The 288358-nt window shown below is 42.3% G+C and overlaps 3 protein-coding genes and 1 pseudogene across 18 annotated transcripts; 3 read left to right on the top strand and 1 right to left on the bottom strand.

The window, feature by feature from the left end:
• Positions 1 to 108744: 108744 nt before the first annotated feature.
• Positions 108745 to 125918, top strand: CA2H3orf49 (chromosome A2 C3orf49 homolog). Its single transcript, XM_053219131.1, has 6 exons — positions 108745 to 109097; positions 112638 to 112960; positions 116433 to 116557; positions 120174 to 120287; positions 120741 to 120905; positions 125801 to 125918. The coding sequence occupies exons 1-6, from the start codon at positions 108973 to 108975 to the stop codon at positions 125831 to 125833; spliced, it is 885 nt and encodes a 294-aa protein (XP_053075106.1). The 5' UTR covers positions 108745 to 108972; the 3' UTR covers positions 125834 to 125918.
• THOC7 (THO complex subunit 7) lies at positions 121243 to 145263 on the bottom strand. Of its 2 annotated transcripts, XM_053219129.1 has the most exons (8): positions 145103 to 145262; positions 129406 to 129523; positions 128292 to 128419; positions 127653 to 127739; positions 125262 to 125319; positions 123844 to 123910; positions 123692 to 123761; positions 121243 to 122287 (listed from the first exon to the last, which is right to left on the bottom strand). In XM_053219129.1, exons 1-8 carry the CDS (start codon positions 145119 to 145121, stop codon positions 122220 to 122222), a joined length of 615 nt encoding a protein of 204 aa, XP_053075104.1. In that variant the 5' UTR covers positions 145122 to 145262; the 3' UTR covers positions 121243 to 122219. The 2 variants fall into 2 exon arrangements, with proteins under 2 accessions (XP_053075104.1, XP_053075105.1); XM_053219130.1 differs by lacking the exon at positions 127653 to 127739 and having other exon boundaries at positions 145103 to 145263.
• Positions 145264 to 145453: 190 nt separating this feature from the next.
• Positions 145454 to 286955, top strand: ATXN7 (ataxin 7). 15 transcript variants are annotated; one of them, XM_053219128.1, is made up of 16 exons: positions 145454 to 149327; positions 153833 to 154014; positions 181039 to 181137; positions 191311 to 192546; positions 192942 to 193280; positions 193510 to 193578; positions 234782 to 234886; positions 264321 to 264573; positions 266683 to 266942; positions 267420 to 267502; positions 272458 to 272723; positions 274152 to 274350; positions 274724 to 274845; positions 279192 to 280179; positions 280978 to 281044; positions 282911 to 286955. In XM_053219128.1, exons 4-16 carry the CDS (start codon positions 192291 to 192293, stop codon positions 283018 to 283020), a joined length of 3117 nt encoding a protein of 1038 aa, XP_053075103.1. In that variant the 5' UTR covers positions 145454 to 149327; positions 153833 to 154014; positions 181039 to 181137; positions 191311 to 192290; the 3' UTR covers positions 283021 to 286955. The 15 variants fall into 15 exon arrangements, with proteins under 15 accessions (XP_053075103.1, XP_053075101.1, XP_053075094.1 ...); XM_053219126.1 differs by lacking the exon at positions 280978 to 281044 and adding an exon at positions 182844 to 182960 and having other exon boundaries at positions 145456 to 149327; positions 191311 to 191395; XM_053219119.1 differs by lacking the exon at positions 280978 to 281044 and adding an exon at positions 182844 to 182960 and having other exon boundaries at positions 145456 to 149327.
• On the top strand, positions 176251 to 177799 carry LOC128314887 (transmembrane protein 14C-like; annotated as a pseudogene).
• Positions 286956 to 288358: the final 1403 nt, after the last annotated feature.

The raw sequence follows: 288358 nt of genomic DNA, 5'->3' as shown, positions 1-288358 counted from the left end.
AATTTGAAGGTGGCTTAACTCACTCTGAAGCCTGTATAAGAGTAAAAGCAATTCCTCCTCTTTAGATACCAATTAGAATAAACCCTTCTTATCAGGATGGGGTGCACGTTTGGGGGAATCAGGTTGACTCTTGTTGTTAAGATCAGCCTTTCGGGTAGCAAGCAGGGCCACTAATCTCCTGAAATTTTGGACAAGGTGTTTTCTATCCCTACATATAATAACAATTTCTAATGTTCACTGAATGCACATTACCTGCCAAGCACAGTGCTACATCCTTCATTTAATCCTTTAACAGCCCTCTGATTTAGAAATTGTACCTTTTCCATTTTACAGATTAAGAGGCAGAGGCTCAGAGAAGTTAAGCAATTTGTTCAGGTCACAAAGCTAATAAATGGCTGGACTTGTAGTCAAGCTTTGGTGAGCCTGATTCACTTGCATTTTCTTAATTTTTCTTTTGAGAATTAAAAAAAAATCTATAATTTCTCTGGGTTTTATTTTGAAACATGATGTGAAATGAGACACCAATATTTTGTTTGTTACAAACGTAACCAATTGGCCTGTCACTCCTTAAAATGCTATTTACTTTTTTTTTTAAAGTATTTATTTATTTATTTTGAGAAAGAACGTGAGTGGGGTAGGGGCAGAGATAGAGGGAGAGAAAGAATCCCAGGCAGGCTCCGCACTGTCAGCACAAAACCCGATGTGGGGGGTCCATCTCATGAACTGTGAGATCATGACCTGAGAGGAAATGAAGAGTCAATGTTTGACTGACTGAGCCGCCAGGTGTCATTGTTATTTACTTTTTTAATAACTAAATGACAAGGGGAAATGTTTATGACACATGTTAAATGGTGAGAAGGGAGAAGCACTAATCTATATACACAGTGTAAGTAATGTATATGATATATCTAGAGTAATATATGTGATACATGTAGAGCCATTGATATGATACCTATTGAAGAACTACATAGAAATAGAATCTTGCATAGTGGTGAAGAGTCTGAGAACTGGCATCAGACTGCTTGGGAGGGTCTAAATCCCCCACCTACCTCTTATCCCCTCTGGGTAGCCTTCTGCAAATTCTTTAACTTCTCTGTGCCCTGTCTCTCAACTATACAAGGGGGGTTGGGGCACCTGGGTGACTCAGTTGGTTAAGCATCTGACTCTTGATTTCAGCTCAGGTCTTGATCTCACCAACATGAGTTCAAGTCCAGCATTGGGCTCTGTGCTGGATGTGAAGCCTACTTTAAAAAGAAGAAGGAGGGGGGAGGAAGAGGACGGGGGAGGAGAAGAAAGAAAGAAAGAGAAAAAGAGAGAGAGAGAGAAAGAAAAAGAGAAAGAAAGTGGAGATAGTAATATTACTTACCTCTTGAGGTGGCTGAAAGGATTTAACAAGTTGATTCATGCAAAACACTCAGCATAGCCCTTGGCACTTTAAAAACACTGCACATATAAATATGTCAAATAGATTTACAGTTGTTATAGCTGTATGTTATAATTATACGCACTTTAATTTTTTTAGGTTGTCTATAATTACTTGTTTTGCTTTTTTAACTTATACTCAAGAAAAAAAAAGAGCAATATTTTTAAAAGTTTGTGTCTTAAGTGTTCCACTAATGCTGAAATACTCTGAAACCAAAAAAAAAAAAAAACAACAACGCTTACCAACTCCCTTTTGAGATATGCCTTTGCTAGGAGAACCCTCTGTCTCCCTCACTGAAGGCAGGCTGTTCAATTCCATAAACTGATAACGTGGGGAGCATTAGAGCAAGGGTTTGGTAAAAAAGAGAATCCTTAAATAACCAATTGGAAGTTTTTGGCATATGAAAGCAAGAAGCAATAAATGTAAATAACTCCCAGGTAACTCATCTCTTCAGGTCCTTGAGATGTTACGAGAATCGGGGCTGGGTTCTAGTGCATTCTAATTTATAGTTGGATCTTGAAGTCTGTTCAGTAATAGGTCAGGTAACAGGAGAAAGAATTAATCCTCAATTCACACCTCGTTGCATCCCCGGGAACATCACTGGCCTGGACTCCACATAAGACAGACTCTGACATAAATAAATAAGGAAGCCAGACGAGCCCCTGGGACTCTGATCCAGGCACTCTTACCCGCAGGGGAATGCTGAGGGAGAAAGTTGAGGATTCAAAATCATGCAATTCTCTTGCTACACTTCCCCAGGCCTCAGATTAGGCTAGTGAAGCAGTGATGTATCTGTGTTTCTCCTGGGATGATCAATGAAAGGAACCAGCTGCAGATATCTGGGGAAACAATTGGGAGAAATAAGTTTCCTCCAGCCGTGAGTCCGCCTGTCGTAGCCGTATAATTACTAGTGTGCAGAGCTACAGCATGCGGAAGAAAAGCTAGCAGACGGGTCCTGGCAACTCGTTACTCTTTCGGGAAATGTTGGTTCACTGTTTCCTTGCAGGCACCCCTGCTCCCACTGGGAACTTGAAAGGCTGAGAAAGATAATCACTAGCTGTGTGACTTTGAGCTTGTTTCTTGCCCTCTCTGAACTTCATTTTTGCCATCTGTCCAGTAAGAATACCTACTTTGCTGCAGCTTTGTGAGGACTCCACATAACTCACTTATAGGGCTTATCTTAAATAACAGCCAACACCACAGAAATACAAATAATTATAAGAGAATATTATGAAAAACTGAATGATAACTAGTTGGACAATCTAGAAGACATGGATAAATGCCTAGAAACATATAAACTACCAAAACTAGGATGGGAAGAAATAGAAAACTTGAACAGACGAATAACCGACAAAGAAACTGAACCAGTAATCAAAAATCTCCCAGCAAACAGAAGTCCAGGACTAGAGAGCTTCATAGGCAAATTCTACCAAACATTTAAAGAAGAGTTAATACTACCCTTCTCAAACTATTCCAAAAACTAGATGAAGAAGGAAAACTTCCAAATTCATTCCATGAGGCCAGCATTACCCTGATACCAAAAGCAGATTAAGACACCACCAAAAAAAAGAGAACTACAGGCCAGTATCTCTGATGAACATAGATGCAAAAATCCTCAACAAAACACTAGCAAACTGAATCTAACAATACATTAAAAAAACTCATTCACCACAATCAAGTGGGATTTATTCCTGGGTTGCAAGCGTGGTTCGATCTTTGCACATCAACGTGATACATCACATCAATAAGAGAAAGGATAAGAACCATATGATCATTTCAATAGATGCAGAAAAAGCATTTGACAAAGTACAATATCCATTCATGATAAAAAAAAAAAAACCTCAACAAAGTAGGCTTAGAGGGAGCATACCTCACATGATTAAGGCCATATATGAAAAACCCACAGCTAATATCCTCAATGGGGAAAAACTGAGAGATTTTCTTCTACGGTCAGGAACAAGATAGCAATGTCCACTCTCACACTTTCGTTCAACATAGTACTAGAAGTCCTAGCCACAGCAATCAAACAACAGAAAGAAAGAAATTTATCCAAATCAGCAAGGAAGAAGTAAAACCTTCACTATTTTGCAGAGGACATGATACTCTAGGTAGAAAACCCAAAAGATTCCACCGCAAAACTGCTAACACTGATACACAAATTCAGCAAAGTTGCATGATACAAAATCAGTGTACAGAAATCTGTCGTACGTCTATACACTAATAACGAAGCAGCAGAAAGAGAAATTAAGGAAACAATCCCATTTACAATTGCACCAAACCCAGTAAGATACCTGGGAATAAACCTAACCAAAGGGGTGAAAGACCTATACTCTGAAAGCTATAAGCAATCTGTATCAAAATGCCAACAGCATTTTTCACAGAGCTCGAACAATCTTAAAATTTGTATGGAACCACAAAAGACCCCTGCATAGCCAAATTAATCTTGTAAAAGAAAAGCAAAGCTGGGGGCATTATAATTCCACTTCATGTTACATTACAAAGCCGTAGTAATCCAAACAGTATGGTACTGGCACAAAAATAGACACACAGATCAATAAAACAGAATAGAAAACCCAGAAATGAAACCGCAATAATATGGTCAATTAATCGACAAAGCAGGAAAAAATACTCAATGGGAAAAAGATTGTCTCTTCAACAAATGGTGTTGGGAAAACTGGACAGCAACATGCAAAAGAATGAAACTGGGCCACTTTTTTTATACCACACACAAAAATAAGTTCAAAATGGATGAAAGCCCTAAATGTGAGACAGGAAGTGGTCAAAATCCTAGAGGAGAACACAGGCAGCATCCTCTTTGACCTTGGCCATAGCAACTTCTTTCTAGATATGCCTCCTCAGGCAAGGGAAACAAAAGCAAATATACGCTATTGGGGCTACATCAAAATAAAAACCTTCTGCACAGTGAAGGGAATAATCAGCAAAACTAAAAGACAACCTACTGAATGGGAGAAGATATTTGTAAATAACATATCCCATAAAGGGTTAGTATCCAAAATATATAAAGAGCTTATACAACCCAACACCCAAAAAATGCATAATCCAATTAAAAAATGAGCCGGAGACATGCACAGACATTGTCTCCAAAGAAGACACCCAGATGGTCAACAGACACATGAAAAATGCTTAAATCCCTTATTATCAAGGAAATGCAAATCAAAACTGCAATGAGTTATCACCTCACTCCTGTCAGAATGGCTAAAATCAACAACACAAGAAACAACAGGTGTTGGCGAGGATGCAGAGTAAGGAAAACGTCTTGCACTGTTGGTGGGAATGCAAATTGGTGCAGCCACTGTGGAAAACAGTATGGAGTTTCCTCAAAAAGTTAAAAATAGAACTACCTTTCGACCCAGCAATTGCACTACTAGGTATTTACCCAAAGAATACAAAAATACTAATTCAAAGGGATACATGCATCCCTATGTTTATCGCAACATTATCTACAATAGCCAAATTATGGAAACAGCCCAAGTATCCATCAATTGATTCTATATGTGGATACACACCCCCCCACACACACACACTGGAATATTACTCAGCCATAAAAAGAATGAAATCTTGCCGTTTGCAAGGACATGGGTAGAGAGTATTATGCTGAATGAAATAAGTCAGTCGGAGAAGGACAAATTCCATAGGATTTCACTCATATGTGGAATTTAAGAGGTGAAACAAATGAGCAAAGGGATGAAAAAGAGAAAGAGAGAGGTAAACCAAGAAACAGACTCTTAACTATAGAGAACAGACTGATGGTTGCTAGAGGGGAGCTGTGGGGGGATGGGTGAAACAGGTGCTGGGGATTAAGGAGTCACTTATGATGAGCACCCATGACGTATGGAAGTGTTGAATCACTGTATTGCACACCTGAAATTAACACTACACTATATGTTTATAATTGGGACTTAAATAATTTTTTTAAAAAATAACGTACTTCTTTTAGAACCCAATGCCCAATGAGTGCCCTGTAGCTATTAATATAATTACTGAAGTTTTGATTCTACGAGCCTTAGGCAGGTGTCTGGGTCACCTGCCACCCCAACGAATTTGCTAATGTTTTGAATCCCTTAAGTTGTGAATAGTCTTACTCCACTATTATAAATAAAGCTTAGCTACAAATATCTAGGAAAGATAGCAACTTACTTAAATTTATGCTAAAAATGATCCGTGTCATAAAGAAAATGCAAAAAAGAAATGATCCATATCAGATCATAGCAAGTTCTTTTTCTTTTTTAATGTTTATTTATTTATTTTGAGAGAGAAGGAGTGTACATGTGAGCAGGGGAAGGGCAGAGAGAGAGAATCATAAGCGGGCTCTGAGCTGCCAGCACAAAGTCCCACACAGGGCTCAATCCCACGAATCATGAGACCATGACCTGAGCTGAAATCAAGAGTGGGAAACCTAACTGACTGAGTCACCCAGGTGCCCCATAGCAGGTCCTGAAGAGTTTCCTCCCTTGAGAAAAAAACATTTGCTGATCCCTCATTAAGCATTTATTGAGCACCAACTGTGTGCCAGGTCTGTACCAGTCTCTGGGGGGTGGAAAGGTGACAAACCTGTGGACTTTGAAAATGTTCCTCTCTTGCCAGGCTCCCGCTTCTCACACTCCTCCAGGTCTCCTTGGCTTAGGTACACTCATAAGGTTACAAAGGTCCTCGGATTCTAGAGCACCCCAATACTGCAGCTCCCACAACAGGATCTTCCACAGAACTGATGAGTCTTAGCCCCTACACTCAGGTGTGCAAGAAATCACTATTTCTTTGTTTTCATTAGACTCAGTTTAAATCAGTTTCCAAATGCAACCCCCTCCAGGCTAGGGTGAAATTCGATGTTAGTCGCCATTGAGCATTGACCTCTCTGGCAGTCACTTTACAATCCAGGAGAATTTTGTGGTACCCAGAAGATAGAAAGGGCCCCTAACTTCCCATCCCCCATGGCTGTCACCAACCCCCTTGCTGTGGAAGCTCCCCATCTTGGAAGCTCTCAGCCTCTGTGAATGCACGGATTTTGGGAAAGCAGAAAGCCCTGGTGACTTCAGCCCAGTTACCCTTTGATGTCTTGCCTGCCTGAGAGGTACTGTGACTATGTAATGTGAGGGTCCCGCCATTTCTCCCGCCTCCTCCCTCTCCCCCTCCTCTCTTTCTGAATCCAGGAGGCTCCTTCCATCACAGAGCTTTGCAAACATTTTCTGTAAAGGGCCAGATAGCAGATATTTTAGGCTTTGCAGACCTGCCAATCTCGGCTCTGTTGGTGGGAGTGACAAAGAAGCCCCAGACAATACATAAATGAACAAGTGTGACTTCATCCCAAGGATCATTTACTTATGGACTCTAAAATGTCACTTTTAGAAAAATTTTATGTCACAAGCTTTTATGCTTCATTTGACTTTTTTTTAAAAACCATTCATAGTGTTCAGGCTATTAAAAAAAAAAAAAGCAGACGGCCAGCCAGATTTGGTACCTCGCCAATAGCTGGCCAACCCCGGCTCTACCCTCTTGTGGGCCTCAAGGAAATCTAGCATCATGTCCTCAACGAGGGCAGACTTTTGGAAACCAAAAGTCATTCATTCATCCATTCGTTTGTTCAACAAAGCCTTGCAGAGTGGACAACAGTCCCGGATCACCTGGGGTTGAGGACTTGTACGGGATTTTCAGTACTGCAATTCGGACAATCCTGGCAAACTATGACAGTTAATTGCCCAACCCGTTAGGTGTCGGTCAATAATGGTTCAGGAGCAAAGAAGACACTGTCTTCCTCTTTATGAGGCTTAATGTGCTCTTCCCACAGGCAAATGCCTTTGCCCACAACTCCTGTTCTTGGCTGGGGATCCACACCTCTTCCCACCCACCTCCACCCCCGCTGCAGGACAGGGGACGGAACGGAAAATGCTTGGAGGAAAAAACCCACGTTATCGTCTCAATGGACTGTCCTACCACACAGCAAAGTTGATGGTGTCAAAAAATGTCTTTCAGTTAAAATTTTAAAGATCTCTTTGGCTATATTCGGCGATTCCTAAATCAGGCAGCATCCAATCCAGTATATAGAAAGGAGCTCAGAAAAGCTATGCAAGGTAGGAGATTTTATAGACATAAGGGAACAGGAGCAAGGAAGTTTTACTGGGTAACAAAGCAAATTAGTTGTTGCAAAGTGACTTTCCTTATAGGGAGTTGTTGGTCCGGCAGATTAGCTAACTAGGGCTGATCAGGTGATGCCATTACTGGAATTTACAACCTAAAATTGTAATTAAGTTAAGCCTCAGTTGGTGACATGGGGATTAGCGTAAGTGACTCCATTTTGGGTCTGTTGTCTTATCTTTAACATAATGTTGGTTCTAAGTGTCAAAGGGAGAGCAACGAGAATAAACAGGGAAGAGTTCTTGCTAGTGCAAGGTGAGTGAACTCACCCCTAACCCAAAACGTTCCCAGGCTTCTAGCATGGTCCAAATACCTTTCATACCTAGACTCTTGTTGTACTAGTAAATGAAAACATCCCAAAATCACATTCTAATTTTTTTTTAACGTTTATTTATTTTTGACACAGAGAGAGACAGAGCATGAATGGGGGAGGGACAGAGAGAGAGGGAGACACAGAATCAGAAGCAGGCTCCAGGCTCTGAGCCATCAGCCCAGAGCCCGAGGTGGGGCTCGAACTCACGGACCACGAGATCGTGACCTGAGCTGAAGTCGGACGCTTAACCGACTGAGCCACCCAGGCACCCCCCAAAATCACATTCTAAAAATTATGGCCTGGGTAGCCTGGGTGGCTCAGTCGGAAGAGCATGTGACTCTTGACCTCAGGGTTGTGAGTTTGAACCCTGCGTTGGAGGTAGAGATTACTTAAAAAAAATTGTGTGCTATCTTACTTGTGCAATCCTATTTGTCTAGTTCTATGTTATATTTTGAAGCTTAAATGGATTTCATGAGAAAAGTCTAAATTTGACTATATAAACTATATAATACAGCAAACGCAAATGATAAAATATAGATGATGAATAAATGTGAGATCCAGTTAAGAAAAGCCCTCTTCCCTCACCCTGTCCCCACCTCACCTTGTCTTTATTGTCCCCCATGATAGAGTTTGGTAAAGTAATACAGCCCCATGAGAGCCTTTGTAATTCTATTCAAAGCTTTTATTTAATTAGGAAACTTTCTCACTCTGGGACCACATGCCAGAGTGGTGAGTGATGCACAGACTCGATCTCAACCCCTATTACGCCCCTCTGTCAGGCAGCTCTGTGCAGTGTACAACCTACACCACCATACAAAGCCACCCTGAGACAACTGTCTGGCCTTTCAGGAAAGAAATCAGACCCTTGTCTGAAGTTGAAGAAATAAAAGGGAAGGAGAGTCTAATTGCATCAGATGGCTTGGCCCCATCATATCAGACATTCAGGGTAACTGGGATCCAAACTACTTGCTTCTGACCCCAGAGCAGTAATTTGCTTTGTAAGGAAGTGATTTCTATCTCTCAATCACTTGTGTTTTTGACAACCGGCTGTTTCTTGCCTATTGTTCTTCCTGTAGTTCTACTTACAGAATGTGCCTGCAAAGGATGGGCTGAAGCCTGGGCCGGGAAAGCTTTTGAAAGCCAGCCAGGCGGAAAAGGTCTTCAAACAGATATTATTTGCAACCCTGGGTGAAGCAGCTGCTAGGGGGGGAGGAAGGATAATAAAGAGTGTGCCCTAATTCAAGCTTCAAAGAGGAACTTACTTGGTTTAGTTGAGGGGGAGGTGATTGAAGGAAGCCCTAGAATAAGTGCTTTTATCTATCCACCATGCCCCTCCCCCCACCGAGGACTGTTAATCCGGTACTGGAGGTGACGTCCCCTAAATGAGCAGCCCCGAAACGCTGGCTGACAGCTGGTAGTCAGGTTGCCATGTCAACAGGAAGAGACCCTATGAGATTTTGTTTACTCATCACCGTGTTCTCTGTCTCAGTAGCTCTTAGCTGTGGGAGAGGCTTAGAAACCTGATCTGTGACCCCCAAACTATTTCTTCAGGCACTGGAATTATTTTGACCCCTGTGGGATCCTGCAAAGGGAAGAGTGAGGATAGATGGAGGCTTCGCATAAGGCGTCCTGCTTCACTACGGGGGAAGGAACATATCTGGTGCGGCTGTCACGTGTCTGAAATGCCGCCTAGCAGCTCCACAAATTGTGTTTTCTCTTATTCTCACGACTATCCTACAGCATTGCTATTAGTGTGCCCGTTTTACAGATGAGCAGAGGCAAAAGGGGCCAAACGGTAGAGCCATGGTTAACTAGGTGAGGATATGTTCATAAGATGGATTATTATGCAACCACTTAAAAAGCATATTTTTGAAAGATACTGCATGCCGCATTTGCAAAACTATATAATACAGCAAACGCAAATGATAAAATATAGATGATGAATAAATAAACCATAAAAAAGTAAAAGCCTAGAGTGTTGGTACCATGGGGTCCATTTTAAGGGCCAGGAAACTGGAGCGCCTGGGTGGCTCAGTCGGTTAAGCGTCCGACTTCAGCTCAGGTCATGATCTCATGGTTCGTGAGTCGAGCCCCATGTCGGGCTCTGTGCTGACAGCTCAAAGCCTGGAGCCTGCTTTGGATTCTGTGCCTCCCTCTGTCTCTGCCCCTCCTCCACTTGTGGGTGCTCTCTCTCTCTCTCTCAACAACAAAAAATAAACATTAAAAAAAATTAAATAAAGGCTAGGAAACTGAGGTAATATGCCCAAACTCACATCGTGATTCAAGATAGGGCTACTGAATGTCAAAGCTCAGACACCGACCCAGTGGTTGATGACACTGGTCTGATGTCAAACAGGCAATACTCAAATTCCAGTCCCATCCCTTAGAAGCATGGTGACCCTGGGCAAGGTACGAAACTGTCTGAGCAGCAATTTCGTCACCTGTAAATGGAAATTGAAACACCGACCTTTGGGTTTCAGAGGGGGATTCAGACCAAAGAGACACATGGATGAAACATGGTGAGAATTGAGCTAGAGTTTCATCCTGGTTTGTGGTCCCCAGAAACAGACCCTGCAACAAAGATTTGAGTGCAAGTAGTTTATTTGGACATCGGTCCTGCACATAGGGGGAGGGGAGTAGGGGAAGTGAGCGAGAATGGAAGGCGGCCAATAAAGGGTGTGCCACGAAGTAGATATCGCTATGGGTAATTGGGGCTCAATCCTGCCGGGAAGCTATAGGAGAATGTGAAGTGTGCCTCACTTACTGGGCGAGGCAGCCGCTGTGTTCCCTGACCGTCTCCCTGTCCATCGCTGAGCAAGGACTGCTCCTGATAGCATGGGCTTGACCGTGCTGTTGGCTAGCTCTGGCCCAAGCCAGCTCCCACAGGCAGGAAAAACCCCTCTCGCAGAGATCTGCAGACCCTCACAGTGAGGCTCTTTCTGTGTATGGAGACGAGTGTGGGAAGTTCCCAGCGGGGCACCAGCAGCATCTGCTACAACTTTGAGCAAAGAACAGGATTCTGATACACAGAAAGAAGCAAAGAAAAGAAGCTTGTTGTTTTGTTTTTTTTTTAAGTTCATTATGAGTCCAGGACATCTAGATAATCAACCGTAAGCCTACTTAATTTTTGAACCAGTAGATTTCCTTGTGAAATATTTCTAATCCTGAGTGTTTTCCACGCCCCCCCCCCCCCCCCCCCCCCCGGCCCGGACCTCAGAGCAGAATGATCTGGTGAGGAAAACTATCCATTAGTCTCCACCTCCAGGTCACCCTTGAAGGTTTTACGCATGAAGTAGAATCAGGCATCTGTGTTCAGATCCCCCGTGCACCCCAGACTAACTCTGACCGAGTCATACATCCCTGCAAGCCTCAGCGTCCTTCCCTGTGAAATAGGAACAAAGCCTTCACCCCATCTCCCTCTTTCTGAACATAATGATTTTCCTAAGCCTCTGCTATGTGCTGCACCCTGTGGTAAAACTGGGAATTGAGAGATAACTGAGATGAGGTGCTTGTTTTAAAAGATCGTGCTATCTAGGGGCACCTGGGTGGCTCAGTCAGTTAAGCGGCTGACTTCGGCCCAGGTCATGATCTCACGGTTCATGAGTTTGAGCCCCGAGTCGGGCTCTATGCTGACAGCTCAGAGTCTGAAGCCTGCTTCCGATTCTGTGTTTCCCTCTCTCTCTGCCCCTCCCCTGCTCGCACTCTCTCTCTCTCTCTCAAAAATGAAAAAAAATTTTAAAACATTAAAAAAATAATAACAAAAAAGATCTTGCTAATATAGAAGACAAAGAAGTAAGCCACCAACCACAACATGATGAAAACAGTGTTAGCACAAAGGCAATGACATAAGGCTAAGACAGCCACAAAAAGAAATGGTTGGGAGAGAAAGAGCAAGGCTGAAGGGGGTGACACACTCTGAGCTTTGGGGTGGCCAAGAGAATGCCCCTTGCAGATCTCCTACTGCCAGAGGGTAGCTGGCTGAGGCCCCAGCTGCTGGGGTACTGAGCCCCATCTTAGCAGGGACACCTTGGCCATGCCCCACAGGCCGCTCCCTTCCAGAGACTGGGTGTGGAAAGAATACTAAGGCAAGCCCATTCCTGGTAGCTGACTTTGGCCCTGATGACATTGCTGAACATTTCTTAGCCTGCATGGCAATCCGGATGCCTCCATTCAACTTTGTCTGTGTCTGCATTGCAGTGTAATAGCTCTCCCAGCCTTTTCTGGGTCTCTTCCAATTTCTTTATACACAGGCATATTCTCTGGGGAGGGGGGAATCCCTCAATGTTTAATCCTGTGTTGGCATTTGCTTCTTGGAAAACCCAGGCTAACTGTCTTGTAGGATAAGTAGAGGTTAAGTAGGCAAAGAAAGCCAAAAAATGCACACCAAGCAGGGGAGATGGTATGAGCACAGGCAAGGAGGCAGGAAGAAGCTGGTCCTGTTCAGCCAGAGGAAGCACAGCAAACAGAGGGGTGTCTGTCTAGCACCTGGAAGGGCGGGAAGGAATTGTGTGGGATGGGAAGTAGTTCCGGAGCTAACTGGCGCATCAGATGGGGACTTGGGTCACTCATCCAGGACTTGTTAGGGGATTGAGCCTTGGTCTGGATGACAACAGGAGACTTTGGAGAATTTTAGGGAAAAGAGTAACAAAATCAGGAATGCATCGCTTAGGCAGCGAGACGAAATGGATTAGTGGAGGGCAGGCTGGGGACTGGGGGCCCCAACAGAAGGCACTGAAGGAGAGCCATCAGGAAGGCCTGACCTGGAGAGGGTGAAGGTGATGGAGGAGAGACAAAGGTAGGTTACCCAGGGTTCTGTTGGGAGCAGCTGATTATATGGAAGCAGACCAGGGCCCTGGAAACAATTGCAGAGAAGCTCACCAGCGCTGTTCGCTACAGTTCCTTGACGTTCACAACTTGCAATTCACATGAAATCTAGAAACACAAATAAGTCGTCGTTTCCCCCAAAATAACACGCCCCAACCCTCCAAAGCCACTGAAATCATCTCATGCAACACACGTTGCTAGAACTGTGGTTTGTCAAATCAGCAGTCTGGCCAGCCAGTCATGTCATGGACAGCACCTTGGCGGGTGAGGGGGGAGCCCGCGTAGAGCTATGCCTCACTCATAGGAGGGATCAGGGCTGAAGAAGGGTAAGGAGTGCTTAGTGTACACGTAGAAATGTCAGCATGGGGTTTTAATAGGGTGTGCACACTCACAAAGGACAGGAGGCCCTTCTATTAGATTCCTATCGCTGCTGTAACAAATTATCACAATCATGCTGGCTTCAAACCACACAAGTTTATTATTGTAATGTACAGTTCTTGAGGTCAGAAGTCCAAAAGGGGCCTTTGGGGGCTAAAATCAAGCTGTTGGCCGAGCTGCCAGTACAGCCCTAGCTCTAAGGGTATGTCTGTCCCCTTCCTTTTCCTTTCCAGAGGCTGTCTGCGTCCCTTAGCCCCCAGCTGCCTCCCAGCAATGGCCTTGCTCCTACCTCCTTTTTTACTATCCTAGTTTGTTCTGTGATTCTGACCTTACCTCGCTCTTTCACTTGTAAGGACCCCTGTGATTACACCAAGCCCACTCAGAGAATTCAGGAAAATCTCCCCAACTCAACACCCCCAACTTAATCACAATTGCAAGGACCCTTTTGCCATGTAAGCTCATGTAATCACAGGTTCTGGGGATGGAAGGTGGACATCTCTGGGGGAAAGTTATCCTGCCTCCTGCAGCCAGGAACTAAATGCTGGGAAATATGACCATTTATGGAACACCAATCCCCAGAACAGGATAGGTAAGAACCAAGGGCAAGGATGACTTCCTGGGAGTTACCGGTGATGTTTTCAAATCCAAGAGCATCTGAGCTCAAGTTGAAGTTGTTGTGTTGAGAAGTGAAGTTTGGTTTTTTTCCCCCCTCTCTTCCTGCCTGTGATCTACTTCACCAGCTCAAGAGTGAGAAGCTATTTTGGGAGGAAGAAAAGCCCTCTAGGCAGTACGGGGACATGCAAGGAAGCAGTGAAAGGCCCAGAATCATATGGTCAGTATCATTCTGAAGTTCCTCCTCCCCAGAGGGAAATTGTCCTCTTCCAAAGGGTTCTCTCCCTCCTTGAAAGGTCTGTGCCCTCATGCTCCTGATCGCGGGATAATTCCGGTTTTGCCTGCATTCCCAGAAGCCCAGGCAGCATCTAGTTCGGCCCTTCCTGCCATCGAAAAGTCACATCTCCATGTCTGATGACTTTATGGCTCTGTGGCAAAGCCAAGAAAGCTGGGGTGTCACGTTCTCCTCCTGACCTAGGATCAAAATCAGCAGCCTCTCCCTGACCTGGCTTCAGCAGTTTGTGATGGACTAGAGAACTGAATGGGACTTGAAGGTCAAGCCTGAATTTCCTCTTCCCCAGATTCAAGCAGGCAGTCTAGCCCTTGGAATGTCCTTGCCTCAAGAATTTTTGTCACTTGCGACAGTGTAAACCCAACTATGAGATGACACCAGAGGTCACAGAGTATGTCTCAGGTCAAGTTCCCCACAAGAAGACACTGAGATAGGATTCATTTGCGAGTGATTTCTTAAGGACATGCTCCCAGGACAAGCTGCTGAGGCACCAGGGAAAGCAGAGGGAAGGCGGAAGCTCAATATCATGCAAAGCGCCTGATCCCCTAGGGACCCCTGGGGGCCAAATTACACCCCAGAGTCTGTCATGCTCAAAGCAAGGGAGCTGGGCTTTCATAACCCTGCACTCGCTGGTCATTGGCTACGGGCAGCCCTTCCTAGCTCCCTGCAACTACACTGAGCATAAACAGTCCCTCCAACAGAAGGAGGCGCTCAGCAAAGAGTTGTTGCATATATTGATTAATACAGTAAAACCTTGGATCGCGACTAACTTGTTCTGTGAGTGTTCTGCAAGATGAGCAAACATTTCTGATAAATTTTAATTCCATAAACAAGTGATGCCTTGCAATCCAAATAGTACGTGTCGTCTCGAGACCACACCTGAGCCAAAGGCTCTTGAGATTCACTTTGATATACGAGTGCTTTGGATTGCAAGCATGTTTCCAGAACAAATTAGGCTTGCGAGCCAAGGTTTTACTGTATTATGATTCTTGTCCTTGCCTTTTATGTTGCTGGCACATTCAATAAGATACACAGTATGTAAAGCACCCAGTACAGTCTGAGAAGGTATGCACCCTCCCTCTTCCTGAGGCTGCCCACATGGCAGTGTGCTCAAGGCATATCCTCAAGTAAATGGTTTGTTGTTGTTGTTGTTTTAATGTTTATTCATTTTTGAGAGAGAGGGAGAGAGAGTATGAGTGAGGGAGAGGCAGAGAGAGGAGACAGAGGGTCTGAAGAAGGCTCTGTGCCGACAGCAGAAAGCCCGATGCAGGGCTCGAACTCACGAACTGTGAGATCATGACCTGAGCTGAAGTTGGACACTTAACCAAGTGAGCCACCCAGGTGCTCCTAAACAGTTCATTTTTTTGTTTTTTGTTTTTTGGGTTTTTTTTTTTTTTGGTTTGGTTTGGTTTTAACTTTTTAAAATGTCTATTTGTGAGAAAGAGAGAGACAGAGTGGGAGCGGGAGAGGGGCAGAGAGAGAGGGAGACACAGAATCTGAAGCAGGCTCCAGGCTGTGAGCTGTCGGCACAGAGCCCGACGCGGGGCTCGAACCCATGAACTGTGAGATCATGACCTGAGCCGAAGTAGGACACAACCGACTGAGCCACCCAGGCGCCCCTAAAATGTTTGTTTTTATGCAGATAGAGGAAGCGGGTCTTGTCGCTCCATAACCACCACCAATATTTTTACTGTCATTTCCCTGAAGCTAAATGTAGGTGGGACGATGCAGGGGAAGGATACAAAACTGGGCATCGTACACTGGAATTTGCCAGAAAAAGAAGAGGATGACATGAAGCCTGGGAAGGACAAGGAGACCCTGATGATAAATGTGGCCTATTTACTCCCAAGACTCCATAGTTGCTCGCCAGTTGCCCTGGAAATGGAGCCCAGCCCAACAATCAGACAAACTTGAGTTGAGAAAATGGCTCCAGCCTTTATTGTCTCAGTGGCCTTGTGGGAGTAGGTCTCAATTTCCTCATTTGTAGAAATGGGGGTGATGTCATTAGTACCCTCCTCCCCTGGTTATTCTGAGGAATGAATAGTTAGCGAGTGAGGGAATGCCTCTACTTTTCCTCACAGAGAGTACTCAGTCATTGCTATCATTTTCATCATTTGACTTTTTGTTCTTCACGAACTTCCCTCTGTCCATATTATTTATTCATTCACTCAATTAATATTTATTGAATGCTGACTCAATGCCAGGTACCAGAGGAGGCCAAGGAAATACAGTCGAATGTGAGACAAGTATTACAGACTATTGGTTAAGACGGGTAATAATAATAAAGCATGTGTTATCTACTATAGACCAGCTTCTATTCCAAGTGCTTTCTACACACTATCTCGTTTAATACTTTCACAGCCTCTCTGTGAGGTTGGTCCTTTTGTCCTCCTCATTAGACAGCCAGGATTTGAGGGGCTCATCTACTCACAGCAGGCCACACCATCAATGGTAGAGCTGGGGACTGAACAGGCTGGGTCTAGAGCACCTCTGTTTCATCACCAAGGGAGATGATATAAAACCCAGAGGGCTTTACAGGGGAGTTAGGTTGATCTCCGCTATGTGACACGAAGTTGCCAGCCAGCCTCTAAGCCTAAAGTTCAGGAATACTCAGCACCCAACAAACTCAATGCAGTTTGAAGGCTTTCGGGGGATAATACATTCTTCTTCCGCGAGACCAAAGTTGTGACAAATCTAATTGAATCCTGGGAGCTGCACGATTGCTTGTGATTTGCCCAGGATGAATGGCTCTGCTTGTCTTCATTTCAAAAAGCATCGCTTCCTGCCCGTGGCACATGGCCCTAGAGAATACATATTCTCTCCCCAGAAAATCAGCAAACACTAATTTCCAAAATATTTCCAACAATCCGCCAACCCCCAAGCCCCAGTCAAATGAAATTAAATCCCGCCTCTCTTGAAGGTGAGGCTTTTTTAAAGAGTGAGCGATAGCCTCGTGTTTCATTTCAAATCCCCAAACATTGAGTATATTGAGGCTGGGAAGCGTAAAGATTAGTACTTCTGAGAGGATACGTGAAAGGAAGTACGCGGGCAATTCCAAGTCACATCCAACAAGGAAACATAAATGAATACTTATTAAGTTGAAGGAACTATGAATACAGGAGGAAATAACAAGTGTTGGAATATTGGAACATGTATGTGCATGTATGTGTGCAGGTGTGCATACATACAGATGACCGTGGACACAGATATACGTCCATGTGTGTGTATGGAGAGAGAGAAATTTTTGCTTTGAAAAAAACTCCTCTTTCAATTTGTATTTTTATTAGGCTAAGGGATGGGTCCAGTGCTGTCCCGAGAGTTTGCTTTTCCCTTCCCAGCCCCTTGTAAAACCTAAAAAGTCAGGCCCATGATAAGAAGTTAAGGTAGAACACCCGAATCTGCAGAGACATGTGGCCCTTGGAGCTGGCAGTTTGTCACCAAGAGGAAAGAACTCCTTTCTAGAGAACATCTAGGGAAGAAGAAATGGTGAGACAAAATCAGGTTAGACTTGATGCCTGTGTCCCCTGAAATGCACAGCGCAGAACTTAACTGTGGGCAGGACTTCAAAAGAGTTAAAATGCTTTTTGTACAGAGAGAGAAAAACCTTTCCTTCCAGAGCTTCTGCCTAGATTCGGGCATAGACCAACCCCGTGGGTGGGGGGGGAAAAAAGGCCACTTAAGCAGAAAGAAGTTGTAAGAATCAAATGAGTTACGATGTGGAAGATCCTTAAAAGTGTATGTGCTACGTGTTAGGGAGGGGGAATGGACGATTTCCATTTTTAAAAGATCTTTCGGGCAGGGGGCTGGATGGAGGGTGGACTGGAGCGTTGAACATGAGGGCAGGAAAAGCCGCTAGGAAACTGTGGACAGGAATCCTGGAGAAAGATAGCGGTGGCCTAGACTTGCTGGCTGCGTAGAAGACAGAGAGGAGGAGAGCCCCTTGGTGAATTGAGGAGGCAAAGCTGACAGGTCCTGGCCACAGCAGACTGAAAAGTGACCGGAGCAGCAGTCGAAAAGTGACCGGAGACATGACGGGTAACACATAGGTTGTTTGGACCGGTGAGAGAGGACTGCAATGCCATTTACTAAGAGGGAAAACATGCAAGTGAGGGGTTGGTAGGAAAATTCAGGCTTTATGATCCACGTCCTTCAACGATTTTTTTCATGTCACGTGATTTCCAAGTGGCTTCGGAACAAAGGTTCAGAGTGTGGCCTTTGAAATCTTGAGGGTCTGGCTTCAAATCATGACTCTGCTGTTTGTTAGCCCTGTGACCTTGGATATGTCATTAAGCATCTCTGTGCCTCAGTTTCCTCATCTATAAGATGAGTTAAGGATGATAATCTCCGTCATAATTCTGGGACTTACATCCTTTGTGTAGGGTACTTGGCACGGAGTCTGGCACGTGGCAATGTTCTCTGTACATTTCAGTCCTTAGGATCTTTGTGTTACCACTGGCTACAAAGTCAATACGCAGAATGAGCATCTGTGTCACTCACCCTGGAATGGACTCAGCTGGTCTAAGCCCCTCTTAAATTATCGGGACCTCAGGCGTTCACGGCCTTCCCTACTGCTTCTCGCTGACATTTCTCCCTCCCCACTCACCCTCCATGTCAGGTTTAGGGTTACTTCCTCAGGACAGCTCGCCTGAAACCCTCAGGCCCACCCTAGGTGAGGAATCTGCTCTGATTCCCTTCTAGATCCCTGGCCTCTTCCTGTATATCATCATCGCAAATGTATTTATATGTGTGTATATGTATATATAAATCAAACATGCATAAGGTATGTAATACGTATAATGTATATAATACAGTATTATATGTAATCATGATATGAACATATACGTGTGTGGAGGGAGAGAGAAATATATTAAGTCATTTAACGTCCATCTGCCCAAACTAGACTTTAATCCCCATGAGAGCACATTATATGATCACATCCCCAGGGCCTCGTTTAGGGCTTGGCATGAAACTAGAGCTTGATAAATAATCGTGGAATGAAGAATAGTATGGTGGTATTTTAAGCATTGTTTCCAAACTGATCCTGAATGTTCCTCTCTCCACCAAATACACATAAACCTCTAATCTGTGTTATTTCGTGGCTGTTTTCTCAGTGAAGAAATGGGCCCTCGGGCCCCCACGTCACACACGTGTCTCATTTTCAGGCTCTCAGATGCTTCTGCCCCACAATTATTCAGATCTTGCACATCGGAGTTTCGCGCTGCCTTTTACCAGCTGTGTGACCTTGGGCAGGCAACTTCACCTCTCTGAGCTTCAAGTTCTTTATGTATAAATAATGATAATAATGCTTCCCATTTTGTGGAGATGTGAAAATCGAGTGAGAACAGGTGCGTGAAGTTCTTTGCACAAGGCCTGGACTAGCTAAGTGTTCCAGATGAGTTAGCTACTACTGATATTATCGTGATGATCTTTATTCAGTTCCAATCATACTCTCAGTGAAAAGAACTTGCTCTCCCTCCTCACAGATCCACTGTATTTACACAGAAAGCTTCCCTGCTTTTCAGTCTCATTTTCTCCAGCTCTTAAATACCATGTGCTTGCAATTCTCTAAAAATGCATTGGTAAGAAAAAAAATGTTTCCCTGAGTCTCACAGGATCCTCCAGTTCAGGGGAAGAGCCAAAGTGGGAAAGGAAGATGATTGCCATGGGGCACGGTATATATCTACTGATGCAATTAAGACCATCCTCCCCAACGTTGTTCCAAAATTTCTATTAATGGAATCTTGAGGGGTTTTTTTTTTTATCACAGGGGAAAGGGTGGAGATGATTCTCTGACGAATGAGGATGAGATTGGCTCCCTTAACTCACAAGAATAAACAAAAATGTTTCATTTCCAGATCATTCGTAATAGGTGCTATTGACCACCCACGCTGATCTCCCTGTACCTGGCCTGCATCGTCCCCCGGCTTCTGCAGGTATTGGCTGTTGATGCTCAGACCTGTGGCCTGTCTCCAGAGACTTGTCTTTGGCCAATGACCCGCTTAGTCAAAAGATGCCTGAAAGTTATGACTTTCGTTCCCAAGGACAGCCCGTGTTCAGCGACTGATACAGGAGCAGAAAACCCTGGGCCCCTGGCCTCTAGGCAGGAGCCCCAGAGCTGCTGTTGGGGTCAGGCTGAACTGAGTGAGGGGTCGTCCCCTCCCTCCCTCCCTTACAGGTCTCAGTGAGGTACCCTCTTAATGAACATTTGCACAAAATTCCCCACTTAGGCTCTGTTGTTAAAGAACTCAACCTAAGATATTGGCCCCTGACAAGTCAAACGAGCTGTTAATAGAGTTAATGAGCCTATTGTAAAAGGGACTTTGATCACAGTGCCTGAGGATAATGGACCAAAGTACAGAAAAAGGAAGAATTTTAAACAATTGATCAGCATCATCATTAGCCCTTAATTTTCCTTCACTGTATAATTTGCAAAAATCTTTCCGGTACATTTTAGACACGTGAGCATTGCCCTTCCTTTTTGCGATGAACAAAGTAGATTCAGCATATTCAGCTGCGTAGTCAATATTTGGTAGCTATTGCATGAATTAACTGTTCAAGTAGCTTGCCTGTTACAGTTGGTTGACTCACTGAATACCCAACCCAGCCAACTTCCTCTACTCTAGAGTCTGGAAAGTAGAATGCATACTTTCCCAGAATCCTTAGGACCCCGTGGTTTCTACGTGACACATTCTCCGGCCAGTGAAATAAAAACTCCTGAGGAGGGCTTTTTTCTAGAAATAAAAAGGCAAAATCTCAAAATGAAATGCTTATCTTCTTCTCACCTGCCCGGAACAGGGACATGAGGCCAGAGGCACAGCAAGAACTCAGGAATAGAAGGAAGTGTGGGAGATGAAGAGGGAGATAAGATGAAGAGCCTGAAAGACTATAAACATCGTGGAGCTGGTACACACGTCGTGGACCCCGCCTCCTGTTACAGGCAGCCAAACATGAATACTAACTCACTCAGATCTTGAGGCCAGTGTAGACAAATGTGGAAACGTTGCACATGGTTAGAAGAGAAGCTCACGCGTTATTTAAAAGGTCAGGGGCGCTTGGGTGGTTCAGTCACTTATCCGACTCTTGATTTCGGCTTGGGTCATGATCTCACAGTTCATGGGTTCGAGCCCCACTTCGGGCTCTGCACGGAGACCACAGAGCCTGCTTGGGATTCTCTCTCTCCCTCCCTCGCCGCCCCTCCCCTGATCATTCTCTCTCTCTCTCTCTCTCTCTCTCTCTCTCTCTCTCTCTCAAAATAAATAAATAAACATTTTAAAAAATAAAAAAGATTAAAAAATAAAAGGTTAGAGAGGAAAGTGCATGAAAAACATCGACAGAGCAGCAAATCTATTCAGTCTGCTAAAGAGGAAGATCATGGACTATCATGACAAATTGCTCTGTTTTCCAATGATGTCAGACCGAACTCCAACCCACCGAAAAATGAGACATCCTTGCACAAATGCTGGATGCAAATACTTTTCATTGCTACTACCGAACATAGCCCAAACGTCATTTTACATCAGCTAATGTGTATTGATTAATACACAGCAGCACTATGAGGTAGGTTCCATTATCACTTCCTCTTTATATGAAAAAATCAAGGCCATGAGACTCCACTGTCTAGTTTGGCAACCATTAGACACATGAAGCTGTTTGAAGTTAAGTCTAAATCAATTAAAATGAAATGAAAAGTTTAGGTCCTCAGTCACACTAGCCTTGATTTAAATAAATGCCCAACTGACACATGTGGCTAGTGGCTACCATGTTGGACAGCACAGATGTGGAACACTTTCGTCATCGCACAAAGTTCCAATGGGTGAAGTTGCTCTACTTGATGAAGTAGAATTTACCCAAGATTCTATGATAAGAACTTGGGCTGACCCCAGGCTCCACCTTGCAGGACATACAACCTCTCCTTGAGATAGTACGTTAGTTTCCTGTTGCTATTATCATAAATTACCACAACCTTGGTAGCCTACCCCGCCATAAGTTTATTATCTCACAGTTCTAAAGGTTGGGCATCTGACATGGAGCTCACTGGGCTAATATCAAGGTGTTAGCTGAGTTGCATTTCTTCTGGAGGCTCCAGGGGAGAATGCATTTCGTTGCTTTCTCGGTCTTCAACAGGCCACTCCGTTCCTTGGCTAACAGCTCCTTTTTCCACCTTTAGATGGAGACATCAGGCTGAGCCTTCCTCACACTGCCATCTCTCTGGTTCTCTCTCTCCCTTTTGTCTCTCTCTTCCACTCATGAGAACGTATGATCACATTGGGCACACCCAGATAATTCAGGATGATCTCTCCGTCTTAAGGTCAGTTGACTAGCAAATCTGATTCCCTCTGTTAATTCCTCCTTGCCATGTCACCTAACACATCCACAGGTTCCAGGGCTTAGGACGTGACTATCTTTGAAGGCCACTATTCTGTCTTCTACAGACGACATACCAGGGTCTCCATGATCTGACCTTTCTTTCCCTTGAATTATCTTTATATTCTTTGTGCTCTAGCCACATAAATAATGCTCACCCTCCCCTACCAATGCCAGTCATCCCAGTAAATATGATTAAAGATCTTCTATGCTCTTTGATCCCAGGGAAATAAAGCTGATTTAGAGCAGGTCCCTACCTAGAGGACTTCTTCTCCCTGGCTTTGTTTTAAAATGCTCTCTCTTCCAGAAATGGCACTTCAAAGTCCCACCTACAGTCCAATTTAAGCACACCTAACTTCTACTTATTCTAAAGATTCTGTTCAAATACTACCTTGTCCATGAGACAATGTCTGAGATCACTCCAGATATCAGCTGATGGCAATAGGTCAGTGATGGAGCATTTGGCCACAGCTCCAAAGACGTTTCCAGCCACATCTAGGCATCCCCTCTGGTGACTCCAAGAAGCCATGGTTTTTCATACTTTTTTGATGATTTAAAGGTTCCAGGGTAATTTTGGATCTACACAATTTTTTGCCTTATGTGCTGATTTTAAACACTAACTCCCACAGAAGCTATGACTCTACTCTTAAATCCCTCCGCACCTGAGGCCTTGAGGATGTGCTCACGCTATAGAGTACAGATCAAGGTATGGACTGAAGTCGGGGGCCAGGGGTTGAATCCTACAAGAAGTGGACTTAACTTCTAAAAATAGCACATCTTTCTCCTTCCCTCTACTCTGTGTATATGTGTGGAGAAAGGGATGGAGGTTAGGGTCAATGAGAGTATTAAGATAAGTATTCTGCTTGAGTTCACCTTGTTTATTTCCCTCTTTTTACGCTTCTAGTTGAAATGGACCTTACCAATATTCTTCATCCTTACATTTTACCCACATCCTTTTCAGGATCTTTGTCGGGTGGTGGGTAGAGCATCCAGCCAGGTCACAACAACACCCAAGGACATTATGATAGTGATAAATGAACTTAGAGGAAATACAGAGCCCCTCCAAGGGGGACAGATAAATAAAACCACACTTTCCAGTGTGATTTATCTAAATTCATTTATGATAAGACATTGCAGGGCAAAGAGGCCACGTCAGAGGGGCATATCTCTCAGAGAAATTCAATAGCACCAAGGCAAACACCGAGGTTTTGGTGCGGCAAGGTCCCTAAATACAAGCCAGCTACCTCACCTGGTGCTAAGCTAAGAAAAAGGGAACTCATACAACACTAGAGGGAAAAATGATTTTGTAGCTTTTTAGACTTTCTGAGAGGCTACAGAATAAACACAAAGTCATGGTTTTTCATACTTTTTTGATGATTTAAAGGATTTTCCAGGGTAATTTTGGATCTACACAATTTTTTGCCTTATGTGCTGATTTTAAACACTAACTCCCACAGAAGCTATGACTCTACTCTTAAATCCCTCCGCACCTGAGGCCTTGAGAATCATTCATATTATATGAGTTTCTTGAAAGGCTCTCTGATTCTAATCGAAACTGGTCTCACTAAATCCTAGTATTCATGTTTGCTTTTAAACAACTCACACCATGGTTTAAAGTGCAGGAGCTTTTCCCAGGCTTGTTTCGGCCTCTTTTAGCATGTGGGCCCTGGCCCCAAAGAGCTTAGGGTCAGATGAGCTTTGAAGTTTAATTATTAAAGCAGCAATTACACAACTGAGAAGAACAAAATTGGAAACAAATCCAGCGGTTGATGAGGGGGTGAGCTTGAGAGGAGTCGTGGGGACCATAAGGAATGAGAGCCATGGAAATTACCAGGCAATTCAACCAGGGGTTTACATAACCAAATGAGAAGTAATGCAGTATGCTTTAGACAGTAGCCAAATGAGTCTTTCTTACTATTTCTGCCTTTTTAGCAAAAGAGTGGATGTAATTCTAAAACATGGCCTGGCCTTTGGGAGAGAGATAATGACCCTAGGAGGAAGGAGACATCAATTTCAGGATCGACTTTCAGTTCAGGGGTGGTGTGGGGCCGGGGGGGGGGGGGGGGTGGGGGGGTGGGGGTGGGGGGGGCGGTGGGCTTGGCAAATAACCTCTTCCTATTTAAAAAGAAAAGATTTCCTCTCAGTGTGTTCCAAGGAACATCCATGTGGAAAGTGTTCTATGTGTAAAAGCCTCTGTAGTCAAATAAGTCTGGCCTTGCAAATTTCCCTTACCACATTCCCCTCTTGGAAATTCACAGCATGGATTAGCATGTTAAAGGCTCTGAGAAGTCCTGTAGTAAAGAAATGTTGCTTAAACTCAGTATTTCCCAAACAGTCTTGTGCACAGATACTATTTTTTAAAAGATTTTATTTTTATGTAATCTCTACACCAACGTGGAGCTTGAACCTACAATCCCGAGATCAAGAGTTGTGTGCTGTACTGACTGAGCCAGCCAGGCGCCCCACAGATACAATTCTTGCTGAAACATGAAAGGGTGTTCCAAAGAACCTACTTTGAGAAAACTGAACAACCTCCTGTAAGTTCTGTGAGTGTAAAGCCTGTTTCTTTTTGTTCACACTGCACCTGGCACAGAATAAACTAAGCACTGGCAAAGTATGACCAGTTTGCCAAACCCAGCCTATGAGCTAAGTATGGTTTTTACATTTTAAGTAGTTGGAAAAAAATCAAAGGCTGTATTTCATTACCTGTGAAAGTGATACGAAATTCAAATTCCAGTGTCCATCACCAAATTTTTGGAACACAGCCACAACCACTTGTTGTGTATCCTCTCTGACTTTTGAACTACAGTGACAGAGTCGAGGAATTGTGACAAAGACCACAATGGCCTGCAAAGCCTAAAATATTAAACCCTCAGCCCTTTGTGGGAAATACTGAACCTAAAGTACTTAACCCTCTGGCCCTTTAAGGGAAGGCTTGCTGGCCCCTGGAGCAGTTGTGCAAATCAAGTTGTGCAAATGAATGGAAGTCTATTCTTACCACTCTCCAGACTAAGCCATCACATTTTCTGAGAAGATCAAGGTTATAACTGGTTCCAGAATGATGCTGCCTTCTTTTTTTTTTTTTTTTTTTTGTTTTGTTTTAATTATCTTTTTTCTGATCTCTGCTGTAGCTCAGCATTGACTCGAACTGAGCAACAGCCCCCATTCCAGGTCTCTCCACGCCTCAAACTGACCCTACTTTGCTTCACAAGAATCTTTTTCCAGGCAGTTAAGCTCAGGTGTCAAGGTCAGGAATAAGCCAAAAAAGGAAAGGCGGTGTGTTCCCATAGGCTGTGTTTGGCAAGCTGGTCATACTTTGCCAGTGCTTAGTTTATTCTGCACCAGGCGCAGGAGACTAAGTTTGGATGGCTTTGGCTGGGACATGAGGCTTGCAAAAGCATCACCCTCCATTTTGGGGGAAGGTAAGGGATGAACACGGGCAGGAAGGGGAAGGATGGCAAGAGGCATTTTTGACTTATTTGTAAGCATCCTGATGGAAGACATTGAAAATTAGCCCACTGAGAAAAGATCCAGGGGGTTGGGGGGGGGGCCTAGGTGGCTCAGTCCAATCAGTGTCTGACTCTTGATTTCAGCTCAGATCATGATCTCAGTTTCGTGGGTTCAAGCCCTCCTATCGGGCTCTGTGCTCACAGCATGGAGCCTACTTGGGATTCTCCCTCTCCCTCTCTCTCTGCCCCTCCCCTGTTCATGCTGTCTCACTCAAAATAAATCCATAAACATTTTTTTAAAATAAAAAAAATGGAAAGCTCTATATTATGAAGAAAGAAAGAAAGAAAGAAAGAAAGAAAGAAAGACAGACCCAGGACATGAATCCTCATTGCTATAACCCAAACTGAAGAAGAAACGCAGGGCACTTAAGTTAGGTACAGCCTGAATCCTGGCCCTGCCACTTAAGTTTCCATGTAACCTTAGGCAACAGTCTTAACTCACCTGGAAAATGGACCAAACAGAGTCACGGTGAGGGTTAAACAAGTTGCTTATAATTTAATAACCACCATTACAAGCATTAAGTCTTTTAATCCTCACCACCACCCTGAAGAAGAGGCTATTATTACCACTCCTATTTTACAGATGGGAAGACTGAGACATGGAAATGAAGTATTAGACCCTGGATTTAAACCCAGAAAGTCTGGTCAGAGCCTCTGTGCCCATAACCACTAAACACCCACAAGCTGACACATTGGCGCATTGGATACATGTCATTTTTAAAATGCCTCTTGGGGCACCTGGGTGGCTCAGTCGGTTAAGCGTCCGACTTCGGCTCAGGTCATGATCTCGCGGTTCGTGAGGTCAAGCCCCGCATCGGGCTCTGTGCTGACAGCTCAGAGCCTGGAGCCTGTTTCCGATTCTGTGTCTCCCTCTCTCTCTCTGACCCTTCCCCATTCATGCTCTGTCTCTCTCTGTCTCAAAAATAAATAAATGTTTAAAAAAATAAAAAATAAATAAAATGCCTCTTAAAATATAAAAAACAAAAAGCAGAACAAGAAAAATACATGTTATTAGACTTTTGTTTTTCAACATACGTATGAAAGGCAGGGTTTCTGGAGTCAGACCAACTTACGCTCCAATTCTTGGTCCGCTGTTTCTTAGCATGATTTAACGACTGTTTATGTGTAGACCAGGCATGTTGTTTCACCCTCAAATGTCAGTGTCATCTGTAAAATGAAGATAACGGCACCTACCATACAGTGTTGCTTAAACATTGAGACAATGCCTGCGGAGCACAGGTAAAGAATCTGGAAGACCGTAACTCACACTGTCTCATGGCAGCTATTTTTTATTACCTACAACAGCCTGCCCTCCCTTCTCTGCTCGCGAAATCCTACACCTTCTTCCAAGCCCAACTCAATCCCGCTCAAATTCTCCTGGGCCCCTTGTTAGAATTCCGCCTCTCCTGTGAGATGGAGAGAGCTTTGTGTGGCTCGGTCTCCCCAACTTTAGTGAGTTCCTGAGGTCAGCGATAATGACCTCGGACGGAACCTTAGCAAGATCCCACCTGAAGCTACCACCACGGAGACAACTGGATCCCTCCAGTTCCCTAAGGATTGTGCCAACTCTTCAGCCACAACCGTTTGATTTTTTAATGCATGGAATGCATCATCCCTCTGCTCACCAACCCCCCCACAAGTCATCAGGATCACATGGGCCGGTGGACCCCTCCACCTCTCTCCACGTCCCCTTCCTCTCAACTCCTGTCACACGAAACCCTCCTTCTCTTCCTCAAGCTTGCCAATTACCATCTGCTGTTCTTTTGTCCAGGAAGCTCCTTCCTCTCCTTCCTCTTCACATGACTCACTCTTTCGCATCCTTCAGGTCACATGCCCCCACTGGCTGCCCTCAGAGCAGAAGAACCTTCTTCCTAAGCTCCAGCGCCGTTCCAATGCATAACCGCATGTGTACATGGCACCTATAGCCTGTCACCCCTTTAGATCAGCATAGATATCATTTTAAATGTTCTTGCAGCCATAAAATGAAAAGATGCAGGTGAAATTAATCTTATATATTCTATCTAACCCAACATCCAAAATATGACCATTTCAACATGTTATCGATATACAAAGCTACTAAAGTTAAGTTTACTTTTTTACACTAGGTTTTCAAAATCTAGTGTGTAGTTTATGCCTACGGCACACCCCAATGTGGGCCAGCCACATTGGAAGTGTTCCGTAGCCACATGTGGCTTGTGGCCATCATAGTGGGACAGCTCAGCACTAGATAATAAACCCTCTGAGGACACAGAACACGGCCATCCTATGCGGTATCCACATCACCAGACTATGCTTGGCTCAAAGTAAGAGCCAAATATCTATTTGGTTTAAAAAAAAAAAAAAAAAAAAGAATGTACAAAGTAAGAAGTGGAGACCCCGAGTGAGGAAGTGATTGGCCCAAGGTCCAGGACTAATTAACAATAATCTACTGCTGGCCCCAACTGGAACCCTATGGCCCCAGTGCCTCCTGGAAACTGCAGGCATCTCTCTGTAGTCCTCCCCTCCAGCTGCAAATGCACTCCCACAGGCCAGCCCAGAGCATCTTTATTAAAAACTTTACCTTGAAAGACAGGAAAAGTTTGATATCCTGAGAAAAGTTTTCTATTACCTTGTAAATCCTATAGACTGATAGGTATTATGTAAGCGGCATTAACGTGCTATGCGCTTAACGGCTGCAGATGTTATTGTGAAGCTCTCTGTACAGCTATTGTGTTATCAGCAGAGATTTCCTTCAGGATTCAGGCTTCAATTTCTCTAGACGAGGCTGCGAAATGAGTCGGAGTTAGCACTACATCCCAGGGGCTGACGGGGGTGATGCGGGAGTGGGGATCCGTGTGCGGGAGCATGGTCAGCATAGCTCACAACCCCAACCTTTATTTGTTCCCTCTGAAAAATCAGAGGTAAGGTAGGCCTGAGAAAAGTCTTTCTCCCTCAGAATGTTGCATTGTAAATGAAGGGACGGTCATCGCCAAAGAAAGGGGAAGTAAAGATGCAAAAAAATACGGGCTCAGCCTATATTTATAGGTAGAATAAAGAGGGTAACACAACAGTATCACATTATGGTCCTATTCGCATTATGAAATTTACATTTCATTTGCGCATGCTGTAAGAAAGAGATCCAGAAGATTATTTTCTGAAATATCAATTTTAGTTATCATTAGGTAGTAAAAGTATGAATGATTTTTTATTTTCTCTATTCATGGCTGATCTATAGTTTTTAATTGTCTTCAATGAATATATGTGGAAAAAGAGAGAAGTGAAGAGTTTTAAGTAAATAAGGCCACACACACAGGTATACACTCAACATCTGATCCCGAATGTTCCAATGGTATTTAAGCGCTGATTATTTTTGGAAGTTCCCAGGGACACCCATTGTTGCATTTGCTCTTTAAGTAAATGACTTTGCTCCTTTCATGCTCAAATTAGCACCGGGGACAGAAAACCAGCCCTGAGTGCTCTCAAATGGCCAGGAAGGCAGCCTCCCCTGGTATGTAAACAGAAACTACCACCCACCCACCCACCTACCCACCCATGACCTCCTGGGGGTGGCAGCCACCTCTAAAGACCAGGGTGTGGGAGTCGGAGGCTGGTCCTGAGAGATTCGGCACAGATAACAGAAGCCTTCCCAGGAATTCAGCCTAGAAGACAGGGGAGTGGCCCACCTCTCTTCTGTTTCGGTGATGATTAATTCAAAGAGTCATTGTCCCCCATTAGAATGAGGATCAAGGCCCATGGAGAAGGGGGTGTTTCAAAACATGCTGGAGGGGTTTCATTTCCCTTACCTGGCAGCTGCCTCCCCAGGCAAACTCTTAGACGACTGGCTCCCAACCAGGTAGATTTTACCCTCAGGGAGACATTTGGCAATGTCTGGAGACATCTTCGGTTGTCACAAGTGGTGGGGGTTGGGACTGCTGGTATTTAGTGGGTGAGGCCAGGGACGCTGCTAAACATCCTACAATACATAGGAAAGACCCCAACAGCAGAGAATTACCCAGCCCCTTAATGTCAATAGTGCCAAGGTTGAGAAACCCTGTCTTAGACAAAGAAAGAAACTATTTGATTGCTTTGAAGGAAGACATGTGCTTTCTTCGCTCAAGCGAGTCAGATCACCCACAGACACTTGGCTGTATTCTCCACGACCAGCGAGTCAAAGGAGAATTTGGGCTTGTTTATCTTTAGAAATTATTGTAATGTTCTGAGTATCTTGGTTATACCACCTATCAGTGAGCACTGGCCTTAGGAAAAACAGGCATGGAAAATGAGCTGAATTCCACACGTCAGCTCCAATCTAACGGTTGTAACTGCCAGGTCCGGTTCTCTGGAAGCCTATCTTGAGAAGGGCTTTGGGGATGAGACGCCTACCAGGGATCAAAACCTATGATGAGAAGGGAGAAGAAGCAGGATGGGGCAGAGGGAGAAGACAAGGCACAAAACAAGCCTGACAAAGCCTCAATCAATCTGGGGGCGCAAGGGTGGGGGGGGACTCTGTGGCTACATCTCCCATCAGAGCTGTCCGACAGTGCACTGGCATGGCTGGGCTTACGATCACCCACTCCCCTACCCACCCACTGGGCGTAGTCATTAGGTAAAGGCATGACTTGGAAACAGCATGGTTTCCAAGCAGGGGTGGCTCTGCAGCTGAGGCTGACCTCGCAGATGCTGACAGCTGGAGTGTCTGCTCACCACACTCCCTGCAGCTGGACAGCAACCCTCCCCTAAAAGGAACAGGGTGGCACATTTCCATGTCTACCACTGGGTGTGGCCACACCCAGCAAAAAGGGGTGCTGCAATCCATCGACAGTGTATACCAGGGTCCACCTGCAGAACGGCAGCATCTGCACCAGGCACTTGGCAGCTCTGAGTGATAAACAGGGGCCAATGGCTAAGACGTCTAACTACAGTACCATGGTGATCCTTGAGAATACACTGGGTCTGGAAGAAAACCAAAAACCGTATAAGTCGAACGGGGAAAGGAACCTGCCTGCCATCTAGTTAACTCTCTATCGGGCTGGATTAACAATGGAAACATTCCTCTGGTGTCTGATATGAAATCTCACCTTCCTTTGTTGATTCCACATTCGCTTATTAAATACTCACCATGAGCCAAGCACGGAGCTTGATGCTGGAACACAACAAAGAAGAGGGAGCCATAAGTAATGGATACATTCAGTCCTGAAATCATTGAGTTTTCCCTTCTTGCTTGATGGATTTGGCTTTTACCCAGTGAATTATGTTTATACCACCAGCCCATGGACCCCTTCGGTCTCTACAGCTGAGCCAGGGGAGCCCAGAGCTACAATAATGAAGCCTTCGAGGTTCTACCTAACCCCCTCTGCTAAGCCTCTATTAACTTAGACCTTGGAAGTCGGGCAAGAAGGGTTTACTGCTATAGCTACGGTATATCTTGGACCAGATTAAAACAACCAAATTGGGTCTTGGAAGGACAGCATGAAAGTGCTGGTAGGGAAGATTGAGGATCCAGCATCCTGTGTGAGCCAGAAAGCTCATCCTGCTGATGACAGCAATAGCATTAGCGGCTAGGAAAAATACAAGTAGCAGTGGTAACATTTATAATAAATATAACTGATGGCTTTTCTCTAACACTATGCATTAGATGTCTTAGCAATCATCGAGTAAAGATTTCTATATTGACTTAAAACTAAAAGGTTGAGAGAGGTAAAGCACTCAGCTGATAGTGTTTGGCCTCAAGTCTTAACCTGTAGTCTGGTAGGTTGGTGTCCGTTAAGACGCTGCATAATGTTAAGTAGGAGCTGTTTAAATCTAATGGTATTGTTTATCACAATAAACACAAATTAAATTTGTTGTAGATCCAATGGAGTCTCTGGACTGGCCTTGTAGTCATGTGTCCTAGTAACCAATGTTTGCAATACATCAAGAACACAATAAAACTGCCAATTTTTCTTATTTAAAGCCATCCACAGAGAGTTTTTATGATGAGCTACCACAATGAGACACAGTTAATTACATTCTTAGGTAATTTTGATCCAAAGGGATGATTTTGCTTTTTCCAACTGAAAGTAAATCACTTGTTATAGATGAAGGAGTGTAATTTTGGAGCTGGATGGAATATAAGGTAACAATAATGAATGGAAGCAATTATGCAGATGCTGTGGCCCATGGTACCTTCTTTATCAGCTGGTGAAAATCTCCCCATTTCATCCAAAGGGGTTTCTTAATACAGAAAAAAACATGTTTTTGAACTATTTAGCTTAGATTGCACACGGTCAACTAGATTTCCTCTTTGCTCTAATAAAATAATTCTAATAATTATTGTTGTTCTGCAAAGGAAGAGTTGCCTGGTAAGTAGTGAGTTCCCCATCATGAAGATATTTAATCAGACCCAGGGTCAACACTAAAAATGTTGTAGGGGAAATTCTTCTCCATTAGTCTATCAGATAAGGATTTGACTAGGAATCACTTGAGAGCAGCTGATGTAACCAGTGTTTGCTGGGGCCCTCTCTTGGGCCAGGTGCTATGGAATGGAAATTTGGGTGGGTCACCGCTCCTACCTTCAAGCAAAATATGGTCCAATAGTCCTTTTTAACTCTGAAGCTCTATAACTTCATCTTCCTGGAATTTATACCAGATCTCTCTTTCTCACCTTTTAAATATTTTCTTTGGTGTCAATTTTTATTTTCTATTATTATTTTCTTAACGTCTATTTATTTTTAAGAGAGAGAGAGAGACAGAGAGAGCACGAATGGGCAGGGGCAGAGAGAGAGGGAGACACAGAATCCGAAGCAGCCTCCAAGCTCCGAGCTGTCAGCACACAGCCCGACACGGGGCTCCAACCCACGAACCACGAGATCATGACCTGAGCCGAAGTCGGACCCTCAACTGACTGAGCCACCCAGGCACCCCAGTCTCAATTTTTAAATAATACTTATTTGTGTATGTTTTTTTAATAGAGAAATATTAAAAAATAGTATCCCACCTGCTTTCTGATATCAGTTAGCTCTTGCTGTATGGCAAACTAGCAGCTTCAAACAGCAACCGTTTACTATTGTAGTTCACGTGACTGAGGGTGGGCTGAAGGCCGGCTGATCTAGGCTGGCCTCAGCTGGGCAGTTCTGCTCCTCGAGGCTAGACTCCTGCATCTATAAGTTGGCTGGGGGGTCTGGGCTGGGGCAGCTTCAGACTGTATACAGATAAGGCATGGAGGGAGTGATTGAAAATCTGCGAAGACTTTTTCCCCACCGAACAAGAGAACTACAGACACTCTGAGCACCCTACTGCATAATGCTGAAAGGCAGGATCGCAATCCTGGGGATTAGGCTCGCCGGCCTCCTCCTCACTGCCAGAGAGAGCAGGACATTACCCAACAAGGGGATGCCATGTCTTCCAGACACCCAGAGAAGTACTCAAAGGATGTGAGATAAGGTTCCTCTGTCCCTGAAACTGACAGGCCAGGGGAAGCCCTGTTGTCATGAGGGAGGTGATAGCCTATGGCTGCTATACCAGTAGCCCATGGACAAAGAGACAGCAATGCCCCCACCACTGCTCAGAAAGTCCACAGCGCCTCAGCCCCAAAGCAGATAGGAAAATGACAAGAAACCCCAGGACCCCAAGAGTCTAAGGGAGCCAGGAACCTTGAGGAAGAAAAATAAAATAGTCACAATAGACCTCTACGGCAATGAGGCAGACACAACTTCAACACAAACAGGGCCACGATGACTTAGAATCATGCGTCGCGTGCACATGTGCACACCTTCCATACACACACGCACGCGCGTGCCCACACGCCCCTTCCTGGAACTAAAAATATAATTTTACACCTTAAAAAATCAGGTCGTGAACTGAAACAGAGGGTGGTCACTGTTGAAACTCAAGATTAGTGACCCGGAAGACCAGGCAGAAGAACTCTCTGAAAAGACAGAACAATAATTCACTGGGTTAGAAATCATGAGAGCAAAGTTAAGAGATTTCGCTGCTAAGTCCTGGAGACCTAATTTGAGAATAATCGATTTCCTGAGGAGAGACAGAGCCAGGTGGAAAAGCACCAGTAATTATACAAATCGAGGAGGAAAATATCCCCAGCCGCAGAAAGAGCTGAACCTAGTTTCGAGTTGATTCCACAGAAAAGCCTCAGACCTCTTATAAAATTCCAAAATAAGGTATTAAAAAAAAAGAAAAAGAAATGAATGTCCTACATTCTCATTACCAGATAATCCCTACTTACTTTATTTCAAAAATGAAGGTAGCATATGCGCCAGGTTAGAAAATTCAACGGTCTGTAAAACCCTGGAAAGAAAAGTAAGATCTCCCTTTATCCTCTGCATTTCCCTTTCTCCCCCAGACTTTCTCTAAAAAGGTAATCCCCAGAGCACCTGGGTGGTCAGTCCGTTAAACATCCAACTCTTGGTTTTGGGTCTGGTCATGATCTCACCGTTCGTTGGTTCGAGCTGTGCATTGGGCTCTGAACTGAGAGCATGGAGCTTGCTTGGGATTCTCTCTCCCTCTCTCTCTCTCTGCCCTTCCTCTGTTTCTCGCGCACGCTCTCTCTCTCAAAATAAATAAATAAACTTTAAACAATACTCTTAAGAAAATGAGGGGCGCCTGGGTGGCTCAGTCGGTGAAGCGTCCCACTTCGGCTCAGGTCATGATCTCACGGTCTGTGAGTTCGAGCCCCGCGTCGGTCTTTGTGCTGACAGCTCAGAGCCTGGAGCCTGTTTCAGATTCTGTGTCTCCCTCTCTCTCTGACCCTCCCCCGTTCATGCTCTGTCTCTCTCTGTCTCAAAAATAAATAAAAACGTTAAGAAAAAAAAAATGTTTTTACGAAAAAAAAGGTAATCCCCATCACCAGTTCCCTGTGATTTCTCACTGCCCCTCAAATGCATATACCAATATGTACATCTATAGAGATGCTTATTTTAATTTATTTTAATAAAAATTCTGTAGTTTACCAAACTTTATCACTTACTATATCTTCCATATCAATATATGCCTAATACTTTTTAATGACCAAATCTTTTTAATAATTTGGGCATGGTGTGATTTCCCAACAAATCCCTTATTAATGGGCTCTTTGGTTTTATCTTAGTTGTTATTCTCCTACAAACAAGGCTACCATCAACAGCCATCTAAAAAACCTTTTTTTATAGATATACAGGGAAATTCCAAGCATTAAAATTAACAGGCCATTAGGTATCTGCATTTTTATTGATTAAAGGCCTTGAAACATTCCCAGCACACAGTAGGCACTTGATGAATATTTTTTTTAACGTTTATTTATTTTTGAGACAGAGAGAGACAGAGCATGAATGGGGGAGGGGCAGAGAGAGAGGGAGACACAGAATCGGAAGCAGGCTCCAGGCTCTGAGCCATCAGCCCAGAGCCCGACGCGGGGCTCGAACTCACGGACTGCGAGATCGTGACCTGAGCTGAAGTTGGACGCTTAACCGACCGAGCCACCCAGGCGCCCCTTGATGAATATTTTTAAAAATAAACTAAAAAGGTCATCTTGTTCATCAGAACAATTGCACTGATTTATATTCCATATTAAGGTCTTTTCCATCATTGTAGTTTGCAGAATGTTGCCCCCTCAAAACATACGTCTGTATTGTGTCCTAAAGAACCTATGAGGAGAATCATATTTGAAGAAAATCTTTCTGGGTATGATTAGGTGAAGGACCTTGAGTGGAGGAAAGCATCGTGGAACATCCAGGAACCTGTGTCCTTTTAAGAGTCAGGTGGAGGAACATCGGACAGACGCCTGGAAGAGAAAGACATGTGAAGGCAGAGGCAGAGATTCAAGTGACACAGCCACAGGTCCAAGAATGCCAGGACAGCCACCAGAAGCTGGAAGAGGCAAGGAATGGATTCTCCCGCACAGCCTCCAGAGGCAGCGTGGCCCTGGCACCACTTTGATTGGACAATCCTAGCTTCCAGGACTGTTGATGGTGATTTGTGACGGCGGCGTCAAGAAGCCCGTGCCACCGTTATTACTAAGCTGGAAGCTGTTGATCCCACAAAACGGAGTCTCTGGGGTTTGGAGGCAAATTGATTACGACTCACAAGAGAGGTCAAATTCCCCATCGTGCCCCCTACAGCGGCCCTCTTCAGCTTCCCCCAAACATCTCCCCTATCTGTCTCTGGCTCAGCCGTTAGCTCTGGGCGATGCGTGAAACTGAGACCCCTCCCCGCCTCCTCCCTCCCTCCCCCCACCCCACCCCCCCAACAACAACTAAACAAAGGAAAGCAACCCTCCGTTTACTAAGTTTTCTTGGTCTGGGCGCAAGCAGTTTTAACGCTGATTGATCCAATCCGGACTTTGAAAAAGAAGTTTATAAATCCTTTTTCTTTTTTTTCCTTAAAAGCTCAGGTGGTGGCAGATGGAGAGTCACATATCTACATCCATCTAATCGTAATTGATCCAGCGAGAGCTTTGCTGGAGAGGGAAGAGCGTTTTCCCAGTCTTTGGTCTCTCCCCTGGTAAAGCATTATGCCATCTCGAACAAGGCAGTAGACTCCTTTCACAGAAGTTGCACAGCTAATTACCAACCATTCCAGCGCGCATTGGCTTAGAACCACGGCGTGACCCCCTCTGTATTCCAAGCCTCTGCTCTCTCCATGGCCAATTTTGACTTAATGAAACTAATCCTATTTTACACTTAAATAGTGCTTACAGTTCAAAAAGCGCTGCCAGATATAGAAGCTCAACTTTTTAAATGTTGTTTCTCACAACAAAGCCAGGAGATAGAAATGGGGTAAGAATAATCATACACATTCTCTAGAAGAGGAAGCCCAAACTTCCAGAGGGAGGGGGGGTGCATGACTTACCCAAGCTCCAGACTTCAGATCCACTAATGTCCTCCATACCATAATTCCTCCTGAGGATCGACCCCTCTCGGCTAGACGTAAATTAAAAATGAGCCTGTTTATTTTCAGGTGCTCTTTTTTGTTGGTGAGGTATCCCTGGATTGAAAAGGAATCATCTGTATGTGTATGTGCAAAGAGGACTAAATATCAAGGCATTTCTGATCATTCAAACCCCCGTTATACTCTGACTCAAATGTTAGTTCATTTGTCATGGTCCCTTTTACTTTGAATAAAAACACGTTAAAAAAAAATATCCCAAGTTGGGGCACCTGGGTGGCTCAGTCGGTTAAGCATCCACCTTCAACTCAGGTCATGATCTCATGGTTTGTGGGTTCGAGCCCCACGTCAGGCTCACTGCTGACACCTCAGAGCCTGGAGCCTGCTTCTGATTCTGTGTCTCCTTCTCTCTCTGCCCCCCGCCCCCCCCACCGCACACTTGTGCTTTCTCTCTATCAAAAATAAATAAATGTAAAAAAAAATTTTTTTTTAATATCCCAAGTTGAACTCTATTTGGGTGTTAAACATGGATATAGCCTCTACCATCAACAACCCTCTGTTTTCCTGCCATCATGTGTCTTCTGACATCCAAGGAGGGAAATCACCAGAAAGCTCATACTTATTTATAAACTTATTTATCTAAGTACATAGCTCTGAAAAGACTGGAATTAGACATTTCCTTGGCGAGCCATTAATAAGTAAAGTTTTCAGGTGGCCATTCTCCACAGTGCTATAAAAAGAAAATTAAAAGCAAGATCAATTGTGCTCTTTAAAAATCCTGGGAAAAAAATCCTGCGTTTTTTATGACTACCAGAAACAAAAAAACAAAAACAAAAACAAAAAATTGTTTTCTAAAGATAATTCCCAGTTTTGTTCTGTGGGTTATAGGATTAACAAGCAATTTGAATTAATGGCAAGAAACCTAAGGTCATATATTCAAATTCATTTATTCACCAAATATGAGTGGAGGCCCCATTGCGTGCTGAGCATGTGCCAGGGCTATAGCAGTGAGCAAACAAAATCTCCAGTTGTAACTAGCATACATTCCCTTGGGCAAAGTCAATGAATATATATCAGTTCAGTCTTTGGTTTTCCACAAAACGTAGTCAGAGACGGAAGGTTGGCCACGCCTGATGTCCTTAGGAGACACCCTGAATTGGAAGACTATAGGAAGTTATAAACACAAACAAAGCCGCTAGTCTTACATATACAATTTAATTTTAGATGGCCAAGTTAAAAAAAAAAAAAAAAAAGCCCATGACAGGGACATACACAAAAATACTATCCTTGCATAGGAATTTTTAAGGATGTAGATGCCTCAAAAAGGTGTGCCTCTGGGAAACAGTATATGTTTGCCATGGACTCCTGGTGCCTGGGGGACTTCTTCCACTCTCTTGCACCTGTTCTGTTATATTTATACAAATTCCCGAAGACTGTGAGAAGAACACAAAACACAGAAAGTGAATTCTAATGAACTTGCAAAGCGTTTATTCATCCCATGAAGCGTTTACCGAACATTGGCTATATAGCCAGCACCGTGATGAATTGCTTGTCTTCTCAAATCTTGCTCTGTGACCAAAGGAAAAACTAGAAGCATAAGTTGGAGCGTTTCGTGGTTTCACATGCATTGAAAATTGCCTCTTTAGCACATGAGAGCTCTTCTGTGCTGAGAGAAATAGTTCTTTTTCTTGACTATAGTAGCAGTGGTTCCATGAATCTGTACAGGTGATTAAATGTTATAGAACTAGGGGCGCCTGGGTGGCTCAGTCGGTTAAGCGGCCGACTTCGGCTCAGGTCACGATCTCACGATCCGTGAGTTCGAGCCCCGCGTCGGGCTCTGTGCTGACAGCTCAGAGCCTGGAGCCCGTTTCAGATTCTGTGTCTCCCTCTCTCTCTGCCCCTCCCCTGTTCATGCTCTGTCTCTCTCTGTCTCAAAAATAAATAAATGTTAAAAAAATTAAAAAAAAGTTATAGAACTATACAGACAGACAGATAAGAAAGTGAGTGCATGCAAAAACTGGTCAAATCTGAGTAAAGTCTATAGTTTGGTTGATTATATCATACAAATGTCAATTTCCCTGGTTTGGGTGCTGTAGTTATGAATCATGTTGCCTTTTGGGGGAGCTAGGTGGTGGGTTCTTAGTACCTCTCTACACTATTTTTTACAGTTGTGAGTGTATAATTATTTTTAAATCAAAAGTTTAAAAAAGAATATGTCAAACTATTTTTTAATTGTCCCTAAAGTGTTGTCCTTTACACAATGTTGGGTGAGTTTCAAGCAGCCAACTCTTCATAGAAACAGGAATGAATTAAGAGTAATAAACAAGAGGGGCGCCCAGGTGGCTCAGTCGGTTAAAGCGTCCGACTTGAGCTCAGGTCATGATCTCATGGTTCACAGGTTCGAGCCCAGCATGGGGATCTGTGCTGACAGCTTGGAGCCTGCAGCTTTCTTTAGATTCTGTGTGTGTGTCTCTCTCTCTGCCCCTCCCCTGCTCATGCTCTGTCTCTCTGTCAAAAATAAACATTAAAAAAAAAAGAGTAATATATAAGAGAAGAGAAACAAGGTACATAGGTCTTGATGTAGTAGGAAATCAACCAATTGTTGTTTCTCAGGGGACTAGGATGAAATAAGTAAATAAATAAATGAACTAATAAAAGCTGAATATTTACTTTCTGCAGTATTTACTCTAATATCTGCCATATGCAGATTCTGTTTTCATACTATTAAGTCATTGAATCCACTCAACATCCTTGTGAGATACATCTGTGTTATGAGCCACATTTTAAAGATGAGGAAACTGGGGCACCGAGATATTAAGTAAGTTGCCAGTGGCACACCATTTGTAAGTGACAGATCCAGATTTCGTCCAGCTATGGATTTCTAAATACCAACTGCCTAGGGTAGGGGACCAATGTCTTCTTTTACTTTAATGAGGCTCCGTGATTGCCTTCTGCATCACATTCTGGGTTCCACAGGACATGTGACGAAGGATGGTGTGTTCCAACACGTGTAACTAAGCTTATTTTTATTTTAAAATATTTCTCTCCTCTAAGTGTCATGTGACTCTTCAACGTGCTGAGGTCTGCTCTCGAAAGTCTGTCAATTCATGAAAAGTGATTCCTATGTTAGGGCCACTGAGCTAGGTTGGAATGCACTTCGCTGCAAACCCCTCCTTTTCACCTAAAAAATCTGTATCAATACTTAATAGGGCACGTTGGAACTTGAAAGCTAATTGCTGAGTCACGCATCAAACATCCCATTTCAAAATAAGCCAAATGCACTGGTCTCCATACAAAGTAACTCTACCCTTGGTGATGAGAAGACCATAGGTGGTGAATATCAGTCGAACGCTGAACGGGCAAAAAGTGGTTCAGTCTTCGATTGTTGGCCCTTGAGCGGTTCGTTTTAGGACAGAGTCTCATTATGCTTTGCATGATGAAGAAGTAATTCATTCTTACGGTTTAACACCCTAGATGCAAAATGGGCTTAACCAAAGATATTTAAGCACCACACCTGGATCGGTGGCTTCTCCATCAAAAGCAGTTTCACACACACAATGGTTTCCTTTGAAAAAGCACAAAATGTTAGCAGTAAAGGTTGCCTGATAAAATGTGTTTTGCCATGTATTGAGCACTTTAAGCATATGACTTTTTTAAAAATTTTCTTTTACATTTATTTATTTTTGATAGACACAGAGCGACAGAGCAGAAGTGGGGGAGGGGCAGAGAGAGAAGGAGACACAGAATCGGAAGCAGGCTCCAGGCTCTGAGGTGTCAGCAGTGAGCCCGACACGGGGCTTGAACCCACAAACCATGAGATCATGACCTGAGTCGAAGGCAGACGCTTAACCGACTGAGCCACCCGGGCACCCCTAAGCAGATGACTTCTTACAAATCACCTCATCTTTCTAGGGTACAGAGAGCTTGCAGCCTAGGCTTCAGAAACTTCTAGCTATTCTTGTCTTCTCCCAGCTTCATCCCCACATCCTCGGTTCACCAGGCCCTCTCTCAACTCAGATCTTTTTAATGATGCAAAGTCTCTTATCTTGGATGGGAGGTGTTATAGGGCTGAACTGTGCCTCCCCTCCCCCCAAATCCAAATGTTGAAGCCCTAATCCACAGTACCTCAGAATGTGACTATATTTGGAGACAGGGACTTTAAAGAGGGAAGGCAGAATGAGGTCACATGGGTGGGCCTTTATCCAATATGACCCGTGCCTTTATCAGAACAAGAGATTAGGACCCAGACTCCACAGATAAGGGACGACCATGTGAGGACACAGAGAGAAGGTGGCCATCCGCAAGCCAACAAGAGAGACTTCAGAAGACGTCAAACTTGCCAACACCTTCACCTTGGGCTCCTAGCCTCCACAACAGGGAGAAAATAAATTTCTGTTGTTTAAGCCACCCAGTCTGTGGTATTTTTTTTTTTTATAACAGCCCTAGCAAACTAGTGCAGGAGATTAGCCGGCATCCATTTCCTAAAGGAAGAGGCAGGGAAAAAAGCATTAAAAGAGAACCAGCTCACAAAACAATGTCATGGTCAATCAGGACTCAGACAGGAATGTCCTTGGTAAATGCAGCAGGTGGAGAGAAAAAAGGAGAAAGAAAGACTGAAAATTCCCTTTCTTGTTCTATACTTCCTGGAATCAACCTCACCCTTCTCTAGCTGTTTATGTGGATCATTTAATTAATAAGCCTCAGCCAATTTCAAGATGGATTGTATACTCCAGAGTGTAGATTTTACCATCTGCTAAGAAACTCCAGGGTTGAAGATTTAGCTTTACAGCATATATAATCTATTTTCGAATCTTATTGTTGAGAAATGGTGGATAATGCTGGATTTCCATTTGTCTAGAGTTGTTTTTGCTGAAAATACATATAATATCTGAAGCAGATTTTGACCTAAGCCAAATTCTAAGATTGGATCTTAGAAATCCTAGTTTTGTAATACACAGAAATTCAGCATAAGCAGGTAAGTTGGAATGACTTTATTTCCTTTCTGTGATGCCTGAGTAGATTTGCCATATGCTTGTATGAAAGAACTTTTCATTGATCAACAATTATGGAGAAAATGTAGTCTTCTTTCTTCTACTGTGGCAGGATCACAAAAATACACTTATTGTTAATACCTCCAGGGTTTTTTTTTAATGGTTTTTGAGAGAGAGAGAGAGAGTGAGCAGGGCAGGGGCAAAGAGAGAGGGAGACACAGAATCCAAAGCAGGCTCCAGGCTCTGAGCTGTCAGCACAGAGCCCGACGCAGGGCTCAAACCCACAAACTGTGAGATCATGACCTGAGCTGAAATTGGGTGCTCAACCGACTGAGCCACCCAGGTGCCCCAATACCTCCAGTTTTTTATTTCTATTTCCAGTCATGATCTTTTCCTTTTGACTTCTATCTCCTGTTGAAAAACTAAATAAAGGAAAGGCAGGAATCTAACCTGATGAGAGGCTTTTTAAAATCACACAATTCATAATAATCGTGTAACCATGAACAATCTGTATCTTACCTGCGATATACCTTCTTGCTCTGTATAAAAAAATTTAACGAAATATCAGCTTCAGTATGCCAACACGCGGTAGGCAAGAATTTCATTTTTTTGTAGCACAAGACTATTCTCACATCTCTCCCACTCTTGATTTTTTGTTTAAAAAACTGCTTTATGGGGAATAATAAACGGGTCTCATTAACCATCACCAGCCTCCTCACTAAATCATAATTACCTCTACTTAGTGAATAAAAATTTGCCTCCAGCTCTATTTTTGAAGCCATGATATTCTGTACTCTGAAGAATTATTTTTGGATGGTGATGAAAACAGCTGCATTTCTCCATTCATTTCTTTGGCCCCTCTGCTCAGCTTCACATGGGTTCAAAACAGAAGAGAGAGTACCTGGATTTATCACCTATCTCTAAACTATTCCCAATGGTTGTCGAACACCTGCCTGTGAACTGCTTGTGTCAAAATAGTATGGCGAGCCGTTTGGCATGTCTGCTCCCAAATTGACTTGTTTGAAATATATCCTCACAGAAAATCTTTTTCAGATGTTCTAAGGTAGAACCCAAGAATACGTTGTTGCAGTTTTCAAAAGAAAGCTCTCCAGCTGTTTCCGAGACAGAATAGGTGTACGGCAGTAGTAAAAGGGACCAGTGAGTCTCATATGCCAAGTAGCTTCCCCTGTGCCCCTCAAAAACAACCCAAGGCAGAAGCCTTCAGAGTACGGTCACCAAACCCAACTGATTACAATTCCTTATATCAGAGGCTTAGAAAGAAAAATCGCATACTTGGGTTTGGGCTTGGAGCCTTCCTTAGCCATTTTGTGGCAGCATTCCACGGTATTTCCGTATCTCCAAAGCAGGAAACATACCCAAGAAACCAAGCTGGCAAAGAAAACACTCATCAGAGTGAAGATAAAAGGGCTGTAGCAGTCCCTGGAGTTGTATGTGTTGATAGCTGTGTACGCAATGGTCACAACGTCTCCTGGCTGGGAAGTACTATTTCAAAGCAAACAGAACATTATTTTATGTTTTCCGGGAACATTTGTGTACACATCGCAGCATCAGTATAGAGCCGTGGTCCTCTACAGACAGTGAGGTATCAACTCATGATGTATGGATGTTTTAAACATCGCAGGCAATACTGAGGTACACCTGAGCCTAGAAAAGCCACCAGTTGAAGGATCTGAAGACTTGAATTGTATGCAGTGACTGCCCTGTGAACTTGAACAAAACCATTTCTCCTCTTTGACCTCCATTTTGTCATCTGTAATATCAAGGGGTTGAACTCGGTGGCACCTGAGTTTCTCTTAGGCTTCTATGCCTCCATTATCTACTCTGCGCAGGATAAACCCTTTAGTGCAGCTTGAGAGAGCGGTGGGTTCTTGAAAATCAAATATTCTAGTGGAAAGATGTATTGTCCATGTTGTAAAAAAAAAAGATGCCTCTATTTTAAAGGATAGAAGACCATAAATACACTAACCATAAAGTCTACGGATCAGCCTTTATCCTTGGATAACACAGAAGACATTCCAGAGTTCTGCAGAGGCTTTGCGTGTCTACTCCTGAAATAACAAAACACCAAAGCATCTGTTGAACTTCAAAGGATTATATCAAAGATCAGATAGAATGACAAATATAAGCCATAGAGTACAGTGCCTGGCACATGGTAGGTGCCCGTTACTGTGAATAACATGGCTGCAAGAGAATAATGTTTAAAAGGGCCCATTTGTAGAGTTTTTGAATCGATACAAGTCATTGACTACCGGGTCTCTCGGGTGGGCAGGACTTTCAGATCATTCACACACAATCCCTTGCTTGGGGGTCCTCCGTGCTCCACCTGCAATGATCACAAATTCTCTCTCACCCTGACACTTTATACTCTACAGATGCACACCCTAAAATGTGGCCTGGTGGCTGGATGGGGTGGGGCCCAAGTGGGAAGGCATATGGGTGAAGGCGCCACAGCGACTAGCCTTTTAGCCTTTCTAGATGAGAACTCAAATTTGCAGTAGAACATTTCCCACACGCAGATCTGAATTAAATTCTCTAACTCTGTACTTCAGACCTGGCGGTTGAAGGCAGCAGCCTGTTGGCCCACATAAATGTCCACAGTAATGGTATCCGTCCTGGGCCTGGTGGCTGCCAGGTTTCAGGTTATCGTCAATAATGTGCACAAGGTGGTATTGTCGCTGCACATCATCCCCGGACTCAAAAGTTAAAAGAATTCTTCACAGTGAATTTTGGAGCATTTGAGGGGCGGCTGGGTGGCTCAGTCGGTTAGGCATCCGACTTCAGCTCAGGTCATGATCTCGCACTTTGTGAGTTCGAACCCTGCGTCAGGCTCTGTGCTGACAGCTCAGAGCCTGGAGCCTCCTTTGGATTCTGTGTCTTCCCCTCTCTCTCTGCCCCTCCCCCGTTCACACTCTGTCTCTACCTCAAAAATAAATAAACAATAATTTTTTTTTTTTGGAAAGGGTGCCTGGGTGGCTCAGTCAGTTGAATGTCTGACTTTGGCTTAGGTCATGATCTCATGGTTCATGTGTTCAAGCCCCACATCAGGCTCTCTGCTGTCAGCACAGAGCCTGGTTGCATCCTCTGTCCCCCTCTCTCTGCCCCTCCCCACTTGTGCTCACTCTTCTCTCTCAAAAATAAATAAACATCATAAAAACACTAACAGGTATACACGGAAACACATTAAAAAACTTTTTTGGGGAGCATTTGAACCTCTAGTTGGGTCAAGCCCAAAATGATGGCTTTTGTTTCCTTTAAAAGGGATAATTCACAAACTATAATTATACTAAGAGACGTTAAAAGTTTCCTCAAGCTGCCTTACATTGCTTTTGAAACACGGTATGTATAAATAAATAAAACTTCTATTGTTCTCTGAATTTCTATACCTATACAATGCTTATAATAAAGTTGAAATCGGGGCGCCTGGGTGGCTCAGTCAGTTTAGCTGCCGACTTCAGCTCGGGTCATGATCTCGCGGTCCGTGAGTTTGAGCCCCACGTCGGACTCTGTGCTGACAGCTCAGAGCCTGGAGCCTGTTTCAGATTCTGTGTCTCCCTCTCTTTGACCCTCCCCCATTCATGCTCTGTCTCTCTCTGTCTCAAAAATAAATAAACGTTAAAAAAAATCATTAAAAAAAATAAAGTTGAAATCAATAAACTCAGCATAATAAATTTATTATATACTGTAAGCAGTGAATTCAGTTGATTAGGAAAAAAAATTGTTTTAAAGGTTAAGATCATGAGTCTGGTCCCCATATGTGTTCAGCAAGCTTCACACTATTATTAAACTATTCTACCTAGTTGAGTTCCCTTCCTTTATCCTCCTCTCAGAGCAATTTTATCCCCTCCTTCAGCTTGGTCTAGATCAGTATCAAATGAGCCAGTCAGACCACAAGTATCCAGTAAGCCTCTAAGTTTCAAGTCAAGTCTCACTTGGCCTGGAGACACTATTGTAATCAACATACACATCGTTCCCACCTTCGTGAAGTTTATCATCTAGCGAGAGAGGCAGACATTGAACTATTGAACTTTATAATGACTTGGCAATGTGTTTAGTGATCACGCTCCCACTCTTTCAAATACAGGACAGGAGGTCTGACCTCCATACTTTGCATACTTCCTGTTATACTGTCTCATGATACCCATCTGTAGTTTTCTTTTACAGAACTTGTCATACTCAATAATTTTGTAATTGTTTAGGTTACTAGTAGTGTAGTGAACAAGCTCCAGGGGTATAAGATCCACATCTGTCTTGTGAGCTACCATGGACCCATGTCCTACCACAGATTTAGTCTCCAATAAATTTCTTCCATATGTCATAAGATGATGACTGAAGGTGATAGGAGTCTGTGTGAATCCAAAAATAACACCGTGGAAAGCATCCGTCCTAGTGAATCTGCATTAGCATCATGTGGAAAGGTGGCCGCCGTTTCCAGCCAGTGCTGTGGACAGCAGTCGTCCTCCCTGTAGCTTAACCTTCAGTGTTTTCCCCAGGGGTCCAAAGACCCTAGTCAAGCATCGTTGAAATCGTTGGTAGCTCCATGAGAGCTACACGTGGAAGTGGAAAGAGTCCCTTGAGGAAACCTAATGCCAAAGCTGTAAAATAGCTTCGCTTCTATAAACGTAGTTATTTCTAAGATTATATCATATTGAAGAGGGTATAACTAATGTCAATTTTACACAATCATGTGATTAAAAGAAATAATACAGGGGCGCCTGGGTGGCTCAGTCGGTTAAGTGTCTGACTTCAGCTCAGGTCACGATCTCGCGGTCTGTGAGTTCGAGCCCCGCGTCGCACTCTGTGCTGACTGCTCAGAGCCTGGAGCCTGTTTCCGATTCTGTGTCTCCCTCTCTCTCTGACCCTCCCCCATTCATGCTCTGTCTCTCTCTGTCTCAAAAATAAATAAACGTTAAAAAAAATTTTTTTTAATTTAAAAAAAAATTAAAAAAAAAAAGAAATAATACAATTATCCGCCAGAAACCTTCTCAACGCGCATTTCAAAATCCTGTGAATCTCTGTCATGGCAGTTCAGCTTGAAGGCCATTGACGTTTGTGCCAGGAACAACATTGTCACAAATGACTGCCTTACACACAGAGGGTATACAGACAGGCGCTACATCATTCTTGTCTTCGATGTCAACGGTGACCCATCAGCAAGGAGGGAAAAGAAACATCACGTCCATGTCATGTGACTATTTATACACGAACTCAGAAATAAGCATCTGGGTAGAGACAGATCATTTAGGATTATTAAATAAAAAGCCGGGAATTTTGAGTTGGATGAAATGTTCCCGCAGATCTGGGTTCTGGCTGTCAATCAACTAGTCAGTGGGCTTATCATTCCTGGGTCAGCTGTGACATTCCGTGTGGCCATTAGGGAGAGCTTCGGGTTCATCAGAACGGTGAGCCCACAAACTACATAAACGGTAAAAAAAAAAAAAAAAAAAAAAAAAAAAAATCACGAAGCTGAAAAATGATGCCTCTACAAACTGTCATCTCTTGAGCCTTTAGAAAATCTATGCTTAATGGCGCACAGACCCTGAGTTTGCTTCCTCTTTTGTAACTTAGGGGTCTCCTCTGCACCATTCTCTCAAGCACAGTATATAATTTTTAGTAACAATGTGATTACTTCAAAGTATGCTCTGACCTTAATTAGGGGCTGCTATCAACTTTTTCTTAATTAAAATATCATAAATGGGGACACTGTGATCTACATGGAAAAAGATGAAAATATCAAGGATTTTAAAATGTCAGTGATGGAATACCCGTCAGCCTGGAAAGGTTATCTGCCCACCTCTTAGGTGAGTAACAGCTTCCTCAGTGACATTCGCAGGAGAATCCCTGGTGTGCTCATATTTGCAAGGATTATCTTTTTAAAATGTGTTCTGTAATGTTCTAACAATACAGCTAAATTCTTGGGAAATGATTCATTGTCTACTGCTACTTGTATAGATTGAATATAGCTGTGTGTTCTATTTAATATGTGAGGTGTTTTCATGTGATTTTAGGGACGTTGTGATATAAAGCAAACAGCATTGGATTTAGAATCCTGTGAAATCTTTACTAAAACCTCGGGCCTTCTGCTTGCCAGAGCCTTTATTTGGTACACATGACTTAACCTCGTTTTCCTCATCTGTAAAAAAAAGGAGATCTTAATCTCTCCCTTCCTGAGGTTGTTAGGATATATTCATCCAGCCAGTGAATATTTATTTAACACTTACTCTGTGCTAAACACTGATCTAAACACAGAAGATACAGTAGTAAACCAAACAGAGTCCCTGGGCCATTGTGATTTATATTTTAAGAGTGAGCAAAGCAGGGGCGCCTGGGTGGCTCAGTCGGTTGAGCGTCCGCCCTCATTTCAGGTCATGTTCTCGCGGTTTGTGAGATCAAGCCCCATGTCCGGCTATGGGCAGACACCTCAGAGCCTGGAGCCTGCTTCGGATTCTGTCTCCCTATCTCTCTGCTCCTCTCCTGTTCACGCTCTGTCTCTCTCTCTCTCTCTGAAAAATAAATAAAAACATTAAAAAACAAAAAGAGTAAGCAAAGCAATAAATAAATCACCAACAAAGCAATAAATAAATCACCAAATACATACATCGCACAATGTCATATGGAAATTGGCACTCGGTAGGTTAGGGAGATAGAGGGCAGCTGATGGGACCGTTTTAGTGGAGTGTTGAGAGAAGGCCTTCTTTTTTTTACTCCCTTCTGTTTCCCTCCTCCTTCCCCATATTTGAAATGTGTCTTTAAGCAAGTATGTAGCTTCACAAAATATGTGGTGTTTGGTTATATGATTTTGATTTGCATAAGTGATATTGTGCTATCAAGTGTTCCTGTTTCCTACTTTTCTCGCACAGCACCATATTTTCTCCCTTTTTCCAATGTTGCTGTTTGTAAAAGCAGTTTTTTTTTTAAGTTTATTTATTTTAAGTCCGGGAGGGGGAAATCTCAGCAGGCTCTCCACGCTGTGCAGAGCCACAATGTGGGGCTCAATCTCCTGAACCCATGAGATCCTGACCTCAGCGGAAATCAAGATTCAGATGCTTAATCGTTTATAAAACTATTTTTCTATTTCTTCTTGATCCTCAGTATCCCATTGAATGCATCGACTGTATTTTATTCTCTTAAGGATGAACAGGTGGGTTGCTTCAAAATTTCACCATCACGCACAACAGAAAAGACTTTTGTGGGGTACCTGGGTGTCTCAGGGAGTTAAACATCCAACTTCAACTTAGGTCACAATCTCATGGTTCGTGGGTTCAAGCCCCACATTGGGCTCTGTGCTGACAGTGCAGAGACTTCTTGGAATTCTCTCTCTCTCCCTCTCTCTGCCCTTTGCTGCTCACATGTGCACGCTCTCTCTCTCTCTCTCTCTCTCAAAATAAACTTTTTTAAAAAAGGACTTTTGTGTGTTTCCTTGGGGCACAAATATGATAAGAGAGAGAATGTGAATCATATGGCTATCTGGAAAACAAGCATGACAGCCTTGGGTAAAGGCTCTGAGAGGCAAGCATTCTCGGTGTGTTGAAGAAACAGCGAGAAGTTCACGTGGCCACATTAAAGTAACAGGTAGATAACTAGGAGCTGAACACGAAGAGGTAGCCAGGATGCAGATCGTATGAGGCACTGCCGACCTTAGGAATGACGTTGGAGCTTATGCTAAGTGTGATGGGAAGCTGCTGAAAGCTTTGAGAAAGAGGGTGACTTGTCTTTTTCAGGATCACTCTGGCTACTATGTGAAGAGTAGACTGTACAGGGAACAAGTAGAAGTGGAGATTCTAGTCAGGAGGCTGCTGCACTAGACCGGATAAGACCTCTGAGACAGGATGATGGTGGCACAACCAGGTTGTTAGCTGCGGATGGGTGAAGAGTGGAAGCATGTGGGTATATGTTCAAAGTAGGGACAACAGGATTTGCTGATGGAACAGAGACATAATTTAGGGTATAAGATAGTGATTAAGTGCCCAGAGTCAATCCTTCTACCTGGGTAAACTTGAATTCGTCACTTAACTTCTAAGCCTTGGACGTAAGATTCTTCTATCCATAAAAAGGAGTAGAGCTAACTACCTCACGGGATGGCATTGAAGACCAAAAGAGTTATCACAGTATTTGGGCTTTACTAGGTTCTCAGGAGGTGGGTGATGATGATGATGGTGACGACAACAATGATGATGGATTCCCCAACTTTAGAGTCTAAAGAAGTATTTCCCTTTTCTGAGCTTGAAAGTCACATGTATTTATATCATCAATTTACTTGTTACAGGCTGCTTAACTTTTCATGGGTTAAAAATTTTAAGCCCCCCTGAAGGCATGTGTGAAGTCTTACACTTTTTTTGTAAGCCAGGATGCAGTGCACAGAGTAAACGCCCAGTAAATATTTGTTAAAACAGGAACTTGTGCATATCCTCTTTCGTTTATCTTTAGATCAGTCACAAATTCTTTTTGTAAGAACAGAGTCACCTGAAATTGTTTTTTTTTTAATTACTTGCTTTCCCTTCTTCTAATTGGTAATAAGTGAATGATAATTTCAAGTTGTGTCATCCTATACAATTTTGGGAGTTCATAAATGTCTACAGAAAAAACTGCCACCAGTACGTAGGTATAAAGATCACTCTCAGAGGTAACTTCCTGAGAAAACCAAGCCACATAATCCTGTCCACATGACTGTAGTTCAGTCCCCGTGAAAGCCATTCTGTTGATGTAAATGGGCCTGGTGTTTGCCTCACAATGACACACGTAGGTAAACTAATCACCACGTAAGCAGCAAGCCAGGGGCTCTCTACAGTAAGAGAAAATGTACAGTGAGTCATCAGGCTGGATGGAGACCTTACCATTCTTCAGTCCTACTTCTGTCTCTATGCCAATGACAAAACTTTATAGTCATTAATAACACTTACCACATTATCAATACAGCACCGGTCACTATTGTTGTCTTTCAAGAATAGTTTGATGTTGGTAAAATAATTTAGAGGACCACACTTTCTCCTATTATGAGATTCTCCAAAGAATCTACCTTAGTTAAATACCTTCCTGGTAAACAACACCTCCCAGGAAGAAGCAGCCTGGGATGAGTCCAGTTCTACAAACCCTGAGTAACTTCTGGTAGGTTTCCTAAACTCTGTGCTTGAGTTTCCTCATCTGTCTAATGGAAATGATAATATTGCCTGCTCTGAAGATTTGAGGTGAAGATAAACTCCATGAATATATAAAATGTACCTAGAACTGGCACATGATGAGTGGTCGATTTGCTATTATTATATATTTTTTAACCTCATGAGAATTGTTATTATTCGACCACTTCACATTGTCATTGTTTGACCATTTCCGTGGCCATAAATTAGAATTTAATAACTCATCTCTAATATATCAAACCCCAGGCCTCTCTACTTACAATGGTCATCGCTATGCGAGGATGAAATCTGTCACAGTCCACACCTTCCACAGTGAGGTTATATATCACTTCATGGTCTCATAGTCTGGCTGTGTGGTAAGTTCAATCATTCCAGAGAGAGGGTGAATCCAGAACCGTTGTATAACCTGGATGTCTCCACTGGTTATTTTGTATGTCACAGTTTGGTGGGTGGTCTTCATCAATGGCAGTCACTCTTCCAACTTTGTAGAAAGCTGCCAATGATATGCATGAAGGTTCGTTCTTGTCATGCAGATACAATAGTTTTAATGGCTGCCTAGGTCTTTGCCTTCCAAGTAGTATTACAGTTTCTTGAAGGGATCGTCTGAATCCATTTGGACAATGAAATGTGTTTGAAAAACCCAAACCTACATGAGGTAAGGCAGATTTACATACAGCTCTCTGTCACTCTAAATGACATGGTATGAGTCAAATGATGAGTTAACAACAACTTTATAATATTAATAATCAGCTTACATATTTTGCATGCTTACCTTCTACCAGACATTATGCTAAGATTAGCATCAGATAATGGTTCACAGCATGCACTACAAAACCAGACTGCCTAGGCTCCACATCTGAGCTCTGCCACTCATTAGCTGTAACTCACTGGAAAATTCTATAACCTCCCGGGGTCTCATATTCTTTATCTACAAACAAGGAAAAATAATATATATACCATATAGACTTGTTGCGAGGATCAAATATGTTAAATAAAGCACATAGAATAGTGCCTGATACACACTAAATGCCATATAAGAATTAGCTATTATTTATACACATTATCTCATTGAATCTTCTCAACAGCCTTATGATATATGTACTATCACTGTCCCCATTTCACAGATAAGGAAACTACAGCCCAGTGGTGTTAGGTAACATGTCCAGTGTCACAGAGCTAGCAATGGTAGAGTCAGGATTCAAATATGTGTCTGCTGAATCTATACCCTATATTTTTTAATCACTGTGCTATAATTTCAGCGTGTAGTTCTGACAAATAATCTTTTAGAAGAAAGGAAGGTATGGTAGATTGATTGCATTAAGCCCAAATTTTTTATTCTTCCCAGGTCCATGATCTTTGCCCTGAATCTTAGTGTCCTCCCACATTACTTGTTTTATCCAATGGGATATTGGCAAACCTGTCACAAACAGGCCTTAAAAGCATTTGAGTGATTAGGCTTGCCTTCCTCCTCGACCTCTCCCTCTACCCTGAGAACGTGCTCGGACTAGCCTGTTGGAGGGACAAAGGAGCCCAGTCATTGTCACCCTAGCCGAAGCCAGGCTAGACCAGCAAAATGCCAGCCAATCCCCATAATTTTGAGCAAGCTCAAGCCAACTCTCAGACTCACATGCTAATAAATGCCTATTGTTGTATAACTCTAATTTTTTGTGAGTCTCATTATACAGCATATGTATAGTGGTAGATAAATGATACAACAGGTTTACTCCTCATTTTCGACCTCAATTATACACTGCAGGGAAGATAATTGTCCTCCTCTATCCAGTGAAGTAAACACCACCACACAGTGACTAGGCTCACCAACACATGTATAGGACATTTTGGTTGCTGATAATCAAGACTAAAAAATTATGATGAAGAAACCATCTCATGGCTGTCCCCACCACCTTCAGTCTCACAGGATTTCCTTCTCTGCTTACATGCTCCCTTGCCAGTCTCTGACAAGGAGTTGAACACAACTCATAATACCAAGAACAAAGAAGACATATTTGTGAAAAAGAACTTAGTATTTCATTATGGCAAATCCAGAATACAGAAAATCCAAACAAAAAGTGTCATTATTAAGTGAAAGTTGTCATAAAGGATACAGGACGACGCAAAATAGATTGAGGGTGAGCTAGCCATTTCTGTCACCTGTTCCTGGGCAAAGGGTCATTTTCACATTTAAAATTTCACATTTCACATGTGATAGTGTCATTTTCACATTTAAAACCTGGGTGAAATATGGGAAGCCGATTCTTCTGTGCGTGTAAAATTAACCTTTCAATAAAACTAAAAGCTATTTTGAGCATCTTTAGCTAAGTTTAAAATAGAGTAATTATGAAACTCGACAATTCTGCCAACTTCCTCATCAAAAATTATTGGAAATGAAATATGTTTTCCCTTGTGATTTGCAACCTTTCATGATTTAATTTTCTTGTGTTTTCTTCTATATCATTTCTGTTAAAGGATTTTTTTTCTGCCTATGCCTACCTCTCTCTAGAAGTTTTTTGTCAATGAGAGATTGAGCTGTTCATCACCTACCACCAGAAAAAAAATTTTTGACTTTAAAGATTGTAGATTCCCATAAATTTGTTGAGATAAAACACCTCATGGAGTCCTCAAGGCATACTCAAATTCTCTGTGCTAATCAACGCAGTGTGAGAAAAGACTTCCCCATTAATGGATTTTTTTGATGTCCTCAAGGTCTAGAGGTTAAATGTTTGATATTCTGAGGAGTATTTGTTTTCAAAGTTTTAACTTTGTAATTTCCTCCTTTAAAAAAAATTGCCACTGAGTTGTGAAGAAGATTTTGTCTCCTATGATGGGTATGTATGGCCTCAAAACACCAACCCTTCCCTAATTTCATTCAGTTTATGTACGTTGGTAGGGAAGATCAAGGGATGGTTAAAAAAGAAAAATAAGAAGAAAAGAAAAAAGCAAAGGGAAAGTTCTGGTGCATTACAGGTATTCAATAAATGTTAGTGGTTATTATCAATTATTATTATTATTATTATTATTATTATTATTATTATTACTACTACTGCCAACAATGCTGCCATGGCTATTGTTGGTGGGTATCATGTAGTTTACATACATATGACTATCGGTTAAATCTCATCTCAACTCTGTGACATAGTCATTGTAATCTCCATTCTACAGATGAGAACTTGAAGGTACGTGGAAGTTATGTAACCTTCCTGAGGTCATTTGACTACCAGTGGTAGAGACAGAATTTGAACCCACTTCTAGCTGAGTCCAATACTCTTGGGTTCTCTGCTATATCATGTTGCTTCCTTTTGGAGATCTAGAAGTCTTCTCCCTAGTCCAGAGGGTCAGCAGCCAGCTATTCAGAGAATAGTGGACCTAAGGATGATCCACGTATCTCTTTGTATTCTCAGAACTTGTTTTCAGACTTCTGGTGACCCAGTCATCAAAATCCACTCAAGGAAAGCAGTCTAGAATACTAAACAGAGAACTGGACCAGGAGTTTGGATGTCTGCATTCAGTCACCATCTCTGCCACTCACTAGCTGTGGGACCTATTGTATTGCCAGCTCTGATTTTCTTATAGAAAATAAAAAGGTTGAATCTTTCTAGCCCTCCCAAATAGACAGCACTGTAATTGAGAATCTTTCTCAGGGCACTGGGGTGGTTCAGTCAGTTAAGCGTCAGACTTCGGCTGAGGTCATGATCATGCAGCTCGTGAGTGCAAGCCCCGCATTGGGCTGTCTGCTGACCACTCAGAGCCTGGAGCCTGCTTTGGATTCTGTGTCTCCCTTTCTCTCTGCCCCTCCCCCCACATGCTCACTCTCTTGTGTGCTCTCTCTCTCTTTCTTAAAAATAAATAACATTAAAAAAAAAAAAAAAGAAAATCTTTCTCCTCAGCCATCAAGAAAGTATTAAATTATGCTTAAGAAAACATAGAAGTGTTCAGTACATTTAGAGACTTTTTACCTTCAAATCAAAATAAATTATATTTCAGGATACATTTTGATAGATGAAAAAGAAACTGACATAACCATAAAACACTAAAGAAATGCCAGTCTCAAAAGTCAAAACCATGGGGATAGTGAAAAATCAGGGGTTTTCCAGGGGTAAAGGGCAAGTAAAGGATGAATAGACAGAGCAAAAAAGATTTTTAGGACAGTGAAATTATTCTGTATGATATTATAATGGTGGATACATGTCATTATATATTTATCCAAATCCATAGAATATATACCACCAGAAGTGAGCCCTAAGGTAAACTATGGACTTTGGGTGATAATAATGTATCAATGTAGGTTGTAAAGTCAGTTAGGCATCTAACTCTTGATTTCAGCTCAGGTCATGATCTCAAGAGCCCCGCAGCAGGCTCTGTGCTGGACATGATGCCTGCTTAAATTTCTCTCTCCCTCTCCCTCTGCTGCCCTTTTCCCTCTCCCCGCCCCCCCTCTCTCTGTCAAAAAAAAAAAAAAAAAAAGTAAGGTGAAAGAGAAACAATGTCAGATCTTTGCCAGTTAATCAATGATGGCAATGACATCTTTGCTGAATTGGATCATAGTTTTTAATGGCTAGAAAAATATTTTCAAAATTTTTGTGATACAAGTATAGCTTCAGACACAACAGACTTTTAAGTTTAATCTTCACTATTAACATTGTCTCTATCACTTACTTAAGTCTACACAATTAAAAAAAATAATGAATCAAGCCCTGATATGCTTGATTTATTTGCCAATTTCCATGTTGTAAATACTCCCACCGTTGCCAATTTTAAGCTACCAACATGATGACCCTAAGTTGGAGGGGAGGTGCCACAGCACACCATTCTACACACGGAATTTCAGGTAATAGCAAAAATGTAGTAACGTAAGTACGAAAGACTGAGTTTTTAGTATTTATTAGTTTTTAAACATAATTTATGGAACTAAGCTTATATAATTTTGTTTTTAATGACAATTACTAATAATCAGGTCATAAAGTTTCTGAAAATGTAATAATTGGCTCTTATAAGCCAGTAGGGTTTGACTCTAACACACAACTGGTTCCATCCATCCCTTGAGGTATTCAAGCCACACCTGGAGGACCCACCTTCCAGAAATGCCGTAGAAGGGATATGTTCCTCTCCCAGATGACAGAAAATACAAGTATTACCTCTGCTGTCCCTTCCAAATGTAACATTCCTTGGTTTATACTAGCAAATATGTCCTGATGCACACCCAGTTCATGGTTGAGATAGGACCTTGACCAAGATCTTAACTCCAGACCTGAAATCAGACCTTAGACGTTCATGGGATTTAAATTGCATGGATGATGCCCATATTATCCCTACTTTCTTTACGCTGGGACCTAATTCAGAGCAGAGTGGGAGAGAAGTGGAATAAAATTATTATATGTGTTTGCCATGACAAAAATCCTAAATCTGACATCAAATTTCAAGAGAGGCTTTGAGGAACCATCAGGATAATGGCCTGAGAGCATTACTAGTGAAAATGAACTTCTCTGAAGATCTGGCCCCCACATTGCTCCCTCACGTGCTTGCACTTTGTTAACTTATGTGCTCCTTCCATTGGTCGCTCATTTGAGATCTGGTAGGAGTTCCCTTGCGTATGCTTTAACATCATCAAAGTGAGGAATCTCTTAACTTCCGAAGTGCCTGCAACAGAGAATGAATAATGTGCAGCTTTAAATACAGGGCTAAAGTCATTGGCAGGAGCAATCTCTAAAATGATGGTCACTGTTAGTGTGAAAGTGAACAGTGAGCAAACACTCTGTTGTCATGATGGTTTCATTCTACAAACAAGCTAAGTGCCCACAGGAACAGCTTAGTGGTGGATTTTGAAACCATGGTGGGATTCTCTCTGCTCCCAAATGATCCTTGTTCCCAGACTCTGCATTCTCAAGGAACACAAATGAATTCTGGTGCCAGTCAAAGCAAGTAGTCAAAGGTATATAATTTACTGCATGCCAGATTTTATCTTATACAAGTGATATACATATAAATGTATATAAATATATAATTAGTTATCTTATACAAATGAGTTTATTGCATTTTTACAAGTCCAATCTCTTCCGTTAGAAAATACATTGGGCATCCCTCTTGACCCATATGATATTCTACATCCTGTTTTTAATGTATATCCTTGGAGGCAGAATGAAGAGAAACTAAGAAAACCCATGTTCAAGAATGGCTTTGATACAGGCTCTGTGGCCTTGAACTAGCTTAACGTCTCAGAAGCCCCAGTTTCTTCATCAATAAAAAAGGAATAACATGAGTTTCAGTTCCTACTTCCCAGTGTGTATATGAGGGCAAAATGAGATCATGCCCAAGAAGGTTTTTTCACACTACAAAAGGTTAAGTAAAAAGTAGTCATTACGTTTTATTCATGTCAGACAGATGCTTGTATATTGTGCAGTATAGAAAAGGAATTCTGTATCTCAGTCTAACAAGCCCAAGCTAACATATCAAAAAGTTGACAGAAAGGAGTTTGATGGTTACACATAAAAGCAAGCAACCTGCAAACAAGGAAAGTTTTCATAATAAAAATAAAATCATAATCAACATTCACTATGCAAGCTACTGATCCGTCGTTAGTATTGCTATCCCCATTTTACAGATGAGAAAGTCGAGGTTCACAGAGTTAGGTTTTTTGCCACCAGTTAATAAGTCACTGAGTGGGTACTGGGCCAGGTTGTGCCCGCCAACATCTCCCAAAATGGCTCCTCTGAGACACTACTATGTCAAATGCAAAACGCGAAGGTACACAAAGATAAAAAGGTTTCTTTATGGCAAGACTTCTTAGGGTTTCTGATGTGTCATTATATATTTTTAATCTCCAGCTGTATATTATCCTTCAAACTTATTTGACCCTGGAATTCGTTTTTCATGGATTATCTTGTTGAAATCATGCTCTAAGAATGCCTATTAATTGTCTGTCCTGAAAATCTATGCCACCTTTGTCAAACAAGAAAATTTCATCTGGGACCCATAGAACCTTTGCTTCAGAGAATCTGTGGCATTTTTATATCTTGATATATATTATTTTGTGTATTTTTCTAGGAATAGGGTCTATAGCTTTCATCAGCATCTTGAAGGTATTCCACGACCTCAAGAAAGGTTAAGAAGCACTGTTCCACAGAGAAGTGATTTATGTGAAAGCCTCTATATTTCCTTTAATAAATTCCATTTATGTGCTACAAGGGCAGTTGCCATTTATAGCTTTCCCATACTATGATTTTTATTGCATCTACAAAGAGTCAAAATCATGCTAATTAGCTGGCTTATAAAAACAGACTGAATCCCATGTAGAGTGTTACAAGCGTCATTTATGAGCACTTGCTGTAAATATATTGGGGTGTGAGAACGAGAGAGGATGTGGATTTATTATGGTGAGAGTTTTTTTTCTCCTCTACATTGGAGAAAGGTTCAAATCTGATGAGAGGAGTGGATTTCATTAGTTAGGCCCTCAGGAGAAGCTGTAAGCAAAACATTCTTCCCAAAAGGTCGCTTGGACTATGTTATGGGCTTTTGCATGAAACAGTGAAATTCTGCCAGTAAGGAACAGAGAAAACACAAGAACATGCCTGGGCATAGTGTCATGCATGGGTCCCTGTCCTTCACAAACCACTGATTTACCCAGTTGGATCCCTGAATCCTACAAATCACATTTGGAAACTTAGCCCCATCAAAATTCTTGTATCAGTGAGTCAAGAGGGATTTAACAAGCTCTGGATCTGTCTGTTGCTTAAAGTGCAGCATTAAGTTCCCATTAGGTGCAAACATGTACACGCATATCATCATCATTCCATCCTCCTATATCCATGACAAAGTACTCTTCCCCACGGCTTCCAGATGCAGCCTTAGAATCCTCAACTCAATAATCCAGGCAAACCCTACCAGTGGATTTGAGCTGGCACAGGAGATAAAACCCAAATACCAGCCCTATTCTGGGCTCTCTCTCACCAAGCATTGACATTCTACTTCCAAGCCCAAGCATCCACATCTTCTTGGACATCTTTGATGTCAACCACCTGCTAGATCACTTATTACCATACTTCCCATATACAGTAGATGCTTGGCACTCATAACAGATGTATCCAGAAGTGTTGGTGAATCTTTATTTTCACAAATATCCCCACAGCCACAAATTCACTCTTAAAAGGTGGTAATATGCAATCGAACATGTAAATGACGCTTTGGGGGCTCTTAATGTGTATTCTTATTTGTAAAACAACAAGCAGAAAGCAGCAGTGGTCAGGTGGTTGGCTAAGCCTCCTCCCCAGTTAGGCACCCTGCCCCATCTCCACAGCACACAGTTCGAATCTGTGCCTCAGAGTGTCCTACAGTTAGGAAAATCATGACAGTTAAATTCACAAATGCCAAAGGATTTATGACCATGCAATCTCGGTGGACCTAACCTCGATGTACCACTGTACCCATTCTAGCACAGGCTGACCCAAAGTAGTGGGAGAGCCATGAGAAGACCAAATGGCAGAAAATGAAATGTACTTTCATGAAGGGAATGAACTGTGGAACTTGACAAGTGTTCCATGGTTTGCATTAATGATGGGCCTGCCTATATCATGGGAAATAATTCAACTAAAATAATTTTAAAAAGCATCCAATTACCTATGTATCTGGTCTATATATTATTACCCACTATCTTCTCTTTCCAGATAAGAGATGTTTGGCATTACTAAATGCTTTGTACTGAATATTTGTGTCCTTCCAAAATGTGTATGTTGAAACTTACTCCCACAATGTGATGGTATTAGGAGATGGGGGCCTTTAGGAGGTAATTGGGTCAAAAGAGTGAAACCCTCATGAGTGAGATTAGAATCCTTATAAAAGAGACCACTGGGAGCCCCCTTGCCCCTTCTGCCATATGAAATTATAGTAAGAAGACAAATATCTAAGGACCAAGAAGCAAGCCCTCAACAGAAACCAAATCTGCCAGTGCCTTGATCTTGGACTTTCCACCCTCCAGAACCACGAGAAACAAATCCCTGTTGTTTGTAAGCCACCCAGTCTATTTTGTTATAGCAGCCTGAATGGACTAAGACACTAGACATAATATTATTTAAGTATCATGCATAAAGCTAGGCTCTACATGTCCCCTGCCACTCCCAGCTCCAAGGAGCACTAGCCAAAGCTTTAAGAACTATGTATTGTAGGGCACCTGGGTGGCTCAGTTGAGCGTCCAACTTTTGGTTTTGGCTCAGGTCATGATATCATGATTTGTGAGACTGAGCCTCAAGTCAGAGTCCATTCTGACAGTGTGGAATTTGCTTAGAATTCTCTCTTTCCCTCCCTAGGTATTTACCCAAAGGATACAAAAATGCTGATTCAAAGGGGAACATGCACCCCAACATTTATAGCAATGCTATCAACAATAGCCAAATTATTTATGGAAAGAACCCAAATGTCCACTGACTGATGAATGGATAAAGAAGCTGTGAGATACACACACACACACACACACACACACACACACACACACACCACTGGAATATTACTCAGCAATCAAAAAGAATGAAATCTTGCCATTTGCGACAACATGGATGGAACTAGAATCTATTATGCTAAGCAACAATAAGTCAGAAAAAGACAAATATCAGATGATCTCACTCTTATGTGGAATTTAAGAAACAGAATAGATGAACATAGGGGAAGGGAAGAAAAAATAAAATAAAATATAAACGAGACAGAGGCAAACCATGAGAGATACTTAAATACAGAGAACAAACAGAGTTGCTGGCGGGGGGGATGGGCTAAATGGGTGATCAACATTAGGGAGAGCACTCGTTGGGATGACTACTGAGTGTTATATGTAAGTAATGCATCACTAAGTTCTACTTCTGAAACAATTAACAAAAAATTGTGAACTGTTTAAGTTGCTACAAAGAGGTGAAAAAGACTTCCCAGCTCTAATGACAACTTCCAATCTATCTCATTCACCCCTTCCTCCTTTGCCCAACTTAACAAAACTGTCCCAAATATAATGAATCTTTACATTTTAAAATCTAAAGTAAAGCATCTAAGGAAAAGGCATTTACTGCTCCTTGAAGCATTTATCAAACCTAGGCCTGGAGGAAGGTGGGTCATCAAATACCAAAATTATCATTTCAGAGGTATGCCCAGCTTCAACTATCTCTGAGTTTTCATAATCCAATTCCTTGGCAACCTTGTAGAATAACATTATGTCAGAAAAAATAAGGACTGACTTTTTTTTTTTTAATGTATGTGTTTTAAGTAATTATTCTAGAAAAGGCAAGTGTATGCCCATTTTTACTTAATAAAGATGCCATCAGAAAATTCCTGAGACTGGTCAGACACTGACACACAGAAGTAAGCAATTTGGTGCAAAAAAGGACACTTTGATCTTCTGGAGAAGGTTACTTTTGGACAAAGCACCCTGGCATAGTAGAAGAAAAGCATGGGTCGTATCTGTCTCCATCGCATGCTAATTGCATGACCTCAGGCAAAATCATTAAAAAGAGGAAATATTTTCAAAGTACTTTGTAAGTGATAAAGCACTATAATAAATGCAGTTATTCTGATTATGACAAGGCATTTACCATTTTTAAAGTATTTATTGAGTACTAATTAAGTGCCAGATTTAGTTGTAGGCATTAAGGATATAGCAATAAAAATATATGATCCCATAGCAGAGACTTGAAGACAATCTTAATATAATAGTATTGGCAAGAATCTCAGTTGACATTAATTGGATTGGGTCATTATTGATACCAAATACCCAGGTGTTTGGGAACAACTACATTTTTTTTTAAATTGAGCATGTGATTCATTCACTTCATTTATTCATTAAAGTGTATTGAGTACCTACTATGCACCAAGCATTAGAGGAGGTGTTAGTACACAAAAATGAACCACTCAAAAACTTGGGTAAAGCTAGAGTCTAATGAGAAAAGACCAACAATTAAATAGGCAGTTATAACAGAGTGTAGTTAAGTGTTTTGATAGGGGAAGTAGAACTTGTGAGCTTGTAGTAGGGAGAACATGACCAGTTATGATAAGTAGTAAAAAATAATAATAAAATAAAAATATAAATAAAAGCTTATAGGAATACATTACATTTAAGACCTAAAGGATAATTATGAAAATGTAGAAATTTATTAGAGGTGGGTGATGGGTGGAGGGATTTATTCGGAAATAGAACAAGCATATGTGACAGCCCAAATGTTACTTGGCATCATGTTTACAAAACTCCCATCTTTATCCAAACTCCATTTTTTTAATGACAGTTTGGCATGGCATTTAAAATGAACATCAACCCAGGAAACCTCTTGGCTCAATACCTAAGCTGCCAAATTCACAGCATATGCAAAAGCTCAACTTATAACTTGCAGAGTTTGTCAAGAAAATTTAGGGTTTGGACCAAAGAAAGAGAGAGGTCCTCAATGGCATTCTCAGCCATATCTTCTGGCTAAGGGGGAGTGTTTGGTGTTGTTTGGGTTAAGAAACAATTATTTCAACCTTGCAGGGATTGGTACCTTGAAATAAAGACTTATGGAAATTAGGAGTTAGAAGAGGGATTTCTTTCAAGGCAAGAATCCCATAATGGGAAGGGGGGGAAAAAAAGCTTACTGTGTCCATCTTCGGCCAATGGAAGGTTGACAGTCCTGAGAGGACAGAGAGAGAGGCTGATCTGCCACCCCGGTGCCAGGAGAATGAGCCATCGTCACACATATAGTCACACAGACTTATCTCTGAGGAAATCAGCATGATTTTTAGCCTCTGATTCATTTTTCCAGTGAAATAGGAAGTAAGTTATTTTGTGCTCATTACAAAAAGGAGAAAAATGACAGCTGGCAGCAAGATAATGAAGGACTTGCCCCAAATGCCTTCGCAGGACAGCAGACCAGGCCAGACTCCTCTCCGCTGCATCAGAACTCTTATTGCTGAATCTACCAACCCTGTTCCAACTGTGGCCCTGCGATGATTCCATCTTGGTGGCAAAACTCCTTGGAGATACAGCAACCGGTGCTCATCTGGATGAAATTTTCATCATTTGGCACTTGCTCAGAGTTGTCCAGAACCGATCGGCCCAAGCTCAAAGTATAATGGATCATGTCAGGAGGCTCATTATGATCACGGCACAAAAGGTTTGCAACCACTGTGTCTTTTGCAGTCATCTCTAGGCCTGTGTACCTGTTTTATTTTTTAAAAAGAAAAGCACTTTCGACGAATAGTCCTTTAAAATGTAATGTTTTCCCCCATAAATATCTACTAGTTTGGATAAAGCATGTGTGCCTGCTCTATTTATCCTGGGGCAGACAGCCTAGCTTTGGAACGTGGGAAGCCATTTCCCGAAAGTTGCTATGAATTTGGTAAGACTTTGCTCATTATCTGGAAATATTCCTTTTCTGCACCCAGCTGGGTACTTATTTGGAAGTCTACCAAATACATCACCTCAGTGGAGAAACGCCGAGTGGGAGTCAGATAATGCTCTGAGACTGTTCCAATGCAGAACACGGTATGGTCCAATCCCTATGTGGTCAAGGGGGACAACGCTCACCATTCTATAGTCACAGTGGACCTACTTCTATCTCTGTGTATCCACACATTTCTTCACTAGAATCTCTCTGCCCAGAAATGTTTATGGTTAATTCTTCAACCTCTAAATTCTACTCATTCTCCAAAGACCAGCATAGCGAGTACTCTTTCAAGAAGCTCCCCTGAATACTTCAACCCCACATTTTGTTCCCCTTACCAGCTAGAGCACGCCCATATAACATAATTTCTAATTATTTTATATTTTTTACTGCTGTTTTATATGTATTCATCTTACCACCCTGACAATACACAACCTCCTTACAGCAAACGGGATAACAAATACTCCTCCGGCCACCTCCAGGGGCTACAGCCCTGCATGCAGCATGTTTGACTCATTAACTGTGACCCTCCTGGGAAAGAAAAGGAACGAGAGAGGGAGAGAAAGAAAAAGAACATTTACTGACGGCACTCCAACCCCTACACAGAGCAAATTCCCTGCATTGTTGCGCTTGATCCTTGTAACAGTGTCATGAGCTAGGTTCAATGATCATTCTCCATTTGAAAGAGTAATTGGGGCCCAAACAAGACCACATGGGTAGTAATTAGCAGAGGCTGAGTTTTCTTTTTCATTAGATAATGAAGAATAAAGCTTGGTTGGGGGGCCCTGGGTGACTCAGTCGGTTCAGCAACTGACTCCGGCTCAGGTCGTGATCTCACGGTCTGTGAGTCCGAGCCCCGCATCGGGCTCTGTGCACACAGCTCAGAGCCTGGAGCCTAGTTTGTATTCTGTATCTCCCTCTCTCTCTGCCCTCTCAATCTCTCAAAAATAAATAAACATTAAAAAAAAAAAGAATAAAACAGGAAACACGGGGCAGCTCTCCTATGTGTACCTGAGAGAATGGAGGGGGAGGGGAAAGAGAAGAGTGACAGAGATGTAGGTTTGGAGACTGAGCTTCAAATGGTAAACATAGTCATACTGACAGAAACACAATCCCGTAATCCCTATCCAAATTCCAAAATCCAGGAGCTCTGAAACTCAGAATTTCCTCATAACACATCTGGCACCAAAACCTGATCTGACCTTATACTTTTGATGTTCAAACATTACCTGAAGGATCAGATCTTTCTTTGTCCCATTTGGTGTAAGTATCCCCATGTTTCACGGCAGAGATAAGCAGGGATTTGAATTGGGGGCGCTTGCATAATAAATGGCATATATACCATATACATATCATATTCCTATCTTTCTAATTAAAAAACTTTATCCTGAAACATATCCAGTACTAAGGGTTTTTGATAAGGGATGATAATACTTTTATTAATAGCATTTCTGAAACACACACCACATGTACAGCACTATGCTCAGAATGTTACAGAAATTGTCCTATTTATTCTTCACCACCGCCCTAAAAGGCAAGTACTATTGTTATCCCATTTTATAAAGAAAGAAAATGAAGATTAAAGGGCCGAAATAAATTACCCTAGATCACACAGTTAATAAGTGATAGAACCAAGATTCTAAGCCAGGTCTGTGATCCTAAAGCATAGGCTCTTAACAACTTACTATCAGATCCGGGAAACCCTGCTTTCCGTAGGTCACTGCTCAGGACCAGGACAAGAGTCAAGGTGATGATCAGTCACATGCCCAGTTGAGCCAATAAACATAACAATACCTCTGCTCTCTACTCCAGTTCTTAACCTTGTCCCACCCCCACCCCGTAGCAGCTCACGTAATCAGATACCGATCACAGAAAGGTGAGTCGTCATTAATGCCACAGATATAGACAGTGACTGGAGTTGCTGCACACAGCTGGTCGTGGTCACTCGCCTTCACAGAGAAGAACTGAACGCATGCAAACCCAGCTGTCTCCACATCAACGTGGGCAGCAGTAACCACGGTCCCATGCTCTGTAACAAAACAGCACCCTTGTGGCAAACTGGTCCATGCAGTAATTTTCAAAATGACTGTATTACACAGGGATGAAAAAGGTAAAGTGTGAGTTATGCCCCATTCATTAGAACGAAGACACTGATTCAAAATGTAGGCATGGTGTAGAATTGTTTATCACCAAAATACCTTCCTAAATCATATTATGTTAGCTGATGGCAAAAACAAAACTGTTTCTGGCTTAGGGGAACAGGGAACACTTTCTAGAAGAGGAGGTCCTTGTTTTGTGCCCTGAAGGATATGTAGGATAAGAAAATGGTTGTGGGTGGGAGATCGTTCTCAACAGAGGGAACATCATAAATATGAATATTGTAATGAGATCATGACTCACTGTACCTCCTTCTATGTAATCCATCCATTCATTCAACAAACATTTACTGAGTGCCAGCTCTGTGCCAGGAATTGTGCTTAGCGATGTATATACCACATTGAAGTCCCTTGCCTTAATGGAATTTACAATCTGACCTGGGACACAAACGCTAAACCAGTGGAAAAGGAAAAATCTTTCAAATTAAGGAAATGAAAACTGATGTGATAAAAATAATGTCTAATGGTCTGGTCCTGAAATAGGCAAGGACAGAGGTCCCGAGGCAGGCAGCTTAGTCATTCGGCTGCAGTGTCATCAACAAGGGGAGCTAAGGAACAGGATGAGATTGGAGAGACAGATAAAAGGGCTGCAGAAAACAGGGTCTTGGGATGAGGTGAGAAGTCTGGATTGCATTCCAAGTGCAAAGGAAAATCACAGGAGGCTGACACCCGGGGAAGGAATATGATCCAATTTGACATTTTTAAAAAATCATTCTGGCTGCTCTGTTGAGATTATTGGAGGAGTAAGAGTGAACGCCTCGCTTAGAGGTCTGGGCAGTAATTCACATACAAGAGGATGGTGTCCGTCTTGATTGGGATTCCCCCAGAAGCAGAACCCAAGATGAGGATTTGAGTGCAAGCGGTTTATTTGGGAGGTAATCCAGAGCAACATGGCGTGGGGAAGGAAGACAGGGAAGGGAACGCTGCCAATAAAAAGTGCTTAGCAAGCATGTTACCACTGTGGGCAACTAGAGTTTAATACCACTGGGGAACTCCAAAAGCCAGCACATAACACACTCAAAATTTTCCCACAGGAGGGTAAGCAGCTTATACACCAATTCTCTTCGATCATTGACTGGGATCTTGTGGGGATGAACAGTATTTTTCCAACATTTCTAAGTTACTTTTTAAAAACTATTTATTTATTTTTTGAGACATAGCATGAGTGGGGAGGGGCAGAGAGAGAGGGTGACACAGAATCAGAAGCAGGCTCCAGGCTTTGAGCTGTCAGCACAGAGCCCGACTCGGGACTCGAACTCATGAACCGTGACATGGTGACCTGTCAGACGCTTAACCGACTGAGCCACCAGGTGCCCCTCCAACATTCGTAATGTGCTGGTAAGGGGGATGTGCGAGGCAAGTGTCAGACCCCAAATAACTCCTCAAGCAAAGAAATGTAGATACTAGCAATTAGAAATCAGGCCACTGAAATCTTAAAGTCTAAGGACGTATGAATGGAATATTAACAGGCTCTACCCTGGCTTAAACCTGCAGATGTGCTGAAGGTGGCCATATTTCTTCTCTCCTCCACCCCAGAAGAAGCCTTACATACCACATAATCTGATCCACCCTAAGCCTCAGACACAGCTGATTGGACAAGAAGTGAAAGCCTGACTTCAGAAAGTCCAATCAGATCGTCTCACACAAAAATTGGGACCTGAAGCAGAAAGAAGAGTGCTTTAGATCTAAGAAGATAAGCTAGAAGGTCATATATGGTGGGGAGCTGATGGAAGAAAAACTCTACAGGCCTGAGATACTTGGGAAGCCATTTTAGGTTTCTTTCTAAGTCAGCATGACTGCACGTAAACTTTGTTTAAACCAGAAGTCTGATTGATGGCCCACCAAGCATACATTATGCACCTGCTTTGTAAATGAGTAGCCTGAAGGAAAACCATCTTGTCCTTAAGATATCGATCAACACCCTCTGCTCCCGTCATTCCTTAACATTAAAACTTGTGATTCCTGCCTGTATGCTAATCTATTATCTTCTGAGCTTTCACAAGATGTAAAAAAGTATCCAGCCCTGTGAAAACCGTTCATTCGCTGGAACATTCTTTCCTCTGAAAAATGTGTTTCCCAGGTGGCTATCCTAACTTGGGCTCGAATAAACCTCTATTTCTTACTTTTAGAGATTCTAAAGGTTTGTTCGTTCTGCATTGACAAAGCTAAGATGGTCATTCTATGCCAGCTGCAAGTGAACAGAGTATTGGGTCTTGCAAAGAGTTATTCACCAGATATTTACCAAGCATCTACTATGTGCTTTTTGTAGGGGTTCTAAAAATGAAGACAATCTGTTGTCTGCCCTAAAGAAACTCAGTCTTGCAGAGGAGACAATATAAACACATGATAACAATAGCATAGAATAGGAGATATAATTTGTGGAGTGGAGAACAATGTTCCACCTACCATGGTCAGCTACAAAGTAAACATTCCACGGATCTAGTTCAAAGGTTAAATCTCCCAAGTTATCTTCCTCAGTTGCCTGGCATGCTCCATTGGTTTTCTCAGTTGGAATTTCTTCATCCAGCGTGATGTCAGCTTTCTTGCACAGAGTTGTGTTTCTGAAAGTAACACTCAAGACAGCATTTTCAATATTGAATAAACTTGTTTTGAAAGAAACGACTATTAGAGTAGCATTTGCGTGGTGTGTATTTTTTTTTCCTACCTTTCATGGTGGTAGAGGGGCAGGGGCTAGAAGTAGTAACGTTTCAGTGGAAACTAGGACAATGAAGTTAATAGCCAGCCCATTTGTTGAGCCCTGACTTATAGTTTAGACATAATGTCAAGCACTTTTCACATGTTTTCTCATTTATTCCTCATAGCAGCCCCCAGGAAGTAGGTACCGTTTTGGTCTCCATTTTCCAGATGTGGAAATGGAGGGTTTTTTTTTTTTTTTAAAAGTAGCTTTTAAGTAGCAACGTGGCTGAGAGGTTTGACACCAACCCTATCTGGCTCCAGAGCCTGGAAGCATAAGCACTGTGGTCTCATCCCCCTATTTTAAGAACCAATTTCTTAAAATTACCAGTCCCCAGTATGACTTTATAAACTACTTGGTGATCGTTTTAACCAGAATTTTCCTTGAGGGTAGCGAGAGTTAATCCAGCCTACCAGACACTAAGAACATTTTGCACTAATAGCACCCGATTCTGTTGCAATCTCAATGCATTTTATTGAAACTATGAAAAGCTATTTTACTTTCCATTTTTAAGAAAGCATTTTCTTTGAAATCTTGTATCTTGAGCGACTGCTTATATCTACTTTTTTATTCTCCTTTTCAGCAAAAAAGAAAAGGAAAGAAGAGAAAACCATTTCATTCTGGTGGAAATGTCGCTAATGAGTTTCAGAGACAACATTTTCATATTCAGTTTTCATGGTCAAATTAAAGGAATTTGTTCTATTTCCTTACCTGCAGGTAAGAATAGGGTCCTTATTGTTGACATTGATGAGGAAAATCTTTAGATTTCCAGCGGTAAACAATCCTCCAGGATCAAGCACTTGAATAGGGAGAAACCATGAAGGCAGCCACAGAAGGACACATAGGACTTCATACTCACAGAAACAGAATCTATGGGGCTCACCAACCGGTTAAAACAATTGATTCATTTAGTTAAAATGTCAGTCAAACCAGTTATTTTAGCAGTTGGGAATAGCTGACACTTTGTTAGGAACCAAATTAGTCAAATCAGTTGAAAGGAACTCAGAAGAATCTGTGAATCCCCATCAATAATAAAAAAGGGAAGGGAATCCCTTAGCATGGCAGAGAAAACAAAGCCATGGCTGAGGGTTCATACGTTTAAATGTCTGCTCTTCAGTATTGAAAACTGATTGACAAAGGCAAAGGAGGAGGTGTAAGAACACTTCAAAACAGCTTAATAGACTACGTGGAAATATTAGGATGGTTAGATGATTAAAGAGTTTTCATTTTAGCAGAGATGCTTGTGGGTTTGAGGACAGATAGTGCTCAAAATGGGGAAAGCAGATGTACTCCAATGAAAGATTAATGCTCACGTCCATAAACTGTGGTTTCAACAGTCCCACACATATCCCAGGAAACTTCTCAGTCCCAGGCAAACCAGGACAGTTGGTCACATGTTAGCTTGAAATGTACTGATGATTGAGACCAAAATTACTGTTTTCCTTCTCTTTATCCTAAAAATTAAACCGGTTCTCAATTTTCCTCTTAGTCTGTAACTTTTCCTAAAGGAAGATGATTATTTGTGAGATAACTTTTGACAAAAATCAAAAAGCCAGTACGCATTCAAGAATAAAGGTGTTTCTTTAATAATTCTCAGAAGTCTCAAGTATAAGAGAATGGAGGGAATAAGTCATGTGGAAGATCCCGCAGCCGTAAAGACTACAAATTATGTTTGGTCTAGCTGAGGGCTGGAGAGTTGACAGAAGACAGCAAGGAAGAAATGAGCCTTGCTGAAATCTCTTTCATCAGGATTTGGACAAGCAATTCCATGGCCCCTGGATCTCCTTTGAAGGGAGGGAGTGGGTAAAAATCAATGAGGCATTCCAAAATTCTCTTTCTTCTCACTAGTGACCCTAGAAACTCTGGAGGTAAGAAGAAAATTAAGCAATGGTGTGCTCTCCATAGAACTTTAGCCACATGTGGGGTGCATGAGTGGCTGAGTCAGTCAAGCATCCAACTTCAGCTCAGATCATAATCTCGCGGTCTGTGAGTTCGAGCCCTGCATCAGGCTCTGTGCTGGCAGCTCAGAGCGTGGAGCCTGGTTTGGATTTGGTGTCTCCCTCTCTCTCTGCCCCTCCCCCACAGGCACTCTGTCTCTGTCTTCCAAAAAGAAATAAATGTTAAAAATTTTTAAAGAAAAGAACGTTAGCCAAATAATTATTTATTCTACTTCTGCAAACAGAGCTTCCTCTGATTCCAAACATACGAGCAAAGAGAAAGCTTTAGTGTTTACTTGTCAGGGGAAAAGTTAATTTCTTAAACTCCATTAATGATCTTTACTCCTATTTGTTAACAAATCCTAAGGTTGTACACGTCTTAGAAGGGGCATAATCACTTTTCCATGAGGTATACCAGGCCAAAATAAAAGGAAATTGTGATCAACATTGTCTGTTATGCCCAGCAATATTTATGAGATCAGATGAGGCAGAGGAGTTTCAGAGCAAGGGAAAATAGATAAAGACTTTTTAATTTTTCTACCCTAAAATACATAAAGATAATACAAATTTAGGAGTGCTCTTCTCCCGCTGACTTTATGATGTGGGCAAGAGAAAGCATATTCCATTTTTGAATCCTGAATCTGTTTTTACTAAAGATGCTAACACTTAGGAAATTTCCTTTTCCTGTGAAGCGCCTTGAAGCAGACCTGTGACGGAAAGGGGGGAGGGTCATAAAAACCATTATAAAAATAGAAATAATAAGTATGCTCCCAATGGCTACCCATTTGGCAGATGTGGGAGAAAGAAGAGAAAACGTCAATCCATTAGCTTTTCAAAGCTGCTAGATTACACTGTGGATGACTTCTGTGTCCCAGCTACCCAGATTTTAAAAACGCCCACTTTACAGCAGGTGGCAAACACCACTGCGGAAATCATTTTGGTGCTTGGCTCGGTGGAAAGGGGATGATGGAGAGAGGGGTCCAAATAGCCACATCGAATACCCAAACAAGCAATTGTGCAATTATAGTTTAAGTGATGAGTTCATGTTGAAGGCAATGCCAAAAGCATCGTCATTGAACATTAAGGCCAGATGGGGGGAATAGTCTTGAAGAGGGAACTATGAACCAAAAAAAGATATTTTCAGTGAAAGAAAAGCCAGTAGCAGTATTTACCTTCTAGTTTCACTCTCAAAATCAAAAACTGCTACTGTAGAAATTGTTCTGATGCTGTTGATTATGAAGCCCGAGCCCTCCGGGGAAAGGAAGTACTGTTTATAGGACAGTAAAGAAAAAGCAAAAGATTGCAGAGAACCAACTAGTTCCCTAGAGACATTGTGCATGCCCTCATGAAGCAAGCCTGAAATCTCTTGTGTTCTGAGCCACCTGGTCTCTCCCCTTTCTCATGTGATAGGTGCTCATGAAATGTTTACCAATAATAATGATGATGAAATTATACTCCGTTCAACTGACTTCAGGCCAGACAACCTGCCTTTAAATATTAAAAACGGATCTTCATAATCTCTTACATTCAGTATGTTACCTGAATATTTCTTGCTTACTTTAGCCAAAGCTACAAGTAGATAAAAAGGAATTATAATGAGAGAAACATGCTATTTAATGAGAACTCAGAGATTGTTTGTTTATTTGCTGGAGCTGAAGATATGCTTGTTTGGGGGGCTTGGGGGGGGGTGACAGGGAGCTATAAAAGAGAAAAATTGAAATACTGGGGCATCTGTTCATCTTATTTTATGTGCATAAGTATAAGCAATATTTTATCAAGATGTTTTTTTCTTATCATCTCATTGACTTTGATTCATACTATCTCTTAGTTATTCTGTTAAATGCTTCAAATACATTGTCTTTTAATCTTCATAACTCTGTCGTAGGTTTGACATTATCCCTGTTTCACAGATAGGAATACTGAGGCTTAAAAAGTTCAAGCAGTCTGCTCCCAGTCTGAGACCTGAGCTTTTACATAGTGCCTCTCTGCATTGCCTCCCGGAGACCATCTCTTTTGCCAATGAGGGCAGGTGAGGTCAAGGTTTCTAGACTAGGTGCAAATCAAATGATTAGAAAAAGCTGGGGCAAAAATCCATGAGGGGATTAGTATCAGGAGTTAATTATACTGAGCCTATTGACTTAATAATTGTGTAGACCCAGAGATAATTTAATCGAGAAGATTAAACCCAGAAGGATTGCAAAGCAGCCTAAAAATCATTTGGAAAAATTAGTGACCTTTTAATCTATCAATTTTCTGATGAATCATCGTGTTCTGATTAATTTAAATTCATACCATCCACTGCTACACATATAACTATGATGGAATTGATTTCTGCTTTTTCTATTCAACAGTGTTGTAGAATATTAGCATTCGGGAACTGCAGAAATATCCATCGCATATTTACTTTTAAAGCAAACACAGGAATAATGATGCCCATTTCATGGCGGGAGGTCTGAGAATGGTTGGTGGCTACCCTACCCGAGAGTGCTCGCAAGCACTAGGTCCCATTAGATACAAATATATATCATCTTTTTTTAAAGACACCCGCATTTATGTTTGTAGCCACTCAGGAATTGGCAGTTCCCAATTCAATTTCGGTATCACCCAGTTGCCAACAATTGTTTGGGATCAGCATATATTGAGAAGCTGTGTTTTTATGAGGTTTAATTTTTCATAAAATGAGATCGTCTTAAAAAAAAATAATAAAACCTGAAAGCACTGATACGAACAACCCCTGCAGTTGTTTGGGGAAGGCTGGAGCTGGTAGTTGCTAGGCAGCCCGGGCCATCACTGGGAAAGCCACCCAAATGAACGATCCCCTGAACAGGAAGGCAGTCCAAAGGACAAGAAATTAACTCTTTGTGGGGCCAGACAACTTAGATTAATTTTGATCTATAATAACACCATCGGTTAGTAAAGAAATAAGAATAGCATCCATCCATAAGAATAGCAATGGCGGCCCCACTCTCAAGCTCAGAGCCATGATGAAAGCTTACAGTGGAGACAGAACGTATAGCAAGGGGAGTCTTCTGTCCTTCTGGATGGACTTATCTTCAAAATCCAGTTTATTCCCTTCTCTGAAAGCCTTGTTCATGACTATTTGTTCTCAGAGAAGCTTGGGAATGAGAAATGTCAGAGCCCGAATTGGAGGCCAGACCCAATGAGAAGAGGTAGGACCTCAGTGCTTCAAGACAGCCACGGGGAACCACAACTACAGTCTTCTGTGTTGTTAGCATCAGGGGGAATAAAAACAACAACTGTGATGGCTACCAGTCACCGTGGCCCAGATTCTGTGCTCAGCACTTTTCATGAATTATTTCACTGAATCCTTAAAATAATGCTGAGATCAGTCCTCTCCTCAGCCCCATCTTACAGTGGGGGAGGCTGAGCCTTACAAACATTAAGAAAATGGTCTAAGAATAGTGGGTGGAGAAACTGAAACTCAAACCCAGGCCTTTCTGACTCTAGAGCCGTAATGTTATACTGTCTTTCTCGTGGGAGACTGTCTCCTGGGAGAAAGGCAGTATATATTTCAATTTTTTTAATGTTTATTTATTTATTCTGAGGGAGAGAGAGAGAGAGAGTGCTCACACGAGCTGGGAGGGGCAGAGAGAGAGAATCCCAAGCAGGCTCCACACTGTCAGCGCAGAGCTCGATGTGGGGCTCAAACACATAAACTGTGAGATCATGACCTAAGCTAAAATCAAGAGTCAGACACTTAACCAACTGAGTCACCCAGGCACCCCTATATTTCTATTTTTAACACATCGTATTGAAACTTGTTTTTAAATGTTTTCAGTGGGTGTTAAAGAATCTAAGGTGAGGACATAGTGACAGAACAAACTGCTGTTACACTTTACAGAGGAAAAGAAGGGCAGGGCAGGGAAGGGCAGGGCAAGGAAAGGAAGGGAAGGGGAGGGGAGGGAAGGGAAGGTGGAGCCCTAAGAAACTTTCAGCATTTGAAGATCCAACAGAGGAGGATGAATGAAAAAAGAAAATAAGAAAGAGTACTCAGAAACGTGGGGGGAAAATAAGAGAAAAAAATGTTACCACAGAATAATGCTAATGGCATGATCTAATATTTATTAAGTCCTACCTGCCAAGCACTATTCTAGGTCCTTTAATATATTACCTCATTTAAACTTCATAATAGCTTTGAAGTAAACACTATTATTAGCCCCATTATAAACAAAGAAACTGAGGCACAGAGAGCTTAAGACTTGCCCAAGGTCAAAAGCCAGAAAATGGTAACACCTAACTATGTATTTTTAAGTTTATTTATTTATTTTGAGAGAGAGAAAGAGTGAGCAGGGGAGGGGCAGAGAGAATCCCAAGCAGGATTCGCACTGCCAGGGCGGAGCCCGACTCAGGGGCTTGATCCCACGAAATGTGAGATCATGACCTGAGCTGAAACCAAGAGTCAGACACTCAGCCAACTGAGCCACCGAGGCACCCCTAAAACCTAAATATTTTAACCTAGACTTCCCAACATGAGGATCTGAGCTCATGTGCTGATATATTGTGTCTGCTTTCATAGTCGGACCAAGGTAATACTTTCTTGAAGGAAATTAGTACAGAAATATGATCTGAGCTAAATTTTTTCTGTATAACAAGATATTCTGTGAGGTTTTTTCTTAAAGCACAAATATCAGCTTATCACTGATCGCCTACAAAACCCTTTATAGGAGAGATACATTTTCCAGAAAATATTTTCAAACTGTAAGCACAGATGTGATTCTAAACGAATCATTCATTATGTTAATGTAATCTTTCTTTTCATCCTAGAATGATGCAGAAAGCATCATTGCCGTGAGCATTGTCTTCAGCAGAAGCACCATGGGACTGATGTTTGTCCTTGAAGTTTCACATGAGATCACTTTTGGCTTCCCCCAGATTATTAGAGCTCTCTCTTACGTTCGCTTTACAAGCAATAAGAATGCTTGCTACCTGCACACCTCAACTGGACTATTAGAGTCCTTATTCTTCCTAGAACAAAGCCTTAATAACCACATGTGATAAATACATTGTCCCAATGACTAGCTGAATTTAGGGACCCCTGTGCAAGCGTTCATTATAACAACTTGGCTAGCTGAATCTACCCTCAGCCTCAAAATTCTTCTCAGCACTCCTTAGAGCATCTACCCATCAATCACACAGGATGTGCAAGTTGAAATGGATTTGCCATCCTGAACCAAGCCAGTTGTTGGACTTACCCAGGTGTTTAATGTTCACCTGGCTGCCATTACGGCCTCTGAAAAGCAATCTTTACAAACCATTTTTGCAGTGTTTTTCAGCCTGTGGCTCGTGGACCAAATGCATATTTAAAACTTTCATCTATGAGTTAATTGTTGAAGCTGATAATTCAATGGGAATGCATTATACTGTTATCGCTACTTTTATGAAAATTTCAAAAAATATTTATTTGATATGCAAACCTACTTCATTCAGAATAGTGGGGCACAGAGGCCTGGGAACATGAATTTTTAACAGGCTAACCACAGTGATGTTTATGCATTCTAAATTTGGTTCTTTTATTTTTTTAATGTTTGTTTGTTTGGAGACAGAGCACAAGCGTGGGAAAGGCAGAGAGAGAGAGGGAGAGAGAGGATCCCAAACAGGCTCCATACTGTCAACACGAAAGAGCTGATTTGGGGCTTGATGTCACGAAATCAAGAGTTGGATGCATAACCGACTGAGCCACCTAGGTGTCTCTAAAAGTTGGTTCTTTTAAAATGACTCTCAGGGCGCCTGGGTTACTCAGTTGGTTAGGCATCCAACTTTGGCTCAGGTCATGATCTCACGGTTCATGGGTTCAAGCCCCGCATCGGGCTCTGTGCTGACAGCGCAGAGCCTGGAACCTACTGTGGATTCTGTGTCTCCCTCTCTCTCTGCCCCTTCCCCTCTGTTTCTCTCTCTCTCTCTCAAAAATAAATAAACATAAAAATTTTTTTTAAATAAAAATAAAGTGATTCTCAATCTTGGCTGTACAATAGATTCCCTTGGGAGTTTTAAATGTTCCACTATCCAGACCACATCCCAGACTAATGAAATCAAAGTCTCTGGGGGTCTAACCTGAGCATCTGTATTTTTTTTATAACTCTTTAGATAATTTCACAGTGCCACCAAGTCTGAGATCTATTGAGAGAGCACATTCTACCCCTTCTTACTTGTCAATCCAATGGTCTATTCAGGTCCCACATTCTTCATGGATGGGGGCAAAACAGCATTGTTCATACTCTTGAAGGTTCTCTCCAGACGGGTTAATGCTGCATGATTTCAAGCCTGGTTTACACTGATGCTCAGCCCAGTGGCCTTAGGTTTTGGCATTGTCTTGGGGACCCCCGAGACACAAATACTGAGATGAAAATTTATGTGCAAGTGACTTATTAATTAAACGCTCCGGGAAAACTAGGGTGGAGGTGGGGGAATTAGGACAGAGAAGAGGAGAAAGCCAAGCAAAAGTGCTACCTCTGAGTTCCTTAGAAGCAATTTCAGCCTGATTCCTTGAGGGAGCTCACTGTGGACCTTATGCCTCTCAGTTGTCCCCACCCAAGGAAAAGGAGGCGGGGCTTCCCTACTCCTCACCCCTCATTCAGTGGTAAAGGGCCACCCCAGGAGACACAAATTTCCAGGTACTTCCTCCCCTTTGAAGTGGAAGAAAAGTCCGAGGACAGTCCTCCTCTTGCTGAAGGAACCAAAAGCACATGGAGGTTGGCACGAGAGAGAACAGAACACAGAAACGGTCCGGAGGTATCTGGGAAGAGAACACAGATATCATACACTCCAGTCTCTAAAACTTCCTTCATTACAGCATCTGAAACAGTTTCTTGGCTGAATCATGCTAGAAAGCAGTGTTAGCTAGCACATGAAGAAACCAGCCACATTATGTGGGAGTAGCATTTAATTCTGTCCCAAATTCTTTGATAATTCTGATAGCAAATCGGCTTCATTTCAACTCTCAGTAGATTGGGAAGGGCTACGTGGAGCATGACATTGGGAAAGACTGTGAGCTCCGCAGGGGAAAGTACTACATTCTATTAATGACACCTGCCACTAGCTGACGAGCAGAAAATCACGGTATTGTCCATGAATTTGGGCGTCTAAGGTACCACTAGAATGTCTGCGGAGCTTTTCAAAAATACTGGTGCCTGGGCTCCACCTTCAGAAATTCTGGTTTAATTTCTCTGAGGAGGGGCCCTGGCAGCTGCGTTCTGTTAAAAACAAACCATGTGAGGGGCACCTGGGGGGCTCAGTCGGTTAGGCGTCTGACTTCTGCTCCGCAATCTCACGGTTTGTGGGTTCACGCCCCGCATCGGGCTCTGTGCTGACGGCTTGGAACCTGGAGCCTGCTTCAGATTCTGTGTCTCCCCCTCTCTCTCTGCCCCTTCCCTGCTTGCTCTCTCTCTCTCCCTCTCTCAAAATCATAAATAAAAACATTTAAAAACTTAAAAAAAAAAAAACCATGTGATTCTATTATTGCAGCAAAGTTGAAGAACCACATCGTATTCAGGATGAATGGCCAGGCTAGTTCCCAGCTGTTCCAAGAAACATTTTCAGGAATACTTAAAAATAATGATGTAAATCCTCCAAAAAAACAAATATTTTCTTCCCAATTCCCGTCTTAGTGTCATAAAAATGTCTTTTCGACATGAATAGCAGAACATTTTTGTTTGTTTTGCCTTGTCGTTTTGGGTCTTCAATACAGTGTGGACTTGGAACAGGCTGGTCATTGCCAAATCTTCATCTGTCTTGTAAATAGACTGAACTTATTGATCTCTATGCTCATAGCCTTCAAATAATGACCCTTGAATATGCGTGTCTTTGTAAGTGTCTTTATAAGCCAATAACATTTACCTATAGGAAACGTTATTAGAATGTATACATTTGCCATTTGTAAGGCAAAATCATGTATTGTATAATTATTCCGCGTTGCTCTTTGTTACAAGACTGCAACAGCATGACTACTGGCTAAAGTATGTTATAAACTTGCATGCCATCTTGTGGAGGGTGGTACAAGTTGTACAGTTATGAAGTAAATACTCCAAATATTTATGAAAAAATATGACTGTGGTCTTCTCCAAACATCTGCCTTTCATGTGAAGAATTAAAGTTTATTTTCTAGGTAATGAAAGCTTTTCTTTTTTTTTTTTCTTTTTTTTTTTTTTAACGTTTATTTTTTTTTTGAGACAGAGAGAGACAGCATGAACGGGGGAGGGCCAGAGAGAGGGACACACAGAATCCGAAACAGGCTCCAGGCTCCGAGCTGTCAGCACAGAGCCTGACGCGGGGCTCGAACTCACCGACCGCGAGATTGTGACCTGAGCCGAAGTCAGCTGCTCAACTGACTGAGCCACCCAGGCGCCCCTGAAAGCTTTTCTTAAGATCACTTTTTCCCGAATCATATACTATTTGAAGCAAAATTGTTCTTTAACTTGAATAACCCAGATAATTGCCTCAATTCTCAAATTCGTTTGCCCAGTAGATGCCTACACTAGATATTTCACCACACACTAGACTGTTCTAAGAATGTCATATTGAATGATTCAAACCTTTCCTCCCTTTCTTCTGGTGTTACAAAGAGGTGAAATTTTAAGGCGAAGTTAGGGTGGAAGACCAGGCCACTGGGGGCAACTCAGAAATGAATCTTTCACGTAAATACCCAGAAGTGAGACTGCTGAGTCATAGTGCTGTTTTATTTTTAACTTTTTGGGGAAACTGCGGACTGTTTTCCACAGTGGCTGCACCATTGTGTATTCCCATTAACAGTGTGCAAGATTTCCAATTTCTCCACAGCCTTGCCAGCATTTGCTGTCTTTTGTTCTGTTTTGTTTCGTTTTGATACTGGCCATCCTGACAAGTGAGAGGTGATATTTATTGTGGCTTTGGTTGGCATCTCCCTGACAGTTAGTGACATTGAGCATTTTTTCATATACCTTTTGGCCATTTGTATGTCTTCTTTGGAGAAATGTCTGTTCAAGACCTTACCCCATTTTTTAAGTAATCTCTATGTCCAATGTGGGGCTCGAACTCACAACCCCGAGAACAAGAGTCACAGGCTCTACCAACTGAGCTAGCCAGGCACCAAATGCTGTCAATTTCTGATTAACTTTTGTCATGTGAACAGCAGAATGTTTTTGTTTGCTTTGTCTTGTTTTGTTGCGCCTTTGATATAGCTATTGACTTTGAACATGAATCTTCATTTTCCTTCTGTAAATAGACTTAATTATGGATTCCTGTGCAGTGGTTCCTGGGATGCTTGCCCTACTCCAACCCTGTGACACTGATCACAATGGGTTTTAAGAGAACCACAGAGAGCTCTTCCTGCTCCCAATAGGATGGCCACCCATAGTGTCCCCTCAGAAATAGTGATTGTATCAGTGATACAAACGGCTACAGAGACCCATCTCACGCAGTAGTTAGGACCAGTGCAGGTTATCCACACCCTGCCCCTTTTACGAGACCATCAGGACACCTCCCGTCGTAGCTTATATACCTCAGTCACCCTGAGACCTCAGTGTTCACCACCAGGACAATTGTTCATCCCACCTGATACCCAAAGGCTCCCAATGTCCTCTCAAGAATTCAGTCTGTCATCAAGAAACTCCTCTATATCCTTCACCCCTTCTCTGAACATTCCATTCATCTTTCACATTTCTCTGGACCGTTCACTCTTCTCTCTTGGAGGGAGCAAATGCATCTCTTGCCTCAAATTTCCAGCACTCCCAATGGCTTCTTCCCTGTCCCCAGTCTCTGCTGCTTGTCTGGTTTTCTATTTCACTGAGACAAGTAGAAGTAATCAAAATGTCCCCTGGCCAGTCTATTTTAAATCATCAATTACCATTTTAAAAATTAAAATGACTCTCTTAGAGGGCTCCTTATTCCCTTCCTGGCTTTATTTCACTCCATAACCTTCGCAGCACCTGATTTACCCAAATATATAGTCTATCTTCCTGCCACTAGAGTTTAAGCCCCATGAAGGCAGGGGCTCTTGTCTGTTTCTTCACTGCTGAAGTCCCACTTCCTAAAACACTGCTTGGCTGGCACAAGTAAATGCTCAACAAATTATTGTTGGATAGGCAAGAGAATGAACATGCGACCACTATATCTATTAACTTATTTGCATATGTCTCCTTATAGTCTGTATTCCTCCCTGTTTCTGTAGAACAGACTGTGTCACCCATGCCCTGGAAGCTGTCACTCCCTGCCTGCACAGGCCATCGCTCCACAATCTTTGCTACTTCCTCCTTCACTGTTAATTTTCTCCTCTCTACTGGATTATTGCCATCAGCATAAGACATGCTACAATACTTCTCATTATTCAAAAATAGAAATTTCCCTTGGTTTTACAACCTCCTCAAGATACTGTCCGGTTTCTCTGCTCTGCTTCTTAGGAAATCTCTTTGGGTATTGTCTTTGCTCACTGTACCCGCTTTCCTCACCTCTGATTCTCCTGAAGCTTCTCCAGTCAGACTTTCGTCCTCACGACTGCACTCAACCGCTCCACTTATCAAGATCACCAAAGATCTCCATTCATTCAATCATTGAACATCTGCTATGTGCCAGGCACTTAGCCTTCGGAGTTTCAGCGGTTGACGTGGTGCCAGCTTCCGTGATCAATAATCTTAGTCTTTACCATTTCAACCGTTTGGCAGTATTCTCTCAATCCCTCCTTCCTGAAATACACTCCTGGAGACCCTCCACTCTCCTGATTTTCCTTTTACCTTACTGGCCTCACTCAGTCTCATTTTCTCAATCCTCTTTCTCTTTCTAACTTCCAAATGTTGGGACGCCCCCAGGCTCAGACCTTAAACTTTTTCTCCTCTCTCGTATATCCACGCTTTCTCCCTAGGTAATCTCATTTAGTCCTGAGCTGTAAATATAGTTCGCCCTTAATCAACATGGGCTTGAAAAACGGTGTGGCTCTGCTTATACGCAGATTTGTTTCAAGAAATACAGCACAGTATTGCAAATGTATTTTCTCTTCCTTATGATTTTCTTAGCATTTTCTTTTCTGGGGTGCCCGGTTAAGCATCTGACTGTTGATTTCAGCTCAGGGCATGATCTCACGGTTCATGAGATTGAGCCCTGTGTTGGGCTCCATACTAACAGCGGGAGCCTGCTTGTGATTCTCCCTCCTCTCTCTGTCCCGCCCCCCCTTGCACATGCATGCACTCTCTCTCTCTCAAAATAAACATTAAAAAATTTTTTCTTTTCTCTAGTGTACTTTATAGTAAGAGTACAGTGTATAATACACATAACACAAAAAATGTACGTTAATCCATTGTGTATATTATATGAGTAAGTCTTCCATATCTTATGAGTGTATATTATATGAGTAAGTCTTCCATATCTTATGAGTGTATATTATATGAGTGTTCCTGACAATAGAGGGCTATTGGTAGTTAAGTTTTTAGGGAGTCAGTTATACTTGGAATTTTGACTGTGCAGGTGTCCGTGCTGTGCTGTTCAAGCTACTGACTCCAAATTGATTCTGTAGCTCCCCTGTCTTTGCTGAGCCCCAAATATTTTAATCTAGCTGCCTACCCTTCCTGGATGTCTAACTGGCTTCTCAGTCTCAACAGGTGCAAAGCAAAGCACTTAGTTTCCTCCTCAATCCCATTTCTCATCAACAGGGTTTTGCTCCCATCAAAAACCTAGAAACCATCTCAATTCCTTTTATACCTTTACACCCTACATCCAATTGGTCTACAAGTCTGACAAGATCACTTTTAAACTATATGCAAATTGCCAAAGTGTTCAGCAGTGAAGGGTGTTATGTCTATAACTTACTTTGAAATGCGTAAAGGAAAGAGGAGCCATTGATGGATACATACAAAGATGGACGGCTATATGATATGCAGATATGGTAAGATATTAACTATAGAACCTAGTTCACTCTTTCAATTTTCCAGCTTTTCAACTCTTCTGTATGTCTGAAATTTTTCATAATAAAATGTCGGAGAAAAAAAACCTGTAAAATTCAATCTCTCATCACCTGAATTCTAGACCAGGCCATCATCGTCTCTCACCTGAACTATTGTAATCATCTCTAAATGGTCTCCCAGCTTCCACTCTTGCCTCTATACAGTCGATTATTTCACACAAAAGGCAGCAAAATCTTTTAAAATGTAAATAACATCATTTATTCCTCTACCCCAAAACTTTTAAGGAAATTCCACATTAATCAAAATAGGATCTTCAGAACTTACCAAGTTAAAAATATTTTTTAATGGTTATTTTTGAGAAAGAGAGAGGACCGGGGTCGGGGGCAGAGAGAGAGAGGGACAGAGGATCTAAAGAGGACTCTGTGGTGACAGCAGAGAGCCCAATACGAGGCTCAAACTCACGAACTATGAGATCGTGACCTGCGCCAAAGTCTGATGCGCAACGGGTTAAGCCACCCAGGTGCCCCCAGACCTCACCAAGTTTAAAAGGACTTAAGCAATCTGGTTGCTGGCTACTTTCCAACATCATCCTTCTAACTCTCCTTACTCTGCTTTGCAGTCAAATCAGGATTTTTTTAGTTCCTTAAATATGCCTGTTTCTGCCTTTGCTCTTACTGCTGTCTGTCTGAAATAGTCTACCCCAAGATATATGCATGGTTCCCTCCCTGACTCCATTCAGGTCTCTGAGCAAATATCATCTGCTAAGAGAGGCCTTACCTAGCTACAATATACAAAATAATGCACACCATCATCCCTTCTCCTTGCCTTTCTCTTCACCTTTGCCCTACTTTATTATTTTTTTCCCACACCACATCCTAATTGACGTTATTTTGTTTATTTGTACTTTGGGCTGTAGTCAACTTTCCTCACTAGACTGTAAACTCCATGAGTAAATCTGCCTTTTTCATGTTTATTCAGTGTGGTATTCTCAGCACCTAGAACAGTATACCCAGAATAAGCACTCAAGAACTCTTCATACAACGGATAAATTGAGCTTTCAAAAACAGCTCTAACTGCTTTGCGATCAATAGGTTTGCAAAATGTTTGAACGCTCTATTTAGTATAAAAATTTTTGAGCTATTTTATTGGAAAATATTTTATGATCTCTCTCATTGATTTTAAGTTCCATTCATTAAGGGCTTCACAGACACTGGATCACTGTTGTGAACAAGGGAGATGCAATCCCTGCTTTTATGCAACGGATAGTTCCACAAGAGAAGCACTTTTTAAAGGACGACGAGATGTGGTCCCTATTTAGAAAGGCAAGAAAAAAATAATCTCTTTGTCGAACAATAACCCACACTAAAAGTTGATTATTTTGAAACATTTTTACTTCTATAAATGTTTTCAGGGGAATGTGAACAGTTTTAATATTGGCCAAATGTACAAAAGGAGAAAGGATCTTGAAATTTTCCAGTTATAAACAGGCTCTGTCTAGACCAGAGTCAAGTTGAGGACGATTTGGTAAGTTTTGGGAGGCTGATTCAACATGAACGGTCTCACTGTAGTGAGCAGTATTTGACTTAGGACTGTCATCTGGCTTCAGATGTGTCTGAAACAATTAGCTTGTAGGGACTCGAATTCCTACCACAAACTTGTTACCAAATGGAAGACAGAGACGATTGAAGGTCCTGGGTTATTGTAGCCACAAACCTCGTTAGGGTCAAGATTTCTCCTGGTTGTACCACAAGAGCCCTAATACACATTCTGAGATATTGAGGCTCACAAAAGGAAGAAATGGGCTCCTACTTACTAATTCTGTCTGCAGAATAGGTGCAGAAATGACACAACCTGATGCTTTCAACAGTTGAATACATTTTACCTCTTTGATGGTTTTCTCCCCACACACGAAACCTTAAAAAATTGAAAATGCAGATGCTATTCAAAAGACAAATGCGAGCCCTTCCCCGAAAGTGATTACGCTTAAAAGCAACCCTTTAATACCAGAATTGCCCCCTCAAATTATAAGCAAAATTTACATATTCTGGTTTCTAACTCAATAGACTCATTTTTTTCTCCCCTTTAAATGTTTGTTTTACAGCTGAGTTAAAAAATAGGAGTGTATAATTAAAATTCTCAGATCCATAATTATAAGCTCTACTGCAGTATAATTGTTGATCCTTTTGATGAGTCCATCACTAACTGTGCCTCTTAGAATTTCCAAATACCACGTCACCACAAAAATCTGATCATTGTCAGTCTTCAGTCAATATACTTGACTGACTGGAAAATATTGTTTATTTCCATATATACTCTGTGGCTGACATTGATTCATTGCACTTATTTTAATCAAAGAGGGGGAAGTAATTAAAGCATAGAAATAGATTTCTATTTGTCATTAAATGGTGTATCTTTTTCCCTCAAGGGCTCGCATGAAATTTTTAAAATTATGTTTTATTAGAATTTTTAAACATCTTCCCAATAAGTTAACAAAATATTGATTTGGCTGATTACTTCCTTACCTATGATAAAATTCTCAAAAGGAAATAAAAGTTTACTAATGGAATGACAATATATAGCTAAGATATATATATTCTGAGGTTTGTCACTAATTTGGGGGGGGGGGTAACTTAAAAGAAATAGTACACCTTGAAATGGAGATGCCAGAAAAGATACTCAACGTCACTCATCACCAGGGAAATACAAATCAAAACCACATTGGTCAGAGAGGTGAAAATTAACTCAGGAAACAACAGATGTTGGTGAGGATGCAGAGAAAGGGAAACACTTTTGCACTGTTGGTGGGAATGCCAACTGGCGCAGCCACTCTGGAAAACAGTGTGGAGGTTCCTCAAAAAATTAAAAATAGAACTACCCTATGACCCAGCAAATACCTAAAAACTAGGTATTTATCCAAAGGATACAGGAGTGCTGATTCATAGGCGCACATGTACCCCAGTGTTTATAGCAGCACTATCAACAATGGCCAAATTATGGCTATTGTCCATCAAGTGATGAATGGATAAAGAAGATGTGGTTTATATATACTATATATAAATGCTACTTGGCAATGAAAAAGAATGAAATCTTGCCGTTTGCAACAATGTGGTTGGAACTGGAGGATATTATGCTAAGTGAAATAAGCCAGTCAGAAAAAGACAGATATCACATGTTTTCATTTACATATGGAATTTGAGAAACTTAACAGAAGACCATTGGGGAAGGAAAAGAAAAATAAGTTACAGAGAGGGAGGCAAACCATAGGAGACTCTTAAACACAGAGAACAAACCAAGGGTTGATGGGGGGCAGGGAAAAATGGGTTATGGGCACTGAGGAGGGCACTTGTTGGTATGAGCACTGGGTGTTGTATGTAAGTGATGAATCACAGGAATCTACTCCTGAAGCCAAGACTATATATGGCATGTGTTAGCCGACATGACAATAAATTATTTTTTAAAAAGAAGCATTCAATCCCATTTTCTTCATAGAACACATTAAAATGTAAGAGAAATTCTAGAGTAAATGCCGTAAATAATAGAACTAATTAAATTAGGCAGATATTATACAAACTGAGATAACTTATGTTTAGAGATAATTCTTTCCCCTTCATTATAGGAGATTCTGCTGCCTAAAAATCGAGTAGCATGTCTCAACTATAATGAGATATCACCTCATACCTGTCAGAATGGCTAAAATCAACAACACAAAAAAACAACAGATGTCGGTGATGATGTGGACAAAAAGGAACACTTGTGCACTTTTGGTGGGAAAGCAAACTGGTACAGCCCCTGTGAAAAAAGTATGGCATTTCCTCAAAAAGTTAAAAATAGAACTACCTTATAATCCACCAATTGCACTACTGGGTATTGACCCAAAGAATACATGAATACTAAGTCAAAGAGATACATGCACCTCTATGCTTATAGCAGCATTATTTATAATAGCTGAGCTACAGAAGCAGCCCAAGTGTCCATCAATAGATGAATGGATAAAGAAGATGTGGTATATATACAATGGAATATTATTCAGCCAAAACCAATAATGAAATCTTGCCATTTGCAATGACATGGATGGAGCTAGAGTATAATACTGAGCAAAATAAGTCAGAGAAGGACAAATACCATGTGATTTTACTCATGTGTGGATTTAAGAAACAAAACAAACACACAAAGGGAAAAATAAGAGAGAGAGAGAATCAAGAAATAGACTCTTAATTATAGAGAACAAACTGATGCTTACCAGAGGGGAGGTGCGTGAGAGGATAAAGGAAATAGGTGACAGGGATTGAGGAGGGCACTTGTGATGAGCACGGGTGTTGTATAGAAGTACTGAATCACTATGTCGTACACCTGACACTAATATAACACTGTATGTTAACTGGAATTAAAATTAAAACTTAAAAAAAAAAGGAAATGGCGATATTAAACCATTTTTCATGAAAATCGCCCAATCCCATCCCAAATGGATCTTTCTTACCTTCCACCCAACTTTTGTCCCTCCCCGCTGTCCCGCCATGATACTTGTCCTCAAAGCCTGGGCTTAATTTCCCAAGGTTTCCATAGACAGAATAAGTAAGGCACAACACACCTCTCTGACAGATAACTGTTAGGGAATAAGTTTATTTTACCATTAAGAAAGGAAAAGAAGAATACAAGGTGAGCCAGAAAGCTCTCTCCCCCCAGTTTCTGTTCATGATGGTCAGAGGCATCTCTATTCCCTCAAGAAGTAGCATTTTTAAAGCAGATTTGAGTTGAAATAACATGCATTTATACTTCCAAAACTGACTTTCAAAGTAATAAGTAATAGAGAAAGCTACATGCTAACCCTCTCACCCCCACTCCCCTCACCCCTGAACAAGGAAGCTTATGAAGGTTACACGGATGGCAGTGGACAAGGTTTGTAATGTGGATGGGTTATGACATGGATAGGTGGGGTATAGCTGAGACCCAGGGAAGCATGTGGAAGACCTCCATGGGGAGGAGTAGGGTCAGCCTCAATCACCCAGGGATCTCATTACTTCAGTGTGGGAAAGGAAGTGCGGCCATTTTTTAATCGTCCCAGAATGAACCCCAGACGTTGCTGACTTGCCCTTTCTGGACGTTCCCTGACTACCCCCTCTCCACTCTGATTGACATTAATGTAGCTACCCCAGGTTTGCTTGGATTGGTATTACCAGGGTATATCTTTCTCCATCCCTTTACTTTTAACCTATTTGAGTTTTTATATTTAAAGTACATTTCTTACAGACAGCATATAGCTGGGCCTTGTTTGCTTGTTTTTTTACCCACTCTGACAATCTCTGGCATTGAATTGGTGAATGTAGACCACTTGTGTCCTTTGAATTAATATCTACTGTAGTTCTAATTCTTTTCTATTCATTGCATTTGTCCTTTGTTTTTCCCTCTTGTTTGTTTTCATCGATTCCTCTAATCTCCTCTCTTAGCATATCAACTTTAGTTCCTTAAAAATATTTTTAGTTACTATCCCAGTGTTTCCAATATGCATCCTTAACTAATCTAAGTATAGCTTCAAATAACGCTGTATTACTGTATAAACGGTATAGGTATTTACCTTCATTTATTTCTCCTCCCATTCTCTTCCTTTCTTTATGTGGATCCATGTTTCTGATCTGTATTATTTTCCTTCTTCCTAATCAACTTCCTTTCATATTTCTTGTAGGTCAGGTATGCTAGAAATTAGTTTCCTCAGCTTTTGTTTGTCTGAGAAAGTCTTAACTTCTCCCTTGCTTTTGAGAGATAATTTCACTGTATACAGACTACTTTGTTGATCTTTTCTTCCTTCAACATTAAAAAATTTTTTTTTAATTTATTTATTGGAGCGCCTGGGTGGCTCAGTCGGTTAAGTGTCCGACTTCGGCTCAGGTCATGACCTCATGGCTCGTGAGTTTAAGCGTCACGTCGGGCTCTGTGGTGACAGCTCGGAGCCTGGAGCCTGCTTCGGATTCTGTGTCTCCCTCTCTCTCTCTGCCCCTCCCCTCTCACACTCTGTCCCTCTCTTAAAAATAAACATTAAAATATTTTTATTTGTTTATTTATTTTTGAGAGTGAGTGAGCAGAGGAGGGACAGAGAGAGGGAAAGAGAATCGCAAGAATCGCCTACTTGCTCTGTCAGTACAGAGCCCCATGTGATCACCAACCATGAGATCATGACCTGAGCCAAAACCGAGAGTCAGACATTTAACCGACTGAGCCACCCAGGCGCCCCTTACCTTCAACATTTAAACATTTTATGCCACTCTCTTCTAGCTTGCATGGTTTCTAACAAGAAGTATGTTATATTTCTTATCCTTCTTCTTTTATAAGGCAAGGTGTTTTCCTTCTTGTGACTTCTCTTAAAATCCTGTCTCTGTCTTTGGTTTTTTGAGCCTTTAATACGGTTTGTCTTGGGTGTGTGTGTGTTATGTGTAGATACTTTCTGCCTCTTGATTTCAGCCCAGGTCCTGATCTCACAGTTCGTGGGATCAAGCCCGACATCAGGCTCCATGTTAACAGCACGAACCTACTTGGGGTTTTCTCCCTCCCTCCCTCTCTCTGTCTCTCTGCCCCTCCCCTGCTTGTGCACACACACACTTGCTCTCCCTCTCTCTTGCAAAATAAATAAACACTTAAAAAAATAAATTAAATAAAGTAAATCCACTCTTGTCACATTAATTACTATGAGCTAGGTCTTCCCCTGCAATTTCATCTTTCCTCATGAGAGCGACTCCAGATTTGCCACATTACATCAGTCTTACAGTGGGATCTAGTATAATCTTTCCACTCTGTGGAATGCTAATTAGGCATTACATGAAATGTTAGCAGGTGTTACATTTTATTTAAAAAGCGTTATGGACAAAAAATTACAACAAATCTGATTAAACAAACATGTCCCCATTAGAGAACTCTTCAGGACATTTAGTATGCTGTGTATTGTGAATTCAGAGGAGACAGGTAGACATCATTTCCCAAAATCATTTGATCACAAACTCTTTTTTTTTCTCATGGAGCTTCTGATGGAAAGTGTATTTTGAGGACTACTCTCTGGTATGGCTTTGTTGGTATGATAGGAAACACACAGGCTTTAGAGTAAAATGGTCACGGGTTTGAACCTCAACTCCATAACACACTCTCAGGCAAATTGCTCAATCCTATTAGCCTGCTGTTCTTCACCTATGAATTAAAGACATAATAATCTAGTGTGTTCATCCATGAGTTGATATCGTAGTAGACAATAGCATCCAGTTCAGGGATTAACGTGGGGATTCAATGATATAAAGTGTGTGCGTGTCGCACGATAAACACTGAACAGTCATTAATGTCACTGATCATCACACAGAGGCTTTGAAACAGCGGTGAGCTCTTCCCCAGAGGAGAACCAGTTTTTCTTTGAAAAACAGGAAGAACCAGGGGCGCCTGGGTGGCTCAGTCGGTTGGGCGTCCGACTTCGGCCCAGGTCACGATCTCGCGGTCCGTGAGTTCGAGCCCCGCGTCGGGCTCTGTGCTGACAGCTCGGAGCCTGGAGCCTGCTTCGGATTCTGTGTCTCCCTCTCTCCCTCTTACCCCTCCCCTGCTTATTCTCTCTCTCCCTCTCTCTCAAAAATAAATAAAAACATTAAAAAAAAATAAAAATGCGAACCAGGAAGAACACCAACCTGTTAACAATAAATTAAAAAAAAAAAAGAAAAACAGGAAGAACCAATAGGAAGGCACAAGCAAACGAAAGTTATTGCCCAGTCGTGAGTGCTTGAATAACACAGCTGGTCTGATCTACTGTGTCAGAAGGATGTGTGTAGGAGTGTATCTAAATGTAAGTTCCCACAGCCTATGTCAACACTGAAATGTCATTCCATGTTTGGCAAAATTCACAAAGAACATTTCATGGGCTTTCCAAATATGGCCCAGGAACCAATTCCCTTCCGCGAAAAGTATAGGGCCAGGGCCAGAAGCATTTCATCTGTAAGAGCAAGCGTTTAGGAGTCCTTCATTTGAAACGAATTGCTTGTGTTAATTGGCTAGTAAGTCATCGTGATTGCATGGTAGAGTCACAGCTAAATCCTATCGGACTGTGACATGTTTTCTACCCGAAAATGTCAACATGGTGGGTGAGCTGCCATCGAGAACGCCAAGGAAACAATTGAGATATGATATCTGATTCCCATACGGTTGGAGTTGCTCAGGGCTGGATTCAATACTATAATCTTGAACAGGTTGATTTGCAGCAATACGCATGATTAGGTGGCTTAATTGCATATTGTAAAGGAAGCTGTGACCTTTCCAGTCCCATCATGGATGCGGTATTGTGCTTTTGGGAGGAGGATGAGACAAATGTGGGGGGGGGAGCTTGACAACAGCAGTCTTCCCTTGTGTAATTACTTGAGTGCATTCAGTGCTTTTGGAAACCCTGTGGACAACGCCTCAGATATTAGTGGCCATCAACTGTTGGAAGAAAATCTGTAGAAGTCAAGTTGCCTTGAACAAGGATTTAGTAGCAATACCAGTAAATTGTAAATGTTGCAAATACACCACCAACATGTATAGTTATCTAATTTTTCACCAATGTGGGAAGGTAATACAATATTAAAAATGAAAGACATAATATTCTTGTCTATAAAGCCATTAGCTAAAAGTGTTATGGCCTAACAAGGCCATAACGATTCCATATGGTACCAAAAATTAAGACATTACTATAAATCCTGTCATTTGCAAGATATTTTACAGTTTAAAAACTTCTTTCACATTCATTATAATGTGAGAGAAAGCAATATGAGAGGAGACGAAGCACCTACTCTTTTCCTAATTGTACAGTTAAAACAGAAAAGCAGAAAAAGTTAAATGACTTGCAGCCGTAATGTTAGGACTTAAATCCAAGCCTTCTGAAACCAAGGCCATAGTTTTCTACCTGCTCACCATCATGGTGTCTGTAATGGGAAGACACCTATTGTGAAAAGCAGCTCATGGGGCATTATGAGCCCTGATGATAAGACCCAGAGTTTTGAAACACAAACTAATTCTGAGAGAAAGCTGTATTGTTTCTTGACAGTATGTGTAGCCGAGAGCCAAGAATGAGATGAAATGGCGTAGCATCTTTTGTCAAAAGTTACCTAAGGATTAGGCTGGGCCTGCCTTCACAGGGTGGAATGTGCTAGAAGGGAAGCAGTTTACCCAGACCACGGGGCCCTCAATCATTTTTACCTGAAATGTCCTGATAGTTGAAGTAAAAGGTATGCATGGAACCTGAATTGTGGGGATAATTGACCTGATTGTCTTCATGGCTTTGTATGTGAATGCAGTTACACATAAAACCACCAGGAACGGATACCCTCTGCTCCAACCCATAAATTACCTTCAAAACAGCATCCTCCTGGTCCTTGGCTGCTGCTCTATAAATGTCTGTGCCGGGGGCAGTGTCTTCTAGAATATAAATCTCAGTAACTGCCAGAAAATGTATTACAGATATGCTTGAATGAGTGTCACCATGATAGACCCAAAAGCCCTCATCCAATCCAGGATTTGAGATAAAACTGAAGGTATGGGGTTTGCTCGGCACAGATGTTTTTATAGGGTGGTTCCCATTAATCAAAATAATCGTACCCATGATAATAATAATCATTAAATAGACACCTTTCATCAAGTATCTATCATGTGTCAGGTATAAAGCAAAGAGGTTTGTGAATTTAAACAATAACAATGTTGAATATTTCTGAGTGCTTATCAATTACTAGGCACTTACTATCATTGATGAGTTTATTATTATTTCATTTTTACTGAGGTTTAGAATGATTAAGTAACTTACTCAAGGTCACACAGCTAATCCATCAAAATTGTCTTATTATTTTATCAATGTCTGTCTTTTTCTTGAAAGCAGCGTCTAGGGGCACCTGGGTAGCTCAGTTGGTTAAGCATCTGACTTCAGCTCAGGTCACGATCTCATAGCTCATAAGTTCGAGCCCCTCATCGGCTCTGTGCTGACAGTTCAGAGCCTAGAGCCTGCTTCAGATTCTGTGCCTGGCTCTCTCTCTTCCCCTCTTCTACTCATCCTCTGTCTCTCTCTCCCTCTCCCTCTCTCTCTCTCTCTCTCTCTCTTTCTCAAAAATAAACATAACAAAAAAGGCAGTGTCTATATCTCCATGCCGTAACATGCACACATGACTTGCTTTTACCAATGAGATGTGAGCAGAGTTCTTGAAATGTGCCTGTTGACTTGTGCGTGGCCTCAGTGATATAGAAGGATGAGAGGTAGGAGAAACAGACCTCTGAACCCCACCCAAAGCCTGGAGCAGAACCAGGTTAGATCAGCTAACTGCTGACCAACCCACAGATAATTTTTTTTTAACTTTTTTAAAAGTTTCTTTATGTATTTTGAGAGAGTGAGAGAGTAGGGGAGGAACAAAGATAGAGGGAGAGAGAGAGAATCCCAAGCAGGCTCCACACCGCCAGTGCAGAGCCTGATGCGGGGCCCAAACCCATGAACTGTGAGATCATGATCTAAGCCAAAATGAAGAGTTGGGCGCTTCACTGACTGAGCCATGCAGGCACCCCTATACCACTGAGTTTTGAGGTGGTTTGTTATACAGCATTGTTGCAGCTAGAGGTAAATAATGTCTTACCTTCCTCAGAATACATCCAAAACTGTAGCTAATTCCCATAAGGCTTTCTAAGGCCTCCGTATGTGACCACTTTTCTTGCCATTCCTACTTGCCCACTGCTCTCAGCCACAGTAACTTCCTACTGTGTTTTCAAAGCATTTTAATGTGCTTTACAAAGTATTTTATATCATTTGATACCCCTAATAATCTCATGAAATTATGAAGGAATAAGACATTTTGATCCCATTTTGCAGATGTAAAAACTGCAGATCCAAACCTTGCAAAAGGACCTACAACTAGTTAATGATAGCACTGGGGCCAACAACCTGTCCGCTAACTTTGGCGAAACTCTGGATCCTGTTTTTGTATGTTTTACTTTGGGCAAATGACTTAACCTCTCTGTTCTAACTTTTTAATCATCTATTCAGCTAGTCTCATCTGCAAGTTTTATCTAGAAGGCTTATCGATAGGGTTTTATCTATTTTTCTATTCGGATATTTTAAAAGTAGGTAAACAACTATATTCCAAATGATGGGTTTAAAAAATTAAGGGGAGGGTGCATTATATCTCCATATACAAATTGGGGCAAACATTTAACTGAATCTTAAATTATGGGAGTCAAAGTCGATCAGACAATTAAAGCCAAAGAGACAGCATATCAGGGAAACTGCTCCCTGGAAGGTAGAGTTTGAGATGCACAGACCCCTTTCCTCCACTCACCTCTGGCTGCTTCCTCCCTCACACTCTCCCAGCCACACGGGTAACTGGTTTTTATGACATGTCAATTTTCAAACTTCCAGGCTTTTGTTGATCGTGTTCCCTTTGATGTAATGCCCTTGCCCTTGAGTCCTCTTGAAGGAATGTTAGCTCCTTGGCAGAGTCTCTCCCAAGCTTTCTCCTCTGGGAGGAGTTTGGATTTCTCCTCTGGGTTACAACTGCCCTTTGGGCCAACCTCTGTCCTGCCCGGATCACTGTTATAATAACAAAATATAATATAATAACACTAACATAGTACTGACTGAATACCAGGCTCTCTTCCAAGTACTGTATGTACTTAATATCGCCTAAGAGACAGCTTTTGTTTTTATTCCCTTTTTATAGGTGACAAGAATTAGAACAGAGGGGTGAAGTCATCCCCCCAAAATAATACATACAAAGCCAGGATCTGAACCCAGGGAGTTTGGCTCCAGAGTTCATGCTCTTGACCCCTATTTCCTGCGGCCTGTCATGATTCATCACGACTGATCATTTAAATATATGTTCATCCTATTAGTTTTGGACTCTCCTAACGCCAGGAGCCAATTCAGATTCACCTCTGTAAGGCCCTTTGGTGGGAATGACAGATTGCTCTGAAGGGTTTTATCACTCAGAGCATAGCAGGCAGCATGGGTTTCATGCTCACATGGGTTCCCCTTGCTGTCATGTCCCATGAGGGTAACGCAGAGGGGCCCAGGTGAATGTTGTGCATGTAGCAGGGTGGCGTCATATTTGAGAAACCCCAACGTTGGGAAAGCCAAAGCTTCTAAAATGAGCAGTAAGTCTACCTGACCATTGTCCCAGAGGGAGAAAGTAGCTTTATTATATGAGGAAGGAAATAAAACTTCCTAACATGGCTCATAGGCCCTGTAGGTTCTGCCCTCCACCTCTGTCACAGTCTAATCTCTCACTACACCTCCCTTTAGTTCCCACCACTTTGGCCTTTTCTTAGTCCCTTCGCCTCACTCTACTCCTTCCTATCACAGGGACTTTGCACATGCCATTCCCTCTACCTGGAGTTGTCTCTTTCTCTTCATCTATTTAATCCCTACTCATTTTGAAGTTTGCCTCTCATATGGGTCTTCCTCAGGGAAGACTTGCTAAGTCAAATGTCTTCCTTAGGTGCTCTCACAGACCCATGGACCTCTCTTTCATGGTTTTTATTACATTCACAACTGTACCTTTATGTGTATTCACTGATTAATATAACTCCCTGTGAACCAGGAAACACCATGAGGGCAAGGACCATGTTCCCCCATGAGAGTCCCAGTTCCTTGCCCTGGGTCTAAGTAGGTCCCCAAAAGATACCTGTAAATAAGTGGATCTTGATGTCCCGAAGGGTTTTTAGAGTGTCTGATGCATAATGGCATCCCAGTGAGTGGGTGCTAAATTACTAACACACACTAGAAGATCAGAAGGGAGAGGATGGTAGTTTCCAATCTTGGGACCATTGTGGAACCAGGTGATAAAACTTGCCTACCTACTTCCTTCCCAGTGGTGTGCAGATGAAGGAGGCAGCACAATGATCGGATTACAGGCCTTGCATTAAAGATGACAGGGTCTCCACTCAGAGAAGCATGAGGTGAGACAGACACAGTGATTTTGGCAACCCATGTATGTTCAGAGGCATTTTCCCGAAGAGGGCTGGCATTTTCTTTTTAAAAAAAATTTTTTTTTTCAACGTTTATTTATTTATTCTTGGGACAGAGAGAGACAGAGCATGAACGGGGGAGGGGCAGAGAGAGAGGGAGACACAGAATCGGAAACAGGCTCCAGGCTCTGAGCCATCAGGCCAGAGCCCGACACGGGGCTCGAACTCATGGACCGCGAGATTGTGACCTGGCTGAAGTCGGATGCTTAACCGACTGCGCCGCCCAGGCGCCCCAAGGGCTGGCATTTTCAACGGCAGAATTTAGGAAAGCGAAAACCTCTTGGAGGAGACACAAAATTTTACTTTTTATAAGGATCTTTGCAATGTTTCCCAACCTCTTTCACATTGTACAAGCACGAAGGAAAAGCACAAAAGTACCAACAGCTCCTTTTTTTATTAAAAGTCTTCAAATCAGTCGAGTTGGCTTGGTAGGATCATCAGGAACCATGAAGGATCTCATAACTTACTCTACTTACAAGCTAACAAGTTAACCTGCCACAGTTCCATGGATGCTGACAGAAGACACAAGATGCCTGGGTCAGAGACTATGGTGATTAATTTTAGGCTCCACGATGAGGCCCATACATTTGCCCAAACATTATTCTGGATGTGTCTGTGAGGGTGCATCTGATCAAGATTAACGTTTATATTAGGGCCCTTGGATTGAAGCAAAACGTTATGGACTAAATTGTGCCCTCCCAAAATTTATGTGTGGAAACTAACCTCCAATGTGACAATATCTAGAGATGGGATCTTTAGGAGGCAATTAAAGTTAAATGAGGTAACAAGGGTGGGGCCCTTACTTTTCTTTTTATCATGCTTAGAAATGTAGAGCAGATGCCCAGTATTCCGCCCCCATTCTGTCCATACTCCCCTCTACTACATGCAGGAGGCCACTGACAGCATTGACACAGCTCAGCCTGGGTGGCAGTTTGGCCTGCCCAGTGCAAGCCAGGGTGCCAGACGGTTCATGCCCCTGGAGGTAGCCCTCCACCAACGACCAGCAGGGGCCTGGTGGTTGAACACAGCGGCCTCCTCTAATTCATAGTGGGTAACTCAGGAACTGGAGATGTGCTCCTGCATGGGATTGCTTCATCCCCCAGCAGGACTGAGCTGTGGTCGCCCTAGGTGCTAATGTGCTTGGTAACACACTCTTTACCACCTGCCTGTTATCTCTCTCATTTTCTTATCTGCCTACCGGTGTTTCTCAGGATCACCAGCCCAAGTTACTTGCACTTGAATCCATCTCTTTGGGTTCTGGTTCCAGAAGAATCCAAACTCCATTGACGTGATAGAATCGTTTTGGGTTTTTTGCAAAGTACAACAAAATGCAAAGAATATTGCTGTGGCCATTCACAGTGAGAGAAGAGCATCTGGGAAGTCAGGCAGCCATCTTTGGTTAACACTAAACTTTGGAAAGGTCTTCTGGTTGTCCTTGGATCCCTGCTCACTTCTCTGGCTTCATCTCTCCCTTCTCCCCTCTTTTTACTCTCTCTGTTCCAATAATCCTGACCTCTTTCCTTTTCTCTACGCCACCTCTGGAAAATTATGCATATGGTTTCTAAAATTCTTTTTGCTTTCCAAAATTCTACCCATCCTTCAATTGCCTTTAAAATATCACTCCCTTCAGGGGAGCCTGGCTGGTCCAGTCAGAAGAGCATGCAACTCTTGATCTTGGGGTTGTGGGTTTCAGCCCCACGTTGAGTGTAGAGATTACTTAAAAATAAAATCTTTAAGGGGCCCCTGGGTGTTTCAGTTGGTTAAGTGCTCGACTCTTGATTTCAGGTCATGATCTCATGGTTCATGGGTTCAAGCCCCACATTGGGCTCTGTGCTGATGGTGCAGAGCCTGCTTGAGATTCTGTCTCCCTCTCTCTCTGCCCCTCCCTTGCTCACTCTCTATCTCTCTCTCTCAAAATAAATAAATAAACAAACATTAAAAATAAAAAAATAAAATCTTAAAAAAATATAAAATAAAATAAAATAAAATAAAATAAAATAAAATATCATTCCCTTCAAAAGTGTGCTCCGATCTGCCCATGTTGGATTAGATAGTCTTTCTCGGTGTTTGCATGCCACCCATCGTGACATGTGACCCATTTTATCATTACTGCCTTTCACTTGTGTGACTCCCCAAGAAACCATAAACTCAAATTGCAAGAAATGTGTTTATCCTGGACACTAAATAAGCACTTAATACATATTTGTTGAATGAATAATAGATAATACTAACAACTATTTATAGAACATTCTTTCACATGAATTTTTAAATTTAATCCTCACAACTCTAGGGCAAGGGGTACAATTATTATCGTCTCCGCGATGCCCAAAACAAAACAAAGGCACAGAAAGCCCAAATGGCCTTAAATTACAGAGTTAATAAATGTAGCAGAATTTGAACTCCAAACTTGTTTGATTTTTTTTTTTTAATTCTTATTGCCTATTTTTAAATAATGGAGAAAAAATTGTTGGGTTAAAAATTGGGGAAAAACAAAAGCGCTGAGAATTTCAAATTTTGAGAAAGCCCTCACCAAATTGATAGCAATAGCTCTGGAAAGAAATGAGAGAGACACATCAGGAATGGACCTTTTTTTTTTTTTTTTTTTAAAGCAGTCTCCACACCCAACGTGAGGCTTGAGCTGGTGACCCTGAGATCAAGAGTCCCATGCTTTACCAACTGAGGCAGCCAGCCATCCCCAGGAATGGACTTACCAATCAAGAGGACTTTGGCTTAGATACCAGGACTGCATTTTACTGACCACATGACCACTTGGTCAAGCAACTTATCTGGGAAGCTGGAAGTCAACTATGGCTTGATAAGAGGCCTCCCTGGGGAATCAGGTGGGGAGCAGAACACTGTAGTTAAGAGATAAGTGATTTGGAATGTTGGCCATCATTTTAATAAAGATTTGCCATTCACTATCATAAGAAATGTAAGATTTCTTTTTACATCAATTCATTGTAAGTTTTACTAGACACGATGCATAAAATTCTGGGTAAAAAATTGTTCCCTGAATGATGGTATTCGATACAGCTTGTGTCGAACTCTGCAGAACCAGGAGATTACTCAATGCTCAAAGTCACAATGCATTCAGAGACAAAAGTCATTATATGCTCCACTGAGCTGGCCTACTTTGACTCTGTTTTTCTGTCTTTCCCTCCCTTTTATTTGTTCCCTGCTTCCCTTAATTTCAGCTGGGCCTTTTCCTGCTGGTAAAAGTAATGTTTCAGCTAAGGTGGAGTAAGGCTGGACTCCCAAAACATCTTTGGAAAATCAGAGATTAAGATAGTGCCCCCAATTCAGGCCCTGTTGTTTCTCTCTTCCCAAATTAAAACTCTGTTCTGGTTTAACTGGTCAAACAATTATTGAGTGCTTAGGAGGTAGGCCAGATATTGTTATATGATCATTTTTTGCAATGTACGACAAAACATAACAAATATTGTAACGCCCATTCACAGTAAGAGAAGATACATAAGCTCTCATACCGTGATGAATAGGGCTCTCTAAGTGCTTCCTCTCCCTCAAACCAGGCACTGCCTACCTAATGGGAGGTGTGATGTATTAAGGAGAATTAACGACGCTGCTGCTGCCACTTTTCAACTCTCAAGTTATTTCATGAACCTGTCTCTAACGATGGTTGCAAGAGTCTCTCTGGTCATAGATATTTTCACCACCCTCTTTCCTATACCCACAAATCCCCGTCTGCTTCCAAATAAGTGCTTTCGGTCACACTATAGCCCTTCTGTTTAAGCAGTGATCTGATAATTTCTGAACCATGACATTTGTAAATAGAAAATTTCTATTTCTGCTCACTGATTTCCCTCCGGAACAGCATTTCCAATTTTTATTGAGAATTTTGTTCTCTATAGCTGAAACGTGCATCTTGTTAGGTGTTCTGTGCATGTGTGTTGGAGGTCGAGGGGTGTGGTTATTTAGCAAAGTATGATGCTAAAGAGAATAACAGCCCTGCCCCAAGGATGTCCACTTCCTAATCTCCAGAGTCTCTGAAGATGTTACCTTGCACGGTACCTGGGACTTGCTTTGCAAATGTGTTTGAGGGTCTTGAGATGGGAGATTATCCTGGGTTGTCTGGATGAGCCCAATGTAATCACGAGGGTCCTTAAATGTGGAAGAGGGAGGTGGAAGAAGAGAGAGTCAGAAGGAGATGTGAAGAATGGTCAGAAAGATACAACTTTGCTGATTTTTGGTTCTTAGATGGAGGAAAGGAGTCACGAGCCAAAGAATATGGGTGACCTCTAGATGCTGGAGAAGGCAAGGAAATGGATTTACCCTAGAGACTCAGAAGAAAGGGAGGCCATACCAATGCTTTGATTTTTAGCCAGTGACACCCATGTCAGACTCGTAACTGCCGAACTGTAAGGTATACATTTCTTCTGCCTTAAGGCACTTTGTTTGGGGTAATTTGTTAGAGGTAATTAATTATGTAAGAGCATCTTAATTAGCATGTTTGACACAACTGAGCTGCCCATCCTGGAGGTGACAATGTGCTGAAACAAATCAAGCGACGTCACTGCTTTTCTCAATACCTGTGAACAGCTCTTCATATCACACAGAGTGAAAGCCACATCCATACTCTGGCCTTCAGGCCCCACATGATAGGTTAAGTCCCCTATTATCTAACCGGCTCATATTCTACCACTCTTGTGCTCGCTCCCTCTGTCAGCCATGGAAGTCGTTTTGATCTTTAAGCATAGCAAGCGGGTCCTGCCTCAGGGCCTTTGTCCTTACTATATTCTGTCCAAACTGTATTTTGCTCATTTTCTTACGATTCTGATATGAGGTCCCTATATGAGAGAGGTCTTCTCAGGCCACGCTTACAAAAAATAGCAACATACGCCACCCCTGCAGGCATTTCTGAGCCCTTGAAATGTCACATGTTACTTATTTATTTTCTGCGTCCTCCCTCCTACCTCAAATACACGCCTCATGAAATTGGGGATTTTTATCTGTTTGCTCCCCGCTGTATCCCCAGTAACAAGAACGGTGTCTGACCACAGTGGGCATGTAATAAATATTTGTGGAATGAATAAGTGAATAAATGAATGAATAAAACGATTCTTTCTGGCTAGTTGAAGGAGGTTGATTAAGTCCTATTGACCTAATCAAGACTTTATTGTCCTAATTAGGTCCTATCGACCTAATCAAGACTTTATTATTTTGTGACACCGTATGCACTTGAAAACTTGCAAACAAGTACATGTCATGTCATTAGTTCAGAGTTTCTATTGAGCTCTACAGCTTAAGTCATGTCAACAAGGACTTCTTGGCATTTGATAGTGCCTCACTGCTACCACATTAAAGCATGAATTTCTCTTAAACTTTCTTTAATATATTTTTATACGCTCAGAAACTTAAGACTATTTAGTTTTTTGCTAAAGGTATATTCTGAAAGACAGCTCAATACCTTGACCATATAATAATCTCTAGAAGAGAAGACAACTATGTTCAGAGCATAGTAACCCACCCACCATGTTGTTATTTAAACAAGTAGAGTTGGCATTTTATTACGCATTTCCTATCAGAATAGATCCATAATAAACTCTCCACTTCCTGCAATTAAATCCATACGTCAAAATAGAAAGGATAAAAACGATGGACGTCCCATGGTGGATCATAAGGAGAGATTGTGAAAAAAATACTTAAAGCCATGTTGAAATGCTGGCACATGATTTCATCAAGTGATGGAGACTGAGGGGCTATATCTTTTTACCCAAGGACAAGAGGATATTTGAAAACTGGTTGAACTTCTTCCTTCCTTTATTTTTTTAAAGCCCTACTTGGGACTTGAACTCCTGACCCTGAGATCAAGAGCTGAACTGAGATCAAGAGTTGGATGCTTAACTGACTGAGCCACTTGCACACCTTGAAAAAAACTGGTTGAACTTCTTTAATGGAGTTTGTGAAATAATGGCCAACCACTGGGTAGAGGACATCCAGGATTAGTGGAGACTTTGGTGGAAAGGCAAACTTGTCCCCACCTAAACGGGAAAAGCCACCACTTAGCCCGTGTGCGAATGTGGACTGAGTTGTCAGATGTTTTCATTTTTTGTGAGGATCCTAAAATGGAGACTTTTACGTGCAATGTGATATTCAAAACGTCTTATAGACCAAATGCAACTGACAATCTCTAGCTTGTGATCCTAGGTTTAAGATAAAAATCTTCACCCGAACACCAATAAGTCAAAATAGAACAAATTAAACTGAAATGACATCTTTATTAAACTTCATTATATCCTATTTTACTATATGTCCCACCTGCTGAGTGGATGTGACCAATTCACCGGTTATTTTAATCTCTAAAAGACCGATGTATATACAAAACAGCAACAATGGATTCAGGCATTCCACACCTTAAGAAAAATGCTGTTAACAGAATTTCTGGAACTACAGAATAGCTCTGTCCATATGTAATTTCACATTTTCTAGTAACTACATTTTTCTTAAAGACTTTTTTATTTTTAAGTAATCTCTACAACCAACATGGGGCTCAAACTCACAACCCTGAGATCAAGAGTCACACACTCCACTGACTGAGCCAGACAAGCACCCTTCTTTTTTAAAAAGAAGGTGAGGGGCGCCTGCGTGGTTCAGTCGGTTAAGCGTCCGACTTTCACTCAGGTCATAATCTCACGGTTTGTGAGTTCGAGCCCGGTGTCAGGCTCTGTGCTGACAGCTCGGAGCCTGGAGCCTATTTGGATTCTGTGTCTCTTTCTCTCTCTGCCCCTCCCCAACTCGTGCTCTGTCTCTCTCTGACTCTCAAAAAATAAATAAATGTAAAGAAAAAACATTTGAAAAGAAGGTGAAATGGGACACTTGGCTGGCTCAGTCAGAGGAGCTTGTGACTCTTGATCTCAGGGTGTGAGTTTGAGCCCCATGTTGGGTGTAGAGATTGCTTAAATACATTTTTTTAAAAAGTAAAACAATAAAAAGGTGAAATTAATTTCCATGTAATATTTTACTGAACTCAATGCATTCAAAGTATTATTCCCACATGTAATCAATATTTTAAAATGTTAATAAGATATTTTATATTATCTTACACATATGAAATCTTCAAAATCCTATGTATTTTAGACTAATAGCACATCTCCATTCAGACTAGCCATATACAAGTGGGTAATAACCATAAGTGCATGGTGGGTACCATTTTGGGCAGCACAGCTATAGAAGTTTGTTGCTGTTTTTGCAAATATTATTATTTGTTTTCATTGGACATATCAAATTTAATCATGCCTAAGAAATTGGAAATGACCTCAGAGAGGTTTTTTTTCAGTTTTAAGATACACATCATTTATTCTTAGAATATCAAGCACATTTCGGGGTGCCTGGGTGGCTCAGTCGGTTGAACGTCCGACTTCGGCTCAGGTCATGATCTCTCAGTTTGTGAGTTCAAGCCCTGCATCGGGCTCTGTGCTAACAAACAGCTCAGAGCCTGGAGTCTGCTTTGGATTCTGTGCCTCTCTCTCTCTCTCCCCCTCCCCTGCTCATGCTCTGTCTCTCAAAAATAAATAAATGTTAAAAAAAAAAAAAAAGAATATTAAGCACATTTCACATGGCATTTTTTGGGCAATGACGACAGTTCGACTTTCACCCAATTCTCAAAGTGACTGATTCTAAAAACAAATGGTTAAACTCATCAACATCCATTCATGCAATAGTGAGGAATAAAAAACGTCACTTAAGCCAATGTCTTGGTATTATGCATTCAAAATGTGGGTAACTGATTTTTAAATGCTTAAGTTTGATTTCTTGGGGGCCCCTGGGTGGCTCAGTCAGTTAAGTAAGCATCTGACTTCGGTTCAGGTCATGATCTCCCGCTCATAGGGCTCTGGGCTGACGGCTTGGAGCCTGGAGCCTGCTTCAGATTCTGTGTCTCCCTCTGTCTCTCTCTGCTCCTCCCCTGCTCTCACTCTCTCTCTCAAAAATAAATAAACTTAAAAAAAAAAAAGAAATGTTTGAGTGTGATTTTTTTTAGTATAAATGTAGTACCTGCTCATTATTTTTCTAAATCAAATGATATAAAGTATATAAAGTAAAAAAAGTTTTAAATCCCCTCATTTCTCCCTATCTTTGCCACTCAACCACCACTACCACTGTCAATCTCCAAAAATAACCACTGTTAAATCTATTCTTCCAGAACCTTCTATGCCTGTTTGCATATGAATGTAGAGAACAATTTTTAAGGGACTGTTTCATGGTCAAAGCTTTAGGACATCCTGTCTCCACTCCACAGCACATCATAGATTACCTTTTTACTCACACATCGGAACACATACATCTGGCCTTCCTTTTAATGCCTCCAGTGTTTGTAGTCGGTCTGGAGGACCATTTGTTTAATCTTCTATTGATGAACCTTCATATTGCCTCTAGTTTTCACCACTGCTAATAAACCTACATTACGATGTGGGGATTTCAGTAGAATCGGTTCCCAAAGATGGAATGCTGGTTCTGCCATCTCAGATTTCACATGCTAGTGAATATTGCCAAACTGCCCTCCAAAGACCTTGCACTGATTTACGCTCATAAGAACGGCACCTGAGAGGATATTTTGATTAAAACATAGGCTTTCCAGTGTGGCACAGCCCAGAGCACTTGACAGCTTCTAGGACCAATACTGAGAAGTCGCGAAGGAGAGTAAAAACAAGCCAAATGATTATTTCAAAGCTATATGGTGGGAGTCTCAGAGATCCCAGTGGGGGGCAGCGGGCAACGCAAAGAGCAAATGAGAAAAAGGCATCATAGACTTGAGTCTGCGGCCTCCTCAGAGACACTTGGCTCCAGCCTCGGCTTTCTCTGATCTCTAGGGAGTCGAACTATCCAGATAAGCACTCTTCTCTGTGGAAACACTTTGTCTCTAGGCAGTCTACGTACACTTCGGCATGACACAATTCTTACTAACGGGCTGGTAAAGCGACGCCTTCTTCTCTCAAAAAAGGCAAAAGCTCCAGTAAGATTTGCTTGAGCGAGGAGAAGTCCCCACTTCATATTCCCTTGCAACACAAAGGCCTCCCGAACCCCGGTGCCTCCAGGGTGGCCAGAAGTAGTGGGGACTCTTCAAAAAATGGCCAGCTTGCTACGTTCATTCATTTCCAAAAGCGTTCGGTTTAAAAATGACCCCGGGTCACCAAGGTACATGGTCCTGCCCTGTTCTATGTGTTTATCTTTCCCAGACTTGGAGTAAGACCCAGAATCTCTGTTAACAAAGTTTGCAGAGGGCTTACTAGTTGCTGGGGGAGGTGAGTTTGCAGCCAGACAGAGATAAGTTGCAAAAAACAGTTTAGTAGTTGGCCAAAAAGCCAATAGAATGCAAGTCAACACACTTAAGTTACAATTTGGGATGGAAATCAGCTTTAGGGTCACTGATGGGGAAGACCCGGCTGACTGAATGGAAAGGTGACGTAAAAAAAAAAATCTCTGGGAGCAGTAAATAGGCGACCCACAGGCTAAATATGACCTGCAGGTCATATTTTTATTTTTTATTAAGTTTTTTTTAATGTTTTATTTAGTTTTGGGAGAGAGAGAGAGAGAGACAGGGAGACACAGAATCCAAAGACAGGCTCCATGCTCCAAGCTAGCGGTCAGCACAGAGCCCGACGCAGGGCTCGAATCCACAAACCGCGAGATCATGACCTGAGCTGAAGTCGGATGCTCATCTGACTGAGCCGCCCAGGCGCCCCTGCAGATCATCTTTTTAAATGCAAGAGGATTCTTAGAAATTGGAAGTTGAGTAACGTTTGACCAGCCTAGCACTCTACAGTTTGCCACACCCCCCACCCCTTTCTCCTGTTTGCCACAGCTTCTCACATCTACCTGCCTGGCGCCTGCAGGCATTCATTCGTGTTGGCAATCTCTGACTTGGTGGTTTCAGTCCTCTGCTATCTCACCAGGAGTCAGCTGTTGTTATGGTTACCTAAATAGGATTATGCAATCTCAGCCGCGTTCAAGAGAAGGATAACGTTGAAAACAATAAAGGTGGTGTTTTGACCAGATTTTGCCCTGCTCTGTCTTCTTGGTTTTTCAGAGGAACATTTACAAGCGTCCAGGGAACGACCATATGGATGTGACTCCAAGCCACACCCTGTGCAGGATGGTTGAAAAGAAAAGACGATTTACCAGGGTCTCTTTCTGTCTCCAGTAATCTCTTCGTCATTAAACCACTGCAGTCTCACACTTGAACAGCGGCAGCAGGATGCCTGCCGGTGTCTCGCTGTCTCCTCACCCCTCCCCAGACTCCGTTCATTTCAGCCTTAGTTATTTCCTGAATCTACACACTCTTATCTCAGTCTGCTCCTAGCCACCATCGTCTCCAGCCTGGCCCAACTGCCTGCCTAATGACCTTTTGTCAACCATCCTTTGTCCTCTTCAACGCGTTTCCCAAGCTGCACACAGCAGTCTCTTTAAAACTCCAGCATATGGGGCACCTGCGTGGCTCAGTCGGTTTAGCGTCCGACTTCGGCTCAGGTCATGATCTCACAGTCTGTGGGTTCGAGCCCCGTGTCGGGCTCTGTGCTGACAGCTCAGAGCCTGGAGCCTGCTTGGCATTGTGTGTCTCCCTCTCCCTCAGCCCCTCCCCTGCTCACTCTCTGTCTCAAAAATGAATAAAACATTTTTTTAAAAAATTAAAAAATAAATAAATAAAACTCCAGCATAATGTTGCCCTTCCCTTGTCACCTCTGTCGCCACCACATTGGTCTCCTTTCTGCCCTCAAACATGGCCTGGCCCCCACCCATCGGAGAACGTTTGCTCTGGAGTTTTCCATCTGTGGAATACTTTTCCTCTCAGATTTTGCCCTACACTGCCTCCTTCTCCATGTGAAATGTCTCCCCTCCAAGTCACGTCAGTAAGACGTCTTCTTGATCACTGTGGCAGAAACAGTCACTTCCGCTCGCTTTCTACCATCTTTTCCTGGATTTTTCACAGCATTCTTTTTCAGAGCCTACAATGCTTGATCTATGTGCTGACGTGTTTGGTGTCTGTCTCCTCCACTAGGATGTAATTCCTGGGCAGGGAATCGTGAATTGCACAGAATAAATGTGCATTGACTAACTCCTTAAAAACCCATATCGGAAAAAAAAAGAAAAAAGAAAAAAAAAACCCTTATCGGGGCGCCTGCGGGGCTCAGTCGTTAAGCATTTGGCTTCGGCTCGGGTCATGATCTCGGAGTTCGTGAGTTCGAGTCCACATCAGGTGAGCTTGAGCACGCGCTGTGAGTGAGCTCGAGCTCGGTGTCAGCCCGCGTTGGTTAAAACACGAGCCCCAGGTGAGTGCTGCTTCTCTCTCTTTCACTCCTTTCCTTTCTCTCTTTCTCTCTCTCCCTCCCCACCTCGTGGGATTCTCCCACCCCCTCTCTCTCTGCCCCTTGCTCACTTGCACTCTCTCTCTCTCTCAAAAAAAAAAAAAAAAAAGAAAAAGAAAAAACTTAATCAACGTCATAGAGACATGAAAACAGAATGACGGTTTCCAGAGGCTGGGGGCAGGTCAGGGAGAGGTGGGGAGGGAGGAATGGGGAGTTATTGTTTAAAAGGTTCAGCGCTTCAGTGTCGCAAGATGAAAACAGTTCAGGAGACAGGTGCCCGTGGTTGCGCAATAACGTGAACATACGTCATGCCACTGAAATGTACACTGAAATCCGGTTAGGATGGTGGATTTTATATCATGCATATTTTCCCACAATTAAATGTTTGTTTAAATGATTTTTTGAAGACACTTAACAACCTCTCCATTGCTCTGAAGATCAAGACCACAATGTTTACTTGTTCTGTAGGAACCAGCCTATCTTTGCTGCAGCCACTCTACCTTGTACATTTTCAAAGACATCAGACTTCTTCCCCCCAGGGCTTTGACGCCTGCTGATTCATGTACCTGGGACAGTCAGATCTTCACATGACTGTACCTTTTCCCATGTTCAGTTCTAAGGCTCCGTGATTCAGCAGGCAGAACTGCCTTCCCCGGCTCCTCATGTGAAGTTGAGCCTCACTATCCTACCGCCCTTCTCTATTTTCTTCGTAGCATTGCTTCTAACTAGCTGATGTTAATTTCTTTGGTTCCTCATTTGTTGCCAGCCTTACCCACATCATTTTAAGTTATATTAGTTCAGAGATTCTGTGTGTTGTCATCCCAGTATCTCAGGCATCTAGAATCGCACCAGCATGCACTAGGCATTCGAGTAATTGACAGCTGATTGAATAAAGCATTCCTGGAAGGTAGCGGTTACTATTCCTGTTTTATGGATGAGAAAATGGGGGTCCAGGGAGGTTTTATCACTGCCCAAGGACCCATATCCTGTTAACGGCAGAGCTAGAGTTTAAAAACAGAATCGGCTCAAATTGGTGTCTGTGCCTGAGCTGTTCTCTTCACTCTTCTCTGTTCTACCTCTAGCTTCTCTGCCTGTTCCAGGACACCCCGGAGAATCTGTGCAATTTGTCACAAAAGCCAAAGCAGCAAACGGTGCTGCCTGTCACACACACACACACACACACACACACACACACACACAGACTTGTGCACTCACCAACATGTGCGAACACAAGACACACACACAAATAAAAACCAGCTCTCTTCCTAACGTAGAATTGATCTCATTCATCTAGATATTCGACAAAACCCGACAGAATTAAGACCACTATTCCAGTGATCGATTGGAAATGATTGGCTCGTGGTTAAAGAGAATGCTCGTTCATTTATTCCTTCATTCAAGCACTCATCATTTATCGCACTCTGGGAATTCCAACAGCTGAGGAAAAACAGACCAGGGAGAACCACAAGCCATTTTGGCTAAAGCACATCGGGTGTGCTGCATTTCATTGTTTCCCAAAGGACCACCTGCACCCACTGTCCGAGGGCTTGGGTGCTATTTGTAGCCCTGGTTTACAGATGCGAAAACAAGCAGATAGGGTAGGTGAACTGACAGTGGCACTGGACCAAGAAACCTCTTAATCCCTCAATGTAATAATACCCTTCGTTCCTGACCCTTTTTAAGCTCTTTCTCACAGCACTGGAACATACAAGACCCTCACTACTTCAGGTGTGGTTTGTGGACCAGCATCATCAGTATCACCTGGCAGTTTATTTGAAATGCAAATTCATGGATTTCACCCAGACCTCCTGAATCAAAATGTGTATTTTAATAAAATCCCCAGGTAATTCATGCGCACATGAAAGTTCGAGAAGTATGCTTCAGATTACTGATGAGTACAAATGCAAAAAACAGGGTAATCCATGTATCTCTCTCTCTCTCTCTCTCTCTCTCTCTCTCTCTCTCTCTCTCATAGTTTTCTAGAATTTTCTTTCCTAGCATAGTTATTTCCTACTGAAAAACTCAAAAACGCTAGGGAGTACGATGGGAATAAATCCTAGTGTCTGCTGCCACCTTGTGGTAAGAAGAATTTGCAGGCAGAATTTGCTCTTCCCCGGGAAATAAAGGGGGAAATCTTAGAAAGGAAAGGGATGGACAAGGCACTCAACTTTTTCAGCCCTGTGCTTTGAGAGATGGCTGCAAAATTCTACGATATAATAAAATAACCTTGGGGTGTACTATGAGATGGCCAGATAACAACTGGCCTTTTTACCGTGTGTCTCCCAGGGCCGAGAGAGTATTCATCAGCTCTAGCTGAGAAACCTGGCGAAAGCTGGGATCATTGATATTCCTACAGGGTCTTTGTTTTTGGGACTCAAACATGCACATCTGAATGCCATAACCCATTGGTGCGTGATTATTTTATTACCAACCCAAATGGCAGTGGTTAGGCAATCAGGCCACCTTTTCTGCACTTGCCTTGCCCAAGCATCAGTGTTCCACAAAGCCAACCGGAATTTCCCACCGCTCTGTCAAATGCATCATCCCCAACCTCTGAGAAGTGGTAAACAGGGCCAGTCCCACCAGTGATGTCTCTCACACCTAGAAGGGAATAAGAACAAGATTCCAAAACTTTCCTACATACTTCCCGCCCCTGCCCCCAACATCCCAGAAGTTAAAAGCGCCTGTGGCACTGGCTATTTTCCTTTGCTGTTGTGAGCTGAAGACCTGAAGAAATCCACAACAGCTACGGCAGGTGGACCTGACAGCAATGGACCCCCCTCAACTGTATCTTCCAGAGTCTTTTAAGGGTGCCTGTGGAAGAGCTGGCCAGTACCGAAGACTCCAGCAACCCAGAAAGAAAAACGGCCCCTTCAAAAGGAAGGGGATGGAAAGGTAGGTAAACAGGAGTCATCTCCTTTTCTGTTAAGGGAGATTCTTTGGATTTTGCATTAAACGATGTTCACTGGGATGGTGAGAAAGGGTGGCATCTCTGTTTCAGCTTTGCCTTTAGAAATGAAGTCTCTGAACGGATCGGGGGTTGGGGGAAGCACTGCATTTATACATTGGTCGGGAAGCCTAGTGCCACAAGGGAAGCCTCATTTAATAGGAAAGTGTAATCGTGATGAGGAAAACCTTTCCTTTCCACCTGAATTTGGGTTTTAATGCGACATAGGACGCTAAAATAAGCACTAAGTTGTTATTTCAGTCTCAAAATTTTAGACATCACATGTCCTCTGTAAATACTATGATTTTGAGAATTCACTACTACATTCTTTGGGAAGAGGCCATGATGAATGAATGCTTTCTGTTCCCTTGCCCAGCAATAGGTACCGAAATACGTACTAATTGTACTTCACGCTGTGCACGTTCTTTAATCTAATGTTAAAACTGTCTTATATCTGGTATTTCCTGCCAATGGAAAAACCATAGACACAGGCATGAAATACTCCAAACATAATACATTTTAATTTGGAAAATCAATGAGATGATTTATTTTCCAATTTCTTTTGGCTTCTTTCTTACCAGGTTCATGAGCAATAGCTCAGACATGTAGAAATGAGGTGTTTTTATGAGGCCTGAATCATCAAACACCAACCTTCTGAACTTCCTTGGACAAAATGAAATATTGCAGAGATTTCCACTTTCAATAAGAAAATGAGGTTAAAAGGGGAAGCATTACAACAAAATAAGTTCATTACCAACCAAGATACTTGAAAACTTGAGAAGGGAAGGGTTCTTTTCAAGACAGAAATTAACAACAGTTCTATTCCAAGGCCCTGGAATAAACTCACCTTTGTTATGTTATAAATAGATTGGGGGGAGCCTGTGTGGATCAGTTGGTTAAGTGTTCTACTCTCGATTTTGGTTCAGGTCATGATCTCATGGTGTGTGATTTCGAGCCGTGCCTTGGGCTCAGTGCTGACAGCATGGAATTCTTTGTGTCCCTCTCTCTCTCTGCCCCTTCCCTGCTCACACTCTGTCTCTCTCAAGTAAATTTAAAAAAAACAAATCAATAAATAGGGAATGAGGGTGCAGGGCATGGTGTGGGAGATACATTCTAGAGATTTGGACTCCTTAGAGCTGGGCTTTTAATCTGAGAGACGACGTGGATGGCCTTTGGGGTTCTTGAGCCTCCTGAAGTTGTATTTCTATTATTTTGGGAGTGTGCGTGTGCGTGTGTGTGTGTGTGTGTGTGCGCGCGCGCATTTGTGTATTTACGGTAGTAGAAATTGATGGCTTTGTTAAATGATTCTCACAGGGTTCTATGGAAGATTATTCTTAGCCCATAAATGGTCTTTGGGCAAATTAGAAAATGGCATTCCATCTTTCAAACACTTTACTGCCATCTGCTAGAAAGTTATAGTTAACTATACACCTCGATGACTGAATGTGAATAGCACCCCCTAGCGTTTGAGTGCATGTGTAACTGGAAGAACTCCTGTTCCAGTCCTAAAAGGGAGGCTGGCTACCCAACATGGCCTCCCTTCATTTGACTTCTAGCTTGAGGTCCCTCCTTGCCTTTTACATTTTTTCCTCACTCATCTGAATCACGTATTAGTAAAAGCTATCATTTATTAGGTGCCAAGTACATGAATTTTTCTTTTTATTCCCATATTTCTGAAAACAGTATACCCGTTTTCAAATGAGAAAAACCTAAGCTTATAAAGGTTACATAACATGCCCAAGATCACGTAACTAGGAAGCGTGGTGCAGGGTTGAACAAGACCATTTAACTCCGGTGCCTGGACTCTTCTGAACCACTTCCCATGTGTAATTACAGAGAAGCTGAATGATTTAGGTCCAGGTTAGAGCAGTATTTTCTTGGAGGATGCTGCATGGTGGTACGCGAGATATTTTAGGTAGCATATGATGAAGGACATCTTTTATTAGTTATGAGCTTATTTTAATCCGTTTTAGAAATACATGTCCCATATATTGCAAACATAACATAACAATATAAAATCTGGGATTTCATCCAGAGAAATGAAAGTTTATATTCATACAAATGCTTATGTGTGTATTCATATTAGCCCCACGCTGGAAACAATCCAAATGTTTTTCAATGAGCGAATGATTAGACAGTGGTAATCCATATCGTGGAATATTACTCAGAAACAAAAAGGAACAAATAATTGATACATCCACCAACCTGGATGAATTTCCAGGAGATTTATGCTGAGTGAAAAAAAGTAAATCCCAAAAGATCATAGGCTGTATGATTCCATTTATATAACATTTTTGAAAGGACAAAAATTATACAAAAGGAGGACAGCTCAAGGAGACGGTGGGGGTGAGTGGGGAAGTGGGCGTGGCCATAACACATGAAGGATCCTGGTGGTGACGGAAATGTTCTATATCTTGACGGTATCGATGTTGTGACAGTTACACGTTTACAAGAGGTTACCATTGGAGGAAACTGGGCAAATCTCTCCGTATCACTTCTTAAGACTTCCTGTGAAATGACAATTATCTCAAAATAAAAGGTTTAATTATTTTTAACCAACCGAGCCATCCAGGTGCCCAAGATTTAACTTTTTTAAATCCCTGGGATTTTATGGATATTATTGTTTTGGATGACACTAAAGATAACAGCTACTTGAGGAAGAATATTAGCTGAAGAATGGTTATCATGACATAGATGATATTTACTCTAGAATAGTGAGTAACGCAGACATTGGGATCAGATCCTGGGCTTATTTAACCTTTCGAAGCTTTAATCTGTCATTTATAAAAAGGAGATGACAGTAGGAAAAGGGTAAATTACATAAAATACAGGGAAGAACTTGAAGGAGTGTTCAGTGCATAGAAAGCTGCTAAGGAACGTTATCTATTTGTATTACTGAGATATGCCAAAATGATGAAGATGGTGTGTGACTATTGGCGATTTTAGAAACAAGAGTTTAGAGTTACTCTATCCAAATGAGTGCTCTGTGTACATGCAGCATTTATGGGGCTTTGGGGACTGCATCCCTTAATGACTACTCTAGCCGACTCTCCTCTCTCATCACTGTAGACTGGGAACCACCAAATCCAGCAAAAGCCATCATTGAGACAAGGTTGCCTATTTGCCAGTATGTGTTCTAACACTCACAGACCCGGATTAAAATCGGCATTCTATGCTTGGCCAAATTAACTTAACCTCTCTTTGTTTCAGTTTACTCGTTAGTGAAACAGAGATAACAATATGACCTACCTCTTAGGGAACTAAGAGGATAAAACAAGAGAGTGGCCAGAAGGCACTTGACTACAGTTGGGTAACAAAACACCAAGGGGTTGCTTTGGCTTGGTTTTTCTGTGATTTGATTCTTGGTCTACAGTTTTACTTTTTGGAATTGTGTGATTAGGTCACAATTCAAATTTAGATTTTGATGATTTCAGTCATTGTTTCTAACTTTTTAATTTCCTTAAAACAAATTCTTTTTTAATTTTTAGATGGCATAGAGCTGTGTCTACCAACCTAGTAAAACAAAACATATTGGTGCCCAAAGATGAAACGTCCGGGGATAGCGACATGGAATTTCATGAAAGCCAGCAAAATACAAAAAAAACCTGGATGAAGAAAGTGAAGACTGTTTTGGGAAGGATGCTGTCCTACAAAAGTAGAAGCAAGTCAGCAAATGGCAGCAGAGGGGCCTGCGCCAACCCTAAGGAAACTTTCCTTTCAAACCCTCAGAGCCTTCTTCCTAGAATTGTCAAGGACCTTCCATCTGCCAGGTTATTCATGAAACCAAGAATGAGAAAGCTGTCACAGAATGGTAATCAAAGGCAACTCGTGGTTAAGTGTCAAGGCCAAGGGGGAATAGTGAAATTAGGACGGCTTTGCTTGCTACCCAAAGTGTGGCATCTCCTGGGAGCTTGTCTGAAATGCAGAATCTCAGGCCCTGCCTGGGTCTACTGAGTCAGAATCTGCATTCTGTACCTAGCCCCAGATGATGTACTTGTGCATACATTTTGAAGAGCTCTGCATTAGATTGCCTCTGCGGTCCTTCCCAGTCCAACTGGTGGTCTTTTTTTCTAAAGCCCCTGTTTTATTTAAATGTGCACCCACATGCCTATATGTGTGTAGACACATACATACATCTATATGTATGCGTACATGTATATGAGAAAATCAAACTAAAGTAGGATTTTTCTTTTGTTTCTGGAAAGAGCAGTAATGCAACCTTTGAAATAGCTATTTCCTACAGTGGAGGGTATGGGAGATTTCTATGAATATAATTTATGATTGGTAAATCCTAAGTAACATTTTATGTATCTAATTCCCACATTCCTCGTGGAAGAATCAACATTTGAATTGGTGACTTGAAGTCTTTTATGCAATGCAGTGATGCTGTTTGGTGGGGGGGAGGGGTCCTATCAATTATAACGAATATTACCACTAATATTTGCATTCTTGTCTGTAGCTTTTCTAAGTTAATAGACTATTTTTTTTAGAGCAGTTGTAGGTTTACTAGAAAAATGGAAGATACAGAGATTTACTTCCCATATACCCTCACTCCTTACCCCACCCACACAGTTTCCTCTATTACTAACGTCTTGGCTTAATATGACAACGCCATCATGTGATGTCCTATATCCACCATTACAGTGCCAGACAGGGCAGCTTCACTGCCCTAAATATGTTGTGTAGCTTCTTCATGTCCTTTATAGCAGAGCACCAGGAAACGTGTGTGGCCCTAAGATAGGGAATCCACACACAATCCCACATTTCACACAGTGATAAGGCTGCATACCTGGTGAGTACTACTTTTTCAGAAAATAAACAAATAAACACCCCCAAAAATGATGGCTTCCAGGTGACTGATGGCCCTTTTAAACTCTCTCTTCTGGAAAAAGCAGTCAGTAATGCTAGCATCCAAGCCTCTAGCAATTACCTGGTATGGATGGACTTACCTATTTTCATTGAAAATAACAAAGACAACATGTTTCTATACTGATGGGGCTGAAGTTGAAGAGTCTAACAGGACACAGAGGATCCAATTCTTCCTTCCCATATGTGTGCGTTGGCTTATTTTTGTCTTAGTTGGAATAACCAATATCTATACCAAGATTTCTTCCAAAAACATGCCTTTCAGGCCATAGCTCTAACATTATGACACTGTCTCACCTGTGGCCCAAAGACAGTGGCTTTTCCCTGTTGACCTTCCCAACATTTTTAACAAATATTCAGCAAATACTTATTTTATGTCCGCCACGCTCTTAAGGATAGAGTAGTGGGTGGAACAGACATGGTCCCAGATCTTAGGAAGTTATAGAATAGAGGGACGTTCCAACACTAGGCAGATAATTACATCTGATGCCAAGTAGCAGCACAGGGCACCTACAGAAACCCATCACGGGTGCTCTAACTTTGGGGGAGGAGCCCTAGGAAGGCCTCCCTGAGGAAGGGACAGCTCAGCTGAGATTTGAAGGACAACTAGAGTCAGATGAGGAGAGTGGGAAGAGTTTTCCAGGAAGAGGGGAGAGCATATTCATATCCCCATCTAAAAAGAGCACTGAGCATAATAAAGAAAAGAAAGCAATTCAGTCAAGGAAGAGCCTGTGAATAAGGTGATCAGGACGTTGTAAGCCACATTAACAATTTTTAACTTTCTCCTAAGAATTTTTAACTTTTTGATAAGAAACCATCAAATACTTTCAAGCTGGGGATTTATATAATCTGATTTGTATTTTTTAAAGACAGCGCCGGCTGCAGAGTAGGGAGGGGATGGGAGGTCAGCAGATCCAGGAAGAACGATAGAGAGGCTCTGAACATTCATTCCAGCAAGGAACGATAGTAGCTTGGTTGGTTGCCAACAGTGGGGATGCGGAGGTAATGGGAGAAGCGTTCATAGGTTGAAGTTGTGAGATTTGGGGAAGAGCTGGAGAGTGGAGGGCAGGGGGAGGGAGGAGTCCCTGGGTTGAGCACCTGCTCGGAGGGCAGAGCCCCATTCACTTAGGAGCCACCACTCCTTGAGAAGTTCTTATCAACGGACCTTAAGCAAGATTGTAGGTGTGAGCACGGGGTGAAGGCACTGAAACACAGAATTGCAAACACCTTTTCCCCAATGCCCTTGGTCAATCCCTTTGACTACATGAAATAAAAGCCTCATGCCCTGCCTTCTTTTTTTAATAAAAAGGAGAATAACCTAACCTTAGTGCCTTCTGCAGGCAATAACATGGTTTGTTTTTACCATATTAATTTTAATGCCTATTTAGGATGCTGTTTTATTTATGCTAGTGTTTTAAGGATTCCTTTGTAAAAGCATGTATTGTGTTAAGAATTGAACTGACATAAAGAAAAATATTAAGGAGGCTGGGTTTCACATGGCTCCTGGAAAATGAGTATGTTATTTGGTGACTGAGACTTGAGCCACAGGGCTGGGGAGTGAATAGCTTTAAACATTGTTTCAATTAATGACAAGTACTCAAGGGATGGTCTCATACATTAGAGGGGTACTTTTTCTAATTCCACAACAATTAAAGGAAAAAGTAATCCAGGGCAAAAACGACGTCTCAAACACAGAGACATAACCACCTTGTCAGCACACGTTGGTGACCACTGAGGTCATGACCACGAGAAAAGGCAGATGTGTACAGGAGAAAGTGTAAGATTAGAAAAAGAAAACCCAGGGGCGCCTGGGTGGCTCAGTCAGTTAAGTGTCCAACTTCCACTCAGGCTGTGATCTCAGGGTTTGTGGGTTTGAGCCCCACATTTTGGCTCTGTGCTAAGAGCTCAGAGTCTGGAGCCTGCTTTGGATTCTGTGGCTCCCTCTTTCTCTGTCCTCCCCTGCTCACGCTCTGTCCCCCGCCCCCAACTCCACTCAAAAATGCATAAACTTTTTTTTTTTAAGTTAAAAAAGAACAGAAAAGAAAAAGCAAACCCATTTTTTGTCTTTAACCCTAAGGAAAAAAGCTACCGAGGGAGCATGGAATGCTGTCTTTTCAGAATACTTTCTTTTTTTCTTTTTTTAAGTTTGTTTATTTTGAGAGGCAGAGAGAGAACATGAGTGTGAGTGGGGGAGGGACAGAGAGAGGGAGAGAGAGAATCCCATGCAGGCTCTGCACTGTCAGCACAGAGACCGACGTGGGGCTGGAACTCACGAACTGTGAGATCATGACCTGAGCCGAAATCAAGAGTCTGCTGCTTAATCGACAGAACCACCCAGGCACCCCCACAGCGCTTTCTAGTAAGAAAGTTGATCATTGTGATCCTTACAAGTTCTTTTCCCCCTCCTTCTTTCTAAGCGACTATACAACTTGATGTTGTAGAAGCTGAGACAGAGGAGATAACCCGAGGAAATACTCTACTCCGGGCCAGGAGAACCACCAAGCGGTTGTCTGTGACATCCCTTCCTTCAGGACTGCAGAAGGTACGATGCTAAAACACACTCACCTCTACAGACTTTCATATAAGTCAGTGTTCATAATAATAATTAAGTTCTCATAATAAAGCCTTTGAATCTGCTGCCTGTGTCCTCCTCTCCAAGAATTTAGGGCACAGGAAGCAGGCTTTCTGGGTCTGATTCATCTACTTCTGACTCAAATGGTTCAGCTTCTACTATAATCTGGGCAATAGTAGAGTTCGGAGCTTTCCACTGATTTGTCAACTATTCAAATATCAAGTTAGTATGTTATCAGCATCAGGTCAATCATACATGGTATGTGGAGAGGAATTCACCACTGCCCAGTAGAACTTTGCGTGAGGACGGGGCGCCTGGGTGGCTCATTGGTTAAGCATCCGACTTCAGCTCAGGTCATGATCTCACGGTTTGTGAGTTCGAGTCCCGCATCTGGCTCTGTGCTGGCAGCTCACAGCCTGGAGCCTGCTTCAGATTCTGTGTCTCCCCCTCTCTCTACCCATCCCCTGCTCATATTCTGTGTCTGTGTCTCAATAATAAATAAACGTTAAAAAAAAAAAAAAGAACTTTGTGTGAGGATACAAGTGTGCACTGTCCAACATTGTAGCCAATAGCCACATGTGACTTTTGAGCCTGAAATGTGGCCAGTGCAATTAAAAAGTTGAATTTTTAATTGTATTTCACTGTAAGTGAAATTTAAAGATAGTCACATGTATAGACAGTGTGGTAGTAGACAGTCCAAGAGTTTCCAAACCAAAGCCTATGCTTATCTGTGCATATATAAACTTCAGCCTAAATTGCCCAGGCTATTTTTTTTTTAATCGCCTGAACTATTATTTTTTCAGTTTATTTATTTATTTTGAGAGGGAGATTGTATTTTGAGAGAGAGAGAGTGCAGGAGGGATAGGAAGAGAGGGAATGAGAGAGAATCCCAAGCAGGCTCCACGTTGTCAGCACAGAGCCCAACGTGGGGCTCAACCTCACAAACCGTGAGATCATGACCTGAGCTGAAACCAAGAGTCAGATGCTTAATCAACTTAGCCACCCAGGTGCCCTAATTATTTTAAATATAACAAATGGGGCACCTGGGTGGCTTAGTCAGTTAAGTGTTCGACTTCGGCTTAGGTCATGATCTCGTGGTTCATGAGTTTGAGTCCCATGTCGGGCTCTGTGCTGACAGCTCAGAGCCTGAGCCTGCTTTAGATTCTGTGCCTCCCTCTCTCTCTCTGCCCCTCCGCAGCTCATGGTCTGTCTCTCAAAAATGAATAAACATTAAAAAAATTATTAAAAAATACATAAATACAGCAAATATTTACTTAAAGCTAACTCTGCTCCAGTTTTAAGTGTTTTATAAATATTAACTCAGATAATAATTACAACAATCCTATGAGGTAGATAGCAATACAGGGGTGCCTGGGTGGCTCAGTCGGTGAAGCATCAGATTTTGGCACAGGTCATGATCTCACAATTTGTGAGTTCAAGCCCTATGACAGCTCAGAGCCTGGAGCCTGTTTCAGATTCTGTGTATCCCTGTCTCTCTGCTCCTCCCCTGCTCATGCTCTGTCCCTCTCTCTCAAAAATAAATAAACATTAAAAAAAAAAAAAAAACGTAGATGGCAATACTATCCTTATTTTAAGGATTGCCCTGGGAGGTTAAATAATTTGCTTAGATAAGTGGTAGAGACAGGTTTCAAACCCAGGAAGGTCTGGCTCTTGAGTCCTTAATCTTAATTACTATGCTGAATACTAATTGTACTGTCTCAAATGATAGCCACTAGGTATATGTGACTGTTTAGTTAAAATTAAATAAAAGTTCACTTCCTCAGTTGCACTAGCTACATTTCAAGTTGATTGCTAATGACATGTGGTTCATGGCTGTTGTATTAGGCAGCACATAAAGAAAGAAAATTTCCATTTTAGCAGAAAGTTCTATTGAACAGTGCTGTTCTAGAGTATCATTGTCAGAATGCACCAATATTAGTTTTGAGTTTTGCCTTTTGTGTGTTAGGTTTGCATTCATTTTATTCCTATTATGTACTGGGCAATTTCTAGGTTTGGGGACTAAAAGACATAGTCCTGTTTTGTGAACCTTATAGTTTAGTAGAGGGGATAGACATTAAACCATGGCTCTGCAGAGCACTGAGGTAAGGATAAGTTTTTGAATGAATGGCAATGGGACCAGTAGATGTTCATAGGGGAAAAAAGAAAATTGATCCCTATCTCACACCATATACAAAATTAATTCCTGTTGGGTTCTAGATCTGTTTGGAAAAGGTAAAACCTTAAAACCTCTGGAGGACAATAAAAATTATTTCAGTATAGAGAAAGACTTCTTAGGAACAAGTATCACTGACCATGAAAGAAAAAAATGGATATATTTGTTTATAGCAAGAATTGCTGGTCAGCGAAAGACATTAAATCAAAGGTTGTCAACTGGCTGTGAAGAGTTCTGTTTAGTTCTCAGAATGATCTCAACAATGTATGTGAATTAATTGGTCACACTGAAAAATGAGACTATTTCCAAAAAAAATCAGGATTTTAAGCCTTCTTTTGAAAAATGGGATTTGGGAGCATTAGGCCCACAGTTTCTCATGATTGACAGCAGGAGATGTGCAGAGGCTGGCCCCTTGGCAGGAGGCACATTCTCTCCAGTTTACCACCAGCTGCAACTGGTTCTGTTTTACACAACCTGCCTGGACCATCTAGGCATTTGACATTAGAATAGTGGTATTCAACAAACACAGATATAACTTAGCAATTACCACGTGTGCTGAGTGTTCGGTAGGAAAAGTACTGGGTTTTATGGGAGAGAAAAAAGAGGAGTCCAACTATATAGATGGACTGGGGAGGGTCGGGCAAGGGACATGCGAGCCTGGGCAAGTTGGCTGGGCAGAGTGGTGGGTCAGCAGACTCGTCTGTAAACTCAGACACAGGGTAGATCCCAGATGTGATTCCTCCTCCCACTGTGTGTAGGTCTAACAATAATTCCAAATACTAGTTACTAAGCACAAGGGGAAGGAAGAGTGAACCCAGTAAGACCAAAAGGAGCCTTTTAGCCAGGAGCCATGACCTAGGAATGATTTCCAATAGCAACACTATTAGGGCAGGTACTTAGAACCAGCAAGCCAGGGACGATAGGAAAATATCAGGCATGGGGTGAAAAGAACCCAGAGCTTCCTTTTTATGTTTGGAGACATGTCTGCCACGAAAATAAGGAAACCTGCAGAAAAGAGACCAAATTAACAACTGGATCCAGTGCTAATGAGCTTTCTGGGGCACTGGTCCTCAGCAACCCCCACTCTCACTGTGCTCAGCAGCTGCAGAGGCAATGATTTCTTCTTCCCCTTACGAATGACCTGCTTTTCCCGACACTGTATATTCTTTCAGAACCAGACAATCTCATTTCTCTGCACCCTATAGATCTCTTCAAAGAGAGCTCTGGGCACAAAGGAGATACATGGGGCGTGGAGAATAATATGAATGCTGTCTCCAACCCAATGTTGTTATGTGGCAAATGTTCAGTTTATAAGAGAATGTCCCAAGGGTGAGAATTCTTAGTTAAGCACTGTCACAGAAATAATGTTGGTACTTCTTAAGCTGAAGTGGTTTTTTTGCATTTTTGTGATAGGTTCCGTACTCATCAAAAAAGAGATCCCACTTTCCAGCACTCAAAAAAAAGAAACATAGAGTGGAAAACATCCTCCGAAAATCAGATTTGACAGTGGGAAAGCTTCAAATGCAGGTAGTGGACAAAGGCTTTTGCTTTGTGTTTTTCAGAAGCATCACAGAGGGCCCAGTTGAACTGAACACGCAGCCCTGCTAGACAGCATGGCTGTGGGATGAAGTTAATGATTAGCATGAAGAAATAATGTTAGTGGGGGGCATTCTGAGGGTGGCTGAAGGATTGCTAAGGGCAGCTCGGATGATGCTGTGTGCCTAATAAATATTGAGTGAATTCAATTAGAATGAAGGCATGCACACAGCCTTCTTTTGAGAAGAAATGAGATCGTCTTTACCGCTGGGTGGTAAATGCATGTTTTCAAGCTCTGTTTGCCATGACTTGAATTAGAATAATACTTTGGGATTTACAAAACGTCCACCAAGTCCTGAACTTGTCTCTCAGGAAAAACAACCGCCCCTTTGGTTTCTACAAGGTTTTCCAACACGCGGCTACATTTCTTTGTATCTGTCATAGGTGGATGACCTCATAGAAACAGTGACAGATAAATCCATGAAGTTATTGGCCCAAAGACATGCGGAGCTTCAACAGTGTGAGTTTCTAGGGGATGAAATTCTTCAGTCTTCGAAGCAGTTCCAGAGGATATCCAAGAGAACCATGAGGAAGTATAAACTGAAAAATGTATGTTTCCCATGTACCCGCTGCTGCTTCTGATTTTGTCCCTGATTGCACAGAACTTATCTTTATGGGAATTCTTATCTTTTGGTACATAATCCTGAATAAATCACTCTAGTGAATTAATCAACTGGGGAGAAGGACATCTCTTAGAATATTCTGCCCAACAGTCCTTCAAAAAAATTCTTTTTCGGAAAACTGATTTTTAATTCTGAGTCAACATAAGCAAGTTTTTGCTTCATAATTCTTCCTAATATTGGAAAACAGAAACATTGATCAGGGCATAGGAGGTCCGCAAAGAAATTTCTCCCATGATTTGCCAGATGAAATTAGAGGAAGCCAGTTAAAGGTATTATGACACTTTTAATATGACTACTACTGAGCTAATTTTCAACTTTCATATTTAAAGATAAGAATTCTTAAGATTACAAAAATTTAACATTGTTTAAAGTATGATTCATGCGAACTGTCATGTTTCCGAACTAAAATAAATGGTAAGGATGGAACCTAACAAGTACTGAGCATTAAATTCCATACTTAAGAAAATTACAAATGATTCAGCCTTAGCTTAATTTTTAAGATGATGAAATCCTTTATGCAAGACCATCTTAACAGACTGTTTTTCTGAGACAACTTTTTCTTTATCAATTTTTTTTTCTGCTGAAAATGACCCCTACATAATCAAACAGTAGGAGAAAACATATTAACAAAACATTTTATAACCACATTGCTCAAGTGTTGAGGAGAGAGATCTAGAAAGCAATGCATATTGATTTGCTTTCATCTTATAATTACCTCTTACACCACCGATTGTTAGTATCATGCAACTTCTCCCCAAATGAGCATACGCTACCCCTATTTTGAACATAATTTCACAAATTTGCAGCCCTCTTGAAGCCTATTCATGAACTCCATTTTCAAAAGTGGTAACAATTTCCAGATTGACTCATTTTCTCACCCACATCCTGGAAATGCTGCTTTCTCACAACCTTCAACTTAGTTTATAAGCCAATCAGTGTTACCAGTTAAAAACTACCTACAACACTACTGAGCACAAAACATATCTGGCTTGAAAACATTCTACTAAACATTTTGGGATGTTGCTTCCTACCTTTCAAGAATAAAAAAGGCATTTCAATACAAACAAATCGATATTAAAGTCTTTTCCCTTTGTGTAAAGAAATCGGAATGAACAGTGCATTAACATTTCAAAGCAAAGTAGTTCACTGCCAAAACTTTAAATCTCAAGAGTACAAGTTCCAAACACAGTGAGCATGTTGTTACTTCCGTATTCTTGGGAATGGTGAAGGATTAGCCTGTCTATGGCTTGGAGTCTGTTTCCATGCTGGTTTCTTGAGCTTCTTCTACTTCGGAGAGCTTTTCATCATCTGTAGTTGAGAAAGAACCATAAAACTGCAGTCAAATTTTCTTAAGTTATATATTTAGCAAATACATGACAACATTTTTATCCTTTATTAGCTGATATATCTAAAAAGATGGCAAAATGGCAGTCCATGACTGCAATTGACCCACACAGTGTTTGGTTTTAAAAATGCTGTTTTGGCTGTTGGTGTTTATGAGCATAATCAAAATGTAAAATTTATGTGATAGAATACATTAAAAAAATTTTTTTAATGCTTATTCATTTTTGAGAGAGAGAGAGAGAGAGAGACAGAGCATGAGCTAGGGAGGGGCAGAGAGAGGGAGAGCACAGAGCCCGATGCGGGGCTCGAACCCACGAACTGTGAGATCATAACCTGAGCCGAAGTCGGATGCTTAACTGACTGAGCCACCCAGGCGCCACTAGAATACATTTTTTAAAATGTATGTGAGAGAGGGGCACCTGGGTGACTCAGTCAGTTAAGCGTCCGCCTTCACTCAGGTCACAATTGAACTGCTCTTGGGTTTGAGCCTCACGTCAGGCTCTGTGTTGACAGCTTGGAGCCTGGAGCCTGCTTCGGATTCTGTGTCTCCCCTTCTCTCTGCCCCTCCCATGCTCACGCTCTGCGTCTCAACAATGAATTAATGTTTAAAAAATGTAAAAAAAAAAGTTTAAAATGTATGTGAGAGAATACATTTTTTTAAAAATCTAGGTTTTAGGCTATTCTTTTCTTTCTTTTTTTTTTTAAATTTATTTCCTTATTTTGAGAGAGAGAGAGAAAGTGTGTGAGCAGAGGGAAGGGCAGAAAGAGAGAGGGAGAAAGAATCCCAAGCAGGTTCCCTCCCACTCTATCAGTGCAGAGCCTGACGCAGGGCTCAATCCAAAATCAAGAGTGGGATGCTCAACCAACTGAGCCACCCAGGTGCCCCTAGGCTTTTCTTGAAAATGATCAGGAAATCAGATAGCATAGAAATTTCCAATTTGCTATAATCAATACAAAGAGCAAGTCTCCAGTTCCTGAAAGTACGTTCCATTCACTGACTAGGCAAATGTGCTTATGTGCTAACTACTTCACCTACTCACCATTGCCTGCCTGGGTCCTGAATTACTTCGCAGCATTACTTTACAGCAATAAACTATAATAAACCAAGAAGAATTCCAAATCTATCACCTTTGCATTTCTCTTTATATGAAACACTGGTTATGTATTTAAATCATATATTGTTACACCTTCAGGCTTTTCTGCATATATACGGAAAGTTGAACTACATGATGCCTTCTGGCATCATCCAGCTATACTCCTACTCTGAAACTGCAGGTATGCTCTGTCAAGAAGACGTATATTTTAGAGGGCACACCCCTGGATCACTTAAAAGTCCTTATAAACATTCATTCCGTGACTTCTACTTACTTTCCAGCGTTTGCTGAAGTTCGTGGATGGTACTAAGTAGAACGTGAAACTGTTTCCGTCTCAGTTCCAGCTGTGTTCAGGAGAAAAGAGTTAATGCACACCGATCTATAAACATACACATATCACAGAGGCTCAAATACGTGTGCAAATACCTTATCTTCCACACTTTCTTTAATATGTGAAAGATGCTCCAGTTCTTTTCCCAGAGACTCTAGTTCCCTGAAAATAATAAAACAGTGTTACATTTTGCTAATTGGGGAAACAGAATTCACAATTAATGCCTAAATTTTTAATTACTAAAGAGTATTTAAAAAAATTTTTTAAAGGATAAGAAGTTCTTAGACTCCATTATGATGAAACTTTGAAGCGAGGGATGATTTCTTAACTTCTAAATGTGCACTAATTTCATTAAAATCAAATTTCTAGATAATTTTTAAAATCTAAGAAGACACAGATAATAGGATATCATACCACCAAGATTTGACAACTTTTAATGTTTTGTCATTCTTATTTGACAAAATAAGTCTTTCTTCTCTTTTTCTTGGTAAAAGAAATAAAACACTGCAGATTAACTTGAGATACTAGAACCTTATTGCCTGTCCTCTATCTCAGGCCTTTTATCTTCCTCTACTCCCCAGTCAGGCAATCACTGTATCATTCCAACCCATATATTTATTTGTCCCTCTAAATTATATACAGTATTAGTAGATAATGAGGGGACGTTAACTTTATAAATGGTTACTATTCTGCAAGTATTACAGAAGATCAGGAATAATTTAAAATTCATTGTATGTCTTCTGTTTTTCTTTTCACTGATTGTGTTTTGAAATCTGAGCTTAAAAATTGTATAAGAGGCGCCTGGGTAGCTCAGTCAGTTAAACGTCTGACTTCAGCTCAGGTCATGATCCCACAGTCTGTGAGTTCGAGCCCCAAGTCAGGCTCTGTGCTGACAGCTCAGGGCCTGGAGCCTGCTTTGGATTCTGTGTCTCCCTCTCTCTCTGCCCGTCCCCTGCTCATGCTCTGTCTCTCTCTGTCTCAAAAATAAATAAAAGCATTTAAAAAAAATTTTTAAAGTGTATATCTAAAAAAAAGTGTATATCTAATTTGTTTTACACTCCTCATTTAGTATTCTACTATATGAGTACACCATATTTTATTTATCCATTTTAGTGTGATGTATATTATATGAATTTATTTTTTTAAGTTTATTTATTTTTGAGAGTGAGAGGGACAGAGAATCCCAAGCAGACTCCACACTATCAGTGCAGAGCCAGGTGTGGGGCTCGAACTCACAAACCACAAGATCATGACCTGAGCCAAAACCAAGAGTTGGATGCTGAACCAAATGAGCCACCCAGGTGCCCCTATATGCATTTATTTTAGACCTAGAGGCAGTTAGATTGGAGGAAGGAAAAAATTTAATCAAGCAGCATTAGAATATGTTACCGGGAAGATGTGACCCCTCCTTCTGAAACATATTTTGTACTCCCATAAAAATGGAAAACATAGGCTAGTATGTGAACATTTATGTATAAAGATTAGTTCCTTTCAAAGTAAACTCTAAACTTACTTTAGTGTCTCATGTCTGTCTGGATGATGCTGGATCACTTTTGCCAAAGCATCATATTCTGAAAGATATAAAAATGTTTATCAAATTAAGGTTTTTTTGAACCTGGATATGAAAACAAAATGTATAACATGACAGATCTCTCCTAATCACTTTCTGAGTGCATAAAGAAATAAAAAAAAAGTAAGGATGGAAAGAGTATTGCCAATGTCACTTGGTTGGCCTATAACTATAATCCATTATTTCAAAACTTTTTTATTTTTTAATGTTTATTTGTTTTCGAGAGACAGAGACAGAGAGAGAGAGCAAGAGGGGGAGGGGAGGGGCAGAGAGAGAGGGAAACACAGAATTCAAAGCAGGCTCCAGGCTCTGAGCTATCAGCATAGAGCCCGATGCAGGACTCAAACACATGAACTGTGAGATCATGACCTGAGTTGGAGTCGGACGTTTAATCAACTGAGCCACTCAGGTACCCCTATTTCAAAACAATTTTAAATAAGGACTTTTGCTCCCAATCTGTTTTTCCATTTACCTATCCCTAGGTAGGATATAAGAAGCCAGCAGAGTATAAGTGAACTTAAGCCACTATTGATCATTAAGCAGACTGATTCTGATGAGGATCTTACTACCTATTTGCCCAGCAAAGAAAAGATCAGCTAGGTAAATATATCCTATCATTAATTTTGGATCTTAACAAGGGCAAATTACACATCTCATTCTCATTCTAAAGGTAAAGATTTCAGAAACTTAGAAATGATTTAAAATTCAGAACTGATAAAATTCCTTGTTTCTGTTCCACTGAGACTTTCAGGTTTCCTTGTTATTTCCTGTTGGCCTTTCTTATGAAATGATGAATGGCAGCATTCATTTAAAAGCCTCAGTTAATCAGAAAAGGCACTGTAAAACATTTTTAAATTATTTTAGATTCGGTATTAATTATTAAATACATTGCTGTAAATTGGCCACTGAATTTGACCATATGCATTTTAGAATGAATTCAAAAAACAATTTTTTTAAAATAAGGAATTAAGCATCTTAATTGGTTCATTAAAATGTAAAATTCATTGTTTTGAAAATCAGCATATTAATTCAATAAAAGTGTGACTTAAAAAGTTTTTTTAATGTTTATTTTTGAAAGAGAGAGAGAGTCGGGGAGGGGCAGAGAGAGAGGGAGACACAAAATCAGAAGCAGGCTCCAGGCTCTGAGCTGAGAGCAAAGAGCCCAACATGGGACTTGAACTCACAAGCTGTGAGATCATGACCTGAGCCAAAGTCACATGCTTAACTGACTGTGCCATCCAGATGCCCCAATAAAAGTGTGACTTTTACTTCTTTTTTAAAGAGAAAAAAAATTTTAATATTTATTTTTGAGACAGAGAGACAGAGACAGAGACAGAGACAGAAATAGAGCACGAGCAGGGGAGAGGCAGAGAGAGACGGAGACACAGAATCCGAACCAGGCTCCAGGCTCTGAGCTGTCAGCACAGAGCACAACACAGGGTTCCAACTCACAAACTGTGAGATCATGACCTGAGGCAAAGCTGGATACTTAACTGACTGAGCCACCCAGATGCCCCAAAAGTGTGACTTCTAATAAAATTTTTTTAGATTACAAAGTAATACGTGATCAGTGAAAAACAAAAACAAAAACAAAAAACCCTAAGCCATAAAACCCCACAGCCCCAAAATAATAACCGTTTACATTTTCTATTTCCTTCTAGTTTTTTGTATATAGGTTACAATTGTGATTATGCATTATATTTTTTATCTTTCTTTCTTTCAATTTACATTATAGGAGAAGCAATGCCCCAGCCATTAAAAATTATTTTGGACTAGTTTTTATGGACTGCAATGAGGACAAACCCTGATTAAAAAACAAAAGAAATCAGGGCAAAACTAAACATTACTTCTCCTCTTATTAGATATTTAGGCAGCTTGCAAATGTTTGCTTGCTTTGTACTTAATAAAAACTCACTGAGCTTAAATTCTTTGTTTTTTTCTGGCAAGTAGTTCCGTGAAACAAATAACAAACAAAACCTGAGGTCTAGTGTATTTGTCTGAATTGCCTTTGCTGATTAACTGTAACATTATTTAGGCAAAGGGGTCTGAAGAGTAAAAAGAAAAAATGAATACTTAAGAAATATTTGGATAATCAATACCATCCAGCAAACAAACAAACAAAAAAAACAAAAAAAATATTTTTTTCCAGCATAGCCTTCCTTCTCCACTATTTTAAGGAATAGCATAGCTTTAAAGAATTAAGTTTAGCTCCTAATTCTTTTTAATAATTCAGGTTGATTCTTACTGAAGATTTTACCACACAACATTAAAAACTACATGAAAATAGTACTCAGTAATAAAGCATTTGCACACTAAATTCCACAAAATCCTTACCTTGGCGATTTTTTCGTATTCGCTTTGCTTGAAGAATTTGCTTTTTGCACTCAGCAATTTTTTCATGTGCTCCTGCAATGCTACATTCTATATGAAAAGGTTTTTTTTAAAGACAGTTGTAACAACATGTATAATCTCCATCCATTTTTAATTTTAAAATGTGTTTTTATTTAAAAAAAAATTTTTTTTTAACGTTTTTATTTATTTTTGAGACAGACAGAGACAGAGCATGAAGGGGGGAGGGGCAGAGAGAGAAGGAGACACAGAATCGGAAGCAGGCTCCAGGCTCCGAGCCATCAGCCCAGAGCCGGACGCGGGGCTCAAAACTCACAGACCGCGAGATCGTGACCTGAGTTGAAGTCGGACGCTTAACCGACTGCGCCACCCAGGCGCCCCTGAAATGTGTTTTTAAGTTAAGTTCCATTGCTAATAAAATAGATGCTGGTGGTTTAAAAAACAGCTGTAACCCTAAGTATTGTATCATATCAGAATACATTTTTGTAGCTAACATTTACTATATTCTATTAACATTGTTATTATTTTACCACAAACCAAAGAAAAATGTTAGCAGATATTGTCTCCTTTGGGTCATAAAAATTAAAATTACATGGACACATTAATTGCTTTAAGTTTCTTTACCTATTTCTTTGTAAATTTTTTCATAATTTTCCATTTCTCTGAGATTCATATCATATACCAGCAAAGTTTTCCCCATTGAAAATTCACATTGGGACAGCGTGCTGAGCATACGTTGGTACTGGCTGTATCTATTGAAAAAGAGAGAAAAAACAGAATAAAGTTTTTTGTGAAATACCAAAGTTGAACCATTATAGTACACGCCAAGATTTGGTAATTAAATCCTATCAAGTTCTAAGAGAATCCTTTGCTTTATTTAAAATAATTTTTAAAAAATTAAAAAAATTATAAAATAATTTAAAATATCTTTCCCTTATGTTTTCTTTCTCCAGATGTGATGTACTTGAATTTATAAACTGCTTTAGTTACACGTGCAAAGATGAGACCACTGTTCTTATCACTATAAGCTAAATTCAAACAACTGCTTGTTTGAATTTTGTTTAAAATACATTTTAAAATGTTTTCATTAAGATGTTTTTTTATGCTCCCAATTTTATTTTCACAATTTTTTCACTCTTTAGAAAGATCTATGTGAAAAGTTAATTCAAATGAGGGAAATTTTTCTAATGCAAGAAAAATTATTAAATATGTATAAACCCTTGCAACAACTATCTATTAGCTTATTAAAAAAAGAGAAAATTGAGGTGCCTGGATGGCTCAGTTGGTAGCACAGGTGACTTGTGATCTTGGGGTCATGTGTTCAAGCCCCATGTTGGGCCTACAGCTTACTTAAAAAAAAAAATAAAACAAAGACAATTTCATTTAGATACTTTGTCTAACTTACCTGCTAAAATTGACCAAATTAGTGAGCCAAAATTTAATTCTCCTTTCTTACCACCATACCTTCTGCACATTTTAATAAACATAAAATGTTTATTATTTCTATTATTAATTATTATTAACATTATTAATATTATTATTTCTATTATTATTATTCTATTATTTCTATTCTCTGAATAGAAAGAAAGACCAGAAAAATCTATAGCTGATTAACCCCAAATTGCCTCCACTGGACACTGAAGGTGAGTGAAAATCTGAAATACTGATAGGCTGTATACAGGGTTTAAACTCTTATCAGCCCACTGGTGTAGAAACAAAAGTGAGATGAAATAAATACCCCTCTTCCTGGGACCCAGAGTTGCACCATTTAATGAAACTTTTCACTAGCAGATTGATTCTCCGATCATCTCCAGCGCCGTCTCCATCAATGAGGAGGCGCTTCCGTATGACTTCGTCTGGAGGAAAGAAGAACATGAATTAAAATGATGGTCTGACTCTTGTTGACTTTCAGAAACAAGTAACTGATACCACTATTTATGCATTCATCCAAAAGAAAACCACTGAGATGTGAGTGTACTTCACGCCTCTAAACTGTGTACTTAAAGGTGGTTAAGATGGCAACTTTTGTTATGTAGGTTTTAACTGCAATTGACGTGTGTTATTTTTATGTCTCTGTCAAGACAGTTATTGTCTATTCTGTGCCAGGCAGTGTACTAAGGGGCCAGGTTACAGCCTGCGCTAATGGATCTGCTCTTGTTGGGTTGCTAAGCAGAAATCGTTTCCGGGGACCATCAAAGAAATAAGCCCAGAGTTCTTGGAGAGCTTTTTTTGGGAAAAACCTGTCCACACAGAGGGCTGAGGTGTTCCTATCTCTGACTAGTGTGAGGTAGAGGCAGAAGGTACAGAAAGAAAAGGTTTGAAAGAGGTAGTGGCAGACTGGGCAAAGAGAGGTGGGTCAGAGAAAAGAGAATGGGTTTATCAAAAAAAATGTGTCATTTAGTCATTATGTCTGCGATGTTTCTTTCCCCATGAAGGTTTTTTTTTTTTTTTTTAAAGCTAGGCTGTCTCAATCTTGCTCCAAGGAGAGGAAAAAGGATAAAACAGAAGAGCAGGGCAGGTAACGACGAGGAGCTCTAAGTGGGGCTCTTGTCGGCCTGTCCGGCAGCCCGGAGCTAGTGTTCTTGCTGGACAAAGTAATCCTGGATCATGACAAGAGAAAGGCAGGTTGAAACCCAATAAAACATAAATTTTCATCTACCAGATTTGCGAAGATCAAAATACCCGATAAAAAGGGTTGGCAAGGATCCTGAGAAAGTGCACTTACACACACTGATGGAAGGTACAGTGGCACCCTCTTTGTGGGGCAAATGGGCGACAACAAACAGTTTTTAAAACATACATCCCGGGCACCTGGGTGGTTCAGTTGGTTAAGCGCCTGACTCGATTTCAGCTCAGGTCATGATATCACGGTACATGAAATCGAGCCCCACATCAGGCTCTGAGCTTACAGGGTAGAGCCTGCTTGGGATTCTCTCTCTCTCTCTCTCTCTCTCTCTCTCTCTCTCTCTGCCTGCCCCTCCCCCACTTGATCTCTTTCTCTCCCCACTTATCTATTTCTCTTAAAATAAATAAATAAATGTTTAAAAAAAAAAAAAAAAAACTAAGATGCACCTACCTTTTTGACCCCGTAACTCCAATTCTAGGAATTCATCCCATAGATAACATCCCATAGATAACTGTGCACCCATGCACAGAGATAAATGTAAAGGGATGTTCTTAGCGTTGCTCATAGTAGAAAGATTGCAAAGCTAAACATTTACCAGTAAGAGACTGGTTAAATTATGAAACGTTCATATAATGTATTACACAGCCAAAAGAATAACGTGGATGTACATACTGATGCCCAAAAATCTCCTTTGATACATGAAGTGAAATGAAAACAAAACAGGTGAAGAGAAGCATACAGTTAGCTGTTATCTGTGTGGAAAGGGGGGAGGCTTTGTGTATGTGCATATGTGTGCACTTCGCACATGTATGTGTTTGTGCATTCAAAGAATATCTTTGGAAGGAACACAGGAAACTGGTAATAGTGCTTTCTTCTGAAAAAAAAAACAGTGCTTTCTTCTGGTGAAAAGGACTACAAAGATGAGAAAAAAATTGAATTTTCTGTATTATTTTGCAGAATTGTGTTTGTTTTTCATCATGTGCATGCATTATTTTTTTAAATAAATTTTAAAGTGTGAATAATTCCTGGAGAGCCTGCATGATGAATCAACAGCAAAATCTTTGAACAATAGTTCCTGTGTGTGGGCAGAAGTATTTGTGAGCGCAGGTGCAACGGAGATAAACTTTAGAAGGCAGGTGGCTGCAGTTTTAAAATCTATTCTGTGACAACATCAGATAAATACTTTTAGAATTGGGTTTTGTTCTCGGAGTCATGGCTTTGACAGGCAGCTCAAGTTATCGATTCATCAGGTATTTTAATGTTATACTTTAAAATACAAACTAATGCTTTCAGTTTTTGACCATCAACAATGTTATTTGAGGAGCCTCAGACAAAACAGTCCTTGAAGAGATTAAAATGCAGAAAATGAGTTGATTTTATTTTTTATTGCAAACATCCTCTAACTTTGTTAAAAGTTAAAGTAATCTCTACACTGGGCACTGGACACAGGAGCACCTGCTCCAGAGGGTGCATATTCTGATGTTTGATGCTGTTCCATTCCTTTCCTTTCTTTTGGTCAATTTGTTTTCTTTCTTTTCTTTTCTTTCCTTAAGTTTATTTATTTTGAGAGAGAGAGAGAGAGAGAGAGAGAGCAAGCACATACCAGTTGGGGAGGGGCAGAGAGAGAGGGAAGAGAGAGAATCCCAAGCAGGCTCCGCGACATCATCCAGGAGCCTTACGTGAGGCTTGACCCCACGAACTGTGAGATCATGACCTGAGCAGAAGTCAAGAGGCAGACACCTAACTGGCTGAGATACCCAGATGCCCCATCAATTTCTTGTTTTCTTATCTCTGCTCTTCCAACCCCCCCCCCCAACAAACCCCATCTTCCTCCCAGATATTGGGGCATCCTACTTTATTGAGGCCCAGGGATTTCAAATATAAATGCATTCAGGGAATAGGATATAGGAAAATTGGGGAATGAGTACCCACCCAAAGCGGGGAAACTATTACCACAGATGGCTTTTCAAGAGCTTTTTAAAGTTTGGTGACTAACTACAAATGTTTCAAGCACGTTTCGTAATCATTCCAGCTGCATATTTAAGATCTGGGTACCTTTATATATGCAATATATATATTATATAAATAATATAATATATTAATTATATAATTATAAAATTATAAAAATTATAAAATTTTACAATTATAAAAATTTCTGAAGAATGTTTTGAACACTGTACAGGCCAAATAAACTTGGGGAAAAGGTTCATGAGGTTCATGTCTTATTCATGGTTTCCTCCTCAACCTCTCACACTGTGTCTTTACACTTCTGATGCTCAATAAATATTTTTTACATTGGATTTGTGGTGCCTGCCCCAGACCATCTGCCCTCTGAAGAGCTTTGTTTCAATAAGATACTAACAAGGATCAGCAGGCAACCATCTTTATTTTCAGGTCCAAAGCCGAGATTTCTCTTCTTGTACAAAAGACAAGAATTCTTGATCAATGAGCAGATGTGTTCACACGGTACCAGGAATTCTAAGGATGTGAGATAAGGAATTGAGCTCTTTTGCTCTAGGTGGAGACATAACATGCATATGAACACAAATACAGAGGAGGCTGGGAATGTTAAATAAGTGCCGAAGACCCATAACAGAGGAGATTAGGAGGACAGCTCCCTTTGGCTTGGGGGGAGTTAGGGGAAGTGGAATTTGGGCTGCTCTCTTCATACTTAAAAATTACCAACCAAGAAAGCTCAAAGGTATTTTAACAATATCTACCTAAACTTCAAATGACATATGCCTTTGGCCCAAGAATGCTAGATAAACTTGCACATATGCAGTATGACATATGCCCATCAACAGGGGACTAGATAAACTTTGGAATAAGGATATGATGGAATACTATGAAGCCAAAGAAAAACAAAGAATGAGGAAATGTCTATGTACTGATACACAGAGCTCAGTTAAGATAACTTGATAAAGAGCAAAGTGAGGCAGTACGTATGGCATGTTTCCTTTCACATATAAATGGGGGGAAATGTATCCATACAGATACCCTAGAATGATATATAAGAAACTAATAGAAGGGGGGCGCCTGGGTGGCTCGGTCGGTTAAGCATCCGACTTCGGCTCAGGTCATGATCTCGCGGTCCGTGATTTCGAGCCCCGCGTCAGGCTCTGTGCTGACTGCTCAGAGCCTAGAGCCCGTTTCAGATTCTGTGTCTCCCTCTCTCTCTGCCCCTCCCCTGTTCATGCTCTGTCTCTCTCTGTCTCAAAAATAAATAAACGTTAAAAAAAAAAAAAAAAAAGAAACTAATAGAAGGGGTTACCAAGGGAAAGGGGCAGGGTAAGTGGGATAGAGAACAGTTTGGAAGATGGGGAAATATCTTTCTATATTATTTGACTTTTGAGCCATATGAGCACTCAAAATCTGTTAGCTGCTGTTTGAAAACGAAAGCTATGATTATGGTGATGGTATCACAGCTGTTTGCATATGTCCAGATGCAGTGAATTGTACACATAAAATATGCAGTTCTTTGTATAAAATTATACCTCAATAAAGCTGTTGGAAAACAGAAACAAAAACAAAGGGGGCGCCTGGCTGGCTCAGTCTCTGGGTTGTGAGTTCAAGCCCTATGTTGGGTGTAGATATTACTTAAAAAAATAAAATCTTTAAATAAATAAACGAATTTTTAAAAAGGAAAAAAAAAAAAGAAAAAAGAAAGCAAGCTAAAGTCCTTTCCCTGCCCCCACCACAGGCAGGGAGAAAGCTGTGAGCTCCAGCAGAGGTGGGGAATCAGAGACTGGATGTAAAATGTGTACACGTGAGAACATCAGGGAGGCTGCACAAATCTTGGGACCCAAGGACAGAAAGGCAATTAGAGGTCAGAATGTAGGCATCTCCACTAGTGAATGCCAAACCAGCAGACTTGGACCTTGCCGGTGGGCACCTGGGAACTGCTAAAGATTCAGGAGCAGGACTTTCTAGGAAGATGAAGCTGAGGACAATGTACAAAATGGACTGCATCTGGGAAAAGCCCAAAGGCAGGGGAGCTATGAGGAGGCTACCAAGGCACAGGCAGTTGGAGGTAAAATGGCATGAAAATTAGAGATTAGAATCACAGGTCCTGGGGCTCCTGGGTGGCTCAGTTGGTTAAGCAGCTGACTTCAGCTCAGATTATGACCTCATAGTTCGTGAGTTCAAGCCCCGTATGGGGCTCTCTGCTGTCAGTGTGGAGCCTGCTTGGGAACCTCTGTCTGTCTCTCTCTCTCAAAATGCCAAGGTGGCCTGAGTAGGAGTGTGGTCAGACCAATTCTGGTACCACTGGGGATTCCCTGTCAAGGCAGTTCTGGGCCCTTCTCCCAATTCAGTCTCTTCCTTCAAAGCCAAACCCCTGGGCCAAAGTCAAAAACTGGGACCAAACATACAGTGTTTGCTTTGTGTGTGTGGCACCAAACTTCACTTCATCGATAAAATGGGAATAAAACTTCTTCCGTAAAATGGGAACAGCATCTCCACTGTGAAGGAACGCTGCTGTGAAACTTCACAGAAATGAAATTACACAAAGGAGCACAATGCCTTTTCATGGTGGGAAAGCAAGAAAAAGAGAAAAAGAAAGTTACTTATATGTTTATTTTTTTTAATGCTCACTTATTTTTCATTTTTTTTTTTACTTTAGAGAGAGAGAGATTGAGTGGAGGAGAGGGGCAGAGGGAGACAAAGAGAATGAGAGAGAGAGAAAGAGAGAGAGAGAAAGAGAGAGAGAGAGATTGCGAGCATGGGAAAGGGGCAGAGAGAGAGAGAGAGAGAGAGAGAGAGAGAATCTTAAGCAGGCTTCATGCTCAGCATAGAGCCTGACACAGAGCTTGTTCCCACGACCCTGGGATCATGACCTGAACCAAAATCAAGAGCTGGAAGCTTAAACGACTGAACCACCTAGGCATCCCATATGTTAAATTTTTTTAAACATTTTATTTTTAAGCAATCTCCATACGCAATGTGGGGCTCAAACTCACAGCCCTGAGATCAAGAGTCACTTGCTCTACAGACTGACCCAGCCAGGTGCCCCTGCTTATGTTAAATTTGATCCACAACTTGTACCATCCTAAAAATCTTGAGAAGTGAGTAAACATTGTGGAAGGTATATCTGTAGATACATCTATAAAACTACACAGGTATATATTAGATACTTACGCATACAGAGTTTTAACCGGTTAGGATTTCTCCCAAATTTGCTTCTATCTCAAGCTTCATATTGCAAGGTCACAGTATTTCTTTTTTTCAATTTTTTTTTTTAACGTTTATTTATTTTTGAGACAGAGAGAGACAGAGCATGAACGGGGGAGGGTCAGAGAGAGAGGGAGACACAGAATTGGAAGCAGGCTCCAGGCTCTGGGCCATCATCACCCCAGAGCCCGACGCGGGGCTCGAACTCATGGACCGTGAGATTGTGACCTGAGCTGAAGTCGGACGCTCAACCGACTGAGCCACCCAGGCGCCCCAAGGTCACAGTATTTCTAGCTTAAACTGCATAGACAGTTGTTGCCTAGAAAATTCTCTGGGGATAAAAATTCCTGAAATAACGTAAATAAAATAGAGCACAGCTCCAACAGCAATAAAATAAAAGGGTACAGTGTCAGTTTGAAAACAGCCTTTTCTTTTTAAATATAAAGATGGGCTGCTGATGGTTCCCAACACAAATGACATGAGCATTGTTATTTTTAATGATGCCTCATCAATTAGCGCTAGACTGAACCACCTAAAATATGCTTTGTTTACTACATACGTTGACTTCAAAAATTATCATCATGCTCGAAACTATAAGCAACTTAAATGCTAATATTAATAATTTGGACAGGCCTTGGCCCACCCTATAAAAACAGTAGGCATGGCTTAGAAAACTATTTTAATGATGCTATCAATATTATTCCTTAGTTGTCATGATTGCTTTCTTTACTGACTATGAGGACCAGTGCCATCTGGAAAGAGCTTTTAACCCCAAATACCTAACATTTGTCCTGAGATGGTGGTTTTCCGCCTGACTTTAGGATTATAGGAAGATTTCCTACTGGATTCAGTTATATGTTGTGCCACAGTTATACCCACAGTCTGCCATTCAAAATCACTTTAAAATCAGTTATGACACATGTATGCCGACAAGCAAATATTTACTCGCAAAATTGGGATGCATTTTGGACCCCTTTCTGTCTTATATACTGACCTATTTACTACCTAGAAGAAATATGTAATCACTTAAAACACCAAATAATCCTCAAAAAGCCCTTGCAAGGGGTTAGATTTTTAATACCCCATTTTCTATAAACAGAGAGGCAGGAAGAAATGACTGCTTTACAGTCACGAGAACAATTCCCCTCCTCCAAGCCTCGCGTCAGTTGACATGGCCATTTTAGCTGTGCTCTCATTTTATCCCGGAAAGGACAATCTCTCATAAACCCAGACTAACATTCTTTTCAAAATTCATCATTGTTATTAAAACCCTGATTACAAAACAAGGTTTCAGAACACCTTGGGGCAAATATTCAAAATAGGAAAAGAAAAACAATGGAAGATAATAGGAAAATGGAAGGTAATGGTGGGCCAACTTTCAAAACACTTCTTTAGGGACAGGTCAAGGCTTCACAACCAGTGTCAAGGGCCTCACGGTGAATGTAACTTCCTCCTAGGGCTAAGCTCCTCTCAAGTGTGCCTCCCTAAACTGCTAGACCTTATAGCAACCTATAAGATTGCTTAAAAGCAACCTCACCTGCTTTTAGGAAATAGCAATTCTGTGACCTCCCAATGAAGATTAGCATTTCCTTTCTAAAGGCAGTTTAGCAAAGAATTCTGTTAGCACAGAAATGCACCACTGAATTTTTCTTGGTGTTCCAAACCAAGAAACTGGTGGATCCAAACTGAAAACCAGAGGGATAAATTTTATTTAACACTTTGAGACAGGGTGAACTTGAAACAGCGGGCTACTACAGCAATGTAGCAATATGTATCAAAATTAAAATACGTATATTCTTTGACCTGACTTCTAGAAATTATTCCCACAGGTGTGTGAAGGTATCTATACAAGTATCTCTATTAGACACTACTTGTAAGAGAAAACAACTGGAAATAATTAAGTGCTTGGCAGAGAATTAATTTTAAAAATATAACAGAATACTACACAATTGATACAAAATAATGAGGTAGAAAGAGCTTCAAGATGTAGTAAAAAGAGTTCTAAGATGTAACAATTATAGAAGTATATAGCACAGGTGTGCCTGGTGGCTCAGTTGGTTAAGCATCCAACTCTTGTTCTCAGGGTCATGAGTTCAAGCCCTGTGTTCAGCTCCATGCTGGGCATAGAGCCTACTTGGAAAAAAAAAGTGTAACACAGAAGAGTTTGTAAATGTTTGCATAAAATTTTAAAGTATACATACATAGTGGCCTACGACTAACATATATATAATGTTTGCAATATGCTATGTGTTTTTCACATATAAACACGTTGAATCTGCACGATAGCCCTATAAAGTAGATAGTACTACCCCTATTTTACCCGTGAAGGAACTGAAAGTTGCTCAGATTAAATGTCACCGGAAATAAGGAGTAGAGCTGAGACCCAAACTCAGAAGTTTGGCACTAGAGAAAGTGCTTTTTACCCTTTACAGGCACTTAAAAATCATTCTGAAAAGGTGCACGCACACACACAAAAACAGTTTCTAATAATTACCTCTGGGAAGAGGGATTAGCCACGGAAGGTGAAGTGGGGAGGGTTTTCACTTGTCACTTGATGCTTTTTTCTCGAATTGTCGGACATGCATTACTTTTCTTTTTAAAAATACCAACAGTGGTTATCTGGAGAGTGAGTTTATTGGTCATTTTGAGGTATTTTTCTTCATCTGCATTAAAAATTCTATTCTATGTCCTTTAATAAATCTATCATGTGTTAACAAGAAAAAAGGAAACTTTTGACCAATAACAAAAGGAAACCAAAGGAAAAAAGGAAACTTTTGACCAATAACAAAAGAAACTAGGGCCGTGCAAAACCAGTGTGCATGCAGACTGCTGTTAGATTTATCACTGGATCACCCCTGCTTATGGGTTATTAGGCTGAATTATGTATGTCTCATTGTTTTAGATTACTTATGGTAAAATAACACGTAGCCCCTCCTTTCAAGAAGCTTAAAATCACTAAAACAATTTTGAAGGCCAACAATATCAAGAAGTCACAAAAAGGCAGTGGAAAGAACAGTAAATATGACGGTTTGCTTTTTCCATGTAAATATTGATCTCTTGTGAGATACTTAGAGCTAGTCTAAATACATTGCTGATGCCAAAGTAAATTACTTAAACCAAAATTAAATTTAAAACAATTTTAATAAAGCAAAAATAATAGTGTTGAGGTCCTTTGTTTATCTCTAGATTTACTGAGACGTTTAGAGAAAGGTGCTAATAAAGTCAAGATTGAAACTCCAATCTTGCTTTGAGAAACCATGTTATCTTAGCTAAAGAAACATTATTTTATAGTTGCACTGTTAAGCCCTGTGCTGGGATCACAGCTGAAGGAACAAAGTGGCCAAACTCCATGACCACGAATGGAGTCATTCATTGATCCGCAATTGAAATAGGAATAATAGCAGCGGGCACTTGTACAGCATTTATAAGCTCCTATTTGATGACCATACATCCTGTTTGTTCCTTTCACTCTGAAAAGTTTGGACCATAAATTTGTCCTTCAATTTCGAAGTGCTTATCACGCCTCACTCTTGAAGAAACCCTATAAAGTGCGTATTACTATCTTCTTTTTACCCAGGAGTAGTGTTGCCTCTGCAGTCACAGGAAAATATACACAATCACATTATTAGAAAGTGATAGTACAGCTGCACACTGTTCTGCATATTGTTCACAGGCATGTTGAAAACCATTATTTTGGGGCGCCTGGGTGGCTCAGTCGGTTAAGCGTCTGACTTCAGCTCAGGTCAGGATCTCGTGGTCCGTGAGTTCGAGCCCCACATCGGGCTCTGTGCTGACAACTCAGAGCCTGGAGCCTGTTTCAGATTCTGTGTCTCCCTCTCTCTCTGACCCTCCCCCATTCATGCTCTGTCTCTCTCTGTCTCAAAAATAAATAAGCGTTAAAAAAAATTTTTTTTACCATTATTTCAAGTTGTAACAAGCATGTATTCAAGCATTATACTTCCTAATTAAAAAAACAAAGGCATATATACAGTAGAATACCACTCAGCCATAAAAAAGGAAATCTTGTCACTTGCAAAAACATGGATAGACCCTGAGGGCATTATGCTAAATGAAACAAGTCAGACAGAGAAAGACAAATACTATACGATTTCACTTACATGTGGCACCTAAAACACAACTGAAAAAACAATAAAAAACAAACAAACCCATACAGAGAACAGATTAGTGGTTATCAGAGGGAATGGGTTATTGCAGGATAGGTGAAATGAGGGAAGGGGGTCAATTGTATGGTGATGAATGGTAACTAGGTTTATCAAGGCAATCACTTTGTAGTGCATTCAAATACCAAATGATGTTGTACATCTGAAACTAATATTATGTACTCAATTCATCTCAATTAAAAACACTACCGTCCAAACCAAAAAGCTCTGTTATATGGAACGTAGAGCCACAGCCCGGCTCCCTGCCACCCCTTTCCCATCTCCCATATGTGCTCTGGCACATAGATATATATACCTAATGTTCTCTGTACTGTAAGAAGTGCTTTTGAAATGATTCTATCAGGGTACTAACACTGTTTAACACCCTTTAAATTAACACACACAAAATACAAACTGTGAATATAGTTTAAATTAACAGTGACACCATTTAAACTATTTTTGCAGTTCGCTAAAATACTGGGTAGCAACAGGGGGAGGAAAGAGAATGGCTTTGCCAAGAACTAGCTATGTGACAGTAAGTCACTAACTTCCCGGGACCTCTATTTTTCCATCAATAAAATGGTAGTGTTGGTGATGATATCGATAGTTCAGTGTCCACTCTCCACTTCCCTCTGAGGAGGGCACTTTCTCAAAGTAACCAGTGTCCTTGTACAGGGGACAGGGAATAAAGAGCTTCTTCTCCAAGAGCTCCCAGTCCAACTGGATAGGCAAATCCGTATGTAAGGATTACATGAGGGCAAGGCACCTTGCCAGGCACCGCAAATCTGTAAGAGGGCATTAGCGGTCCTTTAGGCTCCAGAGACATAATTTTTCAGGATGACTGAGCTATCCAGGTCACTCCTCCATCTTCTTTGCTGCCATCATCCTAATCCAAAATCACCTCGACTCTTGGAATGCTTCTTGTTGGCCTCCCTGCTTTGATTCTTACCATCCTAGAATTCATATTATACACAGGAGCCCCGAATGATCCAAAAGAAGTGTGGGAGGGGTGCCTGGGTGGCTTAGTCAGTTGGGTATCGACTCTTGATTTCGGCTCAGGTCAATGATCTCATGGTTCCTGAGATTGAGCCCTGCATTAGGCTCTGTGCTGTCAGAGATTCTCTCTCCCTCTCTCTCAAAATAAATAAATGTAACAACAAGAACAAAAAAGAAGTATGGGATCACTAATTTTTCTGCTTAAAATCATCCAATCATATCTAAGTATCAACAGAAGACAATCCAATCTCCAAGGCTCTTGGCGAGCTCCTGTTTACTTCTCTGACCTCCTTTTCTAGCATATCCCTCCTGGCCCACCGGGATACTAGCCCTTATCTTACTCCTTAACCTTATTCCTTATCTTCTCTAAAGGGCACAGAGCTTATTTTTGCCTCAGGCCTTTGCGCTAGTTGTAGCCTGTCTTGTATACTTTCCTGGGTTCTTCACAGGGTTGACCCCTTCAGGCCTTACTCTAAAGGTTACTTTTCAGAGAGATCATACCTGACTATTGGCAGCCCTCCCCCATTATTCTTTCATATTCCATCCAGTTCTTTTTCAGAAGTTATTTCAGAACTTCCTTACGTTCTTTCTCAGAAATGATCTTACTTATTTGATTTTTATGCTATTGCTTCTGTCCCTCAAGCAGAAGCCAGGTCTTCCTTGGTAGTTTACTGCTATAGACAGCACCCCGAATTGGGACTAGAAGGTATGTTGACCTATCATACCCACTCCTCACTTCTGCTTGATTTTTGCCAAAAGCCCATTTGAGGAAAACCATGTTTACCGTATCTATAGTTCAGGGTCCATATTGCCTGAAAAAGTTATATTTCATCCTTTCTTCTATGGTCTAAGAATTCTTAAAACAAATTAGCAAAAAAAAAAAAAAAAAAAAAACCACAAAAAAACCCCACAAAAAACCCTCCAAAAAAACAAAACAAAAACACACCTTGGTCTGAATTAAGGCAGACCAGTAGAAGTATTCACCTAAACCACATGGCTTATTGGCTTTTGGAGGCCTTTCTAAATTGTGAGTTAGCCTTCTTTGACCTAGTCAGGGATGTGCTAAGTAACAGCCCTATGATCATCAGTGCTGATAAAAGGTTATAGATAGGATACTGCCTTGTCTTTATGGAGCCTCTACAGATCAACTTTTTCTCTAGTGTTTAAATCACAAAGAACTGCTTACCCTGTGTATCTAATGTTGCCTTCTCTCATGTACACGAGATCACACAGTGGAAGTGGACCAGGTTCTGCCTCTTGCTATGAACTAGTAGAGTCACTTCCAGCTGTCTTAATTAATGTACCAGATTTTACCTCTTGCATTTTGAAGATCATACACTTCTAATTCCTCTAGTCTTCCTTACTTTCAGTGCTCTGTTTTGCCATTTTCTCATCCATTTTTCATGTTTTCATATTACGGTGAACTGCCTTAAATATTTTCTAGAATGTATCATTTAAGTAAATTAAGTACTGAGGGCTACAACAGCAACAGGCATAAAATAATATGGTTAACAGGTGAAAGATTAACTGGTTCTAAAAAGAGAGGAGGTGAATATTTGAGGTGGGTCTTGAAGAATAAATGACAGTTACCAGGCTGGAAAGGGTAATCTGTGCAAATACAGAGATAAAGAAGACACAGCCCTCATCAAAGGAAAATGGAGAAGAGACGAGAAAACCAATTCTTATATTTAATAGTCTTTGCTGAACATTTCTATATGTTGGACTCAGTGCAAAGCACTTTACAACTTTTATTGCATTTAAACCTCTAAACAACCCTTATGAGGTAGATTTTATTATTATCCCCATTTATAAAGAATAAAACTGAGGCCCAAAGAGGTTAATTAACCTACACCAGGTCAGACAGCTTTTAAGTGATGAAGTAGGGATTCCTGTGGCCTCTAAGGATATGTGGGGGGTGGGGCATTTGACTGAAGTTACTACTGTTTCTAGAACTCATCTTCCCTTCCCATCTTCCATGTTGACCCTACCTCAATAAATAGAGAAGTAGTACATTTAGCACATACTCACTCAAATCAGCAGCCTGGATTAATACTCAGTTCTTCCCCTTACATCCACTCAATCAGTCCTGGCATTCTATCATATTCTACGTCTCTGTATTGTCTGAGCTCCCGTTATCTCTCACTAGGACTAGAGTAGCAGTAGCTGAGAGACTGGATGCACAGTAGTGAGGGACAAAAACTCTGCAGTCAGACTGCCTGGCTCTGAGCTCAGGCTCTATAACTTACTAACTGTGCAAACTTGGGCAAGTTACTTAACCTCCTTGTGTCCCAGTTTCATCTGTAAAGTGGAGTTAATGATTAGAACACTCCTTGACGTGTGATGAATACTATACAAATGTTAGAGAGAACCTAACTCCTTGCTTCCCCTCATTATTCTTCACACAGTAGAGTGGGGTGGTGGCTTTTTTTTTTTTTAATGCAAATCTGATCATACCACACCAATGTTAAATTGTTTCCCATTGCCCTTAGAAATCTCTGGCTATAACATTTTTTTTTTTTAATTTTTAACATTCATTTTTGAGAAATAGAGAGGGCGTGAGTAGGGGAGGGGCAGAGAAGAGAGGGAGACACAGAATCTGAAGCAGGCTCCAGGCTCTGAGCTGTCCGCACAGAGTCCGACTCGGGGCTCAAACTCACAATCTGTGAGATCATGACCTGAGCCAAGGTTGGAGGCTCAACAGACTGAGCCACCCAGGGGCACCGCAACTTTGTAAATTCTAGCCAGCATTGGTCATCTTTGAGTTCTTCCAACACTTTGGGGCTTTTGCATAGGTGGTTCCCACCTGGAACACGAGTCCAACCACAACTATTTATTTTTCAAAAATGTGATTAAGGTGGCTTCTTGAGTTCAAGCCCCACATTGGGCTCACTGCTTGTCAGCCCGTTGGCACACAGTCTGATTAGGATCCTCTGTCCCCCCTCTCTCTACCCCTCCCCAGCTTGCACTCTCTCAAAAATAAATAAATATTTTAACAATGGGATTAAAAGTAACTGTCTCACGGAGGCTAATCTTCGAGAATGGATAAGCCATCTTTGCTACATGCTGCTATAGTTCCCAAACTTGTACTTCCCCTGTGGAAACATATGCCACCCTTAAAACTAATTATCCAAGGCGTCTTTCCACCAGAGTGCAACCTGAGAGGGGGAAACAGTCTTGCCTGTTGGTTCTGGACTGTAATTCCAAGGCCTAGCCCAGATGGGGTAAATAAAACTGGAATGAAGCAAAGATAAAATTTCCCATGAAGCTCCTGGACCTCTAAGTAAGCCTCCCACTTCACTACTTACTGCAAATGCCCGCTTATTACTCTTCTTCCCATTGCTGGCCCTTTCATGTGGGGATCCTGTGGACCCCCAACTTTTCACAAGTGGCCTGTCCACAGGCATCTACCCTTACTGGTCAGCAGCCCTAGACATTCCCTTCCCACATGGTAAAGGACTTCCTTCGTCCTTAGGTTCTCCCTCCAGCGGCCCATCAGGCCTGTCCACCTTCCCCAAGGTGGCCCTCTGTTTTATTTCTGTCCAGTCCACAGACCACCCCCTGGGTCTCTCCTCACCAGGGCCCACCTTCCCTAAACTGTCCTCACAACTTTGCACAAACCCAGCCTCTGCCTGCCGACCCTCCCCCCATTCCTGCCCACAGACCACCGTACCCAACACATAAACACACACACTCACATCTTTTATTGTCTTGATCTACCCTATCCCCGCACTGGCTCCTCCTAAATCCCCCAAGTCCACTCTTAAGATTGTCCTCCGCATACTCTGTCGACATCTATCCTTTTTAGATAATTGTCCCTAGTTGCAATCCAGGGCTAGTTCTCAGGCACCGCTGCCATCCGCCCCACTCTCTGGGCCCACCCCCCCCCCCACCTGTCCAGAAGACCCCTGCAGGTGTCACCCTCTGTACGCTGACACCCCTAGAACCGCCCTGGAACGTGTCTCTTTGTCCGAGCTTGGCCCGAAACCTCGTGTCCTCACTCTCCAGCCCCTCCGAGGCCCTCCGGACCCCGGACGGCAGGGTCTCCACCATTCCCTCCCCTTCGCCACTGCTCGGACCCCATATTCTCACCAAGCGCTCCCTCACCACATCCGCCGACGGCCCGGACCCCTTCCTGGTACCATCCGCCCACGCACCCTGCCACCGTTCCCGGCCGCCGCCCCCCCCCCCCCCCACGTGTGCTCCCAGCCCCGCGACCATACTCCCAGCACACCGTCCCCCAGGCCCGGGGCGGACTCCGGCCGGGAGTCCCAGGGGCAGATGGGCCCGGGGAGAGGCCCGAAGGACTGGGGGGGGGGGGGGGGGGGGGGGAGAAGCGGCCGGGAAAGGCCGGCTCTCCGAGGGGGTCTGATCGCGGAGGCCGAGGGGCTCCCGGAAGAGGCCGATGAGGCCGGGGGCCTCGGGGAAGGCCGGGGAGGCCGAGGGGTTCGGCGCAGAGGGCCTGTGTGGCGGCGAGCGGGCCTCACCGTCAGTCACGGCTCCCATGGCGTGCGCGGCGGCGGCGGCGGCGCAGGCTGAGGCGGCGGTTGGCGGCGGCGGAGGTCAAACTCCCACAATGCAGCCGGGTAAACAGCCATGGAGGAGGAGGCGGCGGCGCCCGCGGCCGCCCGCTCCGACGCCTGAGCCGCGCCGCGCCGCGCCGCCGCCGCCGCCGCCGCGGGACCCGCGCTCCCCGCGCCCCCCGCACTGCCCGGGGGCGGCCGCGGCCGGCGCGTGTGGGGGGCGAGGCCGGCGGGCGGCGGCGGCCCCGGCTACAGCCCCGGCCCCCGCCGCCCCCCCTGCCGCCCCCGCCCGGCCCACGCCCAGAGGCCGCCCCGGAGGCCGCCGCCAGGTGAGCTCGCTCGGCCGCCCGCCGGGGGCTTCGGGGGCTGCGGGCCACCCGGCTCCGGGTCCCCGCGCCTTCCCGGGGAAGGGGACCGCCGCCCCCCTCCCCTCCCCGCCGCCGCATCCCGGCTGCCGCAGCTGGGGGTGGGCTCGCTCCGCCGTGGGGCGGGGAGGGTGGCGGGGACGCCCGGCCCCGGCTGGCCCGGGAGGCGCAGGACTAGGGGCGCCGCGGGGGCACGCCGCGAGGGTCCCCGCGAAGTTGGCGCCCACACGCGCCCGGGGTCTCGAACGCGGGCACTTGCGCCGGGCGCGGCCGGCGAGCCGCAAAGGCCCAGGGTTCCAAGTCGCTCGGTTCCGGCGCCTGGGGCCGCCCCCTTCCCTCCGGGCTCAGGCGGGTGCTCGCGGAGGGGGGGAAAGAGAAACTTGGGAGACCTCCGGGAGGAGTTGGCGGAGCGGCCGGGGAGCGCGGTGCCCGCGGACCCCCCGGGGCGCCGGGAGGCCATCGGTGACCTGGATGCGGTGCTTTATTTAATGCTCTCTCCGATTTAAAAAAAAAAAAGTCTCTGTGATTGTCCGCATCTTAAGGGGAAGTTGAAAGTGAAGTTGCGGGGGGGTGGGTGTTGGTGCCCAAGGAGTAACGTTGCCTCGTGTGTAGAGTTACACATTTCCGGAGCACTCTGTAGATCATATTGGCATCTCTTCCCAAAAGTCACTTTGATTCAACTTCGATGAGTTTCTCGTAAATGGCAACATTTAGGTGGGGAGAGGCTGGAGGAAACCAGAACCAGTACAGCTGATTTGATTTCCAGCGGGGGAGATTCACTTTGGCAGAAGGAGCGTGTGTGAGTTTTAACCCAGGTTTGGTATCTTCTTGAGCGTGAAGTTATTTTCCAGTTTTCCTGCCACCGCCCGCCCCCCCCCCCCCCCCCCAAGTACCCTGCCTCTTTCACATCCGGGCTGAGGCAGTTGTGTGGGTTGGATTTGGTTGTTTTTGGTTCTTTGGAAACTTGGGTTCATTCTCCCTGTTTTGTCTCCGTTCTTCCGAAGAGGGAGAGCTGTAAATGCAAATGTATGGCAGTGAAGTGTGTTTAATCCCTAGCTGGAGATCCGTATATGTAAAATTTTATTCACATATAGGAAGTCGAAACTCTAATAATGCTCTAAAACCTTGTTCTCAAGAATTAGCACCTTCGACTTTTGGCACAAAGGAAAAAAAGATTACTTTGAAGGTTGTGAGGTATAACTTGACCTCCGCTAGGGTGAAAAGCCTCCCCTGGCCTTAAAATAATACTGACTTAACCGCTGTGTGTGCACGGGCCTCAGGCTGTGTTCATTTTCTTGGTTTTAGAAGGAGAGAACATATTCTAACCAAAGCAAGACTTACTTTAGATCTTAGGACTACAAACTGTACATTGAAAGTGTCACTTGATTATACATCCCAATTGCATTTTGGTGAGGGTCATTACTGTTTAAAAGATCATTGTGGAGGGGTGAAATGATGTTCTGTGTAAGCAGCTTGTTACTTCATGTTATCAAATAATGATTTTGAAACAGTATCTTAAGTTATTTAAAATAATCTTTGGTGCTGTTGATAGGAGAGTATCACTGCCCCTTGTAACTTAAATTTTTATCTGGTATTCACAGGTGGAGTTCTGGCCACTTTTATAACTTCATTTTGTAACTAAAAATATGTCGGACAGTGCTAGAAATTTTATAAAGCAGTAAGACCAAGAGACATTTGAAAGACTTTAAAGTTTGAGGTATACCTACAACTAAACATTTCTGAAAGCTCTTGACCCACCTGGTTGGAAACACGTCAAAATTTGAGCCTTTATGAAATGTTTAAAGTCTGCTTGCCTACCACATAATTTGTCTTGCAAATGAACATTTGTGAATTCTCTTAATTGACTTTATTCATATGTGTAGTAAAAGGACATGTTTTAGTAATTTAGAAGTAGTCTTTTTTCATGTAATTATATCTTAATATGCTCACGAGTGTTAAAGTAGGAAGGACTAAGCTCTAGGCCATACTGCTGTTTCTTTTATAAGGAAATCTTTGTGGGCAGAAAGAAGTAACAGATTCTAAGCTCTAACAAAACCGATTTGGACTTTGAATTTATATGACTTTAGATTTGGTGATTTTATTCAAGTCCTTAGATTGCTGGTTTCTTGGAGAATATGGGAGTCTACCTGTGGAAGTTTGTTTGAGTGTTCATTTGTTATTAGCCTTCTGAAATTATAAAGGATGATGAGAGAGCTGGCTATAAGGTCTTTACCCTGGTCTTATGAAATGATGTAGGCATTTCTGCAGTATGCTTTTATTTTTTATTATTTTTATTTTTTTAAGTTTATTTTTTTTTGAGAGAGAAAGAGAGAGAGAGCGTGAGCAGGGGAGGGGCAGAGAGAGAGGGGACACAGAATCCGAAGCAGGCTCCAGGCTCCGAGCTGTCAGCACAGAGCCCGACACAGGGCTCAAACCCACAAACCGTGAGATCATGACCTGAGCTTTAGTCAGACGCTTGCCCAACTGAGCCACCCAGGTGCTCCTGCAGTATGCTTTTAGAATACGGGTTGTCATGAGGTCTTTGGACCTCTAGGGACCCATGAATTGACTTCAAGAGATTCCTGAATTTCCTATAGTTGTGACCAAAACTTTTTGTGTGTGTGTGTGTGCCTTTCTAGGGAGAAGGTCTGTGGTTGTGTTATAAAAGAGGTCCAGGGCCCCAAAATGTTAGAGTTGTATGTTTTTATTCAATAAAATGGGAGAATAATCCTTGAAAGGAAAAAAAGAAAATGTAGGTCTTTGTGCGCAGTACTTGATGTTTAAAGTTGTCTTGGGTCTAGTCAAGTGGTCTTAGAGGTACAAAAACACTTCCCACTTTGTTGCCACAGGAAAGCATTGCCTGTTAGTTGATAAACCATTCACACACATAAAGGGCTTGACATGCTCTTCCTGGGTGCGTTGTGGCTCTTTTTATTTTTTTAAGTTTATTTATTTATTTTTGAGAGCGAGAGAATGGGGGAGAGAGAGCATGTGCACGTGTAAGCAGGGGAGGGACAAGAGAGAGGAATCCCATGCAGGCTCTGCACTGTCAGGGCAGAGCTTGATGTGGGGCTCGAGCCCATGAGCTGTGAGACCATGACCTGAGCCGCATTCGAGAGTAGGATACTTCACTGACTGAGCCACCTAAGTGCCCCTGTTTTAAAATTATATTTAAAAGTTTAGACCAGATAGACTGATGGTCAATAAGCAGAGATTTGATCTTGACAACCAGCCCTTGAAGCAAATGGTTCGCCCAGCTCCACTTTCTTATTGCTGTCCAGCAAATCTGAAACGTGACTGGAAGGTAAGCATTCTGAGCAGAGCGTGATGGGAAAAACAGTCTCTCATCAGACAGATATAAGTTCAGATCTGGGTTCTTTCATTCAGTGTGGCTAAGAAACCTACCTGACCGTCCAGCTCCTCATCTGGGTAAAGCCTATGCGGTAGAGGTATGGGAAGGCTGGCATGAAGTTTCCTGTGTAAAAAACTCTGAATCCCTCACTTGGCCCGTATGAAGGACTTGGAAGCTAGGCGCAGGTAACACTAATAAACACCTGAATGAATGAATGAATGAATGAATGTGTCTAAACATGGTATGTGGTAATGATCTATATTATTTCTCAAAGTATGATGAAAATATTAACAAATTGAAACATCTTTCAAAAATTAGGTTTTCAAAAATGAGTTTGGATTAAGTGGTCCTTCTCTTGTAGAGGTCCGGGGGAAGGTTGAGGGAAGATGATGGTGATTGGTGAAATTGAGGACACGAGTGCTGGGCAGAAAGAAACAGTGCCAGCCCACCAATATCATAGCTGTCTCCTTGTGTAAGATTCCGCTTAACTTTTTCTCTTCATTTGTAATTTGAATGAAAAATCTAAACTAAGAAACTGCCCATGTACTTTCTAGTCCATTGCCTCTGAAAATGTTTGCTCCTCTGCTCCTGACACGGACCCTCACAGGTGTTCCAGGGACTTCATGAGTGGAAATTACACCTATAAGTTTGGCTGCCTAATTCTGACGTCTTTAAAATGGCTCCACAACTGGGTACCTGCATTGATGTTTCTCACCAGGGAAAGGAGTCTGGAAGAACTGAATTATATTTTCCTATCTCTAAACACTGAAAGAAGAGAAGGTGTTATTAGTTAGAAGACAGATGTGATTAAAATACTTACAATGCTCATGGCTATAAGAGCGTACTTGCTTCCACTGTTTCTGTGGTCTTTTCCTTTCATTTATTCGTGGTGAGCCTTCATGCCTCCTGCTTTCAAGTGAGGGTAGTGGTATGGACACAAGCTGTGATGGGGTTTGACTCCCATTTCCTAAGCTTTCTGGCTGTGTTCAGCTTGAGCCATCCAGCCTCTTTGAGTCAGGAGGAGGTGACCATTAAATGAGATAATAAAAGCAAAAGGCTTTGCTCAGCCCGAGGCCCCTAGTATAAATCTTAAAGGTACTAGGCATCTTGAGGCTGATTTCATTCTTGTCTTTCAAAGGAAAAGCTAATATGGTTTTTCAAAATACTCCCGTGTAAACCTTTAGGGACCATCCTAATTCCAACTCATTAAAGCCTTTCAAATCTTTCTGGTTACCATGGCCAGGTGCCCCAGCATCTACAGGACCTGTCTGCTGTTCTTAACAGTGGGGTTGCATTCTCTGTTAGGCTGGCAGGTTATGTCTAAATGCTGGGTATTTTAGGGGCCAAGCCGACAAGCAGGCACAGGTTTGGAGCTGTGATCCATTAAAAAACTACATGGTTTTATGGCCTAGAACAGAGGTCAGCAAACTTTCTATAAAGGCCATTTTCCAGTTTGTCAGCCACCTCTCCTACCCCCATCCTCTCTGTCATACCTGCTCAACTCTATCAGTGTATCTAGAAAGCAGCCAGAGACATAAGCAAATGGCCATGGCTGTGTTCCACCAAAACTTTATGGACACTGACATTTGAATTTCATATAATTTTTATGTGCCATGAAATATGTTTTTATTTTTTCAATCATTTAAAAATGTAAAAGCCATTCTGGGCTCATGGTGTGTACAGACAGTGGGTAGATTTGACCTATAGCCCGTGGTTTGCTGACCCCTTGCCTAGAAGAATGTTAGACTCCTAAGTCCTATAGGTTTGTGGCATCATCAAGCTACCCCCTGCCCCCACCCCTGCCTGCACACAGTGTCATTTGCCTTAAGTATTCTATGCTTTTGGTATGGCCGCATTACCTAAGGCCCCTGTCTTCCTCTATCAGGATGAAACTCCGTCAGGTTAGATGTTCTCAGTTACAGTGTGTGGCTTTCCCTTTTAAAAAAAAAATTTTTTTTTAATGTTTTTATTTACTTTTGAGACAGAGAGAGACGGAGCATGAGCAGGGGAGGGGCAGAGAGAGAGGGAGACACAGAATCTGAAGCAGGCTCCAGGCTCTGAGCTGTCAGCACAGAGCTGGACGTGGGGCTCAAACTCACGGAGTGTGAGCTCATGACTTGAGCTGAAGTCAGACGCTTAACCGACTGAGCCACCCAGGCGCCCTATCCCTTCTTAGCAGTATATTACTATATCACCAGTAAGTTTTATGTATTGTTAAAAATGTTCTTACCTTGCCCAGCTTTCCATAGGTCTTGATGTTTGACCCCTGTCCTGTGTGATGGTTTTGAGAGGAATCAGTGCCTTTGGAGCTGTCTTATGCTTCAAGTTCCTGTTGTCCCCTTGTCCTGGCGGATGTAACTAATATACTAGGCCATCAATCTGCTGACTAGACGCTCTTACCTTAAGGAAATCTGTATGTGGACTCCCCCACCTCCTTTCTGTATGATGTTTGGTTAACTAAAGCACACAAAGATTCCTCTTGTGCTCTAACCTCTGGAGACTAGCTCCAGGATTGATGTGTACAGAGCATGTAGATGTATATGTCTGTGTGTAATTTCATCCGGCCATCGCTGCAACACTGAGGGCTGCTGCTTTTAGTTTCCCTTTTTCTCTCTCTTGACCCTTCTCTCTTGGTCATTGTATGGGATGCGGATTTGGTGACCTGGTAATTGCTGTAACTAATTCATTTATATTTTGCCTCCCTTTCTGCCTTTTAATATTCTCCACTAATTTGCTTGTTTTGCCTCAACTATGTTTTTTTTTGGAGTTTAACTTTTCAAAACAACAACATTATGCTAAAAATAAAACCACTAGAAGTTACTGGGCAATTTAGAATTCCCCCCTCCAAATATAAACTGAATGTAATATCAGTTATGCACCAATATTTTAGATATTTAAAGATAAGATGCAGTTTTTAAAATATTTTGCCATTTAATCTAGATAGTAGTAAAATATGTTATTGCTCTTAGAATTTAAGTGTTTCTTTTTTTAGTTTTCAAAAAGTGTTTATTTTTGAGAGAGAGTCAGAGTGTAAGTGGGGATGGGGGGCAGAGAAAGGGAGACAGAATCTGAAGCAGGCTCCAGGCTCTGAGCTGTCAGCACAGAGCCCGATGAGGGGCCTGAACTCATGAACCATGAGATCATGACCTGAGCCGAAGTCGGATGCTCAACCGATGGAACCACCCAGGTGCCCAAGGGTTTCCTTTTTTTTTTTTTTTATAAATTTTTTTTTTAATGTTTGTTTATTTTTGAGAGAGAGACAGAGCGTGAGCAGTGGAGGGGAGGAGAGAGGGAGACACAGAATCCGAAGCAGGCTCCAGGCTCTGAGCTGCCAGCACAGAGCCTGATGCGGGGCTCGAACCCACGAACCGTGAGATCATGACCTGAACCTAAGTCAGAAGCTTAACCAACTGAGCCACCCAGGCGCCCCTCCTTTTTTTTTTTTTTTTTTTTAAAGGCAAATTTGGTACATATTTTTTGGATGACAATTTAGGCAATATGCATTCAAAGTCCTAAAATGGCAAGTCCACATCTAGAAATTTATCTTAAAGAAACGGTCAAATGTACATAGGTGTGTGTGCTAGACTGCTCATTGCCCCATTTTTTAATAATAGCAAAACATAGGGGGCGCCTGGGTGGCTCACTAGGTTAAGCGTCGGACTTCCCCTCAGGTCATGATCTTTCAGTTCCTGGGTTGGAGCCCCTCGTTGGGCTCTCTGCTGACGGCTCAACCTGCTTCGGATTTTGTGTCTCCCTCTCTCTCTGCCCCTCCCTGCTCATGCTCTTTCTCTCTTTCTCTCTCTCAAAAAATAAACAATAGAAAATTAAAAAAATAGTAATAATAGCAAAACATAGAAAGTAAGCCAAATGCTTGTGAAAGGACTGATTAAGTCTATCAGGACCTAACCATGCAGTGAAATACTGTGCAGTCTTTAAAAGGGATGATGCGGGGCGCCTGGGTGGCTCGGTTGGTTAAGCGTCCGACTTCAGCTCAGGTCACTATCTCCTGGTCCGTGAGTTTGAGCCCCGCGTCGGGCTCTGGGCTGATGGCTCAGAGCCTGGAGCCTGCTTCCGATTCTGTGTCTCTCTCTGTCCCTCCCCCATTCATGCTCTGTCTCTGTCTCTGTCTCAAAAATAAATAAACGTTAAAAAAAAAAAAATTAAAAGGGATGATGCAAGGGGTGTCTGGCTGTCTTACTCAGTAGAGCGTGCAACTCTTGATCTCGGCGTGAGTTTGAGCCCCATGTTGGGGTAGAGATTACTTAAAAATAAAATCTTAAAAGAAAAAAGATGATGCAGGCCGATATTCATTGACGTAGAATGATGTTTAGGAAAAAGAGGGTAGTATGAGAATATGTGTAACACGTGAATTTTTTTGTTATTAACGTATGATTTCTTAAGGTGGACAAAACCCCGTGTATAGAAACTTAAAAGGAAGTATCTGAAAGGATATATCCCAAATAATGGGAATTTGTTAACTCTAGGTAATAAGATTGTGGGTGTTTTAAAAAAATACATTTTTCTCATGTAGCATTTGCTTTTATAATCAGGAAAAATAATAAAGATACTGAAGAATAAATATAGCAATGAAAATATCTATTTGTGGCTAATTGAACTGTCTTGACCAGTTCCCTTCATAGTGTGTGTTGTGTTAGATGTGAAATACGCTTTCTCATATATCTTAAAAATGTTTTCTGTTTTTTTTTCAATGCTTTCTATTTTGCTAATAAGAATGTTTTCCAGACCTTTCTAATAGGACAGAAAAAAATCCATACAGAATTAAATAACAGTTTTCAGAAGAAACTTACTGAACACATTTGCATGATAGTACATTGTGCCTCATTTCTTGTGAAAGATTCTCCCGCTGTTGAAATTCCTGTAATATCATAAGTAATTTGTGTGTACGGAGGCAGTATAGTGTAGCATTTAAAACCTGAGCTTCACTACTTACTATCTGTGTTACTTTTCTCCATTTAGGGCCTCAGTCTCCTCATATGTAAGATGTTGGCAATACAGGGGCGCCTGGCTGGCTCCCTCGGTAGAGCACGCATGCAACTCTTGATCTCAGGGTCACGAGTTCAAGCCCCGTTGGATGTAGAGCTTACTGAATGAATGAACAAATGAACGGATGAATGAATGGAAATGCAGGCAATACCTTGGTAAGTTGTTGTGAAGATTGAAGGCAGCAAGTGGTTAGTAGAGGGCCAGATACTTAGCAGTCATTAAGGAGGAAGAAGTGGTGGGATGGTTAAAGGTACATGGTAACAATGGTAATGACAGTGATAGTATCGGTGATGATAATGTCAGCTGCTAATATTTCCCTCCTTCTAGAGGCATGCTTGCATGAGGGCAGAGCCTTGTTTGCCACATTCACCAGCCTAAACCCTCTAACCAGAGCGGGTACCTTGACCAAGACAGGAGTGTGATCGAGGTTCAGCCTAGTCACGTCATGCTCCCTTTACCCGTGCTGTCTCTGTCCACTATCAAGTTGTTCAGGGGCTAACAGCTCACTAGCTTAGACGTGGTACTCCATAAATATTTGTTGAATGGATAGTGACCTAAAGTAAGCATTTCCTTCCTGTTGACAATGCATAGTGACAAACCTTTAAAAGAAGGTTTTGGGGGGCGCCTGTGTGGCTCACTCAGTCAGTCAAGCGTCTGAGTTCGGCTCACAGTCTGTGAGTTCAAGCCCTGCGTCGGGCTCTGTGCTGACAGCTCAGAGCCTGGAGCCTGCTTCGATTTCTGTGTCTCCCTCTCTCTCTGCCCCTCCCCCGTTCATGCTCTGTCTCTCTCTGTCCCAAAAATAAATAAACGTTTAAAAAAAAAAATAAAAGAAGGTTTTGGTCATCTTTAAAGTATATGGAAGGAGGAGCACCTGGGTGGCTTAGTCAGTTGAGCGTCGGCTTTGGCTCAGGTCATGATGTCATGGATCGTGAGTTGGAGCCCCGCATTAGGCTTTGCACCGACAGCGCGAACCTGCTTCTGATTCTCTGCCTCCCTCTCTCTCTCTCCCCCTCCCCCAATCATGCTCCCCCTCTCAAAAATAAACATTAAAATAATAATAATAAAGCATATTGAAGAAAATGCCAGGCACAAAAACTGTTAGAAGGGAGAGTCTGTTTTGATTTCTATTATTGAATGAATCAGAGCATTTTTGTTTCATTTTTTTTTTCTTTCAGCCAGTTACTTCATTTTTAGCTCAACTATGTTTGCACCTGCATCCTTGTGGTGTACCTGTGATAATTTTAGAAAATTTTCACTTTATTTTCACTTAAGTTATTTTGGTTTGGGGGTATGTTTTACTTTCCACCCTAAACCCCCAAGTTCTGAGATATATTTCAATGTTTCTGTGAAATTAGAAACATTGACCTGGTGATGAAGAATGAGAAGTACAACCACAGCAGGCTGTGACATACTTATTTGCAAAGATAGGGGCTTTGGGTTTGTTTGTAGGGAATTTTAGGAAATGAGTAGAATAAAAAAATTTAGAAATACTATGGTAATTCACTAAGTATACATATCAGTTATGTATTGTAGACTAAGAAGAATCCACTCCAAAACTTTGTGGCTTAAAATAATGACCATTTACACAGAATTAGGGTAGGGCAGTTATGCTGCTGCTCTTGTTGGGCCTGAGGTCACTAATGTGGCTGCTGCCCTCTGAAGGCTCCAGTCAGAGCTAGTCTAGGGAATCTCTAGGTCTAGGCATCTAGCTGGGACAGCTCATCTGACCACCACATGACCTAGCAGCTAAGACCAGGTAAATACCGTCACGTGGAGATGTTATGTTTCAAGAAGGTGAGAGCTGCAACGCTACTTGAGGCCTAGGCTTAGAAGTCCCACAGGGTCACTCTGCCACATTCTGTTGATCAAGGAAAGCCACAAGCCCAGTCCGGAGCCAAGAGTTGAAAGTAGGCACCACCTTTTGATGGGAGATGCTGCAGAGTACATATGACAGGTCATGCTGACTGCAGGAGCGGGGTGGGGGTATTGTTGTGGCCATCTTTGCAAACAGTATGCACCTGGCTTTTGTACATTAGCCCTTGTTAGCCATGACTGACAAACTCTGCTGTGAAGCACAGTGTTAAGTGCTTCCCTGTGTTATCTCTTAGGATAACTAACGCCTCTATGAGATAGGTACTATTATTACTCCCATTTTAAAGTTGTGATAAGTGAGCCTTAGGGAGGTTAAGTAACTTGTCCTAGATCTTTAAGAAGTTAGAGGCAGATCCTAAAAGTTAAGGAAGGTTTTCCCTGGATCAGTGCTTCTTAAATCCATTGCTAAAGAAACTTTCCTGGGAGAGAGGGAGAGGGAGGAGGGGGGAAGAAGCATATCTTTAAAAATCTCAAAAGCAAAATCCAATATCTCAAAATTTTACATGAATTCTGTAGCCTACTCCATGGTAACATCCCTTTGTTTTTGTCATAAAACTAATAGTTTAAAATTACTTGTCAAATTACATTTTACCCCCCAAATCTTTGAGAAAATAGACTCTCCTAGACAGAAAATCATGGCTGATCGGTTAAAGGTCTTCCATTGTAAGTAGTAGAAACAAAATCGGGCTACTAGAAGCAAAAAAGGAGGTTATTCGAAGGATGTGGTGTAGCTCTTCTAATTGACAATAGAGAACCAGCAGGCCTCAGTGGACAGTCTTCTCAGGGTGCTGGACTTATTAACGTGTCTAACTCTTTTTAACTACATTCTCTACGGAGAGATCAGACCGGATCCTGGAAGGTGCCTTGGTTCCTGCTTCACCAAGAAACTACCTGCTGGTGGTGGTGTTTTTGGGGGGCGTGGCGGTGTTCCCCAGCAGGGGAGTGAATGCAAAGTTGATAGAACCCACAGATGTCTACTGTCTGAACATTTGTATGAGCCGCTTTGTGCATTATTAAACACATCTATTTGCAACCCCTTCATGACCTCTGGTTCACCCCTTTCCCTCCCAACCCCACATGCCTCTGAAGGTTCTTAAACCCCAGTTTGAGAAGTACTTTTGTGACTCTTCACCATCTATTTCCATTTCTGCTAGTAATAAGTGCTTATCATTCTAAGAGCAATAACAAATTTATCCATTTTTTGCATAGTCATCTTTTCTATCATTTCCCTGGTTTTTAAAAGAAAATCATACGAACTGTAATTTGACCACTTATTGGTTACAGGGTTCTTGTTAGGAACATTTTTACCTAGTGCATAGTGATCCCCTTAGGATACAGATAAATGTAATTATTGGCTCCTGCACTAAATGTTCCCCATACTGCCCTGCTTTTCTTTTTCTGTCTTCTCCAGGTGTCTACTGGCTGTCATTGTAACCTTGCTACTTAAAAATAAGCGTTTTATTTTTTTGTTATTTAAACTATTTTTTTTAATGTTTTATTTATTTTTGAGAGAGCACAAGCGGGGGAGGGGCAGATAGAGAGGGACAGAGGATCTGAAGCGGGCTCTGCGTTGACAGCAGCTGGCCTGAGTTGGGGCTTGTACTCACGAATCACAAGATCATGACCTGAGCGGAAGTCAGATGCTCAACCGACTCAGCCAGCCAGGTGCCCCACAAATAAACATTTTAGGTCTTACAAATAAACATTTAGGTCTTATGGGCTGAAGGAACAACCTGCATCTGTATAGCCTTTAGCGTAGAAGTTAAACTATGTTTCTAGCAGTAAAATGTGCAAATGCAGTGTGATTTTTATTCAGAGCATTTTCAAACACACACATATATATACACTCATATGTATCAAATATACATGTATCAAATATATATACATATATATTCCTATTTTGTTTAATAACCATTTGAAGTCAGAAAAACATATTTTCCCTATTTTTCATCTAAGCATATGGTTTTAGGAAAGGTGAGCCATTTCCCCTGCAACAAAGGACTGTTGGCAGGAAAACCGAGGTGTGACTACTCATGCCTTTGCTGAGGACTGTTCAAGAAGCCTCTCTTGTGGTTTCTCAAGTTTTGGGGATAAATTGGAGCTAAGTGAATATATGTTTGGCCTTTATTACTGTGGGGACATTGGTGTGTGATGCAGGTAGTTCCCTTTCGTTTATTCTTGACGTGGAGGACCAGTGTGTTTTATTTCCCCACAGTCCGTTGAGAAGCTGATTTGTCCCACCTCTTCTTGCCACGTTTAGATTAGCTGGTTTTGAAGTACCTCTTGGAGCCCTTCAGTCTGGCCTTTTTTATTTTACCACGGTGTAATTACCACCTTGTGGTGTAGTCCCTTGTCTTCCCAGCCCCTGGACTCTGCTTTTAAACGGTCTGCTCTGTTTTCTGCTGTTCAGGCCCACCACTACGAGTGATTTTGAGAGGAGTACTTGACACTTTTGTTTAATTAGGGTCTCTAGACAGTGTTCTGTTAACAATACGGTTGTATGTTAGGCCCTTTCCCCTTGCTTGTAAGGTGTCACTGTAGTTTGCACCATTAACACGGTCATAGTGGTAATGTGGTGGTTCTTATTTGGCCAGAACTTTTTGTAAATAGACACATCTTAAGACTTTCTCCGTAGCTTCTAGAACCTTGTCCTGACATTTAACACTAGTTTTTAAATGCTCTTTTCCTGATTTGTTTCAGGTGCTGATTTCTACAGCTTCTAAACATGTTAACACTAGTCAGAGACTTTTTTTCTCTTGCATTTCTAGTTTGCCTCATTTTTGCAGGTATTTTGAACCTTTAGAATCCTTGAACTTAATCCTGAAAAGAGTGCCTACGAAGTTCTTCATTGAAAAATGCATACTTTTCGTCTCTTTATATTTTGTTCACTGCTGTGTTTAAGTTTTAACATTCTGAACACAAAGACATTTTTAGTGTTTTGGAACATAGCTCGTCTTAGCTGCTTTGAAAGGAGATATTTAAGACTCCATTTGCTACTCCCTCCACTACCCATCCTGTTGATTATTATTGTTCTGGTACTTACAACTATAAATCATTTGGAAATCGAAGTTAGAAAAGAGACCATTTGCCATTACATTAGGACAGTTTAAAAGGAATCACTTGTTCAAATTTACTAGCTTCCTGAAGCTAGTAAAAATGTTTATGGTTTTTGAGATTCTGTGTGAATATATTTCATCACTACAAGACAGTGAGTAATATGTGTTTAGTTATTATAGATTATGAGAACAGTAGCTCCTAGAAAAGATAGTATTCCAGTTTTCTGTTTAGAACAATGATGGAGCTAAACTGAAAAATCCGTTTGCATGGTAAACAGCAGTCATGATGTGATAGGACACAGTTTTCTTAGTGTGTCTGTTGATTTAGCTAACAGCCAGCAATGATTAGCTTTCCTTTCCATAGACCAGGTATCAAGTATTAATCAGCTGTAGACTGGAAAATTTTTATTGGCTAGCATTTGTAGTGGAAGAAATGCCACTCTTTGTATCTGTAGTCTCTTAACCATATAACTACATATGATATTATCTGAGTGGTGTATTTACAGAGAGAAACAGTCCCCCCCCCCCCCTTTTTTTAATCTGTGTTAGTACTTTAGAGTATGAAAAGAGCCTACATGATCTCAGTGAAGGTGGTGATATGTCCTGGATAAAAATTACATGCTGAATCCAGTTTAGCATTTGTTTTTCACATTTTGAATGGTTTTATTTTATTGAGGGAGAGGGAGCGCGAGAGGGGGAGAGGAGTAGAGGGAGAGGGAGAGAATCCCAAGCAGGCACCACACTCCAGGGCAGAGCACAACGTGGGGCTCAATCCCACGACCCTGGGATCATGACCTGAGCTGAAATCAAGAGTGGGACAGTCAACTGACTAAGCCACCGAAGCACCCCTGGTTTCTTATTTTAAAACAAAAGTTATAAAGTATAGTATTGAAAATCTTAAAATACACAAAAGCTAAAAAATATGATTTTGATTTTGAGTTTTAAGAATTCCGTAAAATAATTACATAAATCTGGTTCTCGTGGAAAACTGAAATATTTGAATGTTTGCAGGGTTTTTGGTTAGTAACTTTTTCCTGATTGCAAAAATCAAGTGTTTGAGTTAACCCCCTCTTAGAACAACTAAGAAAAAATAGGTATTTGTAGAAAAATTAGAAAACTTCACAGGCACAGAAGGAAATAACAGTTACTCACAGTTCCACTACCCAAAGATACCACTATTAATATTTGATGTAGATCCACCCAGCTGGTTATAGAGTTTCCCAATTAAATATCCTTTGGAATGAATGTTTATAAGTAAGGGTAATTAATGAGTGATAGGAATGGATATGTAGTGGGAATCAAGTTTTGTTAATCTCACTGCCTCTTAGGTGTTGCCCAAGGCAGGAGAGAGAGGCTTCTCCCCTGCACCCCAAGGTGGGAGAAGAGAGCTATCTTGCCGCTTGACTAGGCTTGACTAGGCTTGGCTGAAGTGAGGCAGAGCATCTTTTCTGCAGACTACTGTCTGTCTGCCTGTGTCTTTATCTTAGCAACTCTTCTATGTTAACTCTGAATGTCTACTGGTTGCAGCGGGAGACATTTGGAGTTCTTGGTGGGGTCGCTTGTTAAAGAAGCCACATCAATTCTTATCAGCCCCCTAGAAGAATTCTTTAAATCAACTCTTGTTCAAAAAAATGTCCCAATATTCAGAAATATAGGTTACTTGTACTAAGTGAAAACAAGGTGGAGTGTTTAGATACTACCAGGTGAGGGGCATCTGTGTGGCTCAGTCAGTTAAGCGTCCTACTCTTGAGTTCAGCTAAGGTCATGATCTCAACGGTTCGTGAGTGGGAGCCCCACATCAGGCTCTGTGCTGGCAGCGCAGAGTCTGTTTGGGATTCTCCCTCTCTCTCTGCTCCTACCCTGCTTGCACTTTTCTCTCTCTCTCTCTCAAAATAAATAAACTTAAAAAAAAAAAGCAACTTTGTTTAGATATTCCCAGGTGATTTCAATTAACATCTAACCTCAAATCCGGTCGCCTTGATAAAAGAAGAATCCGAAGGAGCTCAGAGCAGATTATGGTATAAGCATATGCCAGTCCTCTCCTGTGGAAAAGAAAAGTGCTAATCTGGTCAGATCTGTTAAAGAGACAGGCAAGGCTGAACAATTAGAATTTTCTCAACTTGCTCATCTTTTGCCTTAGTGTAGAAGAAAGATTTATCCCGGGATGAAAGAGCGAAAGAAGGAAAGCTCATGGGCGAGTGGCTAGTAATACAAGATGGTTGGCTCCCTTTCTGTGTGCCTTGGCCTAGTGGTAAGCAGATCCTCAGGTGGGAGAAACCAGCAAAGTGAGGTACCCCGCAGGACGATTTCCCCAGGCAGTGATACAACTTCTTGGTGGTCTGTGTGAAAATACAATGCTGACTTTGACTCCAAGCCCTTAGTGAGAGGAAACCCAGGGAGAAGTAGGAGGAAGTAGCATCTCTTCGTCAAATGTTTTCTTCTTGACACGTAACAGACTCCTGCCTAGAGAATTGCGTTGGGCTCTCCATTCTGCCAGCTGTCTTTCAAGAGCACCCTCCAGTGTTCTCCTGTACTGACCAGTTTAAAAGGTGTCATTTCTTTTTTTTTTTTTTAATGTTTGTTTATTTTTGAGACAGAGAGAGAAAGTGGGAGGGGCAGAGAGAGAGAGGCACAGCATCCAAAGCAGGCTCCAGGCTCTGAGCTGTCAGCTTAGAGACCGACGTGGGGCTCGAACTCACGAGCGATGAGATCAGGACCTGAGCCGAAGTCAGACGAAGTCAGACGCGCAACTGACTGAGCCACCCAGGCGCCCCTAAAAGGTGTCATTTCTGCTGGAGCATTGTAAGAGCTTAGAAGTCAGGCTAGGTCTGAAGGTGTTGCTTTGGGAGATGAATAACCATTGTGATGATAACTGCTATATGCTAAGGAGGGAGATTGCTGGTTTTGCAAGTCTATAGTTTGAATTCTTAGGTCTGGCAGGAAACTGAGCCCATTCAGATGGTTCTGAGGACTAATGAAAGGATTATTTTCAGAGGAATGTTAAGGGTAACATACGGTTCCTGTCACCCAGGAACTAATAGCAACAGAAAACCATTATCACTATTAGATCCAAAGGAGCAAAGAGAAGAGGTAGCTTTACTGAAGTCTGGCGAGAGACCTGGAGCCACGGCAGGGGGCGGGGGTTGTGACGCTGTCTGGCAGGAGCTATAGCCCCGGAGGGTTTCAGCCACTGCCTGAATCTGTAGCCCAGAGCAGAGGGAATAAGAAAGCAGTGCTCCCCTCCTCCACTTTCTTTCCTCCCTCTTTGATCTTTCAGTGCCTTCCATTGGCCAAACTCACCTGGAGGCCTGCCTGTATTTTTTTTTTTTTACATTGATTTATTTTTGAGAAACAGAGTGAGTCAAAGCGTGAGCGGGGGAGGGGCAGAGAGAGAAGGAGACACAGAATCTGAAGCAGGTTCCAGGCTCTGAGCAAGCGGTCAGCACAGAGCCTGATGCGGGGCTCGAACTCACAAACTGTGAGATCACGACCTGAGCCAAAGTCGGACGCTCAACCGACTGAGCCCCCCCGGGCGCCCCAAGGCCTGCCTGTATTAACCCAGTGATGCTACCCATAGACGTCAAGTCTTTGGTGCATTGAGCTGGGCCAGAGTGGTGGCCTATGGAGAGTTACTAGCACACCCTAGGCATATTCATACTCGTGATTTCATCCTGCTGGCTCACCATTCTCACCTCCTGAAATCCCCAAATAAACCATGAAGCATATGAGCTATTGATTATGACTAAGTTCTATCTTTTAATAGAGTCCAAACAGTTACCCTACTCTTATCAGAGTAATTAAATATTCTAATCTGAACAATTCTCGGAAGAATTGGAAAATCACTGAAAGACCTTCTCCTGGGGCATTTTGGTTTTGGTTAAAATTAAAGTAAGATTAAAAAAAAATAATGCATGTGAACTGTACAAGTGATTTATCCTAAAATATAAAAAGTATACTTCTGGTCACACATTGGTGAAATGGGTTTTTATTGTTAAAGTTAAGCTGCGGGGGTGCCTAGCTGGCTCACTCAGAGCACGCAACTCTTGATCTTGGGGTTGTGGGTTCAAGACCCCATGGGTGTAGAGTTTACTTAAAAATAAAATATTTCTTTAAATCTTTTTTGAGTTTATTTTGAGAGAGAAGGAGAGTACATGCACGAGCAGGGGAGGGGCAGAGAGAGAGGGAGGGAGAGAGAGAAAATCTCAAGCAGGCCCTGTGCTACCCGCACAGGAAGCATTCCTGTGCTACCCGCACAGTCTGAGTGGGACTCAGACCCATGAACCATGAGATCATGACCTGAGTTGAAACCAAGAGTGGGTTGCTTAAATGATTGAGCCACGTAGGCGCCCTTAAAAATAAAATCTTTATAAAAACAAGTTAAGCTGTAAAAGTGGAACTTTTTTTTTATCCTTGCATTTTATCCCTTCAGATCTATTTACCATAGATGAATTGGCAACAAAATTCTTACTCAGCTGATTTAGAAATATAAGAAGGATTTTAAGCTATTAAAAGAGGGTCTGTTTCGATCCTTGGCTTTATTGAGCACGTGGCTTTGAGAGATGAAAAGATAAATAAGATACCTACTTTGCTTTCCAGAATTTAAGACCAGTGAAAAGAGGTCCACACCCAACTGTAGTAATCAGTGATAGGTCCTTTAATAGAAGCATCAGCTGTGGGATTAATGAGGGAGAAGTGGTTTAGTCTGGTCTTTACCAGAGAATCTTTCCTATGGCTCACAATAACTTACCAAAAGTTTATACCTTCCTATGTTTTAGAAATAGAGATGACAAAAAGATACCAAAAGGCCCTGAGCTCAAGGAGCTGGGATCAGAGTGAGTCTTTTAATACTGTTTCATCACAGGCAGCCAATCTTTTGGTGGTTTCCCATTGCTTCAAGGACGGATGGTGTTGAAAACCCTTACCATGTCCCTCTGTGGTCCTCTGATCTGGCTCCTCCTGTATCTCTAGCCTCAGGTGCTCTGGCCTTTTAGTTCTTCAGACACACCATACTATGACAGTCTTTTCTCTTGAGATTCCCTTGGCTTCAAGGTTGCCTGCTCCACCCTCATCTAAGAACGTCTCTTCTGCCTCCTGGTCCTAGTTGAAATGCTGCCTCTTTACCAAAGTCTTACCTGACCTTCCAGACAAAATTCAGGGATCTTATTACTTGTTCTAAAACCCATATATAATCAGGCACTTTGCTCTTCTTCCTCAAGCACTTTCACATTTATCAGTGTAAATGATGGGTGTCTTCATTACCAGAATGTAAGTACGTTGAGAGCAGGTTACATGTCTCTTTCACAGCAATGGCTTCAGTCCAAGCATGGTGTTTAATAATGGTGCTCAATAAAGAATTGTAGAAAGAAGGAAAAAGAACTGTCGTTAAACCTTGACCGCTACCACTCATCAGCTCTGTGACTTGTGGTATCTTGCTAATTGAGACTTCAATTTCTTATCTGTAGTATGGCACTTAGTATGTGCTATGCACTGTGCTGGTGTTGTCTCCTCAATTAAACTTTATCATAGAGGTGAAATGACTTGCTTAAGGTCACTGTAAATAGAAAACAGGATTTAAATCCTGATCTGTTTAATTACAAAAACTGATTGCTCTTCTCCACACCTCTATGTGATTGTCCTAGGGGTAAAACCTGTAGGGAGGTCTTTGATACAGGGTAGTATGGATGCTCATTCTTAGGATATTGACATTCATGAAGAAGTGGACTGAAACCAGTTTTACGGAATCAGAGTATGGGATTACTCCCATTTATATGAAGGGGTACATGACTTCTAAACTGAGTCCTGAAGAAGTTAGCTGGGTCCAGGGGCACCTGGGTAGCTCACCAGTTGAGCATCTGACTGTTGATTTTGGCTCAGGTCATGATCTCAGGGTTTGTGGAATTAAACCCCCTATCCGGCTCTGTGCTAACATAGTGGAGCCTGCTTGGGATTCTTTCACTCACTCTGGAGTGCTCTCTCTCTCTCTCTCTCTCTCAAAATAAATAAACATTAAAAAAAAAAAGTTAGCTCCATCCAGAAGTAGAATGTAGTACAAATGTCCCAAGGCAAGAACTGGGGTCACAGGGGGAAGAGTCTTGCAGGCTAGGCCGGGGAGTTGCTGCTTTCTGTAAAACTCTGTAGGGAGACCTTGATGAGTTTTATGTATTGAAAATCTTTTGGAAGTGGGAAGTCCCACTTCGCAGTCCCCTTTGGGGGCCAAAGTGTCTATAGCCCTTCTCCCAGTTTGCATCTCTGTAGCAAAGGAAGCATTTTAGCTGATGGTTTCATTCCACTGTAGCACCCAGCACTAGTGTTTGAAAAGGAATTAGCAGCGTGAGGTAAGGAATGGATGTTTATGTTCAGTTGTTTGGTAGAATTCTGTTGTTTGGTGCTGTTTTTCTGTGAGGGTAGATTGCCTGGCAACCTCACGCAGGTTACTTTACCTCTATAGCCTCAGTTTCTCATTTGGAAATTAGGGCTCATTAAAATGTCTGCTTCGTGGGCTTTTGGTGTAACATCCACACAGTGCCAGGCACAAAAATAAGCTTTCAGACAATGTTAGCTGCTGTTGTTAATACATGTTTCCTGTCCGTTCTGGCCCATGCCTCCTCGATGAATGTGCATTGTTTATCAAACACAGGTTGACTTGGACATAGGAACAGACATTTTTTATTTTTAAAAGATCGTGATTTTAGTGTTTACAAAGATAATAAAATTGCCAAAAAAAAAAAAAAAAAAAAAAGACAGTGAACCAGTCACCTTACTGGTGCAGTCCTAGTGTTTCCTGGGTATGTTTATGATGAAATGCAAAATGTGAACATGAACTAATACTTACAGAACCCATTGTGTATGCCAGGCCTGTGCTTTCCATTCAATATCCCTGTGAAGTAGGTTTGCTTAGATCTGTTTTTACAGATAAGGAAGTTATGATCTTTCTAAGGTGTTGATATCAACATTATAAGTAGACATTAAACCATGTGCTTCTTCAAACCATTTTGTACCTTTAGCGTTGTAAAGTCCTGACTTATCTCCCAACAATTTCAGCAGCTCTCCTGGGAGGTAAAAATGGGAATAGGGCTCTTGATTGTTTGTCTAATCTATTGGATTAATTGGAAGCACCAGGCATAATGTGCTGCCTAGTACATAGTAGAGGCTCAAGAAATGTTGATTGAGTATAAATGTCAGATGAGTGAGAAAAAGATGACAGAGAAAAGCAGTATTAGGGGCTGGCTCCAGCCTATTTTCTTCTAAAAAAACAAAAAACAAATCCGAGGTCACCAAAGATTTTATTAGCATTGCCTGTTTACACAGACAAACGGTTGGAGTCTGAGGTCGAATTTTCCTGTGTGTGTTGCAGGGGATTAACTCCAGTCTGTAGAGTTATCTACAGTTATCTTCAGAAATCTGTTTGCTTCCCACTAGGTGCCCCCACTGCTGCAGAAGCTCCTGGTTCTGTCCTTGTGTTGGGCGGATCAGTTTAGTTTCAAAGAAGAAAAACTGTGTAACATTAAAATAAACAAACCATAAATAGGAAGGTGTAGCTGCTGCCATAACTCCTCACTAATATATTTCAAAGCCAGACCCAACTGATATTTGTATTTTCCTTTAGCTCAGGTAATTAAGAGTTGACATACTGTTTAATGTTAATGAGGGGAGAAAGGAGGAGACCTTCTTGATTAGAACAGCAAGCATGCTGCATTTAAATCTAGATTTCCTCTCTCTTCCCCCTTAACAACAGAAAAAAAAATTTTTTTTGGAGGAATTTGATTATCATAAGGCATTTGTTGTCCATATCAAACCTGAAAGGTGGCCAGTCAGATGGTAGTTTGATTACTGAGCATCGTCATGATTTATCATATTATACCACAAAAGGAAGATACTTAAAAGATAATTGTTGCTTTACTATAGAAGTAGTTTACGTAGAAATTTTAAAGAGTCAAACATTAAAAGACTATATGATAAGACCCAGTTGCCCAGACCTTGGTTTCTAAATCCATTCAGCAATAAAAGGAACCAGACATGACTTAATTCCACGGCTGGGGCAGGGAATAAACAAGATGAGCCTGGAGCATCTTCTGATGCCAGAAAGCAAGAAAGTGCTAAAACAAAACACACCAATTAAAAACAAAAACACCACACAACGTACCTGATGGGGTGTGTCAAAGGGACACAGGAGCCTAAAAGAGCTCCCAGTGGGTCAAAGCTAGGACAATTTAAACAACTAAATAATATAACTTTAAATTATAACCCAAGATGTAAAATAAATACAAATGAAATATGCAATATACATATCTAATGTAATGGTGCTAATAAATATATAAACAAGTAAAAATAAAATATTAATATAAAAGGAATATCTGTGTGTCCATACTGATGTAAATAAATGATTGGCCAAGTATGCAAATAGGAAAGAATAGATAATCTTCCATGTAGAAGAATTTCCAATGATTTCTAGCAATAATCTCCCAAAAGGAGGTAAAATATAACTGTCCATCCCCTAAATGTGGGCTGTACTTAGTGACATCCTTCTGAAGCGTATAGTAGGGAAAGGGAGGAAATAAACCTTTACAGTGGAGAAACGTGACAAACGCTACCTCAGCCAGATGATCAAGGTAACATGAAGAGTGATAAATGTACACTTGATATGATGCAATTAAAATGGCACTTTACTGTGGTCTTCCTCCCCAAATCTGATAATCCTATAATCCATGAGAAAGCCATTGGACAGTTGAGACTTTCTATAAAATTTCTAACTAGTACTCCTCAAAACTGCTGTCAAGATAATCAGAAAAGGAGTCTGAGAAACTGCCGGTTTCAAAGAGGAGTAAAGAGATATGACAACTAAATGTAATGTGATATTCTGGATGGGATTCTGGAGCAGAAAATGGATATTAGGCAAAAACTAAGGGAATTGGAATAAAATGTGGACCTCCGCTAAGAATGATATGTCAGTGTTGGTTCATTAGTTGTGGCAAATGTAGCATACTAATGGGAGAGGTTAACAATAGGGGAAACAGGATGTGGGGCATGTAGGAACTCTGTATGGTCTTTACACCCTATTTGTAAACTTAACATCATTGTAAAATTAAAAGCTTATTTTTACAAAAAGACAGTTGCATGGACGAGAGTCTGTAGTTCAAGTTTAATTTTCATCACACTGGGAGCCTGAAGTAAATAAAAGCCCTTGGTGTTCTAGGCTGATTATGGTGTAAAGTGGGGCAACTCTTCTTTGCTGTCATCTTGTAAAGCCATGACAGTTTGTTTGCAGAATCAGAGAATGCAGGATTTTTAAATGTTCTCTTGTGGAATTTCCTACTGGCATGACTTTTTCCCCCCTTTGCTTCTGCCCAGTAGCAGTCCCTTGAGTGGCATTTGCTGTCCTAGTTAATCAGAGGGTAGGAGAAATGAAAAACTCTCCTCTTCCCCCTCCTATGAAGTTTCAATGGGCACTGGAAATGTAGGTCAGATTGCATCACTAGAAAGGAGCGAACAGGAAGGTATTTATGAAGTGCTGCCAACCTCTCTTTAGATTCCGAGTTATGATGAGCCAGTGTTGAGCCAGCTTAGGTGTGAGATACATGGAATCGGGGAGTCATGTTTTTGATGTTGTCCCAGAATGTTACATTTAATCAGTGATAAAAAGATTTCTGTCTAAAGCTCAAGTGAGAAGAACTTACACTGGCTGTGTTTAATTTGCATCCCACCTTCTGGAATTCTTTTTGTCTCTTATTTATTACTGGTATGTGGCAGCAATTTATATTAATTTAGCCAGAGAGATGTTTGAATTGTAGAAACTATTGCCATGTGTACCTAAAAAAAAAAAAATCTCTTGTTTGGTAATCATATAAGTCTAATAATGTATTTTGCAAATTACACATAATCATATGCACAGTGGGATCTTCATTAGCATACAGAAATCATAACATTTGTTTTTTATTTTTAAGGCTTCAGGTATGCTGTTCCATGGCTTTCTACCTTTTTCTTTTCTTTTTTTTTTTTTTTTTTTTTTTGGCTTTCTATTTTGTTTTTAGTGGCAAAGTCTTATGGATTTTAAGATAAGCCTTTAAGTGCATGTTTTTGTTTTTTGCACATCATATATTACCTGCCCTTTGTAAGACATGCAGATAGTTGCTGCTTAAGTGGTCTATGTTACTCATGTTCTCATGAACAGCAAGCATCCTGACAGCAAGACCAATCATAAAACCTATTCCATTTCTACTCTTTCCTTGCTTTTATCAAGATCATGGGTAGTTTGTATACAAAATGGAAAATCAGATGATAAAATAATTGCATAGGCTTGAGTTTTATTTAATCTTACAGGTTTCATAAATGATTCTGTGAAATATGTTTTTAATCTAACATACTTAGTTTAGTTTTGGTGTTTTGTTTTGTTTTGTTTTATTTTGAAATAATTAAAGATTCACAGGTTGGGAAGACAGTTCAGAGAGGTCCTGGTTACTCTTCACCCAGTTTTTCCCATCAATTACATGTTACCTAACAATATCAAAACCAGAAAAATGATGTTGGTATAAAGTATGTGTGTAGTTCTGTGTCATTTTATATCATGTGTAGATTTGTATGACCATTACAGTAATCAAGATACAGAACTATTCAATCACCACAGAAATCCCTGTCATGCTACCCTTTTATGGTTATAGTCATTTCCGTTAGCCTCACAATGCCTAACTCCTGGCAACCACGAATCTGTTCTCCAACTCTATAATTTTGTCATTTTGGGAATGTTACATAAATGTGATTTTTTGAGATTGGCTTTTTTCATTCAGTATTTAAAAAAAGAATTTTATTTTAAAAACAGCATTAATGATAAACTTTTAAAAAACATATTTATTTTCAAAAGAAGTTGTTGCCCAGAGTTTAATTTTCAGACCTGTACTTTTCTAGCTTGGGTGTTCTATACTCTTGCTATATTTGAACAACAGCTAAAGTCGTATGTGCCGACGTAATAGCTGATTATAGCATTAACCTTATTGCGTACTGTTAAAGATGATACTACGAAGTTAAAGGGAAAACTACCCAGGGAAAAGTCCATCCCATCAAAAATTGAATACTACAACTATTTACCGAGCAGGAGTAAGGAAACCAAATGTATACTTTAGTTATACCAAATGAAGTAACTGACCCACATTTGTGTTCATTTCTTCTCAACAGAACTTTTCAAAGAGAGATGTTTTGGAACATGATATTTAAGTGAAAAGTTTAAATATTTACATTAATTAGCGAATGTAAAGATCAGAGAATTGCTATACAGATCTTCCTCAACTAATTAACGGAGTTATATCCCAATAAACCCATCATAAGTTGACAATATTGTAAGTCAAAAATACATTTAAAACACCTAACCTGGGGACACCTGGCTGTCTCATTCGGTAGAGCGTGTGATTCTTGATCTCCAGGTTGTAAGTTTGAGCCCCAAGTTGGGCGTAGAGATTACTTAAAAACCTACCTAACCTCCCTAACATCATAGCTTAGCCTGGCCTACCTTAAATGTGCTTATGAGAGCCTACAGTTGCACAAAGTCCTCTAACACGAAGCCTGTTTTATAAGAATATGTTGAATATCTCATGTAATTCATTGATTACTGTGCTGATAGTGAAAACCAGAATGACTCTATGGGTATGCGATGGTTGTAAGTGTATGGGTGGGCAGGTGGTTGACCCTCATGGTCGAGTGGCTGACTAGGAGCTGTGGCCCCGCTGCTGCCTGACATCACGAGAGAGTGCCACACTACAGATAGCCAGCCTGGGAAGAGATCCAACTCCAAAATTCTAAGTATGCTTTTTACTGAATTTGTATTACTTTTGCACCACGGTAAAGTTGAAAAATCGTTAAATCAAAACATTGTTAAGTCAGGGACGTTCTATATGTGGTTAGTGTGCAATGTCGCCATATGAAGGCTAGTGTCTGCATCATGTTAATAATATCTTATGTAGGAAATGGAGTCCTGTGGGTAGATGAGGGATGGGAACAAACAGCTTCAGAAGGAACAAATCTTCCTCAGATGACTGTATATTGTTTTCTAACAAAATATGAAAAATTCGGTAGGAGCTGTAGGAGGGCACATTAGTGTTTTGCTGCAAATAATGATATCATGGCTCTAAGGAATCCCATGTGGCCAGACCTGTGTAACTGAGCAGATAGAAGGTGAGTCCCCAGGCACCATTCTGCAGCTCACTAAGCAATGAAATGGGGTTGTGAGCACTGCTCCTTGGCTTGTCCAGAATTTGTGTTCCTGAAGGTTGTGCCCGAGCAGATTTTTTTTTTAAGTTATTTATTTTGATAGAACGAACTCGTGTGCACCGGGGCAGGGCAGACAGAGAGGGAGAGAGAATCTCAAGCAGGCTGTGTACTGTCATAATGGAGCCCGATGCAGGCTCGAACTCCCAAACTGTGAGATCATGACCTGAGCCGAAATCAAGAGTCTGATGCTTAACTGATTGAGCCACCCAGGCACCTAGAACAGATTTTCATAAATGAGATACTCTTGTAACTGGCAATTGATCTTCATTTGGCTCTAGCTCCTAGCATTTTAGGCGGTCTTCCTCCCTGATAGGAAAATACTCTTTGTAATTAAAGTCAACCTCTACTTACCATTTTAACATTTTCTTCTGATCATCTTTGTTTTCTTCTCGCAACATAGGATTGTACTTGAAGTAGCTGTTGGGATAGAGGAGAGGGGAAGCAATCATTTATCGATCATCAAATGTATACCAGGCACTGTACAAAATGTATTAAGTAACTCTTCATTGCAAATGAGCGAATTTTCTTGGTCAGGTTTAGTTAAGAGGCCTGCTGCCCAAACAGAATGTGTATGTCATAAATAAATAAATAAACAAACAAACAAACAAACACACACACACACATATATATAATATGTCACATATATGTCATTTATGTCATATATGTTATATATGTAATTTGATATATTTTATATAATTTATATGTATAAGTTGGTAACCTAAAGAATATATATCTGTTGATTTTTATATTGATGAAGCAATGTATGAAATATAGAGATGTAAGACCTACATTTCCTATTAGGAGCTCTCTATCCAGATGAGGAAAACCAGTTAAACTCCAGGAGTGAAAACTGCTTAACCTATTAATGCAACATATATAATAAGGTAATCCATAATTAATTACCAAATAGAGCCTTCAGATTATAAATGCTATAGTTTAGAGAAGGAAAAGATTATTGATCGCTGACCCTTGGTTGTGTCCCCTGTAAAATGCAGTTGATACTTACCTCATAGTGAGAAATGAATATGTACGTAGAAGACTTAGTATCTATATTGCCTGTTAGTACACCTTCAATAAATTATAGCTGCACTGTTAATAACAAAAATTAAAAAAAAATATTTTGCTACCCAATGCCTCAGTAGGTTAATAAAATACATGTTTATTTCTCATTCAAGTCACCGCTAAGTGTGGGTTTGGCAAGGAGGCTCTTGATTTATCCAGTCACTAAGGGGTTAAGTTTTGTGGTTCTGCCCACCTCTAGGTGCTGGGAGCTCTCTCCATTGTACCAGCAGTGGAGGGTATGAGAGATAGCATCAAAACAGGGGTTTGTTTATTTGTTTACATATTTAAAAATTTTTTTAATGTTCATTTATTTTTTGAGAGAGAGAATGAGACAGAGCAAGAGCAGGGGAGGGTCAGAGAGAGAGGGAGATACAGAATCCGAAGCAGGCTCCAGGCTCTGAACTGTCAGCACAGAGTGATGCGGGGCTCAAACTCCCAAACCATGAGATCGTAGCCTGAGCCGAAGTTGGACAGTTAATCAACTTAGCCACCCAGGTGCCCCAAAACAAAGTTTATGTGGGTTAATTCTAGAAGTGGAACCCAATGTTTGTCTTCATGTTTTAGGACTCACATAGCTACACCTTACTGCAATGAATATTGGGAAATTTAGCCTAATTGTGTGTTCAGGAAGATGAGAATGTAGATATAGATTAGCATTGGCCATCCTTATCACAAATAATACTTAGAAGGGCTTAATAGAAGAGGAGGGACTTAAAGTAGGTAGAAAGAAGAAAGTAAAAGTTGTAGTAGATTGCCCAGCCGGCCTTTATTTGAGGTGGTACTTAAAAAGGAAGGGTATGGGACGCCTGGGTGGCTCAGTCAGTTAAGCGTCCGACTTCGGCTCAGGTCATGATCTCACAGTTCGTGAGTTCAAGCCCCGTGTCGGGTTCTGTGCTGACAGCTCAGAGCCTGGAACCTGCTTCACATTCTGTGTCTCCCTCTCTCTCTGCCCCTTCCCTGCTCATGCTGTGTCTCTCTCTGTCTCAAAAATAAATAAACATTAAAAAAAAACAAATTTAAAAAGGAAGGGTAGAGGGCACCTGGGTGGCTCAGTCAGTTAAGTAAGCATGAACCCTTGATTTTGGCTCAGGTCATGATTTCATGGGTCGTGAGGTCAAGCCCCTGAGTTGGGCTCTGCTCTGATAGCAAGGATCCTGCTTGGGATTTTCTCTCTCTCTCTCTCTCTCTCTCCCTTTCCCTCCCTCTCTCTCTGCCCCTACTCTGCTCATGTGCACACACATGTACTCTCTCCCTCTCAAAAGAAATAAATAAACTTAAAAAAAATAAAGAGGAAGGGTAGGGGAATTAAAAAATCCTGCAAGCATTATTAATAAAAATTAATATTTAGCACACTAGCCACTGCTTTGACTGTGAGCCAGTTGGTAGTAACCTCAGGCAAGCCATTTAACTATTTTAGACCTTCATTTCCTCATTTATAAATGTTCTTCATAGTGCTGTGGTGAAGATTACAAAGGGTAGTACACGTAAAGTATTTAGCACAGGGGCTGGCCCAGAATAAACACTCGGTAAAAGTTGTTACTATTATTGGTAGTGTTAATAAGTATGCCTCCAGTGTTAAATACTGGCTAGCTGTTCATTTATTTGACATCTTTCCTAAAGGACAGTGCTAGAGTAGCAAAGAATGATTTGACTAAGTATATTTATGTGGATTTTAGAATTTGATAACCCTACTCCAGTGATAGGAGGTTAATGTCCCCCTGGCAGAATATTGGGGGAGAAACCCTTTCTGTCCCTCTGAGGCTCCCCCTCCTGCCTGTCAACACCACAGAATTTTTATTCCTCTATCAAGAGGACAGTAGGAGTTGTGGCCTTGACTTCTCATCCCTCCTTCCCTTTTTTCCTCTATAGGTGGATTTGGCCTGGAAGAGTGAGGGTGGATGCCAGAACAGCTACATATTGTTCAGGCGTAATTGCAAGTTCTTAGCAAGGCAGGAGCATCCCACCCCAGGCCCACATTATCTTGAGTGGTTGGGTAGCTGTCAGAGCCTGTGGTTCCACTGAATTCAATTCTGTTCAGCAGGCATTTATTAACATTTAAAATATCAGGCCCTGGGGATACAAGGGTGAAATGTTGCAGACCCTGCCTCTAAGAAGCCCATTGAGGGACTTAGGTGTGATGACCTGAAGAGGTTTATCGGGGTTTGTTTTGAAGGCTGGATATGAGTTGCTTGGAAGGTAGGAAGAAGTTTCCGGTGGCAGGAACAGAGGTAGGGATTGCTGTGCTGGGTGGCAGTAGAAGGAATGGTTTTAAGCTCCACTTTGGTATGCAGCTGCCTCACTGTTACCCCTTTAGGGCCTCATCTCACAAGTCTCCGTTTTTTCTCTGCTAAAGGAGTGCAGTGAAAGTTCCTACATCATAGAACGGGGAGGATTACGTGAGAGAATGCATGTAAAGGATTTACTGTGTGTTGAAAATGGGCACATAGTAAGTGTTTAGTAATTGTCAGCTACAACTGTTATTGTCATGTGTTTTTGTAATTGACGTACAGATCTACTGACTTGAGCAAGTATTTTGCGCAAAGTGGAGAATTATTGACAACTGTATTATATTTTTGTTTCTCCTTTAGGCTCATGGTGAAATAGTGTACCATAGTTCCAATTGATGGAAAATGGCTTACCCCTCAGCTAAAAAGAGAGTAAGCCCAGTTAACCTCAGCGAAGCCTGGGGAAGTTGGGGCTTGAGATGGGAGAGCCATGCGACCTGAAATGGCAAGGGAAGTGAGGGATAGTTATATGGAAACCTTTCGTGAGAAGGGAGGGGCTGAATGTGGATGGAAACCTTCTAGTGCCAGGCACTGTCAGAAAATGGAGACTGTTTTAGAAGTGCTGAGATTCCATGTGCAGATTCACAGAGAATCGAGAAAGCCCTAGTGACTGACTGCAGAGACTAAAATGTACCCACGAAACCGATGCCAGAGGTGTTGGGAGTCCTTACTAGTAAGTGATTTCAGCTTCCTTTTTATTTTTTAATATTTATTTTTTGGAGAGTGAAAGTAGGGCAGGGACAGAGAGAGGGGGACAGAGGACCTTGAAACAAGCTCTGTGCTGACAGGCTGACAGCCTGCGAGCCCAGTGCGGGGCTCGAACTCACGAATCATGAGATCATGACCGGAGACGAAGTCGGACACTCAATTGACTGAGCCACTCAGGCGCTCTCTCAGCTCCCTTTTTAGCAGTTATGTTTTCCTATTCTCATTTGGTGTTGAATGGAGTGACCTGGGGCAGACCCTGAAGCTCAGTAGGTGGAAAACTCCAGCTGACCTTTGAAGGGGTGGATACCCAATAGCACCACTGAAAGTCAGGCTGTGGGGAGTATAGAGTTTCATTCTTAAATTTGTTTTGCCAGGGTGAAAGCCTGTCAGGGTGAAAGCAAGGAAGAGAATGAGTAAACCACATTAATCCATATTTCTGGAGAATTACAGGTGACATGTCATCTGTTTTTAAAATATTTAGTCTGTGGTGTTTCATATGGGAGATCTTAGAAGAGCCTTAGGATAACAGCATGAGCTCAGGGTCACACACAAGAGACAGGTGTATAAGGGAAACAAGTGATACAGCTAGGAGGGAACTTTGAAAAGAACGTGCCCAGTGACAAGGGGCAGCCTGTGACAGCATCAGCCACTTATCCCCACGCAGGAGAGCTGGCCCCAGGGGCCACATTTATTAACTTTCCAAAAGAAAAGGGAATACGGAATTTTATGTAAACCTTCCCACCTTTTAAGTATTAGCAGCAAATTCCTCTTTCCCCCTAAGATCGCCAAAGAAACAGACAATAAGGTGAACTGTTTTAGGCCTGTGGACTCTGTAGCGAGGGTCAAAGAGCAGAAAGAAAAATATGTAGCCCAAGGGTTAGGCCTTTCAGCTGAACACATGGTCAACTCCAGTGCCAGGCATGGTACCTGGCGTGGAGCACATGCTCAGTACGTTTTTACTGAGTAAATAAATGGAGCAAACCTCTGTTCGTTGTCAGTCTTTCTGTGGGCAGAATGGAGAGACCGGAGCTGGCCTCCCCTTAGCTCTAACTTAGAGAATCGAGTCAGAACTTGCATTGCCGCCCTTGTAGGGCCCTCTCTACCCTCTTCACTTCCCTTTCATGCCCTTGAAGAGGGCACCTAGGGTGAGTAGCTATTCAAGCTCCTACATTTAAGCAGGTTTAAGACATAAAAAGAAGTTTATGCTGTTCTGCTTCAGTACGGGGCCAACTGAGTTTAGCGTGTTTTTCTTTCCTCTATCATGGTTAGTGCATTTTTGTCTAATTTTGACAGACTTGGCGGTATAATAAGTGATCTAGATTATGCCTTAAATTACAGTGAGGCTCTCAGAGTCTTAAAAGTACATAAAAATGTTCTGGAAAATAAGTCATTTTCCCTGTAAAGGTTGATATTGTTCATGTAACAGTGTGGGCTGATCTCTGTTTAAAGGTAATGAGGGGCACTTGGGTGGCTCAGTGAGTTAAGTGTCCCACTCTTGGTTTTGGCTCAGGCCATGATCTCGTGGTTCAGGAGTTCCAAGCCCCGTATCAGGCTCTGCACTGACAGCATGGTGCCTGCTTGGGATACTCTCTCTCCCCCACTTTCTCTGCCCCTCCCCTGTTCATGTGCATGTGCGCTCTCTCTCTCTCTCTCTCTCTCTAAATAAATAAACTTAAAAAAAATAAAGGTAATGAGAGGATTTTTCTAAACCCTTGGGCATTCCGCAGAATCTTCTTGTACAACAAATGCTGGTGGTATCTGCCCGTTAAAAAACAAAACTTTTGGTTTCCGGCGGGCCTGGACTCCACACCTCACAGCTTGTGCGCCATGGGTGCAGTCTTAGGGGAAGGAAGTGCAGGCCTGGTGTACTCTTCTATCTGGTCGGAGGGAAAGAGAACAATGCAGAAGGACTCTGGCCCCCTAGTGCCTTTACACTGGATTGGCTTTGGCTATGCTGCACTGGTTGCTTCTGGCGGGATCATTGGCTTTGCAAAAAGCAGGTAACCTCCAGTCACAGGCTGCTGGGCTTGTTTTTGGAAGTGTAATAGGCCTGGGTGCTTATCAGCTGTCTCAGGATCCGAGGAACATTGGGTTTTCCTAGCTACATCTGGAACCTTAGCTGGCATTATGGGGATGGATGAGATTCTACCACTCTGGGAAATTTCTGCCTGCGGGCCTAATCGCGGGTGCCAGTTTCCTGATGGTCGTCAAACTTGTGTGTTGAATAGACCCCATCAGTAGTGGTCATGTCCGAGCATGGACTCATGAAGATTTTAAAAACTTCCATTATTTTTTAATGTATTAAGAGAAACAAATGCAGCATTTTCACATATTCTGACATTTTACTTAAAAAAAAAAAAAATGATATTGAACTTTCCAGAAGAAGAAATCATTCACTATCATTATAGCCTTAAAGAGACAGTGGTTTGTAACCCAAGAGCTCCTTATTACAGTTTGATTCTTGTGTGTTGATGTTCTCTCTTCTCTCTGTGACTGTAGGTAAAGCCTCAAGGGGTAAAATGTTAGGTATCAACTTTGGGGACCCCAAAACCCCATGCCCAATCAGAACAGTGTGAAAAAAATCTCTTCTGAGCTTTAGAGTTTCTGTTCTTTGGCTCATCTTAGAACACAGACCTAATTTGAAATTATGTCAAATGGAATATCAATGAAAATAAAATTTATCATAAATAATAAAAAAAAAATTTTGATCTTTATTTTTGAGAGAGAGAGAGAGGGAGGGGCGGAGAAGGAGACACAGAATCTGAAGCAGGCTCTAGGCTCTGAGCTGTCAGCATAGAGCCCGACGTGGGGCTTGAACTCACGAACTGTGAGATCATGACATGAGCCAAAGTCGGACGCTTAAACGTCTGAGCCACCCAGGGCCCCAATAATAAAAAAATTAAAAAAAAAAAACAACACCAAAACTTTCTACTGTCTTGAACAAGATTATTTTTTTGCACTTAATCAAGAATCACTTGAACTTTCAGGCTCAGACCAGGGGAGCCATTTACTCTGTAGGTCCAGGGGATTCTTAAACACTTAGGGAAGGAAATGCTTTGGGCCTCTGGTGGACCATACCTGGGACAGGAAAGTCCTAGAACCCCTTCCACCCACCTCCCCGCAGAGCAGCTTTTTCCCTTTCTTTGCTCTGGAACTTCGTGGGCTCCTGGCTCAGATTTGCTCTGAGCAGCCCTTCCATTCTTCTCTTTGCTGACAGGCTTTTTCCTATAGACTGAGAGTACATGGGAGTGGCTTGCAGCCTAGACCTGAGTAGACCCTCCTCATTCTAAACTCTAGTTCCAAGGAGGACAAATAGAATGTCTCACTTTGGGTCTTGTGTCCAACTTTGGCCAAAACAGAGGAGTTTGGAGTAGCATAATACAAATATGACTGGCATGGGCTTGAGAAGTACTTAGAAAAAAGGGTCACCATAGGCTAGGCAGCTCCTCTAGAAGAAAGGCATCTGCTATAGTCTTGTACCTGCCCTCCCCCTCCCCCAAAAAAGAGTAAATAAATTTATGCTTCTCAGGAGTTTAGAGGAATTCAAGTTATGTCTTTTTTATTTCCTTTTCTCCCATCTTTAATTGGCTGTCATTTAAAAGAAACATCTGGAGCACCTGGGTAGCTCTGTCTGTTAAGCGCCCGACTTCGGCTCGGGTCATGATCTAATGGTTCATGTGTCTGAGCCCCACATCAAGTTTTGCACTGACAGTGCAGAGTCTGCTTGGGATTCTCTCTCTCCTTCTCTCTCTGCCCCTCCCCCCCTCAAAATAAATAAACTTTAAAAAAATAAAAAGAAAAAGTCTTGTTAAAAATTCTATTCATTGAATGTTACATAGCAGGTGGTGAATGAATGAAAGCTGTCAAGTTCTATTTTTCTATTCTTAGCAAATGCTTTCCAGTCTACCTTTTAAACAATTTCTCTTTGTCTTTGCGAAACAAAATTAAGTTGCTGTTTAGGCAGATTGGTGTACTGGCAAGGGAACTAAAAGAATACCAAAGGCCTCCATTCTAGTTCCAAGTCCAAACCATTTATTTGCTGGGTAATCTTGAGCAAATTATGACCTCTCTCCGTCTGTTTCCTTACTAGTAAAATGGAGATCATAACAACAGCTCTTTTGAGCACAGTGGTCTCGTGAAGATAAAAAAGGAGGACATATACAAACAAAAGGATAGTTTTCTTCCCCCTATCCGGAGAGAAGTTACTATTTTTAAATGCTTATTTTTAGTAGCTGCCACTACCTTTTTATCTCTTAGGGTCTCCCTTAAAGCATTTTTAAGGTATGCAGGCCAATAAGTGGTGAATTTTTTTAAAGGTAGAAACTATCTTGGGGGCGATTTCGTAGAGTACCCCAAATCTGGTGACTTGCTTGGGTACTTTGGCGATCTGGCTAGATTTCCTGAGGGAAAATGGGAAAATAGTTGACCTAACAACATCCTGTCAAGCACAGAGTTTAACCTGAGGCCAGTGCTGTTCAACCTCCACCTGGTCAGCTCTGAAGCAATCAGTAACCACCTGAGTGGTTACTTCTAACAAAACATCTTTATTGGCTGTCTCCATCCTGGTAATTTGTAGCTTCTTTTGAGTGATTTTGCATAGCTGTAAAGTGTTTAGGATGCAAAGAAATGAATGTTGGCTTTTATTGGAAATAAGGCAGAAAAAGAACACTAAAATGGAAATCAGAGAAAAAATTTAAAAGATAGGAGACTAGGAAGGAATTAGGAATCCAGGGAAGGGAACATCTGGCTTATAAAGATTGTAGGAATGGTTACTGAATGATTACATTACTGGGTAACATTTTGTGGGTGAATGAAACAAACTGTTTTTAAAAGGAAGAGGGAAAGGATATGATCCAGGAATAACTTAAAAGCCAATAAAGATAATTATGAATAAATGTTCAAAACATGGCATAGAATTTCAGCCGCTGACTTTTCAAAGATGCTTTATTAGTGTCTCAGACCATAGAAATTTTTAGCTTACTCTCCTAGATTATATGAAAATAAATAAAAATTAAGCAAAGCAACCTTCTTGCCACCCAACTTTGGTATGTGGCTTGTGAGAATTATAGGAAGAGATGTGTGTTAATAGTGAATTTTTCATATGAAAGTAGCCTGCCTTGTGCTTTATACCTTGACAGCATCTGTTCCAAAGCTGTGTCATTACCTGTATTTGCTGTTGTTTCTCTTCTGCTGCATGTCAAACTTGAAAACCAGCTTAATTTCTAATTCTAGATTATTAACCTTCAATCCCTTGACTCCTTAACTCAGTGCTACTCTACAAATTAATTTTAATAGTAGCCACATTCTACTTGAAATTTATATATACACATATGTATGAAAATATGTAGATGATGGAGTACATAATTCCTTTGTGCTTTTTAGAAAGATGGCTTAATTGAGTTTTTGTTTTCTGTTTGTACTATTATGAATTGTTTATATAAATTGCTGAGTGATAAAGGATGGAGTGAGCTCTCTAAATAATAATCTCATTCGGGGTGTGTGTGTGTGTGTGTGTGTGTGTGTGTGTGTGTTTTAAATTTCTGATACTGACAGGTTTCATAAGGGTAGGCTTTCTGAATAACCATTTCAAAAATTAAGTGAAAAGTCATTAGTGGCAAATTACTCACAATGATTTTAAGCCTCAGGAGACTAACTCTGTGTACACATTGAATAGTCATTTATTCTTAGTTTGTTATAAATATAGCCAATTAAATTCACTGTAAAAAAAAAAAACCAAAAAAACAAAACAAAAACAGAAACAAAAACAAAACAACAACCTGAATTGCATTTGTTGTAAAATTGGTAAAGTGCTCGAATTTTAACACTTTGACATTTCAAAGCACATATAATAATTTTGGAACATCTGGCAACTAATGAGATTGTAGATTTCTGATTAGCTTTATTCTTTGTTTCATCCTTTTCCCCCTTTCTCTTTTTGTAGATCTGAACAGAATTAAGAAGAAAGAACTTCCACAATCATAGCAGATGAAGATCCACTGGTAAATCAATCAGAAATTTTGGCCTGCCCGCCAAGGAAAAGGTAATTAGCTGTCTCAACATAGCTCAGCTGAATGAATGCAGTGCTTCTGATTATAATAGAGTTTGAGTTTTACCAAAGGATGATGGTTTTTAAAGTTCAGGGTACCTGTGTAAGATCTCCAGTATAACCTTGAATATGATCATACTAATATGACATGACTGTGAATTTAAGAGTACAATATTATTAGGTATGTGTTTGTCAAAAGAAAAAGTGCTAAATAACCATCCGCAACTTATAGGAGAACTTTGGAGATAGGAGCATTCCCTGTCCCCCATACATGTCTACTTTTTGCTAGGAATTTGTCCAAAGACATGCTCTTATGTTTCTGTCCAGTTCCACTTTACCTAGCTTCTCTTTTCTTTTCTCCACAAGCAATATAGAGCCAGCTGCTCAGAGCAGGGAAGATCCTAAGCAAAGTGTAAAATAGACAGGAGTTCTTCAGGCACACTTTCTGGGCCCAGTGCCTTTGCCCAGGTCAGTACAAAAAAAGCAGCCACTATTAATTGAGTTTCTCACTATATATTTGCCATTGTGCATTTACTATTTGGGGAAGAAGGAGGTAAGTTTCACATAATGTGAAAAAGAAGAAAAGTTCCTGGAGGAAATGTTTTTTTAAGTTTATTTGTTTATTTTGAGAGAGAGAGCTAGAGAGAGAGACAGCACATGCCTGAGTGAGAGAGAGGCAGAGAGAGAGGGAGAGAGAATCCCAGGCAGGATCCACGTGGTCAGCACAGAGCCTGACATGGGGCTTGAACTCACAAACCCACAGATCATGAGCTGGGCCAAAGTAGAGTCAAACATGCCCCCCAGGCATCCTAGGGAGGAATTTTTATTAAAACAAAACAAGAAAATCCATCTTCCTGTGTACTCCTGAAAGGACTGAGGGGGCTTAAGATGCAGTTTAAGATGAGTCATTTAGGGATAAAATTGAACACAATGTCAACAGGGAAGACCAGAGTTTCAACTTCTGAAATTGATCAGCTTGTATATTTAGGCAACAGACAAATGGAATGCTTCAGTGAAGTTTAGGCAACTATAGCCAAGATGGAAGGAAACACTGTAAACAACACGAACATTCACCTTCAAAGATAACATTTTGAACAAAACAAACAGAAACAGGAACTTCAGGAAGGATGTAGCTTTTTTTTTTTTTTTTTTTAATGTTTCTTTTGAGAGAGACAGAGGGGGAAGGAACAATCCCAAGCAGGCCTCACATTAGGTGCAGAGCCTGATGTGGGGCTCGATCCCAGGAACCGTGGGATCATGGCCCAAGCCAAAGTCAAGAGTCGGAGGCTTAGCCATCTGAGCCACGCAGGCGCCCTAGGATGTAGCTGTGCGTTTAGAATAAGTGACTGGGCTTTTCTGAAGTCTCTGCCTTCAAAATGGGCCTTTAAAATTTTCTGACCTGAAGCTGAAAAGGCAGACTCCTCACAAAGGATGGCGTTCATTGAGGAATGTCTGAAAAGTGCCAGAGAAGAGAGGAGCAGGGTTTTCCTAGATGGTAGTGAGCACCTGGCAGTGGTGGGATGTGGGGGTTCAGGGGGAGGTAGAGAGAAAACACATTTGACCAAAATGCCAAAGGAGCTGTTTAGCCTGTGATTTTCATTGAGCGTCCACTCTGAGTAGAGGGATTGTTCCTGAGGAGGAAAAGAGAATAGGAGGTGGTTTTCACAGACTACAAGTATGACTTCCTCTTTTTTGAATAGTGTTCAGATGAAAAGACTAATATGATACCAGGAAGTCAATGACAAAGGGCAGGGAAGGAAGAAGTATAACAAACTCAAGTCTGCCGGAAGAAGTGTGACGAAGTCACATCCAGACAGGTAGAAGCATGAAATGCGCCAGGAGAACTGTGAGAAACTGTCAAATTCATGGCCAGTGTAAAAGGGCAGCCCCTTTTTAGTGTCAGCTGATTATAGGCCCAATACCTATTCAACAAATGTTTCTTGAGTACCCTCTTGTGTCATGCTGTACTCTCTGGGCATTGGGGATCAGAGGGACAAAAATCTCTGCCACTGTAGCACTTTTTTTAATGGAAATAAATAGATAATAGATACAATATAGTAAGTAAATATATTGTACTAGATGGTGATGGTTGGGAAAAGCAGCTTAGGATAATGAGAATCAGGTGTGCTGATGAGGGCTGGAGCTGCAGTGTTAAATAAAGGTGATCAGGGTAGACTTTTTTTTTTTTTTGATGTTTGTTTATTTTGACAGAGGGACAGAGTGTGAGCAGGGGAGGAGCAGAGAGAGAGGGAGACATAGAATCTGAAGCAGGCTCCAGGCTCTGAGCTGTCAGCACAGAGCCTGATGAGGGGGTCGAGCCCATAACTGAGAGATCATGACCTGAGCCAAAGTCAGACACTTAACTGACTCACCCAGATGCCCCAAAATACTTGCATATCTTAAACTTACATAATGTTATATGTCAATTATATTCCAATAAAGCTGGAAAAATGGAAACATTATACAAATTGTATGTTAATAAGAAGTCCCTTTAATTACATTCTTTCACTTCCTGTTCTCCCTAAGTCCAGAGTTACCTCAACTGTTTTCTATGCATAGATTTGTCATTATGATTATTACGGTTTCACAAAAATAGGCACATAGTCTGTAGTATTTTGCATGTTGCTTTTAAAAAATTTATACTTTGGCTGCCTTTCCACTTGTTTCTTTTGGGCTGCTACATTATATGCTGTACTTTCATTTGTAAAAAAAAACAAACAACAAAATGTGAGAAGCAAAAGTGGGGCACCTGGGTGGCTCAGTCACTTAAGCATCCTGATTTTGGCTCAGGTCATGATCTTACAGGTTTGTGAGATCGAGCCCCCGTGTCAGGCTCTGCACTGACAGCATAGAGCCTATTTGGGATTCTTTCTCTCCCTCTTTCTCTGCCCTTCCCCTGCTTGCTCATGTGCATGCACTCTCTATCACTCTTTTTGAAAATAAATAAGTAAACTTATTTTAAAAAAGAAGAAAAGCAAAGACCTCTATTACAAAGAGGATGAGGTATCATAAAATATAAGAATAGCTAACACTTAATGAGTACTGACTATGTGACAAGTGCTGTTCTGAACATATTACATAATTGACTCCTGGTAACAACCTTGTAAGTTAGAATACTGTTGGGATACTGTATAGATGAGGGGTACATACCCTTGTGGTCCTCCTTTTACAGAGAAGCTAACTGAGGGAGAGACAAAATGTGTCCTGTTCAGGCCCAGAGTTAGGCAGTGGCAGAAATGGGCTCTGGGACAAGTTTTACCTCCCCCTGATGGTTGTCTCCCACCATCACCTCTTTGTAGGTCTAAACATTCTCATCACTCCCAAAGGACGGTCCTGTTTCTCTTAAACAGTAACTCCTCGTTTTCCCCTCCCCTCAGGCCCTGAAAGCCACCCGTCTGTTCTCTGTCTCTGTACATTTTCCTATTCTGGATATTTTACATACATGAAGTCATACAGTACGTGGCCTTTTGTGTCTGGCTTCTTTTACTTGGCTTGTGTTTGAGGATCCTCTGTGTTGTAGCATGTACCAGAACTTTACTCCTTTTAATTGCTGAATAATGCTCCATTGTGTGTATACATTGATCAGTTGATAGGCCTTTGGGTTGCTCCCACCTTTTGGCTATTTATTGTAAGTAATGCCATTATGAACATTGGTGTACAAATATCTGAGTCCCCGTTTTCAATTCTTTTGAATATATACATCTAGAAATGGAATTAGAGGATCTTATTGTAAATCTGTGTTTAACCTTTTGAGGGACTGCCAAATTGTTTTCCACAGGGGTTGTACCATTTTGCATTCCCACCAGCAATGTACAAGAATTCCATTTTTCTCTCACATCTTTGCCAAGATTGTTTTTTTCTGTTTTGCTTTGATAATAGACATTCTTTTGGTTGGGAATTGGTATCTCACTGTGGATTTTCTAGTATTTCTCTAATGACAAATGCTGAATATCTTTTCATTTGCTTCTTGGTTATTTGTGTTGTCTTCTTTGGACAAATGTCTGTTGAGATCCTTTGCCAATTTTGAAAATTGGATGATTTGCCTCCTTTTTTTTTTTTTTTTTTTGAGTTGTAAGATTTCTTTATACATTCTAAATACAAGTTCGTTATCAAATATGTGATTTGCAAATTTTTTCTCCCTGTGGAGTCTTTTTACTTTTTGAGAGTGTCCTTTGAAGCACAAAGGTTTAATGGTTTTGGTGAAGTCCAGCTTATCTCTTTGGCTCTGTTTTTAAGAAATACTTGGTAAGTCAGATTCTAGACTCCAGCTTATTAACCGCTGATTTAGGATTGCTGCTCTCTGCTGCCACTCTCCCCCCAGAAACCATTCGGAAAAATGCTAATGCTTTGTGCAAAACACCTGTTTTCTGAAGTGGAGAGAGGCAGAGAGCTCTGGAGAGTAGGGAGGGTAGATTTCTCACCAGTAGCAATTTTGTTTCAGTTCGATTTTTTCCTGCTCCTGAAGTTCCTTCACTTGGACCAGTGTGGTGGGGAGGAAGCTGTGATCAAAGTCTCTGGGTCCTGCAGGTTTTACATTGATCAAAATGGAGGCTAAACTAGGTTAAGTAGGTTAAAATGTCAGAAACTTTGCCTTCTGTCCTAGATTGTAGCATTTAAAATCAGAATGTCCATGGGATGTAGTAATTGTGAGTTTCTAGGAAGAAAGGTTTAGGGACTGTCACATCTAGAGGGTCATTTGGGTTAAGGTCTCCCCTTTTATATGAGAAAATATGTGTTTGGGGTAGGATTTGAAGACAGAAAACTACATTCATTCATTCACTCACATGTTTAGTGGAAAATAGTTAAGTCTGCATGCCATTTATCTCTACCAAGGAGAGGAACGTTTTATTTTGGAGGTGGATGGGGGATAAAAGCCCTTGTGGAATAGTCTGTCCTTTGGGAAAGAAGCAGTACAAACCCCGATGGCTATAGGATCAGGGTGTACACAACAATGGGGAAAAGCAAGGGGGTCATGTTGGTGAGGTCTAGGACTTTGCTCAGAACTGGAACTTTGCTGGGGGAAGGGGGAAGAAAGTTGTGTTGTTCCTTCCCTCTTGTACTAACACACCTGCACTGTTGGTCCTGGAGTGTAGCCTTAAGGCATTTTGCTGACTAGCTTTGGGACCTGGCCACCACACATCTTATGGTAGGTAGATTCCAAGTTCCCAATGACACGCTTAGGTTGGGAATGCAGACAGTCGATCCCTGGGAAAAGTAAGCATATATCTCATTGCTACCTTGCTTTCAGAACCCATACTCTTAACCCCAGTCCATGAAGTCCTGTGATTTAGAGGTGGGGATGAGTTCTCATGGGCTTAGTGTGAGGGATCAGGAAAGCTTTTGTTAAAGAAAAGGGATTTGAGGAAGGACTTGGCTAAACAGTAGGATTTAAGCCAAGGGAGGGAAAGTATTATAAATAGAGTGACCTTTATGAACAAAGCTTGGGGGCTGCGGTCTGGAGTGGGGAGCGTGTTTGAAGCTATCACTTGGTCATTTTGGCTGAAGTGTAGAGTACCTGCTGGAGGGAACTCTGTGGGCATGGTGGCGTGGGACCAACTCTAGAGGACCCTGAGTGCTAGGAGAGAAGTTTTCACTGAATTCAGTGGTCAGTGGGGAGCCCCTAAAACTGTTAGAGCAAGAACTGACATAAAACTAAAGCCATTCTTCATTCTGCAAGACTGGTGTGATAGTATAGCATGGGTAGGTTAAAATTGGGGCTTTCCATGTGACAGCATAAAAATGGCTAACGGTGCTTTTGTACTATGAGCTCTCCTGCTACTCCTCATGAAGCAGATGACTCCTGTTTTACTAATTTTATAGATGATGAAACTGGTACAGAGAGGTTAAATATGTAACTCCCCAGAGTTACGTAGCTAGTACGTGGTAGAACGGGGATTCAGCCTGGGCAGGTCAGCTCTAGAACTCCTGTTCTTAACTGGTGGTAACACTTACAGTCACTTCAGTGAAACACTGAACACTGCAAAAGTACAAAGAAGACATAGGAAATTATTTTTAACAGTGTGTTTAATCTTTGCATTTTATTGCATCTGAGGCAGTGCACCAGAACTTTATATAGTCAGCCTCTCTTTATAGCTAAACGCTGGTCTGACTTTTTCCATTTTTTTCCCATAACTTTTTCCCCCTCTATTCTTGTTTTTCTTTTCTTTTCTTTTTTTTTTTTTAAAGCTACTTAAAGGCTTTAAGTGAAGATTTTAAATCAAGTTTGTTAGTAGTTTAAATTTGCAGGCCAGTATTAAATCCCTAGAAACACTTGATCTGTATTCAATTTAAAGTTAAAACTTATTACTTTGTATTTTTAAATCTTTGTCTTCCTTCAAACAGTCTCGTATTAGTGGTGAATGTTTCTTTGGGAGAATTCATCCGCAGCTACACACATGTGATTAAGAAAACAAACTCAGTATTCAAAATTTTGTGCGTCTTGGCAAATGACACAGCTTGTAGAATGAATACGTGTACGGGTTAAGTCTTTAAAAAGATAATTGCCCTCATCTTTAAATTTCCACCTTTGCAACCATCCTTATTATTTCTGATTTTGCACTTGATTGTCAGGAATGCCAGCCACTGAGCTGAATTCAATTTCCTCCTTCCACTGTTCTCCCCCTGCTGGAATAGAGGTATTCATGACAGGCTTTAAGGATTTCACTAGAGGGAGCACAGTTAAAGGGTTCTTGCCTGCCAACCTCACATGCAGAAGAGAGCCCTGGCTCTGGAGAAGAAAGAGGGAGAGAGAGAGGTGTGGTCAGAAGAGGGAGAGAGGATATGAATTAAGGCTCAGCCAATTTTAAGAGAAATAAACCAAAACCAAAATACTCCTAATTCAGGGGATCTGAGTTTCTTGTTTCTCAAATGACTGCAGTCCTTTGGGGTTGATAATGGAGAATCTCTGTTACCAGCCCTGTAATTTGCACAGATAAATATACCGTGGTTCCTGGTTTTCAAGTTTATTAAGATGTTGTAGTGGGACCAGTGGGGATTTTTTCCAAATAAAAAGGAGGTTGTGTGGGCTCTTGCATCTTAGAGGTTTTGGACAGTTTCAGCCATTTTACATTAAACCAGATTTAAAGAGTGGAAAAGATCAACTTTTATTTTTGCCACTTAGTGATGCCTTTGGCCTTTGAACAAAGCATTTTACAAGTGGATCTGCTGTGCGAAGAATACTTTTTGTAAAGAGAGACCTTGTTACCCTTGGCACCTACTGGGAACGTCCCTAAATTTGGATGGTGAAGTCAGGCCATATTTTAAATGCATCCCTGGAAGAGATGAAATGTTCAGAATTTGGCAGCATTTCGCCTCTGACGGCCTAGTTCTTAAGCCACATACAGTCTAATTGGTGGTGACAGCCTTTTGCATAAGAGCATTTTGATGAATTAAATTATTTCCAGTACTTCTTATTCTTCTCATGTCGTCAGCAAAATCGCTATGTTGTGTTTACCTTGTGCCTACCAGGTACAATGTGTTAGGCAATAAGGAAATGTTTGATCAATTGAGTCCTCATTAGTCAAACCTTATAAAACCTAGCATTTATCTATGCAGATAGATATTGAAGATCCTCATAGCTGTGAGACATAATCAGTATGCTGGCAGGAACACTGATAGCATACAAGGCACACTACTATATTAAAATAATTACATTAAATGAATATAAATTGTATTAGCAATTTTCTCTTTATATTTGGGGGGGTATAGAGGACAGGTACTTAGGTAAGAAGTCCTTAGGGTTTTTTATTATGGCCTGGTAGGTAAAATAAGTATTTGAGTTTCTGCTGTACTCTTGTTTACAGACTGTGCCCTTTGTATAAGGAATACTTTGGAAATATTGCCCCAATTTGTGTATCAGAACACTGGACTTTCTCAGCTAACAGTTTTGACTTTTGTTGGTGACTCATTTGAACTGTGGGAAACCCAAACCAACTATGGATATCAGAAACTGCCTAATCTGGAAGGGTTTAGGACTTTCTTATGGGTGAAGAGAGTGTGGTAAATGCATTGGCTTCAGCAGAAGATGATTGGTGGGGAGATGTCATGGAGTTGCCTGTTATCCTTCAGCTTCAAAGTTAAATACATTTCACAGATAAGAATTGATCTGGATTGCTTAGTTTGATATAAGATGCTTATGTATTCTGTTCACTTTGTGTTAAGCTTTGTACCAACTTTCCGTGGATCTTTTCACATATTCCTCAGAAGAAACCTACCTTTATCTCCATTTTACCTATTAGGAAACTGAGGTGCAGACAGGTTAGGTAATTTGCTCTGGTTACACAACTTTTAAGTGGAAGAGCAAGACCATGGACCCAGAAAGAATTCCTAGCACCTAGGTCCAGAGCCCTCCTTAATGGTAGTTATTTGTTTTTTTTTGTTTTGTTTTTGTTTTAAAATTTTTTTTAATGTTTATTTTAGAGAGAGACAGAGACAGAGCATGAGTGGGGGAGGGGCACAGAGAGAGACACACACAGAATCCGAAGCAGGCTCCAGGCTCTGAGCTGTCAGCACTGAACCCGATGTGGGGCCTGAAATCATGAGCCGTGAGATCATGACCTGAGCTGAAGTTGGATGCTCAACCGACTGAGCCACCCAGGCGCCCGATGGTCCTTATTTGTAAGTTGAAGTAATACACCTTCCCCCTTACACGGTTTTGCATGTTAGTTGAGACAACGTGAACAGTACCTCTGGCAATCTTGGCACCTAGTAGGAGCTCAACAACTGAGAGTTGCTATTAGTAACAACTTCTCTTAATAAAGTTCATAATGCTGAGAGGATACGTATTACATTTCACTTTATATTCTGTTGTATTTTCTTTATTAAACGAAAACTGTAAAGAAAAAAGAAAGATGTGTTGAGCAACAGTAAGGACAGAAGCGAAGTATTATAAAGTGCCACATTGAGCCCATTGGCCAGAGGTTATATTAGTGAATCTTGAAGGATTTTCACATGTAAAAAGAGGGAAATCAAGCAGTGTCTTGAGGAAGTGGGTCTGTGCTTCAAGTTTGCCATTCTTCCCCTTATTTTCATTCTCACACTGTACTCAGAGACGAGAAGGGCTGTATTCAACTGGCAAGCTCCCTTTGCTATCTATATAGCTGGGTTGTTCTAAGCTTTTTTAAAAAATGGCAGCTCCAAATGACATTCAAATTCACAAATTTTCATTTCTCTCAAAATTTTTTTTAATGTTTATTTATTTTTGAGAAAGAGCGCGCAAGGAGGGGAGGGGAAGAGAAAGAAATAAACATAGACTCTGAGGCAGGTTCCGGGCTCCAAGCTGTCAGAGCCTGACATGGGGCTGGAACCCATGAACAGTGAGATCATGACCTGAGCTGAAGTTGGATGCTTAACTACTGAGCCAACCAGGTGCCCCTCTTAAATGTAGAACTATAAAATTCAAAGTTGTTAATAAACTGAGTACTTTAATCTAGGAAAACTGAGAAGGTGGATATTTTAATATAATTTTACAGATTTCTCAGTAATTTGGGATGAATTAAAAATTCAAAGTATGCTGGGGCTTCCAATATTGAGGGCCTATTTTTTTTAGTGTTTATTTATTTATTTTGAGGGTGGGGAGGGGCAGAGGAAGAGGGAAGAGAGAGAATACCAAGCAGGCTCCACACTGTCATCACAGAGCCCCATGTGGGGCTTGATCTCAGGAAACCTGAGATCATGACATGAGCAGAAATCAAGAGTCTGATGCTTAACTGACTCAGCCACTCAAGTGTTCCTGAGGGCCTATATTAAGAGTTAGGAACCCTATTAGTACCAAACGATTAAATGTTTTGCCCCCACATTTTTCTCACTGAGTATCAGTGAGAAAAGGAAGTTAAAGCCTTAGAAATGATTTTTTTTTTTATCCTTCCAATAATTTCCACCATTTTTGGGGTTATTTTGTTTCTACTACTTCTTAGATAAAGACAGGAAGCATGCATCATTTCACTTTTTTGGAACTTATGTTAGCATGCAATCCAGGAAAATTTTACAGAGTTATTTCTAAATCTTTTTAAAATAAAAAAATCGTGTGTGTGTGTATTTTTAACGCTTGTAAATTTTCAACTTAAGCCCTTTCTTATAAGAGCCCTGCGTTAAGTTTAGATTGCAATAATATTTCCTTATTAATTTTTACTCTTATTTAAACATTTTTGTTGGACTTTGTTTCTTTAGCAGAGAAGTTGGCCACCTCTATCATGCCAGATGTTCCAGATAAAAAACATGAAACCCTCTTCCTCCCCACCTAGAGAAAGCACCTGTAAGCAAACAACTGTGACGAACGTGCCACAAGAGTGCTATTATTGCCACGTGAAACATGATGATCAAAATCCTTGTTTCTGTCACAGGCTTCAGATTCTCACGTCAGTTTGAAATAACAGAGCACTTACTGAGAGTGGTTGGTGTGGTCTGCTACTGTTTCAAGTACTTCACACGCTTTGGTTATTAAGTAGTCTTTTATTTTGCTATCTTTACCTATCACTTAAGCAAAAGCTTTGCAGGGCGCGCGCGTGTTTGTGTGTGTCTGTTGAGGAGGGGTGCTAAATTTTGTGGGCTAGTGCTTAATTTAGTATACAAAAATCTGACAAAACTCTTCTAAACACATTTTCTAGAAGTGCTGTATATTCTCCTAAGCCCTGGGTCCCGCCCCTGCCGAAGCAAAGACAACCATAAAGAGGGAGGGACTAACAACTCCATCTGAAAATGAACCCGATTTTAAAATGGCAAGATTTTTTAAAAAAAATTTTCGGGGCGAACGAATCACTTCTAGGAGCAATGGAAGGGGAAATAGAGAAATTTCGGGTAGTGTCTCCAAAACCTGTACACAGAATCACCGCCGCCTGTCTCTCCATCTTAAACTGGTTTCATGATCTCTCTTTGCTAGACGAGAAGTTCAAGTTCGCAGGGCGCACGCTGTGACCTCTAGTGGTGGGCATCCGGCGAACACCGGGGCTTCGGGCTGACACCTGGGACGGCACCTGGGCCGCATTTCCTTGCCGGCCGGTGGTTTCCTACACCTTAGGCGGCGGCTTGCCATTCATGCTTTTGACAGCTGCGTGGCCGCCCGCGAGCGGAAAGCGAAGTGCTCCCTGCACCAGCCTCTGGGCCCCTGGTCCGAAACCTCGGGCGGGAGGGCCCGACGGCGACCACATTCGATGGTGCCCCGGGGCCGGCCAGCCTGCTCCTCCATAGGTGGCTGCGTTTCCGACTTCGCCCTGGCTCCACTCCGGGGGCTTGACGTGCAAACTTCGCCGGAGCGAGCTGAGAGGGAGGGACCGGCGTGGGGGAGGAGGCGGCGGGAGGCGCCTCTGCTTAAGGGAGCCGGCCGGGCGCCGCGGCTCGGACGGACGCGCGGACGGAAGGAAGGAGCGGGGCCGCCGGGCCCGGCCCGGGGATGCGAGCGGCCTCAGGGTGGGCAGCTGGAGGGCCGGGGGTGCGTCTTCGGGCCTCCCCGCCGTCGGCAGCCGTGGCTGGGCCGGGGGCGGCTCCGGGCGCCGGCCTCCGTGCGGGTCTCGGCGGCAGAGGCAACCAGGGGACCCTGCGCCGCGGTGGCGGGCCGCCGGCGGCTCGTCCCCTCCCCCGAGGGGCCGCGGGAGTCGAAAGCGAAAGCGAGCCCGGGCCGCGGACTTTGCGCCCGGGGCGGGGGGTGGCACGGGAGGAGGCGGGTTGGGAGGGCTGGGCGGCCGGGGGGCGCTGTCAGCGAGCCCCACCCGGCCTGCGGGCCGCGCACGCCGCCGGAACTCCCCGGCGCCTCCTTAAAAGCGGCCCCCGCGCGACTCTTTTCCCCCTTTTTTGTTACATTGTAGGAGCGGAAAGAATGTCGGAGCGGGCCGTGGATGACGTCAGGGGGGAGCCGCGCCGAGTGGCGGCGGCAGCGGGCGGAGCAGCGGCGGCGGCCGCCCGGCAGCAGCAGCAGCAGCCGCAGCAGCAGCAGCAGCCTCCGCAGCCCCAGCGGCAGCAGCCGCCGCCGCCGCCGCCGCCGCGGCGCCTCCGGCCGGAGGACGGCGGCCCGGGCGCCGCCTCCACATCGGCCGCCGCCGCAATGGCGACCGTCGGGGAGCGCAGGCCCCTGCCCAGTCCAGAAGCGATGCTGGGACAGTCGTGGAATCTGTGGGTCGAGGCTTCCAAACTTCCTGGGAAGGACGGTGAGTGTCCACGCCCTCCTTTTCCCCAGGTCCCTCCGTCCCCCATCCTCTGACCCTCCTCGCCTCCCCGCCCCCACCCTGTGACCCGCCCCCTCGGGGGTCAGAGATGCTATCGCTCTGTTGGGGTACGCAGAGGTGCCCGCAACTACTCCTTGCGTGCGTGAGCGTGCGTCACACTCCCGGCCACTGATCTGCCTCTCCCCTCCTCCTGTGTGTGTGTATCTCCTAGGGACGGAATTGGACGAAAGTTTCAAGGAGTTTGGGAAAAACCGCGAAGTCATGGGGCTCTGTCGCGAAGGTGAGTCCAGCCCCCCGTTGGAGTTTGTGCAAGCCCCGAGGAAGTTTGCTTGCCCGCTTCGTTAGGGTGGGGAACTTGACCCTACCTTACTCACTCCTTACCCACGCGCGAGGATGCTGCTGCTTGAGGAGGAAGAAGGGGGAGAGCAGAACGATTGGAAAGTCTTGTTTCCGGGTCTTCCTGTAATGGGGAGCGTCCTCGAACCCATTGGTGGAGGCCTGGTGTGGTGCAGCCTGAGCTGCGTTGCTCAGTGATAAGCTTTGGGGACTAGCAGTGAGTTGAACCCAAATCCCTTCTGGTCTCTCTTACTGAAAAACACAAGTGGAGACGGGAATTACTAGCTTGGAAAGCATTTCCACGAATGCTTTAGGCGGCTCTGGGAAGGAAATCTTGCCACCAGGAATTTTCTGCTGGCAATCAAAATTGATTCCAAACTTTAGAAAAGATAACAGTTTATCTGTGCGGCCTTATTTCTGTGAGGTTCAAGCTGCAAAGTTTAGGATGCTACAGAAGGATCACCACAACTGAGGAGCAGTTGGCCAGACTGTGTGTGTGACTTGCCAAGATCAGGGTGCGAAAAAGGCCAGAATTCCGTATCGTGAAACAAGCCTTTAGCGTCCATAGTTAGTGAAACCAGTGTCTAATTATTGGCCAGTTTTTAATAAAACTGATCCTTAGAGAAGGATATTTAGGGAAATATTTGTAGCTAAAGGTGTGTCTCCAAATGAAATGAAAGGTCAGGTATCTAGAAACTGTCAGACTTTTTTTTTTTTTTTTCTTTTTTCCTCCTAAAATCCTCCTAGATTTTATTTTTCTTTGAATAGTCAACTTTGCTATCTAATGCCTGTGCCAGGCTTGGACACACTGCAGTCAGAAAGGACTTCTGGAGGCCAGTGAACTTTAGGTTAGTTTAAGTTGCTCTTTCAGTGGTGGTAAGGACAAGGCCTTACATGAGGTTTGGTGTCCAAAATCCTGAGTTTATATTCCCTAATGCAATTTCATTGCTTATATATAGCCGTTTACTTTGGCATAGTTATTGTCCATGGCCCAAGAATAGGTAGAACCTTGGCGAGCTGAATGTTTTAAAGTCCAGAGTTGGCCCATTGTTACTCTGTCTCCATATTTACTTCTTGTTTTTAGAGCCTCTCTTTTTTTCACGTTTGCTGTTTTGGTTTTTTGAACTGGCCTCTTGTTGGCCTCTTGGCGCTGAGAAGAAGAGTAATACCAGTGGCAGCTCTGTGAGAGCTTCCAATTGGAACAGATTATAGAGCAAATTAGTTGATCTTGAAAATGAGAATCGCTGTTTGAGAGCAAAGGAAAGAGAGGGAAAGCACAGGACTTGCTGGCGATGTTGCAATAGGAAAAATCAGTTGTTAGTCCGGTTTTAGTGTTGAGTTGGCAGTCCGCCTGGGCTTAAAAAATTAAAATCACTAGGTGGCAACTCTCATATGAAGCAGTTGGAGTAGAGCATTAGAGGACCTGACCCACTCCTGTTCTTAGTTTTTATTCTTTGGGTGTGGATACATTTCCCATAAGGGGTTTCTAAATCTGTGTGAAAACAGCATGCTAGTAATTATTGGTAATTCCCCAATAGAGGATGAGTAAGGGTATTAGTGTTTCACTGGGCAACTTGGTCTAGACTGAGACCCAACCACATTTAGTGGCTAGAATGCAGTTATTGCCATATTTATTATTTTCTGCTGGGACATATTCATCAACAGGTTTTATTTACCATGAGGATCTAAGACCTCTTAACTACCTTCTTGAGGCAAAAAGGGCTCAGAGATTTGGTTGTGTGTGTTTCTGACCTACCAAATTACTAATGATTATTAGAGGTGCTGTTTTTTAAAAGTTGCTCTCACCATTCAGAGGATGCTGAAGGGGCCAGGATGGCTGAAATTCGGCCTGGCTGTTTGGCTTAGAGACTGAAGTTTTTAATTCGGTCACTTCTTGATTCATTTGTGATTTTATGGATTTTCTGAAACAGTTGCAAAATTCAAGCATGAGGATATTCAGCACTCATGCAGTGGGCTTTGTTTGTCTAACAAACAGCTCATGTTGGGCTGCTTAAGAAATGAAAATACGTTTTAAAATCAGCAAAAATTATTAGTTATGTTTTGTCTTTAGTGACGATTATTTCCTACCAAGAAAAGGTGTTGTGGAACTAAATCTGTACTAATTCCTCTTGGCAAGGAGGTTAAATGTAGATAAATTGACCACATGATTGAAGCACTAAGAATCAGGAACTGCCCATCTTGGAAGATGTTTGGGAATATGAACCAGACTTGTTGAGTTCTCATCCAGTTGCTTTATGATTGTGGACTTAGGGGTAAAAGCCTGGGTATGAGAGCAAGTTGCTTAACCTTGTACTTGTTTTTTACCTCTCAGAATCTGGCTTTCCCTCTTTGTAAAACGTGATAATACCTGCTTCCCAAGGTTGTAGGAGTGGAAATTAAATTCGATAACATACGGAAAGTGACTCAGTGCATACTAATTTCTTCAACCCTTTAAACTGCTGATAATCTTAGACTTTATTTCTGAATTCAGTATTTATTTGTGTCAGGGGGTTAATATCTGGGACTTGAATGGGCTGTAGTGCAGTCATAGTTTCCTTGAAATTGTAGGCTAAACTATGTACATCTACTGTTTTTTTAAGTTGTTTTTTTTTTTAAATGATTATTTTTGAGAGAGAGAGCCAGGGACGGGCAGACAGAGAGACACACACACACACACACACACACACACACACAAAATCAGAAACAGGATCCAGGCTCTGAGCTGTCAGCACAGAGCCCGATGCAGGGCTTGAACTCACGAGCCATGAGATCATGGCCTGAGCCGAAGTTGGAAGCCTAACCGACTGAGCCATCCAGGCACCCCTGTATGTCTACTTCCTAGTAATGTCTACAGCTTCTCTTGAATTCTCAGAGATCCTTCCTTTATCTTGACCCCCAAAATTCAAAACTGGTGAGCTATGATTTTTGTCTTTTTTTTCTCCTGTAGCTTAGTTTGGCCAGTTCTTTCATGGTAAGACTGCCCAAGGGTTAATGCTGTGGGAGAGGTTAGAACTATTGATTTAGATGGAAGTGAGGTTAGTTGTGGTTTAGCTAATGTATCATCCCTTTTTTTCCTAATTAGCACAGGTAGGCAAATGTTAGGATAAAATTTCAGTTATCTTTTAGAGGTCATCCTGTTTCCATTTGCATCCTCACATTCTTATTGCCTTTGGTTTCTTGTAATTTGTAATTGTAGTTGATAACACAGGTAATCTGAGTGGAAACAGATGGATAATACATTTTGGCTGTTTTCAAATGATTAAACTTAGAAGATAAATTACCCTATTTTCCAAAGGTAACTTGTGAAATTCTATATCTAACAAAATTATATTTAGATGAAATTGATTGGTATGAGTAACTGATTAAAGTTCCCATATTAGTGACTGAACATATATAGGGAGCCTTAAAAAAATAAAAAATGCCTTGATTTCTTGACAGATTTAAAAAAAACAACAACTTAATCTGTCACCATTTGAAAGTATATATTATGTGGTGGCTCTTTCATTAGAATGTCAGCTCCCAGAGGACAGGAGCATTGTTGATGGAGGTATAGTCATCTTCTGCACCATTTGTGCTCAGTAAATATTTGCTACCAAAAATGTAATAATTGGGCTACTTAGAAAGATTGAGCTGAGTCTCTCAAGGATGAAGAGGTCGAATCATCCAATTTTCCATTGTCTCCATGCCCTCCTCCCCCAAAGGTACCTATTCTGTGGGAGGTATGCTTTATGGCCCTCAGAAGGCCAGAGGCTGTCTTTCAGCACTTCCTGTTGATTTGTCCTGAGTTTAGCACTCCATTTACACTTTCCAGAAAGTGCAGACAGGACACCACCTCTCTTATCTGTGATATTTAGGCAAGGGAGTGGAATGGCGACCCAGAGTGATAGCCACACTTGATGACAGGTGATTTCCCTGTCATAATAACAATGACATAATTGAGCCTAGGGCAAGATGAAAAAGAGGTTGGTTGGCATCTATAAGCAGCTAGATTAAAAGAAAAGAAAATAAAAGACTGACTGGGGCATGGGCAGCCTCAGTCAACACTAACTGAGTCACCGTATCAATACTAAATTTTTCTTGCCTAGAGAAGAAAATGGTCATAGTTAACTGAAAACAAATAGGTATTTGTGTGAAATACTGTTAAAGTAACTGCATTATAAGCATAAAACCCTCTTCCTGAAGTGAAGAACGTTTCTGTTTTTCTGTAGGGTTTCTTTCATGTTCCCCCCCCCCCAGCTTTTTCTTATGGGCAATTTGAAATCTACAAAAGATACAGAAAAAATTTTAATGAGCCTCCTTGTATCCTTCATACAGCTTAAACACCTAATGAGTCATGGCCCAATCTTGTTTCATCCCTACCCCACTCCCCACACTGAATTATTTCGAAGCATGTCCCAGACAGCATATCATTTCTTTAGGTTTTCTTCTTTTCTGCTTACATGGACTTCACCTTGTCTCCTGCAGAATGGAGTCTTTATGTGTGCTGTACCTTCTTTTGAGGCAAGCCAGGCTGCCCTTTCTCATATCTTTCATAGGTGTATGAGTGTTCTGCAGGTGGCAGTGTTTGCATTCTGCCTACATCTCAAGTGGAAATCGAAACTGAGCCTTAGGAATCCATGAGATCCAAGTTCACTGTATCTGAATCAGGTTCATACATTTAAGGAGCACTCAGGTGATTCGATTGCAGGTCACCCACACTTGATGCCTCACGGATGAGAGCTAGGGCTGCACTGACAATGGGCAGTTGTCTGACAGTTGATGTATGAAACTCTCTAAAGTCTGCACGAACTCCAGAGTGAAAGAGCCCCTGGAGACCTAGTGAGACACTCCCACAGAGCAGGGATTCCTTCCTCTTAGTTCTGGTTCCTTAGCTCTTTTAATGTAGACGACAGCCCGTGGACCAAATCCTGCCTGCAGCCTAGCTAAGAATGGTTTCTACATTGTTGAATCATTGAAGTAAAAACTCAGAAGAAAATGACTGTTTGATGATATGTGAAAAAATATGAGATTCAGATATTAGAGTCCATAGTAAAGTTTCATTGGAACATAGCCACAGCCATTCATTTACTTTACTGATGGTCTGTGGCGGCTTTCTCCCTACAAGGAACAGCAGAGTTGAGTAGGTGCAACCGAAGCCATACAGTCTGCCAAGCCCACAATTTACTGTTTGGCTCTTGACAGACAAAGTTTGCCAATTCTTGTTCTAATGGGTTCCTTGGTTAATGAAGGAAAACTCATTCTGCAGAATGTGATTTTGGTACTCCTCAAACTTGTTTTGAAGGGGAGAATCTTTAAAATAGTAAAAGTTATTATTCTTAAACCAAAAATTTATCCAGTACTGAAGAAGTTTGTTGGGTTAGAAGGAAGATGAAAGAATGTATGTGAGGTTTTGTGTAAAAAGGATCCCGTCCTCGTCCTCTTTTGTCATTCACTGCCACTTCTCTAGGGTATATGTCTGTTTCAGGGCAGTTCAAATACAGAGCATCAACAGAGCTGTCATTGTCTCAGCTTTTAAGAGCCTTAAACTGTGAGGATGGTGATCAGCTTCTGTTAAGCCCCACTGGAGAAAGAAGCAAACTTTCATGGGATTTTAAAAAGGGTACCTGACTCAAATTCTTCAGAGTTTCTGCCCTTGTAGTTTGGAGAAACTAGTTTGGAGCCCCATTGGAGGTCATTTTGGGAATTAGGAGGCTGCTTCACCAGGAAGCAGATCTGCATTTTGATTGATGAAGAGGGTATACAGCATCCTTGTATCTCACACTTTTAAGATTTTGTACTTGCTGAAGAGTTAACACCTGGCACAATCCATGCTGAATTTCTCCACCCTCTAGGCTTTGTTGTTAATGGAGACCACGTGCCTTACCTGTGATGGCGTGGGGTTCCCAAACTTTGCTCAAGTTACAGTTTTGTTTCTTGTGAACTCTAACTTTGGGAGAAATTTGTGCATCGTTATTGAGTGTGACCTACATGTTCTATGGCCTCATTTCTTATAAGGATATCCTGCTTTCTCAATGCCACATCTCACAGCATACCTGCGTATATGTGGACAGCTTAAGCTTGGTGAGAACGTTTATTCTGTGCCAACATATGCTTTACCTTATGTCATCTTGTCAGCACTCCTGTGATCTCCGCATTCCCATTTCCCCCTTTTACAGATGAGGAAACTGAGGCTCAGAGAAATGAGGTACCTCAGTAAGATCATGAAGCATGTAAGAGACACTAACCCAGATCTGCCTGACTCCACAGTCCACATGCTTGACCCACTGCCGTGCTGAGCCCATTCCAGAACGCTCGCCTGCTTTTCATGAGCTTGAGCAGGTTGCTATGACCTTTGTTTTCTTTTCCTCAGCTAGAAAAACTGAACTTTACTACCCCTGCCCCCACATTTATTCTAAAGATACCAGGGCCTTTTCCTTGCTGTGCCTTAGAACAGTCTATATGTTGTGTTTAGCAGTTCCTTTATACAGATCTTTTCTTGGAGGGGGAGGGGACATGGGTGCGGTTTGCATTAGAAGTAATTGACTTTAAAAAAAGATGAAATGAAAGCTAAGGTTGTAGCAGATAGGAAACACAATCATCTGGGATTTGTGCCATTAGGAAAAAAATCTTTTAAAAAAGAAGTGAAATTTCACTATTTAAATAGCATTTCAGTGCAAGATTGCTTTTAATCACATTGATATTCAAAGTTTATGGCAGTATTTTTAATAAATGTGCCCCTCTGATTATTAAAGTATTTTTTGATTGAAGTTCTAAGGAGAAAAAGAAGCCTGTTAGTAGACTTAACAGTTGGAGTTACTGTACTTTTGAGAGAAAGGCAGAGGATTACATTTATATTCATCTTGTACAGCAGGGATTATTATAAATGAGCAAAAGAAGGAAAAGAACGATTTTTACATTTCAGGCACTCAACATAAAACTAGATTAAGTGTTCTTGTTCCTTTTTGTAATAAAGACCCTGCTAACATGAAATGCTTTTCTGTTCTGTGTAAGCTTATGGCAGGCAAAAGTCATAGGTTATTATCAATTATATCCACAATCTTAAAACAAAAAATATTTCCCTCCCAGGTTACACTGATGTTTTCCACAATCTTGAACTCCAGTAATGCAGGCGGCGGGGGGGGGGGGGGGGGGGGGTGGTGGGGGACAACCCCCCAAAACTAATGTTTTTAACCAGTGGTTCCAGGCTTTTCTATTTTATACCAGGAAGTTTCCTAAATAAATTGGGGACCAATGATAGGGTTGCTAGCATTTTGAAATATAGATAATTAGACACGCATATAGTTATTACCATTATAAAAGTATGAGGGCCATAGTTTTGGAATAAAGGACAGTTTTTTAAATTTGAAGAAAGTTTTGAAAAGACACAATGCGTTATCCTTACTTTTCTCATTTCTTTGTGGACTTATTGGAGATCATTATGTATTTTGCCATTTGAGAAGCACTGCTTTAAATCAGCTTCCTAAAATGTCTATCATGCAACCTTGCTTGTGTGTGCTATTCTTAGGAGTTAGGCAGGAAAGGGGTTCCATGTGGTAGGTTTAAAAAAGACAACTTGCGAGGCAGTGGTGGGAACTACTGATTCTGGAGTTAAACAGACTTAGGCTCAAATCTCAGCTGTGGCTGGTGAGTTAACTTGAGGAAAATTAAATAGCTTTGCTAAGCCTCAGTTGACTGACTGTAAAATGGGAATAGTGGTAGTGCCCCGTAGTGGGTGGAAGGTTTAAATATTGTAGTGCTGTTTCAGCACTTTGTGCAGTGGCTTGCAGAGTAACTGTTCAACACACGTTAATTGCTGATTCTGTTCATTTTATCAGTAATGAAAACGGGGTGTCCTGAGCGTGCTTCTGATCAGGTGCTCCTGCAGGACGTATAGGGGAGCAAGCAGCAGGAAGGGAGATGGCTGTTTTCCTTGAGCAGGCAGTATGTTGGCGGTCAGAGGAAACCTCAGTGTGCTCGGGAGGGCAGAGTGTAGGAAATGAACCCAAGTTTCGAGTTGTCTTAAGACTCCAGTGAAAATGAGAAGTGGGAATTGACATTTCTTGTTTCCTCCTTTAGACCTCTCCTTTTGACTTGCAGAGAGAAGCCCCGTGTGGTTATTTACTCTCTCCTGCTTGTACAGAGTGGTGCAGCTCCTCTTCTGGAAGCCTGAAGTTTGTCTTTTAGATAGCTTCTTAGAATGTTCCACAAACTTCTTTTTCTGAGCAAGAAAGGTAAATTGTAGCCAGTAGAGTAAGTTGTCTTCACTAAATTGTGAAAGGGATGGGATAACCGAGGCCCCTATTTGTATGATGGTGTGTGTTGGAGGGGAGGTGCTGGGGACAGGGGATGGTAGTCACAAGGGGTTTTCTGCCTGGTGAGGGAATTTAGAAAATTGCCTGGTCAGTTCTTGTAAATTTCCATTCTAACTGGAAGCAGTTCTTCATTTAAGTTACCTTGTTCTCTTTGGAAACTATATGGACAGATAGGTTTTAATGGGAAAAAAATCATCATTATGATAGAAGTTAATACATACTCATGGTAAAGATTTTACTAATGAAATACGGAACATGAAAACCATCATTCTTTGTAACCCCATTCTAGCCAATTTTAAATCTTTAATTACAGGGTTCGTATTTAGGGACGTTTATACTTGATCAAGGACACCCATGTTACTGCTTTGGGCACTCAACGACAGGCAGGACTTGAACTTGCTAGCCTGGTTATTTTATTTCCTGACGAGGTCCGGGCCTTGTCTCTCGGCAGGCCCCAGAGTATTTTGTCCAGCATGATTCCTGCTTTGAGAATCCTCTGGCTGTTTTGCCTTTGTTCATTTAGCTTTTCTCCCACAGACATTTGGTAGACACTTTATCTGTGCCTTTTGCTGGTCTGGAGTCTGAGGGTACAACTGCAAACAAGGTAGGAAGGCACAGCCCTAACCCTCAGTAAGGCAGCTGGTCAGCAGATATTTGCAGACTTACCCACTAAGTGCCAGGTTCTCTGATGGATGCTGGGGATAGAGTGACACAAGTCAGAAGGAACCCCTGCCCTCTGCCAAAGGGAGACACAGTAAATACACAAACATTTTTCAAGGACATAGAGTGCTGTAAAGTAAGCTAATGATGTGGGGGGGGGGGTGGTAGTTCTAGCTAACATGATGAAGGAAGGCTTTTCTTGGAATTTAGCATTGGAGCTGAGATCTAAATGGTGTGAAAGAAGCTGTCACTGGGTCATCTGGGATGGGGGAAGGAATATTCCATGTGGATGGAAAAAACAATTACACAGCCTCTGTGATAGGAATGGAGAGGAGTGGAGGAAAAATGAAGCTTATGAAGGTCAGACCACAAAGGCCAAGGTTAGGATTTGGGTTTATCCTATGCGTAAAGGGAGCCTACTGCAGGGGAATGGCCTGATCTGTGAAGTGTGAAAACCACCAGCTCTTGTATGCTAAGTGTTTCGAGGGAAGGGTGTGGAGACCAGGCAATTAGGTGAGAGGTGGTGATGGCAGTGGCAGGGTATCCTGTGGAGGGTATGGTTTGGAGGTGGATTTGACATGATTTCGCGAAGGCTTGGATGTGGGTGGGGGAGAAAGGTAAGGATTGAGCAGCCGAGTGGTGAGGAGTGGCGGAGACAGTGGAGACTTGGTCAAGGGGCTCGGGTTTCGGCCACAGTGTGTGTGCGGTACTTAGCCTTCGCCTGCAGCTGTGGAGTATACAGCCACGCCTGGTGGGGCAGCCTGGGCTGGCGGCGTTGTGCGCATCCGTGTCACCTGTGTACAGAACCTGGAAAGCTACGGGACAGGGTGAGTTCCTCCAAGGTGCGGGTGTGGACAGAGAGTAGAAGCGGGCCAGCGGTCCTCCTTGAGGGGGTGGGGTTGAGGAGGAAGCTGTGGGAGGAGGGAGGAATCGCTGGGAGATGGGAAGGGAATCCAGCTGAGCGTGGTTGGTGTAGAATTCAGAAGGAGAAACACTTGAAGTGAGGCGTGATTGCCTATGTCAGATGCTGTGTGAAGTAAAGCCAGGCCAGGGAACTGATCTTTGGCTCTGGAAGTGTGGAGGTGATTAACGACCTTCATCAGTGGATGAAATGCCTCAGGGGAGGGGGCTGAGGGAGGGACTGGGGGTACTGTGAGGACCAGCACTGAGGAAATGGAGACGACAGATGTGGGCAGGTCTCCAAAGGGTTTTGCTCTGAAAGAAAATGGGGAAATGTGGCAGTAGCAGGACAAGAGTATGGATAAAGGGGAATAGGGAAGGTTTATTTTATTCCGTTTTGTTTTGTTTTGGATAATACTAGGCCATGTTTGTCTGCTCCTGGAAATATCCAGGAGTGGGGGATAATTGATTGCATGTGAGAAAATAGATAAAACTACAGGGATTATGCTCTGAGATGAGAAAAGGGGATGGGATCAGTGCCCAAGTAGACTGGTCAGCTTTGGATAGAATGGGACTTAATTCTGGTATTCTGAGAGGAAGAGCCTGTAGATGCATTGCAGGTAGAAACATGGAATTGGGGAAGCATAAGGTAATTAGTTCTTTCCTGTGAAGTAGGAGAGAAGTTAGGAGGTCATCAGTTAGTTGAGAGTGGATAGGAAGAATTTTGTCTGCCAGTTTTCCAGAGAATGCAGCTGGGTGGAAGAGGGTGGATAGCCAAGTAAACTGGCAGTTACATATCCCTTGGAGGCTTCCCAGTGCACTTAGAAGAAATCCAAACTTCCTAGCAAGGCCTGCGAGGCCTTGGGTGGTGAGAAGGTAAGCCCAGAAAATCAGGAATCTCCATAACTTGGCAGGGAGGACAGGGTGAGTTGGTGGGAAAGCAGGGGTTAGTTAAGGAAGGCTTCCTGGAGGAGATGAATGGGGAAGTTGGTGCTGTTGTTAATCCTTGAAGGAGGAGTTAGCCAGTCTGGTGTGGAAGCAACTTCTGAGGTGGGGACATCTCTGCGACGGAGCCCAGAGCTTGGCTGGAGCACTGGAGGGTAGGAGACAGAGGTGCAGCAGGAGACAGGTCACCCCAGGGGGTGGGCGTCAGGAGACCAGCATGGTGGCTATGTGCAGATTGAACTGGCAGGGGCAAAAGTGGAGGTTGGAGGCCAGTGGGGCATGGAGCCTGTCTCCTTCATGTGAAATCCTCAAGTGTTTATTTAGGTAACGAAAAACTGAGGAAGTGGGGTTTTAAAATACAGTTTTACAGTCTAAAGTGGATTGTTTCTGTCTGGTAAAACCCTCTCATGTGTCTTTTTGTTGGTGTTCGTTCATTAATTCAGTCAGCCTGTATTTACTGAACACCTACTTTGTGCTAGATACTGTTCTCATTTTCAGAAAAAAACAGGAAATGTTCCAGAACTGCCCTTATAGAGCTTCTATCTAGTGAAGGAGACTGGTAACAACAACAAATTGGAACATATATGTTAGGTGGTGATGAGTGTTCTGGAGAAAGATAAAGCATGGAAGCGTGCAGTTTAAAATAGGGCGAGGAATTTTCTGAACCAAGGCTTAGAGGATATGAAGGCACGAGCCATCTGGATGTCATGGATGAGCTTTAGGCCGAAAGAACAGCAAATCCAAAGGCCCTGATGGGAGAGGATCATAGGGTGTTGACAGAAAGGCAGGGGACGAAGGTGTCTGGCAAGATGAGTAGGAGTGTAGAAGTCACTTGCTGAGGGCTTAGGGGTGAGTTGGAGAGGGAGACGCCACGGGGCTTTGTAGCCCAGTGAAAATTCAAATCCTTTTACTATGGCCTACAGGCCCTGCTTGGTCCGGCTTCTGCCAGGCTGTTCACCCTCCCCATCTTCCATTTTCCCCTTTGCCTACAGTGCCTCAGGCCTGCTAGCCTCCTTCCAGTTCTTCACATGCCCTGGGCTCTTTCCCACCTCTGAACCCTTGCCTGTTCCATTCCCTCTGCCTGGGCCACTACTGCTTCTCCTTCTGACCCCACACCTTCCTTAGCTTAGGGGTCACCCTCCTAAAATTGAGTCCTTCATGTCGCTATCCCTTTAGAGCCCTTATCAAAAACTGTCCATTAGTATCTTCTGATGACGGAAAGCAAGCTATCACTCTTACTAAAAACGTGACATTACTGTTAGATTGGGATCTAAATACTGGGTACAAGGAATTAACATGACAAATTTTTACACAAGTTGGCTAAATTTGCAAAATTGGTGTCTGCATGGAGGGGAAAACAGTATAGACCACCTGGTAATAATAATCTTTGGCCTCTTGTTGGGGAGGCGTGGTAGTGTTCACTGCAATAACATTTCATTTCCTTATTGGTGATAAAGCTTGGTAGACCCTTGTTCCTCTCTGCTTCCAGTGTTCTAGCACCCTCTCTTTGGTCAAGTAACAGTGTGCTGTGAAAAGAGAAATGGTTTTGGTTTTGGAATAACTGGTTTTGTAGGAATAAATGACAGTGTGCCTGAATCCCTCTATTACATCATCAGGGGTTTCTTTCCCAAGATAAACTCTGTGCTTTTTTCAACCTCTACATAGGAAATTTATTTTCTTCCTTCCCTTTATTCCTATTTCTAGGCCTTTTTCTGTCTCCTCTGATGAACCACTGTACTAGGGACAGGCTCGGAGTTTACAGCAGATTTTAGGCACTACACTTACTCTCCTTATCTCAGCCTCATGTCTGAGGAGCTTTCCATTGTTAACTGGCAGCTGCAGTGGCTGTGTCTTTAAAAAATCTTGTGTGTTGGGTAGATGTTTTCCTAAAAGCTGTTGGCTGTTACTGAAAATAATCTGTTGTGTGAGTTTACAATCTCTCCGTGAATCATAGTTTTCTCATTAAGGAGATAGTTATGCGAGGGTAACAAATAAAACAACTAATTTTTTTTAAACTTTAAAAACCAAACCATCCAGCTAGATTACTCAAGTTGGTAAGCACTAGTATTCATCAAGTGCCATGTAAGGGTTTGTAGAAATTTCACAAAGATCTTTTTTTCCTCACTAGTAATTCTGAAATAAGAACAGCTTCTTAAATACAGGATTTCAATAAATGACATTTAAGAATTATGAAATCCTGATAGCTATATGCTTTACTTAACACTGGGAAAATGCCTTTAAGAAGAATTTTAGGGGGGTGGGGCACCTGGGTGGTTCAGTCGGTTAAGTGCCCAACTCTTGATTTCAGCTCAGGTTATGATCTCGGCTCAGGTTATGATCTCATGGTTCATGAGTTTGAGCCCAGCGTCAGGCTCTGGGCTGACAGTGCAGAGAGCCTGCTTGGGATTCTCTCTCTACCTCTCTCTCTGCCCCTCCCCTGCTCACACTCTCTCTTTCAAAATAAACTTTAAAATCTGTATATTGGAGAAAAAAAAAATTAGGGGCACTTGGGTGGCACAGTCGGTTAAGTGCCTGACTTCAGCTGAGATCGTGATCTTGAGGTTTGTGAGTTCAAGCTCTGTGTTGGGCTCTGTGCTGACAGCTCAGAGCCTGGAGCCTCTTTTGGATTCTGTGTTTCCCCTTCTTTCTGCCCCCCTCCTCCACTCATGGTCTGTCTCTTCTCTCAAAAATAAATAAACATGAGGGGCGCCTGGGTGGCTTGAGCGTCAGGTCATGATCTCATGGTTGACAAGTTTGACCCCACGTAGGGCTCTGTGTGGGCAGCTGAGAGCCTGGAGCCTGCTTCGGATTCTGTGTCTTCCTCTCTCTCTGCCCCACTTGCACTTACACTCTCTCCCTCAAAAAATAAACTATTTTTTTTTTACATGCAGATTCCCAGGGGTGCCTGGGTGGCTCAGTTGGTTAAGCATCCAACTTCAGCTCAGGTCATGATCTCGCAGTTTGTGAGTTTAAGCCCCGCATTGGGCTCTGTGCTAACAGCTCAGAGCCTGAAGTCTGCTTCAGATTCTGTGTCTCCCTCTCTCTCTGCCCCTCCCCTGCTCATGCTCTGTCTCTCTCTGTCTCAAAAATAAATAAAAACGTTTTAAAAAATTAAAAAAATAAACATGAAACAAATTTTTTTATAAAAAGAGGAATTTTACAACTTGAAAAATTAAGCATCTTAGCCAATACCTTGTAGTGAGTAATAGCAGTATTAATGGCTGTCATTGTTTGACCACTTCTATGAGCCAGGCACCACACACGGATTGCCTCAGTTAGTCCTTACAAAGTACTGCAAAGCAGGTATTTCCATCATCCCCATTTTAAGGATGAAAAAACTGAGGCTCAGCTCAGGAAAATTGACTTGCCCCAAATTACATAGCTTCTAAGTGGCAATGCTGGGATTTCTGGTCTGGCTGACTCCAAAGCCAGATGTTTCCCTGATCTGTTTTTAGCAGTGGCTAATTTCTGCGTGTTGAACACTCCTTTATGAGGAGGCACTAGGAATTGGCTTTAACTTACTGGCAAACAGAGTGTCCATGCACCCACCAGAGAGCTGTTTAAAATCAAGGAACTTGGTGTTTTAGGGACTAGCAGCAGCAGTGAAGTTCTGGTGGGAGAGTGGGTGTACTGTCTGAGAACTTTGGACTTAAAATGTTGGGACTGGTGGGTTAGAGTGTGTGTGTGTGTGTGTGTGTGTGTGTGTGTGTGTGTGTGTGTTAGGCCATGCAGGGATTCACTTAAAATCCATAGTAAACATAATTTCTAAAGTGCACAGTGGAGAAATGGTTAACTCTCTGAAAATAAATCCTAATAGTTTGTTAGCTGAGACAGGAAAAAATAATTTAGACATTTCTTAATATAACAGGGAAGTGGCATGCATACTATGCATACTAACCTTTTAGGACAGTATCTGTTTTTTTTAATGTTTATTTTTGAGAGCATGTGTGCACATGTATGAGCGTGAATGGGGGAGGGGCAGAGAGAGAGACAGAAGATTCGAAGTGGGCTCTGTGCTGATGTGGGGCTCAAAGCCATGAACTGTGAGATCGTGAGCTGAGAGCCCAATGTGGGGCCAGAACCCATGAAATAGGAGATCCTGACCTGAGCCGAAGTCAGATGCTTAACCGACTGAGCCACCCAGGCGCCCCAAAACAGTGTCTTTATCTGGGCAGATAAATAAACACAGCTAATACAGTCTTTTATAATAATGCATAAATATGCTAACTAACTTGGATGTAAATTTAAAAAATAAAATAAAATAAAAAACAAACAAAAAAAATAATGCACAAAGATACTTATAATCCAGAGATTCTCCAGGAGTCTTTCTTTCAAAAATTAGACTCACTAAATTTTACTACCTTACTTGCCAAACCATTTTCTGGTTGGTATTAAGTAGCTGAATTGATCGATCGATCTCTTTCTTGTTTTCCCATCTCTGCTGGTCTTGTTGGTAGTGCTTCCAAAAGAGAAATAGGTTACAATAACAACAAAACTTTCCATCAAATATTTCTCTCTGCTTTGGTCATGTCGCATTACTGTGGTCTTGTCTACGTGCAGCACGACTGGCACAGGCATGTGGGAGTTTTCTTGAAGGCCAGGCCGGCCTCCTCTTGTTGGCCGCAGAGCCACCCCCAGCTTTCTGTCTCTGCTCTGCACACAGTGGGTTCGCACTGCCCGTTGTCAGTGCAGAGATGATTGAGAACTGGGAATTACCTGCTCAGTTGCCTTTGATAGGAATCTACGGTTTTGAAATAGTTACGACTAAACTGGGCATAATTTTTCTTTCTTTTTGTTCTTTCTTTCGTTCTCTCCTTTCTTTCTCTCTTTTCTTTCTACAGGAAAAATAGATCTTAATATATATTTTAATGGTTTTCAAACAGTGCTGATTACTTTGAGAGGTCAGACTTTCATGTTTGGCTTTGGTAGAATTTAGCAGGCCCTGTTAAGAGACAGCTTTTCTTCCATTTTACAAGATAACAAGTTTTTATTTTTATTCCCAAATCCCCAGGACATTTTCAGTGCTGTCAGTTTTATGAAAAGGTAATTAGGGAGCGAGTAGGGAATATGTCTTGCAAGCGGTTGGTTTGGCATCTTCCCTCCAGTTCTTATTTGCCTGATGAAACTATCTCGTAATAAGATCCCTTTGTGTGCAGCCCCTCCGCAGTTCCCTGGAAGGCCTTGGCCATAATTATGTCTATATCTGGGCCCTGTCAAATGACGAGCGGAGCCAGAGTAGAACGGCCACCTGACCTTTTGCAGATCTCACAGTTTAAAACTTGAGGTGGCTTCTAACAGACTCCTATTGCTTAAGGGTTTTTGTACCAGTGTTGAAGGCACTGAGCAGGTAGCTACTTCTGTGGAGACATACCAAGAGTGTGTGCACTGATTTTGTTAAATATGGCTGCAAGAGGACCATATGGGGCATGGGAGAGGGGAGCAATCTCTTTAAAAGAACCACTAAGGGATTAAAATGAAACACGGGTTGAGAAGAGGTCAGCCCTTAAAGCTGGAGTCAATGGAGTGTATACTGGAAGTTCCAACTTCTTGTTTCTACTGCTCCTCCTCGTATTTACTTGTGAGCACTCCCCCCCACTCGCCCCCCAGAAAGTGGAAGGGATACATGAAGTTTAATTACTCGGAATTGTAACTGAGTTCTGATCAAGGGTTTGTGAGCACTAGCTGTAGATACCCACGTGTGGAGTCTGTGCATGTAGGGTGCCTAGCCTTGACTACGGTGTCAGGAAGGAAGAGCCCCTAAGACCAGAGACGGTGTTCACGGACTTGATCTTCCTGCAGAAAACAAGCCAAATCCCTGGCCTGTGAGGCCACCGAGGGTCAGATCAGTGTTCCCCTTTCCTTACAGCCTTTTGCCTTCTTTTAGGAAGAAAGGTGCATCATTGCCATCTGTTGTGGCTGTTGTTTGGTTTTCTCTGCTCTTGGCTGTATTTTTTCTGGGTTAGGTGGTGTCCATTGTACCCCCACACCCTAAATTGCCCCCAACCCCTCTACTCTTACTTAGGAAGAGCTCACAGGAAATCCTGCTCCCATTCAGTGTTTCTTAGCTGGTATTCTGATGTGGGTGACCAATGCAAATTGGGACTGTGACACACCTGTGTCAGGAGAGGGAGTCCTTTAAGTATAGGTGGAAGTAGACCATGAAGAACTAACACACACAAGGGTTTTGAAACAAGTGGTTCTTAAACTGGGTTTATTTGAGCAGGGGGAGGTCCTCGAACCCCTTTGTAGATATATACGAAATACTGGCTGTGTTTGCCTAAGTACAGTTATCTAAAAAGAGAGAATATGCTCTTGAACAGACACTCAAAAGCCTTTTAAAACCCAGTAGGGTTTGGCACCACCAATAAAAATACCCAAAGACTTTTTGCAAGCTTACAGCAAGTCTCCACTGTTATTTTGTTTGTAGTTAAAGTAGGTTTTTGGGTCCATATTCTAGATAATTTTAAAAATCTCCTATTCACTTTCTAAATCTTGTGGTTTGCTTACTTAATGTTCTCACAGCAGTATTATTTTCTGTAATTTTCATTAGAAGCCTAGTGGTATTCTGGCTACATTAAAGGTTGTAAGAATCCTAAGTTGGCCAGCTTGAGAAGATACCCATTTTTTGTCATAGTGGTGTCTTGGGCATCTGCATCATTGCAGATAGACAGGCAGATAGATAAGAAGCTCAGTCCCACCTGACATTTTGAAATGAACCTGTTTATAAATTCAGGGCAAACAAGGGACAGGCTTTAGGACATGAGGTGGCCACCAGGGTAATTTTTGTGAAACTCACATCGAATATTGTTTATTACTGCTTAACTGACTTCACGGATTCCCATTGCCCTTTGGGTAAAACTAAAACTACTTAATGTGGCTGATGGACAAAGTTCTGTTTGCCTGAGGCCACCATAGCCTCTCAGCCCCTTAGCCTTTCCCTCTGGGTCATGTATGTCTATCTGTCCCTATGTGCAGGGTCACTACCCCCTTACCCCAGACACCCTTCCCTGCCCTGCTCCCTTCTTTCGTCTAATCCCCTCCCCCACCACAAAAAATTAACCTTCATTTCTTAGGTCCCCGCTTTGACCTTAGTTCTTCCAGGCAGCCTTTCTTGGGCCTCTGGTCCAGCTTTATGTCTGCAGCATCCTTTTTGTGTTCAGCCATAAGGAGAGCTTCCCATGTCATTGCATAGAGCTTTGCTTTTGTTTTTCTTTCTTTTTTTAAACTGCGTAGTGGTTTGTAATATGAATACACTGTGGTTGTTTAAAACTCGACCTCAGTGGATGGACATTTAGGCTCTTGGTAGTTTTGCTGCTTTTATCGACAGTGGTACAGTTCAAGTGCTTTTACGAGCTTCTTAGCACTAGTGAAATTTTTATTTGCTGGTTTTGTAAATGAGCAGACAAATGGAAGGTATATTTAAGTAGATAATGCCAAAGCGCCCTCCAGAAGGACTTTCCTGGTTTCAGAGGTCCATTGAGATGACACAAAAGTATGTTGATGCCTGGGAGTGCAGTTCCTTTCTCTTGGAGTCTGCCTCTCCATAAGGAACTGGCAGGGTCAGCTTTTTTTCCCTGATCTCCTACTCCCCAAGTACTGGGCTGTTGAAATTGCAGTCTTCTATCCTGTAGAACCTTAGAGCCCTGTGATTTGAAGGTGCATTCTGACCTTCAAAGTGTTGTTGTTAACAGAAGAATTAATTTTACGCTTCCTGGTTACAGTGATTTGCTTCATCTGAGAATTGCAGACTACTGGAGTATTCCCTCTTTAATCCACACAAAATCTGGGGTACCATTTTTGCCAACTTACTGTTGACTTTCTTCACCTACTCTGTAAGCCTCAGCCTCCACAGTCTCAAAGGCAAAAGCTGTTTTCTACCTTCCTGAAGATAGTCTACGATGACTGAACTGTACATCTCATAACAGGATTTGGGGTTGAATAAGGAACAGACTGTTAAGTGACTGTCCTCTCAGCTATTTTTCTTTTTTTTAAAAAAAAAGAGGAAATAGAATTTCCCTGCGACTGCGGTAATCTCCCTTGTTTTCCCTCCTGATAAAATGGTATTCTTCCTTGGGTCCTGAAAAAACCCTTTGCAGAGTAGTTTGTTAGATAATCTTTCTGGGGGGGGGGGGGGTAATTGTTCCTGCTGAAGGAATAATGAAATTGATACCTCACAGATACCTATTGGACCAAATGGCTAGTTGATTTTTGTTGTTGTTGTTGTTGTTAGTTTGTATCATATTTAAGATGGAACCCCCCCCCCTTTTTTTTAAGGTGATTGGAAGTTGGGTGATTGATTCACAGATTTTGCACCTGAAAAGCTATGGATGTTCATCCTAACTTTCAGAATCATCAGTTGCCCTAACTCCTTTGCAGCTAATGGCCAACACTGCATTTGTACTGAGAAGCCAAAGACTAATTCCTCTAGGAGCTGGGGAAGTCTGAAAACCACCCCCATGTGTCCTGTCCTCTCCTATCTGCCTGCCAGCTGGCAGCCTCTCCCACCTCCCACTGCCTCTTCCACCCTGCCTACTCGGAGGTTATGATTGCGTCTGGCCTCTCGGGCACACCGTGTGCGAAATTCTGCCACTTCTGGGAAGAGAATTCACAGAAAGAATTGAATTGCCTGTTTCTCTGGGTCCTTGGGGGCAGGGGATGTTTTTGTTTATGTTGATGGGAACCACTCTTGGAACGATGAATGGAGAGATCAGAAATGAGACAGTCATCCTACTACACACTTCTTTCCAGAGATCAAGATGGGATGGGGGAGTGCTGGGAAAGAGACGGCCTTTGTGAGAGGCAGAAAGGGAATACTTTTGGATGGTAACTGAGGGAAGAGAGGGTGAAATGAGGAGTGTTATATCCTGGTGACTCAGTTGTTTTTAAATACTTCCTCTCTGGGTTCCTGTAATCACACCAAGAGTTTTGCAGGGTGTTAATGCTTGTTGCACAGCGCTTCGCATTTCCTGGGTTACGATCCCTGCTCCATCACTTCCCCGCTGACCTGGTTATTTAATACCTCTTAGCCTCAGTTTCCTCCCAAGTGGGCATCGGTTAGAGTAGAGTTTCCCCCATAGGGGTTTTGAGGGTGCTTTAATTAATGGAGGGTTTCTCAACCTCACTGTTAATGAAATTTGGGGCCAGATAATTCTTTGTTGTGGGAGGACGTCCTGTGCATTGTAGGATATTTGGCAGCATCTCTGGTCTCTACACTAGGTGCCAGTAGCACCACCTGCTCCAGATGTGACAACCAAAAATGTCTCCAGACATTGGCACCGTCCCTCTAGGGGAAAAATTGCCCCTAGTTGAGAACTGCTGTTTTAATCATAAGAAGCCCCTCACTCAGTTCCTGGCATAAAGGAATGTCCTTCCGTGTTTGATGCCTATGAGGTACTTGATAAATGTTTGGATGGATGGATGGATGGATGAATGTTGATGTTGCTGGTGTTATGCTGTAAAAGACTGCTAGCTCTTTGCTTAGACATCGTACGGGGGCGCCTAGGTGGCTCAGTCAGTTCAGCATCTGACTCTTGATTTTGGCTCAGGTGATGATCTCATGGTTCATCAACTCGAGCCCCGCATCGGGCTCTGTGCTGATATTGTGGAGCCTGCTTGGGTTTTCTCTGTCTCCTGCTCTCTCTGCTCCTTCTCGCTCGTGCTCTCTCTCTCTCTCTCCCTCTTCCCTCTCTCTCTCCCTCTTCCCTCTCTCTCTCCCTCTTCCCTCTCTCTCTCCCTCTTCCCTCTCTCTCTCTCTCCCTCCCTCCCTCCCTCCCTCCCTCAAAAATAAATAAAAGAAATTGTCTTGTGGAGGAGATTCCTTGCTGAGACTCTTGTGGCATATTATTAACTAAATTCTTTTGGGTGACTACCAAGAGGAGCACCCCCTTCCTTCTCCTGAGTTTCACTGATGTAGCACAGCCGCACCCGAGAGGTACCAGAGTAACTCTAATTGCATATCCTTGATTCCAAGATGCCTCTTTTTGTTGTTAATATTCCTGAAATCAGAGTTGATTATAAAGTTGAAAGGTGCATTATTTATTCTTCCTCAGAGGTGGATATTGACACACTCTTGGTAGCAGCTTTGAAATGAAGGGATGTGGTATTTCTGGGGATGTCTTGGCTTTGCAACTGGATTGGAAGCTCTTTATGGGCAAAGGCTGTTTTACCATGCTGTTTTTTCCCCCGTACTCAGCACAATGCCACAAACATACAGTCTCGAACATTTGAACAGCCTGCATTTTTCACTGTTCTGTGATGATGCCCTTACTCTGCTTTTCGTATGGTTTTGGACCTTCACACAGCTCAGGACAAAAAACGGTGCAGCCTCTCACATGACGTCGGTACCAACAGTGTTTTCTTCCATAGTTCTCATTTTGCTCTTTCAGCAGTATGTGTGAGTGGTTATTTGACCGTTCTACCGCATTTTGCTCACGGAAGAGAGTATACAGTACAAACTAGTTTTCTGACACTGCTGGTAAGAAGCAGAGGTCTCAAACTTTTACAGGAGGGTTGCGTCGTATGTGCTTGTAACTTAGACAGATTCTACCATATGAGGGTACAAAAGAGAAAAACCAGTGTGGCTAATTTCAGTAGTCAATCAGTGCATATTGCTCTGAAATGAGCTTGAAAGGGAGGTGTGAATCAACTAAGATGTAAGTTCCATGAGGGCAGGATTTTGCTCACAGGTGTATTTTCAGCATCTTGGAAAAGTGTTTTGAGCATAGTAAGCACACAAATTCTTATGAAATATTGATTGCTTTTCCTTTATTTGGACTCTGTTCTCACAAGCATCTCACAGTGCAATCATCTCATTGTCCTGTGCTTCTGGAGTTGAATTACATGGATTTTTTTTGTACAGTGAGGCCCCTAAATATAAGCCAACCATTTCATTTGGTAGGAACAGCCATCTGTTCTAACATCAGTGACACAACTGGCTATGTGGGACTTACTGGTTGGCCTCCACACAGCATCTGAGAAATTTTCAAGGATGATTTCAACTGACGTAAGAAACTAACCAACCAATTCCTCTCTTAAAATGGAACTTCAGTGTTAAAATCAAGACGGATGAAAATCATTAGGCATGCAGAAAGCTATATAACATCATTTATATGTTTGGTGGACTTGAGCTGGGTTCAGGGGACCGTTGTATTTACCTTGAACTACTAGACCTATATCCCTGGAGACTGTTTCAAAAGTGATCTCTAGTTAGAAGAAATTCTGTGATTTGTGTGTTGAGTACAGAATCCCAGTAACCTCTTGTTTGATACCTCTTGATGCAAATGGTTTTGTGTAAGAAAATAGGAGATTGCCTATGGTAGGTTCTAGGTAAATATGTGTTGATCAATTAATCTGAGATTATAATATCATGAAAGAGATGAAGGTCTTGCCTGGAATAGAGCTTGATTTTTCTTCATAATTCTACTCAGCCCATGTTTTGTGCCTTTGACTGGTTGGTCAGTTTTCAGTCAGTCCCTTTTCTTCCTGATTGCATATTCATGCTATAGTGAAGAATGGAAACATTATAGTCTTCTAATGACTTTAATCTGATTTGCAAGCCTTCTACAACTCATACCCATTTAAAGAAAGGCAACAAGCCCCACGATAAGAAATCTCAAAAAGAAGAGTGAAAATGTTCCCACTTTAGCATGGTGTAATTATTTTTGCTGTTCGGTTGCATAGGCAGGCTGCCAGAAGATAGGGGTACAAATTAATTAACCAACTGTTTGCAGAGATATGGCCGTGTCATTACCGATAAGCACAGACGTAAATAAGGCAGCACGTCGGCTGTGTTTTTGAAACGAGGGAGGACAGAAATATGTTCACTAAAAATAAAATAGACCAAAGGCTTACTGGAGTGAAGAGGCTTACTTTGTTAGTTTCCATTTATTAGTACATAAAGTTCTTCTTCCCTGTTGTCTTAAGTGCTTCGTGATGTGTTGAATGAGGGGAGAAAGCGTGCATTGTCATGTTAGTTTTGTAAGAGTATAGCTGAATGCTTTGTTCTTCAGTGGAACATATTTACATCCCATCCCCATCCACTGAAATCATTTCCCGTGTAATTTTTAAGGTACTTGGGATTTATTAGGCCAATGGTGAATTTTACCTACTACGTGTAAAGTAATATATGTGAATAGTTTTGCCCACACAACTGCCTTAAAGTAAACAGATTTCATAATGTCAGAAGCTATGTCCCTTCTGTAAGGGTTGAATCTTTGATTTTCTTGTTTACCCTTCCCCTGAGGTGACCTAGTAGGACCCTTAGTAAATACTTGTTGAAGGAGGGAGTGGAGGAGCTCTGTGAATGGTGACATGTTCTTACATGCTGGTTAGGGACTAGATCTGGAGTCAACTAGATTTCACCTTTAACCCCAGCCCCACCTCTTGCCAGCTGTGCAGTCTTGGGTGAGTTACTTAATCATTCCATGTCTGTTTCCTCATTTGTAAACTTGGGCTAATAATAGTACCTATACCACAGGGTTGTTTTGAGGATTAAACAACATAAAGCTTGTAAACTACTTAGCACACTGTCTGGCCCAGTGAATGCCTAATAAATGGTTGACACGGTGACTAGTGTTATTCCACTGTATTTTAAACATTGGTCTGACATTTTACTTGATGAATACTCAGACAAACAGCTGAGGAGGAATGAGTGTTTTACTTGAGGCATTGCTGTGAATTGTGACTGTGCAGGGTGTTATCTGCTAGTCACATCTGTTTGCGTACCGTTGTGCTAACTGAGCTTTGAGTACCTTGTTCAGGTGTGTGCGTGCAGTTGTGCTAACTGAGCTTTGAGTACCTCGTTCCAGCTTGCCCCGGAAGGACAAGGAGTGAAACTACACACTCTGAAGAAGTAAAACTGAGATAAGAGAATGCGTGAAGTTTTCTCGTGAAAGTATTGCCCATTAACTCATAGTTTTTGAAACAGAAATGAGCAAACAGGCAAAACAAACTTGGAATACTTAAATATTTCCCAGTAGTAATAAACTACACCTAATCTGTTTAAACAGAAGAAGCCTTCATAACATTAAGAGAGATTAGGAGTAGAACTAATTAACCAGAAGTCAACACTCCCCTTTGTTTCTCCCCTTAGTGTTCTTACAAGTCTCTCCCCTCCCCCATATCCACCCGAGACAGCAGTTAGACAAGTGAGTTTCCTGCACAAAGGAAAGACTACCAGAAATGATTATATAGAACTAAAAACATGTGATGTTGAGAAAAGTTGGCGTTAGGACCAAAAGAACAATTTGCACTTCAGTGATCTACTCTGACCCAGCTGCCTCCTAGGTCAGATCAACTGCTCTCAACCAGGAAGCATCTAGTATTTATGGAATGAGTGGAGGCATGAACGAATCTGATTGATTTAAGCTATTTTCACAGGCATCGATGAGAACATTAAATTGACGTGTATGAGTGCAACCGCATCTTTTTAGACACAGTGAAGATTTATCTTTATTTTTTATTGTAATTTCTCATTAAATAAAACTGCCTTTGGGGAAAGCTTTAATTCATTTGAGTGTAAGTAGCAAGTAGTTTCAGGCATTTGTGCCTGGGTCTCATCATTCTTGGAACCATATTTTAAATTCCTGGGTGACTTTGAATTATTGAAACTTAGTATTTATTCCTTGCCTGTTGTTTTTGTTTTTCCCATATGGGGGGAACACTGTTTTAGGACTTGATTTGTAAAGCATTTCTCTAAAGGTCGGGAGTCTTCAGGATGAAGGCTTCGTTAGTATCTTCTTGGAAGTCTCAGAGGCACCTAGGTTTCAAATGTCCCAAGTGTATGCTCCTCATTCTCAGACCTGGCATTCTTCCAGAATTCCTTTTCAGAGACTGGTACCACCCATCCATCCTGTTCTGCAGGACCAGAGACTTGGCGTCATTCTCTGCATCACTCTTGTATCCAGGCCATTACAAAGTTGTGCCGATAGTGCCTTCTCAGTGTCTCAGAATCATACCTGTGCCATCACACTGCCATCCCCATGTCCATACTACTCCCTGTCTCCCACCTGTTCTGTTACAAACAGCTCTTGTCTGGTTTTCTCACTTAGGCTTTGGAACCACGAACCTCCCTTGTCCGCAGTGCAGTCTGAGCAATGTTGAAAATAGTAATAAGCAGACTGATGATGCTATCTTCCATTAAGATACTTGAAGTAAGCACTTCCAAACGGCAGAGTAAGGACCTCTGAAAATCTCCTCCCTACAAGCAGTGAGACCACTGTTCTGAATTGTCAAAATTAACTTTTTCAGCATTCTGAAAATGAAGACTGGTAGGATCTGTTGAAAACTGATACAAGAAAGAAGGCTGAATCTCTGTAACTACAGCAAACTCTGGGAGGTTTTTAACTCACCCTCTTTCAAACCCCCCCCACCAGCTCTATAGTAACTTTGAAAACCAACTGCCCCACAACTATGGTACCTGTGAGAACCAGCAGCCTAGAAGCCACCAGAAGGGACAGAAGGGGTTTGGAGCTCCCCCAAAGTCCTATTTCCAAGCATTTGCCACTCTCTGAACTGCCTGGTAGCTCCCTAAAAAGTTCCATTCTCAGAACTTGGCTTCACTTGAGCTGACTCAGAGTTCACTATGTGTCCTGTCCCTAGGGTGTTTATTTAAAAAAAAAAAAAAAAAAAAAAAAACAACAACTGTGGCAGTTATTGAACATTACAATGGTCTGAGGTGGTGACAGTCTGACCATCAAACTAAAAGGCAAACAGTGGGGAAAAGACATCAATTGGGGGACCTGAGAAAGCCCTCATTGCTTACCTTTGGCTGACCTTGAGGCTGTAAGCAAATGGAAGTGAAGGCTAAAGCAGAGTTGTAAACTGCTTGCTAGCACACAGACGGCATGCTCCAACACACACGTAGAGCCACTCAGCAAGGGTTGGGAGACACACTGGTTCAAGATATTTTAGGAAATCCCTGCCTAATAATTAGCTAACCACACAGAAACTTTTGACCTAACCACACATAACAGAGAATATAGGCTTTAAAACAATTAGAGTGGGTAAGTCACTTCACAAACAAGGACAGGTGGGTGTGATTTCCAGAGTTGCCACATTACATTATTTAAATTGTCCAACCTTCACCAAAAAATTAAAAGGACAACAAAGAAACGGCAAAGTATGGCCCACATGCAAGGGGAAAACACAAATTAGAGCCATGTCAAAACAAAGCTTTTTTTATACATTAAAATTAAGTTGGTTTTATTCAGACTGGATTGTTTGAAGTTGTTAATTATAATTCCCCAGGATAACTACTAAGAAAATAACTTGGGGGGGGGGTGGAGATAAAAAAGGAATGGGGCACCTGGGTGGCTGATAGGTTAAGTGTTCAACTCTTGATTTTGGCCTGGGTCATGATCTCACCGTTCATGAGATAGAACCCGCAGTCAGGCTGTGCACTGACAGCATGGAGAGCCTGTTTGGGATTCTCTCCCTCCCTCTCTCTTTGCTCCTCCCTCGCTTGCACTTTCTCTCAAAATAAATTAACTTAAAAAAAGAAAATTAAAAAGGCCTATTAGACTATATCAATTTAACAATAAAGGAGGTAGTAATAGAGGAGCTACAACAAAAAAAGACACAATACGTATAGAAAACAAGTAACAAAATCACAGACCTAAATCTTACCAGTAATTACATTAAATGTAAGAGTAAGTACTACTCAACAGGAGGAAATTGGCAGAATGAAGTTTTAAAAATCACCTAACACTATGCTGTCAACAGGAGACCTACTTCAAGTTCAAAGTCAGAAATGTGTTAAAGTTAATAAAAATTCAAATAGTAGTCAAAAGAAAACTAGACCAGAGACACCTGGCTGGCTCAGAAGCTTATGTGGTTCTTGATCTTGGGGTTGTTTGAGTCCCACATTGGGTGTAGAGATTATTAAGAGAAAAAGAGAAAGGAAGAAGGAAAGGGAGGGAGGGAGAGAGAATTAGATTGGCTATACAAATATCAGACAAAATAGATTTGAAAAAAATGTCATTAGAGATAAAGGAAGACATACTATAATCATGAATAAGTCAATCCATCAGGAAGAAGTAACAAATTACAAAGGCACATGCATCTAGCAACAGAGCCTCAAAATACAAAAAGCAAAAAACAAACAACTAACACCAAAAGGAGAAATGGACAATTAAAAAATAATAGTTGGAGATTTTAATAACTCTCTTGAAAGAATAGATGCAATAGGTAGGCAGGAAATCAACAAGGAAGACTTAAAAAACATAAACCAACTAGACTAACCAACAACAGAATATATACTCTTCTCAAATGTACATGGAATATTCTCCAGGATCATATGTTAGGTTGTAACAACGTAAGCCTTGGTAAATGTAAAAGGACTGAAATCATACAAGTACCAAGTATGATTTTTAAACACAGTGGAGTAAGATTAGAAATTAACAACAGAAGGAAATTTGGGAAATTGACAATTAAATAATATACTCCTAAATAAGCAGTGGGTCACATACAACATACTGAAACTGTTACACTGCAGCTAAAGCAGTACTAAAGGGAAAATTTAAAGCTGTAAACAGCTCTATTAAAAAGGAAGAATGATCTCAAATCAGTCATCTAACCTTCCACCTTAAGAAACTAGTGAAAGGAGTAAACAGCATGAAGCAAGCAGAAGGAAGAAAATAACAAAGATTAGAGTGTAAATAGATGACCTAGAGAACAGAAAAACCATAGATAAAATCAGTGACGCCAAAAGCTGGTACTTTGACAAGATCTGAGGGCTTTGATTTTGATAAGACTGGTAAACCTTTAGCTAGATTTCCCATTACTCACACTATTAAAATCAGGAATTAGATGGCATCAATACTGACCTTATGGAATAGAAAGGGGTTGTATAGGAGTGCTGTGAGCAACTGTATTCCAACACATTAGATAACTTACATGAAATGGACAAATTCCTAGAAAGATACTACCGAACCACCACAATTCACTCAAGAAGAATTAGAAGATCCAAATAGACCTAGATCTGAATACGTAACTTTAAAACTTCTCACAAAGAAAAGCCCAGACCCAGATGGCTTCACTGGTGAATTTTACTAACTGTGTAAAGGATTATAACCCATGCTACACAAACTTGTCTAAAAGATAGAGAAGGAGGGAACGCTTCTCAACTCTTTCTATGAGACCAGTACTCTGATCAACAAAACCCCAGACTGAAAACTACAGACTAATATATTCAAAGTACATTATACATAAGATATTCTACAAAGTACAGTGTACTAAGTATACACTGGAGCAATATACATTTGAGCAAGTATGCTCAAGATGGGTTTGCTAGATGGTCAGACTGAAAAAAGTCTGGATTATGATATGAATAATTTCTCTAATATTGGTAACATTATTCAACTTTCAGTACAAATTGTATGATCTATTTTCAGCGCTTCTCAAACTGATGTAAACCATCTGGGAATTTTGTTAAAATCCAGATTTTAGTTTACTTGGTCTGAGTCAAGGTCTGAAATTCTGTAGTTCTAAGCAGGTTCTTGGTGATATGTAGGGTGTAGTCCATGGGCTATACTTCAAGCAGCAGAGCTTTGAGGATGAACATAGAGTTGTGTGTGCTTTTTTTTTCATTGTGATCAAGATAGAAGATCTACAGGGGTGCCTGGGTGGGTCAGTTGGTTAAGTGTCTGACTTCGACTCAGGTCATGATCTCGTGCACAGTTCATGAGTTCGAGCCCTGCGTTGGGCTCTGTGCTGGCAGCTCTGAGTCTGGCACCTGCTTTGGATTCTGTGTCTGTGTGTCCTCTCTCTCTGTCTCTCTCTCTCTCTCTCTGTCTCTCTCTCTCTCTCAAAAATAGACATTAAAATTTTTTTTTAATTAAAAAGAAAAGAACATCTACAGATCGTTTTTGTCTCTGATGTGATGAATCTCAGCCAAACTCAGGACACTTACTATGCTTTCATTATCTATTAAAAGTCAACCTTCTGGGGCATGTTTTTGGTAAGATATTTAAAGACTTTATGAATATGAGCTAATTACATTTTATAACATCCCCTTAAGGTACTTAATGAAAGATACAGATCTCTGGTTTGCTACATTCTTCACAGCCACATGGCTGCTGAACAATACTCAGCTATACCGTAAAGCAGATAGCATGCATAACATACTAGCTGAAGTCTAGCCATTGAATTTCAGCTTTCACGTGTTTATGACTAGTATGTAGAAAGAGTGATTTTTGTGTGTTGATTTTGTGCATAGGCTGAATGTTTGTGATTCCCCCCCAAATTCATATGTTGAAACATCCCCAATATAAATGATTTTTGGAGTGAGGCCTTTGGGAAGTGATTAGGGCGTTAGGTTGGAGACCTCATGGGATTAGTGTCCTCATAAGAGAGGCTCCAGAGAGCTTTCTCACTTTCTTCATGTGGAGTACACAGGGAAAAGGAGACGGTGATCCAGGAAGCAGGCTCTCACCAGACACAGAATAAGCTGAATTATAAAAATAATGTTGTGTTTGTTTTGAGAGAGAACACAAGAAGGGGAGGGGCAGAGAGAAGGAGAGACAATCCCAAGCAGGCTCTGCACCATCAGCCCAGAGCCTGATGCAGGGCTCGAACTTAGCAACCGAACAGTGAGATCAGATCATGACCTGAGCCCGACATCAAGAGTTGAACGCTTAACTGGCTGTGCCAGCCAGGTGCCCCAGCTGGCACCTTAATCTTGGACTTTGCAGTCTCTGGAACTGTGAGAAATATATGTTCTTTATAATTCACCTAGTCTTTGGTATTTTGTTACAGCAACCCAGACAGACCAAGGCAGTTTTGTATCCTGTTATCCTTCTTGCTAACCTGGTTGATTCTGGGAGGTTTTCTTTAGATTCCTTTTGATTTTCCGCATAGACCATCAGATCATTTGCAAATAGAGATAGTATTTTTATTTCTTCTTGTCCAATCTGTATGCCTTTTAATTCCTTTTCTTGCCTTATGTCTCTGGCTAGAGCTTCCACTATTATGCCGAATAGAAGTGGATATCCTTGCTTTGTTTCTGAGCCATATAGTCTTTGTTCATTAAGTATGATATTAGCTGCAGGTTTTTTGGTAAATGCTCTTTATCAAGTTAAGGAAGTCCTCTTTACTCCTGGTTATGTGGAGGTGGTTCTTTATCCTAAATACTTTTTCTGCATCATTTATAATAGTATGATTTTTCTTCCTTAATCTCTTAATGTGATTACATTGTGTGATTATGAGTTATTTGAAATGTCTGTTTAGTTTCCGAGTGTTTAGAAGTTTCTTGTTATGTTTGTCTGATTTTTAATTTGATTCCACTGTGGACAGAGAACATACTTGGTATGATTTCATTTCTTTTAAACTTGATGAGGTTTGTGGGGCACCTGAGTGGTTCATTCGGTTAGGCATCTGACTTCAGCTCAGGTCATGATCTCACGGTTCGTGGGTTCAAGCCCCGCATCAGGCTCTGTGCTGACAGCTTGGTGCCTGGAGCCTGCTTCGGATTCTGTGTCTCCCTCTTTCTCTGCCTCTCCTCCTGTCCTTCCCTCCCTCCCTCCTTCTCTCCCTCTCTCTCTCAAAAATTAACGTTTAAAAAAAAAAATTGACGAGGTTTGTTTTATGGACCAAGGTATGATCTATATAAAGCTAACCATTTAACAACAAAGATGGCTTAGTAGTCAATGCCATTTTATAGTTAATGCTGTACTTAGTTATATGAGAGCCATGGATTTTCTGCATAAAAGATACTGGGAGATGTGGGGTTGCGTATTGACTGCCTTTTGAGCAAAAGAAGAAATGATATTCTTAATTGGGTCATGAAATTGTAACTGTAGTTATAGTGTTATGTTATGTAACCATAACAATAATAAAGACAAAATTAAGAGCACTCTTTATCGAGTCCTTATATACACTCTGCTTATGGTACCAGCAGAGTGGTAACACTCTTTTTTAGTTCGCAGCTTACCCATTGGCTGCAAGCTTAGCTGAATGGTAGTGTTGCAAAGTGATTGTGGCAGCACTTCCAGATTTAGGACACGTGGCATTTTAGGCTTGGTTTCTGATTTGAAAGGTCAGAATTTACTGACAGTGTTTGGCGTAGCTTAAGGTACACATGTGACAGCCTGCCATGTGTACTGCCATGTTGGTCACCTTTGTAGCCGGATGTGCCTTCCCTAATGCAAATTCCGTAGCACTTTGGTACTTGCCTCCTCTCTTCTGTCCCAGGCACTGTATCTCAGTTTCAGTACAAGCAGTGACAACATTAGCACTTGTGACTTTTATCTAGGGAGGATGACTGTAAGACTGGTTACTCACAGTTACTGGTTCATAAATATTAGAACTATTTTCTTTGATCTCATTCTTTGGTCTCCTGCTGTTTGGTTAATTGCTTTTTGACCTAAAACATCTCATTTTTCTTTTTCTTTTCTTTTTTTTAATCCAGTCTTTATTGACTATATTAGTTTGGACAGGGCCTTAAACCATGTATATTTTAGAACACTGTTGATTGGCCAGTTTTGTCCCTGGTTGGTTCTATTGTTTAACATCTTATGGTCAAAGGAAAGTCTGATTTCCTTTAATTATTGGAGCAGAGGATATGAATTTGGGAAAACTGTGCAAGGTAGAAATAAAATTCTATTTTATCCTTTCCCAGTCGCGACATTAAACTTTATTAAATAGCAATTAAAAGCTTTTATGTTACTGATAATTACTTTTGACTATCCAGAATTGAGAGTTTGAAATAAATTTGAAATAAATTTGGGACTGACTGCAGTAAAAGCTTAGTATGTGCAGAGACCAGCCTTCCAAGTCTATCAGGTTACTTAGAAGTGTTTCAGACACTAATGGGGCTGAGAGTCCTAGTATCTAAGCACAGCTTAGAGGAACAATGAGAGCAGACCATCCAGAAGTAGCCTAAACAATCTGCTGTCTGATAGGATGCTTTGGTTGACTTTGATTAAACAAGGCAGAAGAGCAGAGATGTCCTGAGAGAGGCAGGGAAGGCACAGAGCAGTGGAGAGGCTTGTGCACTGAAGTGGAGAACTTGTACTTTTGAAAGCCTACCTTCAACCTTCAGATCCCAGGTCCACCACCTACTGGCTCTGTCACTTAGAGCAGGTAACCTCCTTGGTGCATCTCTTGCTTTTTCTGTGAAGTGTGGGGATGGTGACCTTGAAATGTGCAGGTAGTATTATGAAGATCAGATGACTTAATGCTTTAGACACTCTACCTGAAACTTAGGATTTATTTAGTAATTGTAAAGTTTTACTATTTTTGTTTTATGTGTTAATACCTCTTAGAGTTTCTTGTTGTGATTTTTGTTCACTGATAGATACCCAGTGCTCAGAATAGTGGCTAGGCATAGTAAGGATCCAATACATGAATGAATGAATGGTGTATAGAGAGTATTTGCCAGGATACTTCACACACAGTAAGTACTTAATACATACTGTTGTAAGAAGTGCTGGCTATAGATGGGAGAAATTGGGGGATTGTCAGTGTAACTCATTGACAGTAAAAGTAGAAATAATTATAATCATAATAGGTACGGCAGACCTTTTACATGTCAGACACAGTTCTAAGATCTTTACGTATAGTAAATTACTTTGTCCTCGTAAGTACCCATTAAGGTAACTGCTAGCATCACCTCGTTTTATGGATGAGAATACCGAAGGGAACTTGCCCAAGGTCATACTCCTGGTGAGTGATGATGGCATTGGGATTTGAACTCAGGAAGTCTGATGCAGAGGCAGGCCTTCCTCAGATTCTTTTTTTGAGAACCTACTGTGTGTTGGGCATTGTGCACCCACCCTCATGGAGCTTACATCTTAGGGACGGAGCCAAAACACAAATAACTAATGAGTGAAGAAAGGGAATTAGCTGAAGAGATGGGGGTCTGCTATCTCTATCTTTATCTTTTATCTTCTCTATCTTTAAATGGGGTGGTCAGGAAAGGTCCTTTTCTTGGAATATAAGCTGAGACCTGGAGCCAGCCTGGCAGAGCATTCCATACAGAGGAACCAGAATTAGCAAGGGTCCTGAGGTGGGAAAGTGATTGGCATGTTGGTAATTTTCAAGGAGACTAGAATTCTGGAATGGAAATTAGGGGGTGAGTGCCATGTCTTGAGGTTGCAGAGGTCAGGCAGGGCCTTCTAAACATTGTTTTTCATTCTGACTACATTGGAGAACCACTAAGGGGTTAAGTTAGACTAGGTGAAGTTTGACTTAAAAACATCACTGGTTATTTCTTCTTGGGGTGGGGGGTGGGCATTGGGGCTTGGCATGGGTAGAAGGGAATATAGCTACTGTTTAGATCAAAGACCAGACAACCATGATAGGGAAGATGATTTAAAAAAAAAAAAAAGGCTCACATTTTAAAGGACTTTGCACTGTTCTAAGCATTTTATATTCATTAGTTCCTTCAACAACTTATGAGGTAGGTACAGTCACTTTACCCATTTATAGACGAGGATACTGAATAAAGGCTAGTAGGTGGCAAAAATGGGATCTGAATGCAGCCAGTCTAGTTTCAGAGGTTGTGCTTTTAACCACTAGGCTCTCTTGCCTTTACAGAGTTTTTCCATCTTTGGCTTCCTCCCTTGGCCTCACCCTCCACCTACAGTCTCCTGGGTCTTGACCTGTCAAGTTCCTCCAGAGCTTGTCTTCAGTCGGGTTTCCCCCATTTTCATCGCAAAGGCACTTCGTGTCTCACTGTGACTTTTTCATCAGCCCTTAGGGACCACTGTCCTCAAATCTGTGCTGCTCCCTGCCCCCTATTACCTAAGTTGATCCATACTCCTGCCAGAGTGGCCTTTTGTATCATGTGGCTTCTCGCTTACTGGATTCTCCCTGTGTTGCAGGGTAAAGCCTAAACTCCGAAGCCTAGCCTTTGACCCTCTACAGTGAGAGGGGTGCCAGCAAGCCTCCTCTGCTGCACCCCCCTTCCCTTTCATTGTTTACAGGAAGGAGTGTGTGACCAGCAGTAGGAGCACGAGACCGCTTGAGAGTTTAGCTCACATTGTAAAATAGTCACTATTGTGTGTATGGCAGTCTTCTTTGAGTTTAATTAGTGAGAGCTGGGCCCTTGCAGACATTTCTGGTGTGTATATATTTTGTGTTTTTGTTTCTTTTGCTCACAGGTATTGAGTATTTACTACATGCTCAGCACTGAGTGCTCCCCATGGATTAGTTCATTTAATCCTCAAAATAACACTGAAATATATTTCACAGAGGAGGAAAGTGAAGTTCAAAGACATCAAATAATTTAACCGTGATCACCTAGCTAGTAAGAGGAAGAATAGGGACTTGAACCCAGGTACTCTGACTCCACAACTGCTCTTTGTTACTGCACTGCACTACTAGCGAAAGAGAATTTGCTGATGAGAATCAGGCCCTGAAACATGAGTTTTTTGCCAGAAACGGCCTCCAGGAATGGGATTGATCATGTGTTCAAGGGAACTGTTCTCACCCTTCAATGTTTGTATCACTAAATGTATCACCCAATTCTAGTGGATGACTCTATGTCATTAAATGACACAAGGCACAATTATAACCTTGACTTATGATGGTACCACAGGGATTTTAATACTTTACTTATTATTCATCAAGTGATATATAACACATATTTATTTGCTGCTTCCTGTCGGTCAGGTTAGACATTGTCAGGCACTGTCGCTAGAGCAGGAAGCTGGATAAATACAGAACTTTTTCTAGTGGGAGGAAATTGAGGTTCACACAACTAGATGGATTGTTATAAATTGGGCATGGTACATTGTGGCAAGGCTAGTAACTAAGTCAGTGCTCTGGGAACATGTAACAAACAGGGCCTGTCTAACCAAGTCTCCAAGAAAGTGACATTGAGGCCAAGACTGAACGTCATAAAACAATAAGGCAGGTAAAGGTGTGGAGAAGGTGGTGATTGCAGGCAGACAGAATAGCAAGTGCCTGGGTGCTGTGACAGGAGAGCATGATGTGCTCCAGGAACAAAAGAAAGGCCAGAAGGGCCAGATGCAAACAAACAGCCAGTAGGGAGAGACATGGGTCAAGGCTGTTCAAGGCCGCATGGGCCAGTTTTTATTCTAAGAGCAACTGGAAGCTGCAGAAGAGTTCCAAGTGCCAGTCATGACTTCACAAACACACAGCGAGAGCTTGCTTCTCAGGATCTGTGCTAGGGAAGGCAAGGGGTCAACTGTCAGGCAGGACTACAGAGGCGTCTGCCTATAAATGACCATTCATCAATCAGTGAGTGAAGGACTGCGATGGGAAAATGAATGGTATGAGGAAGAGCACAGCAGAGAGAGCGGTGGAACGGGTTCTTATAAAAAGGTGGGAGTTCCAGGAAGAAGAGGGGAAAGTTTTCCAGGCTACCAGAACTGTTCTGGCCAAAAGTTAGGATTGTGGGAGTATAAGGCAGGCTCTGAGAAGGCCAAGCAGTCTTGAGACTGGAGCAGGTTGACTCACACCAGAGAGATGGGAAAACCAGAGTGATAGGGGCCTTGCTTGCAAAGAGGTGGGTCAGGGATCTGAGCCCTGCTTTGGAGCCAGCAGAGGTCTTCAAGGAGAGGAGTGGTGTTATTTCTTTATAGGCCTGTGACTTTGGCAGTAGGGTGGAGGAGGCTGAAAAGGGAAGAAACGCTGGGTTTGGTAGGAAGTCTGTCCTGGTGTGTGGGGGCCACTACCAGGGGCAGGGGCAGTAGGGTGGCATGGAGGAGGCAGATTTAGGCAGTGTTTCTAGAAGAATGTTGGGAGTTTCCTGGGTTTGTGAGCCCTGCAGAGCTGGTTCGGGGCACCTGGGTGGCTCAGTTGGTTAAACAAACCATTCTTGATCTCAGCTCAGGTCTCCATCTCAGGGTCGTGAGTTCAAGCCCCAGGTTGGACTCTGCATTGGGTGTGAAGCCTCCTTAAACACACAAACGAAAACCAAAACAAATGTGAACTCTGCCACTTAGTAGCTTGTAAAGTCTTAATGTCTGTGTGTCTTAGTTTCCTGAGCAATAGTGTGGGTGCATGACCGCTGTCTCACAGGCATGGGCGGAGGTTGTTGTGTGAGCACTTTCTGTGGCATTCTAGGGTTTTCCCTATGTTCTCTTAATCTTCCAACCCTGTGAAGTGCCTAGTGACCAGTGAATTAGGTACTGTTTATCATTACCATATGTATGACACAAGAAGGAACTGAAGTTCAAAGAGGTTATAGAACTTGCCCAGAATGATAGGGAGTAGTGTTCTGTGTTTGCCACTCTGCTTACATACAATACCTGTGATAGGGCGTAACTAATTGGGGAAGGGGAAGCCCTTTGAAGAGAAGAGCTTTGAGCCAGACCTGCTGGTGTGTGAATGAATGTACTAGGCATCTTATGAAGACGAAGGGCAGAACCTAGCTGAGAATAGCTTTCTGGGTCTAAGGAGAAAAGGGAAGACAGTGTGCTCGAAGCAGAGTGAGCCAAGGAGAGAGGAGCAAGGAGGGAATAAGGGAACAGAAAGTGAGAGGGAAGTGGAGGAACATCCGGCAGGGCCCTGGAGGCTGTGGTAAGGGCTGAGATTTTATTTCTAAAGGAGTGGGAGGCCCCTGGAGACATGCTAATGTAGTGATGTGATCTGTTGGAGGACCTCACAGAACCGCTTTGGCAGCCGTGTGGAAGTGACTGTAGACCACCTAGTAGATAAGACTTTTTCCACAGTCTGTCAGAAAGGTGCTGGTGGTAGGCTCTGTAGCAGTGGTCTTAGATAATGGAGGGAAGTGGATGGAGGTTTTAGAATAGAGCCAACCAGACAGGCTGGTGGCCTGGATGTGATGAGGAAAGGAGGAGTCAGAGATGACATCTGGGTTTTCAGTTGGAGCACTCAAGGAGATAAATGATGTCATTTACCGAAGAGAGAGAAGATTTTGGGGGTGGGAAAAGGGCAGGGTGGAAAGTGGAGTTCTCTTGACCATGCTTATTCCATTTGAGATGTGTATAAGCCATCCAGATGGCGGCGTCTAGTAGCAGTTGGATATATGAGTCTAGACAGAGCTCAGGAGCCATCTGGGCTAGAGATGGAAATGTGGAAGTCATTGGTATGTAGAAGTTGGGGAGCATGGGAGAAGGGAGACACCCAGGGTACTGTGAAGGTGAAACACTTTGATACAGTACACGAGTTCTGCTGTTGGACTCAGTCCTCAAAACGGGGAGAGTAGCAGGAAAATAACTGAACACATTCCCTCCTGTTTAGGGTCTGGTTTCAGGCAGAGAGCCTTCATTCTACATTTGCCTGTGAAGATCTGCACACGTGCCCATGTGTCCATGTACTTAAACCCAGTCCTTCCTAGTATGCTGGCCTGGGGTCTCCAAAGTACATGATGGCCTAGATGTGGGTATTGGTCTACGTGCTAATTGGAAGATTGGAGTGATCTGAATCCTGAGAAAGATTTAGGGCCTACACACAAAAAATCTATTCTTTCAAACTAGTCAGAGTCCATGGAGCCAGGTATGATTTTAAAACTACGTTATTTTGAAGTATATAATGGTATAAGTTGTATGTTTGCAGTGTATTTTACAAACTTAAAAAAAAACTCAGTGGTGGGGCAGCCGGGTGGTGTAGTTAGTTGAACATTCAGCTCTTGATTTTGGCTCAGATCATGATTTCACAGTCCATGGGTTCGAGTCCTGTGTCGGGCTCCGCGTTGACAGTGAAGAGCCTGCTTGGGGTTCTCTCTTGTGTTCCTCTCTCCTCCTCCTCTGTTCTCTCTCTCTTTCTCTCTCTCTCTCTCTCTCTCTCTCAATATAAAGATAAAGAAACTTAAAAAAAAAACAAAACAACTCAATAGTAGCTAAGTAGTTGATAGTAGCTTATCAATTCTTTTTCATATTTTGATATAAATCAATCTTTTACCTTTCTGCATTTGGGCAAGTTTTATATGTTAATTTGTAGATGGGCTCATTATAAATTTATGCTTTAAAAAAATTCAGAAACATACATACTGTCTCTCACAAAAACTATTTCATTTTCTCTGTTGCCACAACATTCCACATTCTGTTCCTGTTGCTAAGGCCTCTGGAATGTTCCAGTGCAGAAAAGGGATATAGAACTCCTTTTTTTTTTTTTTTTTTTAACTCCTGGAGACATTTTATTTAAATTATTTTGTGTCTTCTGGCTTACTTTCCAAATATGGATATCTGAAAGTAAAGAATTTAGAAAGCTAAAATTAAAGTTGCTTTAGATTTTCGTAACAGGAATTTGATTTCTTAGGGTAGCATGAACTGGATTTAAGTATGCCATGTTTCTTTCCATGGGGATTATGTGTGCATGTGTGTGCATGCGCTCATGGCACACGTGCACACACGAGTGCAAATTTTAGGGAGTGTGATGAGGTAGCTGGTGAGATATTCTGAGCTCACAGAGAGAGTACACTTGAGTTTGAGTCCTGCTTGCGCTTTTTTGCTGGGTGACAATAGACAAGTTGATATCGCCTTCAGTAAAGTGAGGATTATATTGTAGGATAAACCATGTAATAAGTGCTTACATGTGCCAGGGCTTGTCAAATAGCAGTCTCTCAGTAAAGGCCAACTGTTGATCATGATTACTGTCATCACCGATTGCAAATGATCTTAAGTTATTGAGGAAATTAAAGTTTTTACACAAGTACAGATTCCTGGTCCCTTACAGAATGACCCCTGCCTTCTTAATTTTACTAGTGTTTCCAAGTCTCACAACAGGATCAAAGGAATCAGAGTAAAAACAGTTTCCTATATAAACACTATTGTGGCCAGTTGAATTGTTACTACTTGAAAAGATTGGCACAGGTTTTAATTTGTAAAAATGGCTTTATTTATAAAGGGTAGGGGGGCTAGTCCCCAGAAGTATCTGGTATCTGGCAAAGTGATATATTTGAAACAGCATTGCTTGACATTGAGTGCTGTGGGAAGCCACACAAACCAGCACGCAGAGGCCTAACTCTAAACTGAGACCATTTGACTTAATGCTGTTTTAACTACTGTTTTAATTAATAAAACTAAATGAGCGAATTTCATTAATGAAACTGTTGATTTGATATTTATAGACATTTCACACTATAAATTATGAATGCCATATTAGTTCTGTAATTCAGATTTTCTTTAATTTGTCCTGTATTGGAGGCATGTAGCACAGGGGTACATGGAACTTAAGGAAAGTACTTAAAATACATAATTTTATTTTTAAATGAAATGTCATGTCAAGAAATTGTAGCCATGGAAAATGGCTTATTATATGTTGACCATTGCATGGATATAACCTTTCCTTTTCTCCCACATGTACTATTTTTAACTCAATGTGGGCATGCTTTCAAGGAAAATAGCACATTGTTTGGTTTTTATTTTTCATTAAATTATTAAGCTTAGTCACAGAAGTCAGTAGTCTACTAGAAGCTTCTTACATTATCAGTCTATCAAAGGTGTTCAGCTCTGACATTCCAACTTATTGGAGGTGGAAACTGGAAGGAATTTCTAGAAATCATGTTCCTCTGATCTTCAAGGGACTAAATCCAAGCCATTGTTATGAGTCAGAATGGAATCCCAGCTATTGACGTAGACGAAGTACTTCATCTCCCTGTGAATCAGTTTCCTCGTTTTTTAGAGTGGGGTTGTAGTGGTATCTACCTAGACAGTTGTGAGAAAAGAATGAGATAATAGCACCTAGAAACTGCTCAGTGCTGCCACCGCATCCCAGAATCTTGTTGGTCCCTGGTATATTTCAGATTTATAGCTGTCTGTGCAGTTTAGTGTAATAGAAACTGTCTTAAGAAAATCTGAGCTATATCCTTACGTAGATATTAGGTCAGTAATTTGATACTTGTGAGACTATGATCACTTTTACATCTCCTCAGGGCATTTTCCTGTAAAGCTACCAAGATCACCCAAGCTGGAGGAAGTGTGAAGTTCAATCTTACAGGAAGGAAAACAGATGCTAATTAGATAATGGATCTTTTTCCCCCCTTTAAACTTGGTATTTGGTCTCCTAAACTATTTGCCTAATTTTGAAATGTGCTAATTAATCCATTCATTGCAAATATTCTAAATAGTGTAAAAAACCTGTTTAAAATCACCAGTTGTCTTCTTTTAAGTAATCTCTTTGGCCAACATGGGGCTCAAACTCACAACTCTGAGATCAAGAGGCTCACGTTCTACTGACTGAGCCAGCCAGGCACCCCTAAAATTGCCAATTTTGAAATATTTAAGAGATTAGATTCTCGATCTGAAATGTTAGCGCTATCCCTACCTAGATTGTTGTTAATAAGTAACGATTCATGGTTATGACACTTCAGTTAGCCATGTATTACCAGATGTCTGGGGCACCTGGGTGGCTCAGTCAGTTAAGCATCTGACTTCTGCTCAGGCCATGATCTCATGGTTCTCGAGTTTGAGCCCTGCATCGGGCTCTGTACTGATAGTGTGGAACCTGCTTGGGATTGTCTCTCTGCCTCTCCCCTACTTGCGTGCTCGCTCGCTCGCTCTCTGTCAAAAATAACTAAAAAATATGTATATATGTATATATGTGTATATATGTATATGCGTGTATATGTACATATAGGTATGTGTATGTATGTATAGGTGTATATACGTGTATATATGTGTATGTACATACACACACACACACACATATATAAATTACCAGATATCAAGTCACTTTCAGTTTTTGTGTTTATGCAGATAGTTTAGTTTCACGTTTGTGTTTTAATTAAGTACTTAACTGTGAAAAAAAAAATCCAACTTGTATCTTGCCTTATTCTAGTAAATGAACTGAGATTAACATATGAAATGCTGTGTTTGTACACAAGTTCCATGTGTCCAGGAGCATCAGTATGTAAGTGAAAGGACTAGAGGTTCTTGTGACCTGAAAAAAGAGTATAAAAATAATTTTCTTTGTATTATACTCTGACCAAACCAGCAGTTTTACTCTTCAGTGAAGCCTCTGCTTCCTTTCTTAACTGTTCCATGGAACTCAGAGACCAGATGGCTGGAATAGAATGCGTAGTTAAACAAATAAAACCATTAGATGATAGAGCTTTGTGAATCGTTAAGCATTTTATGTGGTTGCAGATTCTTCCCCATAATCCTTGGTCGAGTTCATGTAAAGTTGCTTTATTTTATGAATGTATTAATTGTTTGCATTTTAGTAGATTTGTCTCTTTCGCCTCAGACTGATGATTTTTGGTGCCTTTTATTTGAGCTCTCTGGACAGTGTTTCTGTAAGTCTGATTTGATTTCTCTCTTAATAGTCACGGTGCCACATCAGGTATTTTTAAATGTTACTGCAGTAACGCTTGTACTGCTACACTTCATCTTAAGGCAGCTCCTTTAGAATGTACTGCTGCCCCAAATGGATTCCTATTAATCAGAACCAGATGAGTGAGTGATGCTCTCTTCTTTGTTGCAGACATGCCAATATTTGGTCTCTGTCCAGCCCACGATGATTTCTACTTGGTGGTGTGTAACGACTGTAATCAGGTTGTCAAACCGCAGGCATTTCAATCACATTATGGTAAGTGCTTAACCATTTAAAAATCATTACGAGAGGGTAAAAGGTAAAGCAGGATTAAGCTGAAGGCCAGTGACAGCATGGATACAGTATAATATCCCTCCCTCTGTCAAGAAGTAGGCTTTCTAATTCATCGAATGGGTTAATGTCTCTCAGATGTTGGGTATTTTCTGAATTTTATTGAAATTGGACAAGGAATAATGTATTTTATGAAAACTCTTTTGAAATATTGAGTCCGTATAGTGAAAGGTTTATTTCCTTCTAGACCTCACCTCATGGTTGTGAATTCACTGGCTGGTAAAATTTGATATATATATACATAGTATGGATACATGCCTTTTTAAAATGAAATGTGATTTTGAAACTTCCAAGTTCAATAATTCTAAATACAGCGTGACATCGTGTTCTAATCTGTGAATGTGAGGAAGCTATCACATCTTATCCATTAAAATGCACACGTACTTAGAATGAAATGAAGCATTGCGACTTGAGGGATTTCATGAACCCCTGAGCCATCCCTGGGCTTCAAGACTCCATGCCTGCTGTCTGGGTGTTTAATCATGGAACAATCCAGATAAGATGGTTTTGCTTTGTCATAATGCCACCTAAAGTGCTTACAGTAGAAAAAAATTTAATGAGAAGATGTAGTTTTTTACCCAGTTGGATTCAATAGCAGCTCAGAAGTATTTGAATGACCACCTTGTTTCAGGCACTTTGATGTATAATAAGATTCTTACGTCCATGGGGTTTATAATTTAGCTTATGAGACCAGCAAAATTAGCTAGACATACTTTTTAAATAACTTTAAGTTGTTTCCTCATTGTCCTTATTACTGGAGATATGAGCTTGAGACACAATAATAATAATAATAATAATAATGAGATCCCCTGTAGATAGTGTTTAAGTAAAGCTTCTGGGGAGGTGACCCTGGTGACTTGAGCTTTAAGTGATGGGACAGAGCCACCAGCGTGGCATTTGGGAATTAAAGCATTCTTATACAGAGGGACGAGCTGAGGTACAGACTGAAAGAAGCTCACTGTAGGTGGAGGGAGGTCAGTGAAGGTAAGTACACACTAGAGAAGTTTGCCCTTGTGGGCAGGGACCCTGATCGTGCACAGCCTTGGAGGCCAGAGTCAGAAGACCCTTGGGGGGCACTCTAGGGCTTTCCTGTGTAAGGACGCAACACAGGCCCACCACACTGGTTAATTTGGTGTGAATAAATTGTAGAAGGGGAGAAGCAGGGAAAATAGTTCAAAGGTAAGACATGATAATAGACTAAGACTAAGGTGTGGAAATAGAGCTGGGGAAGACAGCACAGCATTGAAAGGCATTTTAAAGCTAGCACCTACATGGCTTGCTGTTGGGACAGTCGTTGTTATAAGAGTCACACCATCATATCCACATCCCACCATTTTTCCCTCCAAGGAATAAATTTTTTATGTAATCATACAAAGGTTTTTTTGAATTTCTGATTCTGAGTAGAAGCCCTGGGGTGAGCACTAGAGTGAGTACAAAGATGAATAAGATATTATCTTCCTGATGTAGACTTGTGGAGGTTAGTATTAGAAAAGGCAGTTAGTCAATTGCCACATATTTTGGAGTTAAGGATTTTGAAGCCAAACTAGACTGGATTTAAATTTAAACTTGGGGGACGCCTGGGTGGCTCGGTTGAGCGTCCAACTTTGGCTCAGGTCACGACCTCACGGTTTGTAAGTTCGAGCCCCGCGTCGGGCTCTGTGCTGACAGCTCGAAGCCTGGAGCCTGCTTCGGATTCTGTGTCTTCCTCTCTCTCTGCCCCTCCCCCTGCTCGGGCTCTTTCTCTCAAAAACTGAATAAACGTTAAAAAAAAAATTAAAATGTAAACTTGGAAGAAGCCTAAGTTGGTTGTTTTGCCTTGTGCAGATTTTCCAACCTCAGCTTCCTTTGTTGTAGTGTCGGAATGGTAATAGCAACCTCATAGGTTCTCGGGATTGATTAAATGAAACAACATAGGTAAAGCCCCTCATACAGCGCCTGACACATAATAGGTACGAGAGAGAGATAAAAAGTACAGCTGTGGATTTAGAAATGTTTGTGTCTAAAGTAAAAAAAAACGGTGCAAGGTCTTAAGAATAAGGAGGAACACAGATTGCTTCTCAATGAGACAGCTTCTTAGAGAAAATTGCCTTCTGGTTAGGGTATTCTGAAGAGTAGAGTGGATCTGTTGTCACATGTGCACAAATGTTTTTCCTCAGTTTTTAGGTGTGTGATACATGTCCGTTGTGGAAGATGCAGAAAATCGTTTTTAAAAAATCACCTATAATCCCCTAAAATGGGAAGTGTTTCGATGGGGATAGATAGGGCTGCCACATACAACTTCACAGTCTGTACGCTGAACGGCCATACTTGGTGGCCCCAGGTTGGCAGTAGCCGTGATGTGAGCAGGCGCAGAGGCAGGAGATTGCCCGCTGTCTGGGATGTACTGCAAGGAGTCTCCATTAGCCGGAGCTGATGGAGCCATGTGTGGGTGAGCAGTGTGCAGAGACAGGCTGGGACGCGCTCAGAGAGCCCCAGTGCCCACCCATTAGACACCCCTGGCCTCAGTGCAGACCTGCTGCAGGTTTTTCTAGCACCAGAGTGATGGGACTTCATGATCTTCCAGGGAGGATTGGTGGGCAAAGTGGATTGAAAGGGAGTGAGAGAGGAAATGGGAGTATGAAAACAGCTGGCTTGGCTCAAGGCCCACTTAAAGGTGTTACCTCTGCCAGGACTTCCTTAGCTAGAAAGGGTCCCTCTTGGTCCCCTCTTCCAGAGGCACTGCACACAGTTGTTCCAGCACATCTTATGGAGATGATTTTCTTTTTTGTTTTCTTTTTTTTTTTTCTTTTTAAAAAAAAATTTTTTTTTTTAACGTTTATTTATTTTTGAGACAGAGAGAGACAGAGCATGAATGGGGGAGGGTCAGAGAGAGAGGGAGACACAGAATCCGAAACAGGCTCCAGGCTCTGGGCGGTCAACACAGAGCCCGACGCGGGGCTCGAACTCACGGACCACGAGATCATGACCTGAGCTGAAGTCGGACGCTTAACCGACTGAGCCACCCAGGCGCCCCTCTTTTTCTTTTTTTAATGTTTATTTTTGAGAGAGAGAGTGAGCGAGTGAGCACGCGTGTGGGGGAGGGGCAGAAAGAGGGAGAGACAGAACCTGAAGCAGGCTCCAGGCTCCGAGCTGTCGGCACAGAGCCCAATGTGGGGCTCGAACCCACGACTTGTGAGATTGTGACCTGAGCTGAAGTCAGACACTTAACCGACTGAGCCACCCAGGCGCCCTGCCTGGAGATGATATTCTTGATCTCACTCTCTCTTTAAGAATGTCAATATATTGAGGGGCGCCTGGGTGGCTCAGTCGGTTGGGCGGCCGACTTCGACTCAGGTCATGATCTCGCAGTCTGTGAGTTTGAGCCCCGCGTCGGGCTCTGGGCTGACAGCTCGGAGCCTGGGGCCTGTTTCAGATTCTGTGTCTCCTTCTCTCTGACCCTCCCCCGTTCATGCTCTGTCTCTGTCTCAAGAATAAAGAAACGTTAAAAAAAAAAATAAAAAAAAAAAAAATGAACGTCAGTATATTGGGGCGTCTGGGTTGCTCAGTCGGTTAAGCATCTGACTTCGGCTCAGGTCGTGATCTCATGGTTTGTGAGTTCAAGCCCCGCGTTGGGCTCCGTGCTGACAGCTCAGAGCCTGGAGCCTCCTTTGGATTCTGTGTCTCGCTCTCTGCCCTGCCTGTCCCCTGCTCACGCTCTGTCTCTCTCAGTCTCGAAAATAAATAAAATGTTAAAAAAAATTTTTTTAAAATGTCAGTATATTGGGGACAGGGCATGAAGGAGTGTCATAAAATCATATTTCTACCCTTTTTCTCTAACAGTGTCTAGTACACCAAGTATCTTTTGATAAGATACTTGTTGAAGGAGAAAGGAAGGGTGGTCATTTCAAACATGTAAATGAGAAAATACGAATGCAAGGTTCATAGACTCAAAAGTCTTATGTGGACAGGCAAGGGGTGGGACTGATAAAGCCACTGGGTGGTGGACCTTGGTCCGTCTAGTGGCAAGGGAAATATTAAAACTGTAAGAGAGAAGAGTCCCTGGCAAAAAGATGGGACCCAAGTGTTCTGAGAGAGGGATTCAGCTGGGAAATGTTGAAGGAGTTCTGAGACAGCACCAGGGAGAAGGCTAATGGAGAATAAACGGGAGGTTTGGCCCTGTGTGGGTGTGTAGGGTTGGGAGCAACTGCATGAAGTTGAGGGAGGCAGCATGTGATGACCCTGGAGTAGTTTGGGACTGACACCCCCACTCACCTGGAGAGAAGGAGAGGTGGGCAGTGCCCTAGTACCTGGAAGCATTTTCACTGCGGCCAGTGTCTTCTATCTTTGGGCATAGGGGTTGTAACAGGAAAAAGGGTTTTTTGGAACCCGTGTGGTCTTTTGTTAGAATTCTAAAAGGCCCATTCTTATGTGTTAACACCAAAAATAGTTTTCAAATTCAAGATCCTTCCCTGTGGCCATTGTAGTCTGTTTATTAGGTATTTGGAAGAATCCATAGCTGCCAATGGAGGGATTCTGTTTTCTTATCTTTTAGTGAAGTTGATGAAAATGTGTGGGCAGTCTTCTGTGAATTAAGGTGTTAGTAGTAGTCATCTGTGACTTGTATGAACAAGTGAGCAGTTGCTACAAAATCAAACAGGCATTTCCTTTAAGAGCATGGCTGCCAGGGGAGAGAAGAAAGCTACAATAGCAACAAGGCTTGTAAACCAGTTCCTGTTGGTGGTAATGTTCTTGGGAACTGGTGAGAAGCTTATTTATCCATAGTAGTAAGAGACAGTCTACTTTCTTGCTAGCCGAACTGCCTTTTTTGGAGCTAACGGTTAACCAGGATTTCCATGTGAACAGTGATGGTGAATGATGGTAGTGTCATTTTGGCATTTCCAGTTGCTTGCAGGTCTGTTTGCTTTCGTAGTATACATTGCTTTCTTTCTTGGAAGCTGCGTAGTAATACCATATACTTTCTTGATGTTTTAATGTTTTGAAGTAGTCCAAGATACTTCATATTTTTCTTAAGTTACTCATTATTTTTGAGAGCAAGATGTTCCTTACTGTTAATTTCAGATTTAAAAGTATAATTTGAATCCTTGGATCCCAAACCTGCTGTGCATCCAAATCAAAGGGGAGCTTTCTAAAAGGGCAGCTTCCTGAGAACCATTCTGACCAGCTAGATGGGAATCTCAGGGATAGGACTTAGGAATCTGCATTCTAAACCACTCCTGAGACCCGAGTCTGACCCACAGGCTGGCTGGGGTGCATTGGGATAACGGCAGATCCCTCCCCCCTGTCAGGAGTTGTGGCTGTGTATTCCTGGTGCCTGGCACAGTGACTGACGCAGACGGGCACTCCAAAGTTTGTTGAGTCTAGCAAGGATGGCATGAAAGGAGGCCCCTGGTTTTTTAAAACTGGTTTTTAACTTTGTGTTACATGCTGGAAACGTCCTGTTAATTGCCTCCAAAACTCTAACTAAGAAGGAGGGCTGAGATGGTGATGTTCCCTGTGGCCAGAAGCACCCTTCTTTTGAGCTTGTTTACCAAGTCGGGAGTCTCCATAATCAGTGTGTTGGTCCTAAGCTGGCTACTGAATAGCATAAAATGTGTAGTCCTGTTTACATCCATTGGCTGTGGGTCTGAACAGATAGGATCAGCCGATGACTTTTGGGGTGCCTTTGGGGTTCTGTGTTGGAAGAACGTCCCATGTGATTGTGACACGCTGTGTGCTTGGGCTTCTCTGCTGCTCCTCTTGGAGTTTGCTTCCAACGAATACCTCGGTTCCTCCCAACCTGTCTTTTGTAAAGCAGACATGAGCTGATCTTACCTAGGTGAAGTAAACGAGTGCTGTTCATTCGGCTTGGGCAGATGCCACAGTTAGAATCTGTAATAAGTTGAAACCCTGCTTGCATTGTCAGCTGTTGTAGTATTTTGCCCCAGGTTAGTTACGTTGACCCGTGTGTTCACCTTTTGGCTCAGCCCTCGGTCCCTGAGCAAGGCCTCATAGTCACATGTGCCTCTGCCACCTTCCTTTGATTTTAATCAACCGGGTTCAGTGTTTATGATTCGCTTACATAATTCCATTTAGTATTTTTCTTTAAATCAAACCATTTCTATTTAAAGTCAGTCCGTTGCAAACAAAACCTTACCACGATCATCAACAGGAAGACTAGTGTTGTTTGCCATACATGCAAGGCGTAAAAATAAATACAGGGAAAAGATGATTAAATTCTTTGTTACCGTTCTTGCCGGTGCCAGCTCTGAGGCCTGCTCCCTTTGTGGAAGGGGAGACTAAGACTAGCACAGCTTAGGCAAGTGTTATCCACACAGTAGTTGTGATGTTATCAGAAGAACTGAAAGAGATGCGGAGAAAGGAGTAAGTTGTCACTTGAGCTTTAAGGTTGTGAATGTTGGGGAGTGATACCTGCTCCATGTTTTAGGAGACACCAGCTAAAGCTATTGGATTTGATTTCCTCTGGTGCTTAAGGAGCTGTCCACTGAGGCCAACCAACCCTAGCAGTAGGATTTATCATGCCTAGGAAGCAGAATTCTCCAGTCACATTTTGATCTACAGAAGGATCACAGAGGACAAATACCCTTGGTCTTTTATGTATTGATAATGTACTGAACCCCTGCCAGTCACTGTGAGTGGAACGTGAGTCTGGTCCTCAGTGTGAAACATCTGTCCGTCCCAGACCTCTGTTCATAGATGGGTGTGGGGGCAGGGAGAGTGGGTGGCATATCATCAGTCTGGGTTTTTCAGAACTTGGTATAAGCAGAGCTAGCAGAAACACTGCGGTGATCTTGCAGATATTACGATCCTGCAAAATTAACAGCCCCACACATTGCTTGGATTTAATGTTCCTTGAAGTGCACTGAGGTGGTTTGGATTCTTTTAGATGCCAGCATAAATTATATTTTTCAAAAATGTCATTTTCATCAGAAGATCAGTAAGTTGAAATGACTCCTGCATTTTTGAGCTAATTTAATTGATTTCAAAGAATGTTAGTATAAGAGCAAAATGAGTCTTAGTCTGTGAGATCTGATGGGCTGGTTCTGGCATAAATGCTGATTCCCGTTGTTGACACCCCTTAAAATAGTTGTGACCAGTGATTGCTGTCACGTAATTCAATGAATCTACATCACAAAGCAGAGGTTTTGCTGTTTAATAAAGAACACCCCTCCCCTTTTGCCATCTGATGGAAAGTAACCGTTTCGGGTATTTTCAATGAGTTGTTTTATTTGGCTGTTGAGTAACTTTGTTTTTGTATGAAGAAAAAATGCTTCCCTGTTCGCTCCAGTGTGCCAGCTAAATTTGGTCACTGCATTTTTATAATCTGGGCCTGTTTCTACTTTGAAATTTTTAGTGATAGTGAATCTTTTTAGGATTGCCATTCACCTAAAAGTCCACAGATTAATGATGATTTTTAATAGCACTTTGATGATTCAGTAAGCATTTTTTTACATGTATTGTCTCATTTCCTGTTCTTTGAGGCCCATCGAGTGGATAGTTCTATTCCCAGTTTACAAGTAAAACTCCTAAATTAAATTTCTTTCACATGGATAAAATGTACCAGGCCAGGTTTTCTGGCTACTCCTATCTATTTCTCTTGCTTGTAATAAGGATGTATAGAGTTAAAAGAAAATCTAGGGAAGGTGTAATGAATTCCACATGTCACAAAGCTATCATTAGTGACAGATGTCCTAGCTCAGGTAGAACTTTAAAGGTGGCGTAGAGTAGCTGGGTCAGCATCATAAACCCATTACCTCAGAGCATTCAGTAATTTGAAGACATAATGGTAGTAGGTAGATAATTGATTTAGCATAGTTGTTGGATTTCTCTTTGGCCTCTTCTACTTTTTTAATCCTAAATCCATAGTAGCTATCCAGAGCCAAGCGCCTCCTCTTTTTGTTCCAGCCCCTAACATTCTGTAGTTTCTTTAAAGAGAGTTGGTTGGCATATTTATTTCTGTAGTCAGTATAAAGATTGAAAGTTGTTGCCGAGCCAAAAATACTTGACTCTTTTGCTTGGGAGACATATGCCAGGCCTTTGTCCTGCAGTCAGAGCTGAGTCAGGGAAGGGAGCTAACCAGAGCAGGCACATCAAAATGTGAATGATGTCAAGGTAGACGTTAATTTAACTCTCCGTGGAAATTCGAAGTTGACCATGTGACCTAAACTTCATGTCACAGAAAATAACATGATACAAAATAAATGCAGTGAATTCAGTTTTTCTTTGCCACAAGCCAAATAGTGCTAATTAATCTTTTCATATAACTTCAGTAGCATCAAATAAAGGACCAGTTTGTCCCTAGGTAATAAATTTTATCTTTTTCCCCCAGTTATGTAATAAGTAGTATCTTTAAGTAGTAGTATTTATGCCATTTGTAGGAGCAGCATTTAAACTTATACTTACAAAAATGTATTGATTTTTCCTCTTAATGAAATCTCTGTCTTTATTACTGTGCCTTTCCAGTTACTTTAAAAAAATAAATAAGTTGGCTGTGATATTATTCATGCATTTAACAAATACTGACTACCTAATGTCTGTTGTAGGCGTTGCTCCCCCTGAACGAAGAAAACAGTGTCTCTCATGCAGCTTATATTCTGGTTAGGGAGGGTGGAGACAAAATCAAGTAACCTAAGATTACTTCATGTGGTGATAAATGCTGGGAATAATGTGAGAGAGAATGATGGCCCCTGGTCAAGACCCTTTAGATAAGGCTAGTCAAAGAAAGCTGCTCTGAGTTGTTGATATTGAAGTTCACTGAGAAGAAGAGCCAGCCATTTGAAGATGTGGAGGACCATTGTTGACCACAGAGAAAACAGCAGGTGTAGATATGCTGAGATGGGCATGACAGGAAGACCAGTGAGGAGGTGGAGAAGCAGTGTGTCAGGAAATGAGGGGTCTGGGTTGAGGTTCCATAAAGGGGGGACTGGGGCCAGGTCGTCCTGGGCTCAGAGGCTCAGGATTGGACAATGCAGGTGATTCGAAGTTGCTGGAGGGTTTTGAGCAGGAAAGTGACTTGATCTGATTTATGGTTGCTCTGTGGGACACGGGCAGGAGTGGAAGAAGGGAGCCCAGTTGGTAGGCTAGGCTGTTCTGCCCTAGTCCAGTTGAGAGCTGGGTCGGGAAGAAAAGCTCAGATTAAGACTGTGGCAAAGGCTTCAAGCTGTGGCTGGAATTGCAGTCTTTGTGGAAGTAGAAAGCCAGTGGGGCCTGCCCATGGTCTGGGGATTAGCAACATGGGGGAAGCAGGACGACGGATGACTCATGGCAATTTTGGTTCAGGCGGCTGGATGAATTTACCTAGTTTACGGAGCAGGGGCTTGTTCTTTCAGTTTGTACGTGGGCTTTCTTTTTCTTTCTTTTTTAATGAGGTGTGCTGACCTGAATGAAGAACCTTGATGTATTATATTCAAGTCTTTAGGCATTTTCTAAATATTGTAGGGGTTGAAGATAATTATTGCAAAGATACCAAGCTTTGGGGTCATATATTTTCCTTTTGTGGTGTTGTTGTTTTGATAGAACAGTTACCTAGGCATAGGGGCCAGGAAACAGAAGGGGATATGTACACTTTCCTGGGAGGGGAGTTCTCAAGTTCTCATTTGGGTAACAAAAACATACTGATTAAAAAACAAAAACACATGCATTTTGGTTTGTTTTCATTACTAGGGTAGTAACCTACCTTGTAAAAAAAAAAATAAGTATGAAAGAGGAGGATAAACATGAAATCAGAATGAATAAAGCTCCTCCATATTTTCAGGGCTGCAGTCTGGCATACACCCTGGGAAGGTTTCTAGTTCCTAGACTTAGGTGGCTGCATGTTTCTTGTTTTTCCTCAGACACAACCACATTAGATTTGTTACAGATTTACTTTTTTAACCCAATAATCTTATTTTTTCATGTTAATTCTTATTACATTATTTCTTTCTTTTTAAAGACTGCCTATTATTCCATTCGCTAGTGTATTTAGACTAATGCCACCAGTTCTCTATTGATAGACATGTGGCTTTTCAGTGTTGCATTAGGACGGGCAGTGCTTTCAAGAACATTCTTTGGGAATGTCTGACAGTTATTTCACTGTATTGATTCTCCACACAGAGGCTGGTCAGAGCTGCCCTCCAGGTTAGTATTATGGTGATTTAATGAACTACTTCAACAGATCTGATTTGTGTCACCAGAATAAGACAGTGAAAATGTGAGTTTCTAGCAGCATCAATCAATCAATCAATAAAAATTGGCTATTTACCCGTGCTGTTCTTGACTTGTCTACTATACATAGAAATCATTAGGTTGGCTGTGCTTCAGATTTTAAAGCTGATATGTCAGGATATAAAGCCACATTTTAGTTATATTTGCTAAAAGATGTTTATCCTGAGTCATTTCATGAGACTTAATTTGTATGGTTAGTAGTTAAGATACACACACACCTGCTTTTTCCACCCTGTTTAACTGTGGTCTTACATGTGACCAGAAGAGGGAGTTTTTATCACTTCGTGATGCTGTAACACCTGGCTGGGTGTCCCTGGCTGGGACACTTCCTCCCAGGCACGGGCTAGTCCAAGCCCATAAAACAAACTGGTTTGAGGCAAGGGAGCAGTGGCTAAATTTAGCTCTTTCCGTCCTCATTTCACATTGTATATATAGAAATCCCAGTCTTTGGGTTTACTTCTGCGTTTTGCTATCAAGGCAGCAGTTCTCTGAACTTCAAAGAAATTTTATACCTTTTCCTCTTGTGTGTTTTGAAGTTTAAAAATAAAGAGAAAGGGGCGCCTGGGTGGCTCAGTCGGTTAAGCATCCGACTTGGGCTCAGGTCCTGATCTCATGGTTTGTGGGTTCGAGCTCTGCCTCGGGCTCTGTGCTGACCGCTCAGAGCCTGGAGCCTGCTTCAGATTCTGTGTCTCCCTCTCCCTCTTCCTCTGTCCCTCCCCCGCTCGTGCTCTGTCTCTGTCTCTCAAAAAATAAATAAAAATGTTAAAAAAAAAAATAAAGAGAAAGATCAGGGAAGGTAACTATCTCAGTTTTAAAAGTTAAAATACAGTCAGTAAGCCCCTGATCACACATGATAGAGCTCTTGATTTGGAATCTCCTAGAGTCAAAAATAAACTCTGGAATGAAATTTGTTTATTGCTTCTTATGCTTGATGTTTTTAAAAGATTGTTAGAATTCGTAATACTGGAGATTTGTAGTGAGCTTTAGAAAGTTAAAATATTGATGGGGCACCAGGATGGCTCAGCCGGTTAAGCATCCGGCTCTTGGTTTTGGCTCAGGTCATCATCTCAAGGCTTTGTGGGTTCCGGCCCCTCGTCGGGCTCTGTAGCAGTGCAGAGCCTGCTTGGGATTCTCTCTCTCCCTCTCTTGCTGCCCCTCCCCCACTCGTGCTGTCTCTGTCTCTCTCAAAATAAATTAAAAAAAAGAAAAAGAAAGTTAAAATATTGTTTCACCAGAGTGACTAACTGGCCTTTTTTCTACGTGATCCTTACTGTGCTTAGTTGTGCTACTTGAATCTCAGTCTGTTTAGCCAAACAAATGAAACGGGAGCCCTAATCAGAATATGCTTGTTGGATGTAATCGCAGAATTTCACATTGTCTAAATTTTTCTTCCTCTCACAGTGCATTTTTTAAGAACAAAAATTTGTTCCTTATGGAGTTTTTGAATAATGCATGAATATATTAAATATATAAACATCATGTATTTTTACATAGACAAATATATTAATCTCAAATATGCTATTTTCAGTTCAGCCTACTTTTTTCTTATTTCCTTGGCTTTCTGCCTACCCACCTTTTCCAGCTGTAATAGTCTTCTGTCTACTGTTAAACCATCTATGTAACTTGGTACATTATTAGTACATAACTTAGTATATACATGCTTCTGTATTTTTCTCATGCTAATAACTTTATGCAGGCCCATCTAATCCTTTCTTAGTAAGGACTTGTGGTCATAGTTTTACAGAAAATGGATTCTATGATGCACACTTCTGCTTCTTTTCTACTCAGCAATACCACGTGGGAATTTATTCACAGGCCAGGATAACAGTATTCGCCCCTTTTTAATGGTTCCTCACTATTCTAAGTTGTGGCTGTACAGTAGCTTCCTCATTGAAGTCCTCTGTGGACATACACTTATTTCCTCCTTTTTGCCTCCATGAACAAAAGAGCAGTAACCATCCTCCTACATATGTCCTCACCAATTTGTGGTTTTGTTTCTGTGGGATTAGTCTCAGGAAGGGATTCCTGGGTCAGAAAGGGTACTTCTATGCATTGTTAATAGCTGCTACTAGATTGTTTTCCCCAAAGGCTATCATCCTTTATATCTATTAGGTGTGCTTGAGAATATCACCACCAGGAGTATTCAGTTTCTGAAATTCAGTTTCTTTTTCTAAAGTGTCTTAAAGTGTTTCAGACACACACACAAATGTAATTGATTGTGATCTAACTCTGCACTAAGTTTCTGAAACAAGTGCAAACTTTTTTACTATCAGTGTTAGCATGGATGTTCTGAGTTTGAGTAATATGTAACGATAGTAGGACTTCAAGAGATCTTTCAAAACAAGTGATGATTTAAAAAAAATACATTGATTTAAGCAATCACATCAATGCCATTTTCCTGGCATCTGTGGGAAATTTCTATTCATCCTGCTTGGAATTCACCTTTGGGAGAAATCTAGGTCAGCTAGGCTGAGATCCCTTTCTGCAAAATGTATAGGCTCCTAGAAGATAACATTTTGGGGTGAATTTAATTGCAGGACTGATGATTTTAAGAATCTGTTTGTTTTATTTCTGATCTCATTATCCTCCGTGCATTTGGCATGATTGGTCACCTTCTAGCAGTGTTCACTTTGTGTATCAGATAATGACTGGACTGAGGTCAGACTGTGGTTAACACAAAGCCTATGTAAATCAGGCCATGAGGTTATACTTACTTTATTTCCCTGCCTTTGAACAATTTGAACAGTTGAAAAGGGATACACGGATGAAGTGTGGCGGAGCCCTGAAGAGCCGTCCACCGAAAGATCACATGATGGCAGCCAGAGGAAGGCTGCTGCATGGTATTAGCCCCCAAGGTGAATTATCCCCATTTAAACTTCATCTCCCACCTCTCCTAATCCGGCGTGAGTACCTAATGAGCACTGGATAATAACATAGCAACATTTCTTGGTGAAGCTAATCTGATTCTGGATAGCAGGCTTCCAAGCCCACAGCTGAATGAATCGCTTGGTATTTCCAAGTTTGAAAATACTTTCTCCCCCTTTCAAGTGTTCCTTGGCAGCAGGTAAGGAATGTTAAAGCTCCTGTAAGTGCCAATTAAGGCCAATTATAACTGGCCCGGCCTGCTGAGACACTGAAGTGAAGTCAGTGGAGACTTGTGGCTCCTGTAAACTGGAGAACTGGCTACCACCAGTGACAGGAGCACAGCCTTTACCAGCTGCCAACAACTTGTTGGTTGCTGTGCTGAACACCAGATGACACCTGCCGGCCTCTCAGGGATTTGATTTAGGAAATCCCAAGATTTGCTGGGGACATCACTAATTTCTGTAGCAACAATCTCTTTCTCCCGTTCCTTCACATGATGCCCACCATCCAGTTTCTCCTTGATTCCAATCATAAAAGCTAACATTTATTGAGCACTGAAGATGTGCCAGTCCCTGTATCACGTATGTCACCTCCTGACCCCTCCCCACGGCCCAATAGGAGGAGGCAGTCTTAGCACGTCCCCAGAGAGGACACCGACCCTGAGGGACACAAGTGTCTTGGCCAAGGCCGCACAACTGGAAGTGATGAGACTGCGGGCTAGCTGCCCCCTGAACCCAAGCCTTCAAGGCCCTCCCTGGCTGCTGCTGGTGTGTGTGTTTGCTGTGCGCAGACTAATTCACAGAAGAGTTTTGTCAGTTCAGGACTCCTTTGTGCACCAGAATAAATGTGATGCCTGCACGCCATCCGCAGCACCTCCGATACCTATAATTTTTAGTCTGTAAGGCATGGATATTATTCTACTAAAATGGTATTTTAGTCTCAGGCTTTTTTTAGTCTATAGTCTTTCAGTTTTTTTTTTTTTTTTTCATAAGAGAAAAGAAATGTGACCATGTCCCCATACCTAGACATTTAAACATGAGCCATCATTGGGAAACTTAATACCAAATAAGCTTCATTTGGATAGGATATTGGGAGATGGTTTGTAGGAAATAGTAATCATGCAGAGCTCCTGGGTGACTCAGCCGATTAAGCATCTAACTCTTGATCTCAGGGTCGTGAGTTCAAATCCCACTTTGGCCTCCACGCTGGGTGTGAAGCCTACTTAAAAAAGAAAAAGAAAAAAATGAAAATAGTACTAATGCTGTCCAAGCAGAACAAAGTAGTATTTAATTAAGCATTTGCTTAACCATTTTACTCAGGGCATTCAGAGAGAAGAATGTGTGTGTTTGAAAAAGACCAGCTTTTGTGTATTTGTATATATTCTTATTGTACAAAGTTATATTTTCCTGGCTTACACTATCAGTCATCCCTTTTTGGATATAGGTCTTAAAAATTTAAGTTTAAGGGGCGCCTGGGTGGCGAAGTCGGTTAAGCGTCCGACTTCAGCCAGGTCACGATCTCACGGTCTGTGAGTTCGAGCCCCGCGTCAGGCTCTGGGCTGATGGCTCGGAGCCTGGAGCCTGTTTCCGATTCTGTGTCTCCCTCTCTCTCTGCCCCTCCCCCGTTCATGCTCTGTCTCTCTCTGTCCCAAAAATAAATAAAAAACTTTGAAAAAAAATTTTATAAAAAAAAAAATTTAAGTTTAAATTGTTTCTCTCTTGTTCATGCAATTGACTGTTGAACAACATGGGTTTGAGCTGTGCAGATTTTACCCATTTATCCACAGATTTTTTTCAATAAATGTAGTACAGTACCGTAAATGTACTTTTCTTTTCCTTATGGCTTTCTAAATAATGTTTTCTCTAGCTCATTTTAAGAATACAGTATTTAATACATATAACATTGAAAATATTAAGTAGCTTTATGTCAGTGGTAAGGCTTCTCACCAACTGTAGAATTTTAGTAGTTAAGATTTTGGGGAGTCAAAAATTTAACAGATTTTTTCACCTGGTAGGGGGGGCGGCAGTCAGTGCCCCTAACCCCAACATTGTTTAAGGGTGAACCATATGTAAAATTAAAATATATGTATTTGTAGCCATTAAGGATGTTTGCTGAGGGACACCGGGGTGGCTCAGGTCATGATCTCACGATTTGTGAGTTTCAGCCCCATATCTGGCTCCACGCTGACAGTGCGGACCCTGTTTGGGATTCTCTCTCTCTCCCCCCGCCTCTCTGCCCCTCCCTGTGCTTGCTCTCTCACAAAATAAATAAAATAAACTTAAAAAAAAAAAAAAAGAACAAGGTTTGTTGCAATTCACCCTAGTTTTCACCAGGATTATAGAAAGATTTGATTATCAGAACTCGTGGATTGTCTGGGTTGTGTAATGATATTTTTTCCCCACAAAAGTGAACATTAGAAAGGCACGTATTTGTGCTGGGAGAGGAGCGAGGACTCTGGGGTCTGGCCTGATAGGTGCAGTGATATGGAACGGAGTCTTCGTCTGAGAAAAGGCCCCTTATCTGTTTTGTCCTGTGACCAATGACATCAAGGAGATTCCTCAGCTGCCCCTTGGGAAGGGTGGGTGGGTGCAGACCTGTTGCAATCAAGTAGGATAGCAATGGAGTTTTTTCTTCTAGCTTAAGAAGACCTTCAGTGAATTATTCTAAACTTATTTTTGCTAAGTAATTTTGAAAGATGTTTTCATCCTGTGCTTGATCTGCTGATGCCCCTTACCTGGTGTCCTCCTGGAGTCTTTTAAAGACCACTATAGCTTTGCATTGTGTGAATGTGATTATAAGAAGCCTGGTGGGGGGTGGGGGGGGGGAAGTAGGTTTGAGAAAACCCTCTGGATCTTAATATTGTTGCCATGGTCAGGATCTGATTGCTTGCCATGAAAATAAAGCAGTGTGGCTATTACTCTTTTGTTTTAGAATAAATTTAGAATTTGTGTCTGCTCTAATAGAAACCATTTCCTACGCCTCACAACTCTTTCCCACCCCTTCCAGGCCAAATCTTTTCCACACATGTAATTCATGACTTCTTGCCAAATATTCTCTATGGGGTGATGGGATTCTGTAGAGGAATTTCCCCCCTCCTTTTGACATTTAAAAGTGTTCATTCTGAACTATCAGACATCTGAGTCTATGTGTGCAGCCTTTATCATCATAAAACTCAGATCATTTGGCCATTTTTTCCATGTCTATTTGACAGTAAGATTTGGGGATTGAGAGTAGGAGAATAGTTTTATGGGGAGTATAATAGGGCTGACATAGAGAAACAGACCAGGAAGACACTGTTTATAAAGAGTCATTAGGGAGACAAGTTTTTGGATTAAAAGTATAAAAGGTCCTAGCTTTAGTCAGTCATCTAGTGATTGAGCACCAGGCTTCAGAGAGTCAGGTGTATATTGTTCTGAAATAAGATGTATTTTACAAATATGCATAGAAAATTGGTTAAAATTTTTGTTACTAGATTTAAGAAAGGAAAGTAGACTTCAGAGTGACAAATTTTAGTTATTTTTAAGTATAGATCATGGGGAAATGAAATGTCAAAAAAGACTGCAACTCTTTGTAGAAATGCATTGACTTTAAAACTTTCCAGTTTATCGAGGCTTAAAATGTAGGCTGTATAATGAATCATATAAATTTTCCAATATACCTGGAAGCAGCAGTGTCCATTTTAAAGGTATTCAGAAAAATCAGGGTGTGAGTAAATTCACATTTTAGGAGGTTAAATTTATAAATTCCATCTTCCCCCGTTTGGGCAAGTTGCCTTTCAAATAGGAGGATTAATTTACACCAGCCAGGACGCCTTGTATGACCATATTAGTTGAAATTAGACTCCACCCCTTGTTTTCTGTTGATCTGCCAGGACCTTTGTAATTCAAGTGCTTTTTACAGTAGTAGCAAATGTTACATAAGACCAAACATGGAGCATATTTGGAGTTGGTGGGCAGACCCAAGTCATGATGCAAGCTTGCAGTAGCAAGTGTGCAATGAAGCACAACCAGATTATGTGAATGGAAGGTGACAAGAAGCCTCTCCAGAACAGCCCTTCCTCCGCACGAGGGCTGAAAGCTCCACTGGGTAAGTTTTCCGAGGCAGTTTTCAGAGGCTGGGCTTGGCCCGGGGCCCAGTTGGGGATGAGCTTGCGGGAGGTGGGTTAGGTCTTTGCTAACATTACATGGAAGCAAGCAGAGCGGGAGGAGTTCGCGCAGGCCTCTTTCCTCCTGGCGTTTGGCCTCCCCTGCCAGCAGGCCCTGGGCTGTGTGTTGCTGGAGTGGCAGAGGGAGTGAGCTCTGCAGAGCTGGTGGGTCCGAGCGGGTAATCACAACAAGGGGGATTAGCTGCTGCAAGCCGTCCGCAGGAGCCATTCTGAAATGTCATTTGAGTGATCTGGACAAAGTTCAAACGCAGACAGGAGTCTAGTTTGTTATTAACTCCAACAAAATGCTGAGGTTTGCACCACACGGTTCCCGTATCTCAAAACAGGGAAAGCATTAGTTACGCCGCTCTCTAAAAATGGAGGAACGTTGTAACACGCTTTAACTGTTTGTTTTTTATCTCACTTGTGGTAAGTGAGGTTTTATGACAAGCAGTTCATAGTGTTTCCTGTCGAATGTGTTTGAAAGCTGTTTGGTCAGATACTTCACATCCATAGCAAAGGTTCCAGCAGAACACTGTGTCAAGAGGAAGAACAACTTCAAGATACAAACAGTAGCCCTGGAAAGTCATTCAGTTACTTAACTTGAGTGTATAAAAATTTAATTACAGACTGACTGCCAGAAAGGACGACTTTTTTCAGTTGTGTTATCAAGGTAGCCGGTACAGCCAAGCTGATTGTTTTGGGCTCTGTTGGGAGGCTCTTCTCCAAGTTACCCTGTCTTGTGCTTCTGTCGGTAAGCAGGGAGTGAGGTGACAGTTGAGTTCTTTACTTTTCACTGGATTCACATTTCATGGCTTCTGCAGTAATGAGCTTGACCAGATAGTTTTAATTGAGGTTAAAATTTACCAGTTTGAAGGACTGTAAACAGATCTTAAACCTTTAACCAAATTGCTGTTAATTCCTTAGAATTTATCTTTTTTAAACTCTCTTTTGTCAGGCAGTTTTAGTTTTGCTCTTTGTAGTTTCGTTTTTGAATATTGGTTTTTTTTGTTGTTGTTGTTTTGTTTTTTTTTTGAATATTGCTTTTGATGTTCATTAGTTGACAGCCCCAGCCTATAGGTGGGGCAGATACTGTGTTTCTCTTTTTGGGGAGCATTGCCGGCAGGGGTGGGGGTGGGGGGTAACAAACCTATGCTACAAACTCATTGAAAACATTGGCATTGTTAGGTAATGAATCATCCGTTCCTTATTAAACAGGGTGCTTAATGAAGGAGGCATTTTGGACTGCGTTCTGAGTTTGAGGTTTTTGGTGTTCCCGTGTTCACTGTCTCCTTCCCTCCCCCATCCAAAATAAAGTGAAATTAAAAGGATACCGAATTAGCAGGGACTAGCGATTAAGAATGTGACTTCCACTCGATGCAGTACTTTGCAGCAGATGATGCCGTCATTCCTTTGCACCTTGGACTTGCTACTCTTTTTTGGCCTGGGAAGACCATGTTCCCTGTGGGGGTTCCTGCACAGCAGTTTTCATTTTTAAAAACACACCAAACAAAAACAATGAAAAAGAGAACTCGAATTTGAGTTTTACCGGTTTCCTTTAATTCTGTCTTTCCTACGTGTGTGTGGGAGTGTGTGTGTAAAATTTGGATTGCAGTGGTAAAGACATCCTTTTTTTTTTTTAATTCCTTTTTGCATTTTGATATAGTTTTGTATCTTTCATTTGGGTAAAACTGTGACCAAGGCCCAAAATGTGACTAGAGAGAAGTTTGTGGAAGGACTGAGTATATTGATGCCTGAACCACACATGCTCTATAACAAATTTTGGGAGATTAAACTCCTAATGTTAGATCACTGAACTGTAGGATGCCTCGTTCCCTAACCAGTGGAGGATTAAATCAGAAGTAACTAGAGACTGGTCGATTTTTGGTTTTGGCTCTTTTTTCTTTTCACATGCCGATACCGGAGAAACACAAACATTTCAAGTCACTGATGGAGTGGGAGGGAGACGGGAATGAATTCGGCGACAGTGTTGTGCACATCACTCGGTGAGATCATGTTTGTTTCAGGCAGGGTGGTTGCTTGCTGTACTCTGCCAGCATCCTTTGGGTAACACTGTGCTTCCTGAGCACAGCAGAGAGAGGACCTTAGGGCTGTTAGCAAAGTAGAAGTGTCAGCCAGCATGCCATTCGTTGCATGATAGCCCATAGTCAGAAATGGTGGCAGAAAATTAGAGTTTGGTGGCTGTGTTTCGCTCAAGGTAGAAGCTGCCTTTTCCCCCAAGGTGCTTTCACTGAAAACATCTTTGTGTGCCTGTTTGAGATCATGATGATAACCCGCAGTTCAGAGTCTGTACCTTGAACAGGGTTGCGAGAGCATAGGAAGGGCCCCATTAAGGAAATGAACTGATCATTCCGACCATTCACTCTTCCTTAAAACAAGCTTTCTTATGACGGTGATTATGAAGAAATGATGCTTCACACTCATGACCAAGGTGATCTCTGGTGTACCTTCAGCACCTCTTCTTTTTTCTCTGTCATTTCCTCTACTTTAATAAAAAAAACTTGGATTTTTAAAAAGCCATTTTAGCAGTGTTTGCAAAAGCCACAAGTTAAGATGGCAGGGGAGGAGGACCCCCAGATATTCAGTAAGTTTTTCATATTTCTCACTTGAAAGCAGAGCACGGAAAGAACAGTCCCCACGGGAAGAATTCCTGGCAAGAGGATTATTTGAAGTTGCCATATTTCTGCTCCCTTCTTAGCAACATTATTTACAATCCATTCACGCCTGTCCCTTCCCCCACTGGAGTCGGAGTCGTTCTCCCTTGTAATCTGCCCTTTGTGATCAGTTCTCTTTCATGCCGCTAGCGTGAATGGGGATGCTGCAGGGCGCACCCTGCCCAGAGACGTGGAAGTGCCAGGAGACCCGGAATACTTTTCGTGGGGCTTTTATTTTCATCATAAAGCACTGGCTTGAAGAGCTTGATAATTTGATTATAGACCTTTGGTGAAAAGTTGTTTCAAGTAGCCCAAGTGCCGTAAATGACTCTCTTTTCTGCACTTTCCCCTTATGTTTTAATTTAAAAGCACCTCTGCGTTAGGGGGAGGAGAAATGCATTTGGCAGAAGTCGCAGTTGGAGACTAATTTGTTAGGGCAGCCAGTGTTGAAATCATCCTTTTCAATTAAATCTCTCTAGTGGAAATGATGCTGAGTGCTTTGTGGTAAAGAGTTTTTCTTCCTCACTGTTTTTCATTGCTGTTTGTAACCCACCTAAGCGTGCTTTTCTGAGGCTGCCTCCCAGCTCCAATTTTGGCTAATTGTCCTTTGAGGCACTGCCTGTCAGAGGTCAGTTTGCGATTCCCCAACGTGAGATTTGAATGTTACAGAGACAGTCTTCGTCCGTTGGGTGTTTTTTAGCATTAGACTACACCAGGCTCTCTCTGGAGTAGTCTAATCAAGTGTCCAGGGACCCTAAAGAAGTTGGATCAAAGAAAAAGCAGATCTGGATTAAAGAGAAACTGTGAGGACAGGGAGTAGGGTAGGAACACGTTTGCTGGTCAGACACACGGGGGTGCCTTTACATAAGAAGAAGGAAGTTTACAGGGAAAAGCTGACAGTGGAAGTAGTGAGCACATCATTAATGCTTCATGTCCATGGTGTGAATTTACATGGTATGCCAGTTTTTTTTTTTTTTAATAATTATTAGGAAAAAAAACAGAAGTACTTTGTCAAACCAAAGTCACAGCTTCACAGAAATTGCTGAGGGTAATGCTAAATTAGATATGCCTAGTCAGTCACTGAATTTTGAAGAATATATTAAGTAAATAATAGTCTAGGTAAGGTGCAGAAACGACGAAAGATCTGGAATGGGATTCAGCTTTGAAGGTCAAAAGTCTTAGGCAAAACACTGATGTGCAAAGTAGATGTGGAAGGAAGATGCTCTGAGAGTTGAAAAATGTATATGTAGTCTTCCTTTATAGTTTCCTGACCTTAGATGTTTTTATAGGGGTCATCTTTAAGAAAGACCGCTAATGCCAGCTGACCCTTCAGGAGTTGTGTTGGCAGCCCGAAAGTGCACTTGTGACAGTTTGGGTTAATTGGGAGCTGGCAGTATAACATTGCAGTTATTTTTCAACCTGGATATCAAAATAAGCAATTTAATAAATTCTGTGAAGGGCCTGCTTAAATGAATGACCCTAACTTTCTAAACTGAACCTTTTGTTACATGCAGGGATTGCTTGCTATGCCTGGCCAGATGATCCATACGCGTGCATTTAACGTTTTATAGCCATGTGTGAGCTTGATTATTTAAAACAAAAAGACAAACCCCTTATTTTAAAAGGGGGCAGTTCTAGAGTATTAGTGGGATGGGACTGTCAAAGACCCCATGAAATCATACATTCCTTAAAGTGTGGATTGATATTTTTCATAAGGCCATTGCATACAGAGTACACACTCTTTTTAACCTTACCTGACCAAATCTGTCCAAAAGGGTGAGTTTCATATAGAGAAAAGTTTGTGAGTTTTAGGAATCATTTCTTCAATAATCTGCCTAAAATTTCCACCTTTGGATCCATAAGCTGAATTTGAGACCTTCCCTTCATTCCATTCCATCACCTGCAGTTCCTCCTGGGTATGACTCGTTTCCATCAGGAAAATGAACCAAGTTTTTATTTTCAAAATAACTTTAGCTCAAATGAGCATTCCTTTTTTGGTTGGTGTGAATGTAATCATTTGTAAATGAATTCTAAAAGTTATTCCTCTGAGCTTTTATGAGAAGAGCTTGGATTGACACAGAAACTAAATATGTAGCTTCTACCTGTACTCCACGGGAGAAGATAAAGTGGGTTAGGTTTGTAAGTGATTGCTGCCTGCTTTGATAATCAGCATGCCTTTCTCACAGGAGTCTGTAATTGGCATTAGCTGCATTAACAGGGGGCATGTGTCTTAGTGCCTGCTGAGTTCCCAGTGCCTGGTCTGTAGTCGGCCCTGAGCTGCGGGCTCTACAACTCTCCTTTAGCTAATCCCCAATAGCCCTGCCCTGCAGGGTAGGTTTGACGACAGATGAAGAGGCTGCCAAGGTGGGTGGAATCAGGTTATTGCCCAGTGTTACCAGCTAGTAGGTTGCAGAGCACAGCTTTGAACCCGTCTGTCTCTGATTCCAAAGTTCTTGCTCTCTTAGGTAATCTATTTAAAAAGTACTTTTAATTTATGTATATTTTAATGTGTATTTATTTATCTTGTGAGAGAGAACAAGAGCAAGTGGGGAAGGGGCAGAGAGAGAGAGAATTCCAAGCAGGCTCAGAGCTGGGTCTCACAAACTGTGAGACCATGATTTGAGCCAAAGTCAAGAGTCGGACCCTTAACTGAGTTGCGCCCCCCCCCCCCCCCCGCAAAAGTATTTTTTTTATTTAATTTGGATTCTGTTCAGCCTAGTTAATTACTTAGCTCACATCAACACTGTGCCTGACAGCTCTGATCCCTTACTGGAAAGGCAGCCATGACTGGCCAGAGACCAGAGAATGACCAGAAACATGCATTGTGTTGGTCCAGAGGGGGCCAGCCTAATCCTATAGAATAGGTATTCGCTGTTCTTAGTAAAACAGACCCATCTGGGAACTTTGTAAAATGATTCTTTTTAGCAAGAAAGACAGCCCTGACGGGTACTTTTCTACCAGAATTCACTCTGCAAACCATCTTTGATGGTTTAAAACCCTCCGGAGCAAAAAAAGGAAAAAAAGGAAAAAAGCTATCCTGGCTGACATGCATAGCTTATCTTTAGGATAGATAGCTTGCAAAAGGGAAAGATAAAATCTCAACAACAACCTGGGTTTCCCTTAAACAGATTCTGGATCCCCATCCTGAATTTACTAATATTCTGTCTCAACCTTGTGTGTTGAACCTTTGCAGTCTTTTGTGCTGGCAGTTAGCCTGTTTTGCTGAGCCCTTGGAAAGATGGATGGGCTTCTTACTGATATATGCCCCAACCCTCACCTTTCCCGTTCCCGTTCCCGTTCCCGTTCCCTTTCCCTTTCCCTTTCCCTTTCCCTTTCCCTTTCCCTTTCCCTTTCCCTTTCCCTTTCCCTTTCCCTTTCCCTTTCCCTTTCCCTTTCCCTTTCCCTTTCCCTTTCCCTTTCCCTTCTGCCTGCCTTTGGACCATGTATTATGGCTTGCTAATAACACCACACAAGGATAGGTGGAATATAGTGTGGCCCAGCCTGGGTACGAGAGTCAGCCTGCCTGGGATTGCATCCCAGCTATGCCTTTTAACTAACTGGGTGGTGTTGGGCAACCAACATGAGTCCTTTAAAGCCTTAGCTTGCTCATATGGAAGAGGGGATCATAACAGTATCTGCTTTGTAGAAGGATGATCAAAACTGAATGAGATAATGTCTGTAAGTTACGCATTGTGGTGCCTGACACATGGTTTATGCCCAATAGACAGTGACAGCTGTTGTTAATGTTGTTGAAGGTGAGACTTCTAACCAGTCAGTTGTTTGAAATATAAAACATTAGTGAAAAGAGCCCTGAGCAAAAACAAGTTTGTGAAGTGGTCTTAATTGCTATGAGATGCTCTTGCCTGCTCTTACCTGATAACCATTGAGAATGGAATAGATTGATTCTGTGCTCACAAATGATAATACGCCTTTATCTTGGCATGTGTGAAATTGAGGCTAGAACACCAAATGAAAATTTCCCCCCTTTTAAAGTATAATCAAGTAAATCATATTCATTATAGAAAAATTAACAGAGAAGTTTTTTTTTTAAATTTTTTTATGTTTATTTACTTTTGAGAGAAAGAGAGACAGAGCACAAGCAGGGAAGGGGCAGAGAGAGAGAGGGAGACACAGAATCCAAAGCAGGCTCCAGGCTCCGAGCTATCAACCCAGAGCCTGATGCGGGGCTCGAACTCACAAACCATGAGATCATGACCTGAGCTAAAGTTGAACACTCAACTGACTGAGCCACCCAGGCACCCCAACATACAGAAGTTTTTAAAAACAGACCCAGGGCACCTTGGTGGCTCAGTCGGTTAAGTGTCCAGCTCTTGATTTTGGCTCAGGTCATATCTCAGGGTCATGAGATTAAGCCCCTCGTGGAGCCTGCTTGGGACTCTCTCTCTGCCCCTCCCCTGCTTGCGCTTTCTCTCTCTCAAAAAAAAAAAAAAAAAGTATACACACACACACACACACACACACACACACCCTAATCCCGGGGATAACCGCTTAAAATTTGTTGTATTTCCTTGTAGATTTTTTTCAAGAATGAATTGTTTGAAGTTAAAATTTGCTTTGACAGCTTTTTAGGTTTGTGCCCTAACTTTTACACTTGTGCATCTGAATTATTTTTCGTTATTTTCAAAGCAATATTTATTTATGACTTAAGGAGATCTAATTATTTGCTTTGAACTCCTTTTTGGTTTGTACCTGGGTATCAACACGTACATATGTATATTTTTAAACCTCAGCGTGAATCCCAGATTGCAAGCTCAGTATTCTTGGTTGTTTTCCATTTTGGAAGACATAAAGACAGCTATCCTCTACCTTACCCTCCCCGATACCCTGCTGCTCCCTTCAGTGCTATCACATGTTCAAGCCACAAGGGGGAAGAAAGTCCGACGCATCCATCTCTTACACACTTCACACAGTCTCTTTTTCTCTCCCTCTCTTCCACCTTTCACCTCTACCTCTTTCTTCACATCTGTCTGCCCTGTTTACTCCAAACCCCCGGCGCCCCTTCCCCTCCCCCCCAACAACACACACACTCACCCATGTCTGCCTCTCTGTGCTCTTTCCCTGTCTGTACTGTCTGTCTTTTGGGCTGCCTAACTATCTCTCCCTTTGCTAGAGCCATTCAAAGTACCCCTCTCATCCAGGGACAACAGAGTGTGCCTTCTCTGAGCTGGTGCCAGACCCTGTAGAGAGGAGTGCTTTGAAAACTCAACTTGGACTCCTCACCAAGCCACACTGCAGTTATGCTTAGCGCCTGGCCACCAGTTTGCCCACTTAATAAAAGGTCCCTAACCCTACCCATAACTTGCCCATTTCTCTTTTGATCTAGGAACAAACACTTTTTTTTTTTTTAAGCTGGAAGCCCAGTTTAAAATCTTATGAAAAATAAAGGCCCACAGTGAAAGGATGGGGAGATTCCAACCGAGCTGTAATTAAATGTTTTTTCCTCTTTGCTTTCTCTCAGAGAGTAAGCCAGATGCCGCCCTTTCCAGAGAATAAGTTACCAGACCATGATGTGAAGGAACAACTTTATTCAGCAGCATGACAAGGATTTGAGCTGGCACTTTTCAGCCAGAATCCGTTAATACACACGAGCACACACGTGCGTGTGCAGCACGCACACACACACACACACGCAAGTCTGTTTCAAGTTTTAATGAGTGAAAGAAATTCATGTAATAGCCATTCTTAGTTTTTAAATGTCTTTTATTACTGAAGTAGAAAATATAAATGTAATCGATACACCAGCTGATTTTTAATGCTAGAAAGCTTTGATCCTTGATTTTTCTGGTGCAAAATCCCCGAAACAAGTGTTAATAGACTAGAAAAGAAGCATCAGCTGAAGAAAATGGCGGGAATGGACTATAATGGGAATAGAGAATTAAAAGGACAGACTTGAAGAAAGTTCTGCTGTCCTACAGCACACATTCCTAAGAAATTACTGCACTGTGCAACATTGTGTAATAGAATCCACATGAGACTCATTAGGGGAATGGGGTTACGGGCACAGCACTCAAAACTTCATTAGTGACTCACACAAAAAAGATAGGAACCTAACAGAAACAGTAGCACAGTTTTCCATAGATTAAATGGTTAAAAATAGGTGAATACCAGAAAACGAGCCGACATTTGCTTCTGGAAGCAGGTGTTGGAAGAGCTGCAGCCTGTGAGTTACTCTGAAGTAGTGGACGGAAGTTATCTGAGATCAAGGGAAAGTTGTAGCACCAGTTGTGGGTGGGCTCTGAGATCAAGGGAAAGTTGTAGCACCAGTTGTGGGTGGGCGTGGCTCCTCACATCCACGGTGAACTGGGATGCATGGTGGGTGCTTGGGGGAGGCGTGTGTTTTGTGTGTGCCCATGTGACTGGGTGCAGCCAGGTGTCATTTTCTGCATTGGCGCAGTACTTTTTGCAGATGAAATCTTGTGAAAGCAGATGCAGTATTTCATTATGTTCAAATTGTGCCTCAGTATATCAGTGGCTTCAGAATAGATTTACTTTCTGAAAATAAGCTTTACGAGCAAAACTGTATTTCATTAGATTGAGAATCTTATTTATATCACTTGATATCAAGAGAAAATACTTTTCAAATACTTTAAAATCACATTTACTCTAAAACACTTGCTTGAGAATTCTGATCCCCAGAGAATAGTGAAAGGGGTGTACTTCATAAAAGTAAGTTTTAGTTGGGAGTTTTCTCCCTGTTCATACCACAAACATGGTATTATTCTTCCTGCAGCACACACTTGTCCTCCGTGAGAAACAGGATGATTTCTGTGGGTGACCATGGAGGAATATTTTAATATTTATTTGAATGTATATAGAAAAAGTACATAACAAGCTCATCAGACCTACTATTTCATAGATACTGTTGTTTGGAGAAATAGTTCCCAGTTGAGGGTAGTACCCTGCGTCACATTGGGTGATATGAGAATGGATTGGAGGGTAGGTTCAGGCTGCCCCTGGCAGAGGGGCACCACTGCTGGTTAAGGGGCAGGGGACAGGACCTCTGATCATCCTGAAATCCTATACAAGAATTGTCCTGTCCAAAATACCAGTGATGCCCCCAGAGAGAGACTGGTTAATGGCTGAGGAGGAGGAGAGAACAGTAGAGCTGATAATTTAAATAAAGATGTTAAGTAAAAAATACTATTTTATGTGGCTTTGGTAAGAATGATGGAAATAATTTGCAGTTGATGGAAGTCCGGAAAGCAGTAGTTGAGGACAGGTAGCAGCAGTGAGCTTTATTTAATAGACCCTGATAGAAAGCACCATGTGCCAGGCAGTGTTCTCATTGCCCTACAAGTGTTAACTTACTCAGCCGTGGCTAATGGTTCTGGAGCATTAGCCTAGTATAAGGCTGCTCTCAACCTTGACTGCACAGTGGAATCACACAGGGGCACTTATAAGAGCCTGCATACCCAGACCACACCCCAAACCAGTTAAATCAGAATCTCTCTGGGTGGGACTCAGGCATCAGTATTTTTTAAGCTCATAGGTTATGCCACTGTGTAGCCAGGGTTGAGAACTACTGGTCCACGGCTGTTTGAAATCACTCCTCCTCACAAGACAAGCTGCACCGATGGTGCACATATTAAGCGAAGGTCTGCTCCATGCCAGGTCTCACAGAGGCAGAGATGACCCAGACAGGAAGTTTCACCATCCAAGGAAGGCGGCAGAACTGGAAACAGATTTTTACGGTCCTGCCTGACAAGTGCTGGTGCTTTGGAAGGATATTCAGATAGTGTTTGGGGATCACAGAGGGGAGAGAAACTAAATTAGAAAAGAAGAAAAAGAAACAAAACCTCAGATACCAAATTTGGAAAGTTACTAAACTTAAGTTATTTTAGTTTTCCTTTCCATGCACACAGCTTTCATCAGAGTAAAAAAAAAAAACAAACACACACACACACGCAAAAGCAACAGGCGCTTAAAATCACTGTCAATTTAGGGGTGCCTGGGTGGCTCAGTTAGTTGACTGTCTGACTCTTGATTTCAGTTCAGGTCATGATCTTATGGTTCATGGGTTTGAGCCCTGCATTGGGCTCCTCGCTTAGAATCCAGAGCTTTCTTGGGATTCTGTCTCTCACCTCTCTCTGCTCTTCCCCCGCTTGCACTCCCTCTGGCAAAATAAATACATAAACCTAAAAAAAAAATCACTATCATTTTAGCCATCCTAACTTGCTTGTGGCCTTTGTGCAGTCTGGTTGGACAATTGGAATTTTGTCTGTAGATCAGCATTATAATTTTGTCCTGTTGTGGAAGGTTCTTAAATACCTCATAAAGCATTGTTTAACTAATGGCCTTCTGGGAGTAAGTCATCTCAGCTTCCCAGAGAGCCTCAGGACTGGTTTAAAAAAAAAAAAGATTTTAGAAATAAACCGTTTGTGCGGTGCTGATAGTCACTGATTCCAGTTTGCTTAATTTTTTAAATATTCATATAGCTTCTGTGAAGTGGTAAGTAAATGTTGGATCACGTACATTTTAAAACTTAAAGCCAAGCCATGTGTCATTTTAATTTAATTTAATTTATTTATTTTGCCACATGTCATTTTAAATCACAAGTTTAATCGAAGGCAGTCATCACAAGGTACTTAAGTAGATAAAGTTCCTAAATAATTGACTTGTTTCCGATAGTGCCATTCCTCAGCAGCTCTCAATTTATTTAGTATGGATTGCTTTATGACCAGAAAACCTGATTCTCCAGTGGGTAGACTTATTTTCAGGTAAACCTGTGTAGTCTGTACTTCACTATGAATTACTTCCGGGTTTAAAAAACCAGCGTAGCTCCTCGTGGTATTTTTGTCTTCTGCCTTTGGCATCTTAGCAGTGTGAACCAGAGCTATGCCATCTGTACCCAAGTGAGATTTTTACAAAAGAGGGAGTAAAGTGATTCACTGGAAAATTTCAGCACAGGTTCAGAGGATGATAAAATCACCCTAGAAACATTCTTATTTGGCGTCACATGCTAGTGGGTAGGGACAGAAAAAAAATTAAGGTACAACTCGTTTTTTGACATTTGCGATTCAAAAAATTGGAAAGATGCTATGCTAGGAAGGAAGGAATCGGTGTGGTGTCAGTTCGTATAGCTGCGTGGATGAACGAATAATTTGCCTCTCTGACTCCTTGTTGGAGCGAGTGAGGTTCATTTCTAGTATACAAAACCAAATATTCTCAGGTTTAGAATGGCTCTTTAATTTCCTAATGGCTATCTGCGTATGATAAACCGCTTTATGCTGAGATGTTTCCGAAGCAGAAGGACCAGTTCCTAGAATCCTAAATAAGTCTGTGAGGCCTAGATAAGCCGTTTCTGAAAGCTGCTGAGTGAAATATATTTTCACTTAGTGACGCATATTTGAACCTAAATGTGTTGATTTCAGGGGACTCTTCCAGGATTCCATTGGAGACTTGCCTGAAACACAGTGTCTTTTTTTTTTTTTTTTTTTCCTGTTTTGCTTTTCAGAAAGAAGACACAGCTCGTCCAGCAAGCCTTCTTGGGCCACTCCTCCCACTTCAGTATTTCCCTTCTTCCCTTCTCTGTCCAAAAGCAAAGGAGGCAGCGGAAGTGGAAGCAACCGTTCTTCCAGTGGAGGTGTTCTAGGCGCATCCTCATTAAGTTCCAAGTTGCTGAAATCACCCAAAGAGAAATTGCACCTCAGGGGGAACACCAGGCCAATGCATCCCATTCAGCAAAGTAGAGCCCCCCATGGTAGAATGTGAGTATGGCCCAGAGGGTTCTTTGAGCTTCCCTGCCTGTTGTGGAACTGTGCACACCAGTAGCACCTGAAACTGTTGTGAATCATGTGGGGATTCTGTTCCTGTTTTGGGGAAAGTCAAGTGTATGTTGTTTCCTTTTGTTTCCCTGTCGTATTTTGGGAGACTTCACAAAACAGCAACAGCAGTAATAAGGTCAGCGGTACTTGTTGATTGACTCTTTCTTGTGCGCCAGCTGTGGAAACTTGGCTCTTTTTGTGGGCTGTCATTTCATTATCACAACAACCTTATGAAACAGGTCTGGTTGTTATGCCCATTTTGCAGATAAGGATGAAGGACACGTAATGCGGTCGAGGAGCTTTAGCCAAACTCTGCAGGCAGACAGGCCTGGGTTCACACGCCCCTTCTATCACTTTCTAACTGCAGGGCTTTGAACAAGGCCCCGTTGCTCTCACAGTTGGAGAGTAACAGCCAGTGTGCAGTTATTGGGAGAAGTAGAATTAATACAGCAGTCTCAAGCGCCTGGCGTCATGTCTGACCCATAGGAGACAGTAAATGAATGGACGCTGGTGCTTCTGCTGCTGCCATTGATAACGGTAGGAATAAAAAAGTGAGGTGATTCACAGATGCTGTTCTGGGATTTTCTGGAGCCTGCAAAGCAGACAGGGAAACAATGCCTTCCTCCCATCCCCTCCCCACCCCACCCCACCCCCGCCAGTCTTGGGTTCACATCACAGTAGTGATGAGGGAAGACCGGAGGAAGTTCACACCACCAGGCAAGGCTTTGGCACGTTGGCACAGTGGATTTGTAGGCTGCCAGGCACCGTGCGGTCACGTGAGGGCTCAGCCACGTACTCCACAGAAACCTATCTTGCCTCGTCATGGTAGCCCTCAGCCCTGGTGGCGGGTGGCTTTTCCCTGGCCTGCCTCCCTTTGGAGGGTATGCCCCACATCTCCGCCCCAAGGTCTGCTAACCTGGCTAATCTCAGGGCAGTATCTAGCACCTGCTGCCGCTCACGGACCTTGCCAGCTGGGAGAGGCCATCGCTTCTTGCAGTGCGTCTCTTGCTGTCGGGCTGTTCCAGGTACAGCTGTTTGGTGCTGTTTGTCCCGGTTGCTAAGCCCCGCCCCCCGCCCAGCCTCTGCTCATTTGTCAGAAGTACAAGTACAGCAAGCTTGGCTTTCGTTCCTGGACCTTTCCGAAAGCCAAAGAAAATGCCAGTGCTATGTGTAAGTCACTCGCCAGCTTAACAGCTGTTTGAGCACGGACTCTACTGAACAAAGTTTAGAAAACCTCATCAATCTGAATCTTCTTTATTTGGAGCTGGGTTTAAGAGGGGGACCAGGCCAACTGGTAGCTCCATACCAACATTTGCCATCCAAATGCTAGTGTCAGTAAGATTCCCAGAAAAATTAATTCTTTCTTAGTGGCACAGGTATTCAGTGCTCACCAGCTGTGTGCCAGACACTTATATTCTGAACTCTTATTATAGAAACTTTTTTCAGAGACTAGAGAATTATCACTTCAGTGACACATAACTAAACATTGGTGTCCCTCACTGATGGGCAGAGAGCCTCTTCTCAGAGATCTGGTTAGGCTCATTTGAATTCATGTATGTCTTTAGTGACATTTCTTGGACATACTATCTAACTCCAGTTATTCTTGCCCCTGTTCACTCAGTTTGATTTGTTTTGATGGATCCTTTCTTTAAAATGATAGTTCTCTGAAGATATTCTCTAAAGGTTTTACAGATAGTCTCTGGTCCTTTTAGACCCTTTCCCGTTTTGCGTCTTACAGGAATTGAGTTGGGTATCAGGCTTAGTTCCCCTGTGGACTCATGTGTAAGATTGTCCTGGATGATGAAAGACCACGTCAATCCGATGGTCCGCTGGAGTTTTTTTGCCTTACCAGAAGGGCTTCTAGTTTGAATGAACGTGAATCGTACTGAGTTTTCTGGGTAGTCCTGACACATTTTCAGAAGTCGCCTTTGGGAGCCTAGCCCTGTGCAGGGCGTGGGTAGATCCGGGCTCTGACTTCAGCCCTCTAGCTCACCATTCACCTGGGGCTGCTGGCGCACTCGGGTGCTGATGTTCCGCTTCCCCCTGTGACAGCATGACGCCCTCTGTCAAAGTGGAGAAGATTCATCCGAAGATGGACGGCACACTACTGAAATCTACGGTGGGGCCGACCTGTCCTGCTACTGTGAGTTCCTCAGTCAAGCCTGGCCTTAACTGCCCCTCGATACCAAAGCCAACCTTGCCTTCACCTGGACAGATTCTGAATGGCAAAGGGCTTCCCGCACCATCCGCTCTGGAAAAAAAGTCTGAAGATAATTCCAGTAACAGGAAATTTTTAAATAAGAGATTATCAGGTAACTTCACATTTTTTCTCTTCGTGTTTCTCTGTATATAATTGGGTATTCACGAGGGAGCAAATGGACTGCTGTCTGCAGGTCCGCTTTTTCAAAACTGGTCAGCTTCAGCTTTACGTGGAAGCTCCTTAGGTGCTCTGCCTTTGCTCTTCACTCTTGCTTTTAAAGTACACGTGTCTGTGGGTGATGTAAAAATAGCTTTCGAGCGGTGTCTTTCTGAATGGAGCGCGGCAGGAACGCTGACACGCACACTTCCTTTCCTGTCAAGCGATGGCAGTAGTCCCCCGCGCTCTTGGTGGCGTCTCTTGCTGCGGCTTGGCAGCACTCGCACGTTGTCTATTTTATATTTATTGATGATGTCGTAGATTTTATTCAAGTTAGAATTTGCCTGTTTTGAGAATCGTTCTACTGTTGTCAAAACTAATGAAGGATGAGCCCATCGATGAGCCCATTGTAATGTCTGTGTGCTTTTGGCAGAAAGAGAGTTTGATCCTGACATACACTGTGGGGTCATTGATCTCGACACCAAGAAGCCCTGCACCCGGTCTTTGACATGCAAGGTAGGTGGGCTCCTCGACAGGGCTGGGCACACTGGTGAGTGAGTGCAAGGAGCTGGGATCGATGGCATTGCCCCAAGAGGGGATCTGATCCGTGGAGCGTTGTGGGTATTGTAAATGAAGGGACGAAGAACGCCTCGCGTTCAGGAAACGTGGAGCCTTTTGTTACAAACTGCCACCGTAAGAGACGTTTTGCTTCCAGTGTCCTCTCCAGGGGAATAGTGTTGTTTCCTAATCAGTCTGTTATTTTCGAAGACTGAAAGTATTTTTTCAGAGAGATTTAAAATGAGAGCCTACCCTTTACTGTGGTTTAAATTGTATGGATTGAAAATAAGTCCAGACATGTCCTTGGTGTATGTGTGAATACTCTTAAAATGCTCGTGCAGGGGCGCCTGGGTGGCTCAGTCAGTTAAGTGTCCGACTTCAGCTCAGGTCATGATCTCATAGTTCTTGAGTTCGAGCCCAGCGTCGAGCTTTGCGCTGACGGCTTGGGGCCTGGAATCTGCTTCGGATTCTGTTTCCCTCTCTCTGTATCTCCCTTGCTCACGCTCTGTCTCTCTCTCTCAAAAACAAACATTAAAATAAAAATGCTTGTGTAATTGGTGGCTCTTAAATTTTAAAGAGCCACTTTAAAATAATCTGATTTTGAGATACTTATTTTTCCAGTTCCAAAAAAGCACTGTGTAACATACAATCTAACTTACGTATAAGCTACGAAAATGTTACCATCCTCCTTTCTGTCCTGAGTTTTCCTTTAAAATGCCAGTATGCTAATAAGGTGGTATATTTGCTGCAAAATAAGAGTTGAAATGGGGTGGCTTCAGTGGAACCCCTACATGAATGAGCACATATGCTTACATATGTTTCTCTGGAGAGTATCCCCAGCTATCCTTCAGAAGAGTCCAAAAACTATTGAGAATCAGTGCTTTAAAGTAACTTGAAAACCCTTGTTTGATGGAGGGCGTGAAAACTGTAAAAAATTGTGTTTTCTAAAAATTAATAAAATTTTTGGTGTATTATTTTAAATCTTACCGAAGATTATGTTTGGATGAAGGACTTCAGGCCCCATTCCACCCCCTAACGGAGGAATGTTAAAATCTTCAGAAAGTGGAAGTGTTGTTTCTTGTTTTTGTTTAATGTTTGTTTAGAGAGAGCGAGACACGGCAGAGGCAGAGTGGGAGGGGGACAGAGGATCCAAAGTGGGCTCTGTGCAGATAGCAGACAGTCTGATGTGGGGCTTGAACTCATGACCTGAGAGATGGTGACCTGAGCCAAAGTCAGACACTGAACAGACTGAGTGCCCCAGAAATGTTGTTTCTAGGTAGTTCTTATTTAAAAAAAAATTTTTTTTAATATTTATTTTTGAGAGAGAGCGGGCGAGTGCGCATGAGCAGGGGAGGGGCAGAGAGAAAGAGGGAGGGAGACACAGAATCCGAAACAGGCTCCAGGCTCTGAGCTGTCAGCACAGAGCCCGATGCGGGGCTTGAACTCATGGACCGCGAGATCATGACCTGAGCAAAAGTCAGAGGCCCAACCAACCGAGCCATCCAGGTGCCCCTCAGTGGTTCTTATTTTAGTTTACATGTCAAATTTAATTTTAGCGTGTAGATTTTATCTTACAACAGTGGTTCTGAATCTTTAGAGGAAAGGCGCTGGCTAAGAGCTCCTTTAAATATCTAATTAAAAAAAATTACAGACCACGTTCCCCAAGGAGAAAATACACACACATATATGTTCTGAAATTGGCATTCCGTCTCAGGGTTCACAGATATCTTACCCCAAACCTCCCACCCTTGAATCTCTAGGCTAAAAACGCCTATCTCAGGACAGATTGCTTTTATATTTATTGAGCACCTGTAGTGGTCTCTTGTTTGAAGGTAACCGCTCGAGCTCTGTGGAACTAGATGCCCCAGTGTAGCTGCCCCTGAGGGAGTTTGTGAGGGCGGGCCTCAGCCCCGTGCCACGCTACGATCACAGCTTGCCAACTGCTCTCGGCCGTCTTCCCGCCTGCCTGGCTCTCAGTACATGGGTTTCCCGATATTAGGGTGCCTGAGGCCAATGAAGGATGCTTAGTTTATCCACGATGCCTTCCTTCAGTCAGCTCTGGTGGGGCATGCTGGTGAGCCAAAAGCTTTATCAATACATAATGTGCAAGACTGACCAGCCTTCCTCCCGAACCTTTATTGACGGGTAAACAGGCTTCATGTGGATCCTGCGGTGTTCTCCTATCTTCCTTTTCAAGTCGTGTGTGCTCTCCCTGTGTTCTGTTTCGGGTGTCGTCTCTGTGTGAGCATGTATCTGCAGCCCTGGTGTGTCGTGAGTTTGGCATAGAACTGGCAGGCCTGGCCTTGTGCAGGTTGCCCTTCCTTTCCTCCTGTGTTCTGTTTGTCCCTGATTCTTCCTTTCCCTGCCTCTATCTTGGCCTGAACCTGTTAAGCTGTGGAGGGCTGCCCATGCCTGAGTGCCTCTGCTGAGTGTCTCCCACCATGCTGCCCAGGTCTCTCCTGCCTCAGACCGACAATGTAGTCCTTCCTCTTCAGTGTCAGGGGACTTGGTGCTGCCTGCCCCTGTCACTCGTTCCCTCCTGTCTGCCCGCCACCCTCGCTGTCATCTCCTCGCTTCCTTGTCTGTCTGATGTCCTGTGTCCTGTCCTCTCTGTCTTCCATACAAATAGATTCTGGCTCTGGTATTCTTGCCCATTCAGTCATTGTAGAAAGTTCTATTGCATATATCTTGAGCACAGGCCTCATTCTGGGTCTCAGTGGACACAGGCTTTAACAGAATCCAGACACCGTCCCTAGCCTTGAGGGGCTTACAGTCTAGTGAACGAGATGGAGGTTCACTTCGTGATCACTCATGTATGTGTGAAGTGACCACTGCTGAGTAATAAAAAGGAAGGAGGCCTGTGTTATGACAGCCATCAGTAGGGGGACTGAGCCAGGGAAGTGTCCTTTGCCGTAGCAGAGCTGGCTGAAACGAACATGATTTATCTGGGTGAAGAGGGTTGTTAGAAGCCCATTAAGCAGCATGTGTAAATATTCTGTGATGGGGCAGAACAGACACGTTAGGACCTGAAAGGCCAGCCAGGAGGTTGAAGAGCAAGAGGAAGAGGCACTTTGTATGAAAGGAGTGGGCGGCAGTGAGCCACGAGGAATAGAGGACCCCGTTACGTACCCAGTCGTGGCTGCGTGGTACTTGGGTAGCCCTGAAGAGTTCTGATAGGAGTGAGGGGCTCAGTGGAAATCCTTCCGATTTAGTCTTCAAACCAAGCTGGGAAAATATTGGTCACCTCTGCCTCCTTTCTTGGCTTGACTTTGCTGTGTTAAGTACTAAGGGACGTTCAGAGACAGATGCTTCGACATCTGTCCAGAGAGATAGGCAGGTGGACCAGTGATGTTATATGTTCATTCATTCATTCAACACATATTAGAGGGCCATTATTTTTATATACTTCTTGTCTGAAGCATTTACTGAGTGCCCAGAGCACTAGTAGGTAGCTAGTACAGCACTAAACAAAACAAAGTTCCTTATCTTCATTTAGGTTACTTTCTTATGGATATATTACATATTAAAGGAAATAAAGTGAAAGTTTAAAAAGAAACTAAAGTCACTGATGTAACTATCTCTGCCAGGTTAAATTTTGAGCAGACCTCGTGTTCACTGTGTCCAGTCAGGAGGTAGGTTGTTACTGAATTGCAGAAGGACAGTTAAAGCCTAATTCCCCTCCAACCCCTAAATTATATCAAACATAAAAGCTTATAGAGCAGCAATACATTTGTATAATGTGTAGGACCATAAACACACACGGAGTACAATTTGTGTTACTTTTGTAACATAAAAGAGTGAAGGAAATCTATAGATGAATTGACTTGTATTTACGGTATGTGATTTGGGGTCACTGTCTACTTACATTTTTGACAGACTTAAGACCCCAGTAAGACCCCAGTAAGGAATAGTCAGGTTAACTTGACTTTATCTTCTTCTAGGAATAGTGTTAGTCCCAAGGGAGCCTGAAAAGGCAAACAAACAAAAACAGGAATTATCAAATGCATTTGGTTTATGAGCCTCAAGCAGGGGGTTATGTTAGTTACCCTGTTGGCATGACTTTTCTTTTCCTTGATGTGCCCATCTCCCAGTTCTGAAATGGATGTCTTAGCTGTAGAAGTGCTGTCTGTCCGTCTTCTTGATTTCCATAGTGAGTGTCTGTTTATAGGGATTCACTCCGCTTCATTGCCCCTTCGTATTCACAGCCTTTCTCCTCGTGGCTTTGTAGTCTCTATGTCTCCCCAGGCTTCCTCAACCAAAGCAGGATGCTTCCCTGCTTGCAAGATGCTTTGAGCCATTTTCTCTTGACATGGCATTTTCCCTGGAATAGAGAGAAACACTTGTCTAATTTTTACTTTCTAGTTGTTACTGGAAAAGGACACATTTTTTTTTTTTTTTTTTAAAGGAAGCTCTATGGGCAACGTGGGGCTTGAACTCACAACTACACAATCAAGAGTCACATGCTCTACTGACTGAGCCAGTACATTTTTTTAGGGCATAAGCATTTCTTCCCTTTTAATATTTAAAATGTAAATGGCTCAGAAAAGGATTTTTCTATTTGAGCTGGTAAGAGCCCCAGTAAGTAAACTGTTACAATGGCAATGTCACCTGTTCGTTTCTACTGTTTGCCATTCACTTATATACCCGGTGGCACAACTAACATTCCTTTTTTCTTCTGTGGAAATAGCCTCACCAAATATGTGCTTCTACTCTAGCTAAAGAAAAAAGGTCACCGTCCTATGATTTTTAGCTTACCAGATGGTAAACAGCATTTATGCTGTTGGTCCAGATTTCTTGTTTTGTTTTTTGTTGTTGTTGTTGTTTTTTTTAATTGGGAATGGTGTTTTTGGATATATGATAGAGAAAAAATTATTACTGAGATTCCTCAGTTTTTCTATTTTTTTGGTCTGTAGACACATTCCTTAACTCAGCGGAGGGCTGTCCAGGGTAGAAGAAAACGATTTGATGTGTTATTAGCCGAGCACAAAAACAAAACCAGGGAAAAGGAATCGATTCGCCATCCGGACTGTCAGCAACCAACGCAGCCTCTCAGGGACCCGCATCCCGCCCCTCCTAGACCTCCACAGGAGCCACACCAAAACTCTCACGGAGTGATTCCTTCTGAATCAAAGCCTTTCGTAGCTAGTAAACCTAAACCTCACACCCCCAGTCTTCCAAGGTAAGTCAAACCCTCCAGCTCTATCCTTCCTTTAAAGAACAGACTGGCAGACACTGTGAACCCCCAGTGCAGTTATGAGATCGAGGAGTGTACATCAGGCTCACTCTAAGAAGATGAGAGATTTTTCTAATTGGGTTTTGAGGGAAAAAAAATTGTCGAGTTCATCAGTAACTTCCAACCAGGGCTCTTCTGGGCCAAATGCAAGCAGCACGAAGCAAGAGTGATCAGTGTCAGGTGTCTATTCTTACCCCCCCTGAGCAGGGCCCAAAAGCGGGTGCTGACCGCAGGTTAGTGACTGGAATATTTCACATGGCTTTGGCAGCAGTTTCCCATTCATTTGTCTCACTTGTTGCAAAAATACGGCAGTGGGAGGCCTTGCTGGGGATAGGCATTCAGCCTGAGTTTTTATAGCATCCCTTTATCAACCTATGTTTTCATTTATTCATTTGGGACCTTGGCCTAAGCACATATTAGGCATTTTAGCTGTTTAGTAAGTAGTGGACCAGAATGTCTTATGAGAACTTCCCTACATACCTCAGGGACAGTGAAGGTGGTACATGTGCATTTGCGCTTGTGTATTTAACGAAGTTAAAGTCACGGACCGTGTACCAAATTTCCAGAGAGAAAGGGAAGAGAAAGGTGTCAAGAATGAGGGCCTTCACTGTCGGCCACTGGCAGCAAGAACTTTGGCCTAGGAACGTGCCAACTCTTGGTTGCTGTGCCTAACCTCCCCGCTCGCGGGCCTGCCCCGATGTGAGTCCCGGGTGTGAGCAGCCCGGGGGGGCACCCTCGGAGGTGGCTCCCGAGAATGTGGCCGAGCCCGGGATGTCAGTTCCTTGGCACAGCCTTCCTTCGGCCATCTTCTCGTTGAAATTTTTCCGTCGATGCAAAAGTCAGCCTAATTCTAGAATCAGCAGGCATGTATCCATGTAGGAAGCACTCCGTGCCGCTCTTGGCGGTAGGCCGTAGATGGTCCACGTAAAGCAGTGATGCTGCGTCCTCCTCTGAGCGCCCCCTGTCCCTCTCGGGTGCGGAGCACATTGCCAGCTATCGAGTTTATTGCCTCCGTAACCCTCATCCAGGTGAAATTTGAGGAGGAATCAAAGAAAGAATTCTCTTAAATTCTACTTCTATTTCCCCTTCTTTGGGGAGAACACAAGAGGCCCTGAGCCACCCAGGTGGCTGTAGAAGGGAGAACCCTTTATAAGTTCCTTTGGGTAGATCTGGCATACAACTTCATGTGACACCATGCGGTTCGGGAGAGTGGATTCTTCACTCCCACGCCACCTGATCAACATCTGTTGCCCCAGTGCTAGTGGGGGACCCCAGGCCTCACTAGGCGGTCTTGGGCACGTTGTTATATCTGGGTTGAGGTGGCTGGTTGCCGGACGTGTGATCTGATCGGTGCTGCACTTTCTACTCACCAAGGCCTCCAGGCTGCCCTGCACAGCAAGGTGGGAGTGCCCCCATTGACCCTCCTCCAGTCCATGAATCTCCACACCCTCCCCTGTCTGCCACTGAGCCAGCTTCTCGGTTATCCAGTGAGGAGGGAGAAGGCGATGACAAAGAAGAGTCTGTTGAAAAACTGGACTGTCATTATTCAGGTCATCATCCTCAGCCAGCATCTGTAAGTTCCACATGCCCCCCCGAGTTGACCCTCCCCACACAGCGGAGACAGGGCACTGAGGGCGGGGGGTGGGGTGGTTGCCAGGGATCTTGGCGTGCGTGCGTGTGTGTGTGAGACGTGGTCAGGGTGCGAGAGCAGCTCAGAACAGGGTGCCCCAGAGGCGGCACGCACTCAGTCCTGGGACACCTCCGGCTTTTGCCTTTCTCTTCTGTGGAACTCAGAGCTGGGCATTGTCACTCTCGTGCTTCACAGCCTGTGATACACAGCGTGCGAGTTCTTCTGTGGTTGGCTTCTCTCCTGAAGGAGAGAGATCACAGACAGGCCGTGCCGCTGCCGGGATTAGCGAGCACGCATGGTATGTCCTCTCTTGCAGTTTTGCACATTCGGGAGCCGGCAGATTGGAAGAGGCTATTACGTGTTTGACTCCAGGTGGAACCGGCTTCGCTGCGCCCTCAACCTCATGGTGGAGAAGCATCTGAACGCGCAGCTATGGAAGTGAGTGCCTGTCCCAGCGCCTCTGGGGCGGGGAAAGGGGGCTGACCTCACCTGGGGCCGCATCCTCTTTATGTCTTAAGGGACTGGTCTAATGAAGATAAGCTTATCTAAAATGAAAACGTGGCCTTTGACTATCCCTGAGAAGGCCCCTCATCATTTATTCATTCAGTCTTTTCAGCAAATATGTATTGCTCTGGATGCTGGGGTTCCAGGCAGTGAGGGAGTTTCCACCTGTGTGGGGTTTGCATTCGGGGGAGGGGGGCACAAAAACCACCAAACAGCGAATCAGTAGGGGTTATAGCTCGTCATAAGGGAGATCATGGAAGCTCTAACAATCACTGAGACTTACTGAGACCTTACTGTGTGCCAGGCAACTTGCATTTAATTTTCACAAGGCGCTGCCTCTGGTGACCTCGATTATCCCTACTTTACAGATACTGAAACTGAGAAGTCACACAGCAAGTTGGTGGTAGGGCCAGGGTTTAGACCCACAGGCAGTTTGGTTGCAAACAAAGAGCTAAGATGGAAAAACAACAAGCTGGAGAGATTCAGGGCAAACCTCGCTGAAGAGGTGATCTTAGAGCAGAGATGGAGAGAAGGATAGAAAAGGCAGCCAGGGGAATGGTGGGGCAGGCAGAAAGAACCATGTGTGCAAAGGTCTTGAGTCAGAAAAGATCATACTTGTCTGAAAAAAGCAAGAAAGCGATCATGGTGCAAGATGAGACCTAAGAAGCTGGCAGGGGCCAGATGACTCTGAAATTGATTCTGAGTACAGTGGGGAGCTGCTGAGGGCCTCAGGAAGTGGAGCCATGTGCTCTGATTTACAGTGTAAGATGGTCATCTTGTGTGTCCGTATGTGGGCTGGTATTTCCTACATGGGATTTTAAGTGGAAGAAGAGTTCCATGGCCAGAAGGCTCAGCTTTTTCTCAAGTGACATAGTTTTCATTACCGCAGGACTTCTCAGAGTCTTTAAGGGGCACACTGTTCATTATACCTCTCAAAGCAGGAGATATTATTTATAATGTGGAACATCTCCCAAGCTCTTTTGACCTGGGAACGTCTTTTAGGGGAGTATCTTTGGGAACTTAACGTTTGGTGGAACCTATTTTTGGAAATACTGAGTTTTGTTAAACCAAGGGGCTGTCCACTAATTCACATGTCATTCCATATTCTCCATTTGGGCATCATTTACTAGAGCCTCCCTGAACAGACTCTGCCAGTACATCCACTTGCCTTGCTGCCTTGGTTTCCTGATAAAGTCAAAGGAAGCTGGTCAGAGGCCTCGGATAGTCTGCAATCTGAAGAACCGCCTCCGTGATCATGAACAGGACTTGAGTTTATTCACTTAGAAAATTAGACCCAGAGCAGTGGTGCTCTACTTTTCAATTTCACATTTCTTCCTGGGTTTTACTAGATAAGAGGCTCCTCTTTCTTCTTTATGAAGGAACATTGCCCTTGCTCAGGAAAAACGGGGCACTGGTTTGTTGGGATTCTAGGGGTCTGTCAGCATCAGAAAACCCCCAAATACGTGAAATCTCAGCTTCATATTTCTTGAGACTGCCCACCAGGACTTGGGGAGCTCATTGAGCACCCTGAAATGTGGATTTAGTGAATTCCTAAGAGTTGAGAAGTGTCCTCAGAATGACTTTTTCCCATTATCCTGAGAAGTGGTTCGTGGCCAGTAGTTGGGGTGCATATGGTTTCAGTTCCTAGTGGCTTGTGTGTGTGGGGGGGGTGTTGTCCTCTTTCTGCGGTGAACCTGGGAAGACACAAGATCATGAGGTTGCCTCTACCGTCTCTCTCTTTGTTCTGTCAGAGGCCGACGACCTTATCAATCACTTGTTCCTAGCAAAGAGGAAATCGTGCCTTTCCGCTAACATGAACTTGGGTTTTAAAAAAAGGCCAGTACAGCGGAGACAGATGTTTTGCTCAGTGATGAGCTGGCGCACAGGCCTGGGGCAGACGGTAGCTTGGAGTGAGGTGCTGCGAGTGAGGCTGGCCACTGCAGGCAAGCTTCTCGGGCAGCCCCTGAGATTTGGTGGGAGGAGCTGAGCACTTCTCAACTGCAGGAGAACAGTCCTCAGGTGGCATCTTTGATGCACTCAGCAGAACTCCCAAAGTGGTCCAAGTTCCATCCTGCTGGCTCAGCCAAAAGTCCTCTCTTCCAGGAGGACCCCCGGTTTGGGTGCCACCCTCCTTAGTTCCTTACTCCTCAGTTACCTATTGCAGCTAAGGATATGTGGAAGTGGGATTTGAGTATGACAGTGAAATAAGTCATCTTCAATATAGGAATCTGGACATTGGTCAAATTGGACTAGCACTTCCTCTGGAGCATGCCCAGGACCGCAAAGGCCAGTTCCAAACTCTGTGATTTCTGTCAAGTGCTTGTCCACTTTTGACTGGGGACCATGATTCCACATTCCTTAAGGAAGGGATGGGATCATCAGCGAAAGGTTTTTCTTTGGTGGGGCGTGGAATAGGGGGCAATGTCGAGGTTACAGAATTTGTCAGATTGGTAATAAATTCACTTGGGTAAAAAAAAAAAAAATGAATATGAAGAGGTATACAGTTCAAGGTTTTAGTCCCCCTGGTCCCCACATTCGTTTTGCCCACCCTCCCCGCCACCACTACCCCCAGACAGAAGCATTTTTATTAATTGCTTGTATATCTTTGCAGAGTTGATTTGTATGGACGTAGATCAGTACAACTACATATTCTTTATTTGTCTCATCCTTACGCAAAAGGTAACGAATGACTTAAAAGAGCTTTTTTTTTTACCAGGGACCAATATGTTGTGCAGAGAGATCCACATGTCTCCCTGTATGGAAGCTTTTCCTTTTCCCAGGATTTGGTTCCAGCTGCCTGATATTTAGGCTTCGTTTCCCTAAGCCACCTGGTGGCCGCGCGAAGCCAGTGCACCCAGTGAGCCCGAGCAGTGCTACACGCCTCCATTTAGAGCAGGGCTTCTCAGAGGTGCCAGTGCCCACGGATTGCCTGGGGATCTTGTTGAGATCCAGATTCTGATGAAGTAGGTCTGGGTGGGGTGCAGGGACTCATCGTTTCTCATAAGCCTTTCAGGTACTGTCCGTGATTGTCCTCTGTGAGTAGTATGGGGATAGAGCCCAGCTTCTCGGTCTTTGCTTCTTGTTGGAATCTCCCAGAGAGACTGAGAAACTTCTCTCGTCTGGACCCCACCCCACAGGGACTTGGGTATGGTCGGTCTGGATGCATGGATCTCTAGGGCCAGAGCTACACTCCTGAATGGGGGGGGGGGGGTTCTAGCTGGGACAAATACAGTAAATAGTTCTTTTTATTAATAGTTACAGGCCTTAAAAAGCATCTGGAAAGCACTTTGGCAGCAGTTTAGGGCAAGTCTCACTTGGAAGATGAGAAGCCGGAACCCTAGCTGGTGCAGCGACTGGATCAGCCGTTGCTGCCCTGTGAAGTCAGGACCGGGCCGGTCTTGGTGCTTGCCTTCCATTCAGGCCATTGTCTGTGTTGCTACCTCGCTGTTGGTTCTGCCATAGGGGTTTTTGAAATTTTGGTGCTGTCACATGTTAAAATCGTAGCAAAAATGGAAAGAGGCCTCCCTGGTCTGCCATCTGAATGACTCTCTAATCCCCAGGTTGGTCCCTTGCCCGGACGTTAGTAACAAAATACACTGTGCCATCATTGTGGCTGGAAACCCTGAGATGTGCTTCAGGCCTGAAGTTAGGACCTAGCAGTTGCTACGAAATTGTTCTGCCTTTCCTTTCTCCTCTTTGTTCGTGAATTCTCTCAACATTAGTGCGCCTTCTGTACTGCAGGCGCTGTGGGCACAGTTTTAAATAAGGTGTGCCCTGCTCTCTAGAGAAGTTAGTGATCCACAGTTACATGTGGAAGCTGCCTTGAGTTCCCCCAAGTCTGGGAACTGGCAGAGTGAGTCTTTGGAAAACCAAGCGAGTCTGGGTGGTCAGGACAGATTTCCTAAGAAAGTGATGGTGGGCCGAAGGTACGAGCTGAGCAGAAGTTGGGGTCATAGTATTGTAGGCGGAAGATGGACAGGGCCTCATGTCCAGGCCTGTTGTTGCGGTGTAAGAAGGGTTGCTGGGTGGAATCTAGGAGGCAGTGTGAGGCCGGGGACCGGTGGTTGGTGAGGCACACAGGGCTTTCCACACCATTGTTCTGAGAGCCCCGGCAAGGCCTTGCAAAATTTGAAGCAGAGAAGCGGCAGGATGGGCTATGCGTTTCAGGTTGATCCTCTGACGGGTGTGTGCTGCTCAGTGCCAGAGATGAAGGGTCACCCCTCCGTGCGTTTCCGTGAAGGGCTCTGCTGATGATTACTCACTGCCCCCTCTTTTTGCAGGAAAATCCCACCAGTGCCCAGCACCACAACACCCGTCTCCACACGTGTTCCTCACCGGACAAACTCTGTGCCCACGTCGCAGTGTGGGGTCAGCTATCTGGCAGCGGCCACTGTGTCTACGTCCCCAGTCCTGCTCTCGTCCACCTGCATCTCCCCAAACAGCAGAGCGGCACCAGCTCATGGAACCACACTGAACGCACAGCCCGCCGCCTCCGGGGCAATGGATCCTGTGTGCAGTATGCAATCCAGACAAGTGTCCTCTTCGTCCTCCTCCCCCTCCACACCCTCCGGCCTTTCCTCAGTCCCCTCCTCCCCTATGTCCAGAAAACCTCAGAAGTTGAAATCCAGCAAGTCTTTGAGGCCCAAGGAGCCTTCTGGTAACAGCACTAACTGTCACAATGCCAGTAGCAGTACCAGCGGCGGCTCAGGAAAGAAACGCAAAAATAGCTCCCCACTGTCAGTCCACTCCTCCTCCTCCTCCTCCTCCTCTTCCTCCTCCTCCTCTTCTTCTCATTCCATGGAGTCTTTTAGGAAAAACTGTATGGCACACTCTGGGCCTCCCTACCCCTCAACGGTAACATCTTCCCACGGCATCGGCCTCAACTGTGTGGTTACTAAAGCGAACTCGGTGAGTGTCCGGCACGACCAGTCAGGGAGGGGCCCCCCCGGTGGGAGCCCCGCTGAGTCCATCAAGAGGATGAGTGTGATGGTGAACAGCAGTGACTCCACGCTTTCTCTTGGCCCGTTCATTCACCAGTCCAGCGAGTTGCCCGTCAACTCCCACGGCAGTTACTCACACTCTCACACTCCTCTAGACAGACTCATAGGAAAGAAAAGAAAGTGCTCGCCCGGCTCAAGCAGCGTCAACAACGGCAGCAGCAAACCCACAAAGGTTGCCAAATTGCCAGCCATGAACAACGTGCACATGAAACACGCGGGCGCCAGCCCAGGGGCACAAGGACTGACGAACAGTTCCCTCCTTCATCAGGTAGGACATGGACTGTGAGCCCCGCGGGGATGCCCCCGTTTCCTCTCCCTTGAACTCTTGCACCAGCTCGGACGTGCGTGGCAGGGTTGGTTAGTTTGCCTGTAAACACGTGTCCAGCTTTGTGGTCTCCTTTCAAAAAGGAAGCGTTCGCGGCCATGTGAAGGTAAAACAGTGTATCTGCCAGAATTTCTCATGACTTGGAAGATGCTCCTGGGTAAGGAAACCACGCAGTGCGTTTTAGCAGATAGGGCTGCAGAAGCTGCCCAACCTGCGGGACGGCAGCGTCCCCTCCGCGGCCAGTGAGCGCAGCCCTGGGGGGCACGTCCCGTGCCACTGCCTGGGGAGGAAGGCGGGCCATGTCTTCCTGGAGAGTGCGTCTCTAGTTTGTTCCTCTGGAGAAAGCTGGTCTGCAGTCACACTGGTCTATAAAGGGATGGTTTAAATTTTAAAGACCTTTTAATAATTTTCCCATCAAAGAATTTGATTCTCTGGTTGACTCTGTCCTTATGTTCCCCCACAGTTTTCCAGGGAGGCAGGAAAACAGTAAGTGTGGGTAGAGACGAAGACTAAAATCTCAAATTTCAGAGCTTAAAAAGAGACATGAACGTGGCCCATTTGTACAGCAGTGGCTCCCTGGGTGTCGGGTTCATACGGAACTGTGACTTTCTCTCGTGCATTCTTTGTTCCCACTCTCCTACCTGTTGCTGGTTTCCCCTGACCCTCTTCCCCCTGGAGCCCCTTCCTCCAGCATCCTTGGCTCTGAGTCCCAATCTCTCCTCTCGTTTCTTCACTCATCAGCAGATCTCCTTTCCTTGCTGTCGAACAGGAATTTCAGCAACATCACCCCAGAGCCCTGATTTGCAGTGTGGGGGCTGCTTTGATTTGATTTGTTTTTCATCTTCAGAACTTAACTCAAATGGCAGGTTAGGACTTCTCCAGAATATACTGGGAAGCTTCTTTCTGTGATAGATTTCCCTCCAATATCTGCGTGAATTAATACCCAGCGCCAAAGGTACAGGGAACATAATGATCGGTGAATTTAAATAGCAACTGCTTAAATTTTTCTCTGTGAGCCTCAAGTCTATAGGGGTTGTTGGTATGTTGCTTGGCTCTTTGAGCAAGGGGTCCCTGGACATGTGAAAATGGGCTTTTACTTCTTGGTTTGTAGTTACTCATCATAGTTTATGAGCATAAAAATTCAGTGCGAACACTGCAGGAAGTAGTATAGCCATCCTTTAAAAACTCCCTTCTGAGTGTAGTTTCCTGATTCTGTGTGAACCTGGAGGAGGGATGTTCCGTTTTGCTGGGATGCCCAGTACATTACGTTACTGAGTGCGTCTGTCTTCATATAGACATCGCTGTGGCCTCAGTACCCCACAGGTGACAGGAGGGGAAGAGACTGGTGGGCACAGCAGTGCCTGTGGAAAATGAGGAAATAGGAGCCCCATCCACACAGAGCAGAAGCTCCCAGAAACTGGTTACTGATTTCAAAGAAACTGCAGATTTGGACTTGCATGAGAAGTTTGACCACTTTTACAAGTTATGCAATACTTTTCTTTTGTTTTTTTGTTTTTTTTTATTTTTTATTTAAAAAAATTTTTTTTTCAACGTTTTTTATTTATTTTTGGGACAGAGAGAGACAGAGCATGAATGGGGGAGGGGCAGAGAGAGAGGGAGACACAGAGTCGGAAACAGGCTCCAGGCTCCGAGCCATCAGCCCAGAGCCTGATGCGGGGCTCGAACTTCTTTTGTTTTTTAACCTGGTATAGCCCACACATCTGCCCAAGTACGGCTCTTAGCGGTTTGCCACCTCTGATGTCCACCATCTGTGAGGGCTCTGTCCCACTAGGACAGGCTGAGTTTGGGGTATCAAAATTTGTTTCAACTTCAGTTTGTATTTGAGAAAGATTTCCTCTGTGTAGTGGAAAACTTTTTTATTACGCTGCACAAAGCTTAGGGTGGCCCATGACTACAGATTGGAGGATCGGTAAAACCCCAGAAACGTGTTGCATGATTTTTATGTCTGTGCTCGTTTATCTGCAGAAGGGATCCTATAGCTTCCATCAGAATCTTAAAGGTACCCATGACTCCAAAATGCTTTAAAGAATACTCCTCTCAGAAAAGTAGGGACCTCAGTTCTGTTTCTTGTGGAGCTGATTTTAAAATGGGTAGCTGAGCTGGTTGAAGCCCTCTGTGCCAGGGAATGCTGGGGGACATACTGGGAAGCCTGGCAGGTGGGGCCTGGCAGCTTCCCCTGAGCCCTTAGTGTGCTCACGGCTTCTGCAGCCAAGGGCTTATGGTGGGAGAGTGGGGGGTCTGAGTTCCCGCTCCCCGGGCAAGGGCACTGCATTGGGTATGAGTTTGCACACCTGTGTGTGCTAGCCCACGTGACCTTGTTCAGTACTCAGCTGACAACCTGGAATACCTTCAAGGAAATGAAATCAGTAGATAAAACCAAAAGGCAAACATGAGAGCCTTTTCTCTCGGCTAGAAACCTGGCCTGCATCTCTTCTAGACGATTTTCTAAAACTTAGTCTTCTACAATGATTGTGCCCAAGGGTGATGAAGGCTTTTGAAAGCTCAGGCCCAGTTCTATAGCTGACTGCCCCTAACATCTGGAGATTTTAGTGGCGCGTGGCCTTTGGAATATTCGTGTTGAGCATCGGGGCAGTGCCGCGTACAGCTGCTTACTTACCTTTTCATTGTTTCCCCACCCCCTCTTCTTTGAAAGCCAAAGGCACGTCCCTGACAGCTGAACATGGCACGGGGAGGAATAATCTGGACACTTTTGACGACAAGTTACACCTCCACTCAGCACTATGGACTCCACGATGCCTTTGAGTCTGTTTTCCCAACCTCCTGTGGGCCTCGAGGGTAGAAATCTGCCGGGCTGTTGTTGTAACGAGGATTTCCCTGAAGCTATGTCAGTAGCAGTGAGTACTCATAAAGGACACTGGATCAAGTTCAGCCACCGAAATTGCTTTTATCAGTGTTAAAGTGGTCTGGACTGCTTGCTACCAATCTGTGAGAAGTTTTTGCTTTGTTTTTTAACTTGCAGCACATCATGGAGCCGCTCTTTGAGTAGATTGGCTGGGGGAGAGTATGTCTTGGCAAAAGCATTACTGTAGACTTTCTCCCTTCCTCCTCTCCCCGTCCCAGGTGTTTTTCTTACACTGTCTTCTGTGGGTCCCTCTCCAGCAGTTAGGTACCCCAGCTGGAGACGCCTTCCGGAGGAGGGCAGAGCTGCCCCCTGCACAGCCCTTCGCAGAAGGGCTCGGTCGTTAGGTTCTTACAGCAACGCTCCAGGATTGGAATACGGACGTTAGCGCGAGGCACCAGGACAAAATAGCCTGTGTTTCCCCCCAGCCTTTTGCAGGTGATTTGGGATAGAAGCTGTCAAGAGTTTCTAACTTACAAACTGGTTTAAAGCCATTGATGCCCAGAAAGCGAGTATACGACATTTTAGAGGCTTACTTTTCATGGTACAAAAGCAATTCTATGTGATTTTTTTTAAAGAAAATGCAAATGCAAACTAGTTTTGATAATGGAAAGCCAAATTTTGGTTGGGGAAGGGGGGGGGTGGATGAAATCACTATGGGGGGAATGTTTTTCCAAGATTTCCAAAGAGATGGAATTTTTTATCCTTCAAGTTTTCATGTTAAACAGTATGGTAGATTGGGCTGGCTGTCCTGCTCAGTCTCCCATTTTTAAAAAATTGCCTTTGTAAAGTGAAATTATTAGGATGCAGCAGAAACTGTCATTCACTAAGTCATTAATATACTTAATGTTTCCAGGGCACTCTGTGCATTACCCTCAGTCTCTGTGGATACTGTCCTGGGACTCTGTAAATTTCTGTGTCGAGTGCTCCCCATATTGTGTGTGTATCTGCACTCCCCTTCCTGTCCACGTGTTCATTTGGATGCCAGTGGGTGGGGAGCAGGCACCCAGGGAGGGGAGTAGGCAGATGTGTACGTGTGCCCATGCACAGATGCTGTGACGCATATATAGTGTCTCCCCGACAGACCCTCCTTTCTGGGGATTAATGCTAGCCATCTTCCTGAGAGAGATTTGGAGACCTTCGTGGTTATTCGTTTATTTTTTTTGAATACCCCATCCCAAAAGACAGAGCTTAATATGTTAAAACGTCATTGCTTAAGAAGGTATCATTGAATTTGGGGGATGAGCTGGGGCATTTTAACTGGTGATTCCACTCTCACAGCTCCTGAAACAATAAATAACCCAGGCACTTGTACTTAGAAGAACACACAAAGTTGCCGAACACCACAGGGTAAATTTCCCAAGGCTCTGATCATTGTTCTGGGCAGAGCCTGGACAGAGCAAATCAGTGCATCCTTTTTTTCCCTACAGTTTTTGAGTTACAAACTTCAGTTTCAGGGAATTTCAAGTCAACAACACGTAGAATGAATAAATACTTGGTTACCAGCCTAATAATGTGAATTGCTACAGAATTACTCTTATTATGTAAGACAACGAAAACTTTATGCAGATACTTTAGCTATAAATTGATGTAAACTATTGATTTTTTTTTTTAAAGGAAGGGGAGAGGAGTATCTTGTTCACTTATTATGCAATCAGTAAATATTTTTAAAAAATGATACTATAGGAGAGCTTATTAAGGAGAGCGCGTGGATGGGCCAGTTTGGTGCAGTTAGGAGAAATCAGTCTGGTTGTTCCGTCCCAGTGGAGGGAGAGAACGGAGGTAAGGGGGAATCAGAACGTCTTTAGTTGATTCCTGGGTGACAAGTGCAATGGGGTATGGGTAGAATTTATTTTCAGAGCCAAGGGGACTTGATGGATATAAATAAAGTTGCTTTTAGCAATGGAATTTATAGACAGATCATGTTGTTCCGAAAGATGTGAATAGGACCCATGATAGCAAGTTGATTCAGAATTATGTAGATATTTAGATAAGCGAGTGTTGATCATTTGATTTCTTAGACTGAGGTTTTAATTGAATTTCATTATGTCTCCCGGTAGTACACAGATGATCGGGATTAGGAAATTAGCCATTTTGGATTCTGCCTGCCACAAACAGACCTATTCTAAACAGTGCTATTAAATTTTAGACTGTTCAAATATTTTATTTTCTCCTACAACTACTTTTTATTATAATGAACAATTAAGACCATTTAAAACACGGGAGTACAAGTATTTTTTTGAATTAAATTAACTTGCAAAAACCAAATTTGCAGTGGTTGGGTTGTTTCTAGACAGACTTTGGTATCAATTTAAAACCAAGATAATTTTTATATTCTTTCCAATAGAATTTCATGACAACTCCTGCAGTTTTCTTAACCTACAAAAAAAAAAAAAAATGTGCTGCAATGATGAACAAAGAATTCTACAAAACCTACTTTTGTATCTTTATTTTGGAATTTCTTGTTCTATTATAAATATGGAAGTATCCCTATTTCAGAAGACATATTTTGTTAAAAATGAATTGTACATATTTAAATATGTATTTTTGCACAGGTCTTTTTTTCTGATATCCTGTTTTGGTACAATTGAGATCATCTAGTATTTATTTATTAATTAATAAAAGTAAATACCTTTTTATAATTTGAAGTGGTTCACTGCCAAGCCAATAGTTCTAGAACCTGCCTCCTTTACAGTTTAAGGGATGCCTCTGTTCTGTGAAAGTCTTGTTGTCCCTTTTCATGTCTCGGGAGTGGATTCGTACAGACGAAGTGGGCATTGCTTCTCTCTAGTTGCCTGATTTCCCGATAGACTACATGTAACTAAGTGACACACTGCTTTTCTTTCGTTAGTGTTTTGTGTGTGAGTGTGCGTGTGCGTGCGTGCGTGCCTGTGTGTGTGTATGTGTACGCTCTGAGCACATGTGTGTTAGTCTGTGATGTGGTTTCAAACTAACGGAAAAAGTGCCTGAACCTAGTTTTAAGCTTCGACAGATTCTTTAAAAAGACTTGAATGTTCAGTTGAAACCTTTGGAGTTTGCTTTTTCCACCTAAATATTGTTTCTAAAATTTTAGGGGAGGGGTTGAAAACCACCGATGCTGGTAATTTTATAAGGTATTTTAAAATTAAGGCCTTTTGGTTCACAGTAATTCAACTGGTGACGTATTGCCTGGTGGCAGCAAGGGTTACAAATCTGTTTTGTCAGCCAGCAACTTAGATGATATATCCGTTTTATTCACTCATGAAATACAGAGTTTAAAATAGGATATTTAAAATATTTTCTATTCCAAAAATATAATACAAAGTACCTCTGAAAACATTGCAAAATGTATAATTTGAAAAATGTAACTTATAAAGGCAGCTGTCTTCCTGCGAGAGTTCTGTTGCCAAGGAATTTCTTACTGTCTCATTATGTCCGGGGTGGGGAAGGGGGGGGTGGGAGGGTTGGGGGGCTTTGGAAATGATTGTGAAAAGTTTCATTGTTTAACAGAAAATAATCATTTTTACATTTTGTGCAAAACATTTTACATTTTCAGATCATTTAAATGAGCACTACATACTGTCAGTGTGAATGTAGGGCCTTGAAAAGCATTTTGCTGTTTTTTTGAGCTTGGTTATAAAAGCAATCTCCTGTGTTGAAATGTGTGAATAGTGTGATAATTTGTACACATAATCAAGAGCATCTCAGCTGGACTTCGTGTTGGCTGCTGTATAGAAACATGAACAAATGTCAAGGGATAGAAAATTACTTTGGATATTTAAAAGAGAAGAAATATATAGTCTATTTGTTTTGTAACAAGTTTCTGTAAATAAAATAATTTATACTATTTATAAGAAAAGGTTGTGCTTTGCTTTATGAGAAATTAGTTTGTGGAACAAACATGTTACTAAATGGGCAATAAAATTAGGACTTCTCAATAAATAAGGCTGGCTGCATGAAATATTTTACATGTTTCTGCCTCGTGATCCTAAACCCCTTTCAATCCCGTCTGACTTGCATTCATTTTTGGCATCAGACCCCCTCGTGAAGCACCTATGTTTACCTTCCCTTCTGTATAAGCTGAGTACTTGTGAGGGCTGAGGATGTTTCATTCTTGGGCACAAAGCTTTGCTTCGGAGCAATTGATGACTGGGTAAACTGTGAACACTACTGCATTCTTGCCCTGCAGGTTTGTCAACAAAGGGAAGTCGATAGATTGGGAAACACGTTCTCTTTGTGCTTGCTTTTGTGTAAATGCGATGGCGTGTGGTCGGTTTTCTGTTTGTATCCCGAGGTAAGTTTTGTATCCATGGCTAGTCCGATCTCTTCCTTGCTTTTACGTACTTCTTCCTTCACCGGCAGTGCAGGTGCTTTTCGGTATTATTCAGCGCACAACATAAACTTTTTGTCTCTAGAAATTGGACAAGTTTGACAATTTACAAATCATTCTAAAAAATTAAAAATTATTTTTGTTGCTTAAGATAACAAAGGAAGCGACTGATTTGTGCGTTGAAGAAAATGTCCAGATACTAATTGGAGTGAGGGTAGTTTCAACCCCCCACCACACCATGGACTTCCCATTCCCTCCTTAGATCAACCAACTCCTAAATCATCCCTAAGAAGCTCCTTTTGCCTTGGGCGTCCTTCTTCAACTTTCTGGGAGGAGGTTCACTCAATTTTTTTTTTTTTTTAAGTTTATTCACTTCGGGGGGTGGGGGGGTGGGGAGAATCTCAAGGAGGCTCTGTGCAGTCAGTGCAGAACCCGACACAGGGCTCGAATTCGTGAACCACAAGATTATGACCTGAGCTGAAATCAAGAGTCGGACACTTAACCAACTGAGCCACCCAGGTGTCCCAGTTCACTCAATTTCTTAACGCTTTTTTATTTCCCTTCCCTTGCAGGTAACCTGGCCGTGAATAGCAGGAGATGCTCCCAATGCAAGGAAGGGGGGTTGGCAGGAAGGCAGGGTAAGGTCATTCTCGGCAGAGGGAGCAAACTGGGCAAGCATAGGTGGGAAGAAATGTGGAAGAGAGATCCATTCTAGGTGAAGCTTCTGGAAAGGAGGGGCTGAAGGGTTGCAGAAGTTGGTACCACATTGTCAAGGACCTTAAATGTCATGGGGCCTTCATTCTCAGGGACATACCGTTTAACCAAATGTAGCTGTCAGCGCCCCGAGATTGTCGGGGCCTAGAGCCGGTGTGGTGCAAGTGCCAAAAGTCAAAGCCATTTCGATCTTTGCTGAAAATCCCTTTTTCTTGCAC

The sequence above is a fragment of the Acinonyx jubatus genome, chromosome A2 (assembly GCF_027475565.1).
Source record: "Acinonyx jubatus isolate Ajub_Pintada_27869175 chromosome A2, VMU_Ajub_asm_v1.0, whole genome shotgun sequence".
NCBI lineage: Eukaryota > Metazoa > Chordata > Mammalia > Carnivora > Felidae > Acinonyx > Acinonyx jubatus.
The sequence above is the reverse complement of the archived record's forward strand: the minus strand, read 5'-3'. Positions and strand labels throughout refer to the sequence as shown.

What these genes read in the sequence shown, in the direction of transcription:
- CA2H3orf49 (XM_053219131.1), top strand. Translation starts at nt 108,973, where the DNA reads ATGGACCCCCCTCAACTGTATCTTCCAGAGTCTTTTAAGGGTGCCTGT. An exon ending in AAAAGGAAGGGGATGGAAAG is followed by an intron (nt 109,098 to 112,637) that starts GTAGGTAAACAG and finishes TTTAATTTTTAG; the next exon opens with ATGGCATAGAGCTGTGTCTA. An exon ending in TTCCTTCAGGACTGCAGAAG is followed by an intron (nt 116,558 to 120,173) that starts GTACGATGCTAA and finishes TTTTTGTGATAG; the next exon opens with GTTCCGTACTCATCAAAAAA.
- THOC7 (XM_053219129.1), bottom strand. An exon ending in TCTGGGTCCCAGGAAGAGGG is followed by an intron (nt 128,420 to 129,405) that starts GTATTTATTTCA and finishes CTTTTTCAATAG; the next exon opens with ATACAGCCAGTACCAACGTA. An exon ending in AAAAATTTACAAAGAAATAG is followed by an intron (nt 127,740 to 128,291) that starts GTAAAGAAACTT and finishes CTTTTCATATAG; the next exon opens with AATGTAGCATTGCAGGAGCA.
- ATXN7 (XM_053219128.1), top strand. Translation starts at nt 192,291, where the DNA reads ATGGTGCCCCGGGGCCGGCCAGCCTGCTCCTCCATAGGTGGCTGCGTT. An exon ending in CAAACTTCCTGGGAAGGACG is followed by an intron (nt 193,281 to 193,509) that starts GTGAGTGTCCAC and finishes TGTATCTCCTAG; the next exon opens with GGACGGAATTGGACGAAAGT. An exon ending in CTGAACGCGCAGCTATGGAA is followed by an intron (nt 274,846 to 279,191) that starts GTGAGTGCCTGT and finishes CTCTTTTTGCAG; the next exon opens with GAAAATCCCACCAGTGCCCA.